Raw genomic sequence first — 222,166 nt, forward strand, 5'->3', positions numbered from 1 at the left:
AAAAATGTCACTGGATGTGAGCATTTTCAGTCACAGACCTACTTTCCACTGTTTGCCTATTCCCAATGTTCATAATTTGTTCCCTTCTTAGAGCAAGAAGCTCTTGTGCTAGCAATCACATGCATAACAGACATGTTTTCTCACTCTCTTCTCCCCTCCCCGCTCGCCCCTCCCCCTCCTTTAGGAAGCATTTTGGCTGAAGAACAGTTTATTTGGGAGAACAAGTTATTTGGGAGAATTGTTAGTTATTTGGGCTAGTCTCCTTGGGGTTTTTTTGACTAGTTGAACCACTTTAAGCTCCTAGAATTTCTATTACTTTGATACTTGACAAAATGGAAGTGTTAGTTTGTAATGCTGATTCTGGTATTTCCCTCTTTATATCTCCATGGGAGGTTGGTTTCTAATTCACAGCTCTTGCCCTGGCAGCCTAGAATGGATCTGTTTCTCTTGGTGCGAACTCTGGAAGCACAAGCAGGGGGGAAGGAAAAGAGAAAGGGACAATTGTCACTGGAGTTAAGTCCAGCCGAGAAGAAAAATCATTCTGCACCAAACTCTATTACTGCTGATCTACAGAGACAGTCAGAGAACAGCTGTGCTCCGCTCCCACACAGAGCCACTTAGCTGAACCAGGGGGTGAAGCTGTGCCCGTTTCACTCAAAGCACAGAAGAGAGCAGCAAGCACACGTCCCCTGGGCAGTTTGTGTGTCATGTCAGCTGGGGACACGACCAGGGTGACAACCAACCCCCCTCTTGGAACCTGTGGGGCTTGCTCTGCTCCAGTTCTTCAGCCCAAATTAATTCTCTGTGCAGTAGCAGCTGGAAGCTGAACTGCTCTGTACTGCCAGAAATTCAGTACTTGACAGAGCCTCAGCATTGCCTTTTGCTGACAGAGAAGGACAAGTTTTTTCAGGGAAATGTGTGCACGCTGCAGTTCCAGGGAGCATGCTGAGCATGCAGCCTTAGTAAAGTCCTTGTGGGAGGGCATTTCAGTGCTTACTCAAGTCCTCTAGTTATCATGACAAGCCTTACAACCCTATTGTACAAGACTATCTCTACCTTTGTTTCCTGCCACAGCTCTTGCAGCAAATCTAAAATAATTTTCTCCCTCCTTCCTTGGCACAAATCTGAAATAATTCCCCCATCACCTCACCCTTTTGAATGAGGGTAGTTCTGTGAACTCTTAGTGGCATCAGTCTTTGTGCCCCCAGTCAGTAAACAATAAACAACCTTCCTCATACCTGCTGGGTAACTGCACATAACGAGGAAGCAATATCTAGTTCTACACAAAATAGCATTTTCAAAGTCCCCTCTGCACAGCCCTTAATTAGGTTTAGGGAACCAGGGCTTTGGACCATTAGCTCCTGTGCCACTTTTTCCAATGTATTTAAGCATAAAGCGAGGTTGGATGCTTGTCTCCTCGATGTGCTCTTGCTCCTGACAATAGGCAGTGAAGATGCCAGCACTAGGGCATCTTCATCAGTGTTTTGGGGCTGCTACTGTCAATGGAAGTGGGACAAGTCCCAGGGGCTCTCCTTCAAGCACCTCTCTAATAATAGTCTGTTTAAAAAAGCATGGGTTGATTAGTGCCTGGAGGTAATAGAGAGGTGAGACAGTGTAGTCTTCCAGTTGACCTGTATGCTGCAGCAGCTGGGATTTTCTTGGTCACCCACGCTGTACCCACCACTCTAAGGTCCAACCTTTGTCCCTGCAATACATAGGATCCCATTCTCACTTGGATCATTTGATGTGACCTTAGAGATCAGTTGCTCCTTTTCTGAAAACCATCAGCTGTACCACTGCTGGGTGCTTGCAGCTGCTGCTCATATCCAAGTGCAGATGAGTTGCCAGGCCAGTGGTCTGTTCTTGATACACCTTGCAGGAACAGTATCGAGGTCATGCATCCCTGTGCAACAGGGAAAGAAAAAGGGGTGTGTAGATAGCTCTAGAGAACAGCAATGGATTACTCAAAGGGCATGGGATACCTACACTGGAAGTTAAATGCTACAGCCAAAGTCTAAAAGCTGATATCTGAGTCCAGCTTATTATCTGCTTCTTCCCTTGTCTCATTCAGAACCTAATGTGCACTCTCAGGTGATCTGGTCCTCCATTTCAGTGGAGGAGAACTGCTTCACAACCCCTTCCACACACCCTATTTTTCCCTTCACTTTCCATCCCCTGGCCTGCAAACCAAGCAGAGGAGCTTGGGTTTGTCCCAGTGTTACCCACTGGTGTGGAATTCACTTGAGCACTGCTATATGCAGCAGCCAGATTAGTTACGTGCAGAAAGCTGCCTACTTAGGCGGTTTAACCTAATTTCCACATCACTGGCTTCCTTTTTCAGCTCAGTGAAGTTGAAAATGCAGGGGCCCTGCTTCCTATTTCTCTCCAAGAACAGGATTACCCACCGGGGGGAGAGAGGGGACAAATCCCTCTGATCCATACCCGTGCATTAGCAGAAGGCAGGTTATACCCCACACACCTCAGGTCAGGCTGAGGGCGCAGACTGTGTGCTCAGGGAGAAGGAAGCCTGTGGCCCTTCCCCAACCCTCCACCTTTCACCACCTGCTTCCGAGCACCGGCTCCACGAGCCCGGGGCCTTGAGGAGCAGCTCACACCGACCTCGCCATTAAGTCATGGGGTCAGGTTCCAGGTTTAAGCATAAACGTCGCTGAAACCACGGGACACCGCAGTTCCCCAGACCAAGCGTGCAGCGTTGCGGCACGGCCCAATGGCTTTGGGCCCCTCCCCGGGTGGGAGCGGGGCTGGCAGGGAGAGTTCTTCCCAGTGGGGCTTCTCCCACCCTCCCTCCGCTCCAGCACCCCCTCGGTGCCGGGGACGCGGCCTCGCCATCCCCTCAGGGCAGCAAGCAGGTGCCAGCGGGAGCTGTCGCCTCCCCTCACCTAGCGGGGGACTTGCCGGGGTGGGGTGTGGGATGCCGGAGTGGGGTGGGGGGCCCCTCCACGCCCACCCCGTCCTGCGAGGAGGCGACTGCCGGGCGGTCTGAGGGCCCGGAGAGGCGGCCGGGAGGAGGCGGGGCGGCCCGGCAGGTGCGGGCGGAGCGGAGCGGGGCGGGGCGGGGACCCGTGGGGCTGCCCGGCCCCCGCCCGGCGCTGCGCCCCGGTCCGGATTAGCTCCGGCCGATGGCTCTCCTGGGTTCCGCCGCCCCGCCGGGTGGAGCGGGGCGGCCCGGCGGCCGCCGGTGAAGGCAGTGCGGTGCCGCCCCCGGGGCCGCGGTGGGCCGGGCCGGCACTGCCGGGCAGCGGCGGCGGCAGCGGCGGCGGCGGCGCCCGCCCCGGCCCGCAGCGCACAGCGCGGCTCCCCCCCGGCGGCCGGGCGGCGCGGCCCCGGGATCGGCGGGTCCCCGAGCCCGGGAAGATGTTGCCGGGGTCCATCCAGATCTCCGGGGAGACGCTGTCGGGGGCGGAGATCCGGGACATCTGCGAGAGCCTGCGGGAGAACTCGGTGCGGCTGCTGTCGCTGCGGGGCTGCCAGCTCTCCGAGCGGGACTTCGGGCACGTCTGCCGTGGGGTGGCCGAGTCCCGCTCCCTCGCCCAGCTCAATCTCAACCTGGGCATCGTCTCCAACATCAACCGCGTCAAGCAGCTGGCCGAGGCCCTGAAGACGAACCGCTCCGTCCAGTCTCTCTTGTGAGTACAGCGGGGCGGGGGCTCCCGGAAGGGGGGGGTGCTATGGATCCCTCCCGGGCGAGGACGGTTCTTTCGCGGGGCTCCGGGCCAGCCCTTGAATCTGCGTCTTGTCGGAGGGAAAATGCCCTTGACGCTGTGGCGGATAAGCCCCTGCCCGTCACCTGGCTGGGAGGGAGCCACCTCTGCCCCCGTCGGCTGGGCACTTTCAGTCCCGGCCCTCCAGCCTGGCTGCCCCGGTGGTGGGGCTACCCCTGCCGCGCTGGCATCCCCTGTACCCCCTCATCCCGGCCGGGGGAGGAGGGCCACCGCAGCGGCCAGCTGATCCTCGCAGCAGAGGAGGCTTCCCAGCACTTTTTGCCCACTTGGCGTTAGTATTTGTCATCCAGCTCATTTCGTCTGCTTCTCCCTCCCCGTCAGGTTAGTTAGACCCCAGGAAGAAGGCTCCGTAGTAATTTTCCCTTTTACCTGCACAGCCTCCATGGGAGTCCCTTGACAGATGCAGGCTTGGCCCTCCTCAACCCTGCTCTTTCCATCCACCCCTCGCTGGTGGCTCTGGATCTAGGAGACTGCATGCTGGGTGATGAAGGCATCAACCTTATCTGTGGGCTCCTGCCACCTGATGGGGCCAAGTCCGGTAAGCTGTGGGCTGTGGGCTGCACAATGATCAGTGGAGCTTTCACACAGAGCAGATGCATGCAGCAGTAAATCCTCAGCCCTGGAGGAGGCAGGCTCATTGGTTTGCCTGGGCTGAGGAATTTCTTTCCCCCAACTTAAGTAAAGCAGAAAAGCCAGGCAATAAAGAAGTGGTTCCCTTGTGCAGGCATGGGCTTTCTGTAATTGATCTATCCTGCTGGCAGATTGGAGCTCAGAGACCAACAGGTTGCTTCTGGTTCATGTCAGGAGCATTTGAAACTGGAGGAGGGGACAGCTTGGATTTTGAATTTATTTTGCAGTTGAGTGTTGATAATGACCATAGATAAATATATTGTGTGCCCCCACCTCAGCACTCGGCTTTATTGTCAGTGCCTGGGAATTGTCCCTGCTTGCAGGTGCGCTGTGTGAGTGTGTAGTTGCATGGTCATAGCCTCAGTGCCAAGACTCAGGTCTTTGCAGGGAATAATCTTTGGTGGTGTGAGGCCAGTGAGCCAGTTAAGCTGAGAGTTGGCACTTGCGGAAGTAATACCACTCCTTTCTCCTGACTCTCTAAGTGCTTTCCACCTCTCCCCAGCACCTCCTCCTCCATGTGCTCACAATGCCACTGATGCTGTTATCTCTGCTGGCCACCTCTCCCAGGTGCAGGCTTCAGAGCCTACTGTCCCCGTTATCCTCTCTCCAACCTGTCACCTCACGTCACCTTCTTCACCCAGTCAGTCGTCTCACACACCCCTTACCTGTTTCCACTGTGTTTGCTATTTAGGGTAAACGGGACAGAGGTTGGGAGTGCAGATAAGTGGGGCAGTCACAGCATGGATAAATGAAGGGCTACTGCTGAAGGCAGTGAAATATTTCACTGATCTCTGAAACATGTGATGACAGTTGCCATCAAACCAAAGAGCAAACCAAAGCCCCCAAACTCAGAGCTGTTCTGGTGAGCTGATATAGTTCCCCTGAGACTGCTTTGGTGACCCTAAGGCTCTGGTTTGGCTTCTCTCTCTTCTCCAGGCCTCAAAGAGCTAACACTGAGCGCCAACCCAGGCATCACAAGCAAAGGCTGGGGACGCCTGGCCATTGCAGTGGCTCACAGCTCACAGCTCCGCGTGCTGAACCTGGACTACAACCCTCTAGGTAAGCTGGGGACCAGGGAGGAGGAGCAGGGGATGCTGCATTCCCGCCTCTCAGTGTTTGTGCGACTGGCACCAGTTGGTGGCTGGGGACCAAGGTCTCAAAAGGCAGTAGAGCATCAACAGTAGGATGGGGCAGTTCCTTGCCTTCTGATCCCCAGCAGCAAGTTTGCCCTGCTGGGCACCTTCACCTGTAGGGAAAGCCACCCTCACTGCTCTGGTTGTGTGAAGTGGCCACGTACCCTGTAGGGAGGCGCAGAAAGGAGGTTGTGCCTTGCCCACTCCATTACCTTTGTTGTCATGTTTGACCCTCCGTGTCTCCCTTTTTCCTGAAGAACTGGGCGCCGAAGCTGGCTTGGCAGATGCAGTATGTCCCCGCGCTCCCCCCTTCATTTTCCTGGAGGAGCAGGGAGGAGGAGGAGGAGGAGAGCCTGGCACTCGTTGCCATAGAAACAAACTCTCTCCAGCTCTGCTGCAAGGTGGTGAGGAGGAGATCAGGCCATGCCTCCCTGAGCATGAGCAGGGCACTCCCCTTCTCACCCTGCCTGCAAACAGAGCCTCCCTCCAGGCCCTCTGTCTGACCAAGTACCTCCTCTTGGGCAGGAAAGGCTCCAAGGGTGTTACCTGACAGCACTCTGGGTTTTGCTCCAAGAGAAGGTTGTATGGCATCTTGGCACTCAGCAGAGAATGGCAGGAGAAGACAAGACTGGAGTCTTGTCTCTTCACCAACATCAATCTTTAATGCTCCTTGTCCTGCTGTGTCCAAAAGTTTACCCCCTTTCCAGGGAGGCAGTCCTTCATCTGGTGCAGCGTCCTCTGTCTGGCTCCAGCCCTCTACTGAAATCTTTAGCTCCTATTCTGTGGCTGTGATGCCTTACAGGGACTCTTAAAGGCCCTTGCATCCTTGTGTAGGAAGGAGATTTGGAAAAATTTGGTTCCTTTGGGAACAAATCCAGTTTCACTGTGTTCCTTCTTGTTCCCCAACGTTCACTGACAATCAGTGATTGTTCCCATAACCACAAAATGGTGCACCTTTCCTTGTCTCTTTTCTTAGTTAACAGCTTTTTTTCTCCCTGAGGAACAGGTTTGGAGGTTGTCTGATGGCAGATATACTCAGAGGAAGTTTCCACAAGGGCATGTGGTATTACATGAGGAAAGGCAGGCATTATTGACAGCCTTGGTTTGCTTCTTCCACAGGTGACCAGGTGGCAGGGATGCTCGCCGTCGCTGTGGCCTCCAGTCGAACCCTCGAAGTTCTGGACTTGGAGGGAACAGGACTTACCAACCAGTCAGCCCAGGTATGAGAGCCCACAGTTTCTCTGCAGCATCACTGACATCTCAATGGCACAGGACAGGGATGTCTGTAGAGGCCTTAGGACCTACACCTGCCTCCACCCTCTGCCCCGAGTCTACATGCGCCCCCTTTCCTCCCTGCGCCTAGGGGTGTTCTTGCTTTCCCCTGGCTGTTTTCTTGGAAGAAGTAAGGGGTTGGATTTTTGACTGAGGATCAGAGCTAAAGCTCTGTGGACATATAGGGGCCAAGGCTCAGTAGCACAGGCTCTCCTCTCAGAACCCCAGGTCCCAGTGGTTAGAGGGAATGAGCCTGGATATTTGGTAGCAACAGGATGTAGAGCAGTCGCTTCTTCTTTAGATAGAGCCAGGAAATCCAAGCTCAGCTTTTCCCACAGAAAGATGGGAAGTCCTCAGTCTCTCATAAAGCCTGATGAAGGGAGGTCAAGGCCAAGAGAAGGTAAAGGTAAGAAGAGGAGAGCTGGAGTTTGCAGGGACACAGAGCACTGATGCTCTTTCTGCTCAGCCTCGCTGCTGTTTGTGCTGCTTGTCAGCGTGTTTATCTCACTCTGCACCCAGACCTTGCTGGATATGGTAGAGAACTACCCCACAGCCCTACGGACACTCATCCTGGCGGAGAACAACATTAGTCCCGAGCTGCAGCAGCAGATCTCTGACCTTCTCTCAGAGGGTGAGGAAGAGGAGGAGACGGAGGCTCACGAAGTCACAGCCAGGGAGAAGAACCCCTGGATCTGCCAGAACAGTAAGAGCTCTGGGAGCTGGGCTGCGGGCAGGAGCTGACAGGCAGGAATTGGAGTGTCTGGGGTGTTTCCAGTGCCACTGGTCTCTTGTGGTGGGGTTGGTGAATGGGATCTGTCCTTTTCCCCCCGTGAACTGGAATACATACAACCTCCAGGCGTGACCTTCACGCTAAATAGCGTTGGGCTGAGCCGCTCTTGGAAAGGCAGCCTCCAAGGACAATGCAGCTGCTGGAAAGAGTGGAAACGGTACCTCTGAGGCGTTTTTCCTGATGCTGCAGGAACGAAATCTTTATGCAAAGTCTTAAAACTCAAGGGCAGGAGCATTAAAATCTCAGGGGCCTTTGCCAGATACGCTAGCCAAAACTTGTGTCATTCCTCACTGCTTCCAGAACCTCCCTGCAATCTGCACAGCATCAGCTGTTCCTATCTCTGTGTCCCAAACCTGTGAAGGGTTAGCCAGGTGCCACAGCCTGTCTGTTCCCTGTAATAGAAAAAAGGTAAATTATGGAGATAGCAGTAGCCTGTTCAGTATGGTTTGTATATATGATATTATATATTGACACTCCTACCTTATGATCCAGCTCTTTTGAGGGGTTGTTTTTTACCTTCAGTTGTCCTTTCCCCCTCACAATTCTCATATCACACTAGAAGGAAACAAGCACAACCAGATGAAAACATCTGGATCCTCATTTGTAAAAGCCATAAAAATAATTTAGTGACAGTTTTGTCCAAGTTTTGGATCCAGTTTCCAAAAATGGATCCCCGAAACAGAGATCCCATGCAGCAGTTTTGAATGTGCAGGACTGCCACTGAAGATCTTCTCGTTCCTATCAAAAAAAAACCCAAAAAACAAAAAACAAACCACAGGGGGTTTTTTTTTCTGTTTAAAAATGCTTCTAGTTGGGAGACTGGTATCCTGCTGAGTTTCTTACTTGCTATGCATGCCCATCCTCCTTGCATCTGATTCACTCGGTGTGGGGAGAGTCACAGTGTTCCTGGCTGGTGCTCTGTGCCATCACAGAGCCAGCAAGCTGCCCTCACCTCCCCGAGGCAGGCAGGGAAGGGCTGCATAAACCCTCCATTCATGCCGTGCAGAAAGCCAGAATTTCCAGGCCTCTGCTGCTGTAACATGGCTGATTGCCCGCTGTGTTCCCTGCTCTTGGGAAGGCAGCACCACCACCTTATGTGGGCTTGGCTGGCTTGCCCATCCCACCTGGACACTCTCTCTAACCAAAAAGCACTTGGTGAGTGCAGGGCTGGGTAAGGGCACGGCTGGGCCAGCACAAGCAATATCTTCTACATGTGGGGAGGGTTCAGAGCTGATGTTCCTTTGTACTCTTGCTGCTGTCTCTGCTTTCTCCCCCTCTCCAAGCATCGATTCTGTTCTGCTGCATGGCCAGACTACTTAATCTCACACTTCTCTCAGCAGTTCTCCTCCCACCCTGCAATGCTCTAATTCCTCATCCCTCACCTCTGGAATCTGGAGTACAGCCCTGTGCTCTCTGGCAGCCCGAACGGCTCATGGTTTTCTCCCTCTCTCGACACAGATTCCAGCTCCCAGATGGTCCTGATGACGTCAGGTCTCGGTGACAGCCTCTTAGCAGAAACGGAGATGTAGCTGGGCTACCCTGCCTGCTTCTGCCGAGAAGAGCACCGTGCCCACGGGGACAGCGTGTGCCCGCCGGCCCCCTGCCTCCGCTGGGCTCCCCAGCCCACTTCTCACACATTTCACCTCCTGTCGGCGCCTCACTCGGCTCTCTGGAGCCTGCTCCGAGCAAATCTCTACACACGTCTCTGTGTTGTCACACGCCCAGTCGGCCGCTTGTGATTGTCCCGTCGCCGCATGTGTGTAGCTCACGCCGCTCCCCCCCACGCCCGGCTGTGCCCGCAGGGTGCAGGCTGTATTTATTCAGATGTGTATAAGAGATGTCCTTTCTATCGCTTCTACTGCTGTCGCGATGAGAGTTTTATAAAGGTCACAGACGTGGTGGCACCACTCGTGGCAGCGTCCGAGTGCGTCGTCACTGTGCGAGCCCGGGGAGGCGGGGGCCGGCAAGGGCCGGCAGGTATCGGCAGGGGCGGGCAGGAGCCGGTAGGTATCGGCAGGGGCGGGCAGGAGCCGGTAGGTGCGGGCAGGAGCCGCTAGGTGCGGGCAGGGAGCGGCGCAGGCAGGCACTGCGGGGCCGGAGCGCCGGCAGGGGGCGGCAGCCTCTCACCCCGCTCTTTGCGGGCCCTCCCCGCCTGCCGAGGCCCCTCCGCAGGCCCGGGCCTGGGGAGAGCTCGGCGGACAGCCCAGCTTTCTGCCCCCCGGGCCCTCCCTCGGCCCAGGAGGTAGCGGGCTGGGCTAGGCCGGCTCTGCGGGGAGCTTGGCACCAGCCGCGCAGCCTCTGGTGAAGGCTTCACCGACCGCACCAGCACTGCGGGTTGTGCTGCTCGGCCAAGCGTCCCTTGCTGGGGCAGACAAGGAAGATCGTGTTTCGAGGCTCAGATTAGGCTAGAAGATCAAATTGTGGCCGCAGCTGCTACTCAGGGGAACAAGGAATAATATCATTAATTATGTGAACAAAGAAACAAGAAACTCTTCCCCTGTTACGCTTTGCATACATGAAGGTCAGAAAGGCACAGCATAATGTGGGAGATGGAAGAAAATTCATCAGAGCCCTCTGACCTCTGCAGCACCATTCAACGCAAAAAGGAAGCACTTCCAAGCGTCCATAACAGCATCCTGCAGGAACTCGCTGTCTCATATTTGGACAACTTCCTGCCTGAGGTATGTCCAATCAACCTCAATCCTCCCCACACAAAATACTGCCTTTAGAATTAGAACCCCCTTAGGAACTGCAGCAAGGCGGTATGTTACATGGTTCCACATAACTCAGTTTTGAAGTGGAGAACTTATACTCTCAGCTGATTCCAAGAGCTGGGGCTTTAAGAATTAAAAGGATTGAGCTACACCTCATCCTACTCTAGATCAGCAGGTGGAGGGTCTGCCAAGACACAGCCAGGACAGTTAGCAAAATACTTGAAACGGGGTAGGCAGAATCTTACCAGTAACACTGAGGGCTGTTTACAGGTCACAGGATCACTCTCCCTCTGAGAGCTAATGGGTGGCACACACAGTTCAACAAACTTGGGACACTGTACCCTAAGCAGCTCTGCTCCTTCACATGCTCAGCCCAGGTTTTAAGCAGCATCAAGAACACTACAGCCATTGCCATCTACTTTTAAAATAGTTTATTTCTGGTCTTAAAATATACATCAGTTTGAAAATCTCAGAAAAAACACATTAGTTACAGATTAACAGTCTGGAGTTGGGACACTGGAAGTGGGATGAGCTCAAGGCCCCAGAGCCAATACTGCTGGAGATGGCCAGGAATGCAGAGGTCACCGTGCCCATGGGGAGAAGGCTCTGCTCCTTGAGGCCACCGCTTCCCCTCAACCTCTGCCAGCAGCCTAATGCTGCAAAGCACGGGTGTCTGGTGAGGCTCTGGGCACTCTTGCCACCCCTCCACTATTCTGCTTTTCAGTCTACCTTGACCAAAAGCAGAGGGAGGCGGGCTCTGCCCAGCACCATCAGCACCAGCTGCCTCAGTAAGAGAGGGTTTTGTCCCCTGACCAGCATGCCAGGATTCAGGGGAGATGGGGCTGAGCCCTGAGGGCCAATGCCTCCCCCACTGCAGGCCACCAGCAGCCTCAGAGCTGGAGCAGCTTGCTCAGTGAGCATCCAATCCCAAGTGACATCCATGAGGCAGGATCTGGCAGCTGCTGCAGGTGCAAACTCTCAGCAACGCTGCAGAACAGAAGAAATGCGGCAGTGGAGCAGCTGATGACAGCTAACACAAGGACCCTGCCACCACGACTGGGACAGGGGAGACTCCCGCTCTCAGCACCAGCCTGTCTGCACAGGGACCAAGAAAAATACTGGAGTGAAATACTGAGTCCCACCTCCCCACCAGAGGGTGGCATCCAGCTCCACAACTGTTCGAGGCGGGAAACAAGGTGAGTGTGTAGGCAGCAGCTCTAGCCAGGGTACATAAAGCAGCCTACACAGCTGCCAGAGAGGCCTGCAGCTCCCTTTCACTGGCCATGGAGCCTCCAGGCTCAAGCTGAAGCCCTGGCTGGCCCCAGCTGCAAGCTGCAAGCCCTTTGCAGAGACAGGGGTTTGGGGAGAGGAGCAGGGCCCCCAGGCAGCTCTCAGCTGTACATCTCGATGTAAGCATATGAACAGAAGCTCCCTCATGGAGAGAGGGGTGCTCTCCTCCAGCCCAGTGAAGAGCCCTCATTGTGTAGGGTGGGAGGACAACACAAACCCAACTCAAAAAGCAGACAGCAGACTGAGGGCCAACGGTGGGGTTTGAAGGGGGTGTGGTGCAGGGAACTGGGCTGTTCTCTGCCTCGCACTCCCAGGGGAGCAGTGAAACGCCAGAAAGACAAGAGCACAGGACAAAATTAAAACAGGAGGCCTGGGCTCTGTAAGCCCTCAAAAAAACACCTACATCTACAGACATCTCCCCTTCCCCCCCCCCCAAGAAGACACTGAGCACACAAGACTGAGAAGAAGAGTCACACAATATCACACTACGCTAGGAAAAACACCCAGAGAGCCCCACCCAGAAGGGAAGACTCCAGAGAGGCACCAGAGCCAGCCTGCAGCCCCCAGAGAAGGGGGCGTGCAAGGAGACCATGGCAAAGGGTTACTGCCGAGCCATGAGGTAGTGCATCTACAGGGAGCAGCTCCTCAGCATGCTGCCCTCGCATCCCTGCTGGCCCTGCACCAAGCCCTGCCCAGAAAAGCCGGTACCACCCTTCATGCCTTACTTGCCTGGGGCAAGACCTTGTTCTTGAGTCTGGAGGGGTTTCTGCAGGCTGGAGGCCAGGATCAGAGGGAAGCGCAGCTCTGATAGCTGAGCCTCCTCAACACACCCTCAATGCAGGCATCAGACCGGCTGCCAACGGCTGTGTCTGTTTATGCGGGGTGGGGAGAACGAAAAAACAATACACCCCAAAACCAAAGGCTTGGAAAGAAGAAAGAAGCCCACCCAAGAGCAAAGAATCAGCACTGTTCAAACAAAACAACAGCACAGATAGCAGGGGAAGAGGTGTGAGGGAGGAGACACACAAACACAAACCCCAGCACCCAGCAGGCAATGCCTCCCCGAACCACCTCAGCAGGCAGCACCCATCCGCTGCCTCTGTGGGGACCAGGTGCTGAGCCCAATGCTGGAAATCTTCAGAGGCAGATTCTGGAGAACCACCCCATGGGTAGCTGGGGAAAACAAAAACCAGCAGAAAAATGAGACACCAGCAATCCCAGCACATCCCCACGGCACACAGCCATCTGCTGGGAGAGTCCTTGTGCCCCACTCATGGCCCCTGGGGCTCCCAGGGAATCAGACACTACCACACAGGCACTCTGCCCTGTTGGCACAAGTTAAAAGAGAGCAGAGCAGCTGTGGGCAACCAGCACAAGAGCACCCAGGGCCTCAGGTACCTGAGTGGGAAGGGGGAAGGAGGATGAGAGTGTAAAGAGGCACAGGCACCAGGAGGAGGGGTACCAAGAACTAGCTCTGGTACAGGCACCAGTGTGAGGCTGTGGAGAGAGCTATGAGCATATTGGGGCCAGTGGGTGTGCTTCTGCACACTGCATGTGCTAGTACTGTGGGTCTGAGGTGCCAGGGAAGGGAGACCTCAGCTCTTCCAGGTAGCAAAAGGAAGAGAATAAATATAAAATTTCAGAGCAGACTCCCTCCAGGAGGAGGGTATTAAGGGAGGTTTCTCCTTCAGGTGGACTGATGGAGGCATCTCACAGCTCTGCAGCGTGTGGCTGCTTCTTGCTCTGCCTCAGCTGAGAAGGTTGCCCTGCTCCTGGGCCTGTGTCAGACTGTCCTTACGATGTAAGTGGTGGACACCCATCCTCTTGGGGCTGCGATGCACCCGACTGAAGGGAGGCTTGACCCTGCCTTCTCCACTTTCCTCTTGGGCACCTCCTTGGTTGCTCTCCTTGTTTCCCTGGAGCAGTATTTCTCTCTCCTCAGCTGGGCTCTCAGGCAAGCCAAGGTCCACATAGTCCTTGTGCTTCTCTGGTGAGGGGCTTTCGGGCTCAGCACTGCCTCCACCGCTTTCATGCAACAGCTTCTGGGCTTCATCCTGGGAGAAATCTGTACCATAGTCTGAGGAGAAATGGCTCCTGCGGGCTCTGGACTCAGTGCTGTCTGTGTCCACACTCGAGTCCCGGCTCACGGTCCAGCTGCAGCTCTGCGCGGACTCCTCACCATCTGAGTAAGCCGAGGCTGCCCTACCCAGCTCCTGCATGGAGCGGCTGAACCTTTTCTGGAGCTCGGGGGCTGTGTCACGGCTGAAAGCAGTGCGGTTCATCAGCACTCGCTCTGAGGTGGGGGGTGCCTTGTCCACAAACATACGCTGCCAGTTGGCCAGCAGGTCCTCCTCGGAGCTGGCAGAGCTGGCAAAGGCGCTCGGGATTTGGGGAGGGCTGCTGAATGGGCTGCTCTGGGAAGATCCGTGAGCTCTGGCTGCTTTGGGGGACTGCTGACAGGAACAGCTGGAGGCTGAACGGCGCCCCTCTGAAGCAGGGCTGCTGGGGAGCGTCCGGTGCCTGTCACAGCTCTCATCTTCACTCTGCACCAGGCTGAGGGAGATGGCCTGGCGTGTAGCGTACGTGCAGTTGGGCAGGGGACTGTTCTTTGGGATCCTTACCTTGTCCTCAGAGAACTCAATCACTTTGCGCCCTGGGTACATAGGATGGGGAGGCGAAGGAGTAGGATATGGGCTTAGCTTCTCAAAGGCAGGCACATCCTCAGGTGCACTTTCCATGCTACTCTGTGGCTTGCAGCCACCATTCTGCTGTTTTCCCGCATCTCCTCCCTCCTTTCCCATCTGCCCTGAGCTGTTGGAGGCATCAGGAGGGGCTCCGCTCATGTCCACATGCACAAAGACATCCTCTGCCATGGGACAGCTGCCACTGCTAGACTTGGCTGAATTCAGAACCAGAGATTCTGGTTTCTCCAAGACTCTGGCGATGACTGAGGTGGGCACAACATCAGATGGTGCCAAGGTATGGGCTGCCTCTTGACCAGGGCCTGCAGACTCCTGAGTGCTGTGCAAATGCTTATTGACCATGTCCTGCAGCTCATAGGGAAGCTAGGGAAAAGGAAAAAGACATTAGAAGGGGGCTGCCATGCAAACCATTTAGTTCCAAATAATCTGCCTTTTCCAACCAACCTTCGTGTGTTCTTTGTACTCCTTATCTTGACCCTAACATTTACCTACCTTGCCTGTAGAAAGGTATCTCTTTTCAAAGCAAACCCCATGAGGGACTGCCAAGGCTCTCTAGCCGTCACACCAGTCATGCTTCTAGGCCGTGGTTCACAGGCCCCATTTCGCAAACAGAACAAGAAAAGATGGCACATGGGCTCAGTCCCACACAGCTGTGAGCAAAGACAAGGCCCAGCCCGTGCACAATAGGAAGCAGTCTATTGATCTGTGGAAAATCAGCCGGTGGTTGCACTGCAGTGACTCTACAGCCCCCAGTGCTGGGATCTGCAGTGGTCCCTGAATGCGTAATTGCAGCCATGCTGCCCTGGCAGCCTGCCCGCAGACCAGGATCGATGCTTTCCCTTGTTCCAATCAACTCCACCACGCCATCCCACTTCCTCACTCTCTCCATTTCAGAGAGGCAAATGTGGGGTTTATTAGCAAAGTTGCAAGACTGGGGTCTCGCCAGGGTGTAAGCACCACCCCTTGTCCTGAAAATGGGCACTACTGCTTTCCCCACCACCCTGCCAAGCTGCCCTCACCTTGGTCACCACGTGCATGCACAGCATCAGCTGGAGAGCAGAGGTCCCCAGGCCACTCAGTGGCATAGCAAGGTCTGTCCCATTATAGCCAGAAGGAAACTGCATCCAAAGCCGGGGATGCAGGGCACACAGCATGACAACAGCTGGCTGTGAGGCAGGCTGCCTGCACAGCTGCTCAGCACCAACACCTCTCCAGTGGCAGTCACATGGGAGACAGCACTATGGGGCGCAGAATTCAAAGCTCCAGAGAGGGGAGACAGCTGGGAAAGAGGTCAAGGTTACCCCAGCAGTAACTGATACACTGACCTCAAGAGTGCTAATTTGAGACACAATGGGGGAGGGTGACATATTGGTCACCTGCTAAGTTAAAAAAGACAAGCATGTGGTTTTGCTGAGAGGAACACAAGAAGGGACAGAGACAAGAGGTGTGGCAAGGAGAGAGCTGGGGTAAGGGCTTGAATGATACTTTCAGCCAAACAAACGATGTTACTAATGCGAGAGACCTAAACCCCATCTTTGCTCTTCCTGAGGGCAGGATGAGCTGAACTCTCCTCCCCGATACCATTCCCCCCACAAGGGGGAGTATAAGTTGGCATGAACTTCTATTCAGAAGGCCTATAAGACACCCTGAATGCTGCCTCACACATTTCCCCTCAGGGTAGTAAGTGAAGCCAGGTCAGACTACTGCTGCCTGACTCCTTATGAGGCCCTTCCATGTGGCCAGGTGAGGCATGGAAAAGGATGGAGCAGGGTAAGAGAGAGATCTGTCCTGCCAGCTCCCAGCACACACCCAGCAGGATATCAAATTCAAGGTTATTGTGCTTTTTATAACAGCTCCTGGCTGAACTGTGAAATGGAGCTGTCATGAAAGAGGAGCTGGCAGAAGCTCTGTGCTGCCTTCTCAGTGGGAGTGGGAACAGGAGCCTGCCCCCGCCTCTGAGGCTGAAGGATGAGAAGCCAGCAGCCCTGTGGAGAAAGCTGGAGAAAGTAAGATGCAGCCCTTCTTCCCCACCTCAGCAAGATTGCTACTCACATCAGCAAACTTGTGGTTCCTGAAGTGAGACTTGTTACACTTGAGCAGCTGTACTGCAAGGTTACAGTCCTGTCGATAGCGTTCCTGCAAGAGAGGGCACACGTGTGCAACAGTGTTAGATGGACCTGATCTCTTACCCAAAAAAGACCCACCTGACCAGATGCTGCTTGAACAGAAGCCAGAGAAGACATCTGATGAATCGATCATGAGGGCACCTGTCGTTTTCCCCTCCCCACACCGCTGTGTATTTTCTTACAACTCAGCCAAGGTGTCCTTTTCAGCTCCAGTCCTTGCTCCCACCATATACTCTCTCAGAGTATCAACCCACTCTCCCTCTGGGGATTTTAATAATCTCCAAAAGTCCCACCAGATCTGCTATCCCATCCCACAGCTCTCAGCCATGCCTGATGATGCAGACAGACTGAAGGGAGTTGAGAGCATTTAATAGAATCAAGCACTGGATTCAGGAATTTCTTTATTAATGGTGTAGAAAAGGCATCATCTCCCTCTCAGCTCTAGAGTAAATGACACCTCCATTGGTACAAGCTGGACTCGGGTCAAACCCTAAGCTCAGAAGAGCAAATACATCAAACTTGAAGATGAGTTCTTCCCTGCTCAACCCCTCAGACCCTTGTGTGTTTGTCTCCCTACTGTTGTGTACAGCTCCCATGTTTTCATACACACTGGAGTAATTCATGTGCTCCTTTCCACTGACGACTTTGAACAAAAGGAAAAGCCCCCGCCTCACGCACTTCCACAGCCATCTGCAGACTGACACTTACATTGAGTTCCTCCAGCTTATTGATGGTGGTTTTGGCATCAAGCAATTTATTAGTGAGCTCTACAATCTCCCAGTCCAGCGTCTTGCGGTCCATTTCTGCCTTTTTAATCTGGGATGCAAGAACACCAGGTGTAAAACTCCCTAGCACAGAAGAACCTGACTTCACCACCCACCTCAGTCCAAGCATTGCACAATGACATGTTCAGCTGGGACACAAAACACTTCCAGACAGACAGGTAAGGGAGACAACCCTCTTCAAAGGGAGGGCATTCCAAAGGCCAAATGGAACCAGCCATTCTGCTAGCTACAGAGACAACAAGGTTGAGTTTGAACCTCCTTAATGCAATATCTCTTCTTGCAGCACCAGCATGTTTCCCCTCTGTCCTGGTTCCCGTGGTGCCTGGTAGAAAGCTAGTGGTTTTGAGCAGTCAATCCCAACCTGCCACTGCTAGCAAAGACCTCTGAGCTTGTGATACCCAGCCATCTTCCTTGGGGCAGTAGAACAAGAATACTGCCCAGAAAGATCCAGCAGTCAATGCTGAATGGATAAAAAGGTTTTTTTTGCAGAAGGAAGGCACCATCTTGAAAGAGTTAAAGCCTTGCTCTAGTAAGTAAAAAGACTTGTGTAGCATCATCTGGAGTTCAACTAATGACCTCCTTAAAGCAGGCAATCTCTTTAAACTTCCTAACAGTTTAGATACAGAGCAGATAAGAGACCCAGATGTAACAGCAAAGAGGGGCAACAACTCCAAGCCATCACTGTCTCAAGGAGTTCTTCCAAACTGGCCAAGGGTGCTGCGAGGCTATGACCACCAGGGCCCAGCTGTGTGTCAGGGGTAAAGCACAACGACACACAGGGGGGTAGGAGAGGAAATACTTCCTGAATATGGAGTCTCTTCAGGCACCAGCACAATAAATAATTGGGTAATGAATATTAACTCCAGAAATTCAAGTCCTAGAACCAAAGAAATCTCACCCTGGGCTACACAGAGGCAATCACCATCTCAGCTATTTGACTTGCCTGCTCACAGCCCAGAAGGGGAAGGAAAGGGAGCAAACGAGGCTCACAGCCATCCACATCTTGTGCAGTGCCGCAGCTTATGGGCACCACTTCCCAACACGCCATGCTCCAGCTGGCTCAGAGTCAAACACTCTTAAGATGGAGCACTGCAAGCTAGGACCTGCTACATCTGCGGGCAGCTGCTGGATACCAGGTGAGCCCTTGGCTGGACGAGGGCTGGGGCCCCTCCATCTGGGATGGTGTTATGTGGGACTGACAATGAAACCAACGGGCTGAGACACGTAAAGAGGAAAAAGAAAAAACACACAAACGAAAAGACGCAACTGCAAAAATCCAGCTTTGGCTGAGAGAGGCCTGAGAGGTGAGTGCACCCAGCGTGTGCCAGCGGCAGCGTGGGGAGGAGAAAGAGAGAGAGAGAGAGGGGGAGGGAGAGAAAAGAAACAGCCATGAGTGTTATGAATGCACACAACAGACATACACGCACATTGGCTCTGCTCTGACTGCACCCATCCTCCCAGGATGACCACCCCAAGACTGGCTGACACATCCCTGGCATTTTGAGAGGGACTGAAGCAACATGACGGAATACCATGCAGTTATGTTGTGAGGAACCACAGCTCACGTGCACAACCAAGTAGGGGCTCAGTAAATCAAAAACACAGTTCATGACACCAGCTAGAATGGGGAGTAGATGGTCACAGCCAGAATCTCACCCCTCACCCGTTGCCACATCTGCTGGGTAAAGACAGGACCCCTTTCCCCCATCCACTCCCAACAAACAGGTCTCTTCCATCTCATTGCCATAGTGACTTAATATAGCACTTACCAGGGCATGCAGCTTCTCCTCCAGATCTTGATTGGTTCTCTGGGAAGCAGTGTAGCTGTTCTGCAACCTACAGAAACAAGATTGTAAGCATGGGAATGGATCACAGGCACCTAGTCACCTTCACAGCTGCCAAGCAAACCATCGACTCCAGAACTCCATAAAGTCCTAAAGTGCCAAGACAACCAGGCATACTAGCTATGCCTTACCTCTAGCACGTAAGGGCTTTCAGACCCCAAGCTGAGGCAAGATGAAGCTGGTTGGGTGAAAGGATCTTGCAGGATAGGACGTAAATTACTTTGGAGGACTCCTCTGGACTATGTTATATCTAAGAACATGACCAGTGATTGACACCGATTTTTAACTGAGGTACTTTTCAGGTAAAGCAGTGATGTACTTCCTTGCAGCCATCAGTGGCTTCATTTGCACATGTGGGTTAACCATCCAAGCTGGATCCTGCCTTACATCCAATAGATGAAGAATTGTTGTCAGCCTCTCATGCTGGCAGCATTCCTACACTGTAGCCTGGAGAAAATAATGGTTGTGGAGCCTTTAGCTCCTCTCCCTACAGTCCGGAGGGTGCACATCTTGGAGGATGCAGCATACCTTTGATTTAAACCACAGGGCACAGCCTGCTCACACCAGCTGAGGGAGTCCTCAGTGGGATGGATCTCTAACTCTACCCCTTTTTTGTTTTCCTTTTCATACCTACGGAATTTGTCCTTGAATTTCTCCAGTTCCTCACGGTTCTGGCCCAGTTCCATCTCCAGGTAGTCCTGACCTGACTCCAGTTCCCTTTCCATCGCCTCCATTTTGTTCGTCACATATGTCAACCGCCGCCGAAGCTCCTCATTCTCGTGCTGCAGTAGCCTGGGGCAGGAACAGGAACAAGGTATCCCCGAGTTGCACAAGGGGTACTCCACACCAGCAACCCCACCCCACTGCCTCTGCTCTAGGGCCCAACACACCACACAGGAGCCCTGAGAAGTCAGAAACTGAACTGTCAGTCAGAAGACTCTGGCACATGAACCAAGAGGTGCATTTCTGTCAGGAGACAGACACTCAAACTCTCTTGGAGTAGGGGCAAAGAAGTACATGCCAGCTGGCCAGCCATGGCTCCCAGATCCCTCTCAGGTTACAGTGCTTGGATAAAGCCCGCTAGACAGATGAGCTGTGCAGCTCCAGTGTCCCTCGCTGATGAATGAAAACCACTCAATAATTTATCCCAGTCCAGGTTACAAGAGTTGAAAGCAAAAAGAGCAAAATCATTTTCTCCACCCCTGAACCAGAATCCCTCACACCTTTAATACATGGTGGAAAGAGGAATCCATACAGCCTTAAGCCCAGAAGCAGAGGTGGTGGGGTGCATTTACAGATGTGATTACAGCTGCTGGTCAAACCCACTGCAACACAAACTGCTCCATTCTTCCCCAGCCAGGACATGTCTGATGGTCAGAAGTATTTCCTGTTGTTTTTCATTCCTTTGTGCTCAGCTGCTTGGAGAAACCCAGAAGCACAGCTACTCTCTGGCAGTGCAAGCTTTCTCCTCACTATGTCCTGGAGCTCAGTGCTAGCAGCTGTCTGTGTCCCCCAGCACCACCAGCAAAGGGCTCAGCTCTCACCCTCACTCAGCAGCAGGCCTCTGCATACTGCTTCTGGTGGCTTACACCGGGACAATAACAAGGATTAAAAAAGGCACTCCTATCTCCACCTGTATTAAAGACTTCATCTACCTTTCTTTCACACCCACCAACTCCTCTGCCTGCACCTACACTGGGGGTCTATGTTCCCTCCTCTTTCAGAGTGATGGACACGCAAGGCAGAGCTTGGTAAGGCACAGACCAAAGCTCTGCCCACACGGCCCCAAGATGACTGAAGATCTGAAAGGAGCCCACAGATCCAGTCAGCTTGCTGTGCAGGTGGCACAGGCAGGATATGAGGAATCAGCACCCACACAGTTGCAGTATGACAGGCATAAAGGGGGAGCAGGACACTTACTTCATCCTTTCTGCATCCGTCAAGGGTTCCTGCACAAGGAAGAAAACAGCTGTGAGATTATTTCAGATGACTAGTTGGTCTCTCACACTATCCTAAAGGGCAGTCTTGGTTGCTAGACCCTACCTGTGACTCCTCCTCACCTGCTCTGACAGGTCATGCTAGGCTACAAGAATCTGTACACACACCGCTCAGCCATGTGATACCAAAACAGACCCTGTGTTCTGATTCAGGGCAGAAGAGCCGGACTAGAAACCACCACACAAGTTAGGTAACTTTACCTTCCCAAGGTGTAATCTCAGCACCTCTTGTAAAATCATCACCTTAGCTGGTGTTTCAGCTTCCTCCACATCCACAGTTAGTGGGTAGCAGGAATCTCACAGGCCAGCATACACGGGATTAAGTTTTCACCACAGCAATCACTTGTGGGGGCCTTGAAGACCCACAAAAAGCATGAGAGAGAATCATTTGGGAGCTGAAAAATGTGGCTACCATTTACACCACCCAGATTGTGCTGTGAAAAAGGTTTCTTTCTGCAGACCTCAAACCAGCCACTAGGGACAGCAGAAGAAACACCAAAGGTCAGAAAAGCCTGTAAAAGAAATTAACGTTATGGGCAAGATCCCCAGAGATGTCTGGACAGGGCCCTGCAGAACAAGGAGACACAGAGTAGTGCCAAGAGCACACAGCTCAGCTATTTTCTCTTCCTTTCCATTGTCTGTGTTAATCCATGACCTGGAATAGCCAACATCCAGTACCCCAAGACAGCCAGGCACAGGGCACACACAAAGCATCAGGAGCATCCCAGCCCCTCCTGACAACAGAGCTGCCTGCCTCCTGCACACACCTACTGCCCCACAGCCTAAAGGGCCTTCAACCAGCAAACACCTGGGAAGTCTGCAGCAGGGAGAACAGCACCAGCTTCTACCTTCCTTAACTCCTGGGGCTAAAGGGAAGCTGGTTACACCCAGGAAGATACACCCAACCAGTAGAAGAGCCATGAGTGGCACCCCCACTAGAGAGCAGCTTCTGGTGATTAAGCACCCACAACATGAGGCCTGGGGCCCTGCTCTCACTCTCCCCACTGGCATTACAGACTAGATGAAATCCAGGTGGGGGCTTTGGCCTCTGTGAGACCCCTGTCTGCAAGCCGGTGACCCTGGCACCTACCTTGTTTAGTGCCAGGCTGAATGAAGGGGAGGACCTAGATGGGGTAGGCCCCTCCTCCCGACTCCAGTGTGTTGGAGCGGAGCAGGATCCTTTCTCTGGGTAGTTCGGCTCCACTGCACGCTTCTGCCCAAGCTTAGCACACTGATGGTGTGGCTGTAACAGCCGTGAACAGGGACTGCTTTCATCCCTTCTGCCCTCTGCACTGATTTTCCATGAAGACAGTGAATGCTGCTGCCCAGAGGATGTCCCTGCCAGCCCCAGGTCTGCCAGCTGCTGCAGCTCATACTGACACAGATCTACTACCCTTCTCTCCAAGGAAAGTTTTCCCTTACTGTCCTTTCTCCCAAGGACAGGTTTCTTTCTTAGTCTGGAAACTCTCCCAGCTTCCTCAGCACACTTTCTCAGGCCCGAAGCCGTTCCCAGTCCCTCACATTTCTTTTCTGTTTTTCTTCTGCTTGGGTAGGGGGATCTTTCAGTTGCATGCTTGGTTTTGCCCCCTTGCAGGTGACCTTCCCCTTGGCCTTCTGGCATGGAGCTTCTGGGGAAAAGGGAAGAGTTCTGGTCTTGTGCTGCTCCCCTAGTCTCTCCCAGTGAGCGCAAGCGATTGGGACTCAGCACCCGCTGGGTAATCTCATCCAGGAACTTGGAGAACTGCAGTTTTTGCTCTGTGATCTTCTCCCTGCGCTTGACAGAGTCAGCGGCACTGCTGCTGCTGTGCTCCAGGGAGCGCTTCTCCCTAGGGCTGAGGCAGAGCTGAGGATCACTGTACTTGTGTGAGCCATGGCCATGGCAAAGTGTCTCTACTGAGCGGGACTTGCATAAGCTCTCAGGACACGAGCCTGTCATGCTGGTCTGCTTCAGGATCCCTTTGAGAGGCAGGTGTGTAGACGAGACACGAAACTTCCTCGGAGTCAGGACTTCAGGAGGCTCTTTAAATATAAGTGAGCGTTCCAGGCTTCTGCTCTTGAAAGAGCAAGTGGGATGGTGTCTTTCATCTCCAGACACCAGCACTGTCTCCATGCTACGGCTGACAAATTTGCTGCGGTGCCCACGACTGCGGTTTGGGCATCGCTTCCCGCTTCGCTGCCCCATCTTCCCACTACGTGGAAGTGCTGGAGAGACAGTCTGGCTCTTGATGTTCAACTCTGCTCTGCACCCTGTCACTTCCTTCTCACTGCTGGACTCCAGGGACCACGATGAGGAGAAGTTCAGGTTGCAAACCTCAAACCCCTCTGCCTGCTCGAGCTGGCCTGCCTTGGTGTAACTAAACCCTGTTTGCTGGTGCAATGGTGTTAAGCCCTTTGTCACCCGGCAAGTTGTTACCTGACTCTGCTCAGCCAAGATCACTCCGTCCTGGTCGTCACGAATGATGGGTACCTCATGGCGGATTTCGCGGTGCTGCGGGGGCGCCTTGCGGTAAGGCTTCTTTGACGGAGCTGTGCTCGACATCCTCCCACCTGCGCGGCTCTGAAAGCGGGTTACCTACCAACAGCAGAAAGTGCACAGAAGAGAGAGTCACGGGTGCTCCATTGAACCCTATGAGTGACCCAGCAGGAATTCAGCTCCCCTGGAGTCCCAGAGCACATCCCCATGCAGAGTGCTAATAGAGCACAGAAAGGATGTAGCCACAAGCCTTGAACAGCAGCTGCAGGAAAGGGAGCAAAGTAAGAGGTAGCTGTGTCCTTCTCCCAGCCAGTGAGAGCAGAGGGCTGGCACATCCTCTCCCCCCTCTACACACGCTCACTCACGTAGTTTGTGTGTGTCCGGATTATATATAGCAAATGAGAACAGACCTCACAGCAGCATATTGATTAGGCTCTTTAGGAAAGGCCTTTTTCAATATGGAAACTGCAAGCCTCACAGGCAGCAGTGACAGCTGGAGCAGGAGTTATTGATCATGTCCTCTCACTGTCAGCAGGGACTATGTGGGAGGAGACTTCAGCCATTAAAGAGCCCAAACCCAGAACTTTTTGGTTTACACTGGAGCCCCAGTGCAGCAGACCACAGGAGACTTGTCAGAAAGAGGTACCACAGAACTGCTCACTCTGTCAGAAAAGACAAAGACAACCCCCAAGTCAGAGGTGGCATCAAATTAGGGAACAGTGTCATTCGTGTTAGTTTCTAAGGCCAGGTTTCGGAACACAGAACCACAAAATGGCCTGAGTTGGAAGGGACCTCAAAGATCATCTTCTTCCAATTCCTTGCCACAGGCAGGGAACCTGTCACTAGACCAAGTTACTCAGAGCCACATCCAGCCTGGCCTTGAATACCTCCAGGGATGGGGAGTCCACAATCTCTCTAGGCAACTTGTTCCAGTGCCTCACCACCCTTAGAGTGCACTAAGTGTATATAGACATGCAGCAGTCTTCCTACTAGTGGGAAGATTAATTCCTCTACCCCAGCCATGCTGGGCAGGATTCTTCTGCCACAGGAGCAGTACAAGAGCAAAAAATAGGGTAGATGAAAAGCAGCTATCTTGTACACATGGAAGAAACACCTTTCTTTCTACTTCTTTGGGTCTGCAGTAGTGGGCAGGAAGACTTCCCTGCAAGCAGCCAGAATTTCAACTACCCTGTTGTACACAAGAACTCTTGGAGATGTCAAGTAGGTGCTGCAGAGCCTTTTCTCGATGGTAACACAGGCCATCATTCAAAGTTGCCTGATACTTGGAGTAAATGCCCAATTCTCATTCCCTTTTCCCTGCAGGATCCTAACACTGATCAAGCCTAGTATCTCTGCAATCCTCAGCACCTGATCTGCAGCACTTCAAAGTGCAGAACCCGCATCAACTCAGAGCACACTCTCTCCCCTCTTCTACAAGCAGGGCCATGCAACTCCCAGTCACATACCTGGAGTCAATGGATACCACTGGGCCAGTGACCTATCAGGCTTCACTTGTTTTGTGTTTTGGACAGTGGAGTTTTACAGGTTAAGAGACTAATAGAGCCCCAAGAATTCTCTCCAATTCTTAACCACTCTCACCTAGCTGCAACTTGCTGACACTTAGACTGAGCCCCCTGAGAGGACTGGCAAGTGTGAGGTGTGCATCAAGCACAGATTGGCTCCAAGCCGTAACAGTCACTTCACAGAGACATGGGCACACTGTCCTTCACCCTGCCACAAATACAAGCTCACAAAAGTTTCTCACACCTTTCCACAAACACGAACAACTTCCTAGGACTAACCTGTACATCTCCCCCATAAAAATGCTGGAAACTTCCCCTTGCTGCAGTCATTCCCTCAAGGTCCCTTCTGCTGAAAAGGCTCAGGTAGATGCCATTGACAAGGGAAAAGTAGCACAGCAGAAGTGCATCAGGGAAAGGAGGGCTTTACTGCAGTCTCTTTCATCTCAGTGGCAGAGGGGTGGCCACAGAGCTACACTCCTGCAGCTGGCTCCCAGAGTAACCCAATTCTCTTCTTGTACTGATGGTTACCTGTCATGGTTTAGTATTAGTTTAGTATTAGGTCTCTAATACTTTAGAAAAACCACATCCAGCATACTGAATCACATTTCACTGCATCCCCAAGCAAAACAGATATTCTGCTTTGCTGGGAAGACATTTCTTTCAAAGAGAAATGCTGAAAACCTGACTAGAAGCAGGTTTGTAAACACCTCACCATCAAAGAGGTGAACTAGGGAACCCTTCTGTCAATTCCTGACACTCTAGGGACAGCAAATGTGCATGGAGGTATCCAAGCTGAAATCACAATCGTTTCTCTAGTTCTTAAGGATGTGAGCACTTACCAGCCTGGGCTCAAATTTGAAGCCGCATGAAGCAGGGACACTCACTCAGATGCCCTGAAGAAGAGAAACAAAAGCTTAGCATCCACCACAAAAAAACCACACTTTGAAATATGTAAGGAATAGGGAATATTTATAACCAAGGACAACTGGATGGCCACCTCGCTCCAGGTACCTGCCCGAACCCACATCGGATCTTCTGAATGTAAAGAAAATGAACTTAGAATAGTTGGCCACATAGCCCAGCAAGAGCTGGAAAGGCACCTGGCAAGGACATGTTCAAGGCACTCAGGCAACTGGGACCACACAGACTCAAAATTCATGAAGCAATAGCTTCAAGGAAACTTGGTTCCAGGAAGGACTAACCAAATCTCCTATAGAATGGGACCCCCTCCCAGATAATCTTCCCCGCCACTGCAGAGGGATGCTAACTGTGAAGCTGTCAGTACAGAAGTTTGGTAATGCTAACGATTACCTCACTCATCCTTTTAAGTCGGTACTTCTCACCCACAACTAAGCTGGCAATTATTACGCTCTTATTTAAGCCAAAACATTACATCCTCATGCCTACAGCTGTGATAACCCACACCTCCACAAGAGACGAAGGCAAGCTACCCTCTGACTTCCATCAAGCATGTCAAACTCTATCTTGCTGCTAAAAGGCTTCTGTAAAATCTTATCCAGGCAACCAGGGACACAACACAAGTTCAGAAACAACCTTCTTCTCTGTTCAAAGCCCCTGCTTTGGGTATATGTACTGGTTTTGGGTAGTGTACTGGTTTTGTTTGGGATAGAGTTATTTTTCATCCTAGTAGCTAAAACAGTGCTGTGCTTCGGATTTGGGATGAGAACAGTGTTGATAACACACTGATGTTTTAGATGTTGCTAAGCAGTGTTTACAGTAAGGAAAGGATTGCTCAGCTTCTCACGCCACTCCACCAGCGAGTAGGCTGCGGGGCACAATAAGCTGGGAGGGGACACAGCCAGGACAGCTGACCCCCACTGTCCAAATTGATATTCCATAGCATATGGTGTCAGCATACTGAGCATATGCTCAGTATATAAACAAGGGGAAAAGTTGGCAAGGGCCACTGCTTGGGAACTGGCTGGGCATTGGTCAGCAGGTGGTGAGCAATTGCATTATGCATTCCAATTCTTTCATTATTATCCCTTCCTTTTCTGTCCTATTGAACTGTCTGTATCTCAACCCACAAATTTTACTTTTTTCTTCATTCTCTCCACATTCCACTGAGGGGTGAGAAGTGAGTGAACAGTTGTGTGGTGCTGAGTTGCCAGCTGGGATCAAGCCACAACAGGTACCCATCAATACAGGAAGAGAATTGAGCTACTCTGGGAGCCAGCTGCAAGAGTGTAGCTCTGTGGCTACCCCTCTGCCACTGAGATGAAAGAGACTGCAGTAAAGCCCTCCTTTCCCTGATGCACTTCTGCTGTGCTACTTTTCCCTTGTCAATGGCACCAAGCCCTGGGAGGTGGGACTGGAGCGCAGGGTGTGGAGCAGTTGTACATGCACAGGGAGAGTCAGATTGAAGGTGAATGGAACAGGCAGGCAATCAGGACCACGCAAACTCAAACTTTGCCAAAACAAACTGAAGAGGTGCCCAAGTTGCTGGCCCTGTCCCAACAAGCTGTCTGGCCCCTTTCCTTACTATAATGCCATAGTCGGGTCTCAACTAGCACAGGGGAAAACAGCTTCACAGCAGCATAACTGCTCTGTGGGGCAAACTGTAAAGTATGGGGGGAGAAAGAGAGAGGGAGAACGGGAACCTCCAGGAAGGACCGGGCCAGCATAGTTTGAATCTGCTTTTCCACCAACTCCCAGCAGCATCGAGGCATAACCATCAGCCACATGGGCTGGCAGATAAACAGAGGCTTCCAGGAACAGCTGCACCCATGTTTCCATTGCAGCTGTGCTCAGAACGAACACGTCAAAGGCCTCCCTGTCTCTCAGCACACAGTTCCTCAGGCTAAAACAGGACTGTCCCAATTCCTACCCCAAAGGCAGCAACTATGCTACCTGCCATCTCATCCTGACTTACCCAGAAAATATAACTGGATTTGAAACCTACCCTCATGATCTGAGAATTTCCAAAGACTAAAAAACTCACAGTGCCTCCAGGCAACTTTCCCTCAAACAAGGACTTACAGATGCAAAGTGACGACCACGACGTGTCCAAACATTTCTGGTCGCTTGCCTCCAAATCAGCTTTCCCCTGTCAGCATCCAGCAGCATCTGGCCAACAGCTCCTGAAACATGAGAAAGGAAACTTGGTGTCAGTCACCTATAGCACAAAACATGAAAACAACCAGGCATGCGCAGAGCAACCCACGGCCAGGTGCCAGGGCACAAGTCAACAGCAAACTGCTGCACCATCAGGCCACTATCTAATGCCAGGTCCCTCCATGGTAAAAGCCTCATATCTTCACTGTATCCCAGAAAGGAAAGGCCTTCTAGCCATCTCTCCACTGAGCAGGATACCTGTGCAGACCAGTAACTGACCTTGGAAAGGCAGCTGTTTTTTCTAGATGTCTCTAGGGGTCCCTGCTTCCCCACACACATTCCTGTCCAACACCAAGAATCCAGCCTTTGTCATTCTGCTCCAATCACTCTGCCACACCAATCTATTTTTGTTCTCCAGATATCCTGGCACAGAACAGCACAGTAAAGACCTCCTTGCCTACAATACCTGAGCATCCCTTGCTACCACAGACAGAGAATCCTGGAGTGGTTCAATTCACCACACCTCTGTTACAAGTAGAGCAGATATTCTCTGCAGAACAGATGGACCTTGTGCTCCAAAGCAGAAATGGATATAGGTAATATCCATAAATAGAAGAAGGCACCAGTTCTGCTCATTGTGCTATCCACAAGCCTCTCTCTGAAGGAGCTTGCTGTCAAGTCCACATTATGACTACCCTGTAGAAGTTCAATTTTAGCCTGGAGCTACAGCAGGAGGCAGCTCTTCAGCTATTCTAATTAGCACTGTAATACAAGATGAAATTCAACCTTCTGGTTCCTATTATCTGTCTTTTCCACCTCTCATCAGTAATGCTACTTAGCATTTACAGTCCTCTTCCTAGCAGTCTATTGCCTGCAGTAGCTCCAGTTCTACTCTTCCAGCTTACCCACTACTTCCCTACTGTAGTTCCAGTCTGATTTCTAAACTCACTGGCAGTTACAGCTTCACTGGAATGGCTCATTGAGGGCTACAAGGCTCACAGTGATCACCCAATGAGCATTAGTCACATCTTCCAGGCAGACACACATGTACACTCTAAGGCTCAGAAAACTGCAGTGTAAACTTAACATTTTGCTTTGGTAATGCAAAAAGCTGAGGATTCCTTCACCCCCTCACAAAGACAAAACATGCACAGCCTCTTTCCTCTTCCCAGTGAAGGAGTGCAGTGACAGTGTGTCCTCGTTTCAGCTGGGATAAAGCTAATTTTCTTCCTGGTAGCTGGTACAGTGCTGCATTTCAGATTTGGGATGAGAATAATGTTGACAACATACTGATGTTTTAGTTGCTACTAAGCGGTGCTTACACTAACTCAAGGACTTTTCAGTTTCTCACGCTCTGCCAGTGAGGAGGTGCACAAGAAGCTGGGAGGGAGCATAGTCAGGACAGCTGACCTGAATTAGCCAAAGGAATATTCCATACCATATGGTGTCATGCTCAGAACATAAACTGGGAGGAGTTGGCTGGGAGGGGCTGATCACTGCTCAGGGACAGGCTGGGCATTGGTCAGCGCATGGTGAGCAACTGCACTGTGCATCACTTGTTGTTCTTGGGTTTTACTCCTCTCTCCCTTTCTCCATTACAACTAATACTATATTTTACTTTTTTTCAATTATTAAACTGTTCTAATCTCAACCTACAAGTTTTACTTTTTTTCCAGTTCTCCTCCCCATCCCACTGGGAGCGGGGGGAGAGTGAGCAAGCAGCTGTGTGGTACTTAGTTGCCAGCTGGGATTAAACCACGACATAGTGGCAGAGTGCAGCTGCAGAGGCAGCATACAAACTTGACTCCAGCTGTTTTTACCAGAAAGCATCCCTCAATGTAAAATCCACTTGCAGAGCAGCTATGTTCTCTGTGTGATCTGAGAATGGAAAAACCTTTGCCACACAACAGAAACAGATGTCATCTAGCACAGATTTGCTCGAGACAGTTCTGTGGGCCCTGTACAGAATAAACAGCCACTTGGCATGCATACAAAACCACAACACTACCCCTGAGCATCATTTTGTCTCCAGTAACAAGAAAGAGTCTCACAGCAGAGAAAAAAGGTCCAAAAAGGAATGCTTTGGACAAAAAGGGAAAGAATAAGAAAAAAAATTAGAAGGCAACATTTGCAGGCACCTACTGTCTTCCTGATATTTGGCAAATCCCTTGAGGCCTGAGGTAGCTAATACTTAACTTTGGTTTTAGGATGCACACAGCTTCTGCCTGGTTGCTGTTTCAGCAGCTGTGAACATTCTCTGCAAAGAGGTAGAGGACTTGCAGGATTTTCCTCGACATCAGCTTCTCTTCTGTTGCCTTTTCTGACCTTACAAGCAGCAGCTTCACTTCCTCAACAGAAATATGGTGATTATGGTCCAGAGAACGTTTCTTATTTCAGGCACTGTATCATCTTTTTCTCTTTTCCTCTTAAAGGAAGCATTCCTCTTAAAGCAGCATTTCTTTATCTTTGCTTTTTATTCAGATGGCTAAACATGTATGACTGAGAAAATAAATTTCATAGCACAATTGTATTTGTTTCTAATGCAACACTACAGAAAGATTCTGTAGTGGCTATCACAGTCAGTGTACTCCAAAAACCTGCAAGTGCAATACACCCAAGTAAAAAAAACCCAAATGTCCTGTGCCACATATCTGATCAATATGGTTAACCCAGAGTTTTCACACTCTGTGGGCCAACCTATACTCTGCATGCATATCCAATACAGAATACTTTATACAGCCTGCTTTAGTTCACGTCTCCTCACCAGCATCAGGAGAAGCAGAAGCAAGAGAGCCTTGTCCAGCTACCTTCCTGTGCTTACAGATAAAGGTAACCTTAGCTTTCACAAGTCTCAAGCCAGACTTTGTGAGAAGCTACTGCGGTAAGCCTGACCAAGACAACTAATCCATGAGATGGATGATGCAATAACTGCATCAAGGGATGTCTGTCCAGGACAGAAAAGCAAGCTGTGTGAAGTTAAAAAAAGCACCTGTAGGTTGCTGGTGCCAGGTACAATGGGAACGGACTGTAAGGTTATTAAAGGGCACTTTAACATTTAACAAGAGAGATCTTTTCATTCAGAGAAGGCATCTCAATTAAAAGAACGTTCCGATCCATTTTGCTGCTGGCTTCTTTGAAGCTCATTTTAAAAGTAAAGGATGACAGCTCCTACTGCAGAGACTCACATCACAGTTCTGCTTGTAGGTTAATGCTCACGATTCAGATCTGAGTAATAGCATTATAGTGACTCTTGGATTAAAATCGAGTTTCAGAAGGATTATTGCTCATTCTTGCTTTTCCATACCAATTAACCTTGACTGTTAGGCAGAAACCTCTGTTGCCTGCGTGGGAACAATTCCAAGAGCTATCAAGAAAAAGGGATCAGGCTAGCTGTTGAACAACAGTCCATGTAACAAGCTCTACTTAACACCTAACACATTTCCAAAGAAAATGAAATCCCTGGACTCCAGTTGTACATAGTTCTTGTTGAATGGAAATACCACAGGACATATCATGTATCTGTCATACCCACTGCACCATGCAGAATTCTCTTAAAAGTTATTGGAATCACACTTCTCTTACAGTCCTGTTCCCTCCTTCCACAATCCAAAGATCTCAGTCCCCCTAATTCAACTGCACTCCATACCCTTAACTATGCATTTTATAATCCACTCTTGGCTGTGTTAAGTAGCTTAGCTTTCCTAACCCTTTCATAAAAGCCAGGACAGGTCAACATTGCCCAAGAAACACTAACATTGCTAATACGTAACTGGAATAGAATGCAACAGCTGATTAACATCTGAACAGGAACAGGGCAGGAAGCAAAGGACCCGAATTCAATCCCCAAGAAGGAATGTTAATGGAGAATAAAAATACCCTTGGGAGATTTGGACCAGGAAATGAATGTTAGCTTTCTAATGCATAAAAAAGCATAGAGACATCTTTAGGGGCTACACCTGAAATTGTACAAGAACCAGCTCAGCAAAAGGTCATTTACCAAGTTACCTTTAGCAAGGACAGCTACATCGAGGGCTAATGACAACTTCTCATTCAGAAACGCTGACACACCAGAAGCCTGTTTAGTTTGTTCAGTGATCCTGTTAGCTTCATCTCTTTAGTTTGTTCAGTGATCCTTTTAACTTCACAAGGTAGTTTAGGCTACAAACTTTCAGAGCCTCTTGATCTTTGCACCCTGGGTTTCATCTCTTTCCCCACTCTGTCTTCATACCAGTGTTCTTTCTTGTAAGATCTTCCATGGGGAAATTCTGGAGTATATCGCTCAGATATTTAATGAAAAAGTAAATCTTGATACCCTAACAACACATATCTGGTAAAAAGCTGGTAAATCACATGACATAAATTTGGGAGTCATGGCCTTAAACTTTCTCAAACACAAACAAGGGAACGGCTACAACAAGTAAACATTTGAAGAGAAGTAAAAGAGGTAGATTTCTGTAGAAAATCAACATGCAGGAATTCCCTTCCAGACCTCTGTCATCTCTTGCGCTGTGTAGGAGAGGAAGAAAAGGGGGAAAATCATACATTACCTTCCTAGAGCATAAAATCAAAAAGCATTTAATAAGGCCAAGATAGAAACAGCTAGAATTTTTCAACCACTGAGAGGCAGACTCTCAGCCCCTGTAAGTATTCCCTAAGGCTCACACAACTCCCAGCAATTAATATCAGCACTCCTCTTGTTTCAGCCCTTGGTTCAGAAGTTCTGGGAAAACTATAGCCTCCAGCTCTTCAGTGCCAGGGACTGAATGTCACCGAGTTGTCCCTCTAGCAGAGACATAGAAATGCCAGAGAATACTCCATTACTGGAGCATTCAAGTATATACTTCCCTCAATCTGCTCTCCAAAACATCCCCTCTGTCTACGAGTCTCAGAGATGCACAGATGGCTAACACACTGTGCAGTATCTACACAGCAGGACAATGGAGCAGGGCATATTATTTGCATTATTTACAGAGGACAGATGGACAAGTTGCTGCAGTGACCTAGCCTACAGAGCATCTGCAATGCTGAGGAGGCGTTAAGTCCAGCCCGGATGCTTGCAGGTGCTGACAAAAGCAAATGTAAACCAAACAGGCTGTTTACAGCAGCCAGCTTTATTCTGAAATGTTATCACTACAACCACTCTCGCAGAGTAATTCACGTGCCAGTTTTGTTCCCATAGAGCCTTTACCCGCAAGCAGAAAACACAAGAGGTATCGACTAGGTTTATCCTTTTCAACCAGAAAGAGAACTGACATCTGCAGTATTCCTTCCTCTGCCATAAGTTTTGTATGGATGTAAGTCACCATATACAGCAGGCAGCACGTACTGGGGGGAGATAGAATCAGGAAAGAGAATCAAAATTGGGTGAAATTTATTTCAAGTTCTACTTAGCTGTAGAAAACTCCAGCTCAAACTTGTTCAGCCATCTGAATCTTTTGGAACATTAAAAATTTGTGAAAGTTTTAAGATGTTGCTTTTGCTGTCTAAACAGCACACTAACCAGGTCTGCAGGCACTTTTATTGGCCAGCGGAGAAGGAAACTTAAAATAACATTTCAGGGGTCTCACATCTCTTCTAGACAGGAAAAAGTCTAATTTACAAGGAGGAGTGATCTACTTTAATCAAACACTATGGATAAGAATGACCAAGTTGTACAAATGCTCACAATGATCAGTTTGCCCATCCTCCACCAACGTGGACCACAACAGGCTCTTTCATTCCATGATCACATGGCTGCAGACAAACATCACAGACTGTTCAGCAAGTAATAAAAAGGATCAGCTTTTTCCCCAAGGTCTTGTCTACGTATACATTGTACTAAATTAAATTGACTTAGAAAATAACATAGAAGAGTATAACGCTCCTGGGCAAATGTTCTTAATTCAGTTTAAGAGCACTTTACATTGAAACAAGTTAAATAGATAGATACAAGACACAAACTAAATTAAGGATGCCTATACAAGAATGCTGCACTAATATAATCACAGCTGTTTCTAATCTGATTAAGTTAAATCAGTACAATTTCCCTGCAATGGTAAAATCCTTACCGATATTGAAATTAACCCTTTTATGCCCCTTTCTACTTCCAAAGCATGTTTTTCTGGGTTTTGTGTTTGGTTTTGGTTTTTTCCTTCAAAAAAGCCCACAAAAAACCCAAACCACAACAGTGTGACACCTCTCTCTCAGAATCAAAATAAGCTAACTACACCTCACAAGGTATATTAAGGTATTAAAGGTATTGACATTTATGTGTCTTGAAAGTTTTATTAATCCTATGTCAAATAAACATCGTAACAGTGTTCAGACCAGTATAGCATAATATTTTCTCTGCTTTCCCCAAGCAAGGTGGGAAGAGTGATCACAAATACTTGACTTGTGCTGTACCCTGCTTTCCAAACACCCACACAGCTTTTGCTTGCTGATGTCCAACATACCTGGGGCATTTCCCCCAGACAATGTTCCCTACTTGCTCATTACTAAGGGTATGGCTCACAGTCAGTTTATCTGAGCAAACTGGAAGGTGGGGTGTTGTCTAAGTGCCCCCAGGCATGGCCTTACTATTGACCCTCTTCCACCAAAAAATGAAGTTCTCCTTCTAACTGTGGGGTAAGCACATACTCAAACCAAGTCTGGGATCACAGACCTAACATGCTATAAATCCACACTCTAAAATCACCGCTCATCTCCTCAGTTCCTACAGCATTTCCCCAGGAAACGTACTTGTTAAAAATTAAATGTCAACAATTCTAAAATTACTGGTGTTTTTTCCATTCCTTATTCAAAACTATTTGAACTCTTCCTCTTGAATATCAAGACTAGATTAGTCTTCATTCTTTTGGTACTCTTTCATCTCTCCCTGCTTTTTCATTCTGGTCTCTTTGAGCTTACCACAGTCTTCCTCACACTCCTGCCAGCAATGCAACCATCATCCTCTCCTCAGGGCCACCTTCTACTGCTGCCTCTGAGTTACCATGTAGAGAACTAACTTCCACTTCAGTCCAAGTTTTCCATGTTCAGCACAGAAGAACAACAGCAAGAATCCTCTCAGAGCCCCCTGCAGGGAACTAAATCCCTCACTGGCCTTCTAAATTGTGCCACAACTCCGAACAACGTGGTAAGCTGTCATTTCTGTGGAGTACCATCAGCAGCCCTGAAATAACCAGAGTTGGTAAGCTGTTTTTTTTTTTCTGAAAGATCTGTTTTGAAACCCAATCACATGGCAACATGGACTATAGGCACACAGAAGAGTTGAGTTGCTAAGGGAATCACACTTCCGCATTTTCTATTTTACAAAATTTAAACTTCAACTCTCAAAGGGCTGCAGGCACATTTTTGCAATAAACTCTTTGGTCCTGAGTCTCAGATTCACACTGGTAGCTTGTGCAATTATAAGGTTATGTGACCCCACACCAACTCTAGGATTCATGCTCAGCATAAATATATGCAGTGAAGGAGGTAGGAACGATTTCCACTACATAAGTAAAGAAATGGAGGCACTAGGAGAAAAAAAAAAACAAAACAGTTTTGTGCACTGCTTTTGCATTAAGTTGCAAGTTAAAGAAAATCAGACTCAGCTGTCATAAGAAAGGAACTGCACAAAAATTCAGCAAGACATTTCTTGCACCTAAAGCAAGAGTGATTTGGGACAGAAAAGACAAGGGAACCGCACATGACCTGAACACCTACCTGACAGCAATTGAGTTGAATAGCCTGCAGTTCTTTATAAGTAAAAATAAAGCAGCAACCCTGATCCAGTAGTAGAAGAACAATATTTGTACTATACTCATTTTTTTCTGCTGCTGGGGTTTAATCCCAGCAAGAATCGTTTTGGTGTAATTAGCTTTTCCCTAGCAGATGGTCAGATGTGAGAGGCAGAGAATGGTACAGGCTTAACTGTTGGGCGATTGTGCAGCTGCATCTGTAGCTGAACAGTAAAGCATGTACAGGGCTCCAGCTGTAGTTTGCACGACACAGTTCGTCTCTGCCATCAGCCAAATGTCAGCTTCCCCTTTCTGCAGATTATATATCAGCAAAGGCACTATCCAAAGGCAGGCAAACAACTAACATGCAGTTTCACCACCATCCCCTTTCTCAGACAAAACCCTCAAATCTTAATCAACTAGAAGTCCCTCTTTCTTTGGTGATAGAAGCACATTCAGAAGCATTGCCATGGAAACTTGAGCCATCCTCTGTGCTATTCATCAGAGAAGATCTGGCACAGAAACATTTTATGATCTCTATAGCACTGAATACAGACAGTAGTTGGTATAATGAAGTAAAATTAGAGACTCCAGCATAGTGTGAGGATAGCAGTGGCCTGTTCTTCAAACAAGCTGCCTGAACCTTGCATACCTACAATAAGCAATAGCTTGTTATCAGCTGGCAAGGAAAAGCTGTGTAGCACTGAGAGAAGCTGAAGTGGTGTTAGTGGAATAAACCTATCCAGCCAGAGGGATGAAAGAGAAAGGGGGTCATCACAGTGTTTTCTCAAAGCTGATTATATCCTGCCCCTTTCCCTTCCCAGAGGTTACAAGTGATTTTCCTACTGACTCCTTTGCAAAGCAGGATTCCTACCAGGTACAGACACCTCTCACTTAACCCAAGTCACAGCCATTGCCTACTCTGGAGACCACATTATTCCCATTGCCTTCAGCCCCTGCACCCAGGCACAATACAGGGTGTTAGATCACCCACTCCTATACACTGGCAGTAGTCATCTCAACGGGACACAATGGTAGAACAAGGAGATGGCTTCCAAAAACATGCTTTGGGCCTAGCAGGTTCAGAGCCTGAGCCAAGGGCAGGAACAGGCACAAAACTTGTCTCAACTCTTTAAACAATAGAGCAGCATGGCTCCTGAAGCAGCATGTAACCCTGCAGCATCTTCTCTCTTTTTTGCTGTATGGCCCTATAGTTAATCTGCCTCAGTGTGCCTCCTTTGGGGTGTTTGTTGGAGTTTTTTGTAAGCTTTTTTGTTTGTTTGTTTTTAATGATTCTCAGTCTTCAGCACCACTGAGCTACTGAGAGATTTTATTCTGAGAGTTCAGTCACAGAAATGTAACATGGCTTAATCCAGCTTAGGAAAAACAAACAGATCCACCCATCCATCTTTCCCTGATGATCTGTGTAAAGCACGCAACTGACTATGGCTCCTCTTTCCCCACTCACCTGGGCTCCAGTCAGTCCTCTAAACAGCAGGACCCAATCCACAGCAGAGGGGACCCACACCTCCACCCCCTGCCCTACACAAGGAAGCTGCCTGTCACCATCAGTGACCAGGCTGCACCACTTGTCCTTCTGCACATGCTGTATTGTACCTCCTAGGTTCACCTCCCTCCTTCGTTGGTGGGGGAAGGGGGGGAAGCAATAACCACAGGTGCCCCACTTGACACCAAGCTGGGTTGCTTCAGCTCTTCCCTCAGACACAGCCTCTCTTGTGGCAGAGTCAGAGCTCTCATCAACTATATCCTTCTACATCTGTCATCATTGCTAGCACCAGTGCTGTTCTTCAGCTAGAGCTAAAAAGACAAGCTCTTTCCCGCCAAAGAGTTCCTTCTCTGTAGACCCCCTCCCTTAAGTAAACTCTATGCAGCTCTTCAGAGAGCAAGCTGGGAATAAGAGAGTGTTAAGCTGCAAGTGACTGTCACCTATCCTCAAAGGGGCTCGATAATCAACTCCAGATATCCTAAAGAAAGCAAGCCATCACGTTCCATGTACCTTTTCTTTTTTTTTTTTTGGTCAACTATCAGACTCAACAACCCAGTGCTAGCTCACTGCTCACCTAAGGGCAAAGACCATGGAGGAATGCCAGCCTATGGCCAGGCAGATGTTGCAAAGATAAGGTGTTTGCTCAGCACCGACAGCAAGCTGTTCACTCACGCCTTCAGCTTCATGCCGCTGCACGAGCTCAGCTCTACAGGATCTGTGACTCTGGCCTAAGGAATGTCTCAACTGGACAACCACCACGTTTGCTGCCGGCTCAAGGTGCCCCAGGGTGAGACCAATTCCCGATTTTACCGTACAGCCGCAGCTGTGCCTTCTGCTGCCTGTTCCACCAGGGGGGAGATCTAGCTACTTGGGAGGGCTACAGCTCTAGCAAAAGGAACAGATCGCCTGGAGAGACGTGTTTGGGGCTGGACACAGGAGCAGAGAGATCGGGATTCCTACACTGTCTTGAAGGCCAGTAGGGAAGCTAAAACAAGGAACTTTCTCTCCACAACACATTAAAACTTACTGACAGGATGGAAAAAGGCCAAGAATCACCCCTACTTCCTTCTTGGCCAATGTCACATCCATTTCATTTCAACTCCCTCATTCCTTTCCTGGCAGTTGGAGGGTGACAGCAGAAGCAGTATGTAATCCTAAACAAGACATCCAACCATCTTTGCAGCCATGCCCATATCGTATGACAAAGCTGAAACACCCAATGATTACAATGATTATACACACTTAAGTGTTCTACCGGTAACGTTCCACACAATCCATTTTTAGCCTTACTCATATCTTGCTACACCTCCCGTTGCCGCAGGGCATACTGTCCAGTTTGGCACTGCGGAACAGATGAAGGAAAATGAAGATTCAGGCAACCCACTTTCTTGTCAAAATCCAAGCCTTAATAGTCAGATATGGAGTCAGTGGTAAGTAGTTCAAAATAAAATGCATGCTTTACATGAAATCAAAAGAGAAGAGAGCCCAATATGAATAACTTCCAACTGTTTCACAATGCTAAGAGTCTTGCAACAAGTAACGTTCCCTTAATCACCTATCATTGAGATTCTGCTTTGAAAAGTGATACATCCTTCTGGAGAGAGGACGGCATGGACCAGTCTGGTAAGGGGAGCTCTGCAGCAGCTCACACAGAGACTGTACCGACACCTAAAAAGCAAAAGCTATGCTATAAAGCCAGAGCCCTTCTGAGAGCAAATTCTTTCATTCCTGCTACTGTCTAAGGATGGCAATAGGGAGGTCTTCTGCAGAAGACTCATTTTAATATGGAAATGACTGACAGATCACAGAATTTCAGGCCACTAGACATTGCCAAAAGAGAGCCTGCAAGTCCAAAAGATCGAAGCAAACAGGGTGATGAACAGCCCAGGGCTTATCCAGAACACAGAAGATGGTCTGCTGTTGTTTCCATAAGCCTTGCCTATGGGCTGCCCATACTGACACTGCCAAAAGGATCATGTTTCCCTGCACCAGGCAAAGGAAAGACTTGTATAAAGAGGACAAGGATGGTTTGCATGATAGGGGCATAGAAAACTAAAACTATAAGGCCATTTCTCACATACACCACGTCAAGGATCTCAAAATAATGCATCTGCGTCCTGATCTGCCATCCTTCACCAAGATTCCTGTCCTCAGCTCTTGGGGTTCCAGCCAAAAAAAGAAAGATTTTCCAGAGGAAGCTGGAGCAGTTCAGCTGCAGCACAGAGGTATAAGAATATTTGCCCACCGACTGGGGGAAGCACTCCTGCCCGGGTAAAATCCCAGAGCCATTCCATCTCCAGGCAGTCATCTCATGCACAGTTTGTACTGAGAAGAGCTTGATGGCACAAGTCACTCAATCATCTACTGATTGTCAAGAGCACACAGGCTGCAGGGGGGATGAGCCAACCTTAATTGGCCTTATCGGTGTAAATTAAACCGTACAACACACCCAAGCAAACAGTCAGTTCCTTTGGAGGAGCAGGCATGAGTTATTTTGCTGCAGCTATAAAGGAAACATTGCTGCTAGGACATGCCCCTGGAGTGACTGTGCCGCTCAGCGCTCCCGCTGCATTCCTGGGGTTGTTTAGCATGGATTCAGCTCCAGCCTTTCCACAAGCAAAAAGTCTGAACCCTGAATGCCATCTGCAAACACTGCTAGACTCCACCTCCTGCATGCCTGCAGGCCACCAGGTGTGGCCAGGAATGGCACAAGCTACACACTAAACACACCTTTGATGTGGAGCTGAAAGCATGTAGCCACGGGGCATGAACAGCACGCCGCCCGCCGCCGTGCTGACTCCCACTGCAGGAATGTGGCTGCAACCACAGGCCAAGGAAGGCAAACACATTGCATTCCTCACCAGGCAGCAAAGGAAAACAAGTAGCAAGCCCACACACCCGCCCCTCTGACACCCGCAGCGCTCCCTCCCCACGAGTCCTGCACGTCCACTGCCAGGACCCCAACAACAGCCCCAGCCCCAAACTCATTTGTGAGAGAGTCCAAGTTCTCCAAGCGACTTCTTGAGCCACGGGGCAAGAGAAACAGAGCCAGACAGGAGAGCTCTCAATTGGGTATGCAAGCCATAGGGAGGAGAGCGGCCACCAGAGCTGGAAAGTAGCCACAGTCCAGGACAGGAACAACTCTGTGCAGTAGCCTGGGAAGGGAATTTCCCTGACTTTTCCTATAGGACAAGGGACAAATGTAACATTGAGACTTGTTGAGCTGAGGGGGCAGAGCTGAATAAGAAGCTGACTTTGGACATTAGAGGTGCTTGGAAGGATCCAGGTCTTCTTCCATCCCCAGGAAACCATTCTACCTTAAGCAGCTTCTCTGAGATGCAGGCATTTCCTCATTACCCCAAAATCCTTCTGTCAAAACCTGTGTCCACTGCCCAAAGACACATATGTGATCTTCACTGTACATTATTCTCCCCATACAGCACTGACACCTAGTCACTTTGGCGATTAAGAGAAGAAAAACTCAATGTACAAAAATCCAAGACATCAGGTAACCTCACCATTTTAGAGCTGCAAACAAACTTGACGCTCTAGTCAGAAAAAACCACTACTCCTCCTTTATGCAGCACTTCTACAAATCCCAAAGCTTTCCAAAGAAGTCACAGTTCCCAAATATGAAGTTACTCTGATTAGAAAAAGATGACACTGCCTCAGCAGGTGAAACTGTCAACACAATTCTCAAGTCTGTATTGTGAACGTGCCACATTCTGAATCTGCACTTACTTTGTGCAATATAACTAGACACTATCCTACTCTTAAAAACCCTACAAATCCATGGCCCAGTGCTAAGGGCCAACTCTGACACTGTGCTCTCTCAGCACCAAGCAGGAAAGACAACACTCTCAAGAGCACTGCTGTGAGAATATTTCCAACTCAAATCTAGCAGACACAAAGCAGTGTCAGGAAATTCAGAAAGCACCAACTAAGGGCTGACAAACTGTAACCTCCCGGAACCTAAAGGGGAAAGGTCACTGTAGCCACAAGTTCCAGAAAGGTGCGGATGTATCTAGCAAGCTGCCAAGGCAGGGATGGTTTATAAGGCTGTGGCCCAGCTGTTCCACACCCCACATGTGCATTTCAAGGCCCTCACTGAGGGGAATGATATTAAGTAACAAGAACAGACCAGACAAGGTCCAGTAGACTTTCCCATGCCCCTTAAAATGCAGGGTCTCAGGCTACCTATTCCCTTCTAAGCCAGTAAGGTAAGCTGCAGCAGTAGCTCCAGTACTTGGAAGAAAGAGGCATGAAAGACCAAATTTACCAATAGATTCATATCCAGAGATATAAATAGAAGCCTGGCAGGATTTACAAAAGCACCCAGACAGATTAGGTGTCTAAATCACTGCACACAGAAGAAAGGGCTTCTCCCCTTCTAACCACTCCATACCTCTCCAACCCCAGCCACCACAAGAAAACCCATTTCAGAGAGGACGGAAGCCCCTGTTGCTCTACGCGTTGCCAAAGGCCATCCCTGTGCAATCCACTTGGATGGTGACGGCACCCAAACCCCCACAAGTCTCAACAGTGCAACCTGCAATGGCTGCAGCTCTCACAGAATGTAGGTCTGCCTGTTTCCCAGAATAGGAGCTGCCTCTTCAGCCTCTCCTCTCCCTTCCCCCACTACATCTTTACTTTTCATAGACTTAATACTGTTTCAAGGTACCCTCATCTTGCCACTGGTGGGCGGGTGAGTGGGGGAAAGGGGCCCTTTATAATTGTAGTGTTGCAATCTGCCAGCCCGGCCAGGCAGCCTGTTCCCGCCTGCACTGTATTAAATACCTTATAACTGATTACACCCCCATGGGGCATGATTAGCAGTCTTCAGAGAACAAAGTCTACTTTCATAAGAATAAGAACAGACACGTACTGCTAACCTACTACACAGCTGGGCAGGTGAGGAAACAGGGAAGAAAGGAGGGTGTGTGTGGGGGGGAAGAGTTAACTGTAGTGGTAACTCTGTTCCTTCCTTCCCTCCCCTATCCCAGCTGTCTAAGTTGAGACTTCCACTGCCCTTAATACTGGTACCCCTCAGACCTACCCCACAAGATTCAGGTAATGTAAGCTCATAAACAAACTGTAGCCTGTGGAAGTCAGGCAAAGTCCTAACCTGGAGAGGTAAGGCCTTGAGGCAAGTAGATTGATCTTTGCTCTGGGTGACAGCAATTCCTTCACACCAGTTCCCAGGAAAAGGGAAGGGTGAATTCCAACTGCAGCAACAAAAACAAGGAGAAGGAAGGAAAGTTTGAAATACGATCACATACCCACGCCCCTCTCTAACCTCTGTATACATCTAATTCAATCTGGAGGTTAACAGTTCCCCAGCTGATTATTTTTTTCTTGTGGGGAGAGAGGAGGCAGCAAACAGGAGGAAAGCCCTCTCCATCCAAGATAGGTAACAGGGATCCCCAAACACACACAGTCCATATGCACTGCCACAACAAAGAACCAGCCCGATGGAAACTTAGCCAATCTGACACGAAATGACCTACTGCTCATTAGCAAATCTCAAAATGCCCACACAAACAGCCACAAATATATGTGGTGCTACCTGGCCTTCACCTCCACAAAGCACAAAGATTCAGACTGTACAGCCTTTCACCGAAAGCAGTAAGAAAAACGGAGGCAACTCCGATACTAAAACAAGCTACTCCCCAAACCTACAATAGAGGAGAGCAGAGCAGAAAGCTCCAGAAGAATGATCTTATTTGAGATGCCTGTGCAGCAGCTTCAACAAAAGAGTAAGAACCCTCCTCCTAATTGTGTCGTTTTAGAAACAAATCAGAGCCCACTGGCCTTGCCTACGGCTCCATGGATGTTCATGATACAGTCTAGAAGCACTTATGTTCAGCTGATGCCTCTAGAAGGGGGCACCTTGCTGACACATTCCACCTGGATTCTTATCCAACCCACCCAAGAAAGGATTTGTTAATGAGAAACCAACCCAGCTGAAAATGATCTACTTATATCTGCTTTAGTCAGCAGCTGGTCCTTCAGCCAGTGCACAGGAGATCTTTGAACTGTACTGTTCAGTCTCATCTGTACAGCAAAATCTGCGTTTTCTCTTCATTACAGAAACACTTGAAGGCACCAACTGACTTTAGGCTCTGATGTCCTCACCACTGATGTAAAGCATCGATACATTTAGAGTTACCAAACAGGCTGTGCTTTCAGGGTCCGGATAAATGGGAGCTTTCACCATAAACACAAGTTAGTCATTAGAAACTCCAGGAGGTAATTTAAATTATCGCAGCCAGCACAAAAATAGTTTTACTTTGGGAGTTGAAGTTGCAAAGCTATAATAAATCCAAGTAGCACAGTAAAACTTCTCATAAAAGCTTAAAATTAGTTGTGAAGCCCCAGATGGCCTTGCATATAATTTGATTCTGCTACCGTGGGCTAGCAAAAGGGAAATCGCTCTTTACACTGTAAAAAAAAGACCCAAAAACTCTTATCCCCCTTCAGCTCCTAGGAGACAGAAGACATAAGCTTACGTTTTGTGCCTATATATATATGTGGAAAATACATGGAAATAATAAATATATAAATAAAATTTAAAAACCACACAGCTAACAATGACTTGTTCAATCCCCCACTGTGCTGGGCAGCTATCAATCAGGTATCTGAGCTCAAACGGGAGCACTGCAATCCAAACCTCTCCTGGCTGCTGTACCCTCACAGATAGCCTGCACCCACCCCCACTCCCAGAGTAAATTGCCTTCCACCGCATGGAAGCACTCCTGCTATTCTGATACCGGCATTCGCCACCAAAGCAAGAGACCCTAATTTAGCCCCGCACGGGCCTTCTGCAAACTGCTAATCCCCTGCACACAGCTGTTTTTCAAATGTACGGGCATGAGCAAACCATAAACGATTTATGGCGCGTGGCAGGAAGACTCCTGGCTCCCTGTGTAGGCGGGGTTTTGGGACAAGATCATGCTTGGACTAATGTTTATATTGCAAGTTGTCAGTCAGGTAGTAAATCATCTCTGGAGCTGCACAGGAATACAGCTCTCCCCATCCAGCTGGGGCCTCCTTATAGCCATTTCAGATACACCTGGGTACTGTTTGCAAAGGCATCATCTAATCAAGGAAAAATGGGTACATTTACAAAGTAGACTCTACCAAAGTTCTGAAGCCCAGCAAGGGTGATTTGCTTCCAGGACTCAATCCAAACTGGTACAAGATATTTGCCAAAAATGACACTCTGTACTAGTCCTAGAAGAAATTGGATTGTCTACACAGACATTTACTAACAGAGTGTATCACCAACAAAATGCAGTCACCTGCGAAAACCCTTCTGAGTAAAGTTTTCATTTCCCAGTATTCACATAACCATAGTGCAAGCAATGCTTAGAAATGAAATAATAGAAGGTAAATATTTTGCATAGTTTAGTGCGGGAGATTCTTTCTGCTCAGAAAAATAAAAACACTTAAACAAGGATGTAAACTTGAAGTCCATTGTCAAGAAAGGTCACTTAAAACAACTCTAATTTTAAACAAATATACTGTCATTTTCCATTATTTTCTTTTCCCCCATTTGAGAGGAATGTTCCCACAATACACCTGGTACAGATCTCCCACAGATAAAAGAGAAGGAGGAAGTGTTCTCAATAAGGAAAAAATAATAAATAAAAATACACAAGCAAAACAGCAGAATTACCTGCAATCACTTTTCAGTTATGTGAGATATACTGAATTTCAAGTAATCTCCCTAGAATATTTTTAACCTTCCTGTTGGGCAGCAGCAGAGTCCTCACTAATGAACAGCAAAGCTGCAGGAAGAAATCTGATTTAGGAGACAGAGCAGCAAAGCATATTTGGAAACTGTAGAAAGCTTGTGCAGCAAGATATATGCAGGCCTAAAACCAGTTACCCTGAGTAGCATATGCTAAAACAATGGTCAAAAAACTTACAGCCACAATGATTATCTAATTATTATCTTGGGAAAATAACTTACAGTCTTTTGAAACAAATGCTGTAAAGTAAAACTCGCCTAAGGCTTTTTATGAGTCTACGTGTAATTCCTCAATTGTCGGAGAAACCACCCCATCTGTCCCTTTTGACTTCAGATCCATTTGTGCATGAGTGTTACATTAATGCAGGTGGACAACTGAGACTTTAAACACAAGAGTAAGAATATCCAGTTAGGACTCCTACAACGTTCCCAAAGCCAGCTTTATCACAGAGACAAAATACAAATATAGAACTCAACTGAACAAAGAGCAGTCTCTGTGGGACTTTCAGTTCTGAATTTGCTGGTTCTTAGAAATTAAAAATTTAAACCAGTTCTCTCTTGCCACCAGCAGCTGGTCAGATCCTCTGTGCCTAAAAGCCAGTCTAACACCTGCAGAAAACCTTACTTTTCAATCCTGACCTATTTCACTTCCTCAGCAGCACAAAACTTTTGTGAAAGTCAGTAACCCTTTACTCATAGTTGTTGAGCCTGCCACAAAAGATTTAAATTTTACCCTAAAGCACATGTATTCCCAGAAAAGCCCATAGGGAGAGTATCCATACACGGATCTTCAGCTTTGCAAGACCTGTTCCTAGCTCTGAAAAATCTCCACGCACACTCTTTCCTTCAGGAGTTCCTCTTGCATTTAGGCAAACATTACAAAACCACACCTTTTTATATACATCTCCATGCCACTGCCATTACCTTTACTGGCCTGTGCATCAAACTGAATTTATACCTACTTGATCAAGCAGCACTGATGATTCTCCTGATCCTCTACAGACTGGACATGAGGACAGGACACAGAGTGTGTCTTCACGGACTCGAGTACATTGAGGCTCATGCTACAACTAACCAGAACTCACCTGAACAGTCTTAAAGCCCTGCCTTCCAGACTAAAGTCCACTACAAGATTGCAACATGGAGAGGCCAAACTCCACACATTCTTTTCCCTCTTATGAGCAAAGGCAAGAAGCACAAACCACTTTTCCTGAGCACTAAGAATGAAGAGACAACAGCTACATGTCCTCACATTCATTAGGAAGACAGCTCTCATCTATGGACTGCACTATCTTTCCCAGAACCCTGCTCTTCGTCAGCCTAAAATCCTCCAGTCTAACCAGAGCAGCTGGAGTGCTCTGTGGATTTGTTGTTTGGCTGATGGCTTTTGATTTTTTTCCCTAATGCAGTTATCACAAAAGGCAAGGTCAGTGAGCAACCCAACACAGCAAATAAGTGTGATTCAATACCTTGCCCCTGACACAGGCCAATACATTAAGGTGGTTTAGCAGATGGAGCGAGAAGCCTCAGTGGAAAATTATGGAACACACTGCCCTTTCTTTAAATCTTTAACTGTTAAGAGATTGGGCTATGTCTGAAAAAATATACCTTCTAAAGCAAGTTCTTTAGCTCAAGCAAGTCTGAACATTTCCACTCATAAATGCTTGATCTTTCCTGAATCCCGCTCAGCTCTTAGCCTGAGTGCTATTATGTGGTAGTGAATTTCCACAGATTAGACATCATGTGAAAATACTTTAAAATCATTATTCAGTTTGATGCCTATCAGTTTCACTGAATTGCATTCACCTCAACTGAAGAATACATTCCAGCTCCTTCACCTCTGCACAAAAGTCTTCCTCAGGCTTGGCATCCAGCATTGTTGAAAAGCAGAGGAAAACTGAGCCCACCCAAGTGAAGCTTATTCTGCATTCCAACCATTGCAATGCTATTCTCACACTCCTATGTGGCCTTCCACACCATTTCCTTCCTAAGCACAGCTCCCAGGAGGACACTCCCGAGAGGATGGCTCATGTCATTCCAAATATGAAACATCCTGCAAAATGCTGCATTCGGCCCTCTCTGTTTGTGCATATGAGCAATAAAACCATACATGAACTTCCTGACAATGAAGAGAACAGTTTCCAAGTCTGGAACAAAGGTGCAAAAAAGAGAAAATATTAATTTAAATCAAAAAGATTCAGTGAGACGAGGTGTTAGGTGAGAGAAAACAAGCGAACGGTTCATAGGAATGGAAAAACGGTGAGGTCTCAGAGTGTGCACTTGCCTTAAACAAGGCAGGGTCTGACTTGCACTCTACAGCAATTTCACCACACAGGACAGTGGATCACAAAGGTGTCTGCTTCATTTTGAAGTCATGGCCTGAAATATCTTTTTCATCTCATCTCCACCGAGCTTTACTAAAGCATTCAACACCACAGTATCCAAGCATCTCTACACTAACAGGTTCATCCTCAAATCCCCAGTAAGATGGGCATTAGTCATATTTTCCAACCAAAGAATGCAGAGTGAGAAAGAGTAACAATGTGAACACACTCACGCAACAAATATGTGGCAGAAATTAGGTGTTCTTCTGACCACAGCGTCATACTTCCCCTCCAACCAGCTGTAAAGACACTTCAATTTTAAAAAGTAGCACTCTTCCTACTACAGTTACAGACCCAGCCAATCTAGATCTAAGGAAAAGCCCTCAGGTAGGGGAACTGCCAAGGAAAGAGGATGGAAGATTTCATGCCCTAAGGCATTAGCCCTGTTTGCATAGATTACACACATAGTTCCTCTGCAGTCCTGCGTAAAATGAATTTCAGAGAGGATCACATTTACCCGGTAACTAGTGATTTGAAATACACACAGTTAGCATAAATGCCAATGGGCATTCATTCTCTCCAAAGCTCAGGCTGTCACACAGAAAGGAGATATCTTCCCAACCAAAGCCTTCAAGCAAGGAGATGAATATACCCAGCTTCAGGACCTTAAATTTACTCTCAAAGCATTAACCGAGTCTAACAGTCGAGAAAATCTGCTCTATTATGACAATTCCAGTTCTCGACAAGCCCAGTCCAAAGAGCAGACATGAGTCAAAAAGGTGTCAAGCCAGATTCTCATTTTTAGTGTAGGAATCCTACCCTCAATCTGTATCACACGCAGGCTCATTTGAGACCCTTACATGCTGTATTTCTCCTAGTAACATGAAAGGCAGAGAGTTATTAGCCACCACTACACTATTGTTGTCACTCTGTGCTGTAGAAGCAAGGCCCTCGATAACAAGTACACAACATCGTTATTTTGCCAGGATCTAACCTCCAGAACTATTTCTTGGGATGTGATGTGGTGACACACGGAAATCTCGGAGTCTAGTTTTCTGTGGATCCTCCATAAAACATAGCAGACATTTTAACAGGTTAGGCAGCTCACTTTCAGAAAAACCATCAGCCTTCAGGACTCACAAGCATCAAATCCACTTCAAACAACTACAAAAAAATACAGTTGCATTTTACTAAAACTTGTTTATTTTGCTACCGTTCAAACAGCCTTCTTCACTTTTTTAAAAGTACATTCTAGGCCATGCCAGGTGCCACAAACCCTTTCTCCAAGCCAGCTCTGGTACCATTCAGGCCAGCACACTGACCAAAATCATTCATTGCATCTAGCTTGATTAGTTCTGCTCTGGGACAAAAAGCAGGCAGACTTGCAGAGGAGTACACCTCTTTCAAGGCTATAGTCTATTTCCCCTACATGCTACACCACGATTGTATTTAGAGTGGATGGTGGAGATAAGAATTCAGGTTTGTTGGCTGCAAAGCAAGTGACTTAGCAGGAGCCAACAAACAACTTGAAACAGACTGGAAAAGCACGCAAGGTCATCTTTAGTTCAGAAAGCTGGTTTGAAGAGGTAACAGGTCTTGGCATGCAACTCATCCCCTCCTGACCCAATGTCTTGTTAATATTAAAGATGAAGATAGCCATGGGCTGCACTTTGGAACTCCGCTGGCCCTGCTAAAATGCATTCCCATGATTTCAAGAGCACTGGGTGCCTGGGAAGGAATGAAAACCCAAAAGCTCCTGGTACCACAGCTAAGACCTGGTAGCTTAAATGCAGATTAAATACCCAGAAGCTAAATCATACTGTATGCCAAGCACTGCTGAGATATATGTGCTTTCTGCAGTGATTCACTGGAAGGTGAAGAAAAGAGAAAGGAATTGTATTAAGTGTAACTTGAGAAGCAACTGAAAGGTATGATCCAAAGACCAATTGCTGCACATCAAACAACTGCACCTCTAAACTAGATCTCAACAGTGAGTTTGGAAAAGGACAGAAAGGCCAGTGGTATACCCGCATCACCCCTCAGGGGAGCAGCTACAGGGTGGAAAAAACAATGTGGTGGAAGAAACAACCTGACAGAACCGAGGGTCACTGGAATCACCTAACTCTGACACTGCAGCTGTTGCCAGAGCAGGTTCATCACGAAGGATTTCATTTGGATTACGGCCGGGCAGACCTCTTTTGGATTATACTGAGAGCATGGCTACTTCAGCACCAACAGAGCAGGATTTAGGCTGGTTCTCCAGGTGGCACGTAAAGAACAGTGGCTTACAACTTTAACTGAACTTCTCTTCCCAGGAACTCTTACTGAATTTCTCAGGGTCGCTCTCATTCCACTGACACTCTGGCCTCTCAATTCTGTCTGTGCAGGCCTACTATGACACACAGAACAACAGAGAGGGACAGTTTTTCAGGTATGCGGTTCACATATTCTCAAAAAATTTGAGTAGTGGGACCAAAGCACACAGTCTGACTCAGCATCAGCTCATTCCTGGCTTTCTTACCTGCTGTCTGATGCTTCAGCAAGGATTCACTGCTTCATCCTATGTAGTCCCTCTATCCCAGTTCCTTCTCTGAATCTGTAAAACAGAGATGCATACCTCTGAAAAGCTTTCACTGGCAAAGAACTATGTACATGTTATGGATGATTCTTTTCAGTGGACAACATCAACCTCTCTGATTTAGGTCACTCTCAGCCTTGCCAGACTGACACATCACTTGCAAACCCTGACACCTACCCGTGCAACCTCCTGTCCACCTAGAAATCTGTGTATTAGCACTCAGTCTTTTACTCTGCTCCAGCTCAGAGCTAGATGCAGTTCAGTATTTACCATAGACATGCTTTCCTTTAAAGTCTTTCCATGTTCCCAGAGGTTGCTCATTGGTCCTACAGCAGGAAGCATCCCTTGCACTATAGAGAATGCCCAGGCTGGTAGAGAATTTCCCACTAACGCCTGCTGAGCCTGACACCAGAGGAGTGCTGATTCTCCCCTTCCAGCCCTGCCTCTGCCAGTTATGCTCTGGTTCTTTTAACACACGTGCTGGCCCAGACTTGTTCCATTTTGCAGTTCCTACTCCAGCAGCGCTCCCAGCACGGATACTGCCTTCTCGCCCCCCACGCCCCCTACCTCTCCATCACCCAGACACGGCTACAGCCTGCACGGTCCAGGTCCCACTTCCCGGCCCGCGCTGCTCCCTGACACAGGTCCCTCCCCGGGAGGGAGAGCTCCCTCACGACCTGATAGCTGAGGAAGTGCCACTACCACCCTTCCCCAGGGGGACCGTCCCTTCCCCACGGGGACTGTCCCTTCCCCGGGTCCCAGTCTGTGGCCTCAGCGCTCTCCTGCCCCCGGCTGAGCCCTCCCTGCCCGCGGTGCGTCCCGCCCGGACCCGCTGTCCTCGGGGCACTCCACAATTCCTCGCCACACACGTGGGCAGGAAGGCCACCCCCCAGCCCCTACCGCCCGAAGCCCGCCCGGGAAGGCCGGAGCGGCCCGGGGGCGCAGGGGGCCCTGCCCGGGGCTCGGTCCCCAGCCGGTCGCGTTCGCCGCTCCCCACCCCCGGAGCCCCAGCCCGGCTCTGACCCAGTCGGGCTCGGCTCCGCCGGGGGTCCCAGTGACTTTGCGGCCTGTTCGGCCCCGGATCGGCCCCGCCTCGGGCCCGCCCCAAACTTTGCCCCCGCCCGGCCCCGGCCCCGCTCTCTCGCCTCAGGCCGCCATGTTGCTGCGGGGCACGCCGGGTAATCCGGCGGAATCCCCACGCCGCGGCGCGCCTGCGTCACTGGGCGGCACGCGCGGGGGGCGGGGCCGGGGCCTGGCCCGGGCGGTCCCGGCAGCGCGAGGGGCGAAGGGGCGGGAGCGGCGGAGAGCGCCGGGATTGGCTTCGGGATTCGGGGTCGGGATTCGGGATCGGGATTCGGGATCGGGATCGGGATCGGCATCGGGATTGGGATCGGGATTCGGGATCGGCCACTGCCGCTGCCCGCCTGCCCCGCGCACAGCGTCCAGGACCAGCTCCTGCCCCTTCCCACGTACCCCGGGTTCGGAGAGACACCTTGAGGGGGCGAGGGGACAGAACCTTCCAGTGCAGGGCAGGGCCCAGGATCAGCTCCTGCCCCTTCCCGTGTGCCCCTTTTCTGGGAAACACTCTGACAGCCGTGTGGGATATCCCAGCCTCTCACTAGAGAAGTACAACCCCAACCGTAGGGCCAGGGAAGGAGAGGGAGGGACAGCAGGAGAGTAGTAAATGGAAAAATGGACCCAAAAGCCCCCAAGGAGAATTCTCTGCTTCTTAGGGGAGAGGAGCTGAGGACAGTATGTACCAGTCAAAACCTAGTCAAACCCTGACATAATTTGTGAGCGTGCTTTCATGTTTATTTGCAAAATCTTCCACTATATTGTTCTAGGCTTGGGACTTCAAAAAGTCAATACATTTTAAATTTGAAACCAAATCAATCCATTTATTCGCTTCTGAGCTCAGCCGGGTACTTCTTCCATTGCTTCTCGTGCCTGGTGCATAGACTTACCCTCTGCTTCTATCCTTTCTTTCACTAACGTCTCATGAATAGATTATACACACAGTAAATAATGGAGCCTAGTCCAGAGGGAATTTGTCCAGTCAAGAAAAGTCCCGATAGTATTTGTACGATGTTCTTCAATGTACTACCACATTTGCAAAGGCTTCAGATTTGCATTCAAGTAGTACCGGTCTCTCAGCGCTGCAAACTCTGCCCAAACGGTCCCCTCTCTTACACAATAAAAGACAGGTGCTCAGCAGGACCCCACTTCCATGACCTTGGGAATATTGTGCAAAAACGTCTGCTGTGCACCCAGCAAGTGCTGTATGCACCACACCACGCATCAGCCATGGATATTTCAAGAAAGCCTTCGGTACTTGTGCCCCCATAAATTCTCCAAATCCTCCCTGTGCTGGAGTCAGATAACAAGCAGAAGGACAATGGCTCCAAGAATCCAGGCTGCCCATCTGCTCTGCACTTCCAGATTCTTGCTTCCACAGCACCAGCTGATGAAATTTTCATAGCTGATGAGGTTTCTCATTTCCACCGGGCCTTGCTGCCTTGGAGCCTTCACAGTTGTGGCCTGTTCAGGTTTCTGTGGGTGCGCACCGGTGGCAGCAATCATGAGAGTATTTTGCTTTCTTTCGGTGACTTGTCGGAGTAGGATCTTCAAGCTTTTTGCAAGCCTAGGTGAAATAAGCCCTGCAGAAAGGAGAGTTGGATTTTCAGATGGCCTTGTCATTCACTGCTTCCATTAAATTCAACTCTTCTCAAAACAGATCCCAAGGTCAGACTGCCAAAGGGAACTGGGCTCGAGCTGGCTGAGCACCAGTCACCTGCTCTGAGCACCGAAAAACACTCTTTCCTCAGATCCCAAAGGCTTTGATTCCCGGTCCTTCTCCCTCTCCACATACATCCACCCTGCCTTCCCCCATATCTGGTATGCTTGTGAGCTGGACTCACCACTGCCCTGAGCCCAGAGATGTGGCATGATGAGGAAGCATGACGTTAGGTTGCATTATATTCATTTATATAACACCATTAATACCAAAGTGCAGCTCCCTGCTAGAGCCAGTTGCTCTCTAAAGCCTCTGAAGTTCAATTAACAAGCACCAGGTAATCTAACACTTGACTCCCAATAATCCTTTTATTTTAAGGGGCCTCTGGCGGATGTAAAGCCCTCAGCAAACAGTCCTGGAAGTACATTTGAGATTCTCTCAAATAACAGCTGAATTTATAACCCTTAGTGGAGAGCAGAGAGGAATCTCTTCAAAATACTTTCCAGCCGGCAGCACTTTATATAGACCCTTGTAACTGAATAAAAGGAACCCCTGGAGGGGCAGGTGCCACCCTGTGGAGGGACAAATCCCTCCTAAGTGCCTACAGTCTTGGCTAGGGAAAAAGCAGATGCCAGAATTAATGTCTCCCCACCAGAAGAAGGCAGTGCAGGCTTGGTCCTCTCAAGTTTCCCACCAAATCAGGTCAAGCAGGGAAGATGGTGGGTGCTGGACCACCCCTTGGTGGCTGCCTTGGAGGCTGTCACCTGCCAGAGAGTTGCATCAAGTCCCATTTTCTCCAGCTTGGATGCTGCAGTACCGAAGGGATACACTTAGGAAACAATTGCCTCCTCCACTACTTCTCTAACTCCAGCTGCACAGAGGATTCCCCCCTAGACCTCAGCTGGGAAACACTCAGAGGCCGAGCCCACCAAAACCAAAAAACTTGAGACTTATTTTGAGCAGAATTTTCACTCTGGGATATGCCAGCACAAGAGGAACTCAGCACCCAAAATTAACAGCATTTCAGGAACAATAAGATCAGTGAAACACGGCCAGCATGGGACAGTCAAACAAGTCTGTGGATGCCGAATTGGACAGCCAAATACATCCTGCCAGTACGCCTGGAGCATACACCTACCAGAAAAATACACCCCACCAATAAAACAGTTGCTAACAACATACCCACGTGTATAATTCAGTCCATACCACTACACAAGAGTGAGGGTTGGGGCTTAATTTTAAGTTGAATTGAGATGCCATACTCGAAAAAAACCTGGAGTCTTTTCACAAGCAAACACTTTGCTGTCAGGATCCCCACCATCGGTGGCTGAAGAACAGAACTGTGCTGACCCATCCCAACCCAAAGTGCTGTTTGCCTTATGGGACTGCCTAAAGGCACCCATGATGGTTGGGATGTAATTGTGCTGGGCACTGCACAGAAAAAAAAAAACACGCACAATATCCTGCTCCTGAGACTTGGATCTCTGAACCTCTTGAATCTCTCTCAAAGCCTCCCTGGCAATACAGAATGGAGGCAATACAGCCTCTGCATGTTTTGTATATTTATAAATGCATATGTATAAAAATAGAATAAAATAAATATATATCAGTGACCCCTACTGGCCATTTCTAACTAGCCACAAAATTGTGCAGCAAACAGTGAGCTCTTGCCTCTTTCCCTGGTAAAGTATTTCCATGTGAGGCAGGAGCACAGGGCCTGGCAGTGGTGTATTTGCACACACTTTGTGCCAGCTGCATCACTCCTGGGAGCAGGCAGCTGAAATTGGGATTTTCTGACCTCAAGTATTTGGTTGTGGCATCCCACTCATTTCTCAGCTCACCACCAGCTCCATGACATGATCCCAGCTCTTGCACTGAGCCCTGCACAGGTGCTTCCACCTTTCACTCTACATGGCTCTGTGACTTTACACAGTGTATTCTTCTGGAAAAATTCAGTTCCCAGCTGGGACCCACATCACAGGTACCACTGCTCCTTCAGGTGAGCTCCCTACAGAAGGGGCTGCCCCAGTACGGCAGTTTCTCCTCCCAACAGCCTCGCCTGAGTCCCATCAACACTCACTGTAAAGCCTTCACCCCAGTGGGTGTTAAATCCAATATGAATGCTGCTGTGCAACAGAAACTGAAGGGCCCACTCATGCCAGGGATTTACCCTGGTGAAGGAGTGGAGAGAACAGGCGGGATGGCTGCTCTAATGCAAGGCAAAACCCTGTGGGAGGCAAAGGCTAGAGTCACCATGTCAGCCTCAGACCAAGACTCAAGGGACTCTGCCTCTCTTCCCCTTCGTCAAAACTTGTTTAGCTTGTCATGCTAATACAGTGTTTGAAATGAACTGAGTTCAAAGTATGTGGAGAGGAAGGGGGAGGATGTCTGACTGGAGAACATGGGGAGGTGGCGGCGGGGTTAGTTGTGACGCTGGCTTTCCTCCACATGTGCAGGCAGATGGGGCTTCATCCAGGTTTGGACAGAGCATTCACCTATGTGCAAGGGGAGGACACCACACACTGGGGTGTTGGGTTTGGCACTTCACTACGGTACACAAATGGGGAGGGAGGTAGCTGACCCCCCAAGCCCTCTGAGGGCAGAGCAGGGACTCACGGACTCTTTCAGGTAGAGGCACACACACGGCTGTGTGTTGTCTCCCGAGGAGCCCTTCTGCATACCCAGTGGACGCCTCCAACTCACACAGATGGGTTTTTTCGGTGAAATCTGCAACACTGCTCTCCCCAAGCAGCTCTTGTTGTTTATAGGGACGGGTCCAGGCAGGCCAGGGAGGAATTACCTTTCTCTAGGACACGCTTGGTGCTTGGCTGAGCACACTGCTTCTCTGCTTCACGGGAGCTGCTGAGGGCCAAGGAGACAGTCAGTCTGCAATTAGCCTCCCCCCCAACACTCGTCCACATCCCCTGGGGCTGCTAATTATGGACTTCTCTGTAGCCAGAGTTCAAGTCTTTCTAAGCACAGGCCATAGTTTTGTAAAATGACCTTGAAATTCTCTACAACAGGCTTGCCTGCCAAGTTTCACTGCAAACACCAAGATATGCCAACTTCTGTAAATACCCAGGAGCAAGCTCAGAGGCAAGCACTGAGGAAGCTCAAAAGATTTGCTTCAAGAGTCCCCCATTAAATTCTTGCATGCTCCCGGTAAGATTAGGAGGTTTCATTGCTAGAGCTGCCAGCTGGAAAGGCAAAGGGAGACAGTATAGCTGAAGATGGGCTTCAAGGCACCCACAGATCTGTGCCAGCAAGGGAATGCCTGGCAGACATCTCCTTTCCATTCCAGTGCTTCCAGGCCTCCTCCCAGCAGCAGGAGGCAGGTGGGGAGAATAGGTACACCCCCTGAAGTCGGTGCCCTTGGGAGAGCCCTGACATTAGCTGTCATACATGCTCGCGGAGGGAAGCCAGAAATCACAGGGCAAAATAAGATCCTACTCCTTCTCAGTGAATTCACAGGGGTTCTTTGAAGGGGGGCTAACTCAGCCTGTTGAGCTGTGGGGGCGCAGGTAAAACACCTTTTCTCTAACTGCCCTCCATATATACCTCCATCTCTTTCCCTCCCTCTTCAAGTCTAAGTCATTTTGTCTCCAGTATTTAAGCTTTCTTCCCTCTCTCCCCTGGTGACTTTGTCTTGTCCTGGATTGAAGTACTTGGCGAATCTGTATTTCAAAATAACGTGTGACTTAAGTTTACTTTTCTAGCTACTCACGGCAGGTTTGGAGGCTGTCAGGTACTCAGCTCAAACCTGTTACAATGACACATGCATTCTCCCACACTCACAGGATTTGTTTTAGTGGAGCAGCCCATCAGGCAGTCTGATTTTATCTAGTCCCAACAAAACAGATGCCTGGAGGCCAGTGCAGGGTGCAGACCATCCCTCAGGAAGCAGCAGATGTGATGATGAGGGACTCCCTGCAGCTGGCTCAGAGAGGAGGAGAGTCAAGCTGGTGATCAGAGGCTTGGCTCTGAACATCTGTGTATCACCTCTCCCAGACATTTCAGGCACTAACAGAGTATCCCTACAGTCCCTCCCGCCTTGGCCTTGGTGATGGAAAATGTGTGCTGGGCCACCTCTCTGTCCAGTGGATATGTATGGATGGGGCCTCCTCAGGCCTAGCATCCTTCCTTTCCCAGGACTGGGTCTGCATAGCTGAGGGCAAGGTACAAGCATTGCCCTGCACAAAATTACTGAAGAACCTGCCCTTGTGGAAAGCTGCTACTTATTCCAGGCCCAGAACTCATATTCAGTGCCCTGGAGCAAGAGGGTTTATAGCTCTTTGGAGTTCATTTCTATTTATTCTCATTGTCTATACAAATGTCTAGTCAGGCTTTTTTAATGAATGCCTTTTCTTGTTACCCAGTGGCAACGAGTTACCTGGATCATCAGTGTTTAGGATAAAAGCGATCCTCCCTGTCATTCATTTTGATTGCAGTTATTTCTCATTTTGCCTTATGTCCTGGCAGGTTGCAAAAGAAGCAAATAAAGGTGGCTCATGCCAAGCCTAGGCAGTGTTCCCAGGGACTCCGGGGTTACAGGGAATGTGACACTGGGCTTGGGCAGCATTCCTGGAGACTTTGGGAACACATAGAATACATCCTGGGGTAGCCCAGGGTGGCTACCCTTAATGTAGTTCTGAAACGTAGGAAGGTGAATCCAAGGGCAGCTCCCATTCAGTGAGACACCCCTTGCAGAGCCACCAGACTAAGGGAATTGGGTACTTCCCTTCCAGTGGCATTTCCAGTGGCCTCAGTCACCGGACCAAGGAAGGTTTGAAGGGCTTTTGGAGGCTGAACGGCACTTCTGACACTAGAGAGTGAAACTTAGGGCAGGATGACGCAGGGATAGATTCACCAAGACCACAGCTTGTCCTTTTCTCCATCGTTCCCCAGATCTGCCACAACAGTTCCTCTGTTGAGTGCACGCATTGTTGTCTGCCAGCTCCACAGAGTGGCAGATCATTGAGCTGGTGCAGACTGGGAGAGAAGAGCTACCTTCGACCTTCATCCTCTCCCTGCTTCTTTTTCGCCCACCCCCTCCACTTCCCTGCTGAAGGCACAAACACCTACTGCCCATGGAAGCTATTTCTAAGCAATCCCGGGCATCTGGGGAATGAGGCTCTGAACAAATATTGGAGCGTGCGTGTGCAGAGAGTGCACACACACGCACACACACACACGCACAGCCACAGTGCTGCTGCGAAGTCAAATATAGACCTTGTGGAAGGGGAACAATGGCCGGGGTTGGGTTACATGGCTGTAGGGCCAGCGAGCTGCTGTTTGTTGTGGGCTGGGGTGGAATGGGAAAAGCAAGGGGGGTGGGATGGGGGAGAACATTTGTTTTAACCTAGAGACCCTGGGCTGGTGCCGTGCATAGGGCGGAGAGGGTGATCTGGAGCAAGAGCTGAAGAGGATGATCATCTGAGTTGGCAGCTCAGAGGTGCTTGCAATCTTTCTCCATCTGGTTTGTGCTGCTTTTCTGCCTCCCTTGAGAGATTAGAGTGGGCAGGAAGGGTGAATTTCTCTGAGATTCTGCACAGGGAAGAGGTTCTTTATCTCCTTGCTCTGGGGAAGGCTCCTTGGTGGAGGAGAAGAGGCAACATCACCTGTTCCCTCAGCCCAGCATCAGCTTCTTGCCCCTGATGTCTGGCTGCCTCCAAGGTGCAGGTTCCAGACGCCGGAAGAAAGGGAAGCAGCTGCAGCTGTTTTTGACAGGTAATTTCTCCCTCTGTCTGTGGGCGGTGGAATGATGGCAGGGGACGGAGTCTGTGTCTGGCATGCACTGGAGGGGGAGACCAGTACAGAGGTCGCTGCAGTTCCCATTCCAGGTCCCTGCTTTGTGGGATTTCCTTCACCAGAGGGAAAAGCTGTAGAGGGACTCTTATGGCTAGGAAAAAATTCTTCCTAATTCTGACCCAGCAGCTGTTCCATCTGAGACGCCTCTAGGGATGGCATGGCAGGGATCAGAGCCCAGTAGAGCAGGGTCTAAGCCAAGCACAGGAATCTCCTCCTCAACACCCATTTCTTAGGTCTGCAAATGGACCTGCTCTGTTTGAATCATATTGGGCATCCAGGGACTGACAGAGCAAGCCTGAGACTCAGGATTTTGCCTGGGAATGGGGCAGGAGCCCTTCAGTGTGGAGGAAGGAATGCACCCAAGGTCCACATTGCTTGGGGTTTTCTTTTGGTCCCTTCTGCCTTCTCTGTATTCAACTTTTTTACTCCCCTCCATCCCTATTTGGTTCTGTCTGTGATACTCACATGCAAAGCCAAATGTCAAACCCTAAAACCCATGTCCTCAGACATGCCCATATCCTCTCTTCTGAAATCCCACCTTGGTTTCTGTTCTTCGTTCCCCTTCCTCAGCACTCAGATTTTCAGCAACCAGCTTTAATTTAACTCCTCAGCCTGGACAGCTCTCACTCGGTGCCATGGCTCTCACCTCCAAGAGGAGCAGCACAGGGAGAGCCACATGTCCCGTTCCACTGACATGGGTTAGGACCCCATGTGCCTCTGCTGCAGCACTCATGCTGTGGACACAGATACTTATGGATATCAAAATATGTAGGGGCTCTTCTGCAGGCGCCCTCCTATCTGCCCATTTAAATGCACACACAGCATCCAGAGGGCTTTTTTAGGCACATTTAACCAAGTGAGGTTTAAGAGCACCCAGCCAGGGCTGTGCAATGACACTGCAGTGCAGCATGGTCAAGACCAGAGCAGATTCCAACAGATTCCAGTGCAGTAGCAGGTGAGGATGTTGCAGGAGGTGGTGTCGTATCTGAGACAGTCAGTGTAGGTAGTAGGATTTCAATGAGGAGGTGAGGATGAGGCTGAACATCCTACACTCAGCATTGGAGGTGTCAACAGTAAAACCTTGGCCTCCAACCACGACTGGCAAGGAGTGCAAGGCCGGTTGCTGTGGGGGTCAGAGGATAAAGGTGAATCCTCAAAGGTCCTAGAACTGCAGTGACTAAAGCAGAGGCTGCCTGGTTTTAAAACAAGTACCAGGAGCTGTGCTTCAGCCTCAGCCTCACCCTCTCCTTTTTGCTGTATGATAGGAATCAGGGCTCTAAAGCAGGCTGAGCTGGCTGTGAAGGATCTGGGGCTGAGAATGGATGGAGAATCAACAGAAAGCATCTTAGAACAGAGCTGGTGCATACCTGGCTCATAAATACCAGAAGAGCTGATGGAGCAGCCTGAGCAGCAGATTTGGACCTCTCTGTCTGTCCTTCAGGGAACAGTTAGGTGAGGTGATGGAGACAGGAGGAGGCAGCAAAGGAAAGGAACAGAGCTCCTGACCAACAGGAGAGCAGGAAAGAGGCAGGAGAATGGCAGCTCCCCCAACGGTGGGCAGGGTGGTAGGCCCCCATTTTATTGCTCAGTCATGTTATGTTGTCCAGACATGCTGAGGATGGAGCAAGCAGAGGTCCATAGTCAAAGACAGCAGAGAGCTGGGCTTTGATGGGGCTGCTGGCTGCTGGGCTGTCCCAAGGTCTTGGGGCCTGCAGGCTGTGTAGTGCTGATGGGGTTGTCAGGAACTGCAGAAAGTCAGAGGAGTGGGGGGTGGAGAAGGTGAGAACAGATGTGGGTTGAGCTTTGTTTAATGAGATTAAAAGAAATGTGGAAGCATCTACTAAGTGCCTGTAGGACATGGTTCTTCTTCCTTCTTGGTGGAAACAAAGCAAACCTTGTGGGGTGCAGGGGTCGAAAAGGGCTGGATGAGGTGAACTTGTAATCTAATTAAGGATTGCTAGGACCTTTTGAAGGTGACAGATACAATCATGTCTAGTAGCAGAAAGGCCATGCAAGATGAGGAGGAGACTGGGCAGCTGTTCCTTCTGAAGATGTGGCAGCCCAGACCCTTTTCCATGGTTTTCTTATTGGTCACCGAGGTGCTGGTGTCCACGGCTTGTGAGTGGCAGCGAGAGAAGTGCTGGGAACCACAGCTTCGCTGGTTACCTTCTTTCTTGTGGGGCAACCACTCCACGTTTCACCGTTACTTTAAGGATGGGGCTTCTTAACCCTAGAGTTTGCCAGTGGAGGTGTGTTAGTGGCCCCCGAAGACATCAGGGAGAGAGGCTGCAGGAGGCATTTTTGCTTATTATTATTGTTTTTCAGATAATGTGAGCAATTATTTTTTCAGATAATCTGAGCAAAATGAAGGCTCAGATCATCGGGCACCTATTTCTGAGAGAGGCGGAGCGCCCCACGGGAGGCCGGCCGCAGCGGGACCGAGCTCTACCCAAGCCGGGGGGGGCGAGCGCTGCAGTCCCCCCGAGCCCCGGGCAGGGGTCTCCCCAGCAAGGCCGCGTCCCGGGGGGGGGGGGGGCCGCCAGAACGGGACAGCCCTCCATCCTCTGAGGGTCCTGCTTGGGCGATGGTACCGGTGAGCCCTCGCAGGCGCAGCCTCTGGGGTGGTGGGGGGCGGGCGGGCCGTGCCGCGACCCCCCCTCGCCCCCGGCGGCGGGAGCAGGGCAGGGGTGAGCGGGCAGGGCGGGCCGGGTCGGGGGCTGCCTGCGGTTTGGGGCGGCGGGAGGCGGGATGTCCCGGGGAGGGAGCGGGGATGTGCAGGCACACGCAGCCGCTGGCAGGCGGCCGGGGCTGCTCGGCGGCGGCGGCGGCGGCGGGCGGAGCGGCGCGGCACACGCGGCGGCAGCTCCCTCCGCAGCCCCGCGCTCCTCAGCCCCGCCGCCGCCGCACCGGGCATGGCCGCCCCCCGCCGCCGCGCCCCGCGATAGCCCCACGACCCGCCGCGTCGCCGAGGTGAGCAGGGGGACCGGCGGGGGTCGGCGCTGCAGAGACCCGCAGCCTCTCGAGACGGCCCCCCTTTCTCCGCCGCCGCCCCGGCCGCAGGGGGATCGGCGGGGCTCCCTGGAGCCTCCGCTCCGGGGACGGCCGTGGGGTTGGGGTGGAGGGAAGGGCACCCCCGCGGCCGTGTCCCTGCGGGGGGCACCGGGGCTTGGGGTGGTCCCAAAGCCGCGGGATGAGGGGGAAGGGGGAAGGGGGCGCAGGAGCGGCGAGCCGCAGCGGCGCGGCATCCTCCGGGTTCCCACCCCTGCCCCCGGACACTCAGTCTGGAGTGGTCCCGATATCCCTCAGACTAGAGACAAGGTCTGATTGCCCCCGTCCTGGGACTGTCCCTGATAGCCCCCAACCGCACAGAGGTCCCTAATACCCCCGAGGGGGAGCTTAATAGACCACGGAGGCGTCCTCGCAGCTCCTGGAGTGCTGGTAGCCCCCAACTCGGCCAGGCGCAGGCAGAGGAGTGGGACAGGGGGACCTCCCTCGCCCGTGTCCCTGCGACCCAAAGCCAGACCTGCCCGGTGGGAGCTGCTCACACCTCTCTTGGGCACCAGCTGCCCCCCAGGATGCCGGGGTCTGGGGCGGCTCTGGGGGGGAAGCTGGGAGCAGCACCCGTGGGGTGGGTATGTCAGGATGCCTGAGAGGCTGTGCCTCGAATGGGGAGCCATGGGGGAAACTGCCTTTGCGATGACATGTGGTCGGAGGTTATGCTCCTCGCAGTCCTGACGGAACATGATACTGGTTTCAGCCCTAAATTATTTTATAAGTTTCACAGGAATTGCTTCACCCTCCCCTGAAATGCAGCAGCTGTTTGCCACTGCCCAGTGTTTAGGGGCAGGAGGCAAAGGAGGGTCCTGCAAGCATGGTGACAAGGGAGCTGTGAGGAGGGAGAATGCAGCAATCTGTGCTGGGATTTGGCTGGGGCAGTGACAATAACATTCTGTAGCCCCTCTGAAAATGCTGGGTCCTTCATGGGTGATGGTTTGTTTGCTGGAGAGATGCTTAGAGCAACATCCTTGCTTTTGAGAGCTATAGTTTAGACAGGTGAAGCTCTTAGCAAGGACCCCAAAACCTCTTCCTGCAATGCAATACACTTCCTGCAAGTGTATGTATAGGTGGGTGGGAGGACTTCTGTCCCCATCTGAGAAGTCTTTCACGCAACTATGGACCCAGAACAGCCTTCCGAGCTAAAGAGCCAAGCTGAAAGTGGAATGGCCCCTGTTCATCACACCCACGCAGCTGGATAGAATCTCCTTCATACCTTCACCATTCTCCTAGCAGAACTGTTTAACCCCTCCCATCTCATTACAGTAATATATTTATGATATCACCCTCGAATTTCCTGCCCTTAACAACCCCAGAAGGCTGGGAGGGAATGAAGCATTTTTGGAAAGTATTTAATGTTACTTCAAGAGGGCAGGAGGCAGTCGGAAAATAGATGGGTGCAGGAACCTTGGGCTGACAGGGCTCTCTGCAGGACAGCTGAGGAAAAGGACTGCACCTAGCGAGAGGTGCGCATTTGGCTTTCCTCCCTGGGGCTGCAGCCCAGCTCTAGTGCCTGTCACTTCACTCTCTTGCTTAGACAATGGAGAAGGGCTGTCTGCTCATCTGCTAGATCCTACTCAACTCCCTGCTTTCCCGTAGGATTTGAAAAGCAGCCTGGGTGCTGTAAAAGAGACTCAGCCCATCTGAGTGAATTCATTCAAAAAGTACAGTAGGGACCTCATTTAACATGAAGCTGGAGCTTCCCAGATCTAAGGAGGGAAGATGAAGGTCTCCACAGCTGGGCTGGTATTTCTGGAGGTTTCTGCTCCCTTGACAGCAGCTAGCAGGGGCAGGTGCTCCAAGATGTGGTGTAACAACTTGAGCTACTACATACTCGAGATTGAATGTGCACACTCAGTTCTCCTGTACATACATTTTTAAAGGCTTTTTGATTCTTAGTGCTCCAACACTGCCTTAGAGGAAGGAGTCTAGAAGGACAGAGAGGAGTATGGTGACAAGTCTGTACAAAACTGGATGTTTCAACTCAAAACTCCCAGGTAGCAGATAGGAAGGGATGTGTGAAGTGAAGCCGTGGTGTGAGCCAAGGGGTTTTGCTGAGCTTGCTCTTTTTCTCTCTCTAGGTGTTCATCTCGGTGGGGCCACACTGACCATGCTCAGGAGCTTCTGTCTCCAGCTCATGTCCTTGATTTGGATCCTCTTGGCCCATCACCAGCTTGTGCAAGGTGAGTCTCTGTAGACATGCGTTGTTCTCTTTTATATGCATCTTTCCAAACCTGTCCGTGGCATCGCTGAAGTCTCCTCAGTTTTCCATGCAAAATAGAACTGGCTTGACCTGGAAGAGCGGAAAATGCTGCTCAGCCATCGATCACCTGGCAGGTGACTGGTGGCAACTTTAGAGACCCTTGCTCTGGTGCCAACAGGGGTGGCAGTGTCTGAGCAGACTGGCAGTGAGAGGTCCTGCTGCTCTGTTTCAGTGTGAATGGATTCCTGAACTGATGAGCCTATTCGGGGAGGCAGGGCGAGGGGAAAGAAGGTCTCAAAACTGAACACCTAATCCTGGATCCAGTGAGATGAAATCCCTTCCCAAAGATTAGTTTACTGTCCCTCTGCTCCAGATTAGCAATAAATTGCCAATGCCATCTGCCAGGAGAGATGATTACAAATAAGAAAGGTGATGATACCCAGGTTTGGGGCTGAGCAGTCCCAGGATGCTGCTCCAGCTCCACAGTGACTTGTTTTGCGAGGCTTTTATCCTGAGCAGTGGGACCTGCTGCCTCACTGCAGCAAAATCACATGCATGGAGGATTTCTTCTCCTGCTTTCTTTCAAAACACTGCTTGGGGAAAGCCTGAGCACTCCTCTTGGCACGGGGCTTTAACCTGTCTCAGTCCAGGATGGAGGAGCTCAGTCAGGTAAGAGTGTTCATCTCTTGGGCCTGGCCCAGGATTGCACTCGGCTTCTGGAGAAACTTTCTGCTTCCTGATATTTGGTCTAGTTCTACTGCTCATGGAGCTGGAGTGAACCACAGCTCCCCTGTGGAGTCAAGATGCAAGAAAGTGATGGGGGAGAGGGGAAGGTGGAGATGAAAGGGGACACCTGGCTGGAGAAAGCAGGCCAGCACCAAGCAGAGGACAAGAAGTAGCACGGTGAGGCCATGGCTCAATTACAGTCTCTGGGGCCTTTAAATAAATAAACAGAACTGGATACCTGGCCCCATGTGATGCCCAGTCCTGCCTCCCGATGCTGGAAGGGGAGTGCTGGCAGCTGGGTCCTGGGGGAGGGCAGGAGCCCCAGACAGACTGGTTTGTGTCAGTAGCTGTCCCTGGGGATGGCAACATCCTGGGAAATAAAGAGGAACCATTCTTTCCATTTCCATCCTCAGTCCCTCTGTGCCCCTTGCAGTACCTGGCCCTGAGCTTTCCCACCATACTTGCTGCAAGACAGTGGGACCAAGGTCCCAGGTGGGGGAGTCCCTATTAGACAGGTTGCTTTAATGCACTGGCAACCCCAGCTCTTGCCCAGAAGGGCCCAAAATCTAAGGGAAGCAGCAGAGGGAGGGTGGGGAAGATGACCAGAGAATGAGTAGTTTTGAAGCAGAGTCCCATTTCTCAATAAAGATGGTGTTATCACTACTTGGGTTAATGTGAAATCTTCATCTCCTGTGGGGCACCCAGTCACTGAAAGGAAGATACCCCAACTCACAGCTCTGGGGAAGGACAGGTTGAGCACTTAGGAAGGAAAAAAGAAACTGTGAGCCAGCAGGGCCATGGGCAGATCTGGAGTTATCTATAGTCTCTGCTTAATCCAGCTCCACATTACCTGCTTTGTAGGTGATGACTGCAGTAAGCGCTGTAATCTCGCCCACGGCAACTGTGACCAGGATGGGAAGTGCAGGTATGGCTTGTCTTCGACTCTCTGCTGCTCCTGACTGTAACTGCTCTCCCTGCCCTGTTGCTGTGTCCCTCATGTCTACACTCCTGCCCAGAGCTGAAGTGCCTCCTCTTCCACTCACCCACATTTGGAATCGATGACTCTGCTCTCTTCTTATCTGACACCCTCTGGAGTGGGAGATTTTGATCCCTCAGCCTCTTCCTGGTGCCCTCCAACCTTTGCTCCAGTGCTCCCAGAGTCCCCATCTCCACATGCTGACCAGTGTTGTTCTGCTGAGCCCTTTTTGTCTAGAGGGGAGCCTAGGGCAGCCCGGCTGTGCCTGGGTGATTGGAGGCAGCCTTCAGGCTCAGATATGATGGGGAAAGCCATCAGGCAGCAGGGCAGCCATGGGGTTGGCCAGCTTGCATGGCCTCCTCACTGCCTGAGGTGGAGATGCTCTCCCTGGGGGCATGGAAGAGAAGAGCTTCCAGCATGCACATAACTGAGGGCATCAGGGGTCCCCTCTCAGCAGCCTGGGCTGTGGTGAGGATCTCTGGATGTTTTCATAACAGGCTTACCAGCAAGCTGGGGGCTACTGCAGCAGAAGTGCATTTGTGATCCCTGGCATCAGCTCGAGCTGGTGCCCAGATCCCACAGGGTCAAGGCTCAGGGAGACTTGTTTACCTTGCCCCCTCCCTGGTAATTTTTAGGTTGCCCATCTGCCTTTTAGAGAAGGGGAAGAGTTGATGATACCTGCTCCCTGCAGGTACTGGGGGGTAGGGCTGTCCACAGCCTTCTGTAAACTCAAGGCTGTCCAGGTATGAATGCTGTTCCCCAGACTTTATCAGGCACACGGTATCACCTCCATTCCCATCAAAAAAACCCTCTAATTAACATATATATTTATTTTTTAAACTGTTTTCCTCATTCCTCATCTCTTTGGAACAACATGGAATGACAATAGGCAGCCCAGGTGTGAAAGTGCAGCCTTGGGCCAGCCCAACAAAGTTGCAGTCATCACACAATGCACTGAAATGAGCCACAGCCATGATTATGAACCCCCTTCCTTACTCTAGAAACTGTGTTGTTTTTGTTAGGTTTAATTTCATGCTGGTTTGAGTGTAGCTTTTGTTGTGGCTTGGTGCCACCTCCACTCAGCTTTAATCTTGTTATCACTTGCTTTCCCCCTTAGAGCTGGCAGGTCTGAGGGATGCCTGCCACTGGAGCTAAGTAAAGCTTGGCTTTACTTAGCCACTGCCACTGCCCTACCCTTCTGGGACCAGAAGGCTCATTGTGTGCTGCGGGTTTTAGCACTGTACTGCCCTTGTGAGCTGGCTAATAAGTCTATTCTGTTCACGAGCCATGGCAAGCAAGGTTTCACAGCTGGATTACAGTGCACTTCAGACGAAAAATGACACACATCATAACGCAAAGGGGTGCAATGAAACACGTGGACCTCAGGGCCTCTTGTTGCTTTCGCTCAGGGAGTTCAGGGTTAGGGATGGGCTTTTCTCTGCCTGTGAGACTGGCTGTGCAGTGAGGGAGGTGCAGGAATTGCTGAGCTGATGCAGTGGTGTATACAGATCGGCTGGCTGGAGGAAAGCAGAGGGACGTGGGCAGTAAAAGTGAAGCTGCTGAGCTCTGTTTCTGGCCCCACCCTCCCTGGCTGCAGAGGTTGAGTGCTCCTGCTCTGTCTATTTCCTTCCTTGGACAGATGAGGTGCCAGTGCTGACCTCCCCTGGAGGAGGGAGCCAGCAGGTCCATGGGGGGCTTTGGGAGAGTTTCTGAGTGCTGCCGTGTCTGCAGTAACCCTTCATGACACACAGCCAGCTTTTCCACAGCCCCTGATTGGGTCTTATTGTGCTGCTGTGCCCTGTCCTCCCGCAGGTGCGATCCAGGCTGGGAGGGCGAGTCCTGTGAGGAGTGTGTGCGTATGCCGGGGTGTCTCCACGGGACGTGCCACCAGCCTTGGCAATGCATCTGTCACAGCGGCTGGGCCGGCAAGTTCTGTGACAAAGGTGAGTCATGGGCTGGACATCCCAGCCTCCGGTGCTGAGGGCAGAAGCCCAGCACACCCTCTGTGGATACGTGAGCGAGCATAGCCAACGTAGTCAGAAGCCACCTGGGTGGTGCCACTTGGGCTGCCTGGGAGATAGGATGTTACCTGGCTGCTACAGCTGGAGCCATTCCCTTCCAAAAGAGGGAAAGCTGCCGGCACCTGCTCCCTGGCTGCATGGCAAGAGCTAGCATGACACTGGCCAGCCTCAGGAGATGGAGCAGGAGAACTCATTACATTTCTCATGGTGTGTCAGGACTCCGAGCAGCATCCCCTGCCTCCCCCAGGGCTTCCTGCCTTCAGCAGGTAGCCGGTGGACTCCCCTTCTCCAGCCTCAGAGACTCCTTTGTAGCATGGGGTCTCCACTGGCTAGAGAGATGGCATGCAAAGCATCTTCCGTGACCACACAGGCACTGCACTTCTGTTGCTGCAGGTGCCCATTGACAGGGTGGAGGGAGAAGCTCCTGCCATTTCTCCATCCCCAGTGGGTTGTGTTTGCACTAAACTGGCCACATCAACCTTCTTTTCTGCGTAATTCACACCTTTTCTTTCTCCTCAGACATACACATCTGCGAACACCAGTCCCCATGCCAGAATGGGGCTCAGTGCATCTATGATCGAGATGGGGAATATTCCTGCTTGTGTCCAGAAGGTTTCCATGGAAAGGACTGTGAGATGAAGACAGGGCCTTGTGAGAAGGCAGGGTGAGACACTGCAGTGTTAACTACAGGCAGCATTAATTTCGGGTCACACACTGCCAAGTGGAGGCCCAGCTTGGCTCATTATCTGTGGATTTCCATGCACTAGTGGAGTTAAGCCAAAATCATCTTTGGCTTTGTTTTAGTAGTGTGCACTGCATGGTCCTGCTGGGACAAGGTCTTTGTTGCAATCTGAGCAGATTCCTGTCCGTCACTACTGTAGGTGTGATGAGCTGACACCTGTCATGTCTTTGGGGAGCATCAGGAGGACATGTTTCCTCATCAGATCATTTCTCTGAAGACTTTCCCTGGTGGGTGGTGGACCCATGCAAGGTCACAGCCTTTGAGGAGGTCCCACAGCCTCTCACTCAAGGAGACAGAAATTCCCACCCAGTCTTCTCCTTGAGATAGCTGCTCCCATGGAGAGAGCTGGTGCTGGACACACCGGCCATGCAAGCAGCTCTGCATGTTTACCTCCCTGGGGTGAGGGAAGTTGCTTGCATTCCAGGGCCATGACCCATACTTGCTCTCTCCACACAGGTTTCCATGCAAGAATGGTGGGCAATGTCAAGACGAAAATGGCTTTGCCAGCAACTTCACCTGCCGGTGCCTCGCTGGCTTTGTGGGGGCTCTCTGCGAGCACGACGTGGACGACTGCCTGATGCGCCCCTGTGCCAACGGTGCCACCTGCCACGACGGCATCAACCGCTTCTCCTGCCAATGCCAGCTGGGCTTTGAAGGGCGTTTCTGCACAATCAACATCAACGACTGTGCCAGCCAGCCGTGCAAAAATGGAGCAAAGTGCTATGACCGCATCAATGACTATGACTGCTTGTGTCCTGACCGTTTCACTGGCAAAACCTGTGAGATCTCCATCCCCGAGCCCACCTGGTCTCCACCCTACCACCCTGCAAACCACGAGAACGGCGGGGCTATGAAAAGCACCACCAGTGAGATGCCAGGGGTGACGCAGCCAGAGCCTGTCAGGACCGTGGTCACGGGGCGGCGCGTGGCCAACCACAGTGAGAAAGAGCCGGGGGGAGGGTTGTTGAAAATCTCTGTGAAGGAGGTGGTGACCCAAAGGGACTCGGGGCTGAGTGAAGCCCAGCTGGTGACAGTGCTGGTGTTTGGGGTGCTGACAGCAGTGCTTGTCCTCATCACTGTCCTGCTAATGCTGAGGAACTGGCAGAGGGGCCGTCAGAGGTCGAACTGGTGCCAAAGCCCTTCTCAGGCTGCAAGGAAGCTCCAAGACCAGGAGTGTCAGGTGGGCATGCTCAACACCATCTTGATCGAGCCAAGGAAGACAACAGAGCTGTGAGCTGCGAGGACTCTGATCCAGGCCCTGGCAGGTCATCATGCTGGCAACCCCTCAAACTGCATCCTGGGGAGCCACACTGTCACCGGCCAGGCACTGGGGAAGGGCTTCCAGGGCAGTGAACACATCAACGAAACCCTGGGTGTTGAGCATTGGTGTGATGGCCCTGCTCGGGTCTGAGCTGTCTCCTGCCAGGCTGGCTCAGCTGGCACCCACAGGCACCTGAAGGTGCGCACATGCAGCCCATGCCATGCAGCGCCACTATCATCTGACAGGAGCCCTCAGAAACAGGACAGGCAGTGCTGAGGAGGGCACAGCCCTCTTGCAAGCCGAAATACTGCCAGACCCCTTTGTAACTCCTCTCTGTGACTACTAGGAGGGGTTCGTCCTCATTTCTGCTGGTGTTGGGATATTTTTTCTGGGGCCTTTGGGATGGTTGCCTCCCTGCCCCAGTGACTGGATGGGGTAGTTTCTTGAGGCTGTCATTTCAGATGCCATGTCCCTAGGGAGCAAACAGACACCTTTGCTCCCTGGTCTTGTGGTTCTGAGCCAGTTCAAAGAGACTCTGAAGACCATCCGAGGTCTCCTCATGCCCTTCTTCTGCTCTGGGTGATGCCCCCTCCTCTTGCTGTCAGACTTGGGGTTACAAACATGCTTTGTACTTTTCTCCTGACAACCCAGGGGTCTTTTCCACTCACTTACCAAGCCGTCCTTTCTGGTCTGGCCACAGATGACCAAGCTCCTCCGCCTCTGCATTGTGCACTTCTGCCTCACTATTTGCTCCCCTCTGAGGTCCTCTGGGCCTGAGCTGGTCCTTCTCACATCTGCTCACAGGTGAAACTGGAGATGGACAAGGCTGGAGCTGTGCTGTGGCTGGTTCAGGAGTAATACAAGGTCCAGGTCCTCCTTTCCTCTCCCATTCACTCTGAGGCAGGCAGCTGGCACCAACCTTAAAAATCAGCCATTGCAGTGTTTCTTGATACAACAAAGGCTAAGCTCGGACGGTGGATGTGAGGACAGGCTACCATGCCTGGAGTGACCATAGGAAGCAGCCACGATACTGCCTTCTCCACTATTGCTAAAGCATGGCTAAGAGGAAGTAGGTTGGTCAGGTCACTTAGCCTTTGTACTAGGTCTATTCCTGCCTTATGCTGGTCTGGTGTGCAGCAATCAGTGTCTCTGCCAGGGCCAGGGGCTTCTGTGCCACCTCATGGGCAGAGAGGGCTAAGCAGTGGGGTGTAAAAACCCCCACAACCCAAACCCTACTACTGGCTTGTAGGGTTGCAGAGCTGGGTTTAACATGGTGCAAAGAGAGCTGAGAAGTGAGCACCCAGGCAGGAGGGAGACCCAGGAGAGGGGACTGGAGCTTCATCAGAAAGATTATTTTTTTAATACATGGATGGATGATGTACCTTTATCAAATAAAACAACTACAAGCCCAGAAACAGTGTATCAGAGAATCATAAAATAATTTCAGTTGCGAAAGACCTCTGGACACCCACCTCCTGCTCTCAGCAGATCCAAGTGGATCAGGTTGCTGAGCTACTTGTTTTTGATGAGTATCTCCATCACTTCCCTCAAGAAGGCAAACCCAGATTGTGGCTGCAGAGGTGGAGATGGCTCCTGCAGCCTCAGGGAAAGGAATGGCACCTAACTCAGGACAGCACAGCAAAGTGTGTACAGGCTAGGTGTCTCCAAGAGTGTTGGGAAGAAGAGGAAAACCCAAGACCAAGTCCAAGGGTGCTAATAGGAAGAGCAAGATCCTAAAACTGAAAGCAGCCATGGGTATGTGCAGCTTGGGAGCAGGGCAGGAAGGACAGAGAGTTTCACTTAAAGAAGCGGTCTTGAAATAAACTAGCTTTAGAGGCCTTTAATGTAATTGCATTCTGGCCTTTAGGGGAAAGCCTTCTCCACTGTAAACTAGAGGAAAGCAGCAAAGTCTCTGGGTGCAACCTTCTGGGCTTGGAAAGGTCAGTGCCTTCTGAAAGTAGAAGGGAGCAGGTAGAGTTGTCTTTGTGCAGAGTGGGCAGCACTCCTGTATCTCCCTGAGGAAGTATGTGTCTGGGGAGGAAAAGGGACAAGGACCTGAATAACTGAGCTTCACAAGGATCTTTCCACTTTATTTTACATTGCATATGTGAGACTAAGTCTCAAACAAGGAGTTACTGATTCTTCAGTCAGTAGAAAATCCCTCTGTAATCTCAAAGGGGAGCCTTAGAAGGGAGCAGTGTCCCACCAGCCAGGCTTGCATGACTCTAAATACCAGTTCGCATGTTCCCTATTAAAGGAAAGGCCACAGTGCCATGCTCCTGTCCCAGAGGACAAATAATTGCTATCTGCAGGCAGGAATAAGTCCTTCCCTCACCTCAGCAGCTCCTGTCCCTGCAGGGACAGGGCTGGTGGCTGAGCTGAGAAGAAAGCCAGGCACTGAGCTGGGAGTGCTGCCTGGTCTCAGCCCAGGAGGGAGGTCATTGCTGCCTGCTGTGCAGGAGGTGCTGGAACAAGGAGCCATCTTTCTGGCTTAAGCGAGTGGGTGAATCCAACTCTGCCACTCTCCCAGCTTGCATCACCAGCACACGGTCCGAGTCCAAGATGGTGTTCAGCCTGTGGACAACAAATGCCAGGACACGTGTTGGTGGATCTGAAGAGAAACTCTGGATACTGCTTCCCCTGCTGTTAAGGGTGGCCCAAGTCATGCCCAACACCAGGATCTGTGGAAGATCTCCCTCTGCACTCAAGGTCACAGTGCAGTTCAGCTCCCCAGAGAGGCCCTGCATACTGCTGAAACGTGTCAGCTCTCAGCAGACCACGGTGATACCTTCCAGTTGTTGGGCACGGCAGGGCACCAGGAACACAGACAGAAGTTCTGCATGCCTGATTCTGGTTTTGCACAAAATGTCTCCAATCCCACAGGGGCTAGTGAGTTGCTTCCGTTTGCCACTACCTTTCCTCACCTGCCACCTCCTGAGGGCGGTGGAAACGCACGTGTGCATCAGCTGTCATTCCCTAGCAGTCTGGCATCTTTGCTTATGCCACCGCCATCAGTGGATTTGTGGTTGCCAGACTGCCAACCACAGGACGCACTGCACGCATATGTGCCCAGTTCTGCCCAGACTGCTAGCAGGGCAGCAACCTCTGGCCCTGTGTGGGGAAGACAGGGCAGCAGGAATGCCTTTGCACAGTCATGCACTGTTCAGTGTGTAACTACAGCCCTATAAAGCTGCAGGTCACAAGGAAGACACTGCACAGGATTTGAGCGGGTAAAAAGCATTATGGAGTTCAGTACTCTGGTTACACATTCATCCCAAGAGAGTGCAGGCTGCAACACTGGAAGTGACTTGGAGGGGCAAGTGACAAGTACAGAGTCATTTCCCATCCTAGATTTCCCCGATCCAATTAATGGTTCACCCAAAGCTGAATGGCATGGAAGACCTATGGGTACAAAACAACCCTATCATCACCTCTCTCTCCTTACTGCTCTCCTCTATTGCTCTTCATCCCAGTGTAAGAGGGACTGGAGCTATCTTCAACTCAGTCTTGCTGCCTTGCCTTCTGCCACTCCTTCCTCTGCTGGTTCTCCTCTCTAATTACTCCTCCATTAGAGGTGGCCTCCCCACACCCAACCCAAACACACACCTCAGCCCACACTGCCCTTGTGCTTCTATTCTATTTATGTATAATGTCCCTAGTGTAGGAACCACATTCCCTTCACACCCCTTCTGCCTCCCTCCTACACGATGTATTTAACAAGACCCATTTGATTCACTTGCCAGGCCCAGCCCACCCTGCCTGCCATCCATCACTCCCACTTCAGTGCAGCAGGACACCAGCCCATGCCACCTGCTCATTTGATTTTTATTTTTGTGGAAACCTCTGTGCTTTGAAAAAACCCTCCATACAATTGCATAATCCTCCTCCAAATTCTCCTCCACTTGGCAAGAGTAGGAGAAGAAAACACTGTCTAATGCTGTTCCATCCCTTCTCTGCGGTATTCACGTTTTGCCCTCCTCCCTCCAGCTGCAACCATCCACTGACCCTACTCTTACACTAAATCTCTCAGATATGGGGCAATCACTGTTGCCCTGTCCTGCCTGGGCAATGTCTGTCTTACTGGCATCGGGTGCAGACTGGGACCAAAACTCAGCATTTTGGAAACCAGAACTATCCAGGAGCTGGCTGCAGCCCTTCGCCACCGGCTGTCCTGCAGTGCCCTCTACTGAGCCGGAGTCACCAGCTCCCTGCCTCGCCCCTGCCCCCGGTCTCCACACTGCTCCTTTCTCTAAGATTACTTCTCCATTACTCCTCGCCCTAATTTGGCAGAACCACAAGACCTGATTCATCGACTCCACGGATCCCAGTAGGCAGTGCCCAGAAAGAGCAGTCTGTGACACGATGCAGCATTTTGCCCTTTGCTGACACCAATTTCTTGGTGCAACGTTTTTACATCCAGTTACTCCCAGCATCCAGCAGAAAAGGCAACAGGCAAAGTCTAGCCTTTGCACTTGAAAAACCTTATCACAGAGGCCTCCCTGCTCAGCTCGAGCCCCAGGCATGGCACGTGCAACCACCTCCACCTGTGAGTGGTAGGATGAATTTAGGTGCAGAGTGCTGCGTCCTCCATACCTGTGAGCAATCGTCAGAACAGTTTTGTCAGCGAAGCGCTGGCGGATGGTCTGCTGCAGCAGCTGGTCTGTCTTCTGATCCACACTGGCTGTGGCCTCATCAATGCACAACACCTGCCAGGGACAGAGAGTGACAGGAGGTCCCAAGTACCACAGCAGAGACCTCAATCCCTGCCTAGAGACAGCCTGAGAAGGTTAGCACAGGAGATCTGTTGCCATCACACGCCCAACTCTGCAGTGCTCTCCTCTGCTGTCTCCAGACAGCCATCAGCAGCACCCTCCCCCTCACTGTGACAGAGGCAAGACACTCACCTTGGCCTGTGTCAGGAGAGCCCTCGCCAGACACACCAACTGCCTCTGTCCCACAGACAGACTCTTTCCCTGCTCTCCCAGCTCGCTGTCCAGTCCACCTGCAGGGGTCAGGATCAGCAGTCACCCCACCTGCACAGGGTGCACAGGGCCCCAAACAGCTCCCCCTGTCCAAGGTTTTCCCAGTAACTCAAAAAATCCCAATCCTGCTCAGGCCCAGGCCGTGGGAACAGTAGCCTTTACACTTAGACAAACCATCTGGCACAGAGATGCCATGCTCCCCTAGAACTAAGGCCTTGCTTACCTCTCAGGCACTGCTCTAACATCCACTGAGGACCGGTCTCATCAGCAAGATTCTGCCACCCAATCCATCACCTGCTAGTCCCTTGCCACTAAATCAGGTGAATGCCATTGGGTCCCACTGACCTGTTCCCACGCTGGTTTCTAATATGACCTCACCTAACTCATTCTCTACTGCACCCACCTGGACCCTATTCCTCAGCTCCCTGAGCTAAGGCCTTCTCTCCTCTCCCAGCACCAGTGCTCATCAGCTGCTTCTCTCTGGGTTCCGACTCACCCATCTGAGTAACAGCATCCCGCAGGTGGCACTGCTCCAGCACTTCATGGAGCTCAGCATCTGTCCGTTTTCCCTGGGGGTCCAGGTTCTCTCGGATAGAGCCACTGAACAAAAATGGATCCTGGGGGATGATGGCCAGCCTAGATCTGCAAGCAAATGAGAGCTGAGGGCTCATAGGATGGGTTCTGCAGAAAAGCAAAGGCCTGCTATCTTTCTCATGAGGTGTCTTAGCTTGCTACAAATCTTAGAGAGACAAAGGTCATATATTCAGCCTGGTTTCCTTAGCACAGCTGTTCAGAAACAACACAAACTCATAAGAAGCAGCCATACAGTCAGACAAGAAGGTGCCTTGACAGTGAGTCCTTTACTCCTCACTCTTCACTTTGGCATCCAACCACTGACAGCTCTCAGCCTCCAGGCCCTGCCAGCTCCCCTTCACTCTGCTCAGCCCTCCATACCTCAGCTCCTCCAATCCCACCAGCTGGTTGTCAACACCATCCAGGAGAATTCGGCCTGATTTCAGCTCCACCATACGGAAAAGGGCCAAGAAGAGGGTGGATTTTCCAGATCCTGTGCGACCCACAATCCCCAGCTTCTCTCCAGGATAAACAGTGAAGCTCACACCATCAAGTGCATTAGGCAAGCCCACTCTGTAGGCCAGGACCACTTCCTGGAACTCCAAAAGCCCCTGACTTGGCCAGTCAGCAGCAACCTAAGAGGGATATCCAGGTGAGAAAGGGCGTGATAGTGACTGTGTCAGCCCCACCTTCCCACAGGCCAAGCCACCTCCCTCCCTTCAGATGGTTGCTTGGCTTCTGAGCAGAACCAACACACAGCCCAGTTCCAACTCCAGCTCGCTCCTGGGATTGCATTTCTCTCACAGCCATCTAGCATCTGTTCTGCTCCCCTACTTCTTCCCATCATTCCAGCCTTCACCACCAACTCCTGCCAGAGATTCATCCTTCCCAGGGGATGTACTGGTAAAAGATGAATGATCAAGGTGGTTTCTGTGGGTGAGGGCCCTCCACCCATTCACTGGAACCCTCTGATCTTCTCATGGAAAAAGGGCAGGGCACAGAGCCAGAAGATGGGTCAGTCCCCGAGAACACATTTGAGCTTTTACCTGGACCAGTCTATCCTGGGGCTCCATGGGGATGTCTGTAGTGTATTCCTCTGTCCGCTCTACACTCACCATCATGATCTCTGTTTGAGTGAAGCTGGAAATGAGGTCTGAGAGAAGGTTTGTGACAGACAGGGAGTACGAGAGTGCCAGGCCCACAAGTCCTGTGAGGACAAAAGCATAAGCAAGAATGTTACTGGCAGGGAAAGAGCTGGGATCTTGGTGGACAGACAAAAAACACAAAGAAAAAGTCAGGACTCTGGAGTCTGGGATTCCACTTGAGAATGGCGACAGGAGCAGAGACAGGAGCTGAAGCACTATACTGTGGGTGACTTGCAGAGGAACAGGAGCTCTGGATCTTACCCCAGTGTAGGAAAATGTGCAGCTCTGGGCTAGGAGAGGAGGAACCCCTCAGCCATAGCTTAGGAGTGGACACAGATCAATCCCTGGCAGTCTACCTGGATTTCCCAGTTGTTTCTGGTGCTGGATGATGGCAATTCCTGCAACAGCAGTAACCACAGCAACCCCAATCATCTGCAAGCGGATGTCCAGCCACACCATTGCTGTGTTGCTGGCAAAGAGGCAGCGCTGGTTCTGCTCCAGGCGCAGCTGATTCTCCAACTCAAACCTGTCAGGCACAAAACAGAGGTTTGCACCACTCAACCACCATTTCTGTTGCCCCAGACCAACGGCATTCCAGCCACCTTATAACCAGCTCCACATCAGGAAGGCCCTGGCCTATAAAACCAAAGCTCTGTCTCCCTGGGCACTTGCACCTTCCACTCACCTCTGTGTTGCCCGCATGGCTCTGATGCTGCTTAGTCCCGAGAGGGTCTCTGAGAAGTGAGTGTAAATGGGAGACAGGGTGACACTGTAAAGGCGCTTGAGCTCCCGGGACGTGTGTCGGTAATAGTGCTGAATGGAGAAGTAGACCACAGCCAGAGGGAGTAAGACCAGACCAATCCAAGGGAGGCCGTAGCTGATTATCACTAGTATGCCCAAGAGCCCGAAGATGTCGGCCAGGAAGATGTTGAGGAAAAATGGCAGGTTGTCATCCACACAGTACAGGTCTGAGGAGAAGCGGTTCAGGATCCGGCCTGTTGGTGTGGTGTCAAAGAAGGCGACCGTGGCCTGGCAACAAGGGAACCAGAAAATAAGAACTGCAGTGAGATCCAGCCACAGAACAGAGTGCAGGAGAGCTGCACCACGGGGAGCACATAAGGCCACAAAGGGATGGCCACCACAGCCTACTTCCTTTCCTCAGCTGGGGCAGAAATCTCAGCTTCCAAAGCCCACATCCACTAGCAGCCAAACAACTCACACTGTTTGCATGGTAAAAGGAAGCAGCCTTTCTGTAGCAAATGTCAGACAGCTACCCAGACAGCAGTCACTCAGATGCCATACTGGCCCACCAGCAGCGAGGCAATTCTTGCCTCTAATCCTAATCCTAGCCTGAGGACCCAAGGAAAACCAAAAATAAAGTTAACTTGTACACATAGCATCAGCCCTAAATCTTGCTTAATGGCTTCTTCCAATCTCATCTGAACCCGAGTTTACAATCCTGCAAAAGCTACTTTGACTCAACTGGTCCTTATCTTACCTATAAATCTACACCTAATGAGTGAACAAATGCAGGTGGCAGCCATAAAACACCCCTCCATGGAACGAACAGGGCACATTTTGAACTCCAGCTTATTAGCCGCTTGTGCTGGCTGTGGTGCAGTTCTTTTTGAATATAGGCCTACCAGCCAATATCAGAAGAAACTCTAATCTACCTCCCACACCCTTATTTCCAGATATGAGAAGAATGTCAGCTTGCAGGAGCCTCATCCTGCCCTGGACTTTCTGCCCATTACCTTTAGAGCCCTCTCGAGCAGTCGGTTGTGAATGACAGTGGCAGCACGGAGAGTGCCATAAGCAAACAGGAACGCTCGAAAAATGGTGAAGAGGGAGTTGGCCCCTGCAATGCTCCCATAAACGATCAGGTAGAAATTCACATCCACTGAGCCATTGGAAGGGACTGGAGTGGTGTCCAGAGCTTGAATGGGGAAGCTAGAACAAAGGAGGAGGAAGATTATGAGTTTGCCAAGGTCCCCCTGCAAGTAAACTCACAGACAGGGCATGAGAACCCAGGAGCACACTCAAAGGGAAATCAGGATACTTTAACCCAATACTCCTGTGATACCCCTTTGGAACGTTGGGACAAACACTCTGATTACTGTGCAGCTAGGGGTCTTCCATCAGCCCCAGGCAGAAGCCCTTTGGGCACCTCATCAGGTCAGAGATTTTGATTCTCTTTGTCAAAGCAGCCACACACATCCCCTGCAGCGAGGTGCTCAGCTTATCTATCCCTGCTCTTAATAAGGATCTTCGCAGGAAATGCACTTAAGGGAAACATGGATGTGTTTCCAGCTTCATTTGGCACCTCCAGACCAGATTCACTTACACAAGCCCAGCAATGGAGAAGAGAAGCAGCTCTGCGGAAGGCAGGGAAGCTGAACAGACCATCACAGAGGTATTTGCTGTCTGGGATATGCTGGAGATCCAGTACGACAGCCACCAATCTGAGATATTTCTGGATGCTACAGAGAAAGACAGACTACATAAAAAGGAATTCAACATTTAAATCAGCAAATATGAAGCAGAAAAACTGAAGGAGAAGCTGCTGGACAATTTTTGGATTGCCCAATCTAGTCTTCCCTATTAGTAGCAGAGCAGGAGCAAAGGAACAGCCTCGAGCTGCAGCAGAAACAGAGCACCACTAAAGGTAATGCAACTGCAGCAGTGAGACACCAGATCCTGTTCCCACATGTGCCCCCTCCTTACTAAAGTAGCTCCTTGAACTACTTTAATTTGGAGAAAAGGGGTCTTCCTGCTACAGGAAGAATGATTAAACCCCTAGAGCCTCTTCCCTTCCCTTGGACTCCATGGAACGAGGGAATGAGATGAGAGGACAGGAATGTCAAAAGAAACGTGCTGCTGGGCCACTGCTTCACCTTGCATCAGGAACAGTGAGAAGAGGATCGATAACGCCAACCAGGTGCCCACTGCCAGACAATATGCCTTGTACACCTGGAATGCCACTGCCCCTTCTTTCTTCTCTTCCTCCTTCTGAATGAGATTGTTTTGGCTTGATTCTTCTTTCTCTGTCTCTATGGCCTCTTCTTGTCCCTGTTCATCAGGGGCTGTGGGAATGGAGGCAAAAGCAAAGGTCAGTGCAATGTTAAGTTCTTCCTGCAGCTGCTCCTTGCTGCGAACAGATCAAGTCTAGGCTGTAAGGGAGACTCTTCTTCCTTCCTCTCTCCTCTTTCAAGACAGATGCACTAATGCTGGCAGTTCTTCATCCAGAGCTGGACTACAAGAGGAACAACAGGTTCAAATACTGCTCCAGACCAATACCCAATGATATGTGGGCCTCCTATCCCTCTGTGTACATACTGCCCACAGATTAGCACTGCCACAGCAGAGCAAGGTGCTGTAAGGCCAGCAGCCATCAGGTACAGGTTCTCTCTGGGGGGTCAGCTGAGCTGTGCTGCCCCAGCCACCCTCAAGCTCGCCAGGAACAGACCTTTATTCTTCTGCTTCTTGTCCATATCCTTGCACTTGGGGAAGGCTTCAACAAGTGGAAGGATATCAGCTGGCGTGCCTGCAAAGACAGACATGCAAATGCTTCAGCATCTGTGAGGAACAGATGCCAGCTACCCACTGCTGACCCAGTTTTCTTATCTCATAACATTCCTTCCATTATGCAGCAAGTGCATCCTTGGAGGCCCTGCTCCATTCAACCTGCTATGGCCTTCTGCCCTATCAGCTCCCCACATCTAGGGTTGTCCTGTTTTATCTGTGCATCTGCACATTCTCTTCCACTCCATCTTTGCCCACATGCAGCATCCTCAAGTTCTTTCATCACTGGGTTCCCCACTAGTTAATCCTAATCCCTTACATCCACCTTTGCTCCAGCCATTTGTAGATACCAGCACAAATGAATGCCTGAGAAGACAGACAGTGTACCTATCTTAACTATCCTGCCATTGTCTATCAACAACAAGGCATCGGCCTTCTCCAAAAACTCCGTCCTGTGGGTACAAAGGATCCTGGTCTTGTGCTTGAGAACTCCAAGAATGCATTTCTGCATAAGATGGTTGGCTACGTCTGCATCAACAGCAGCCAGGGGATCATCAAGGAGGTAAAGCTCTTTATCCTGAGAGGGAGAAAAAAATAACAAGGATACAGCTGCTGGCCCCACTGGAGCAAGCAGTGCTCTAAAGTGCAAGTGCCTCCTTGTGGCACCCTGACAGCACCTTTAGGCTAGCACAATGTGCTTTAAGACATGCTGCCAGAGCTCCCTGTACAGCTGGGTGCTTCCAGACTCTTTATATCTGACTTGGCATTGGGCACGATCTGCCACACAATGACTCCTGTGTTATTTACCTGGTAAACGGCTCTGGCAAGGGCTACTCGAGCCTTCTGTCCCCCACTGAGTGTCACACCATGTTCACCCACCTCTGTTTGATCACCTGCTGGTAAAATCTGAAATGTTCAAGAAAATCCATTTAGAAAGGACAGGAAACTGCTGGGGACCCAAAACCAGGACACAGGGGTCCCTCTCCAGTCTCTGGCAGTAATTCCTAAGGGTGACACCTTACCAACAATTAAACAATGGAACAGTCTATATCTGATTCTACAGACAACTGGCAAGCTTAGAATGTATGCAACCAAAATCTCTTACACTCTAGAATAGGGTGGTCACATCTGAACTACCCACTGAGAGCAACTTCTGGTCTGAGAAAATCACGTGGTAATTTTATGGAACAGCAAGAGCTATGCCTGCATCAAAATCGTGCCAGGCTCCTTCCAAACAGTTTAGCAGTAAAAACTACAGTGTTTCAGTGGCTACAAACAGTTTCCTCTTGATTTGGTAGCATAGGCATATTCTACTACATCTCAAAAATCTTGCCTTTACTGAGTATTCATAGCTCTTGCCAAAGCAAACAGGAGCTGCCAGTGCTTGGCACTTGAGAAAATCAGGCATTGGCTTATAAACTGGGAGGAGAAGGCCAGTTTCCTACCATATATACAGCCAGGTCTACTGGCTAATACAGGAATAAGCCTCAAATTTAGCATATGTGTATTACTGACAGGAGTATCACAGACTTAAAGCCCCTTCCAGATCCCAAGGAAACTTCTGATTAAGAAAAAAAAAAAAAAAAACCCAAAAAAACCCCCCACTGATAGGTTATGCCTGAAAAACCCAAAAATTGTTGCAAGAACGACTATTTTCCTCAAGCAGCTTTTGGATCAAGAGCTTTCAAAGATCAGAAGCTTTTGGCTCAGCAGCAGAAGAAACATCCAAATTGCTACCAGCATGACTTCACACCTTAAAGAATTATGGGGACACCAGGAATGGTCTGGGATTGGTAATCAGAGTAACACCGTGTGATTGGGACATTGGAAAAACAGTCTATACTATGAAAGGATAAGAAGTGCTCCCATTGAAGCTCAGGCTGGATGCAAAAGCTGCAAGAAGGCCCAGGAAGGTTTATAGTTTAGGCACTCACATTCAAGTCCTCGGAGAGGGCACAGGCCTCCACCACCTCCTCATACAGCCTGGCATCATATTCCCGCCCAAAAAGGATATTTTCACGGACAGTGGTAAACTGTATCCAAGGCTCCTGTGTGGCCAGACCGAATCCTTGCTCCAGGTCACAAACGTACACTCGCCCACCTTGTCTGCAAGCACACCAGAAATGGGTGGAAAGGGCAACAAAGGAAAACTGCTGGCAGATCAATATGGCCTACAAACAGGGATAGCACCAGACAGTCCCCACCTGCCGTGGCATGGAAGGACCAGGCAGGGAGAAATCTTTAGGCTACTTACTTAATGAGCTCCCCAGTGATGGCTGCAAGCAGAGAGCTTTTGCCAGAGCCGACCTTCCCAACAACCCCCAGGAGCATCCCCTGCAAAGGGAAATGAAAAGAAGCAACCTGATGTGCTGATAGAAGGTAGATTGTCCAGATTTCCTGAGCCACATCTAGACTTGTAAGGAAGCTGACTGCTAGGACACTCTCACAGGTTCAGGAGTGGAGCTGGGTACAGTTGTTGAGTAAATTAAACTTCTGATACGACAGGACACAAACTTGCAAAAAGTGTTAACTCTAGAGCCCTGCTCTGTTCCCTGTCCAGTCCTCTTCTGCAGTGACAGTAGAAAGCAAAGGGAACTAGTTCATCTCGTCTGCAAGCCATGTCCGGGTGTCCTCTAGCACCCCTCAGCTCTGAGATGTGATATGTGTCCTGTGCCTCTTGACTAATAGATTTTGATGCACAGCTCCTAAGATGAGGAAAACATGCAAATATGCCACCTCTGCTCCATTATTTGGCTCTTTACTGCCATTCTTCTGTGTTACCTCCTGTGTCCTTGCTCACCTTTCTCACTGACAAGTTCTCAATGTGCAGTTGCAGAGTGCCTGTGGATAAGGGCTGCCTGGTGCTTTCCTCCTCAACTGGCACCCATGAGAAAGCTGCACATCGCATTTCCATGGCAGTAGCAGTATCTGCAGGGCTATCTGCAAGTGAAAAGCAGCACAGCATTGCACAGCTATGAGAAAGCCAGAAAATTGCACCTGGCATCACAAATACTATCAGCTTTGTTCCCAAATGCATGAAACCACAGACATGGCACTGCCCTGATGCCCCTGACCCAACCACAAAATGAGACTCTTGCCTATTGATTTGCCCTTAAATTTACACCTCCCTTCCTCCAACCCTCCTGTCTCCAGCTCCCACCAGACACACATAGGTGTCAGGGAGACACTGTAAGGATATAACCTGATTTTATTATTGCCGAAGGTAAAAGAATGGCAGGGAGCTGGCAAAATGCAATGAAGGAAGGAAAGGGAGTTGAGATGCATGAGGAGAGGGGCAGCCACTCAAGCCTTTCTGCCTGCCTAAGACAAGTTTGTTGATGGCTTCAGTGTCAGAGGACAGAGCAGCTGCTACTGGGACACTAATGGCAGGGCTCTGTGGGGACAAGCAGTTGCTTATGCTTGATAAAGCGGAATGTTACAGCCTTCTCTCCTGTTTTCCACAGAAATGAAGTGTATTCACTCTGCCTCTAACAACACCTTGAATCACAGGGTGACAGCCAGCTGGCCTCCAGTACTGTCCCTGGGCCTCACACCTCAGCTCCCTGCTCTGAATGTCCACTGCCTAGGGTCCCAAGCCTACCAGCTACCAGCTTCCTTCACCATTACCTAGGGCATAATAAGCTTCCAGGTCCTGGTCCATGAGTTCAAGGAAACGCTGGATTCGATCTAGAGAAACTTTGGCTTCCAAGGTCCCATATAACACCCAGGGAAAGCTGTTGAGAGGTAGAATAAGCATCCCAATAAGGGCCAATGCTGTGAACACCTGCGTGGGTAAGCAAACAGCCATGAGTTGGAACCGGTACCACCCTTGTATCTTGTATCCTCCCTACAGCTTCACCAGTGAGAGCCTGCCGAGCAATGGGGAGTCACAAGTTGGGTTTATTTCCCAGAGAAGATGCCTCAGGACTGCAGCCCCACTGTAGACTGTGCTCTGCACAAGACAAGTTGGGAACTCTCCCTACTACTTACCTTTGTGGCAGTGAGCTGGTGACCCAAAAGAGAATAGGTGACGAAGGTGGCGATGGAGATAACAACAGGCAGAGCTGCCCACAGGTACACGCACACTGCATCCAGGTAATTGATGGCCCGTAACTTCTGCAGCTCTTTAGCCCGGCAGGCGTTTATCCTGGTGCGAAAGTGCTTCTCCCAGGTGTAATACTTGATGACACGAATGCCAGATAGGAACTCTGTCATTAGCTGCAGGCAGTGAGGAAAAAACACATCAACCAAACAGTGCCTGCCTATGCACCAAATACCAGCCAGGCACCTGGGCTTTGGCCAGGGGTGCAGTTGTCTCCTGCTAAGGGTCAGGCTAGAGATACCAGGAACCATTTATTGCTAACAAAGACTTAAACTCGAGTGGCAGCTACTGGGAACTTTGCACTCACTCATTTCACCAGCTTCTTCAGCCACCTGTGCTGTGTAAGACTCAGGAAAAGCCAGAATATTACACCACTTTCCAACTGAAAGACGTGCAACACAGGTGAAGGGATATGTGGAATTAATGGCTCCAATCGCGATATCATTTACCTGTGCAGACCTGACAGTACCTTGAGATAACAACACCTGACTCTCGGGCCTGGTGCTGCCCTGACAGCTAGTTTGTACCCAGAGCCTGGCTGCCTCACTTCCAGCAACTCTGGTGTCCCTGGAGGATGCAGTCTTCTCATTTCTGCTCTCAGGTCAACACGTGCAGAGCAATGCGACGTGCCTGTGGCTAACACAAAAGGAAACTAACGAGTGAGTTCACTCAGAAAAATAGTCTTATAATAGTTGGAGAAAGTCCAGCATGATCACATACAACTAGATCACCTTCTGTTGGGAAAATGAATATTTTTAAAGCTCCCAACAGTTCTGACATCGAGTTGACTTACATTTCACGCTTCCAAAGCATGATAGAAATTGCAAGTGAAAACAGTGTCCTCTCAGAGATACAATGCTAAAAGGTGGGGGAATCAAATGCTTGACATGCTAGATGGCACTGCAAATATGTGAAAAACTGAAGAAAAGATGACTTAAGAGTGCCAAGCTTGGACCAATATAAAATTACATCTATGATAATTGCCTTAGTCCAGACTGCAAGCCACTTTACCATTCATGGCATTAGTGGATCAATAGTATGGAAGAATCTCTAGAGGAAGCAAGTGGGAGTCCTACCTTAACCACTACACATGGAAAAGAAACTTGCAAGGGAACCTGAATTAGCCCAGGGGGCAAGACAAGCATTAGAGGTTCACTATCTTATGACTGGTGAAACAGCGTCACCCTGAAACACTTTTGAACTAAGTGCCTCTGTGTGTGTGTTTCCCCTCTGGCATTTTTCCCAACAGCTGTGATTCAATTAATTTGCCTTGGATCATGACGAGTGGCCAAAAAGCAAAGATTATGAGATAAACAAGGAAAAAATACAGCAATAAAATCAGAGAGCCAGTAGCTGCCCCTCACCTTGACCCGTGCGTCCTTGTGTTTCAGCATCTCCTTGCTGTTCATCAAGATGTAGTTAGCTAAGATCTTGTTGATGGGCACAAGCAGCAGTGACAGGACCAAGCCTCCCAAAAAGGCTACCCCCACTTGCTGGTAGAGGAGGTAGAGGGTAATGGCAAACTGGAAAGGCATGCTCCACACCTCGTGGAAACTGAGGCAGAAGTTGACCAACCGACTGGTGTCCGTGCTCATGAAGTTGACAATTTCTCCCACGGTGAAGCGGGTGAGGCTGGTGCTGCTGACACGCAGAGCCTTGCGGTAGATGGCAGAGATGACGGCAGCCCGTACCATCAGTGTCACCTTGTTCATCTCATAGGTGAACTGGTTCCGCAAGAGAGCACTCAGGAAGGTGCCAGCAAAGAGCCCAAGGGCATAGAGCACCCCATGGCTCAGGGGCTCCTGCCGTGACTCCATGAAGTTCACCAGCGAGTTCAGAAGCAGAGGACCTGAAAAACCCAGCAGGTTGCCAGCCAGCTTGAGAAATCCAAGGGAGTAGAAACGAAGCCCAAAGGCCGCATGAAGGACCGAAAAGAGTTGCACAGCCTTCTGGGCACAGCGTGAGCTGTCCGGAGCATTGCTACTCCCATCATCTCCAGCAAGGATTGGGCTGGTAAGGGACACTGTCTCCTCCTCTACATGATGCAGAGCTGCCTTCTTCTGCCAGCAGAAGTAAAACCGATCACAGACCCTGGCAGCTTGGAGCTGGCGAGGAAGCACATACACATCCTGTGGCCGGTTCAGCTTCCCCTGATAGCCACGCTTCATAAGAGAGTTCATCCAAACGTGAAAGAAGCGCGAGAGCCAGCTCTCACCATCTTCTGCCACTGTCTGCTCATCAAGCACTGGGATTCCTGTCTCTGAGGTGAGCTGCTCTTGTTGCCAGGAACTATTGATGGAGAGGAAGTCTTGCCTGCCAGCGGTGGGGAAGAGGTAGCCGACTATATAGGCAAGCAGAGACACCAGCTGCAGGCAGAGAATGGCGAACCTGGAGGAGGCAGCAGGGTGGGCAGGGGACCAAGCTGTCCCACTTTGGCAGTACCACACCAGTGTGATGATGAAAGAAGGTATGGGTAAGAGGATGAGGAGAGGTAGGGCCACAGGGCCCCTGGTAAAGCCGTGAGAGGACCTGCAGAGCACGAGAAGAGCGAGGCCGTGCACAAGCCACGTCAGGGCAGCAGTGCCATTGGCCAGCACTTCCAGGTACACAGGGCCCAGCTCCTGCTGGGAAATGGTGGCTGGGATGGTATCAGCAAGGAACAGGCCAGCAAGTACGAAGGAGGTGGCGATTCTGCATCCCCAGCCTGACCTGCAAGGCACACCAGAGCCAGACCTTGAGGAAGAAAGAGCAGTGAAAAAAATTAGAGCTGAAATTCAACCACCTCTCAGTCAGCACTAGCCTTTCTTCCTTTCCTCTTTCCCTCGTTTATGATTCACTCTTACTTAGCCTCCTGGATTCACCTCCCTATATTTGTAACTTTTTCTGAGTTGTAAGCATTGCTAAACTACATTAGGTCAACATACCCCAGATTCTGATCAATACCAGAGATTCAGATGCAACTAAAGAATAGCCTTTTTCTGGAGAAATTTCTTTGCAAACTGTGATATTTTGTGGTCAAATCAGGCTCCAATCCTCGAGGATTAACACCAAAAAAGAAGTATATTTAACCTCTTCCATAGAGATTCTGGATGATCAAATTCTCTGTGTTGCCTCTTTGATTCTTGATTTCCTTGTCTGTGTGATATTTTGGCTAAAAACATTATTTTTATCACTCTTGGTTTCAGTGATGCTGTGTATGTAAAGTCTATAACCTGTTGCCCAACAAAACATTTCATTATCACTTTGTTCATTATCATTTGTGGCCTTTCATTATCACTGAACACTAATAATAATAATAATGGCCAGTCTTCGCGAGCGAAGATCCGGGGAAGGTCTTTACACCTTCCAACCTGCGCATTGGATTTTTTAGGTGAGACACAGTGTGCGCAGAACTGAGCCCACCCTTTAATCCTAAGGTTCATCTGCCGGGGCCAAGCGAGCTTGGACGGTGGTGGCAGCGAGGTCCTTAGGACATAGATGGGTTGCCTTTAAGGCTAACGAGCTCCACCTGCCCGGGAGTGGCCCTGACCGGGAATCGAACCCGGGTCTCCGCGGTGACAGCACCGCGCCCTTACCACTATTATACACTGAACACTACCATGTTTAAAAATTTCAGAAGAGGATAAACAGCAAAGCAATTTTTGGTTTCTCTGAACCCCTTATTACCACATTGCATTTATATCCTCTTGCAGAATACTCCCAGTTTTCCCAATCCCCATTCACTGAAATTATTTTTAATTACTTTCTGTGATTTTATGCTCACTATTCCCTCTGTTCTTTCTGGATTGCTTTCTGTGCACCATATTCTGAATTAGGACAGATGCTGACAAATATATTAGCATTATAATATTTTGCCCTTCCGTAACTACATATTCAGCACATTACAGGGAAGTATCATTTTCATCCTTTCCCCCCCCACCTCCAGTCCCGCATAATAATCAAGAGCTAGACAAGTCACTTGTCGTACCTTGGAGTGCCAAGGAAGCAGGCACTGACCACCGCAAGGATCACATGAGGGATCACATTTAATGTCAGTTGGTTAAAGCAATGGCCAACGTTGCCATGAACCCACACAGGGAGTGGATCTTCTGGACTGGTCCCACACAAACCAGCCAGGATGCTCTCCATCCTTCGCTGGTAATTCAGCGTGAGAGACAGGAGGTCCTAGGATAAAGAGAAAAACAGCATGAGGTACAGAAGGAGAACTACAGCCCCGGCCCAAGAAGGACTGTGACAAGAAATAACAAAGAGCTAGAATTTCCTGGGTCATAGTCCACACCCTGTCACTGTGCACTTGTTATCATATAATCTACTTCACAAAACAATCAAGCTCCGGTTTAAAATACATTACATTACTGATTCCCCTAAAATCACCCTGGGACCTCAATGATCTCTGAATTGGAAGCTTTATGCTTATTTTCAGCTGATTTTTTTCCCCATGGTAGGTTTATCCTCTGAAACTAGTATAAGGAAGTATTTACCTTTCTAATGATCAGTCTGAAAAACATTTTGAGGTGCTTGAACAATAACCTATCCAGCATATCTCCATGTTCTCAACACTTGCCACACCGGTACGCCTTTAGACACCGTGCTACATTAAACACCCTCCGCATGGCAGGAGAGGATACAGATGTCCATCCTGAAAAGCAGGCGGCACCTCCAAGCTACACCGGACTAGGTAACCAGCCACCTTTGAGTGCCGCCCCGCGGACCTAGTCACACCTGGGCAGGCCTCGGCTTTGCAGTGATTTCTGCTCGCCCCAGCCCATCCCACCCCCAGCCCGGGCCCGGCTGAGCGCCACGGGCTGGGCACTGGGGGCACTCAGGCACCGGGGCCAGGGGACACGGGCCCGCCACGCCGGCCCCCCTGGCAAAGCCCTGGGCCAGGGCCAGCCCTGGGACCGGCTCGCCGGGTCGGGGGCGGGCGGAGCGGCCGCCACGTGCCCGGGGCGGGCGGGACCCCCGGCTGCTCCCGCACCACCCCCCGCCATCCCAGCCCGCCGTACCTCGGCTCAGCGCCGCGCCCGCCCCGCGCGCCCCCTGCGGGCCCGGAGGACGCGCCGCAGCCCCGGCATCGGCCCGGGCGGGCGCCGGCAAGGGATTCGGTCAGGAGCGGGAGGCCGAGGTAAACGAATTCAGCACGCCCAGCTCCTTCAGACTTCTGTCTTCTGGTTCAAAAAAACCCGACCCCCAAACTAAAAATCAGTCCCCAGTCATGAAAAAAGAAGTGATTTCTCACAAAATTCCCCTAGTTCCCTCCTGGTGACCTTACCCCTCCACTCCTTTTCCTATGATATTTGGGTTTTACCCCAACAGGCACTAGACGCACGTTTCAGAGTTGCGGAGTCACTGCATCGACCAGGAATATTTATGGACTGCTTTAGTGTCCAAACGTCACCACTGGCAGGTATAGCCCAGGCAGTACCTGTGCAGGTATAAATGTGCTTTCACAGGTACAGCGTTCTCTGCTTGTGGCAGACGACAGTACTGCAAGAGCACTTTGCCAACAACAGGCCTGGTGCAGTAACGGCTGTGCACAGCAAGACCATTATGTTAACCTAACACAACCATCTGAATAATACAATCTAAAAAACCCCATTCCATCTCACCTGTATTGTGTTCAGTGGCTATGTCTGTCTGGAGCATAAACACATCCATGAAAGCAGCCACCACAGAAGATGCTCAAGTCTTTACTGTGAGAGCATGTTGCATTGAGGGTGTGAGTGGATGCTCAACCTTCCACTGAGAGAAAACAAAATGGAGAGGACCTCCAGCCTTATCCCCTCTGGACTATTATTCAGTAACAGGAGTGTGCTGTAAACATCACCACACCACCTGGCAATTTCAGCTGCTACTGGCGATTTTTATACCAGTTCTTAATGCTTCCCTGTCCCAAACCTTCCTTCAGTACTCTCTTGCCAGGGAAAATAAGTATATCCCTGTAAATAACTCATCACAGGTAGAAAAGTTTACTTTCAACATGCAGCTCACCAGAGATATAATAAAGCATTCTCTGAGCTTAGAAGTGTTATCAGTGGGGTGCTGAGGAAGGAAAATATCAGTAACATTCTGATCTGAGACAAAAGAGTAATCTGGCTGAGGGGCTGTAGAACAGCAGAGAAGAGTTTGGAGGCCATAGTACCCTCTAAACATAGTTACAATTGAAAGGCACAGAAGAGTGCATTTTCCCTCTCTCTCTCTATATATATATAAAAATATCTATCTCGTTGTTAATTGTTGTCTTTTCTCACATCCCTGAAAACAATCTTTGCCTGTTTGTCAGAGCTGCCTTTTTGTGACCAAGCTGGATGCTGACATTGTACACTGTGTGTATTTGGCCAGTCTACTCTTTTTTCTCCACAGGTTGTCCAAAGGTTTCTAGACTTAACTTTCCTGAAGAGGTTGTGAAGGCAGCAAACTCTCAAAACAGCAAATAGGGAATGTGTGAGGCTGGAGCACTGAGGTGCACACAAGTGAATGGGATTTCACATTTCATGGTTCTGATGTCTTATATATTTCCAAAGGAAAACAAAACAACAATAACAAAAAAACCAAAAAATTTCAACCAAACAACCACCTTCCCTGTCTTAATAAGATACCAGAGAAGTATCCAAAGACCATCCTTTCTCCCTTGAAGTAATCACTCTCAGAGCTTTTCCATTCAACCACATTGTGTTCTAGCATCCTCTTTTTTTCTCGTGCTGCATTCTGCTTGCTAATCTCTCCTAACCACTTCAGGTTCAAAAGCATGAACTTTTCCATTTCAACCAACAGACGGACAGCTTTCTGGTGCCACAGATTCCTTTTGGTACAGAAAGCATTACCTACACTCATATGGGAAAATAAACACCAAGAGGGTTTATTTGGAACCCTAGAATACCAATCTACCCTAACTGTTCTGGAAGCTGCCTGTAAATTTAAATACATTTAAATAGGAGCACAGCAAGAATTTAAGTAGATGTTCCTCCTTTTTGGCTTCCTTTTGGCTATTTCCCCTCCTCCTGAATACTGCTGCCCTTGACAGTTACTGCTACGTATTTGATTGATTTAAGATATGTGCTACGTTGCTTACAAAGTACCTTGAACACTATAAATAATCATACACCTGACATTTATTAAAAAATCAAAGCCTTCAAAATAGAAAAAAACCCTATCAACATCAGGTTTAATTTAATCCACCTCCATAGGCCATGCAGGCCAGATTTTATTAATTGCCTATTAACCAGTCTGTTAATGCTCTAGATTGATATAGCCCCAGTGAGGAAGTGCTATCTGTCAAAGGGAGACTGCTTCCCCCCCTTCTCTTACAAATCCTTTTTTAACAGATTACTTAGCACCCCTCCCAGAACTCAGGGAATCAGTGTAGGCTGCATGCCCATTCCACTTCCCAGCTAAAAGTAAATACTGAGCTGAAACAGAAGCCAGTCTAGACAAGCTTTAAATTCAGAAATTTCAACCTTGTAATTACAGATGTAAAATCTCTGAAAGCAATTGCCTGTTTGGATGCATTTTCTGTGCTCTCAGCCAGGGCTCTGGTATCAGTTGGACCATACTCAAATTCCCCGATGTCATGACTAAGGAAGGCTTGATTACTTGTCTCAGTCCAAAATTTTTCATGAGCAGGCCAGTTTGCCTGGATCTGAAGACACAAGATACATACTGTGCCCTGTTTTCCAGGCAAAAAGTAATGCCCAGTTCAGAAGACAGGAATATCTTCCACTACATCTTCTCACGAGAAGACCAATTCTGTCATAAAAACACTGAAATTGTCTTTGTTCTTACTCATAGCCTGTCCATTTAACACTACAGGAGTGCTGCATTGTTGTCTCATGCCCCTGGATCTAGTCTTGACTCAGACATAAGAAGAAATTATAATGAAGGTTTTACATTTTTCTCTGTTACTGTTTTGCTTCTTAACCCAATGGTCCAACCTGAATTAACTTAATTGTGATTATTTGTTCATAATGAGCTACTGCTAACTTTTCTCACTCTGTTCTTTTTCAATGTGTTTGCCCCCCCCCCTCTTTCTCATTTGAGGCCTAATGAGAATTCAGAGACACCTTATTACCACAGCATTGTCCTAAGCATCCAACTAGACATCCAAATCCCTTCCCTCCAAGCAGCAGCTAACTGCAAGTTCAGTTATGAGCTTTGGAATTCCAAAGAGGAGTTTAGGAGCTGAACTTAGAGCAGAGCAGACTGACTGTCACATCTTCTGTCCAGTGAGAGTCTGGAGCACCAGTCACAGGAGTGTCAGAACAACCTCTGCAAAGCAGGTAAGGACCTCACCTGATTTTTTCCATCCCTGAGACAAACTGTACTGCTTCCTCTTCCAAAGGTGTGAAGACTCTAAATTTGCTCTGCACCATCGAGCCCCGATTTCAGTACTGATTTTAGGAATAATTTAACTGAATACCACTGTGGATGCTCAGTTCCCTTAAAAACTTAGCTCAGCAAGGCATGTGATTGAAAAGATGACATGGCAGCTAGTTCAAAAGGTACTTATAAATTGCAATTATAAATTGTAATTGTAAAGTGATGCTCAGTAAGATGACAGGGTGCCACAAAATGTTAATGAGCACTAGTCAGTCTCCAACTGGCATTTTTCTCTTCTGAACTCTTTTAACACCACAACATACAGGGTATTTGCTTTCTTTTTACCATTTCTGCTTAAGCAGTTTACTTACTTATAAATAAAATGTTTTAACAAACTTCCATTAATTTTCAGTATCTGGATTCCTTCACCTTCCAATTGCCTCTTAAATCTATGACCATCAGAACACATCCTATAGATCTCCTTTAGACGTAAGGCAAAAGGAAGCCAGAAAAAAAATTCAAGTTCTGGGGGTTTTGCAAAATTTTTAGATATTAGATGCATAACTTTTATGTAAAACTGATTAAAAATAAAGAGAATTTGCTTGGGTTTTCGGTTTGTGGCTTTTTACTCTTGACTGCTTTGAAACCAAACTGTGGTTTAAAACTGATGTAAAGAAAGCAACAGCATGGAAGAGATGTCCAAAACCAAACAACTCAATTTTCTCACTCTTACCTGGCTATTTTTACTTACTTCAGTTGGTGAAACTGAACACTGATGTGGACACCTGACTCTAATGCATGAAAACATGGTTCCTCTTTTAATGAAGAAACAGAAAACATTTGGGATAACAGTATATTCCGTATAGCAATAAACTACTTGGATGCAATCTACATCAGAAAAATAGAGGGGAAATTGCTACATACACATCAGTTTTGTAGTTATATTAAGGCACAGCTCTGTGCCTCTCCGAGTGTTGCTGAGCCTGCTGCTTAGGGTAGTGAACTGGAACAGGTTGAACATCCATTGCCTCCACCTCCACTGTGGTTTGCTCCCAGTGGAAGCAGTCTGCTGAGCATCCTCCAAGATGAAATTCTCATCCCAGGATACTTGCAATTGAATTAAGGTTACTGATAAACATTGTCAGCCTCAGGACAGAAGGGGGAAGAGTGGACAGTGGTAACAAGAGTCTTTATAAAGATCGTGTTTATTTTGGCAATTGGTGTAACTGAGCACACTTCCTGAGCCTGTGTAGCAATGCACTCAGAAAATGTCAGTCAATTAGTTTTAATACAATTGTACTAAACCACTCCCAGCAGAAATACCTTATTATAGTATCAGACAGACCCCCATCCATCAGCCTACTGCTCTTAGTTGCGACTACTTAAAAATAGTATGCTTCAAATGGTGTGTTGTGTTCTAACAAACACATTCCCAAACGCACAGACAAAATTTCATCCAAGCCTGCAAAAACTGACTGGGTCTTCAAATACAAGCTCTCACATGTCGTCTAGCTAAAAATAAATTACAAACCTAATGCTGGAAACTTCTCCCCGTCGGTAAACCAGATACTGAAACTCGGGAATTTTGGAAATGAACAGTTTTATGAGAACCTTCATTCTTCTGCTTTCACTTCTTTCCACTGCTATCCCCTTTCAGTTACTCGAAAACACTCCTCCTCGCCGGAGACAGCCCAGAGCATCAAGCACGATAATGTGTCAGCCTTCTCACGAGAATCGAAGCTCCGCAGTCGCTCACTCGCGCCAAGCGCGGTCGGCGGCAGGTGGTCAGGTCAGGGCAGAGGGAGAAGGCGGGAAGCCATTTCCTATCGTGTCATCCCTGCTCCTGGCAGACAGAGCTCGGAAATTAGTTCAGGAGTTTTCTGAGCTGGAGGCTCAGCCTCAGCACTGCCGCGTCGAGCAGCCAAGGACTGCTCCTAAACACACTTCTGCTGGAGGACAACAGGACAACACCCGTCCTGACCAGCTCCACAGCACAGTGCGCGGGGAAAAAAAAGCCCCTAACAACATATACAACCCAAAACAACAACAACAACAAAAAAACCAACCAAAGCCGAATGTGCCCCGTCGCTGGGGAACTGAGCGTATAGAAAGGGACAGAAGGAGGGACAGCCGAGCACGGCAGCAGCTCCCGCCTCCCGCCCGGCCAAGCCACACGTGACGGGGGCCCGGCAGCCGCCATTTTGTGCGGGCGTCCCCAGGTACCGCCCCCGCCCGGCCCGGGCTCCCCGCCCCCGCCCGGCTCGGGAGCGCGCAGGGCGGCCGGCGGCGGCGCGCACGCCCGGGGGGCCGGGTCGGAGGAGCCGCCGGGACCCCCGGGCCGCCGGCGCCATCATGTACCGCTCCAGCAGCGGCCGCTCCGGCCCCTCGTCCTCATCCTCGTCCTCCTCCCACCGGCTGAAGGAGGGCGGCTCGTCGGCGTCCCGCGTCTCCCGCTTCAGCACATCGGGGCCGGGGCCGGGCCACGGGCGGCCTCCCCCGCCGCTGCCCGCCGCCGCCGCCGCCTCGCCGCCGCGCTCCGCTTCGCCCCGTCCGCCGCCGCTTCGCCGCCACCGCTCCCCGTCGGGACACCGCGGGCCCTGCCGCCGGTCCCCGTCGCCGCACCGCAGCAGGAGGTTGCCATCGCCGCCGGGAGGAGCGGGGCTCGGCGGGCCCCGGGGCCGCCGGGGCAGCGAGCACGGAGACAGCGGCAGCAGCCGGGTAAATAGTGCTGGAGGGTCGCCGTGCGGGTCCTGCCCCCTCTCCCAGAAGGGCTGTCAGAGCCCCAGACTTAGCCCGGCGTGATCCGTACATAATTGAACCGGCCCCGGGCTCTCCGCGTTCCGAGGGAGAAGGGTGATTTCATCCCTGTTCTTTAGATAGCTAAATGGAAAATTCAAAAGAAAAAGAAATTCAATTTTAGACAGTGTTTATCCTCTGATTTCCATTGCATTTTTATTTCTGTCTTATCGGCTAGGGCCGTTTTAGGTAAAGCTCAAAGATGATGTTGTCTTTTGCTAGATTGTATTTGCAGAGATTTTAACTAGTTACCTCCATTTAACACTTTGGTTTGTGTTAATGCATAAATATCCTTTAAGTCATGGGAATATAACTTTTTTAATAGGATGTTGAATGAGTACTTTGTGTGAATTCTTCCTGCTGTCACGGATGTACAAAGAGAACTGTTCCTGATTTATATCTTTGAGAGGTGTTCTTTGATAGGCACTGCTTTGTAGTTGGGGCTTTGCACAGGGTGTTTCGGTTTTCTCACTCATTCTTGGCAAAGTCTGATTTGGGCACGTGAAACTGTTTTGGCATCTGAAGTGATGCCATCTTGGATGCAGACACCTTCGTACTAAACCGAAGTGTCAAGCTAGATTTTACTTTTGAGTGGCGTTCACTCACTTAGCTTTTCTCTTGTCACTCCTTGGTTCAACGATTGTTTTGTCTGATAACTGTGGTATACAATAGGTTAATTAAGCTTTTGTTTTGCGCTGAAAGAAGAAATTTTCGTACTGGGGTATTTCAGGCAGTAGTTCTGTGGTCACTCAGTCCAGCACATGCACAGTTGGAAAGAACGGTCTACTCGCTTTTCCCTCTTGCTTTGCAGTGTATTGCTCCCTTGTGCTCACACTTGGATTTTTGAAGTTGCAGAGTGAGCTGATTTGAGGCAACGAGGTTGCTGAAAGTCACTCCAAGCACTATATTGTGTGCTGATGGGACCCCAAGAGAGAATAATCGTTTCTGATGTTGGTACATGTTCTTACTGGATTTCTTTGGAGTTGCCGGCCATAGAAGAGGTTACAAGTGATTGTAGTGGAGTTAAAATTCAGTTGTTGGTGTTATTTCTTATTGAAAGGTCAGCTGCCCTGAAGATACAGGAAGATGGTGTGTTTGACAGCAGTTAAGCCAAGCCAGGCTAAAAAGCTTGCCTCTGGCCATTTGATTTTATGTGGTATTTCACCCTTATCTCAGTCCTCTAAGTTTCCCCTGGGGTAGCTTTGCAAATGGCATTGCTAGTAAGATCCAGGATAAAAATAACTAACTTTTTTTAAAGGAAATACTTTTTTATCTGATTCACATAATTTGGGATTGTGTGATGTACAGTTGCGTGGTCACAATTGACAGGGTGGCAAACTGGGACACGGGATAGAACTTTCTTAAACTGACTTCACCATCACTCAGTCTCCCATTTCACTGTAACCACAATAGACTGTGAACCTGTGCTGGCTGCAACAAAATTTCCAGTGCTGAATGTGTTGGTGATTCAGACTTGGAGAAATTTGATGTAGGAGATTTTGACTAGAAGGCTCCCACTCCCCCTTTAGTGGGGGGAAAAAAAGCCACCAAAAACATTGACTTTACACAAACATTATTCTTGACAAACACTATTCTTCTAGTGTTATTTTGCACCCTCCTGGCTCAGGTTAAAGCAGTAATCTCAGCAAATTGTTGCAGATTAATGATGTTTTTCTTGCCTGTTCTAACTACGGAGAAGGATCGAGAAATTATTAACCCTAGAAAGTAGACTTCAGCAGGCTAGCTAATGCTGAACTGCCGATCCAAATGGATTTTTTGTTGATTTACAAAAATGTTATGCATTTAAGGAAAATGTTTTTCTAGAAAGGAACTCTCACAATGGAAGGGATTTTGAGACAATTAAATGGAGCTCTTTTTGCATTTGCTAAAGTCCAGTATAAGTAATTCTTAGAGTGTATAATGTGCACGTTTTATATGGTAACTTTTGCCCCCCAGCAACTGTTTGACCAACACTACTTCTTTCAAAGTGCTGTTATAAAGCATAAAATACACATACAGGTTTGGTTTACTTTTTAAAAGTACTATTTACAGAAGTAGCATTAATTAGAGAGAGATAAAAGCTGGGATTATGTTGATGTTTTCCGAAGAGCGGAAGGAACTATGTGTGATGGAAACAAAACAGACGGCAGATAAGTTAGGTCATTGTGACTGGGTAAAGTTTTAATAAAATCTTTAGGTTTTTATGACTTGAAACCCCCTCTTCTCAGAAGTTTGAGGATGCAGAGTGTGCAAATGTAGAAAGTTAGACAGATGCGTTAGTGAGATTTTGGAGCTGTCACTGAAAGGAGATGAATTCAGACAGAAGCCTGAAGAATAGGAATTTAAGCTGCAACAAGGAAAGAGGACTTGCAAGAGGGGAATATATGCATAAGGGTGGAAGATACAGTGTATGGAATGAAGACACTGATGAGGTAAGGGCATGGGCTTGAAATGCAGAAGAGATTTGAGTGCAAGCTCTGTGTTAATGTCCTTATCCTTCAAATGAATTGGAGTATGAAAGGAGCAGCCTTAGAGATTTCTTGCTCCGTTTTCGTGATTCTGTTTTGGGGCTTGTTTGTTTGTGAGCTAGATTGCATGGATTCCTAGGCTATCAGCATTGTTGCATATTTTCTCATGCATAGCTGGGATGCTGACTGCCAGTGGAGCTGTGTGTATTGCACATATTGGACATTATAAGTATGGATGGTGTTAGTTTCTTAGTAGCTGGGGAAAACCTTGTGGTGACTGGAAGAACGTGGAGTGACAGCAAAGGTTTGGGGTGAGTACTGAAAAATGTAATGGAGAAGAGGAAGGTCAGGGCTTTACAGTGAGAGATTTTGGTGGACTTCTATTCGTTTTTGCAAGGCTGACACATGCTGCTTTTATTTATCCTGGCTGATCTGTGTGCTTGTTGTTTTTGTAGTTTCTCTAAGCTTCTTTGCTTTCTTGTAAGAAAATTGGCTGAGATTAGAGGATAGGAGCATGTTGGGTCAACAAAGAATGGAGAAATGATGAGCAGGTGTGCAACCTGTTCAGCAATGTGGCAGTAGTAACTGTGGTTTAGATGACAGAACAGGAAGGAGAGAAATGCAGTGCAGTGCATAGGTAGGAATGACTAGTGGTGGTGTTCAAAGCTCCAAATGCAAAAACCTTTTAAAACTGAAATTTCTCAAACTGGGGGAAAAAAAAATCATGAAGTTCAAATATATACTGCTGTAACTGCTCTCTCTGGGCAACCTGTAGGGCGTCACAGGCAATCCTAATATCGTTAACTTTCTTAATGAAAACTACTTCTTTCTTTTGCCCAGTTTGTTCTGAGGTGTAATCATCACTTCTCTCTCTTCAGTGGAGATGGTTGTCATCTATGTGCCCAACTTGCTAAAAGTCTTGATGACAAGAAGATGCCCTCGAAGATAGTCACTTCTTGAGGCAGCTGTCAAAATTCGGCATTATAATGAGCACAAGTGAGCCTTCAGAGTGTGTTTGTGTGAGACACATGCACCTTGTATATGTTGTGTCTCTCAGCCAGGCGGTTGCAGGATCAGGCTGTGCTGTACAATACAGCTGACCTTAAAAAGTAATTAAAATGTCTTCTGATAAATGCTGAGATTCAGATTAATAGAACAAACCAATAATCACTAATGCGTTATATTTGAATAACATTATGTGCACAATGGATTCTAGTGCAGATTTGTACCGCAAGTGAATTTTGTTCAGGCAAATGTGTGAGGGAATTCCCTTGCTTTCTTGTTGGAGATTACGTCCTGTTCTTTTGCTCTCTTGGAGGATTGAGTTGAATCTGCTGCATGTTCTTGGGGTGGATGCAGACAATAAATATAGTGCACCTGCTGCTTGGTACTGCAATTTTCTGCAGTGAAAGCAATATGTGGTGCATGACTGGTTTGGCAGAATTGAAACTGGTGCATTGCTTTGTGTTAAGCAGGATCTAAATTGTGTTGGTTTAAAAAAGCAAATCACGTATCTCTGTCTTCAGGCAGTGTCATCTGTTTCTTATGAAACTCCCGTTACTTTGATCATTCCTGTATTCTAATGCCATATTCTGGAATAATGTGAGGTGTATCTGGTTAAGCAAAACTTACAAATAATGACATTTTTTGTACTGTGTATGTGTCCAATGGAAGATCCATGCAGAGGCAATTACTCAGGCCTTCTCTGCCTTAGATTTTTCAAAGGGAACTTTACTTAGCTCTGATTTATCTCTACCAATAATAAATAATGGTAATGAGAATTCTATTATAGAAGGTGTTTCTAGTGTCACTGGTGTTTTTAGTATTATGTTGGGTTTATCTATTGGGTTTATCTATTGAAAGCAGCATGAGGTGAGAAAAACTGTTGAAACCATGACTACTAGGAAAATATTTGTTTACAATGGTTTATACTTTGGTTCCTGTTGTTACTGAATTTGGAAAGGTCCAGAAATCCAGATACTTTTATTAAGAAATTCCTGGCAGTGTTTTTTATTCCATGTTTATTTAGCTGCTGCTTCTCTACAAAGAAAGAAGGAGAGTAGCAAATCTGGGACTTTGTGAACTTCTCTCTGTTTTTATGCTTTCTGAAATGGTGCTTTATGGAATGTATTTTTAAGTTGAAAATTTCTCTTCTAGACAATTTAAATATGGAGCATGTTATTAGCATCTGGGATGAGAAATTAAACTCAGTCAATGCCCTCCTGTTTCTTAAGTAACTGAAGACGATGGAAATATTTGGAACAGTTGCTTTTCTAGTTTGATTTTTTAAATTGGTCCATCCACCCCAGGTCTCATTTATTAAGCAGAGCAGAGTCACTTGCCTTTCTGTAGCTGAGATTAAAATTCCCTGATTGATGGGCTTGCACTCTTTCTTCAATTTACAGAGACGTTCACCGAGTCTCCGCTCTGAGTCTTCACTGGAACACAGTTTGTGGATTACTGTTGGTAATGACCGGTATTGCATTGGCACACCGGAGCGGAGGAGGCTGCCTGATAGACTGGGCTCACCAATTGATAACCTGAGTGACAGGTATGGACCTCCACAGATGGGCATTCATTCGAGTGGGTGAAACAGCAGGGGAGTGGCTCTACTGGCCCAAACATCTAATTAGCCCAGGGAATGCCTAGGGAATGACGGGTAAGCATGTAGTGATGCTTCCTGGGAATACTCCTGCAGCCTCTGGCAAGTTGTGGTGCAGGGAATTCCTGAACAAAAGTCTCTGCCTGTGTTCATAGTAACTAAACGGATATTTCTTTAATTTTGGTCAACTGCATCTTAACCCCGTATAAACTAAACATGCACAGTATGTATTGCAGGAGGGAGGGTGATGTTCCACCCTTAGGTGCTTCCTTCCCCTTAAAAGGTTGGACGTCACAGGGAGACACTTCATTTGATATTTCACTGCTTCAGCCACCTCCTTCTGTTTCTTACAAACCTATCTAGTCCTTACTAAAAGGAAGGTTGTTTATCATAAGGATAGTGTAAAACTTCAGCTTGCTCATTTATTGGGACGAATCATCTGCTTTTCTAATTTTTGAGACTAGTTTATAAAAAACCTTAGAGTAGCTTGAAGAAGATTGTTATTTTGATTTTAAAAACCCTGTAGAAGAGAAATGAATGTAGTCAGACAGTCTCATACATAATAAAACAAGGGTTAGAATTCTTAGGATCCCTTGATTGAAATTAGAGAGAAACAGTTAATGAAGAGACTTCTTTTGTGTTAAAAATACTGCTGTGAACAGAGAAGTGTAAGTATTAGTAGATACTGTTTGGAAATCTTTGCCTCCAGTAGGAGAAGAGTTATGATCTGGCAAAAGAAATAAAATCAGAAAACTTTTGCAAATAAAATAATTCTCTTTGTCTTGATTTGTGAAGCTAAAGATGGCATAGTTTGTGCCCCAGAGCACATTTACAGTTTCAGGTCAGGGATAAGCAACCAGCACAGAAAAAACCACTATCACTTTCATTTCTGATGCAAATATCAGCAACTGTTAAAAAAAAACCAACAAAACAAAGAGAGAGAGGGAAGTAAGCAGAATAAGTGAATTTCCTCTTTCTCAGGTGTAAAGTTAAGTTTCAGCAGGTGTAGAAAACCATGTTTTTAGTTTCAGTACTGTCACTTTTATGCCTTTACCTCAGTTCTCCTGGGATCAGTGTTCAATTTGTAAATCCCCTGTGCAGTCTGCAGTCTTCTGAATGAAATGAGTGCATATGCCCAGGGAGAAAACAGTGGTTGGAAGAAGGAACTGGTATGTAGTGTAGGAGAACTGGCACTTCTGTGACAAATTAAGAATATTTGGCGTTGAGGGGTGATGGTGTTTGTCCCATTGCTTCCTTTTCTCAAGTGAGGTTTTATATTTAACCTGTTTTGTGGTGAACAATTAGAAGTAACATCAGATATAGTGGAGTTTATTTTAACATAAAAGTCATGAAGAACTTTGACTTTATCTCTGTTACAGAACCCACAGATATAAAAAAAATGGTCAGAATAAACTCCAAAGAAGGTATAAAAGTGACAGATGAGTCAGAATGAGAATAAGAGAAAGGGAGACCATGTAGACTTTAGTTTTTAAGTGACTTCCTATGTATTTGTAGTGTACATATACAAGAACTTCATGTTTTTACATTTCCTTTTTCTGTCTAATCTGTCTGTGCTGCCTGCACTTGTCTGAGTGATGCCCATTGTCCAGAAGCGTAAAGTATGTGACAACCTAGTCATCCATTAGCTTTTCCTAAATCATATAGGTACTGCTTCTGTATTTCAGATTTCCTCATTGCTAGCCATTTTGGTTGTTTTCAAAAGACACTTGGTATTGGGTTAAGTATACATTGTTTATCAAGTATTTTTCAGCATATATTTTTTCCCCCTCTGAGAGGCTGCCCTGGTGCCGGGACACTGACTTTATATCTGTCACTGGTTTTAAAGTGGTCCTTATTGTGAATCATCATTGGATTTAATCCTAGTCATATCACATTCTTATTTGCCATGTGAGATGTTCTCATTCTAATTAAAAAAAAAAAGAAAAGAAAAAATAGAGTGTTTTCTGAAGATGTCTCTTCAAATTTTGAAGTAATTGGAGCAAATAATTCTGAATTTAGTTATTCTCAGCTATTTTTGCTAACTTCTCTACTTAGAGATTTCAGGCAATCACTTTGACAAATTATTCTCCCTAAGTTGTAGGGCCTTGAGATGGTAGAGAAGTTCATTAGCCTATAAAAGAAATAAAATACAAAGGATGGAAATCAGGGATGATTTTAGAGTCTATTGCAGCAGTGGATTTTCAGGATGCCTGAGGTAACTTTCTCAGAGTGTATTCACATACAGGTTCATCCTAGAACATCTGTTAGAACTTGCCCCAAGTTTCTAGGGCAGCTGGCCTGCACATGTCTGTGTAGGCATCCTGAATGCTGCTGGCCTGTGTCTTCAAGGTCATCTGAGCAGCTTCAGTCTTCTACTTCAACAGATTAGTATTTTTTTGTCTTCCAGAATCTCAGTTTATCAAAACGAAGAGTAAATCTTATCCCTCTCCCTGTCTCCCTCTTCTTCCACTCTCAGTATTTTTAAGACATTCTACTACTACCTGAGCTGGCATAAGCTACACAGAACACCCCACTAATTCTTTCACCTGAGGTTAATACAAAAGATAGACCATATGCCTGCAGACACTTGGTCTGCATTAAGCTGTGTTCTTAAATAGCATTTTTTGGGCATAATGTCAGAAGTAGCAGTTGGCTTGAGTGTGAGCAGCTCATCTGATTTCCTCTTTAAAGACTGTGTTAAAGGGGAGTCCTGTTGGTTGCTGATGGCAAAATACCATTATTTATTTCTGTTTCTGTGAATAAATATGCCAGAAAATAAATTACCTTACACTAGTTGTAGTTCTCTGAGGCATCATGTCTATGTAGCCTATTGTCTGTTTACCTTCTCTGAGACTGCAAATTCCAGTAATTTATGGATTTTGTGTTGGTGAAGGAATTAGGATGGTCACAGTGGTACCACCTTGTATCCTGTCTCAAGGATGCAATAGCCAGTAGTGGACATTGCTGGCTGAAAGTATCCAAACCAATTACGTGACATACCATAGTTCATGTAAGGCAAGTAATCCTTTTTCTCACACCTGTATTTAATACTTGGGGTTTAACTTGCATCTTAGCTGTTCAGAGCATATTTGGAACATCTTTCTAGTTGTAAATATAGTAGGTTTGCTGTTCCTTTCTTTCCAAAGTATGATTAAATACTCCCTCTGCTTTGTCACTGCAGTCAGAGTATTTGAATTGTAGGTGACAGTTGCCAGGCATGCATTCAAATCATTTTATTGGCACAAAAATCAGGCAAAGGTGTATGGTGAAATACATCTGCTACTCCACCAGGTTTGTTCATGCAGCTTGTACAGGTTTAGCAGGCTCTCAGAGAAGGTGACACTGGAAATAGACATACCTTTATATAGGTTGTAAACAACATTATTTATGTATGAAATCTAATTTTAGCTACTTTTTAGATCTCTTTTGTGCTTTTGAAAGAGGGAAATACGGGTAGTTTGCTGGAAATTGGAAAGATACTGTTAATATGGTGTATGCCAGTTTTGGCATACAGGTACAGGTGTATGCCAGTTTTGCTTTATAAGATGTGTTGAACTGATAAAGTATCTAATGAATGCTTTGCAGTGATGCAGGTTAGAGATGAAGTGATATTTTGTGTTAATTTTGTTCTTAAATATGCGTGTGTAAACTATAAAAATACTGAAGAAAAAAACCTTGTCTGTGCATGTCTGTTATTCCTTAGTCTGATTTTAAAAACTGTGGCTGTAATTTATCTGCATATTTTTTTGAAGGTATCTTCTGGCATGACTGGATTTGTGCTTCTCAGATATATGGGGGGACCTTTCTGAGTAGGAGGAGGTGACTTTTGAGGATTCAGGCCATAGTACATAGTTTGTCTGGAGTTTATATGTTGATCACTCAGGGAAGCTGCTTCTGTCCCATTGTTTTCACTTAAGAAGCACATTTTCTTCACATTCTTGGAGGATCTTGCTAGATTTTGAAATATGAATGAATAAAATTAGCCAGCAGCTGGTAAATGTAAAGTGGTTTGGTTTATTTCTGCCTTATCTAAAAGAAGAGTCCCAGCGAAGTTTTTAGGGGTGGAGAAAAAGGCTTTACTTAAAACAGTACGCCTAATTGGAGATGTGTGTAGGAATTGGTCCAAAAGAAAATACTCCCAGAGAAGAAGCTGGTTACTCTGATGTCGTGCCAGTTGCATGTCCATTGTGTGTAATAATGCAGGGGCTGGCACAAATGAATGATACTGTAACACTTATTCTCCCTTGTTCATAGATATCAGAAACTGTGCGTCTTTTTGGGTATAGCCATTAATGTGGTTAGTGACAATCCTGTCTACAGATCTGTTGCAAGAGAAAATGTAGCTAGAATTTGTAGTCCTTGTCCACAGCTGAAGATAAAAGAAGGATCTGGCTGCACTTGCCAATGTGAAACTGAATTATATCTTGAATAATTCACATGAAATTTGACCTTGGCATCTTGCCGGGAGAAGGGAAGAGAGGGATTGTGGTCTGAAATATGATAGTAAGTTTTTTTAAAACGTGTAGTCTTTCACATTCACAGAAATAAATCCATTCTGTCAGTTTTTCAAGGCTCGCTCTTATCCTGCAGTTGAATTGTTCATGTCACTGTGTTTGCAGGTGAACAGTACTGTTAAAAATAAGTCTCCCTCTCTCTCTACCCTGCCTTTTACATACATAGAGTGTTGATTCTGTTTAGTGATGGAGATGTTATTCTGAAACCAATTTGGAAATTTCTTACCCTTGAGTAGGAGTAAGGCTTAATTTACTCTGATTCAAGTCCTTTTGTTTATTCTGTGCTTATCTTACACAGGGATGATATGGCTGATGGTCCAATATTCACTAGAGGCCTCACATGTCCTCGAGGCCTTGAGAGATACCCATCACATGAAGATCAACCCTCGAGTCCCTTCCCTGTGAGGCACGATGAGGACTACCGCAGCCGAGATGTTTTCCTCCACCGCTCAGATTACAGTCCACATTATGGCCGGCGAGAAGAGCTGCCTCGTGGATCTGACAGAGATGGTGACAAACTGAGGAGATCCCCTTACCCACTGAGGCCGGAAGAGAGGGGACGAGAAATAAAGCGTCCGCGGTATGAAAAGGATGAGAAGATGCATGGTGTGAGCGGAGAGCATCAGGGTTTCTCATCAGGAACACGGAACTACCGCAGACGAAGCCGCAGCCGTAGTAGGAGCCTGAGCCCATCGTACCTGAATGAAGAATTCCGAGAGCTTGACCGTGCAAGGAGGAAAAGAGAAGAAGAAGAGCGTAGCAGAAATGTGAATCATGATGTTTCAGGCAGTGGCTATGCGATCCCTGGCTTGACTAACACACTACAGACTTCTGAGCCTCGGTATACATACAGGCCTGAAGAAATCCCACCCATGCCCAAAAAATCTATTTTGAAGAAACGAGTGGAGATGGAAGTAGAGTCTCCTATTCAGGTTTGGTCTCTGTCAGTCTGTCTGTATGTTTCTACTTTCCAGAACTATTACTTTATGATACAGAATATTAGTTTGATTTCCAAAACAGAAAGACCAAATCTTTACATTTTCCTGTCTTTAAGAGGACAGGTGTCTTTTTGCAGACCTACACAAGTTAGAATTGCATTAGAAACTCTAATGGTGAAGGCATGTAATCAAGAATCATATATATATATATATATATATATAACCTGAGACAGAATAAAATGTCTTTGTGGGAATCCAGCCCAGGATGCTGAGATCTGGGTTAGCTTTTATAGAAAAGCTGACACTCCTAGTAACACAGGCAGTCAGGACATTGATCAAAGCTCTTTGTCTGTCACAGTCTCTCCTTCTTGTTTCCTTATAGACTTAGAGAACTGCCTAATGCATCCCCAGTACCTCTGTCTGAAAACATCTTTGGAGTTTCCTTTTTTTTCCCCTTTGGACTGTAGAGCTGGGGTCAGTCCTACTTAATTTGTACCCAACCAAAACCAGTTGTCTCAAAGTTAGAACATTGGAAAGACACGTGACTGTGACCACTGTTAGAAATTGACTTTTCTTGTGTCATTTTGATTTGCCTGTTGTGCTGATCAGTGCTGGTTTGACAGTGACATGTTCATCTCAGGAGTGTTCCAATTCTGATGATCCCATTCCATACCTATTATTGGAAATGCTATTCACATGCCTTTAATTGTGAATATTTGAAGAAGACTGGGAATAACCCTAGTGCAGTTGTTTTTAACTGTTTTAAGGTGTTGAAAGCCTGTTTCACTGTGACTAAACTCAAAGCATATCCAAAACTATGTTGCAGGATTTCAATTTAAAAGGTAAAAGTTTTTTGATTGCAAAAAATTTGTGAAATTAAATAGTGATTTTGTGTATTCTCTGAGATAAGCATTCATTGCTGGCCATGTCCTTACAGAATCATCAGGCAACTTGTTTTGTAATCTTCTGTTTGTGTTCTCTTTGAACTGTATATTGTCTTTTCTAACTCTTTTATTCAACTTGAACTCGAGGAATTAACAGTGCACAGTCGCCTCAGAAGGCCTTGTAGTAAATAGTACCTTCTCTCTTTCAGCCTGAGAGCTTTTCAAGCAGTCCGGCTCCCAGCAAGGATCTTCCTCTTCTTTCCAGTCAGTCATCTCTGCCCCAGAGCAACAACGTGGCTCCTTTTGCCTCTGAAGTGGAGAACTTTCTCAAACGGTTTAACAAAGACTCTCTTGTGGAGTCTGCAAACAAGGAGTTGCGTGAAGATTTATATGAGTGGAGCCCACTTTCTGGGCCTCCCAAAGACACTTTCACGTTTGAAGAAAAGTTTGGGAGCTTCTTAAGTCACAAAGAAAAGGTAGAAGCCAAGTCAGAGCCCGCTGATCGCCATACTGACTTCCTGCTACCTCATGAGAGGGCCAGTCAGGATGGCAGTGGTTTCTCCCGAATTCTGGGCATGATGGCTGATTCTGTAAGTGCTCAGGAGAAGAGGAGGCGTAGCTTTCCTGACATTGAGGATGAAGAGAAATTTCTTTATGGTGATGAGGATGAGGAGACCAAAATGGAATCTCTCCCTGTTCAGAAGCCCCCAGTGAGTTGTGGCAATGAGATAATAGTCCAGAAAACGAGCCCACCTCCTTCTCCTGCTCCAGCTGTCAAACTGGATGCTTTAGAAGAGCCAAATGCAGAGTATGCAAAGATCCACGACTTACTCAAAACCATTGGGCTTGACATTGGTGTTGCTGAAATTGGAAAACTGGCTGTCCGTACCCAGGAACGCCTTCATGGCAAAAAATTGGCATCTCGTTCTCCAGATCGTCGCTCTTCAGACACTCGCAGACTGGACCATTGGGACTTGCGGCGCAGCCGGAGTGACACTCGTTCTCCCGAGTCAGGCCAGCAGCGTTCAGCGTCGCCTCCGGTCTCTTTTCAGCAGTCCAAAGATGCATCCTCTCTTCAGAAATCAGAATATACTAAGAACAAGCCAGTGGGACAGGATATACCTCCATGTGCACCAGAACAGCCTCTTCCTTCTGTCTCTCTCATTCCCTCAGTTCCACCAACTCCTCCTAGTTTGCCACCTACACCTACTTCTGTTGCCCAATACCAAATTCCCAGCTATTCCCACTACACTCCCACTCAAATGCCCCAAAACTATCCACCTCCCACAATAGCTCCTCCAGGATACGATGCATATGGGCATTATATGGCGTATGCAGCTCCCGGCTGGCCCATGTACCCCCCTGCCCAGCAGCCTAACCCTACACTGCCAGAAGCTCATGGCCTTCTTACGATGGCCATGACAGCGAACCCCACACGTCCCAATCTCCGGGTGATTGAGACAGTGTCCTTGGGAAAGGATGTCCCTGATGTAAAAAGAGATGGTTCTGTGCTCGTTCAAGTCCCTACCACTCCTTCTCATTCCAAAGCGCCCCTTCGTCTGTCTTCACACCCTCTCAAAAATACCACAGAAAGGATGTCGGATGAAAAAAATCGGGCAGCTCAAAAGCAGAAGGTATGCTACATACTCTAATACATCAAAGTGTATTGCACTGCATGATAGGTGGGGTGGAAGCTTTTCCTCTTCAGGTACACCTTTTCTTTTTTTCGTGAGTGGCTCCAGTTTAAAAACAGTTCGACTAAATTTACTTTTGTTAAAGATTTCTAAGCATTTGTCTGTATTAATCTGTGACAATTTAAAAAATGCATTTTAAATCCCCCAAAGTTGTATGGCATGGGCTATGGCAGAACAGATGAAATCAAACACAAAGTTGAAGTTTCTTGGACCGGCCAAAATCTTGCAGAGAAATTACATGATGGCCACAGCTTGGCTTTATTCCACTGAGCCTTAGTTATTGAAATACCTGAAGATATCTAGCGATATATAAATACCTGAAGGGACAGTGGAAAGAAAATGAAACTGGGCTTTTTTCACTTATGTCCAGTGTCAAGACAAGAGGCAATAGGCATAAACTGAAACACAGGAGGCTTCATCTGAACATGGCATATCATAACATGATTATATTTATATTAGACATTCTTAAATACATACTAAAATATATCATTAAATTCACCATGTCATACAATTTTCCCTCTACATTTATATTAATTCTTACAAAAATAGCAAAATGAGAAGAACTTAAGGGAAACTGTTCTTTATTTGGAGCATCTGACACCAGTTCAGGTTATGTGTATTAATGTTTTCATCTTCTAGTTACCTTGGTTTGCACAATAATTAGAGAGTAGTGGGGAAGAATGTATTTTAAAGTAGGAAACTGTAGTTACATAACTGTAAAAGAACTGCAAGATTCCCAGAAGTTGTTTGTATTTTCAAACTGATGCCCACTCAGTCTTTGTGGTTAAAATAAGGGCATAGAATGATTTGTGTGAGAGGGTACCTTTAAAAGATCGTTGAGTTCCAAGCCCCCTACCAGTGGGATGGACACCTTCCAGTAGGTCAGGTTGCTCAAAGCCCCATACAATCTGGTTTTGAACACTTGCAGGGATGGAGAGTCCACAGCCTCTCTGGGCAACCTGTTCTGGTGCCTCACCACCCTCATTCTAAAGATATCCTTCCTTGTATCTATCTAGGTTTAATCTACCCTGTTTTAGTTTAAAACTGTTGCCACTTGTCCTGTCACTACATGCCTTGGTGAAATATCTGTCCTCATCTTTTTTCCAAGCTCTTCCCAGAGCCTTCTCTTCACTTAAGCAAAGTGCTACATCAGCAAATAAGTGAGCTTTTATTCCTTGCAGGAATAATTTCTTCAGCTGACATGACTGAAATTTTGTACTTAATGAAATCCGGTACTTTTGGCAGAAGTCTGTTGGCTAAAGGTGTGTGGTTTTCTCCTGCCCTGACATACCCTGGTAACTCACCTCTACGTCTTGGTAGAACTTCTAGGACTTTTCTGCACTACCAGACATCTTTGACTTGGGCTGAGTGCACCTTTTTTTTTGCTGGCGTGGCTTGCAGTATAAAAACTTGCATGCTCCAGTTGATGTCCCCACGCTGCAGAAAACCCATTATGAGAAAATGGTGTTTTGGGAATAAAAAAAATAGCACACAAAAGCTTACGGCATTTTAAGATGTGGCCTAGCTGTGTTGGTAGAACTACTTCCAGGGCTTACTCCAGGAAGGATCCTGCCACCATTTACATTGCCATTAGTAGTAGTGGTTGTCTAGGGAAGTCAAAACCTTGAGCCACTCGTTGTTTGTTCAAGGAAGGAGTAAGTAGTCAATTTTAAGAGCATTGGGAAGGTAAAAATTGGGATTTGTCTCTTGAAAAATAAAGCTGAAAAAGGAATTGAAAGAACTTTTCGGGCTTCATTTTGCCATATTACTTTGTTTCCTTCTGTGAGAATCAATGAAAATCAGTGAAAAATGGATTTGTGAGCTCCTCATGTCACAGTTTACCTTATTGAGCAAGAAACAAAGTTCATCCTGGTGTTTCATTTCAGACAGTTATGATCAGATTGAAGCAGAAACCTAAATAATAGCTAAAATTGTCCAGAGTCAAAGCAGGAGGCAAGGTGAAGGGCTGTGAAAGCTGATGGAGCATGCTAGCTGTAGAGATACTGCACGAGTTTTGAAGAGCCATCTAGCACTGATCTTGCTTTGCCCTGTACAAGATAGTCAGCTGAGCTTCTGCCTTGGGAAGCGGTGCAACAAACAGAGCAGTTTTGGGGAATACACTGCCCAAAGGAAAAAAAACTACCTACGTATAGGGCTGAAGCATGACCACACTATATAGGTACCTTCAGATACATATGAAGAGGTGAATTCATTGTGTTAAAATTCTCTAGAATATTCTGAGAATGGTGAGCAGTGTTCTGTGTCTGGCAAACTGAGGTCTTGCTGCCATTCTTGCAAGACTGATTAACTTGTGTTGGAAAGAGAAGAACATCCCTTCCAATTTATTTAGGTGATAGAAGAGAGAGAAAAACTGAAGAATGACCGAGAAGCACGGCAGAAGAAGCTTTACTATCTCAAGACTGAACTGGACAGGCTTCGTAAACAGCAAGGTAAAGTGCATTACCCGCCCTGCAGCCCCTGCATCTTTTTTCCTGATTGGCGTGTGTCACAAATTCTGGTGCCTTCTAGGAGAAGTGGAGACTGAAATAATAATAGTCTGTAACAGTATTTTCATACTCCTGGCAATGAAAAACTCTTGAGAAAGCACTGACCTAATTACTATATTAAAATTAATTGCGTCAAAATTTGGCTGTTACACTGAAGCAAACAGTTGCTCTTGCATCTCCTTTGGCAGCTTGTTAAGTTAAATTAATTGCACTTTGTGCATTTTAGTGCTTCTTTATTAGAAATGAGAAATAAAAAATAAAATGTCATTGTGCCTTTCAATTTTTCATGAATCTTATCTGGAGATGGAAAAGTCCTCTCTAGACAGAACTACATTTTTGTCTTTAGATCTTATTTGGTTCAAGTAAATACTAATTTGCCTCACCTTTGAAAAGTGATACTTTCAGGTTAAAATATAAAATTTAACTTCTACTTGTTTGGTCACCCAGGGAAATAGTGATTATTAAATAGATACTCTTGAGGATTATGGTGCCTCTGTTAGGGTTTATATTAAAGCAGTCCTTATAGAAGGCAGATCATGCAGATTTAGTGATGCTGTACCTGAGAGTCACTTCCATCTTTACAACTTTATAGTCAAGATTTAACTGCACTATGTTATATCAGTATTTTACTTGTTGCTGGAATTGTACAGATCTTAAGTCAATTTTTCTGTTGCATTTCTGACTCTTCAACTTCCTTGACTGGCTCAGGAGAGATGTTGAGGAAAAAACGTCGTGAGAAGGACGGACACAAAGACCCCTTGTTGATTGAGGTGAACAGACTACAGGAGAATATTATGAAGGAGATTGCAGAGCTGCATAAAGAATCTGATGCAGCTGACAAGAAGCAGTCTGAGCTTGACAAAGTAGCACAAATCCTGGGGATTAACATATTTGAAAAACCCCGGAAACCATCTGTGGAAACTAAAGATTCTTCAGAAAAGAACAGCAAGTCAGAAAATGCAAAAGGTGTGGAGAAAACATCTTCCTCCAACAAGGTAAAGTCTTATGGCTTGTGTGCTAATGATTTTCCCACTAAGAGAAGAGGGCACTGGGGAGACACCTGGTCCCAAACATTTACTAGAGGATCATTTGATGTCATTTGTTACCACATCTCATACACTGGTTTTGATGGTGATGCAGATGAGAGTCAATGTATCAGTGTTTATAATTTCCCTCGGGGGTTTGTGCAGTTTAATATCACTTACTGGTTTTGATCTTGGTTTTGCTGAAGCATTGGTTGGATTGAACAGTATCACGAGTGTTTGTAGCTGTTTGGTTTCATTGCCATACCAGGAGGACAGATGTTTTCTGTACAACATTTCTGGCATGGCCTTTCAAGGATGAGTGTTTGTAGCAGCAAAGCTCTCTGCAAGTTTGGAGCATGTTGATCTTCTCACTGGGTAATGATAGTAACAAATCTCAAGACTCACATATGACTGTCAGCTTAACATGATCATTTTGTATGTGCTACGTGTTCTCTCTTAAGAAATGTCAGTATGCATGAGTATGGTCTCTCTTACACAGTCTGTACTACTGAGGGCTGGATGTACCAAAACAGGTGTACTGCATTCCAGAAGATAGCTTTTACTTTGGAAGTAGTGTATGATACCAGCATCTGAAAGGTTATGCACATATTCAGAAAATTATTTATCCTGCTTTTCAGATGTTTATTCAAATACGTAACAGAAATAGCTGGTGGGAGATTGTAGGTGCATTTTGTGTTGACCCTACTGGATATATTTTTTGCAGAGAGGAAAATGTTAGTAGGGTAAGATGCATAAGAACGATTGTGCCCTCTTCAATGTCTAGAAGTATCCAAAGGGAGGGTGCCAAGAGGCTGGAGCCAGGCTATGTTCCGCAGTGCCAAGCAATAGGACAAAAAGCAATATGCTGAAACTAATGCCCAGGAAGTTCCACCTGAACATGAGGAGGAACTTCTTTACTGTGCAGGTGACTGAGCACTGGAACAGATTGTCCAGAGAGATTGTGAAGTCTCCCTCACAGGAGATACTTAGAACTGGATGCAATCCTGTGCCACGTATTCCAGGATGACCCTGCTGGAGTATGGAGGTTGGACCAGGTGACCCGCTGTGTTCCCTTCCAACCCGACCCATTTTGTGATTCTGTTATTTCCTGCAAGGTCACTCAAATCTATGTATCCTGTAAACTTTTCCTTATGATTTATCATGGTCTGGTTCAGAGAACTCTAACTAGATATCTTCCATTTAAAGACTTGCTTTTGGTTTTGATTTTGCTGTTTCTCGAAATATCACTGAAGTTTACTGTCCACTTACTTTTGGAAAATCATTTGCTTCAGTCACCACTTTGTAAAACTAAAGTAGGCAACAACATCTGTTATGTCCTACATTGCATTAAGTTATATAGCTTTCTTTTCTAGGGATATGGCATGTGTGAATATACTTTCCATTATTTTCACTTGCATTGTTTGTATCGTCCAAACCCATAATGATGTCCTTTTCATAGTTCCTTATTTTAATGTAGAAAATTTTGAGTTCTGCACAGGATTATTTAATATTTTTGGACATATGTAGGCACATGGGGCGCTGCCTTTAGCCTCTAATATTCACCTTGTAGTTCTGATTGTTAACTTTTTTTCATGAAAAGAAAGGTCGTGCAGGCCTGTTGACACTGAGATCGGTTGACTCTGCCAACCTAAGGGCATCTGCCTTTCTGCTTATCTGCAAGGTACCTTGTGGTCCCTTGCTGCTGAACCTGTGTCTGTGTGTTGTACAGTTCCATAGTGCAGAAGTGAAGATGGTGTTACTGTGCTAAACAAACAGATCACCCTGTCTGGGCTTTAGACAGCAGGAAATTATAAAAGCATCTTTGAGCAGGGGTAAAGCACGAACTGGAGCTAAGAGTTGTCTGTCACCTATCCATGTGACAAGCATTGTCTTTCTAAAGTTCTGATTGAGATAATATTTTTATAGGATATATTGGGTGGGTGTATGTCTGTAAATAACATTAACATTGATGCTTCTCAGACATCATAAACAACTTTCCATGCACTTCCTGTAGATCATAAGTTGATCTCACTGTTTAAGAGAATGTCAGCTTTAAGTGTTCTGGTAGACAGAACACATGCAAATATTCACTGGGTCACTTGGTACTCTGCTTCCAAGAACTAGATTGTTTTGGGATATCTGTGGGGTGCATAGTGGCCTGGGTGTCTCTTCATTTCTTGATTTACAATGTATATTGTGTGGGGTGGTGGTAAGGAATTTCAAGTAAGGCAGATGTTATTTAACGATTTTGAATTTGCTTAAGTAAATTTGTTCAACACTGATAGTGAATAACGTGGAAATCATGCAACCAACTCAAATCTGCTAAGTTAACATACTGTTCTTTCCAGACTGCCTTACAGGTTAAAAATCATAACATGATGGGCTTTCAGCCATTGAAAATATAACTCAAAACTCAAAATACAACTAGTACTATCATAATCATAATTATCAGGGCTCATTCATGATCAATTTCAGGGAATGCTGGTTTTCTTACAAGTGTTAGTTTAGTATTAATTTTGGGTAGAGTCCTGAAATGTCTGTGTATCTGTACAGATCAATGTAAGTGCAAACATCACATGTTTAAATCATAAGATCCTTCACCTTATTTTGCTTAGGTAATTAATAAAACACCATCCTTCTATTATTACTAAGCAACCAGTCTTCTGGAGAATTCAGGAACACTCAAATAATCCAATAAAGCTGATTGAGTTAAATACTTTCAGTCAACTAATTTTTACTTCCTTTTCCATTCTGCTTTCATCCAAGCTACTTTTACAGTAACTTCTGAATCCTTTTAAGTGAACTATTTTAGAACTTCTGGGCACTCTTTGGCTAGTGCAGTAAATTGGAATTATTCAGATCGTTACGTGAAACCAATAAAATGGGAAGGGTGCATGCCATAGGGAATTTGTTCATTGGTTCCTTGGTTATCTACAACCATCCAGCATTACATCTGGGAGCCTTATTGGAAACTCTTCACTGCAGCCACGCAGCATCTTAATCGACAATACCAGCTCTCTGAAACAGTGGAATTAACCTGAGCGCTGAAAAGCAGGTGATACATTTTTTTGTGTGTGTGTGTGTGGCTTCTGCTGGAGGCAGGTTCTGAATTCTAGAGCATTATGTCTGTCCTGCCTTGTCTTAGAGAAGTGTTTCCTTTTGTTCAATTTAGGAATCAAAAACTACTAATGAAAAACCCAGAGGTAGAAGCCCGAAGCCAGCAGAATCCTCTTCACAGTCCTCCAAACATCCTTTCCAGTTGGCCAATATTTATGAATATTATGATGCAGGGAACCACTGGTGCAAAGACTGCAATACCATCTGCGGGACCATGTTTGACTTTTTCACACACATGCATAATAAGAAACACAGACAGGTATGTTGCAGGCTTCCTTCACTAAGTGCATTTCATGTTGCTATAAATATTAACACTAAAACATACATCACAGAGCTACATTTTACAAGAGAACCTGAAGTAGTTATAAAGAACCCAAGAAGTTGCTTATCAAATTCTTTTCCCCTAATTTTGGACTTGAGCAGTTGTACAGCTACCAGTGTGTTCCAACTAGTGTAAATGGGGCCTGTGTTCAGTTTTCTCGGGTTTGCCACTTGTGTTTCTTATGTTTACCTGTTCTTTGCGATCATTTACATTGTACCCTTTTCACAGGTTATTTTGTCATTGTAAACTTGCAAAATGGGAGGGGAAAGAGAGGAAAACTAATTCCTGTAAATATATACACATTGATTTTAATGTTCAGTGTTCTAAAAGGATGTTAAAAAGGAAAAAGACAAGTGTACTTGCCTTGCTAGTGTAATACATGAGCCTATATACCTCTGTCACTGTGCAAATAGACCCTGGATCCTTACAACAGACCTTGGGCTTCGAAGACCCAGAGTGAGACCAAACAAGACTCCATAAAACGCATCGATAAGATAACGGTTCCTGCCAAAGGTATGTTAGTTTTTATTAACTTGGGTATCATCCCTCTTTGCCCTCCAACACGTTCCAGTTGCTCAGAGAAAGGGATTTTACCTTGGCATAGGAGCACATATAGATACTGTCTTATTAGATAAAAGGCACATGAATTAATTTCCTGGTTGTTCTTGTGGAAAAGATCATGAAGAAGGAGTGTAGGAAAATATAGTGTGGTTCCTTCTCTTCTTTTTAGAATTTAGTTTTTTATTTTGCATACCAGGTGACTTTTTCAGTCTCCAGTGTAGTTCTGAAGTGATTCTTGCTAACATATTAGATTTCAGAGCATGATCACAAGAGTTTGCTGTGTTTGGGCAGATCTCACACAGTACTCCACATAGTCTTGCAATAGACTCTTCTGTTCAGTACACTTTTAGCAGAGGTTGCCCTGAAAAACGACTGATGAGTACTTGGTATAGTGTGGGTGCAGAGAATCTGAGAAAGCCATATGGAAGGAGCTGTAAGGGGTTTCAAAATTAATGCAAGATTTGAAATCTGAGTGTCTAAATAGGCCTGCCAGTGATCAATCTCATTTTAATTATCTCTTGAGTACTTGTAGTGCCCGCTAAAGATGAATCTGTAGCTGCTTCTGTAGGCATAAGGGTGCAGTCTTGCTGAATTTCAAAGAAAAACTCGTTTTCTTTTTATAAACCAGGTGTTTAGTGTTTGAGCAGACTATACCACAAAGATGGAAAATAGATTAAGACTGTAAGAAATGTTAACCTACTTGAACATCCTTAATGTGGATGGAGAGCACTTAAATATTCTTGAACTATAGTAGTGCAACTTCTTCACTTTAGATGTTTGTTCCTGGTAGTGGTGGTTCCTATACTGTAACTGTCCAGGAGAGCAGCATTAACTGTTCCAAAAAGAACATTGCTGGAGATTTTGCTGTTGTTCTTTGATATATTTATCTGACTTTGTTAAGAGCTTGGCATTTATGAAGTTTTGTTTCTCTGACAATTTTCTTTGGCCTTTTCAGGCTCTGAGTTTCTGATTCCCATCACTGGATATTATTGCCAGCTCTGTCATGAATTTTTTGGAGATCAAATCTCAGCAGAGCAGCATGTGAAAAGTCATCCCCACAATGAGAAATACAAGGTTGGTAACTGGTGTGCCAGGAGCAAGACATTCCCTATGGTAGCTTCTGCTTGTTCCATCTTCCTTTCCTGAAGAATGACATTTAACTCCTTGGAGTATATGTATTTGGTTATCTTCACTACATTCTACTAAACTAAATAAACAGAGCTTCTCACTACATTACTACACAGAGACTAATCTTTTATCTGCCTGAGGCTGAAACAGTGTCTTCTGTAGAGTGACAGCTCTGTTGCAAGCACGGAATGTGGAGTTTGTAGCACCTCAGTTTCTTGATAGGAAGAAGTCTCTCGTGTCTTAGCACTCACTGAATGAGTCAAAACTGTCAGAGCTTAATTTATTTATTTATTTTTCATGAAAACAGTGGCTAAAATTGTGCTGTTTATTTCCACAGAAATACATAGATGAAAACCCGCTCTATGAAGAGAGGAGAAATCTAGACCGTCAAGCTGGGTTGGCTGTAGTTCTGGAAACAGAGCGCAGACGGCAAAATGAGCTGAAGCGGAAACTAGTTGAGAAACAGAAAGAAGAGAAGGATGAGAAAAACCCAAAAATAATAAAGAAAGAGGAAGTAAAGAGCAACCCAGAGTCTGGAGAAGGGAATAATGAAACTCAAGGCAAAATAGACTCTTCTGGGCGAAAAATGGGTATCATGGTTAAGCTAAAGAAGGAAGAGAAGACAGAGGAGAAAAAAGAAGAAAAGAAAGAGGAATCTAAAAAGGAATCACCAAGCCAGACTTCCTTTGGGAAATTCAGCTGGAAGAAGACTGAGAGAGAGGATAAAACTCCAGGAGGAACTATTCCAAAGGAGGAGAATACAGAAGGAAACAAAGAGGAGAACAAGTGTCAGTCTGTGAAATCCCATATCAAGCCCATTGAAATCAAGCTGTCTGGGAAAACTGTTATTCCACACACTAGCCCATGGATACCAGTTGTTTCCACACCAACACCAGCAAAAGTTCTACCCAATCTACCAGTCCCCACCATGATTTTCAGGAAGTCTAATACTGCAACAGTTAGTAAACCAGCACCTTTGAACACCTTTTTATCTATAAAATCCTCTGGAGCTACCACTAAACCACTGCCAGTGGTAAAAGAAACGAATGCAGATCTTCTGCTGCCTCCGGATATCATCTCAAAAGCTTTTGGAGGAGAAGAAGTAATTTTAAAAGGGACAGAGGAGGATTTGAAAGCAGCAGAAAAAACTGAGTCTTCTCAGACTTCAGACAGACTACCTCCACGCCCTCCTCCAGCAGCAGTCCAGCAGGCAGCTCTCATCCCTGCAGATGAAGTAGCTCCAGGTGTGTCTGAAAGTGAACAGACAATGCTGGCAATGCCTGTGAGACCACCACCACCTTCAACTGCTTTCAGTGAGCAGGCAAAAAAGATAGAAAAACGAAATTCTTGCTTGGCCACAGCCAATGCTAAAGATCTCTATGATATTTTCTACAGTAGTGGTGGGAAGGGTTCGGCTGACAGTAAGCTTGCAAGTTCTGCACTTCCAAATGGAGAACACCCTAACCTAACAAAATCTGCAGACTTATCTGCAAACCCTAGAACAAACAGTAGCTCATCCTCCTTGAAAGAGGATTCTCAGAATGTGGATTTCTCACAGTGTAATAATCAAGGAACAGGGAGTTTGATTCCCGGTGAGAATCAGGCTGAAATGAACAAGAAACCACTTCAGCCTCACCTGTCAGAAATATCTGTCACAGAATTGCCAGAAATAAAAACTGTTTCTGGTATCCAGATGCCTGTAGAAATTGGACTTGTTGATACAGGAGGTGGAGAGCAGGCAGGCAGTCAGGAATTCTGTGATGCACGGAAAACTGAGGTCCAAGAGAAAGTTGGACAGGAAGATGGAAATAAAACTGCAGTTACAAACACAGATGTTCCTGGTACCTTGGAGAAAGATGCAAAGACAAAAGACTGGGAGGTAAAAGCAGTAAAGCCTAAGCATAGCTTACAGCCAAAGACTTTGTTGCCTGAAACACAGAATGAAATTCAAAATTTGGGGAATTCTCATTTGGTAGAAGAAAAGTTAAATGATAACTGTAAAACTCGCTCAGAATCTGATAGTCCAAACTTGCTCTGGGATGCTTCCAGAACTAGTAATGGAAAAGAACAGGTTATCACAACTCAATCTTGTTCTAGGAGTGGTGGGGATCTATCAGATACTCCAAATGCAGAGATAAAGTCTGGTTCTAATGAGGTTAGTGCTTCAGAATTGCAAACCCAGAGGCAGGAAGTTGAATGTTTAGTCAATACCTGCTCAAACATTGTTCACCTCAGATCCAATCTAGAATTAGTAGCTGAAAATGAAAAAAAGTCATCAGAACCCACTGGATCTGATGCAAAATCAGATAATTTTTTTATCAAGAGATCGTCAGAAGATGTGAAACAGATTAAAACTCCCTCACAGAAAGCAGAACTTGAGCTCAAAAGCACTGATTTCAGTTTGGGAGACAATAAGGTAAAAGAGGAATGCTTCAGCATCCTTACAGCAGGACTTTTAAATGAGACTACAGAGGAAGTTACAAAACTAGAAACTGTTGCATCTGTTAGGCTGGAGTCCAGTAGACATAAAAAACTGGGCATTGAAGAAACAGTGAATGAAACAGAGATTACCGATTTTGCTACGTTGACTTCTGACAGTCGGGAAGATAAATTTTGCACACAGATTTCTCAAAAAGCTATGCTGCAGCCTGGATCACAGACCTCAAATAGTGACACTACAGAGGTGGTCATGCCAGTTCTAGAAATGCAGGGCATTTCTCCCACATCTGAGATACCTCTGCAAGTGGAGGAGAGCAAAGCTGGCACCGTTGAAATGCCATCACTGAGTTGTGATGGAGGCAGCACAGAAAGTCAGTCTTCTGGGTACATGGAAACTTTCATTCCTGGGCTCAAAGAAACACATGGAAAGGTGGGTGGCTCAGGAGGCAAGGGAGTATGCACCATCCAGAGCAAGAAGACTGAGCAATCAGAAGCTGCTGACTGTAGTTTGGAAGCTACAACACATTCAGGAATTGCTGAAAGTGTAGCAGAAAGCCCAGTGGGTTGAAGTAAACCCAGCTAGTCCCAATATTTGAGGAACCAGAGCTGGGATTATGTATATGTTTTTTGTTTGGTTTTTTTTTTTGTTCCAGTTGAGAGTTTTGGATGTATTTTGCATTCTGTGGTAGGATTTGGCTAAAGTGAAATTTAGATCATCAGAGGGCAGAACATACTTTATTCTGTACATAACTAATTATGTAAAATGTTTTTTCATGTGAATTTTTTTGCCAGTTTCTTTTCTACACTCTGCTATTAAAATGGAATCTCATTTATAATGCGTGCGTCTTTGTTCTTTATTTTGGGAGCTTTTATTCTTTGACCGTTCCTGGATGATTTCCAGCTCACCCTGTTTGTGTCAGTAGCATCATGAGTAGCCCAGCTGCTGGGACAAGCTCAAGAACAGCAGTTTAGAACTTGAGGAAATGGAGATTTGCAGAAGAGCTAAAACTGAAAATTTCTTTGAACTGTAATGTCTGGGTTTGTTTACTCTGTTGTTTAAAATGCAAGAATGTGATTAGTTGATTTTGTTGTTTGTTTATCTGTCTCTGTGAATTGTAATTACTGTTGTATTACATCTGTACTTAAGCTGTTTCATTGTATTGTATAAGCACATGTGTGGATGCCACTTCACTAAGCAAGGGGAGAAAATCTGTCCGACTGGCTTTTGGAGAAGAAGACTTAATCGGTAAGGCTCTGTGGCCTGACACCTGGACCAGACATATTGAGGTCACTTACATGATTTGAAATGGGCTTTCTTTCGTTCTATTGTGATCCAGTAACTGTTTGTGTTAAATCATTTAGCAGCTGACCAGCTCTGAAGAAGTAGAAGATCAGAACCCTGGTATCAGGAATTGGACTCGCTTCATGTGATACAGACACATGCATGCCTACCCTGAATGGTCCTTGAGCTATCAAAAGCTCTAGTGTGATGGTTCTCATTTGTATAGCTTGTTAAAGACTAAAGTATTAAATGTATTTGCTTGGATAAATACAACGTTTTTATTTGTAAATTGTTTAAAAAAATAAACATATGGAGGTCAACAAGGCTTTCTTCCTGTTTTTCTTTTTTTTCCTTAACTCAAGGAAAGTGTTTTATTTCAATTAGTTTCTTACTCCTGTAGTAGCTGATAAAACTGAGAAATTGTAGAGGGTGAAGATACTCCACAGTTAGCCTGCTCAATAAAAAACCAATTTGTTCCCAGCTAAAGTCAACGGAAGAACTACTTTCAACATCATCAGTAGAAGTTTGTTTGAAGTCCTGAACACTATGCAAGGCTTGAGGTGGGGTGTCAGGCGAGGACCCCAACAGAGCTCACATTTCTGTAATTAGTAGCTGCATGTGGACCGCCTGAGGGGGCAAAATCACCATTTTTCTTCGGTTACCATGACTATGTGTGAAGAAGGTATGAAGCATTTTTCAGAGTCGTTATGGTGGTTTTCGTACTAGAAATGTAAGAACTGTCTAAGCTGAGTTTGGAAATCTAGTATAAATGGTCAAGTCAACAGTAAAAAAGTAAGAAGGGAAGAGAGTTTTTAGAAAGGCTGGTTTTATGATGTTAAGCAGTTACTGCATTGAATGTAAGAAATCTTTTTTAGTATCATTGCACTACTTTCATCAGATAACTTTGCTGTCAAAATCAAAGCAAGCAAGGTTTGACATACTTGGATAGTTTTAAAATTGAGTTGGTCAGTGAATAGAGAGATTACTTAAATCCTGGTTTATTAAAATGTCCTTTGTAGTTATTTCTTGGTTTTCTTCTGTATTTTTTAATTATATACCTGAGTTTATATGTTTACATTTGACAGCTAAATTTTCCCCTCCTATTTTCTTTCCATCCTCTTCAATGAAGTGCTTGATTCCTTGTAAATCCACAGAGGAATAGAACTGATTTTCTTACTTGCCTTGTTATTGAGGGATATCAGTGCAGGGAAAGGAGATATTAAAGGGAAGGCTAAATTTTTCTACAGTTCTGCTGTTATGGAATACACATATGCTTTCTGGTTAGTTTTTTTTTGCAGGTTGGTTTTCATGAAGGTCTCAGTGCGTGCAATGGCAAACAAGTAATTTGGACATTCGTCTCCTTCAGACAACCTTATTCAGTGCTGTGTTATCTGTGTGGGATGTACTCTTAATTAACTTTATTTTGGGGCAAAGGACAATGTAATCTATTATCCTTGTTCTGTTCTCTCCTACAGTTGATTCTATGAGTAGTGGTGGTGGTCAGTGCTGAACCTGGCTGGCCATGAATTGAGAGGAGCTAGCAGCAAGGGCAAGCAAGAGCTTGGCAAAGGAGAAATTGGGAATTGTTACCTCATATTTGTCTAAAGCTTTCCAGAATCTGAACCTTCCTATGGTATAAATCAAATGGTACTTCTTTTCATGCCCTTTATTCAAATAATCGTTCTATCCTTGAATGAAAATAGGGCTCTTTATTCCTGGAAGGAAGGTTAATTTGGTCTTTTTTGAGGAAGAAGTAAGAAGTACTCCTTGAACCACCAATGAACAAGAACAGGTTGTATAGGTGATGACATCTAGGCACATTGGTAGACAGAGGCATTAACACTGTAATTTCATGAAATGGCTTATATTTTTATTTATGTATTTTTTCTTTTTTCTTCCTTTTTTCTTCCCTTTTTGTTTTTTTTTCCTGTGGTTTCCAGAGGCATGCAGTAAATGATTTATCCACTGTACTGGTCCCCTGTGCTGGCAGAGCTGTAGCATAGTGCACTGACTGGAAAGCCTAATTTCTAGGCTGGCCTTGGACTCTTCCAGATCCTAAGGAGGAGGGGTGAGTTAATGGGGTTTTACTTGTGTGTTTGAATGGTGCAATACAGCATTACCTCTCCTTCCTGACCTAGCTCTCTAAAAACTGCATAGAGCATGAGAAATTACTGTTCTGGTTTTTCAAAAGTTGCTGATAGGGAGGAAACAATCATAATTTGAATGTTTCTCTCTTAACACTACTTCGAACCAGACACAAACACGTAGTAAATTTGAAAGACAACTCTAAGCCTTCATTTGATGCTGCAGCCTTTTGTTTGCCACGATGGAGGCTGGCACAAATGCCTTTCTCCTGGATGAAGTTTGTTCCAAAACCAAGCTTGATGAAGAAGCAGTGGAAGAAGAGCTATAGAAAAGCTGCTGGCATCCTGTCAATCTGTTTTAAGTCCAGGTGGGTTTTTAATACTTCTTCCACTTTCTTTGAACAGGCATTTGAAAAGGAGAAGCAGCCTTCATATGTTTACAAAAGTAATGTTTTAGGTAAAATACAGCCAGTTTTTTCATGGGATAGTCTCTTGGGCAGGTGAGTCTTGCTTCTACCTTACTGAAATCATGTCATTGACTGAGGTTTAAGCATCAGAAAGAATTTTGGGGTGAGGGGGGGATTGTTTGTTTGTTTGTTTTAGAATTTTAAATGGCATGTGAGCAAGGAAGAAATGCATAAACCATTGTTATCTTAGTAATTTTTTTTTTTTTAATGCATTTTTGTCATAGTGGTAAAAAGTACAAGTAGTAGATGAAGATATAAGGTCTCTGCCATTTGGCAGAGATATCCCAGAATTGCCATCCCTGCAAGTGTTCAAGGGACATGTGGATGTGGTATTTGGGGACATCATGGTGAACACAGCAGTGCTGCATTAATGGTTGGACTCGATGATCTTGGAGCTCTTTTCCAGTTTTAATGATTCTACAGTTTCTTAATTCTTGTTATGGAAATAAACATCCAATTCCCATCTAAAAGAGAAGCTTCACAGATAACTTAAATTTTGCTTATGGAAACAGTAGGAAAAGTTGGCAAAGGCTGATTATTTTTTTATCCTGGTAAACCCCAAACAGTTTTCAGAAATAGCTACTGAAAGTACGTGATGATAGCAGAAGTCTCGTTAAAAAAACAAAAAACAAACACTAACATCTACCAAACAAGTTCAACTCAAAGCATGACAAAGCTATATTTCTTTAGTGCAAAGGGCAGAAGAAGTCACCTGGGATAGGTTTTTATGCGGTGCTTGATGTGTTGTTTTATTACTCTCTCAGAACATTACAGAAGCCGTAATGGGATCAAAATCACTCTCTGAGACAGAATTCAGTCTTCTTCTGCCTGCTACACGCTTAAGTGCACACAGCCTACGTGCCACCACTGTGGGAGTATAAAGCAGCCATAAAATTTATTTTACTAGACTCCTTGCCTCTGTCTAGGATGAAGAATAGGGATATGCAGGTGATGGTTGCTAGACTATCCTTTCTGTCACCTGTTTTCAGCCAATAGGGAGGTATTCATGGTCGTAACCAACTTGAGCAAAATAACGCAGCTGTGGACTGTTATATTCTGCCTTGGAGCAGAAATCTGAGGCTCCAAATTTAGAATTAGTTTCTGGGGTTTGTTTTCTGATCCCACCTCCACCTCTTCTTGGGCTGTCTTGCTTGGAATGAGAAGGCTGATTACCATATGTTAGCAGTTCTGGGTTCTGGTAAAATGAGTCAAACTGCTGTTACAATTCCCATGAAGCTGTCCATCAGCTGGGGATGCAGAGAGCAGAGCCATTAGAAATGTTCAGGCAGGTGGTGGAGAACAGTTGAATACCTGCAGGAAATAAAACCTGAATTCAGAGCTGCATCGAGGGAAACAGCATTCCCTTTTCCAGCAGCCTGACTGAAGAATCTTCATTTTACAGACAGTAAAGCACACACAAAAGGTAATGTTCTCAGTTCTTAATCAAATTGAATTTTTCTCCAAGAAACTGCTTTTGTTGGAGGGTTGCAGCCAGAACCTAATACTACAAATCATTGAGGATACCAGCCTATTTAATTTGCATACAAACTTTAGATGAATATAAAAACAGTAAATCTTTAGGAGCCATGGTAGCTGTGAAGAACATGAAAAGCCCTCTAACAGATACCTGGTAAAGAAGGGGTTGGCATGGCCCTCTTATCAGTACTCATGTTAAGCTGTATTCGTGTCTTGTCAGGAGATGAAAAAAACAAACGAAATGTAAATGCCAATTAGATGAGAGAAGGACTCGTAGCGAGGCACCTGCAAGATGAGTATTTAAGACATGTTTGATTAGTGAGAAAAAAAAGAACAAAGTCCATTAGCAAAGGAATATCAGTCACTGCATTTTCTCCTAAGAACCAAAGGCTTAATGCAATTAAACCCATTTAAGATGGTGCTTTCCCAGGTACTGTTTAAACTTCATGTCCTTTACCAGTTAGTTTCACACATATTTTTTTACTAAGTGTATGAGAGAGGTTCAAAATTGGTGTATCTCTGTTGTGTCTCTAGGCATACTGTCCAAGATAAGATTACAAAAGCAATTCACACTTGTATTTTATGTATTCAGTGCAATGAAGTCATGCTATGGATTCAATTTGGCTGGGTGAAAAAAAAATCCCATATCTGCATTTGCTGTAGTACTTCATCCTTCACATTGGATCTGTCTGGCATTTGAATTAAGATACAGGCACGGACAACCTGCTTCAAGCTGTCTGCAATGTCTACCAAAGATCATCCAGGATACTAAATGACCTGTAATTATTTCTCCGAGAGTTGAATTTATGCTTCAGAATGCAAGAAAGGCTAACAAGTTGAAAGTTTTATTTCAGGTTTCTAAGATGAAACCCTCTGCTTTATATGGTTAGCATTGTAGACCAAAGCATCAAATACATAGATCTTTTAGTTACCCCACTTCTTAAAAATCCCTTCTCCCCGTGAACTACCTGCATACACAGTACATTCAGTGACAGCTGTTTTCATTTTGTATTAAACTTGTGTTACAACCCGCCCCTGAAGGCAGGGTAGCTGAGGTTCTTGTTAATAATAGATCCCTTGGGGCAGATTAGAGCAAAACGACTGGTGTTTATAAATACACATATATATATATATATGGCAGGTTTATTTCAGAACAATTTCGTTGCAATGGAAAGGAAGTATGTAGCTGTTTTGGTTACTATCTGTGGAAATGTATCAATATAGAAGCATAAAAATAACACTTAAATTGTATAAGGAAAAGAAAGACAGGTGGAAGGCCTCAGAAATGAGTCTGGGGGCGCTTCAGGGGCCTTTGATGGTTTATGACACCTTCTAAGATGTGACAGCTGCCTCTCATGTCAGCTAGTTATGGCTCATGAGGGGAGGGATGAATACCTTTAAGCCTACATGTGAATGTGAATGTCCTGATACCTCCCCATCTATCCCACCTCCGCAGGGTCTGCTTCTCATCAGCCTTCTCCCTTATCTGGCTGAACACCCAGCTTGTAGCCTCCGGTGGTGGGTGTGCACCCCCTCTGCACCTGGGCTGTTACCTTGCACAGAGCCAGCAAAGCAGCTGCTTTTGCAAATGGCCATTAACATTTTGGTCTCTCACAGCTTGCCAAATTTCTTCCAGAAAGCTTTTGATGCAGAGGGGAGAGAAGTAATTAAAAGCTTAAAAGGGCCTCAGATTTGGGAGTGTAACAGTCGAACCTGACAGATGCTCAGCAAACTGGATTTTAGAATGAACGCAGAATTTGCTGTAAAAAGCCTGTTGTCTTTGCTGGCTTTATTACTTTCCACAGGAGCTAAGAAAATGTTATCTGAAATTGCTGGACTTCGGTAAACCTGTTCTGAGAAGGTGAGTGCAGATTTGCATGACTGGAATGGTATCTTTTTCTCTTCTCTTTGGTGTGAGGGCACATTCTTTTCGTTATTATTAATATGATTAATCAGTGGGGCTTTTTCTGCATTCTTACTGGTTAAACCTGCTGTTCACAGGTATGTCTGTAATTTAAGCTTTTTTGCCAGCATTCAAGAAGACTCTGTATGTGTGGACTCCTTTATCTTGATTAAAGAGTGTTATTTTAAAAACAAACATTAAACTTTTATGAAATAACACTGATTCCTGAGTGCTGTTTGTTTAAAAATTATTTTCTAAAGAGAATTTTAAAAGTACAGGCTACTTGTAGGTATTAATAGTGGCGAGAGAGGGTGCTGGATTCTGAGGTTTCTTGATTCCTAGGGCTTTTATGGCCCTGCAGTAACGTAGTTTCTGTATCACTTAGAAGAGCTGCTTAAAGTAGGAAAAAAGGCTTTTTAAAGCTCCTGTCTCTATACTTAATTTGGAATCTTCCACCTATTTTTAAACTCAGCTACCGTGTTAAATTATTCATGCAGACTTTTTTGTCATGTGTTCACGGAGGTGTCTTGTTAATGCTTTCTGCAAGTATTTCACCTGAAGGGAGACGGTGCTGTGTTTCACTAACAAAAAATGGCCTGACAGCAGCTGCCAAACACGTAAAAGAATAAAGACAAACAACAGACAGCCTGCTTTTTTGTGCAGAGATTTATCATAGCTGTTTATTATTCTACCAAATAATCTGTGAGATATTGCTTTACAGTATGTAGATAGAGTCATCCTGCTTTATATATGATGAAAAAACACAAACTAGTTTGTTGCTGCTCTTCAGGGAAGAACACTTTGGAAATAATTACTTTCTCCACACAATGCTAACGTGTTTCCTAGCAGCAGTGCCTGGTAAGTCGTACCCATCAGGACAATCTTAAGTATCAAATTGTCAGCTCTCAGCTTGTTGTTGTGTTGTAGGTCATCTCCCTTTCTCCTTACCTAATTTGCTCTTGCAGAGGCAGACTAGTAAACTAATTACCATAGCACTGACATCCTTTGGCTAATAGAGATGTAATCCACGGATGGGTTCAAACACCATGTTTAGAAGGGACACCCTGTACTTCAGTTGTATTTGAAACATCAGAGGAGCAGATATGCAGCTACTCTAGAAAATACAGTAAGCATGCATTTCTGCTGATAAGTTATTCATGAACTTGGTACAGTATAGCTGGTGAAATAATTAACACACAAAGGCTACATTTTAACCATGTTTCTTAGCAAAAATTAACCTCCTGCCTGCAGGAGATGCTAAACCTGGTAGCCTGACAGTCTGCATCTCCATCTCCCCAGGTCCAGCCAGTGTCAAGGCTGAGTGTGTACTCCCAGTAGGCACACACACAAAAATCTCTGGGTGTATGCACATGGGCAGCCACACAGATGAACACACATAAACCCAGAAAACAGCACTTCTAAAAACGGAAACAAGATCAATGCCATAATCCTGTTCTGCTCTCTGGAATGAAGGTATGTTGTGGAACATACATTGTGACAAACGACAGGGGTTCCTCAGTAATAGGGGATGGTCATTAACCATTCCCAGATTCTTGTTCTCTCCAGCTGCAGACACCTGGTCATGCAAGACCTTAAAGCTCACGACCAGGTCAGGTTGCTGGCACTCAGACCTGCTTGCACCCACAGACACAGGCACACAGAGACTATGGATCTCTTCAACAACTGGCCTTAGACAGTCCACTGTTTAAGCTGACCCTGGTGCACTCTCACCTCTGCTCCTCTCGGGCAGAACCTGACAGCACAGCAGTAAGGACTTAAGAAAGTCTGGAGAGCTGAAAATAGTCGGAAGCATGAAGAGTATTAAGGGAAGTGCCATATGCCACTGTCCTGCTCTTGATCTTCCCTTGGTACCTGGTTTTAGTTATACTGCCAACAGGCTACTCAGAGCATGGTCTGAGCTAGAACTGACATTCCTACACACCTGGCAAATACAACTGTATGTCTGGCAGCCAATGGTCTTTTACCTGCAACACTGGCTGGATTCTGCTGCATCCAGCCACTCTGAAAAAAGCCACAGCATCCTCAGAGAAATTAATAAAAAATTTGATGTTGGTGATTAGCAGCACTTTAACATGCACACTCTGCACCTTGTAACACTCCAACGTGTTTCATGCTGTTCCACAAGTGCAAATTTCAGGATGCCTCTTGACAACCACAGAGCAAACAGGCAAGACCTGAGGTGGGATGGTGTAAACACTGAAAATATTTTGGCTGTAATGAAATAAAGCCTGCCTTAAGGTGGTTGTCTTTGGCCAAGTTTCCTATGGAAGTGAGGTTTAAACCATGAAGGGGTGTGTGTCGTCATACTCAGTGACCTGGGCAAGTTCTTTTGTGCAGAGGGTCTGTAACCTTATGCTTTATTAAATAATGTGAGAGAATCTGCTCAGGAGGAAGTCTCCTTTTATCTTCAATCAGAGCTCACATCAAATCATCCCACACACCAAAACCAGTCAATCACAAAAGGCAAATACACAGGAAACCAATTGTCTTTGTTAAATGACAGCTGGCATCCAAGCAGTGAAGCAGCTCACACTTCTCAGAATAAATACTTCTGGGCTGTGGAGCCTCAGGCCACGCATAGGCTGCCAACTTCCTTAACCTGTGTCTCACAGCGTGAGCGCACCTGACCAATATCCACCACACACATCCACATCCCTCCAGGGCTAAGTGGGCCAGAAGGGGTTTACAGTGGTCCACTCCTGAATGGAGAGGACAGCAGCAGCCTGGGCTGGTTTGCTTCTCCGCATAGGGAAAATTGGTATTACATGGCTTTCTCAGTGCTGGCACAGTGCAGGGAGTCACGTGTGGCTCCAGCCAGGACACTGCTGTGAAGCCGCCTAAAGAACACGTGGACTCCCAGACCTACAGCTCGCTGTGAGTGAGGGTGAGGAGGGAAGTAGCTGTAGCAAACTCAAACCAGGGAGAGAACAAATACGAGGAATGCTGAACTCAGTTCTGCAGGTTGACAAGTCTCCAGAGCTTTGTGTAGCAGATGGAAATCTACCCCAGTTACAGCTCTGGTGTGAGCCAACAACCTGATCGGCTGCTGGTGCCAGAAGTAACCATTCTAGAAAGTTCTGGGATCTCATTACGCAGTAGCAAACTGCTTGTGACAGTATTAGTTTGTTCAAGTAGCACTTGTATGCCAAACAAAAAACTAACTGTCCAGTGCTCAAATGGATTTCCTCTGGAAGGGCCAGGATGCTGCACAGTTGCCATTCACACCTCCCATGCCTCCAAAATCTGGGTGATGAAAAACTCTACATAGATAGGAAAAGAAAAAAATCACAACTGACGAGACACAGAATGACAAAACAAAGCTCTTTTCCTTGTCCTTAGGAGAAAATTGTAGCTGCCTGCTCCAGGTTAGCATCACACCTGCACTTGTTCTCCCCAGCCACAAGAGACCGCTGGTTCCCACAGCACGGAAAGGACAATAATGCAGTTGTGGAACTAAGCGATGCAAACTGGAGAAGGTGCCTTCCAAATTGTCCCTACCGTGCAGTGTTGGCACAACTGAACCAAAGAGAAATCTATTTGTTTCTTTCAGAAGGCAGATGTCATTAGCTGAGTGCCAAGATGAATACAAGCCTTATCCCTTGCCTATGCTTATCTGAATCATCCAAGTGGTGTCAATATGGAGCTTACCTGCAAATGTAAATGTAGATGACACCAAATGTTCCCATGAAATTAGCACAAAATCCTCTGCTTCTCAACACGTGCAAATTCAGGAGTGGACACAGAAACGATGTCCATATAAGAAAATGAATTTTTTCATGTACTGCTTGCCCTTAGTCCTTGCCTGTGGAAGAAAAAAAGAAGATTCAGAAATAAGGGCTAAGTGTTATAAAGAGCAGAAGCAGCAGCAGCTGAGGAGCAGGGCCGGACTGGACATACTGCTCTGCTTTGCACACTTACAGCTGGGCAAGCAAGGTGAACTCAACCATTACATTAAAAAAATAAACAAATAATCAAAACCACCACCACCACCAAAGTCACAAACTTTCAGCAGCAATGTTGAATTTGTGAGGAAACAATCTAATCCCCAAACCCCCAACTTGGACTACCCACCAGGCAGGGCTCCCAGGCAGAAACCTGGTATGCTTTGCATAAATCCCAAATGAATGGACTAGAGGAAAAGCAGGTAATTCTTAACAGCCGTGATAAAAACAGATTGTCAGAAACCTTAATTTCTTTTTGTTTTTAAAAAAATTGAAGCAGCCTAAGGCTACACTTTACCAGCCACTATACAACTAGAAGCAAATACACAAAGAGGAAAGCCATATTATTCCTTTCACTTTTAAGACTTTAGTCTTTGGGAGGTAGTTTTCCCATGAATGTGTAGATTGACCAGTCTTTAGTAGCAGAATTAGTGACAGAATGAGTTGTCTGTTAGTGAAGAATTTCTAGCCCTTCAAGGTACTGTTTCTTTATTTCCTACGCATCTTGAGGCTACAAGAGGTTTCGTACTTTGACTGCAGCTTTTCCTCTTTATGCCTGCCAAGGGCAATTCCATGAAGCACGGGACTCCTCTCCTGCAGCATCAGCTCACTGCTGGTAACGGACTGGGATTGCTTTTGGCTTTCCCTGGCACGGCCCAGCCATCCCAACAAACCCTGCTCTCTTATCCACGCCTCCTTTCCACTACCCCTGTGCTTTCTGCGGGACTGCTGCCTCTCAGGCAGGGTTGCAGCGCCGACTGACAGAACTGGGCAGAGCAGGCAAAATTGTCCGCTGTAACCCCGTAGCTTAAGTTTCCTGTCATTAATGATGGATCTGTATCCACGGGCATGGCCTTCCCGCTGAAGATGCTGGCAGCTGAGCGACTGGAAGAAGTGAACGCTGTTACACCCCGCCCCTGCCCCCAGAATTTAAAATAATTAAAAAAAAAAAAAAAACACCAAAAAAAACACTGGCAGAGCGTTGCCTCGAGGGCTTTCCCTGCCAGCACGGAGCCTTCGGCATCCCCGAACGCCACGTCCCCACCGGGGCACCGCTGCAGCCCGCGCTGCCGGGCGCGGGGCACAGGCGCCGCCCAGGGAGAAACGAGCCCCGCGGATCCAATTTATTAATTGAACTGGAACGATTTCCATTTATCAGTGCCACCCTCCCCGGGGTGCCCCCCGCGCGCGAGGCGTGCCGGGAGTTGTGGTCCCGGCGGGACCCCGCGGGAACGCTCTCGCTGCTCTCGCTGCTCTCGCTGCGGTTTGGCCCTTCCGCCGCGCCGTCCTCCCGCCCGGTGCGCGGCGCCGCTCGCCGCGGCACATTCCAGCGTGGGCCCCGCGGCGGAGAGGGGCGTGTTCTCCTTCCGGCCTGGCCGCGGTACTGCCTGAACGGAGAAGCGTGGCCCTTGGCTCGCCCCGGCCTCCGTCCCGCACGGACAGCGCGGTGCCGACCCTCGCCCCCCTCTCTCCGCTTCGCAACGCTGCGCGGATCGGCCGGGTAGGCGGGGCCCGGCGCGCGAGCGGGCGGCGACGGTCAGGCAGGGCGGCGGGCGGCCCGGGGGAAGGCCGGGTGCGGCGCGAGGCCGGGGGCCTGTCCGGCCGGCCCCGCCCTGACATGCCAGCCCGGCAGCCGCGGGCGCAGCAGCCGCGAGCGCCGTGCGTGGGGGGGAGCGGCGGGGGCGGCACCGGGAGCGGGGCGGGGAGCAGGAGCGGCGAGGGAAGGGGAAGAGGGGTTGGGGCACCGGGGGCTTCCCCCGCCGCAGGGCCGGGTGTGGGGGTTGAGCTCCCCCCGCGGGGCCGGGCCGGGTCGGTGGGGGGAGGGTGGGTGCAGGTGCGGGTGGCGCTGAGTGCCGCTGTCGCGCAGGTCCGCCCGCCGTGCCCCGCCGCAGGATGGAGGTCGAGCTGCTGGAGAACGACGTGCTGGAGTCGCTGGAGGACCTGGGGTAGGTGTGCGGGGCCCCCGGTGCGGGCCGGAGGCGGGAGGGCGGCCCCGGCGGGGGACACGGTGCCACTGCCCGCCAGGCAGGGCAGCGCCTGGAATGGCCCCTTTCCGTCAGAGCTGCCCCCGGGCCGGGCCGGCGATGGTGACCCAAGGCCAAACGGGCCACTTTTCAGCTCTGCGGCCTTGGCGGACGTCTCTCTGCTGCCGGCGTGGGGGTTTCCTTAATCCGTGCGGTGCCGTCCCTTTGGTGACCTCTCTGTTGGACAGAGCGGTCCCAGCTGGGCGTGGGAAGGGACAAAGAGGCCCCTTAAGATGTCAGACAAGAAGAAAGCTTTCAGCATTTATATTGAGTGAAAAAAAAACCCCAAAAGGAATCGCAAATGACAGAATATCTTTCCCCCTTACTATTTTTTTTTTTTTTAGTATAATACAGCACAGAAAACATCTGCTATTTGAACCTGTTACTTTGTCACAGTCAGTGACAAAAGTTATATAAATACGAAAGGGGGAGCACGGAGAATATACCCTGCTGTGAGCTCCCATGTCTGTAAGCTGTTGAGTGTTCAGAGGAGAGGCAGCTACAATTGCACTGCTGTTGGTTCTGGGCAAACAGCTGTATTTACTCACATTGGCCACATTCCCATAAATCACTTTGTGGCTAGAGTCATTATGCTCCAACAAAGATTATGTTTCCAGGCTCAGTTGGTGATGATAGTTCCAAAGGTTGACAGATAGGCTTCTGTTTTGGCAGGTATTTCTGTGCCTGAAACATGAAAAGGTCTCTGTGACATGATGAACACACCATGATAAGCTCCTTTTTCGTTTTGTGTGTTCAGAAGGATATCAGTGGCGTGAAGGACTTGTGATTTGTGCTTCTCTTCTTTGCGATTATAGACGGAAAATGTTGTCAATTTTCAGCATAGATAAATAAAGTGAACAGTGAAAGCAGGTGAACAGATAAGTTGTATCAACCAAGAATTGGCAGCAGGGATTGAAAAGAAAATTGGAGGGCAAAAGGCATGAGACTTCAACAGTAATGGTAACAACTGGGAAAACTACTGCATGTGTCTGAAGGGCTTCTGTTTCCTGGTGTGTGGAAAGACCTCTGTTTAAGGTTTTATGCTTTGACAGTAGCTCCACAGTTCTTCATGGTTCAGTTTATTTTTTCAATCAGATCCTGAAGACATTTCTAATATATTACTGGATTTTTTTTTTGGATAGCACTTCATGTCAAAAGATCTGATTCTTTTTGTAATTGTGCTCAAGGTGTTCAGATAGTGGTCTCTTGCCTTGTAAATCAGTTTGTTGAACTGTTGGAAAAGCAAACAGACCAGATAGCACAATGTTACCAAGAGGAATGTAGCTCTAGAACATGTGCTATTGGCAGGAAAGGAAAGGAAGGAAAAAGCTGCTTGTAGTCAGGAATCTGCAAGTTTGGTTATTGACCAAATAGATGTGTAGATGAAGTCATAATTATCGGAGATAACATGGTCAAGTTGTCTTAACTGTCAGAAGAAACTAGAAAAGGGGCCTCTGACATGACCAGTGACTAAATCCTGATCCTGCCAAAGCAAAAGGGTTGTCATTGCTTCCCTTCTGCTTTGATCTCTCTGGATGCTTCTCTTTTGAGCCCCAGATGTTCCTGTACATGTGTAGGTTTGAAACATCTTTGGGATAGGTCTTAAACTTGCTCTGATCAGCCTCCTGGGAGTGTCTGGCCTACTGTGGTCATGGAGTAGGGTTGTAATACATCAGCTTACAGCTTCTCATCAGCTGTTAGTAGATTAACTCTCAAGTGAAGCTGCTCTGTGAGGTAAAAGTTATTTTTGAGTGTGGCTTCATCATTTGAGTTGGATGAAGTAACAGACCATTACAGGGAAGGCCACATCCTTTGTATGTGATGTTAAGCACAAGAGCAGAGTGAGAAGAATAACATTTCAGTTTGCGCTCTCAGAGGTTTTTTTTTTTCACTCTTGAGTTTGCCAAGGGTCACCTGGACCACGGGGCTGTTTTGACGTAGTGGGGTGACTTTACCCAGAAGTTTCAAAGAGGGATTTTGGTTGGTTATGTGCACTCTTGAATGTCTTTCTGGTTTGGGTGCAGTATATCAAAATAATATTACGCGTTTCTTAAAAAATACTCTGGTAAATTCTGAGTTTGTGCTTCCACCTGATTATTAATAAAGCAGTCTTCTTCCTACTCTTCCTCCTTCCCCTGAGATACTATCGGCAAACAGATGTCCTGAAAGCTATGACTCCTAAGATACGATCTGTAAACATTCTTACATTAGCTCTGATTTTTTTGGCTTACTTTGTTTATGCAAAGAACTAATTCTATTTATTTTTCTTGTGCCCATTTGGGGAGGTGATTTTTCAAAGGAGGATATTGTCATACAGAGCACTTTTGTAACATTTGTATCAAAGGCTTTGTTTTGCATGGCAACCCTTTAGTACGTGATAGGAAACGACAGAAAAGATGCACTTGTTCAGCAGTAATTATTCCACATATTGTAAAGCAGTATGTAGAGCTTGAGAATGATTCTATGGAACTGCTTTTGCCTTGGATAGGTATATTGTAAGTAATATCTTTTTAAAGAGATGCAGACAGAAGTGTAACATTCTCGAGGATGAAGCCTTTGATGATGATATTCTGTGACACAATCTTTTTGGCAGTAGGCTGATGCACATGGAAACGCTGAGTTTAGTCAGGTGTTGTAGGTGTGCTTTTTGTGGCAGTTCAGGGCGGGAACGTTGCCCCTTCAGGTGTTCAGCACTGCAGATATGTTGAGGGTGTAGCTCTTAATATGTGTATAGCATGAAATAAATCTATCAAAGTACATCAGTCACAGCAAACATTAACAAACTCTGCCTTTTTTTACTTTTCAGTTACAAAGGTCCATTGTTAGATGACGGAGCGCTGGCTCAGGCAGTTTCTCATGGAGCCAGTTCCCCTGAGTTCACCAAACTCTGTGCTTGGTTGGTGTCTGAGTTACGGCTGTTCTGCAAACTAGAGGAAAATGTGCAGGCAACAAACAGTAAGTAGCACAAGCGTGCACTGAATGTGTGTTCTCGCGTGCCGTAAAGATTTGGGCTCACGGTATCTGTTGTACCAAGGAGTATTGTCTGCATGCTGCCAGATTTTGGATATTTTCCATCTCAAGCTTCCCTAATGAGCAGCCAGTAGATATTGAAATAGCAGTGAGGATCAAACAGTCTTTCTTCTGAAATTAGCTTTTTCTTTTTAATTGTTCAACCATAGGGTTTTTTTAAAGCTCTTAGATGTATTTAGGGAAACATTAATAGTTGTGGGGGCTTTATTAGATCATGACAATACCTTTATTTCAATGCTTCTGTTCATAATTACCATGTAAGAAATACCTACCCTTATGGTAACATACTGAATGTTATCATTAAAGGTAACATTCTCATGACTACAGTAACTGTATTTTCATTGTTGGTTACCTTAATGCTCTGCATACTATCATTTTTCCCTCTTCATGAAAAACTCTGAGAAGGAGCCTGAAAATGTTTGTTTATTGTTTTGGTGGAGGAAGCAAACCTTAGTTTTCAAAAAAATGTTATTTTTGGCCAACTAGTCGTGACATTCTATGGATTAAATTGTTAAGTTAGTATGATAACCTGTATTTCTGAGTATCTAATATATTAACTCATAATGCCTTTATGAGCTTAGCTTTCTATTTATTCAGTGACCAGAGGTTGCTGCATTTACCTCAACATCTATTCTTTTCCTCTTTCCCTCTGTTTTTGACATATTCATCCTTTCTTCTTTGAATATATTTCATTCCCTTTCCCTGTAACAATACATCGTCTCTCCTATTCTAGTAGTATAGAGTTCTTACTGTATGTTTCGTGTAAAAGTACAGTCAGAAGTATTCTAACACCTATCCCAAATTCTTTAAACACAGTGACAGAAAAGTGTAAGCTGAGCACCATCAAGTCCTGCCTTCATTTTGTGTGTCTTGAGTTTGTAAATAACAGACATTTGGGGTTGAAGTCTCGTTTCAAAACATTAAAAAAAAAATGTTACCTCTCATTAATTGCTATTTTTTTAGTTAACAAATTCAGATTCGTTTCAGTAATTTTTGACAGAAATATCAGTCAAAGGTTTGATTTATGACTTAATTATTTTTAGAGGATATTGGTATGAAACAAACATGATCTTATAGCGAGAAGCAGTAAAAACTCATAAGAAGAACTCATAAACCATAGTTATTATTCATGACTTTGTCAGAACTGTCTAATACATTTGTAGTGGGAAGAGTTAGTTGATATTTAAAATATACCTGTAATGTTTGACTTTTTTAATGTCACATTTCATTGTAGAAGTTGCCAGTACTTGTCTGTTGTAGGGGGAAAGCTACATCAGTGAAATGTAGTTTTACAGTAGTGAAGAATGTTATGGTTCCAAATAGGTTGTGCTGTGTCTGAGTAATCTAAAGAATGCATTTGGCTTCCATTAAAACCAGGTTTTAATATTAAATAGTGACTGTAGCAAAGTATTTTTTTTTAAAGTAGCTAATTAATTCTAGTCATAGCCCCACATATATTAACTGTAAACAAATTATTATCCTTTTCTTTCTAAGGTCCAAACGAAGCAGAAGAATTTCAGCTTGAAATGAGTGGGCTGCTGGCTGAAATGAACTGTCCGTATGCATCATTAACATCGGGAGATGTGACAAAACGCCTTCATAATCAAAAGAACTGTCTCTTGCTGCTTAGTAAGTTAAAAGGGTGCTTGCAAGCAGATCTGGTTTTGTGCAAGATTCATAGTATTGTTTCTTACACTTAATGAGATACTGTTTTGTTTACCACAATGTGCCACAATATAGTTACCTAAAAATACGCGTTATTTTCTTCTGTAATTTGCAGCATCAGAATATCGCACTTCTGGTTTTACCAGTCAGTATATAGCCAGTATATGATGGGAAATATTCCGAGTATTAACCTTTTTCACACTTGCTAGGAAAAAGCCTGACCTACTATTTCTCAAAAGGTGCACCAAAGATGGAATAATTTGAAGACTTCTGCCAGAATTTAGCCACTGAATTTTATTTAGAATGGTTGTAAAAATGACCACTATCATCAGATGTATCATCATTTTGGAGCCCCCAGAATGATGACTTGCGAGGTGCAACAAGATTTGCATTTTCGTACACTGGCAACAATTGGAATTATTGTAAAAAAGAGAAAATGTTTTATCCCAAGTCCCAGTTCTTTTCATCATCTTCTTTTGTAAATCGCTTGAGTGTTGCTTTCTGCTGATTGAAAGGAAATTAACATTAGCAGTGGTGATGTCTTCTGTTTTCCAGCTGGCGGATCTCAATAGCTAAATTGGTTTTATTTCTGCTTAGGAAATGTTAGAGGAAAAGAAGTGATTCAATTACTTGAATAATACTGATTCACGTTAAAATAATAAAAATTAAAAGTGTTGGAGTTACAAATTGTAGTACTAAATCTAATCTTTAACATAATGTCTTATTTTCTTCCTCAGTTGCTGCTATTCTTTAACCTTTCAAAGCGGAAATTTAGTTCTGCCTTCAACTGAGATGTAAGAAATTAATTACAGAGATTAGATTCTTGTGTTTCAACAGTAGGAGAAAGATGAGTAGACTTTATCTGATTTTTTTTTATAGTATGTTTAAAAATGTCAGATAAAGTGAGGTAGTTGTTGCATTTAAGATGTTTTGTAGCTCAGACAATCAGCCCTTCAGCTTATTTTCTGTAAGCCAAGCTCTTCAGTAAGTTTGGTTTGTCTGTGACACACAGTTTATCCCAGAGGTCCTCTGTGATGTACGTTTTGGTAATATAAGGCCATGTTCAGGAGCTGAACTCTGGTATCCCATCTGGCAGGAATGCTGTGTTTACTGTCAAATGTGAAATTCCAGTAGTGCCAGACTCCTTTTTTGTGTACCATGGTAGTTGCATAGCTTTCTTCAAGTGCATTAAGCAAACATATTAGTTATCCTGTTGTATGTGAGCCATAAAACAGTATTTTTCTGGAGGAACAGAATAACACTCTGTAATGACATGCTGGGATATTTTGCATTTTAACAAAATACAGCACAGTTTGTGCCAATTGGAAGATGTAGCAGAATTGCTGGGAGGGGAAAGCACCAAGTAAATGTAAGTAGTTAGGATTGATTGCCTTGTTGTGTAAGCATGACTAGAATACAATAGCAAGTACTGCTATCTGCAGAAATAAAAACTACAACTTTCAGGTTGGTTCAGAAAAGATCTGCTAAAAAGACTCACTGTCTGAAGAACATTTGTCTTACAGTGATAGATGTAAAAATTTCAGTCACTGTTAGAGGAGGTTGAAAATCGCTTAGATGTGATCTCTCGATTCTTCAAACAAAATTCTGCTGTTAGTTTCTTTTCTGAGGAGGCCTGAAAAGAGTGTAAATAATTGAAAGTTCAGTATAAGAAAAACCTGTATGAAGTACTGTTGAAAGAACTTACAAAGGATTCTTCACTTCTTTACATATTATAAGTATTTTCTAATTTATAAGGTGTCTTGTGTCTAGCAGAAGACATTCTAGAAATGTTGAAGGCATTCTAGAGATCATTAAAACACTGTGTTCTTTTCTTAACCTTTTCATCTGTCCCAGCTTTATAAGTAGTAAACTGCTCTTGTGTAACCATGGGTTTACTTCCCTGCTCACAAGTCTCTCTGCTGTATCTGTTTTTCAGTTCTTATTTTGAGAAACATTTATTCATGTTATTGCTATGGTCATTCAGTGTGATTCATGATAAAAGTATTGGTTAAACCTGTGCATTTTTTAAAATTCGAACTTTAAAATTATGACAACTGCAAAAAAGGCTGTTCATATCACTGTAAGTTCATATCACTGTAAGTTTATATCACTGTAACTGATATCTGATGCTGAAATTTTGGATATGTGTTCAGAAACTGTGATTTTGATTTTTCTGTTTTTTTTTTTTGATAAAAGAGTTCTAATGTGGTGATAGGCTCTTGCAGTTCTGATATTGAAGAGAACTGCAGGCATAATAGTTTCTGTTTTCAGCAGTTAAAGCCTTCTTTTCTGAAGTTATTGTAAACCTGAATTCTCAATAGTACCTTCAAGTGGGATTATTTTTCCACTCTGTATTTTGCCTGGGGAAGTAGAGGAGATTTCTTCAGCATTTCACTTCTCTTTACTCGATTGCTTTCTTTCTTTCCTAGAGCCTCAAGGAGTGGTTGCTTCCCTCCCTTAATGTGCATATCCCAGTCGCTCATCTGACTTGATTCCAGCAAGGATTCTCTGTTCTCTGTTTCCTGTCTTTGCTGGGCAAAGGCTGAAGGAAAAGAGCTGTGCTCTGTTGTACTCTGGGATTAATACCTGCTGGAATCATAGGGATTTTTTTCCAGGCTTTGATGGGTTGTACTAAACCTGTCCCCTGTTTGTTATGTTTCTAGCATTGGACTCGGTGATTATTAGAAATAGGAGTGTTCTGTGGATACAAAAATTCTAGCTCTCACTCTGTCTAAAACAGTCCATTTAGACATTTTTAGTTGTAAGCACTTGAGTTTTCACTGGTTCTAAAATAATTTAACTCTGCTATATCTGATGCTCAAATCTAATTTTTCTTACCCCAGCATACCTCATCTCAGAACTGGAAGCTGCCAGAATGCTGTGTGTGAATGCCCCTCCTAAAAAAGCCCAGGAAGGAGGTGGCAGTGAAGTCTTTCAGGAGCTAAAAGGCATATGTATTGCTTTAGGCATGTCCAAGCCTCCTGCCAACATAACGATGTTCCAGTTCTTCAGTGGAATTGAAAAAAAAGTAAGATCCAAATAAAGAAAAATAGGAATATTTATGGTGTTACTGTTTTAACATAAAATAGTTCTGCTGCCTGGGCGAGATTTGTGTCTTGTGAAACTCCAGTGTTTGAATTCTGAAGGAGAGTTAATATGTTTTACTGAGCATGCCAAGAGTCAGGATTTTGAAAATTAATTTAAAGGCTTTCTCCATGCCAAGGCACAAGGTCAGGGACTACTGCTATCTCTGCCTTCCAGGGTGACTGGTCTAGGTTTTAATGTTATCACTTTTTGCAGAAGACATGAAAAATGCTGAACTCAGGCCTCAGGAAGAATGTTAAAGAGAAATGTCTTCCAAGAAATACACCTAGACTAATTTTTACAGGAAACTAATGTTTTAAAAATGTTTATGTTAAAAGGTAACACAACTAAAATTTGCACCTTTTCCCTAAGGCTCCATAAGTTCTTGTGATTACACTTATTTTTGTTCTTTACATGTGGGAGTTCTCCAGGCTGCTGTGATTTTTTTAAAAAGAAATTTACTTTTGTTTGAGTAATTTTTGTAAAGCAGAGAAATGAAATGGTACGGACTGTCCAGTGCACAGACCAAAGGTGGGGGACAGAAAACTTTTAAGTCACATTTAGGAACTTGCAGAGTAGGGGAGAGGAGAACAGGAGAAGAGAACCTGTTTAAAGAACAGACATGATGTAAAGCTCCCCAAAATACTTTCATAGTTTGACTGACCTGTTTCATTGTCCTTGCACAAATCCAAGCAGCTGAAGTAGTGTTCCATTTCTTTGCAAGAAACCAGTTTGGTTTGATAGGAGGAGGAGGTTGGTTTTCCATCAGAAGTCCAGGCTGTAGAATGGAAGCAGTTTGTTTCCTGGTTTTGGCATTGTTGTGGGTACTAAATAGACACATAAGAAATCTGTACTTCCATTTTCTATAAAAGGTAGAAATATTCATAACAATGAGCAGTGCTAGCAAGCTTTGCTGTTTAAAGAAACAGCAAGAAAATACAAGATACAAACTAGATCAAAATCCTTTTAATCTGGGAATTCTGTTATATTTTACTAATATACTTTGCTTTTACATTGTCTTGTAAGGTTAAATGAATGCTATCTCAATGACATACCAAAAAAACCCTGGACAGTCCTCATAGCTTCATAAAATACACCAGGAATCTCTAACCTACAGGTTTTTTAGAAATTGTGTATGAGCTGTAGTGTTTACAGTCCACATACTTCAGATGTTGGTAGGATTTGAGGAGAAAGTAAATCTGACTAATAACTGAAAAACTTAAATTTCACTTTGAAACTGAAAATGCATCACTAAGCAAAATGTGAAAACTTAACATAGGGTGAATATTTTGCTCTTGACTGCAAGATGATGGTTATAAGGAGAGATTTTTCTAAAGTTTTGTTGTTTTAAAAAGTGAGTCTTAGAATAGCAATATTCTGATTTAATGTGAAAGTCAAGGTAGCTTTTTATTTACACATACATAATACAGTTCGGAGTAGAATCTTTGTATAGTTGACTCTCTTTGTTAATGATCCACCACATTAAGAAAAGAAATTGCTGATAATTGAATGAACTGCTACCTCTGCTATTTAAAAGAACTTAGGTTTAAAATCTTCAAGTTAAATAAATTTGGCTCAGCAGCATTGGAAAACTAGGTCACTGAAAGTCTTAAATCAAGTCCTGGAATGAACAGCAAGGAAGTTGAAAAATGTGGTTTGCAGCAGAACAAAAGTCAAGTTGTTTTATTTGGTTTTTTTTCCAACCTACTTGGGTCCAAGTTTTTGTCACTACTGTTTCATTTCTTACCCTTGAAGTCCTCAGAATTTTTTAGATATGATAGATTATCTATGTTGTGCCCAAACTTTTAAAATGCAAGTTAAATTTAAATTTTTGTATTAAAGATTTTCTCCTTTTTATTGGGAAGTGGGGCCTTTGTTTAGGTCAATTTATATTTCACATAAGCCTAATACAATCTTTTTGATAGAAGTGTGGAGGATTTTTCTGAATTAAAGAGATCATGTGTAGAATAATCCCTCTGTCTTCAAGAGGATCTGTACCTCATGGTAGCTTTCTGTTTTATCTGTAGATCTACTCTACAGTCCCTTCTCTTAATTTTTAAATAATTATAGCTGAGACTACCAGAAATATTAAAAGAGCTGCTTTCCAAAAGAAGAGTGCTTGGCTCTCTGTTCCAGAGAAGACAACTTGTCATGCCTTTGACTGTCCAACAGTCCTCTCCTTTAATTTGAATCTTGAAAAGCTAATTTTTTTAGACAGTGCTTATATTTTTACATGTCTCCTAACAGCTGAAGGAAACTCTAGCAAAGGTTCCACCTAATCATGTTGGAAAACCTTTACTGAAGAAACAACTGGGACCAGCTCACTGGGTGAGTAGCTGCAGGTATTAGAGCCCATTGCCCTTTTTCAGGTATGCCAAGTATTGATCTTGATTCTGTGTGTTGCAATATGATTTTTCTCTTTCTGAAGATAAGAAGACAGTTTCTTGCAATATAACATACATGTAGGTACAATAAATGTTCAGCAGTTGGTCAAGATCTTAGACTTGTGAATCTGTATGTCCAGGTGCAGGATAAACTTCTCCAAAATAAAGGAGATTTACAGATGGTGACCAGCATGCTTGTGCAGTAGCTTAAACCTTCCTCTCCCACGCTTTTCCAGCACTGTCTATGTGACCTAGCCTTGCTGAGATGGTGTCACATCCGCTTTTGTAGCTTCTTTGTAGCCAATTTGTGAGTCTGTCCATAATTTCCTTCTCTTTCTTTCATTTGAAGTAGTCTACTTCCTTAATAGCCTCTCCAAGAGGCAGTGAGCATGCAGGTGGGTGCTAGGAGGGGCTGTACACCCAGATCACAGAGCTGTGATAATTTCCAGCTGGGATTTGTCACCTGCTGTTCTAGGAGGACGGTGCCTCGGTTAAACGCTGCTGCTGCACTGGCACAAAGCTGTGGCTGCTGCTGCAAGACTGCACATCTCTTGTGTCTCTTGCTTAATACTGAAACTCATCTCCCAACACTCCCTTTCCTTCAAAAGTTGTTTTGAGACTGAAAGTGGGCCCCAGCACCCTGGTCCGGCCAGGCTTCAGTCAGTACATAAATTATTTCCCTAATGGTGCATATCTCACTTGTTGCTTTGACTAGACACTGTGTGCTACCAGGTGTGTTTCTTGTAATGGCTTTTCCCTGTAGGGCACTTTGTTTTCTTGCCAGTTTGCAGATTGTGGTTTAATCAAGATCCTCTTAACAGTACTTCACTTACTGTTTTTCCTCTGTTTGTCCTTACTACTTTTTAAGGAGGTAAGAGCATCCTGGTCCCTGGGGGGGGACTTATGGCCTTGCTTCAGCTTATTGCCTGTAGTATTTCCTCACTTTTGCTTCTCTGTCCTGATTGGTGTTGAGAAATGCCTCAGCAGAGTATGCAGTTTTTATGGCCCTTCTGTAAAAGACATCTGTGCTGTTAGAAATGGTAGAAGGCTGAACATAACAGAACCTTTGAAGCCTTTAGGAAAATTGCATCAGAAGGCATAGCTTGGCTGTGAGTTCATTTGACAAGGCAGACAATTGCAGTCTTAAGCCCTGCATAGTGTCTCTGTCTTATTCTCTTTCATCCACATAATTTAGTAAGTAGAAACATTTTATCTGTAATCTACAGGTTATGTTTGCAAATTTTTGTTTCAGGAAAAAATTGAAGCAATTAATCAAGCCATAGTCAACGAATACGAAGTCCGAAGAAAACTGTTAGTCAAACGTTTGGATGTTACTGTGCAGTCCTTTGGCTGGTCAGATAGAGCTAAGGTACAAACAACTTTCTGGGAAGTCCTGGTTGATGGTAACACTTTATGATAAGTGTCTCTAGAAAACTGCATCATTGTTTTATCCTTTATGAGTAAAAAAATAATCGCAGGAGTTGTCTGGTTTTGTTTTGAATTTCTGAAGAAGTTTATGACAGTGTAAGATGACTAAAAAAATTTTACTTAAAACTAATTTGTTGGATTTTAAAACAATATGTAAAATGAGAAGATGGTGTGTAGCTATACACTCAAAGCCACTGGAAAAAATAGAGAAGATTAATGACCCATCCATGTGCATTCAGAGTACCATAATGTGAACCATTAAATGCTGTCTCTGTGTGATGGTAGAAAGGCATCTTCCTGTTGACTATCCCTTATCTTACTTTGTGCTGTCCACAGTAATCAGATTTCCTTATCTCAAAGTGTGTCTGCAAGCACAACTCCACAGATGCACATGAGAAAAGCTGCTAAGGCACTGCTTGTTCTTACCTCATAGACAGGGTAATATTTTATGTGCTTCTTTTGTCTTTGAACCATGCAAGCGGCTGTGACATGAGATCTGTTTCTCTGTTGAGTATGTGATACATATTCTGCCTTTAAAAGTAATTACATGGTTTCCTTAGTTCCCATGTTTCATAGTGAAAAACAATGACAAGATTTAAAAAATAGTACATATAATTTATTTTCTAGGACTGAAACAGATATGCTGGCATGCTGTTAATTATGTTGCTGACAGTGTTTGAGACTCAGTTATTAGTGCCAGACTGACACATAGAATCATCAATTGTTCTTCTTGATAAATTTTTTAATCAAAAAACAACTATACTGTAGTAATAAACTATGGCCTGTCCCCTTTTCTAGTTTGTCACCTGAGTAGGACTTCTACTGGTGTAATATCTCTTAAACCTTGTATTTGTCAGGTTTTTTAGTAGATGATTGAAAAACTAGCTGATTGTTTGAGTAATAGTGAATAAAAATGAGTAGAAGCATGGATTATGTTTAAAAACTAGAGACTTCTAATTGTGTTATTGCTTTTGCATCCATATCCATGCATATTTGGTTTTTTCCCTAGGAGAATTTTTAGGTGCTTTTGAACTTGACTAGCTACAAGAAATCTTTTCACAAACCCCACAAATTGTGTATACGCATTTATATCTTTTGAAATGCAAATTTTTTTTTCAGACAAAAATAACAAAATACCAATACAAAATTGAAGAATGTGGCTATAGTATTCCAGACATGCAATACAATTTATTTTAACAGTAACTTCTAGCATGAGGGTACCATATTCTTTTTTATTTGAAAAGTATCAGAATACAGTAGTATGACTAAATAGCCACTTCTCCACATAGTAGAAACAGCAGAAAAAACCCCCACTTTGCAGTCTGTTATTAGGGGGTTTTTTGAGTTAAAATTTCAAGTTTCACCTAAAACAATATCATAGCACCAAAATACTGTGCTCAGAGCTCAGTCAAACTTGCTATGGAAAAACATACTAGTACTCTGGTGAATACTTTTGCTTTTCCTATCCTTACCCAGTGTCATGTTCCAGTTTTCTGTCTTTAGGCAGAAAATAGGATTTTAGGATTTTAAAATGTGCTCCTGAGTTTTTTGCACTCTTGAGATATGCTGGAAAACCTGGTTTGCCTGTCCTCACTTCTGTCATCTGGGGTCCAAACAAAAAAAAAGTTCAGATTACAATCTGGTTTATCCTAACTGCATCCCACATTACACTCTGTTGATAACTGAAGAGAGATGTAACTTATGTATTAGCTCATGACTGATAGCACAGATTTCTGTTGTGCCTGTCAGCTGGAAAACTTCTGAGGTGTTCAGAAAGGCCAAAATGGTTAACGCTGAAAGGCAGTAGAGAAAGAGAGATTGCACACAAGGCAAAGTTGAGTGTAGGATCTCATTTCTAGTTTGGGCACTAACTTTTCAAGACAAGGGACTGAATCAGAAAAAGCACTTGAAAGCTTTAGTTCTGCCAGTAACCTGTTGATACCTTGTCTTTGAGAAGAAGTTGACTGGAAAGAACAGTGGAAAGAGTTAACCTTTTTCTGCCAGTACAGAATTGGAGATGGAAGTAATGCTATAGTCTAACTATAGAATGGATGTGAGTCAGGGTGCAGGCACAGGAGGAGGTCTGGAGGCTAAACACAGATGTGTTTCACTTTTCAGTATCTTCTAGACATTAGCAGTAGTTCATATAACTGTATGACACACTTCTAGTCTGTGTTTGACTGCCTGAAAGTAATGCAGTCTGCGTGTATATGTTGCTAAAATTGTTAGCTCATTAGTGCCTTGGCAGTTCAGTCAGAATAGTGTTTCCTATTTAGTTAAGGAATTAATTTGACAAATGCTAGCTTTGTTGCAGTAATTCTTAGTTACAAAGTGGTTCTCACTGGTTTTATCTTAACTCTGTGTTCTATTTGCAGTAGTGGCTAGTTCTTCAGTGCTGATTTGATTCACTTGGTGAGGTGTCCCATTGCTTTAGCTGACTGGGCTTTGTTTTTCTTCTCTCCAACAGAGTCAAACAGAAAAACTGGCTAAAGTCTACCAGCCAAAACGTGCCCTCTTATCTACTAAGTGCACTATATCCATTGCAAATCTCTTGGCAGCTCGGCAAGATCTGTCAAAGATTATGAGAACAAGCAGTGGGTCCATCCGAGAGAAGACTGCGTGTGCCATTAATAAGGTACCTTTGGTGACAAATGGTTCTGTTAGGAGTTTTTAAGTAACTTTAATTTAGTAATAAATCCTACTTTTTTTAGGATTGTAAGTGGAATTTGGAAATAAACGATAGGAAATTCCAGACTATGCACCAGTGCATTATGAATACCGCAATCTTAGCTGTTTAGGTTCACAGAGCCCCTTCTTTGGGGCAGTAAAAAATTTGCTAAATATCTTTGATTACTTTCAGTGGGAGTAAGCCTGCTCTGTCTGATCAGAATTACTGAAGTCATTACACTGCTACTACCTAATTCTGTCAGTGTGTCTCAAATAACACCTACATAATAACTGTGGTTTTGGTCTATGTAAATATAATGTATTAAGATCACAAAGCAAGGATCCCATAAGTTAAGATTGCCATGGGTACACAAATAGATTATAATCAAGGATGTAGTTCAATAATGATATAGTAGGAACATGTAGACTAAACAAGTTACTTTGCTTCAAAAGTTACGATTATATAGTTATAGGCTCACAAAAGCATACATGCTGACCATGAAGCTCAGTAGCTATGTACAGCAGTGTACGTGGTGCTTTAAAAACTGTGGGTATAGGTGCATGCTTTTCTGCCTCCTGAGTACCAGCAGCGTTTCAGGTAAAGCTCTAATTAATTAAGGAGAGAATAGCAGTGTGCTGATTTGACAACAGCCCGTCCACCCCAAAAATTTTTCACATCTTTTTGGTGGTTTTGGAGTGTGGAGTGTAAGAAATTAAGTGGTAAGACAGATGTGACTGTATCATAAGATTGTATGTATGTTTTACTAGGAATGCTGTACTGCCCTGCTGGTGATCCATATTCTGTTATTTTATCTCCATTATCAATATGAAATGTTCTCCAAGACAGGAACATGAACTAACAAAGTAGCCTGCTTCCATTGAAGTTCTTTTGTTATCTTATTTTAAAATTTGAAGCAGCGCAAATGTCCTGCTCTAAGTCTTGCTAAATTCTTAAATCACACCATACTTGGACAGCTGAACACCTCTAGAGCCTTGCTCAACTCTGATTGGTGCTGTGTGGCACCCGTCTGTTGTTGTGTAAGTTTTTGCATGTTCTTACTGAAAAATTGAATTCTTTACCCCCTGTTTATCGAGCCAATGGCTTGTACAGCAAGTCAGAGCACTAGTGGCCCTGTGTTTGAGATTAGCAGTCTGCATGAATAAACAGGTGAGAGACTGTATTGATGCTGCCCATGCTGGTGTGCCTCCTCTGTGAACAAAAAACACAGATCTTCTGACTTGTCTTGTTAGCAGTGCTTCAAGTACTACATAATCCCTGTTTAATTTTTATTTACTGGAGACAGTGTTCTGTCATTCAAACAGACAAAAAGTTTGCCTCTGGAAATAAAAACCATGGAGTGACTGATGTTTGTGGTGTGTCTCAGTAATCGGACTCTTCTGTGAGGTGTTACAACTCCTGTCACAGTTCTCCCTTCCCTTTGCAGGTGCTAATGGGCAGAGTGCCTGACAGAGGAGGAAGGCCCAATGAAATTGAACCACCACCTCCTGAGATGCCACCGTGGCAGAAAAGACCAGAGGGTGGTCCACAGCAAGGCGGTGGCAGAGGAGGAAGAGGTGGCTACGAGTCTTCCTATGGAGGGCGAGGAGGTTATGACCATGGGGGTCACGACCGAGGAGGAAGAGGAGGCTATGACTCATATGGAGGGCGAGGAGGTCATGAACAAGGAAGCCATGATCGAGGGGGACGAGGAGGACGTGGTGGTTATGATCATGGTGGCAGAGGAGGTGGAAGAGGAAACAAGCTTCAAGGAGGCTGGACAGATGGTGGAAGTGGTGGCTACCAGGATGGTGGCTACAGGGAGAGCAACTACAGAGATGCAGGTTTTCAAACAGGTGGCTACCATGGTGGTGGTGGTGGTGGCTACCAAGGAGGAGGCTATGGTGGCTACCAGTCGTCATCTTATTCTGGAAGTGGCTACCAAGGGGGTGGTGGTGGCGGCTACCAGCAAGACAACAGATACCAAGATGGTGGGTCCCACAGTGACCGAGGGGGCGGGCGTGGAGGAGGAAGGGGCGGCCGTGGCGGTCGTGGCCGTGGAGGTCAAGGAGGCGGCTGGGGGGGAAGAGGTGGACAGAACTTTAATCAAGGGGGGCAGTTTGAGCAGCACTTCCAGCATGGAGGTTATCAATATAACCAGTCTGGCTTTGGACAAGGAAGACACTTCACCAGCTGAGGCTGCTAAAAACTTACACTTCAGGAGAGCTCACATAACAGAAACCTGGTTTCAGAGGCCTTACTTAATTGCTGCTTGAATTAGTTTGTACAGGTTTGTACACAGCAGGTAGAATCTCTTTGGGATGTTTTCCATTGAGCAAAGTACAACTTTGTGTAGACCTCTCCTCCCCACCCACCTCCAACCTGCCTGAATTAAAGGCATTGTCACTGCTCACTGCACCCTAAACATCGACTAATAGCCATGCTTTTTGGAAGTTGGACTGGTTCCCTCTGCTCAAAACACTTTTGTTCTGAATCTGCCTGCTGTGTTTGCCTTCCATTTTGATTTAGAGAAATACCGAGACCTGCCAAATTTGTCAATTAAAATACCCAATAGAATTTTTTCATCCCAGATAATTTTCCAGTTACATGTTCTAATAATCGGTTTGGAGTACTGCCTTTTGACTTGCTGACCTCTTGTTCTAGTCACGGTGACGTTACACGCACGTGTGCGCACGCACCGTGAACTCCCTCTGACGAACAGGTTTTTGGTCTATTATATGAGCTCTACTGTGGATGCCGTGTTCAGTAGCCTTATCTCCTGCTAAACAAAGTTTTCCCACCCGCTCAACTCTGAAGACTGACTGCCACCAAATTCTGCAAAGATCATTTCAAACGAAGCTAAATTGTGAACCGATAGTGTGTGTAGGCCTGTAGTTAGGTGTAGCAATTCAAACTGACCTGCATCCATCCAAAACAAGTTGCTCCTCCTCCAAACCTAATTTTTACTTGAAATCAGCTAGAAGAAGTTACAAACTGAAGTTTATTTTATTTGCAAGTTAATACCACTGGCTCAGCAAATCTAGGGCAATTTGTTTTGGGGGTTGTCTTTTCAAAGAAATGCACTACGGCCTGGGAAGATTAGTTCCTGCCTGGAGGAAGCCCTTTTATTATTGCTGCAGAAAACAAAACCTGGCTGAGTTTGGTGTTCTGATGTTTGGGGTTTTTTTTCTTTACTGAAAGCCACATAATGCTTCTTACTGGGTTTTTTTGTGTACATAAACATTGTCAAGCTGTGAAAGAAAATGGCTGAAGGTGTGCTGTTGTATAAAAGGTGAGCAATAAAAGTATCTGTATGTTCACTTTGCTTTAGTTTCTCTTCCTTGGTGTAGTAAGAAACAGTTGCTACAGTAGCTGGAAATTCATGGGAATTTGTCTAGTTCATCTTTTAACATTTTAATCTAATTTAGATCTTGTAGTCATCCCAGCTGTACTGTGCATTCTGTCCTTTTGAGAAGCTCTCAGAATAAGAGCAGATGGGAGGAAGTGATTTTGGTTCTGTTCCTCCCTCTGAACTGGTGTAGCAGCGTGTAGTACTGTCTCTTGCTGTGTAAAGTTAGTCTTAGACTGTGTGAGCACCTGTCTCCCAGGTTATGCTGCTGCATGCATGTGAACGTGGTATGCTGCTTCTGGGAACTCTCCTGATGCTCACCAGCCTTGTGGAAATGTAGGTTCCTGCTGCTGTGCTCAGATCACCGTAGCAGGGGCTGTGCTGATGGCAGAGTCTACCCGACATGTCCTTGGGGCTAAATCCAGATGGATGCACGCAGCAGGAGTTCATTGGGTTACAGTAATTGCACAAGTATTTGAGGGAATCTGTGTAAAGCTGGTGTTGCTGTAATTCAAGCTAATCACGTAAATAATCTGATAAACATTGCTTAGAACTGATTTACCTGTATTTTCTTTCACGGTCAACCTAAAAATCTCTCCTGTTTAATTTATTTGTGGCCACTAGATGCTGCTAGTGATTCATGGGTTGGAGGCAAAGGTCCCTGTGAATGGCATTTGGGAATCTGACTTAATGGCTCTTCTCCTTTAGTGTTTCGAACAAATTTAACAAGCCTGACGAGGGAAAGGCTTTCTGTATTGAATCTAGGTCTTTGAGGATCACTGATCTAGATTTATCTCTGTGTAATACTGTTCAAATGAAGAGCATCTAAAACTGAATGTTGCTGCTTCACAAAGGTATTGATGGTTTCTTACAGCAGCATGCTCAAAGGTATCTTCCTTGTGGGAGAGTAGTATCATATGAGCATTAGCTGGTGACTAGCTGAATTAATGCAAAAATAATTAGCGTTTTTTAACAATTAAAATTCCTACAGCTGGGTCAGTCCTAGACTGGTAAATGCAAAAAGACTAACAGAGTTTAAGAGCCTTTTGCTGGGAATGATACATTTTCAAGGTGACAGCTTCTGCTTTTCTTTACACTTCTGACTGCAAATAGGCTGGTGTTTTCTGACAGTGCATTAGAGTACTGTAAGCTTGTTCCTAGCAAGAGGGAACCCTGGAGGCTCTTCAGAGAGCCTCTAGTAGAGTTGCATCAGCACCTCCAGAGATTTCTTTCTGTGGCAGAGCTGCCAGTTCCTCTGCAAGGCTGTGGCTGTTGCTGCAGTGAACAGTCTCACCTTTGCACACTGTGACATGATGCTGGGCTGGGAGCATAGAGCTTCCCTTTCCTCATTCTAGATAGCTTTTTCTCATCAAAATATGTTGCTTCTCCTCCCTCTTCCAGGATTTAGGGTAAGCCGAATCCCGCTTTATTGCTATTTGAGGGGGAAAGTTAAAAAAATAATAAAAATCAGAAGGCGGCAAAACAGGAGGCTTTACTTTTCCAACAGGAAAGAAAACACTTTGCTTCTGCCAGCTGTTGTTGTTTTTCTTTACTCTATTGTTTCCTCCTGGTGTGCTGTGACTTCTTTGTTCCCCAGAGAAAACAAGCTTTGTATATGTGGAGAGAGCAGCTTTGATTGATGAAAGAAAACAGTCACTGCTTTGTTACTGTCTGTATGATACTCCGATATTTATTGTTTTCCAAACATGATTCCTCCTGCACTGGAAGGAATCTCTTAAATAGAAGCTGGGAGAGGAGAGATGGGTTGTAGAGATTATTAGACTGTGGTGGATTGGATATACAAGCTTAATTTCATTGTGCTTCATGATCAAAAGCAGAACGCCAGCAGACAAAGAAGGCAATTAAGTAAGCAAGCAATAAGTAAGCAATACAGGGGGAACAGTGTTCATCCTTTTAGCTTTCCTGTTCTTGCCACTCTTCTTCCACGAGCTGTGGGTATCTTGTCCTGTTTGTTCCATCTGCCATTTTTCTTTAGCAGTTTTTGTTTCCTAAAGGCTTCACTTGCACTGCCCTTACATTCCCTCTATTAGTATCACCCTCTCTCAAATGTTGTCACTGTGCAGTGACATAACTATTGGGAGCAGGGGATACATTTGCTTCTCGCATCAGCATACCAGTATGTGACCTAGAATACCATGATCCATATTCACTGTGGTCACAGTTGGGTTTTCCTTGCAGGTCTAAGGAATGGATAAGAATTTATTCCTTACTGTGTGCACAGCAGTACCTCAACAAGGAGAAGTATATCAAATTGAGCTTGCACCATACATCACTCACCTCTGAAAGCCTTTTGGCTTGTAACTGTTCCCTGAGTAGTTTTATCTTTAACTGGCTGGTAACCTGTAGCTTGATGAGATTCCTCTACTTCCCTAGCCAAAGCCCTGAAGTGTGCAGCTCCATGATGATGTGCCGTGATGGCTGATGGCTCCAGAGAGGCTCCTCAAGATACTGCTTAGATTTCTCAGCCAGAGAAATCACAGAGCATGTGGGTTTACCTGCCTTAACACTTTGACTTTCTGTCTCCATTAAAGTGTTTGCATCTGAACTGATGAAAGTGGCAAGTGCCTCAACCAGCCTTTGGCTTAATGAGAACCTAAAGGCTTATCAGTCGAGTTATCTAAGGTAGGACTGGAAAGAAGGGAAGCAAGAACAATGTCAGTAGATAATTATGAGAAGTGGTTGGAGCTTGAAAAGTCCTGTGGCATAAGAGTAATCCCTGCAAGAGGTTATGCACCTAGGAAATGCAAACTAAACTGCTGAAGCGGGAAGAGCGGAGTGGGGAGTAAGAGGATTCTCACTAAGATCTGATGACTCTTTTGGGTGTCCAAAAGGCTCATGTCGGTTCTTAGGTTACTAGAAGTTAATTCAGCTCCCTGTTAGGTTAATAAAGATCAGCAAACAAACGCTCTCAAATATCTGCTCATTGCACATGATTTATTTATTCTTAGTTGTGCCATATTTAGGATTGCAGTAGAGAGTCCAGGTGTTGCTGCTAAAGACTGTCAGGATTGTGATTCTACTTCCTCTCCGAACTTCCGATTTCTCTGGACAACAGGAATGCTACAGAAGTATCTATATATTTTAAGCTTGATTTAGCAGTCCCAAACAAGCTGGCTTATGCTAAACTCCAAACTTGTTTTATTAGCCTCCTAGCATGCCCTTAGGTTAGAGTCATACCAGTTTTGTGACTGGAGGGTAGTACACCGAGGTGTTTCCCCTGTGTAGGCTCAAAAATACTCATGTGCTTGTTTGTTTCAGGTTATGCCTTTTCAAAGGGACACAAACTAAAAAGGCAAATGCTATTACCAGCTGTAAACATTGCCTTCTCCCCTCTTTGGCCGAAAATGTCACACCTCTAATGGCTTAACAAACAAGGCTAGAAGGGAAAAAATATTTTTCCTTTGTGTTTACTTTGTGCTTTTTACAGCTCTGAGTGCTGTCAGTGTCACTGTTTCCCCTTTATTGTCCAGTAATTTCCCCTCTTGTCCACGTGGGTCTTTCCCACAACAGAGGAGAGAAAAACAAGTACAAAAAGTAGGAAAACACTATTGTAAAACCAAAGAAAGAGGGAGTCTGCCTATGCTGTGGGCAGGTGGAAGGTCATAACTCTTTTTCACACATGAAGCAGAGATGAAGGTGATAAGGACTCTTTAAACTTTCCGGCATTAGCTCAACTCATGGAAAAAGCAGACTTTTTGGCTAAATTTCATACTGCCCCAGCGGTAGCCTTTTGCTGATGGCTTTTCTGTCTCCTAGGACCAGATTAAAGTGCTGTTTACAGTTGCTGACAAAGTTCAGCACACAGATTTTTCCAATGAATTTAGCCTGTTGGCTTCAATGCTGCTTTTGAAAATCCAGTTCAGATCAGTGCTGATAACTCAAAAACTTTTTCCAAAGTTGCATCCATTTCTGCAGTGACTTGTGTGGGCCAGCTCTTTTGTCAAGACTCTCTGGAGAAGTACTTGGAGCTATTTTTGGTGCTGTATGGAGGCCCATCAGTTAGCAGGCTGATGCTGAATGAAGCAAATGTTGATTAGATTTTTTGTTTTTTGGCTGTAACGATCATGAAACAACAAACCCTTGTTTGTCTCCTCCAAATTTGCATTCAGATCTCCTTTCTTCCTTCCTTCCCCCTCTGCTTCATTTCCATCAGGATCCCCTTAGATTCTTAGTGTCACACAGACAGGGAGAGGTCTCTTAGTGTGCTTTTTCCTGCATTTACTCCCCATCTGTCTTGTTATTTGTTCAGGTTTTTTGTTTATCTTGTTGGGGTTTTTTGTTGGTTTTTTTGTTTTGTTTTGTTTTTGTCCAGGATCCTTCACATGCAGCTATTTCCCATACCTAAAGCTTCCAGAACTAGTGTCCGAGGCTGCAAGGATTCTCCTGTGGCTGTTCAGGCTGTCTCAGCTGAAGGCTTTCAGGCTTCCCATGAGGAAGATCTTGGGGGTTGCATAGGACATGCTTTCACTTTGGCTTCCACAGAGGAGTCCCTGAACAACAGTCCACAGAGGTGACAGGCTGTTTAATTTTGGAAAAATGTAAAATTTGAGGCAACTACACTTGCTCTGCAGCTCAGCTTATCTTCTGTACTGAAAGGAAAATGGCTCACCTTTCCCACCTGGGGAAAATCCAAGTTTCAGACTCGTTCTGGTCAACAAGCTGCTTCTTCCCCTCCTGCCCAAGACTTCAGCTGCCTGAGGAAGGTGCCTCCGAGGAGATAGCTTCTGTCTAGGAAGATGTTCCTTTGTAAAGCTGGGTTCATTCTTTTAAAGCCTAAAAGCTGGGTAAGACTGAGAGGCGGGTGGGGACGGCAGGGGGCAGAGAAGGGTGAGACTGTGGAGATTTAAACAGGAGAGAGCTGTGGTTCAAACCTGACTTTGCATTTCACTCAGAGGGAGCCAGGTGTCCCTGTGACTCTTTGAGAAGCACTCAGGGCTACTCTGTATAGTTGGAAGCAAAGCTGAAGCTCCCTTGTGTGCAACATGAGGTTTTGCAAAGGTTTTACACAAGCACAGAAAATACCACTGTGTTTGAGTCAAACAGCCAAATAATCTCTCACAGAGCTTATCCAAGCGCTTGAATTTTCACCTACTCTTTTTTTTTTTTTTTTGTATTTTTGGCATTTGCAGATCAACCTGTAAATAAAGTTTGACATAGTCTTCCTTCTTTCCACTGCATGGGGATGTTTGGTGTTTGTTTGTTTTATTTTTAAACAACCCCTCTGTTGTCCCTCCTGTTTCTTAGAAGATCCTGAGACAGAGAGAATGGATGGGGTGGTAGTATCCAGCATAATTTGGGATTGTATTTTCCTTTAGCTACTTCATTAATCCAGAACTCTTGTCATTATGATGCACTTTCTCCTGGACAAACTCCTGGAATTGCTCTACTTCTAGCACACAGGATTTCACCAAGACCAGCAGAGATACACAGCTCAGGCAGGAACTCTGATGGCAGATGCTTTCTGCATTTTGTTAAATCGAAGGCGCTGAACAAGAAACGTGTTGTTCATTTGCCTCGATTGGGGACCTAAACTTGTTTTTGTGAAGAAAAATCTTTACCATGTTTAGAAAAAGATACCAACTTGAAATAAGAAGAGAAAAAGATTTTTTTAATTTCATGTATTCAGATCTCCTCACAGGTAAAAAAGCTCATCTTATACCAGCTTCTTAAAATGTTTGCTCATGCCCTGTCAGCTCTCCCTACTCAGGTGCTTGCTGTGGAACTAGGGGATCAGCATTCTGCTGCAAACAGCCCGTGAATGCTTTTTTAATAAGTTACTACATTGTCTATGATGAATCTATTTCTTTTTGGGCAGCGCAGGTGATGTGTGTGAACAAAAAGCTGTATTTCTACCTTGTGTCTTTCTTGTTTTCCAATGGCCATGAACACTTACTGTCAGTGACACACTGTGTTCCCCTTCTTTAAATGCCTGAAGGAGCAGGTGGTTGAAATTCAGGAATAATTTCTTCATGGACAGGGTTGTTAAGCATTGGAATTGGTGGAGTCACCATCCCTGGGGGTGTTGAAAAAAGGACTGGACATGCCACTTAGTGCTATGGTCTAGTTTGTAGGGTGGTGGTTGGTCAAAGGTTGAATTCAGTGATCCTGGAGGTCTTTTCCAATCTCAGTGATTCTGTGATTTTCCTTAGAAGCTTCCATATTTTGCTTTAGAAGGATCAGCTGTGTGAGCCTGCAGTCTCTGCTTGGTCTGCAAATGCTGCTGAGGGAAGTGCCTAACTCACTCTACCAGGCTTGCAAGAGATTTATTGATTAAATCAATAAGTCAAGAGCTACAACTAACTTTTAAAAACCTGCAAGAAATGGGCTGAGGTCTACAGACTAAACACTGGTCAAAGCTACGTGACATTAAGAATGAAGTTGCCCATGAACATTTCATTTATAAAGCATTAAGAGGCTTATCTCAGCAGATCCATCAACAGCCTGGATCATAACCAAATTTCTCTATTCAAATTCTCTACCACATCATTTTCATTGTGTGCAAGCCGTGCGCTGTAACGGTAGCTGTGCGGTCAGCCAGTTGTGACCTGTCACCTGACCCACGGCAGGAAATAAAGACCATACTTTTGCTGATACTTGTTCTGCACCCACAGCAGTAAGAGTGAAGCATATTTCTGGCCTTCATCCTACTTTGGAAATCAGTGCTCCTGCAGCGCTTATTTCTCTTGAGTTTAAAACAATCAAAGCATGTTATTTTTGTACTTTTTTTTTTTTCTCCCTACAAATCTACCATTGTTACTGGTTGTGCTGGAAACCTGCAGGATTCAAGATGCAAACCCGAGAAGGCATCATGTAGTCCCAGTGCAGTTTAGTCAAATTACCACAGAGGAGTGCAGCTGTCAGATTTGGTTAGGGAAGTCTATGAAATTACTCTCTTGTTTTGAAAGCTTATAACTCGATGAAGGGTGTAATAACTTAAATTTTGTAAGACATTTTATAACTGAGTGGCTTTAGTCAGAGTGTGTGCTCCCCGCCCCCCTGCCCTGTTTTTGTGGGAAGATAGGGTAAGAAGACTAACACAAGTGTGCCAATATGGAACGTATCTTTCAGGGTTGATCTTTGTGCTGTTTTATTTTGGTTTTCTCCCTTTTTCCAGATGATGGCCGTGCTCCTTCAATAACTTAATGCTTCTGCAAAATGCTACTTCAAACCTGCTTCCTGGACCATTATAGATTCAGGTGCTAGATCCTACATTAGCAAACTGCTAATTTGGAGATTGCTCTTCAGTACATTTAGTCTTAACATGTACAGGTTGCTAACCAGAGAAAAATATCACATACACATACACACACACACTTAAAACTAAAGTGTTTATTGCATGCTCATGTTACCATAATCAGGGCTGGCAAAGATGACCCCTCTCCATTGCAATGTAACCAGACAAACACATAGTGTCTTGGAGTTCCTTCAGTCTCAGCCACATGCTGCCTATTTGAAGGATCCCCGGTCTGGCAACTGGTATCACTATGCTGAACACAAATGCATTCACTGTAACAGGGCCCTGCAAACAGGGCCAACTTTCAAAACCCCAGGTGTGCAAAGAATTTCAGTATAGAGGACTTTGTGAAAGGTTTTTGTTTGAGATTTAATCAACATGCACACCTACTTCTTTCCTTAAATTATCATTACAGGCCTCTGGAAAGGAGTGTTATTGAACAAACTTAGATGCTTGGCTTCTGTCCTTACCATTGTTGTTGCTGGCAGACATACCAAAATGATGCAGTACACTTAAGGGGGCCAAATATATCCTCACTGGCGTGTAGAGGAAGTTTCCACAGAAGTCATACAAAAGGAAACACTGAGCGCAGAGATCAGTTCTGCTGTGTCTGTGCAATGTTCATCCAAATGGTTTACTCGTGAGAAAATAAATAGTGCTTTATAACACCTTTCAGCTAAGAAAACAGGCAGTGGTTGGATTTAAAAGTATGAGGTATAGGAACACTTCTCATGGCCACATGTGGTCTGTGACAGTCCATCAATGCTTGCTGTGTTACAGTTGTCATCTTCAGTTTTCTGTGCCTCAGGGTGAGCAATCAGCTATCCTGTAAGCAAGAGAAAATAGGCAGAGGAAGTCAATAAAAACATGAGGCTTTGGAATTATAAACTTTATGGGTGACAACAACAGAAATCAGACCAATATGCTGCCCTGTCCTGGACCCCCTATATTTATCACAACGCTAATTGTTGTGAATCTAACATGAACCCCAGTACTGTGCATTGCAAGAGTACAACAGTACAGAATTTGGCCACATATCCACCAGGCTATTTTAATGATTTTCAAAATGAAAAGTACCCAACTCCTAAAAAGCACATGCCAACACCAAAAACCAAACTCCCAGTTACAGTGTTACAGTAAATGTGCACTGCAGCGAAGAAAAGAGGTAGCTATGGATGATTTGGCATTCTTCTGACAGTAACTCTTATGCAAAAAGCAATGACAAATTTGAATGAGAAAGCATCCTGAAATCTATAAAATAAACTTACAAGACTTTAGACCTTAGCAGATTTTAAACTGTCTTGGCTTCTTCTGGAACTCACCTCAGATTCTTGTCTTTCTGGGAGGGTTTCTATTCCGTTGTGATCCTGTATATGCTGTGGGGCCTCGGCTTCTAGCTCTACATCAGCCTGTGCGCTGGGCTTTTCATTCTCCCACTTCGCAAAGCCTTTGTTCTTCCCAGCTTTTCCATGGAATTTGGACTTCATTTTGGGGAAAGTATGGGAACCTGAATCATTCCAGCCTGGCTCATGCCAGAGTGGCTCTGTCTGTGTTGCTTGGCTGGTGGTGACCCTCTGCAGCCGCACTGAGATTTTTCGCGAAGAGCCAGTGACTAGAGTTATAGCTCTGCCATCAAGGTCCTGGTGTTCTGCAGCAACACTGGGAAATTCAAATACTTCATCTTGGACTGAAAGAGAGAGTGGAATTGTTTATTTGAAATATTCTGCTTCAAGATCTTTACAGAAAGATAGCTTAGGCCTGGGGCAGGGAGGTAACTCCTTATAGGAAGCAGTGGTGTAATTAGTATACATCTGCTGCTTGGAAACTGTTTCTGGCCTTGTGTGAACACACTTTCTTCTCTCACTATCTGTATGCTCAGGGGTAAGGCAACACTAGAATTGTGCCCTATGTCTCCTTGCTCCTAAGTGATAAATAATGAGAAGTACAATATCATTTCTTTTCAGTTGGGATAGGGGTGTCAGTATGGAGGATAGGGATGCTGTAATCTGAGCACTGCACACAAACCATAGCGCATGAGCTACTCTGTGTGTTGATACAAAGGAAAAATTAAAAATGGCAGCAAGGACACTGGCCATTAGAGGGGATTTCGAAAATGGTAGCAAAATTGCTCTCACCTGGAGGCAGAGATGGACTGCTAGGCAGAGAGCCGTGGTTGCTACCTACTGAGGTTCCTCTGGAAAATTTCCTGCATGCCAGCACAAGCAGGTCTCTGCATTGCTTGTGACAGTTGGCACCACAATCTGTAAACAAAGAAATTGCCAAGTCACCAAATGGAAAGCCATAACTATCTGGTAATCCCTTAGGGCTATTAGCAGACAGATAGCAGAAGGTACTTTGAAGGAACAAATAGTTCGACAGAAGGTGTGAAGGGAGTTACAGAAATGGATCCTTTGGTGTGAAGGGCATTAAAAACAAAAAAAAAAAAAAGTATAATTTTCATGACAGCCACTAATAGAAAAATGGCAGCAGAAGGGAAGAGGGGGGATGACATTTTAATCAGAAATTAGTCTCAAGGAAGAGATGTGGAATTACTGGTATGATCATTTGTATGCTATGCATAAAACTTCTGCTCTACTGCATGAGTCTCCAAAAAAGGAGGGGTTTATTTGTTTGGTTGATTTTTATTTGATCCAGCAGGCCCATTATAATAAACATGTTTGATCAGAAGACACTCGAGTGTCCGTACCCCGAGCCTCTGGAAGGACACCTAGAGGTCAGTGTAGACCACTGTAGGTTAAAACTAGTCTAAGTAGCTCAGTAAGCAACATTAGCACAGAATAAGCTCAGTGGATATGTATCATCCACCTGGATTAAACTGGCTGAGTGCCTGCACACCTAGCCTCTGCTGGGATTTGCATCACTAGAGATACACTCATCACTAGGTACATTTATCTGAAGTCTAACTGCAGTATGGATCTCATCTGCAAGAAAGGGCCGAAGGGTGGAAGATGTGCCCCAAAGACAGGCTCTCTCTGCTTTGTGTCCCTTGATGTTGTTTGAAAATTTCCATCTTCCTTGTTTTTCTGTTGCTCCTCCATAGGCCGGTTTTGTTCTAGGTGAGCCATTGCCAAAGTACTGTGCTTATAACTCTGCTATAAGAACCATTTTCTTAACTCTAGCATGATGGGTGAGAGTTCTGGTTTCTGCCATCACCTTGTTCATATGACTAATACAGCAGTACCTGTCCAATTGTGGTTTTCTCTGTCCTAAAGGTAACACTCCCTTTGCCCCCTCCCCCTCCCCCCCTGCCCGATACAATAAAAATCTTTCTTGGTGTGAAGGACACCTTTTGTCACTTGCAGACCACACAGTCTAAGGTTTATTTCACTACCCACAGTACTGGGGTAAGCAGCAGACCTGAACAGATGAACTCCCTCTCCCTACTGTGTCAGAGCACAGTGTCAGAGGTTCAAACATGGGTGCCACACTCCAGTGCTGCTAGCATATGGACCAGCTGCCAGCTGCTGCAACAAAGGGCAGGCACCCCTTACACTTGACCACTTCAAGATCTGAGCAAGCAGCTCAGCTCTCTTACTTTCATGCTCCATTGCCTACAATTTTGACTGTACAGAACCACTTTTTCTCACTCTCCACTGGGCCACTGTTACAGGCACTGATGCAGGACGAGCTCAGCTTTCAGGTCTCAAGCTGAGTTTACAGGTTGCTGTGACAAAACCTTATCTTCCCTCCCTCATCCTACAGACTGCAGCCAGCCCTTTTGAAGCTGCTCAGATGACAGTGATCAGGAACAGCTGAATTACTTATGTTGATTTAATCACTGACATTGCTCCTACCCCTCTCTCTGGAAGAGAGTTTCATGGGTGGAGGGAGAGACAGGAACACGGTGTATCTTAAAAAACAATACTGAGAATTCTTAATCCTTCTTGAAGGAGGACTAAAGGAAAAGAGTACATACAAATACAACTATGAAGCCCCAGTGTGAATGTTCCCCTGTGAGTAATTGAGATGCAGCTACAACAGTGCCCTTCAGACAGAGCTGGGCTGTATGTGAAATAATTAGTTACAGGATTTTAAAGCCAATGAGGACCACTACAATTTTCCTTTTGGTCTGACCTGCTCAATATGTTGTGAGTACTGCATAAGAAATAAAACACTTTATGAGGGCAAGGGAGGGAGACGTAAGAGCTCTAGGATTTTTTTTTAAGTGGCATGTCTGGAGAAAATTCTGTGTTGAGATCTACTGCGCAGTCTAGGAATTAAATATTTCTCTGTTTCTAGCTCAGCCACTATTGCAAGGCCAGTTAGGCTTCATTACAGGCACGTGGAGGTACATGACAAACAGTGTTGCCAGCAGACTTTTTCCTGATCTGAATCTCAGGGGATATATTTCAGGATGTCTCAGTGTCAGGAAGAGAACACTCAGTTTTCCAAAATGCAAGGTCTTTATTGGTAGAACGTGACACCTCATGGAGTCAGTGGCTGCTTTGGATTTTTAGTTCACAGAACTTGTGTGTTCCTACTCAGTGCTATTTTCTCTAATGCAGTAAGACTTCACAGTGTACCAGCAGTCACTGTTCATGGACAATACCAAGCGTAGATGCAAGATTTGGTTGAACATACATCATTTTAGTTAAAAGTATGGTTGAATGACTTGTGCTAAAACCCACCACCTATAGCTTGAAAAAAAAAATCCATGTAATATTTATTTACCTTTGCATTTGTAGCCTTGTTTGATTATACCCCAGAGCTGCAAAGGAAGACAAAAGAACGTCAAGGAATCAGAAAAGAAAGCTGGAAGGAAAACAAGGTCACAATGAGGAAGTACCAATGGCTACAAAAGCACAAACAGGATACAACTGCTCTTAACACCCTTCCTGTTAGGCAGACCTCCCCCTCTAATTGTGATAAGACTTGTGTGGCTTCTCCCTTACTTCTGCTACTTACTAGTTGTAATGGGACTACCAGGGGAGGAGAGACACAGATGACATTTTCTTCCTGGAATGGATGAAAAATTGCCATCATATCAAGCTTAGAGAAACCAGCAGAGCACATTCTGCTTCTAGGCTCACTTTATGTTATATGCAGGAGAATAGCCAGCGTACCTCCATTCTCTAGATACATAAATGACCCATAACATTCAAACACAGCAGACAAAAATGCCACTGGGGATAAAAATTAGGCTCTTGGTTCCCATACTGTTTCCCAGCACACCCAACACACAGCTATAACAGTCTGATTTGTCCACCTGACTTTTCCCATAAAAAACCCAAAACAAAACAGTTGAAGAATGAAACAGGCTGAAAAGCCACTAAATTTCATCTTTGCCTCCCCTCAGAAGCTGTATTGACCTACTTAACAACCAAATGCTAAACTTCTGAGGCCCAGTGTGTGTGGTCCCACTTTTGGGAAGCTTTCACTGCAACATGAGCAAGAGTGCTTGGAAGTAGAAAATTCCCTAGCAAATTGTTTTCTATACACTCAGAAATGCTCTGTCTACAGCCATGGCATTATAAAAACAAGCATTTCCACTCTGAGAGGCAGAGAAAGGAAGGGGCAATTTTCCTAACTCTAGCATTAAAGGAGAAAAACCTGGGGACTGTGGTGCTTATTTTTCCTGAACTCTTTCAAAACATTAGCAAGGAGAGTGAGCACATCCTGGCAGCTGAAACTGCACGTGGCTCCTCACCAGATTTGTAAGAATCCATGCACAGAGAGCAGGGCCTGACTATGGTCATTAAAGGAAGGTTCAAAAGGAAGAGCTGAAGAAGATTCAGAATACAAAGGAAAGAGTAAAATAAACAGAATGGAAAGATTCTGGAGAAAAAAACCATCCCATACACTGCACAAAAGAATTTGCAAGGAAAAATGGGGTCCTGAGAAATGCAAAAATAGGTTAGACAAGGTGGAAGAATGGCGAACAAAAGAACAGAAAGGAAAACAGTGGAAGCAGGGTCCACTGATTGTTCTTTTCTGCTGATTGTTCTTTTCTGCTAATACATAGTTGTGCAGTTGCTGTGGTCAGGCAGTGACAGTGGAGCACCCCAATCTTTCTTGAAAGAGCAGCAATGACCTATTTTTCCAGGTCTCTTTTACAGAATCACTGTAAAAGACATGGATTGTTATTTATTTCATTTAAGCTCTGATCTGTTCGCACCAAGGAGCTTTCTCCTCACCTTCTTAGCTCCGTACCTTCCTCCTAATCAAATTTGGCATCACTTTTGTGGTTACACACCACACTGAAAGCTTAGCTGAAGTGTCCTGTCATGAACTGTGATCTAAAGTTTTGAATCTGTCTAACGCAGCTCTGCTGCAAAGCTGGCTTGAGCCAGCTCCAAGGTAAGAGGATATGTGCAAATTCAGATTATAAAGCTTAGGGGGATGGCCGGTCACCTACCCTGCCACGTGGTGCAACTCAAGCTGTGGGACGGAACTGAGACTGGCCACGGGCATATCAGTTTTATGCTGCTTAATGGCATTAGGTTTTAGCTTGACCTTTAAAGTTCGTATCATTTTAATAGCTGTGTGCATTGTACTGTCATGTCAATTCACTCTGCTGCACAGTCAGCGCACATTATTTTGACTGTGAATCAGTGCATCAGTTTGAAATTAGGTTTCCACCTGCAGATGAACAGCACTGAAATGCACAACAAATACGCAGCAGATTTTCTAGTTGGTTCCTGTCCTGTCAGTCCAGCTCATCCACAGAACAATGCCAGTGACTTCAGTGAGTTGACAGGAAAAATGACCTTATTTCCATTTCCTGTTCAACCCCTTACTCATTTGTATTCTTGCACTGGATGTACTCAAGGAGACGTGAAAAATCTAACAATGGCCAATTAGCAAACTGATGCAGGAGAAAAATATCTGGTGCAGAGGATGTTATAGGGCAGTCCTCGAGCCTTGCTTTGCTATGGAAGCCTTCCAAACATGAACACAATGACGCCTCCCCAAGGCTGCGGGCAACCTGCAACTAACTATCGGTTCTGACCAGTGACCACCCCTGCCCCTTTGGTCTGCTGGAGCTCTCAGCTCCAGAGCCCACCACCACAACTCCTGAATCAGCACTGGCCATGTCACCTCCAAAGCTTTGGCAGCTCTAGCAGAAATATGTGGAATTCCCTCTTGCCCATGGCCTTGACCAGTGGCACCTGTTGAGATAGAGACCACAATCACCTGGACAAGACTGACACATTGCAAAAGAAGCGAGTGGAAGATGGGAGCATGGACAAGAGAAGGAACACCAGGGCTGGTCTGAAAGGAGGCACATTTTTGCACTTATCAATGCTGTTATTGTTACTTTCAACCATGAAGGAATATTGCCTAGTGGAAAAGTCCATGGAATAAAGCAGGAGATTTTGCCACTGATAGAGGCAGATCTGTTCTGGAGAGCAGAGACAAGGTCTGAGTTCACACCCTGTTATGTGAGCCATGTGTAATCAGAGGACATGGCCCTCCGCCCTTATTGCTTTAGCTGACAAAAATGTGGACATTTGATTTCAGGTGAGTGTGTCCATTAAAGTAATTTTTTTATCATAGTGATTCCTTTTCCTTTACTATACTTGATTTGAAGTGGAATACTCAGAGGAGGTTTACAAGCAACACAAATGTCCACAAAACCAATAATTTCCCAGCTACGTACAGAACATTTTAATAAATGGCATCTGGTAAGTTATGGCTGAGAGGAAAAGCAAATTATAAAGACCCTCAACAAACAAATTTTAAAAATTCTCATTGTATAGAACTGTTGGAAGCACTTTTGATTTCTTCACCAATTAGAAGATCTGTTAATTCAATAGAGAAAAAATTAGGGCTGTTACAGCCATTTGGAGAATTTTGAACATAGCTATGTTGCCATGTGCAATTTCCTGAGCAAGAGTGGCTTTTGCCTCATCTACATCCTCTGTTCCAGACATCCATTTTCCCTTGAGCTTGTTTACAAGGGAAATCAAGCCAAATTAAAGGACATAAGATAAACCAAGTAAAGCCATTCATATAGTCTCTGATATCCGTTAGCTAATGTAATTTTATTTCCCCCACTCCCACAACAGAAATTCTTACAAATACCAGTATTCAGAAACCACTAAATCAAAACTGGATAGCATAGCTACAACATGAGCAAATATTTTGTGCTTCTGAATTCTATGAGATATTATTTGGCCAAGGAACTTAAGCAATGTGTGGAGCCAGTTTCACCATATCTACATTAAAGGGTAAAAATTGATTTTAATATATATTTTAATATATATTATTATTAAAAACATACTTACAAATCCTGCACAGTGCTCACAGAAAGTTGGTTTAAGATAAGTCATTTCCTGAAAGTTATGAATAAACCCTGGTCCCATTTTGCACTGGAACTGTGATTTAGCTCTCAAAAAGTAAGCCATCATTTCTTCTTTGCTTATAAGACCATCTCTGTTAGGGAAATAAAAAGTAGAGTAGATCTATCACTGCTCAATGCACTGAACATTTCAGAGTTTTCTCATTGCAGAAAGCATGCAGCACACAAAACACATTCTTTGAAAGAGCTGCAACAGTCCTGGCAGGAAAAAACCCTTATAGCCTTTGTGGTTCTTATCTCTCTTTAAACAACAAACACTGAACTTACAGCTCAGACCTTGTTTTCTCACCTGTTCATGGTATCAGAGCACAGACCAGGCCATTAAATGAAGGATCTTGACTTACTGCTCACACAGACCAAGAGGTTATGCCTCTGACCACGAGCCTTCACAGCCAGAGATTCTGGACAACAATAATTATCAAGCCCAACTGTCTAGGAAATATACATTATATTTAACTCCTCAAATATTTGTTACCCTGTCTCTGCCACATACACTCATGTTCCTGTACACAACTTATTTGTTTCATCAGTCTGATGCCTGGTCTGGATATAGAATTTTCACTGTAATTTGACAGTACTCTAGGTCTTGACCCAGTCCCAGCAGGAATTCTTCATTAAGCTATTACATAAATTATTTTAAAATTTAATTTTGGTACAGCAGGACTCCAATCTGGATGGACTTAAAAAACTGATTACAGCATAAGAATTTAAATGACAAGAGAATTCAGCCTTCAGTGATCTTGTCAGACACAAGAAACTTGAGAGACACTGTTTCTTCAATATTTGGTTTCCATGAGTTTTTAAATTGAGATTAAAAAAACCAAACCACCATAAATAAATTTCCAAACTTACTGGTCTTTGTCCAGGACACAGAAAGAGTCCAAAAAGGGGAAGTTGGCAGCTATACTTTCAAAGTCCTCCTGAGAAATATAACCATCGTGGTCATGATCATAGTTCCTAAAGACAGACTGGGGAAAAAAAAAAGAGATTGTTGTACTGATATCTTGCCTATCCTGAATCTGTGACAGCCTTTTCAACCATGTGATTACATGGCTCTGATGCATCCATATTTATTAAACTCTTGGGGAAAAAATGGCTAATTTTTAAAGAAAACTTGATCTCATTATTTATCTAGTGATGGTCTTCTTGTTCTTGCTTTGTTTTTCTTCTTTGTTGGAAATGTCACTAAAGTACACTTTTTAATCACCAAAAAAAAAAGAAAGAAACAAAGAAAGAAAGAAAACAACAACAACACAACAGCAGCTTTCCCCTGAGTATTGCAGAGGGTTTTGGCTTCACTACTAATTGATCACCTCTATTGTGTCACAGTACTGTTTCAGTCTGATTTGTTTACTTATACTTTGACCTCCAGATCACCAACACTTTGGATCTAACCACCATTCCCTTTCATCAACCCACCCCGGTTCATCACTAAGTGAAAACAGACATAGGATCAAATCTAAAAGATCACACAGAGTGATGGAGGCCTTCTTTAGCTGCTGAAGAAGTACTATATTCTGTCTTATTGTTTTCAGAGATGTGCAAGGGGTGTTAAAGCTACAGCAGTGTGATGCTAATGAGAAAAACAAGAGTGTCAAAGTCAGCATGACTATTCGAAAGACACATAGTGAAGTACAAACTCTTTCATTAGATTAAAATTTGGCTGACAAAGGCATTAAAATAATGTACTGAGACATCTGAAAGGTGTTTGCATTATCTTTATTTTAACAAGAACCTGATTAAACCAGTTTCTAAGTATCTATCAAAAGACCTGTAACCGATGACTGGCAGACCTCAAAAATGCATCATTAAGAAGGAGCCAAAGCAACTCGAGTAGCATTCAACACTTTTTGTAATAAAAACGATGCCTTAAAGCACAACTCAAAGCAGCTAGTAAGCGGCAAAATCTGGCAAAATGAAACCAGCTGTACGGAGTGGCATGAGCCTTTTAGTAAGCTGTACCCATAAAAGCCCCAGACCATGTTTTAAGCCTGTCAAACTCAAGATTATATATTCTGAACCAGGCCAAAATTGTGAAATGGGAGACCACGTTTCCCCCAACCACGTGAACAAGCACAACCCCCCATCCAGCCATTCTGGAAAGATTAAGGGGTTGTGACAGACTCCCTATTTAAACAAGCTATCAAAGAGAGGTTTGAATGTGGGCTGATTTTTATCAACACACATGGCACTGACAAAAGCAATACAGGAACAGCATGTGCATTTCTGGCATCCCACATTAAAAGAAAAATTCAACTTTTTAAAAAAGGGTCGTGTACAGAAAGCAAACTACAAGACATATTTGAAGTCTGAGTGGGAGAACTAAGATTTTGTTTAAGTTATGTTAATAACATAACCCCAATTAATGATCTGTAACACAGACAAGGTCAGAATTTAATACTTCCTCTCAGACTTAGTTATTAATTTGTAAAAAGCAGAAGGAAATCTTGCTTCATTATCTACAACACATTCCTGATGTGTCTACATGCTGCTTACGTCATTAGAAGTCCCTTATGCCCCAACACAGCAGCACTCATTCTCTCCAAAGGATTCTGGTAGTGTTTGGTTTTGTTTGCATTAGCAACCACAACACATCACCCTCCAAACTGAAGCTGGAAGATCCCAGCTAGAATTCTGGAAGACCTCACATCCACATTTTTAAAGTGACACCAAGACAATGCTACCTTTATCATATGTAATGTGCTCTGAACAGTCAAATAACAGCACGTTAAAAATCAGAACTAGGGTTTCTGGAAAATTTCTCTGAGCTATTAATATGTGAGACCTTGTTTCTGAGTAGTTTTGTTTCCAGTAGTCTGTTACCAGATATGAAGTGGATGGCCAGAGCTGGAAAAAACTCGACTTTGCCCTTCAAACTTATATTTGCTAGACAAACCTACTGAACAGCAGCAACCCTTTGAATGCTTCTGAAAGTCTTCTCCTTTGCATCCAGAAACCTGTTTACTAATCCCATTGCTAATTACAGGAATAAAGTTAAGTATTTCTGAATGTATCAGTAAAAGCTCAAATCTGTTATTGCGTGTCTGAAATTCACCCCAAGCATAAAAATTTCTTGTTAACCTTGAAATTAGTTATAATGATGAAAACATCAAAGCCATTGTTCTCTTTGACCTGTATGTTGTTCCAAATACTTACATCCACCAGTTTTCGTATGTGCTTGTTGATGACTGTAGGGTCAGGTTTTGGTACCACTCCAGATGCCCACTCCAGCGGCACCACTGGCTTGTTAGGGGTTGTCGGGGAGGTAGGCTGCTGAGAGATGGATCAGAACGCAAGGATTTTCAAATCTGAATTAAGAAGTTCAATTTCCCATTAAAAGCAGGTCTAAATGTCAGAGCTACAGCCACAAACTGCTGGAGTCCCCGTGCTGTAAAAATGCGCTTAGCAAAACATCAGTCAAGGTTTTAGGGGTTGCTTCCCTCCACTTACAGCTTCAGCTGGGCTTACTGTGGCACCTTGCAGCTACACCACCAGCAGCAGCACCCACTGAGCTAGGAAGCAAACCCAGACTTTCCTCACAAGTGTCTTCAGATGGTTCAACAGCAACAAGATGCAGAGTAAGAGGGAAGGAGGGTCTCTGGACATAGCATCAGAAATAGACCAGCCCAGAAACCTGCTTTTTCTCCTTCCCAGTAAAGCCCTGAGGAACTCTCCACCACGACGCAGCCTGCCCTCAACTCCCTGCCAGAGGGACTGTGCCCAAGAACCACGTGAGGGACTGCCACAGACTGAATGAGTTAACGTGCTGTGCAGCACAAAGAAGAGAGCAGGATGCAGAAATGGGGGCAAAACTGCGCTCAGCAATCCCACTGGTTTCTAGCTGCGATGTGCCATGGTGTACAGCTTAATTCATTTAGGTAGCCTGAGTAGAAAGGGGTTAACCTTTGACTTGCTCTGCAGGTAACACAAGCCAGACTATTTTAGTTTGAAAACAGCTTGATCTTGACAAAACAGTAGCTGACAGCTCACTTGATGCACAGAACTTCCAGCTCAACTCCCTCCACACCACTACAGTGCTTTGGGAGCAGCTCTAGGATGCAGCTCAGCTTCTTCAAGAAGAAAATGTACAAAAACCCTGAACACAGTTTCAGGTAAGGATTCAAAAATAACCATTTAGTATGAAAAAAGCTGTAAGGCGTACTGGCCTTTTTCTGCATCTGCCACTGGGCACCTAGCAGGTGAAGCAGTGTTAAGTAGAAAAAATTCAGCATGTTTTGGATGAGGAGGGAGAGAGTCTGCAGTCTCAGAAGGCCCTCATGTCAGCTGATGAGCAAAGAACTTGGGTCTCATCTGTCTCCCTTTAAATTGGTGTGAGTTGAGAGGGAGACAAGACATGTAAAGATGTTACAGTTACCACTGTGTATAACAGTGGTATTATAGACCTTGACATCAAGATGGAAAATGGTCACAGATGTATTTGGTTGGAAAAGAAAAGAAAGATTTGTTAGTGGTTTCTTTATTAATTTAGCTTTTCCTTTTGGAATTGTTAGAACAGCTTTTACCAGTGTCTCAATGGATTTTGACCCATACAAATGTGCACAAGTAAGTCTGGGAATAAAAAATATCTATATCAAAAGAATTTAACTTCAGTAAGAAATACAGTGAACCTGACATCCAGGTCTCTATGGCAAAAGCATTGGCAGAATATTTTAATTCTAAAATTAATGTCAACACACAGTGATGGACCAACATGCTGGTAAGAGCTGTTGCTTTAAAAATATGCAAAAATACAGCAGTCTTTTAAAGATGACACTCAAAGCATCTGTATCAAAAGTGTTAGCATGGTGCTAGACTACCAAGTCCTCACAGAGAGCTTTTATCACCTGCTGGTCTGAGTGCAGAGTGGCAGAAAGAGACTGAATCCACTGGAGCCTTGGTCTTTCTTCTGGGATATTTCTTTTGAAGCTTCATTCAATTTTTATGATTCTTTTGACAATTTGCAATGAAAACTGTGTGTTACTGCCCACTACCCAAAGAGAAATGTTGGGTCATTCTATTTCACTCACAGACTCATATGAACAACCATGATTTTATTTATGTGTTTGAAATGCATGCTATGAGCAAAGGTGCTAACCAGCTGTCCAGACACTACCAGGCTGACTTTATTGCATGTTCAGAAACACTGAATTTGGTCATGCTGTTTGTGATTCACTTATCTCCCATCTATTTCACCAGCACAGGGATAATGGAATTGTGGAATGAGAAGGTATTTTCATCTGTGTGTTTTGTCATTGACATAAATTCTATTGAAAAGCAAAAAAATTATCTCAGTGTGTCTTCAGTGGCGTAATTGCACCGGGCAGAGTTGTCTTATAGACAACAGACGTACTTGTAGGAACTCCCAACAAGAAGATCACTAATGTGCAGGGAAAAGCAGGACACTGTGACAGGGAGATGCTATGCTACAGCTGGTGGTCATTCTTCAGTGTTATTTTAGGCTGCTATACCGATTGAAGGCTCTCCTCACAGTTTTAGCAGAAGGGAGGTCTTGCTCAAGTCCCTGTTGACAGCAGATTTGTATGCTAAGGGATAAGCTCCATTTTTGCCTTGAGAATCAGCAGCATGAGGCACTTCCTCTGTTGTGCACCTGCTTGGGAGTGGTACCCATATAACAATAAATTGAGGAGCAATTGGAATGACATAACTATGCTGCCACGTTGCCTTTGACAAATTTTTCCACATACAAAAGCTCTACAGATTCTTTCCCCTCTAACATAGCTTGTGTGCTTTGGCACTCCATCAAAGAGAAGTATGCTTCAAATAGTCCTGCTTCTGTCGATTCAGCTGCAGCTTTTTACCCACCAGGGTGCTGCAACAGCTCAATGTCACTGGTTATTCATTGATCCCTGTGCAGAAGTATACCACAATAGCTTGGTACTGTTAAAGTTCACAGTGCTGTTTTGCATTGCTTTTGTCCTGCTTAAAGTTCAGGCTGGAGATCAAAGCAGAAACATGATAATTTTCTTCATTTACAATATTGGCCCATTAGTCCTTCCACAGCAGAGGGCTGTAACGCTTCAACTTTACTAGTAGGAATGAGAGCATGAGGGATCCAAAATGATTGCAATAAATGGGAACTGTTGTGGTCAAATCATATCCAAAATGACTGGACACTCTGTAACGAAATTTCAAGTGTTTAATCTGAGCTAGTGTTGGCTAAGGAAATATTCATTAACTTCCTTACTGTTGCTCATCATGAACGAAGCAGACACACATAGTCCTCAAATTGGTCCCCAAGAATTATGAACTACCTTAAAACCCAAGAAACCTTGTACTTGGAAATTAAGGGGTTCTGCTTCCTTGCTTGCTTTTAAGAATACTTCAAAACCTTACAAAGCACTGCAATGCATGACTTCAACCTACTGGACTCTGCTCTCACACCCTGTGAAGCATTTCCAGCCACCCTCAGATTCGACTGGTGACAGACTTCAGAGGACTCAGCCTGAGAGCAAAATGTGCTGGATATGATAAAAATGTTACTGCCTTGATGAAATGCTCAGAGGGAAGAGAAGTCCCAAAACTTTGGCAATGGAAGAAGTGAAATTTCAAGTGAAATTCAACTAGTAATGATGAGATTTATCTGTACTCTCAGACGCGCAAAGAATAAAGAAAAAGGCACCAGTGCAGCATTGTCGTTAGTAACATCTATTCTGATGTATTTAAACATTACTTGAGAGTCCAAGATACAGCCAATTACACCTAAGCAAACTGTTTTAAAATATGACAGCTAATCATTTGCCTTACCTTAAACAAATATTTTAATTCAGTGTCATTTTATACAATAAATGAACTAAGGGTCACACAATAAATAACTGATGTTACAAAAGATATCTATACCTAAGTAGATCTCTGTTTTCAATATCTTGCAGAGATTTTGTTGGAAAACAATTAATAATGAAGTCTGGCATGTTCCACTATTTACTTCTCCCAGTGTGCACTAAAACCTGTGAATAATAACTGTGTTTTCTGTACAGCCATAAGTCTTGTATAGGAAACACTTGCATAGAATACACTAAAAAGCTTTATGTGAATATGAATAAGGTAACACATTAACCATCATTAAAAAAATAATCAACTGCATGCAGACAAAATAAACAGTACGTCGAAGTGTAGTAAAAGATGACCTACGGATTTGGAGTTCCTTGGTTCCAGCACCAGCGAGAGCTTGTAGATGTCATCCTCAGTGTGATAGAGGTCCAGAGACAGCTGTGTGTAAGAAAGAGGGAAAACAAGTAATATTTATTAGACTGGGTCAAATATGACAGGCTTGTAAATAGAGATATACCTTCCACTGAAACTAAACAAAAACTTTTCCTACTCAGAGCTCAGACAAAGCTGAGTGCAGCTGCTGGGAAAGCAGATTTTCTCAGAGCTAACACAACACACGTTGCTGCTCATGTCTGTACTGTGCTCGAGGGCTGTCACAACCCTCATGAGAGGGGCTGCATGCTGACCTTATGCAAAGAGGGACACTGGCCCCAAAGACTACCCTTATGCAAACCACTTTCTTCTAGTAGCTCAAGGGTCATGAGATATCTCAGAGAAATAACCTGTTGAATGCGAAAACTTCGGGAAAAACGTTGTAGAGGGGCTAAGCTGGAAGGATTTCATATAGTATTCCCGTCAAATTTTATTCCTGAAGAAGGGTTATAGCACTGCAGCTCTTCTACAGAGATCAGCCTGTGCAACAAAACCTTCTCTGGAACACAGGGAGGGAACTGACACAGGTCTGGGAGCGGCAAGCTGGGTTTCCTACCAGTGTTGATGCAGCCAGGTGCCCCAGCAGGCAATCCCAGATAGCCCAGCCTGGTCTGCTCCTTATCTCCTCTCAGCAAGTAAGGCAAATTGCCTTTCAGGTTGTGTTTTTAGATAAATTAAAGATTTTTCTTCCATGTTCTCATTCTTTACCCAGAAGGTTTATTGAAAAAAAAGAAGGGACATAACTATGCTTGAAGTAGGGTGAATCTGTCTGGTTTTTCTTTGGTAGATGGGGTCTTGTGCTGGTGCAGATCTGCAGAAAATTCCTCCTCTTTTGGAGTGATGAAGGAGAAAAGTACAGGAGCTAATGTTTTGCAGTGAGAGGAAACAAACATTGCATGTTTCCTGTGATCGTGTGCCTATATGAATTGGCGTTGGAGCAATTGGACATGACTTGAAGTTATCATCCACCTTATGAATCTCCAGTTAAACTAAAATTCTGTTAAAAGCATGTTCCTGAGCAGGCAGAGGGAATTACAACTGACTAAACAATTGTGTCAGAAGGTTATTTTTAAAGAACCTGAAGTGCCAAGTAAGTGAAAAGCAGGACCAACAACACTGTACTACAGAACCAACTCTAGGAACATCAGGAACTAAGTCTTTTTAGGCAGAATTTTAGGCAATGAGTAAGACAGAAGTTGCACCCCTTCCCCAGGTAGGTTCCCAGACTGAACACATGGCTTTAGAGATGTCTAGAGACTGAATTAATGATTCTGTCTAGCTGTAATGCTGTGCTGATTTTTGCACTTTGTATTTTGGTTATGGGTACAGCGAAAGGCTGTGCATCCTTCAGGTTCCTTTTCCCATCCCACATGCTGCTGCCACAGGGTTAAGCAAGGGCCTTTCCTAAAGATAATGTAGAACCAGTAGATGCTATAACAATTATTGTTCATGTACATAGTTATTCAGTGACTGTGTTCTTAGGTTCTTTGGTGGTATAAAATAAGCAGAACTCAATGGGAGCACATGATACTATAAGGTTGGGCTGGGACTGAGAGCAGAATTGCCAGTTCAAAAGGTGTTGTCCTGTTCCTGTGAAAGAGTAGAGTTTTCTCAGCAGGGCAGGTGAACAGGGCGTGGATTTGGGAGTGGAGATGCATCAGTATTTACAGAGGATCTTAGTTTTATCTCCCCTTCCCTGAATTATGCAACCTTATAAGCAGTGGTTATAGCTTCATTAGGCACGATGTGTAAACACACAGTGGACAAGGTATTGTCCAGCTCAGAACTTCCCTACCTTAGCAAAAAAATTACAAGAATGATGACTATGCAGTTACATGAGCACTTATTTTATGTTTTGTTTACCGTTTTGCTCTGATGGATAAACTATAATAAGAGTTTTCTTAGGACAACCTTTTCATTGAGTGGCAGTTTTCATTCTAATTTGACTTTAATTGCTGTCCTCTTTTTTTCCAAGCAGTTTTGAGGGGATTGAGAAGTGTAGGGGAGCGATCAGAAATGCATGAATTTTTTTTTTTTTTCTATGTGGAACTTACTGAACACAAGTTAGGGAGGGTGACTTTCAATTTGATTGTTTAGGTATTTCTCATTCTCTACACTAGACTGTACAAATGACTGGGACTTTCCAGTCATTTGCATATATTCTCAGAACAGGTAGATAAATAGCTGTTGAGACCTAAAAATAGTGGGGGGAAAATGATGGCACAAAGAAGTTCTACCACAGTTAGTATAAATACATTGTGGTCTAGTTGAGAGACGGAGATCCACTTCCAATCCACAGAAAGTGATGAAACATTTACCCATGGGCTTTTATTCACATTGTAAAATAAAAACAATATAGAAATAATGCACAGCAGGTAAGGAAATCCCTTAAGCATCCTTACTAAATATGAGATTTTTAATGACAAAAATGTCATTAGAGTTGTTATTCCTCTCTGTTGCACTGCCAAGCTCCTGACTAGGTCCTCTTTTACTAATTCTTAGCTCCACACTTTGGATTCCAGGGAGTGCTACAGAATCAAGTCAGTGGATATAGAGCGAGTGTGGCCAATAGGGCAAGAAAGGAGGATTAACCACGCAGACTAAGAGCAAGCAGGCACTAAGAACTGAGTTCATCTTCATGTAACATACTCTGGCTCACTGGCAGCTGAGTTATGACATTTATTTTGCTTGCCAATGTAAGTCAGATTCATCTACACAGGACTTGCTTTCCCCTTGGCTTTTGCAGTCTCTTGTGCTGGTAAACTTGGCATATGTGTCACTGCTGTTCATACAGCAAACCTTTCCCTTATCTGTGGCATGTTGACTTCCATGCAAAATATTGGCTTCTTCCAGCTACTTGTTCAAAGCTAAAATTCTGTGAGATGGAAGCTGATTTTTTATGCTGACAGCAAGATGGGGTGGGGTGGAGAGGGCTGGGGATGGGGGAAGCAGACTTCTAAGTTTGTGTGCAGACATTTAAGACTAAAGAAGATCAACTTTCCAAACTGTTGATCATTCAGCAGCTACCACTGAAGCCAGAGACCTACTGCTCCCCATTCACCCTTTTGGTCTATACACACAATAGCATCTGAAAAATAGCTATAAGCCCCTTGACCAGGTGGCCTGAATTTTACCATCAAGCTTTCACTCTAGCTTTTAAGCCAGGCTCTCACTTCATAGCTCTTCCCCAAAGACCTCGGTTCCCCAAACATCACTATTTCCAAACCACTTGAAAGGTATCAGCTCCCCCAGAGCGAATGAGGCTCCACCACTGAGGAAGAGAAGAAATAGGGCATTTCCCCACATGCCCATGAAATATCCATTTTATCTTTTTGTGCAAGTTGCTGGACTAGCAAACTAACACCCAGTGATTTACTTGTCAGGCAAGCACAGGCCAGGCTGTTAGCACTGGCTGAGTGTGGTGGTGTAAAAGGCAACACTGCAAGCGAGGGAGGCCAGGCAAGGCACATTGCTTATCAGGACAAGACACCTACTAAAAGCTTGCCCAGATAGAAGCTGCTTAGTGGAAAAATAGAAGAAGTGAACAAATAGTTGGGTCAGCCAATTCTCATGCAAATGAAAGACACTCTATGCATTTAGATGCCTTTACTAGATTTGAAAGGAAGTTTCTCTAAATAAGGTAAAGATGTGAAAAAATTTTACAGTTTAAATTAGAGAGGGAAGACCTAGGAATAAAAAGAATAGTTAATTCTTCAGGCTCAGAAAGCTCAAGATGACTTGGTAACAAGGGAGGCTAAATCTGCTAGAAGACCATTTGCCCATAGCAAGGTCAACTATTTTTAGTTGTCAGTTCTTATCAGTTTTGGGTTGCAATCCTTTTCTTCTCCTCTTTCACTCCAACCTCTGGTTTAAAACTTTCTTTTTAACAAAAAGATAGACATAAACATTTTGTCTACTATGTAAGTCCATTATTACTGGACTTAGGTTGTTTAAGAGACCACTGTAAAAAAGAAAAGATATTGCATTCATATGCACAGATGAGGACAAAACTTACATATTGGAAGAAAAATGAGAATATTATTATGGTATTTACCAAAACTCTGGAATTTTTTGTAGAAATTTGGGGTTTTTCCTTTCCAGAAGTCACCATCTTAAATCAAAACTCCCACATTATCAAATGTACTTGATCTACAACCACACTTCCAGTGACTAATATGAAGACAGAATTACCCTGGAAAGGTTTTAGAACAGCAGCAACTGTCTACCTAGATATCCCTGGCTGTCCCCATCATTACATAAAGGTACAACCATAGAATCATGCTAACAGTTAAAAAGTAGAACAAGTTAATTCTAGCCCAAGATCAGGTCTCGAATCAACATTACATCATAAAGTTTCATTTATTACTATCAGATTGGCTCAAATATAACAAAAACAGCAGAGTTATATTGTGAATGAATACATCAGAGCATCGTAAGTGACAAACTACCCATCATGTACACAACTATTCTCCTGGTAAATTAAATACACTGCATTAAATACAAAAATACAAATAAGATCCCTGTCATTTTGGTGAAAACAAAACAAAAAAGAAACATCAAGAAAAATATTTCTTTTTTAGAAAGAAAACCTGGATATACTATATGAACTCATTGATGCAATGATGGATATGAACCTGCAAGGTCTTAGAAAAATGTGAAGTCTTCTGCTCCTTTTGGAAAGCAAGCTGTCTCCAAAAAGAGAGAACAGCTAATGAAAGTGGCTGCAGCAGTTCAGCTTCCATCTCTCACTTCACATTGTCTAATTTCTGCCCTTCTGGACTCACTATTTTATTGCTCAGTTCCCTAAAGCCTGAGGTTCCACTTCCCCCAACTCACAGCCAAGTTTGTAAGAAATGACCAGGAAGGGGAAGAGTGTCATGAGAAATCAACTCTCAATCCCTAAAAAACCAAAAAAGACAATAGATGTCTGCCTTTATAGTCCAAAATTTAAATTAAGGGAGCATTGCAGTGGTCAACATATGGTGTCTTCTCTTCCCTGTCCCACTAACCAGGATTAGGACTTGTTTCCAGATTGTTCCACAAAAAGTGCAACTGGAGAAAGGTTTTCCTGTTCCTCCAAACTTTCCCAATCGTCATTACAATGAAGCCATGGGTATATTCACACCAAATTGGTAGTTCAGGTTCATATTTGTCAGCCTCCACAGCTGTAAAGCTCTATACCTGATCAGTTCCAGCATAAATCCATCACAAATTGTAACCACTCCTTACTTTCTAGACATGAATATTTTAGAGCATTTTGAAGTAAGGCATGGAAGGAAAAAATCCAAGGCTCCTCACAGTGTGACTCCAGTAAAGGCATTTACCTGTAATGAGTTAGGTAATGAGAGTCACCTCCAGTCTGTGACATGGCTGAGGAAAAACTGGAATTTGGTTCCCACTTCCTCAGGAAGTGGGGGACAACACTGAGACATTGACTGTTTTGGTAACAGCTATTCAGAGATAGTAAAATTATTTCCCTGGATTTTGATCTAGATTTTTCTCTGTCATCTAAAAGAGAAAAACATGATCTCAAGAAGTTTATGCCATACAACAAAACAAATACTGGAAAAATTCTCAAATTTGCCCTATTTACACACAGACCTTGTTTAGTTCTATTTTTTTTTTTTATTTAAATAATTACATTGATTTAAGAAAAGCAAATAAATTTTCTTGTACAGATTAAAGATCTGAAAGACAAAATTAAATAACAAGAACAGAAACAACATGAACTGATTACATATTAGGAAAGTCCTTTATCTAACATGACATTTTTTCAGACTGCTCTCAGGTGACCAGGTGACTTTTATTTGCTTGCAAGATCAATTGTTTTATAAGAAACAGTATGATTTATTCTTCAAGTTTCACAGGTTTTATTTTTAATTCCAATATACTGGGTTTTGCCCATGACCTGAACAAACTGTGGTGCTGGGTCAAACACTGCTGCAGTTGAGACCAGTGCTAAAATAACTAGGAACAGGATTTGGCCTGATGGTTCAGGCTCCACACTTCAGTATGTTTTGGAATAAAGTGTAATATTTCTCAAAATGGCATTTTTTGTTTCAGTAAAAAAAAGTTTTACACCATCTTTTTGAGATCCCACTTTCCTTTGGTTTGAAATGGGACATTCGAATTCTTATTTTTAACTTGCGTGCAAGTTTCAAACCTCTTTAAATGTTCTCACTAACAAGGGGGAAGAAGAAGAGAAAGAAGCAGGAATTGCAGTGGTTTTTTAAAAGCATTCAAAAGCATTTTATTTACTGGATAGGAAAGGTACTGTATCACATGGAAAGCACAGGGGAGGCAAGAACAGAATGATGCTCAAGTTGGAATTTCACTTGTGTGTCCATGTCAACATGTTACTCACTCTTTGCACAGGAGACATAAGCCTAAATTCTGAGTAGTCAGAACTTAGTTTTTGCTTCTCCAACATAAATACAGCCCTCTTTCTGTCATTCCTAAAATAATTAATTTATAACAATACTGTTTGTGCTTCCAGCCATCACAAACTACAGTAACTCTCTTTGACTTTGTTAACTGCTCATGTGAACTTGTTTGTGTTTTGAATTCTCTCCCTTTTCTTTTTCAAAACTTGGATAACGATATGCACTTACCTTTATAGATATGAATATTCCTACTGACACTCAATATCTGAATAACAGCATTGAATTGAAACATGCTCAATACTTACGGTTAGCAGGTTAATTAAATCCATATTAGGCTCTAAATGATGAGAAGCAGTTTGCAGGGAAACCAGTTCACTCAAGGTGATGGAAAGCTGCTGCATTTTCACTATGTTAACTTTGTTCTCATCTATCCAATCAGGGAAAATGACATGGACAGCAATCAAGTCTTTCAAATGGACTCCTAAAATAGGAATTTTGAAGCCAACACAGTCAGCAAAAGCCTTGCGGTAGTTGCAGTAGTTTCCATTGGAAGAGACCAGCTCTGTCATTTCGTTCCAGTCCTGCAAATAGTCAGAGAAGCAAGTCTCTGTGAAAGCATTCATAACATTCCCTTAATCTGTTTTAAATGAGCACAACTCATGTCAGGGTGTCGACAATATTAATTTCCTCTCTGGCACAGGCAATCAGCCAGAGGATCTCTCTGAGCCTGTCCTGCTCCACTGAGAGGAATGCAACCAAAGTACCTGTTAGGATGCCCTGCCATGATCCCGGTATTTTGCTAGTGAGACACCTGCAGTGCAGAACCCCTCAGACCTCAAAGAGGTGATATTGGGCTCAATATGTCTGTGTTCTGGAGTCCACCATACCTTTGTGACTTCTGAAGACAAATGAGAATGAGTTTCTTTCAGGCGAGAAATAGAGCTGTGGCTTAGACCTCCCACGACGGCCATCAGCGTGTTGAAGTTCTGGAGGTGAAGGAGCTTCTGCAGGAGAGATGGATCATGCATATTTAAAAGTTAAGGAAATACATGTATCAGCTATTCAGTGTCACACAACATGCTAAAGGAGACAACCTATCATGACTAAAGCAGAAATCAGGGGATGTAACAGAATGGTTCTGGTTTTGTTTTTTACTTAGCTCGGCTCAACCAGAAGCACACAATAGTGACAGTTGCCAACTCGCATACAACAAAGAAAAACTGTTGTATAGTTATGTCTACTAGTTAAAAAATGCAGACATACCACACCTGAACAAACAACCTTCAATGATATTGAACAGGCTATTCACTGGGGAAACAGGACAAAGAGCATCAGCTAATTTGTTTACTGCAATCTCTCTTTATATTACTGCTTTATGCTGGAAGAAAAAGACTCATATGCAAGACTTACCTGTGCAACATTGATAAACTTTGTGATTACTTCTCCTCTTTGCTGGGGCGTTGGTTTGCTGAGAACCATGAGCTGGACCCATTTGGAGATACCATTAAATAAAGCAATAGATCTCTCCAAAGTAGGATTGTTCTCCAAGCAGCCATGGATCACATAGCTTTGGTAGTCTGTGAACTAACAGGCAGAAGGCATTTTCAGTAAAATAGTGGACAACTGAAGAATCAAATTGAAACTTTGATCATTTTTTCTTTTTAAAGCTCCTCTTGTTTAAGAAAGTGACCATGACTCAGGGTCAGCAGACCCTGCTGCACAACAGCTCTTTCTTAAAAGCTGTTTGTTGTTGTTTTGTTTCATTTCTTACTTAAATGTCAACTCACAACTAGTTTGTGTGTCAGGAAATATGGAAGCCTGCATATGCATAATGAGCATGATTGCTACTATCCTCTTTCCCCTATTTTACTCAACACAACGTTTTATTCCGGCATCCTTAAGGCATGATACTCTACAGGCTCCAAAGATTTAAATTTCCCTAAATGTCTGGAAAACATTTTTCAGCTGACCCTTAAAGAGAGATTTGCAGTAGCTTATGACATAACTTTAGCTTGTGTAGGAAGTTGCTAGCAATGCCAGGCAAGATGGGATTCTTGGTCTTAGCTGAACAAAACCAGCCTGCTAGAGGACATACGAGGGCGTACACTCTAACACAGCAGATGCTTGTCTCATGGCTCCAGATAAACAGTATTTTACTGTTCAGATAATTTTAAATGCTTTCTGTTGTAGTTAACACTGCCCTTCCTCCTCCGTCTATTTTTCAAATAGGTAAACCCAAAGATAGAATTCAGACTAATCCCATTCTACAATTACATATCTTTGAGTGAACAAGTAGTACAAGAATAATTAACTCTCGATGGTTGCAGAGAAACTTCTGAGATAGCAAAATTCAAGCTGAAGAATTAAGAGACAAGTTAGAAACAGTGAGGAAAAAAAGAAAATTCATTGCAGGTTTGAGTTTTCTTTCTGCAATTCCAAAGGAATTAAAACATATCTTAAATCTAATTAGAAATCCATGCCTTTTTTCTTGTCCCTCCCTCCTTCTTTGAGGTTAGCATTGCACAGATAATGGAAGGGTGTTTTCCCATGATTTAAAGTCTAGAGTAATTAACCTTTGAACATTATTCAACTACGTCAATAGTTATTCTGTTTAGACTGGTCTCAGGTCCTCATTGATCTCTTTTTCCTTCTTCTCTTGAAACAAACATAAAACCTCATATATTTTTCTTAGTTTTGGAGTTCAATTTCTTTCATGCTCCTAAACACTCCCCAAAAAAATTTCATTTGTCATCTTGAGGACTTACTGCTTGCATTTGCCACCAAATACAGTGGTATCATGTGACCCTTTCATATGGATATCTATCAGCAGAAATCAGCATTTCTTTTGGCATTTGGTTTACTCATTTGTTTTGTTATAGGTTCTACTTTAATTTTCATCCATTTTTGCCTCTTGTCCATGTACAGTCCTACGTGAAAAGAAGCAGCTGTACCTGGATTTCCCTCAGTGACAGAGGTATGGTAGAAGTAGGAAAGAGAAGCTGTGCAGCCTCTGTTCTTGCAGGGTTTCAAAGGTTTCAAGACCCAACTGCCTAAGTCTCTGAGGAACGTAATCAGTCTCAGAGCTGACCCCGATCTGGGCAGGGGGTTGGCCTAGAGGTCTCCTGAGATCTCTTCCAACCTGAAGTTGGCAGATGAAAGGATAGTTTTTGAAGAAGTGTTTAGGAGTGAATAGAGACTATAGAAGGACAAGGTATATTTCAGTCTCTTAAAATATTCTTTGCAAAGATGCTTCCTGATGCTTCCTGAAAAGTAATTAGTTATTTTCTTCAATGGGAAAAAGAAAACACTTGAAGATTTTTGACAATACTATTAGTTTAATCGATTGCTGTGATACGCCTACCATAGCTTTTGTCAGTAATTTTTGCCCAGAATTTCTTCACAAAATTAACTTCTGTCACTAAAAGCATCAGTTATGAGAAAGGTCTAGAAAGTGCTGGTGCAGCCACAGCTATGTACATCACATGAGGGATTATAAAGATTTACTACACTGAAATGTTGAGAAAAAAAAATTCATAAATGTTAAACCACGTAAACACTTCTTAAGGACAGGCTCCTAATTGCAAGTGACAAAGTTGTAAGCTTCTTACAGAAATTCTCCTAAAAGATTTATGCTCCAGAAAAGTGAGATGTTCAGCTAGCTCAATGGGCTCCAAATGGTCAAACAGCAGGCAGGCTTTTCCTTTCTTGGAAATCCTCTTCCTCTGTGTAACTCTTCTCATCCAGTCATAGGAAGGGCTGCAACAGAGCAGGTATAAGTCTCAGTTCTGTTTGGGTATATGTAAGTGTAGCCCACAGGTAGAACATATTTGTGTAAAATTACCAATAGACAGACCATGAGTTTTCTGATCTGTGACATCCAGCACATAACAAACACTCTCAGTAAGACCCATTTGGAAGCATAACAGAAGATAAAGAGTTTTTTAATGTTAAGTAGGTCAATATTTTAAAATGAAGATTCAAGAGACAATATTCATGTGATTTCACTGGTACTGTTCTTGAAGGAAGTCTTGCAACCTTCATTGGCATTAGTAGTGCTGGCCTTCCAGGTTACTAGGACATTTTTAAATAAAGAAAAATCACCATGCATATGTCATATTCTAAAAGAAAATCTAGCATATCAGGTGAGATACAAAAGCCTGCCTGGTGATTTTTGAAAGGTAACTTCTATTTCAGCATGTCAAGGAAATAGTAGGGTAATCGCTTGGATGCAATACAACTACAAATGGGAATGCTAAAGATTATTGAGTTAAATCATAGAAAGTACACAGAGGGACGTTACAAAAAATAACAGATTACTGATGAAAGAACAAAAAAGCCTGCATGAGAAGATCTAAGATTTACACAGCATCCCAGAGTCATTGCATTACTTATTCTGTATGAAAACGTATAGACAAAAAAGTGACATTAATCACTAATTGAAACTAGCTTTGTCAGGAAAATAATTTATTTCCTGTTTATATGAAAAACTTAGACACAGATGAGAATCTTCTCTTTACTGTGAAAATGTAACTAGAATTTCAATTTTTTAGTAGCTTCAAATTTAAAGCAAATATATTTTGCAACTGCTTTTTTGATCTTTCAGGATCAAGATGGCCCTTCATATTTTTATATTTTGTAGAGAACTAGAATTTTGCTGTTATAGACACAAAGATATTGTAGCTCATGACATCCTTACATGCTGGAGATATCAATAAGATCGATGTGATCATCATATCCGAGCTGGCTGGCTACTTCTCGAAACTCTTCAGTCAAACGAATCAGCCCAAGATCCAAGTTAAACTCTGCAGGAAATTCCAAAATCCAGTATCTGAAATCCATAGACAGCAGTTAAGAGATGCCCAGGGACTCAGGCATACCATTTACTGGCTGCATACATGTACATATATTTCTTTTCATAGGACTTATTTCAGACCCACTGATCTTTGGGCAGAGTGTGGACTACCTCATCCTGTTGCTTCTGTAATTATCTGTGACACTGAAATGGCAAAACCCACCTTATTCTTATAATTTTCTTTGCTTAACTCACCACTGCACAACGAAGCAGCATTCTATTTAAATGCATTTTTAAATGATTTCTCAGGTGACACACACAAAAATGTCTTAACTTAGGCTGCCAGAACACCCCAATGACACTTGCAATTAGCCCTTGTTCAAGTCAGACATTTTGTTTGCTCAGAAAAGATTTTTCAATGAAAAAGAAAATGTGAATTTGAGTGGCAATTCTACCACAATAACCATGTAAACCAGATGTGATCCATGTAAGCCTGCATGTAAACCATGTAAGCCTCCTGTGCTGTTTAAGAGGGCATGGAAAAGGTTTTATCAGTTCTGTTCTTCATAACTCCTCTCACCCTTCTTCTCAGTGATATAACTTAGTCCAGAGGAAGGAGGAAAAAGCAATTCCTTGAAGGAAGCAGGTTATATCATGTTAACTTCAAAATTCGTGCTTTCTCTTTTGCAGGGAGGTGTTCCCACACAAGAACAGCCTAACACATGAAAGCTTTCCCATAGAAACAAGGTCAGAGCAGGCAGTGCAAGGTTCAGAACACAACCGACCTGTAACAACTTTGGCATCACTAACACACTCCTGTCGTTGTAAATTATGTAGGGTTGCATGAACTGAAGTCCAGAGACAATCTTACTTTCCCACACTAGATTACATCTGGAAGCAAAAGGTGTCTCTCCTCTGTGTGGCACTGAACCAGTCTCCCTCTAAGAGATGTCACACTCATGTGCCAAGGTAAATCATATCACAAGTTTTCAGTCAGCTTTTTAGCTCAATCCTGTTAAATGTCTTTAAAAGCTGGATGGCTCAATTATTTTCAACATACAGAAATTCACTCTTCACTGTAAACTAGAGATCAAGTGAAAACCCCACAAACAAGTCAAATTACATTGATAGCATTAGCAGAAGCATAAAACCAAAACGCTAGAGGACCAGAAGTGCATTTACCTCATGAAGTAGCAGATTTTCAATCTGAATTCATTGCAGTTCTCCCCATTGGCATCTCTATATGTATGCTAGTTAAAGAAAGCTTTGTGTGCCTTGATTCAGTAATGTTGTTTTTATTCACTGGAGATTGACACTAAACCAGCTGAATTAAAAACAGTGTCAAACTTTTCTTCTAGAAAAAAACACAGCATGCTAACTTCCACAGCATCTTAGGGGACAGAGACTGTTTCCTGCCTGACAACTTTTTTTCCCACTAGCAAAAATGCCTCTGTTTTACTATTCTGAATGTTCTGATGAAAGGGTTTTTGCCACCTATGGCTAACCAAATATGATAATGCTTATGATTTAAGAGGTGTAAATCACATGTAAGTGCTTAGATACCAATCATAGTTCATAGTACTTCCATCCTGCTACGATATGCTTGAAAATTATCTCAGTCACATATTCGCAGTTATTCGAAGTTAATGTAAAGTATGAGTCAGTATTCTTGTACATATGGAAAAACTCTTCAAGGAGTAGCATAAAGAAGTTCATAAACTTCCAACTATTAGGTTGAAAAAAATGTCACCTTTAAACCTTGTTTGTCACTAATTAATTGATGTATTTTTACATGTGGTCTCAGAAACAATCTGCTTTTGATGCTGTAATGCGGATTTGCAACACTTTGTGAAAGGATATGTGGACAGGAGTTTGCCAGCCAGCTCTGTTGAAGGCAGATACCAACGATGCATTAAAAGAAAGGTTCTTGGCAAATGGCTGGAACACTGGTTTCCTTTGTCATCTGCAAAAGATAAACAATGAGTTAAACACATTATAACAGAAGAGAGCTTTTATTCTTCAAGCAGAGTCAGGTAGAAAGGATCAAAATTCGAAATGTTGGCTCATTATCTGCCAAAGAGGTAGGAAAGAAAAACAAAGCACAAAAATGCTCCTTTTGCAGTAACTATTGCTAGAATGCAGTGAGTTATTTAAACAGAGAAAAAACCCCAAACCAGTGTAGATAACTGGCCATAGCTAAAAACAAAGGGCATGGACAGCACTATGCTAAATGTTATACAAAGACCCTGCCAGTAATCCACAGAACAAATCCAAAATTAGCCCACCAAGAGGGTGGGGAGATGATTTATATATAACCACTTCCAGTATTTATTGTATTGCAGCTTTATAGCTTTAAGTTAACAATTAAATTTTTAAAAATGGGATCTGCATTAAGGAATTCAATGGCAAAACACCTCACATCTGTGCCCAGGGTCCCATCTCCAGCTATTTTACAGAGACCCTTGTGTCTTTGCAGTGTAGACACTGAACCTACACAAGGGCTTATGCCCTGGCAGGTTGGATGACCATCAGTCTTCCCCAACATCTGCAATGTTAGATCGTTCTCTGTCTGTCATTAGAAGACAGTAGATGATACAATGTATGAAACAGGAACCACATATGGACTACACTTGTGAAGAGGGTGTGTATACAGGAAGAGACACTATTTCTAACAACCAACAAGTGTATGAGCTCTGCTAATACTTTCATTAAATTCTAGAACAACAAGTTTGATGATGGTCTACAGAAATGGATATATGGGGATTCACCGCAGTCAGTATCAAGATCTGTCCAGCCCTCAATTATTTAATCTCTCTCACTTTTAGATACTTGTTTCTCTCCACACAGGAAAAAAATTAATACCTTATTCCAACCAAGAGCTGTCCTGCATCTCAAGACAATCTAAATGTAGCTTTGTGAATCAGAGCCCCATTTCAAAGCATGTAAGCCCATCCATGAACTCATCTGACTGCTATGTGATATATATCATGATTAATGGTGTTACGGATCGAGGTCTTTTTCATCACCTCTTTCTCTCAGACCTGGTACATAGCATTTTAATAAGAGTAAAAATATTACGAGACTTAAGTCATACTCTTGCCAATTATTGCATGATGATTCAGAAAACCTTTGAAAAAATGACTGGTCAGAAACACAGCTGTGTAACTATTCAAGACAAAGATCAATGCCAGAAATAACTCCTTGAATAATTCAACTAAACATTTCTCTTGGTGAAGGCCAGCATTTTAAAAACCACCATACCCACCATTGTGCATTATCTTATTAAGAAAATTTAATACAGTATGCATGTGATTAAAATTCAGGCTTGAGTGATTCTGGGACAAATTGAAACATGGAAAATTTTACAGAACAGAAATGTTGTTTGCCAAGAGAGAGACTGGCTAAATTAGAGAACAGCAGGACTTATAAGATTAATTTCAAGAACAAGAAATTAAATATTGAAAAAGCATACCAAACATTTCAATACAAGTGTTCAGAAGCTCATCTAATGTTGCAGACTTCCCAAGTGTGTTTGACCCCATTGTCCTTAAATCGTTGTCAAAAAATAAGAGACATTTTCACCAAGCAGAAGGATGCTTCTTCAGATGCCTAGATTTTTCACTTTATTTTGCTGGTTGCATTCTTAGCTTCACTTCAATGAAAATCTGAGGAAAGTAAAAGAAATCATAATTATATATATTCTATGACTGTATGGAAGACTTATCAGGATGCAACGTTTACAGTTCAACTCATCTTTTCTGCAAACTGCTTCTTCCCCACATGATGCAGAGCATGTGAAAGATTGCTGTAAGTTTTTCCTACATTCCAACTTGTGTTTCTAAGTGTTGTCCAATTGTTTGTCCACTAGCACAAAATAAATCCATAGCTAGGGTCATAAACCAGAAACCAGATGGTAAATGAGGGCAAGCACGTACAATGACACACATTTTGTTCAGGTCATTCTTATTTACACTTGATAAGTCACTTTTTGTAATAACCCTGCTTTTATGTTTTTAAGCATAGCCCTTTTTTCCCCTAAGGTTAGTGGTTCGTGGTAACGCTAATGGTCTTAATTGGCACAGACTGCATAAGTGTTTAATGAATTTCATAGCAAACATTAAACTAGGAGGCAATTTTTTAAAGGACCTGGAAATAAATCGTCCCGCAGTAGCTGAACAGTCACTGAAAGCTGAATACATACAGAAACTTCTAAATTTAACTGTACACCTACTATGCATTTAAATATCAAACACCCATCCACCTGAAGATGCACAGAATACTCTGTTACAAGTTTTCAGTAATAATTTTACAGATTTTGTTTTAAAAAGAGAAGAAATGGGTATTTTATTGTCCATCTGTGACTAAGCCCCACTAATACCTGACCATAACAAGTGTTTGAAATGCGACAAACAATAACAAAGTATATCCAGCAACTTCTGTAGGGAAAAAAAGCCAAGTGTAGAACTAAAAGAGTCCTTGAAGTGAAACAATACAGGAATTTGGGAAATTCAGTTTCAGAGGTCATTGCCTGTAACATTAACTTTTTAATGTTGGTCATGCAAAGCACCAATGAACTATACACCTGCTTTAATTCTTCCACAAATACCAAACTTTTCAAACCTGCCATATCACAGACCTTGTACTGCAAACTCAGTCTTGGTAGGACCAGCATCCTTCATCCTTTTTACTAACCCACCCTGACCCCTCCCAAAGGCCAGTGTTACAGTGAGCTAGGCTCTCTGTCAGCTTGCAACCCTGGAACACCACTGTGGTCCAGCCAACCAAGTTCCACCAGGCTATGGCAGCTTTGCTGGCCCTGCTGTGACCACGTCAGCCACCAGCTCACACCCACGGTGTGGCAGGTATGGTCTTTCTTTAGCAAAAGTCAGGGCCAGCCTATCCTGACTGCTCCTCCCACCTCCTGGAAAGAGGAGAAGTTGTTACTCATTCAGGATAGGTCTGCACTACTGAGCTGACCATGCCCAGACTGGCTGCCAGATGCTGAGGCCAAACAGTAGAGGTTGGCCTGCAGCTCCGTCAAGTGAAGTCTCTCAACCGCCCAGGCAGAGATGGCATATGGAAGCTGCTCATCTGATCCACTTAGGAGATCACTGACTGGTTAGGGATGCTTTAGCAGTACAGCACACTGCATCCCAGCACCTGGAAAAGTGTTCTGCATCAAATATTTATCTACAGACCCAGCTTCGGACTCCTGTGGTGTTGAGGCTACTCTAAGCATGCAGCAGTGTTTTGCATGGAAGACCTTCAAAATACACCATTCAGACAAGGATGCAAACCTTAGGAGGAGAAGCTGAGGGAGCTGGGGTTGTTTAGTCCAGAAAAAGGGAGGCTGAGGGGAAAACTTATCACTCTACAACTACCTGAAAGGATGTTGTAGTGACGTGGGGGTCAGTCTCTTCTCCCAGGTAACAAGCAACATAATGAGAGGAAATGGTCTCAAGTTCCACCAGGAGACGAATTTAGGTTGGATATTATGAAAAACTTTTGCATGGAAAGGGTGGTCAAGCATTGAAACAGGCTACTCAGGGAAGTGGTTGAGCCACCATCCCTGGAGGTATTTAAAAAGCATGTTGATGTGGCATTTGGGGACATGGTTTAGTGGTGAACTTGGCAGTGCTGGGTTGATAGTTGGATTTGATGATCTAAAAATTGTCTGTTCCAATCTAAATTCTATGATTACTTGCTATTATTTCTCGATGCATTCCCACAGTCAGGTTCTTTCTGATCCCATCCAACAATGGATTTAGGTATGACACCCTTTTCCTTGAAGCTGAGAGAAGGACCCTGGAGGACATAAACACAGCTCACTGAACAGTGAGTTTCTAAACGCCAGTGCACACACAATGCTGCAGGCCAAGTCAGCCGACAGAAAACTAGAGCAGAGAGGTGCAAGCATTTAAATCCTTCCCCTTCCTCCTAGCCAGAAGAAAGCACTTTCCTCTGAACTTGGTGGTGCAGAACACCTTCTTGATTGAACACTGTTTTTCTAGAAGTCACATAGAGCTCTACCTGCTATGAACTGAGGGCAAACTAATCCTTTCACACATCAGTAAGCAGTCAGAGCATTCATCTAAGAAAAAAGGGGAGGTGGGTACACATCTGGGCTCTGGTCCTTGGCTTTGAACCTGTTCTCTGCATTGTAGCAGAAGGCATCGTAACAGCTCGCTCTGGGGCTAGGCTGGGCAGCCTCAACCCTCCCTGCAAGAGCTGGGCTATCATGCAAAACCTAAAGTTGTCTGAAGTGAATCAGAGATATGTGGCTCTCTAATTTGCTGCTCAAGCCACACGAGCCATGGTTACTCTAGGTTCAGTCTCTTTAGAAGACTGTTTATTTAAAATGAGAAAAATAAATTAAGAAGAGTATTTGTTTGGTTTACTTACTTTGAGAGTTAGCCAGCAGCTAAGCAGGGTTTTTCAAGATCACAGCTTTGCACTTTGGCAGCTAACTTTTGCTAGAATCCCACATTGGGCATGTTTTTTCTTTTTGTCCCTCCCAAAATCCTCCTCCAAGTGCTTAAATTACTGGCGTGATTTTCACAGAGCCAGCTTCATCTGGCTTACTGATTTTTTTTCAAGAGGAGGAAAATAAATTAGTTTTTAGTCAGCTCTTTAAAAAATATAAAATGGAGAAGGGCTATTGCATTTTCTCTCTATCTTTTGAAAATTGCGGAGCATGAAATGTAGGAGTGGAAAAGATTAGGTCTGACTTTTCAGTTTTGTTAGTATTACCATCCTCCGTAACAGAGCACAGAGGAGCATCATCTCTGTTGTCTGTTAACAACAGTATAAAGACAGCCATGTAGTAATCAACAAGTAATTCTCATTGTAAAATTACAGGTTTGCATTGTTTTTTTTTCAGTTATACGACAACTACTTAAGCAGCAGATACCTGGGTCCTGACATTACAGTACTATTCTCCAAACAGCCTGTCTGACCCCTAAAGGCCAGAGTATTATTCTAATAATACTTCTAAGAGAAGAATAAAATATTTCCACTAGATGAAGAACTGGCTGACTGGGTCTGAGCCAAAACCTGCTATCACGTCTCTTGACTGCAGACTCCAACAAGCACAACCATTACATCATGTACGATTAAGCACCGCTGTTCTACTAAGACAATAAACAACTTGTCTATGTCGTGCCACAATGGTATCCAACCACACTTGCAGAGGTGGATGAGTAAAATACAACTATAAATGTCATCTACATAAACAAAATAAATTATATTCTGTCAACGATTCAGTGAAAGAAAAGCACAAAAATAAAAATAAAATAAAATCAGAGCAGAGGTTTTTTACATGTAAAGAACTAAAAGTGTTCGGAATATGTGGCTATTATTAAAAAAATTGATTTCCAAAGGTGTAGTTGGAATAACCTAGAGAATCTCTGCCCCCCAGTTGCTTCTCAGTGTAACTCTGAAATATCTTGTTGCCATCTGGCTGTTTCAGGAGGATTTGTTAAAGCTGGAAAAGAAAATCAGAGCTCACTCAATATGTCGGGAATGATTGCATACTATAATGAAAAAAAAAATTTCCCCCTTATAATGGAATTATAAATCCTACTAGGTTTACTAATGTGAGCAGAGGCTGTTAAGGCTACAACAGCAGAAATATGATCAATATAGGCCTTAACACTCCTTTGAAGTCAACAGCTTTGTCTAAGGGACTCTCTTCATTTAGGTAGTAGGTACAATCATAATATCCCTGTGAACCAAGTGAGGGTACCAGGCATGTCATGCTTTATTTCATGAAATATTTCTATTATGGGATGCACATTCCTACTAAGGGAGAAAACAGAAACATCTGTAGTGATGTGCTCAGAGGTTAGAAGTTTGTTTATGGACTAAACTACAAAACACAGAGTCCCTTCCAAGTCCTGCCATCACCCTGACTGCCTCACGCACACAATTACTTTGAGCAGATGGCTTTCCTTGGTACTCTTGTGCAGTGTAATTGCACTTTTTGTTCAACATTTTGCAAATCTTGAGATGGTGCTGTTGTGGATAGATAGATAACTTAAAACAAACGTAGGCTGTGAGCTCCTCTGGCAGATGTGGTCAGGTGTAACATATTAGTTTTTAGAAGAAGCAGGATACTCTGCCAGCAAACTTGCAGTCTTGTGCAAAAGCACCAAATGGTGTGAACAGGGTGGGCAGCATGAAGCCAAGTTTTAGATGTTGTCTTCTGTCATTAGTAAAACCAAAAACCATCACTTTTACTGCTGGAGGCTACTAAGGGGAGGTCCACACCTACAAGCTACAGCAGTTTAACTAATATTAAAATGTCAAGCCAGTACAAATCTCTGTGTGGGCACTCTTACATGGATTTCAAGCAAGTTATATTGGTTACAGATTCAAGCTAACCCAATAATTTGGTTTTAAATAGGCTTAAATTTGACATAGAGGGTAATATTTATTTAGTTAAATGAAATTTAAACAGCTTTTTAGCAAGGCCAAACTAAATGTACATGTAGCATTTTCCCCATTAATTAAAAGTGAGTTATTTTCCTTCTACTTAGGGACAATAAATAGAGCCACATGCAAACAGTCCAGCTTTGACACAGAGGCACCTCTATGAGTTCAGTTTATCCACAAGCTTTCCAGAGGCTTGCACACAGGAGACTCATATTCTTTACAAGATTAGAACATTCTTGGGGCTTTAAGTCAGACCTCCCTTCATCTGCCCCTCCTCTAAGCCTACACAACATATCACTGAATGCTTGCATTAAACAGCTTCCACCTGACTGTTGGAGGAGTGCTAAATGTGAGCAGCCAAACCAGGAAATCAAATCAGTAGCAGTATGCAGAAAAAGAAGCTGAGAAGAAATCACGAGTCTCGTGAGAATGTTTAAGGGTAATTTCCCTTGCTATAACTTTTTCTGTCATAATCTTATGCCCAGGGCAAGCTTTTCAGGACAGAGTTCATCTGCTACCTTGTAGATGTAGTGGAGGCACTTGCAGTAAGACCCTTTCTTATGATTAATCTCACACATGTTAGTTAGTTATTACCATAATAAGAATCCCAGCCGGAACACGTAAGTGCTGCACCTTCACCTACACAAGCACAATCAAGACGTGTTTGGGTCCAAGTCAACACAGGTCTTAGATTGCCTACTGTATGCTTCCTGAAGTTTATTCTCTCCCAGGAATTCCCTGTAGCTGGTCAGCACTGGTTTATTTATCAAAGTACAAACAATCTGTTTCTAGAAACTCTGAGCAAGTGACATACGTGGTCAGGTTTCTCCAGTGTCTGACACATGCTGAAGCTGTGCTAGGTAGGAAAGGGCGGTGACACCGGGCTGTAAGGCAGCCTAATGCCACTGCTTCTGTCCCAGTCCCTGACCTCAACATCACATGCAGCTGGCTGCAGGATAGCACATCTGGCTTCCAATGACGTTTGTCATGTGGAGCAAGGACACAGAACAAGGGAGAGATTGTGGCACTGATCCATGAAGTAAGGGGGGTGAGGGGGTAGGGGAAGAATGAAAATTAAATATGAGAGTATTGGGCTCATCTGATGTGACTTCCCAGTATTCATTCACCTTTTCTGCACACTTTCAGATAGTAGTTACACAATAAACCACAGCAAATGTCTGCACCCTATTGCTTAGATTCACTCTTTTTCTGGAGCAAAGGGGAACTTCAAAACACACTAAACAGAGTGGGACGTCTGCAAAAAGGACAGGACAGGGGAATGGTTAAGCATACATTGATGGTGGATGGCTAAAGCCAATCCTCTTACTAACAACAGACACTACACAGGGGAAATCAGTGACTCTACAGCTCTATAGACTCCACAGGGTAAAGTTTTACTCATTCCATTTCATTTGCCAACCCAAAGCCAGTGTAATCACTGGTAAAACTTTATTCCTTGACAATTAAAATAAATATTTAATTACTGATTTTTGTACTGGGAAACAGTACAGGCTAAACTTCACTCCAGACACCTGTCCTTCTCCTTTGTTACTGCTGCAGGTTACACTGAGTCCCTTCAGTGAAACAATAAGCAGTGCAGGAGGTCAGGATCAATAATCAGCAGCTTCTCTCCACTGCTCCTTCCTTCCCACTCTTGTCCTATGCTCCAGCATGAGTCCTTTATGGGCCACAGTCCCTTCAGAGCTGTATCTGCTCAGGCATGAACTTATCAATGGCCATGATCTCTTCAGGGAAGTATCTGCTGTGCCACACAGACATGCCTGTAGCCCCCCTGCTGCCAAAACCTTGCTATTTACATTCAATATAGCCTCTAAGGGATGAGTATTTGTGCCTTAGCACAAAAGCATCGAAGCTACAAATTCTCAGAATGTATTTTACTATGCTTAATTTCAAAGGACGGCTCCACTGAGCTAACTATTTACTTTCAGGTCATCATGGGTCAGTTAACATAGAAGGGTATTTTAAACCATTTCAGGACCCAAACATCTACATTTCTATGGGAACAGATGTTAAATGAATAGGGCTGTGAGTAAGAAACCAAGTAAATATATGGATCCACTCATATGGACCACAAACTGTCAGCTCAGAGCCATATAATGTCTTGTTTAAGTTCATTAATTAGCATGTGGGGTAAAATACATGCTGACCTAACATAAAAGAGAAGCTTACAGAAATCATGAGGAGCGCCAATGGACAGTCACACGACCAAATACTTTCAGTAATCAGAAAGTCACTTGATTAAGGCTTGAGATGCTTAGATAACATTTTGTTTAGCATTCTTTCTCGTGAAATATTACCAGGATGATTTCAGAAATAACAGGGGAAAAAAAAATCCCCTAGGTTTCCACACTTACAACCCCCTAAAATAATAGATAGCTTGATAACTGGATTTGTAAAAACAACAAAGGTTTCATTCTCAATTGCAATTCTAGCATTTTTTGGAAACGGTTATCTACCATATTTTAGCTTTGTGCTATTCCACTTCTATATTTTTTCCTATATTTACTTTGTTAGCATTTGCCTCTGTAACTCCAGTTAATAATGGCAGTAAAATCTGAACACACATCCTTGAGTTATTCCATATACTATGCTGATGACAGTTTACTTCCACTTTCCATGGGTCAAGGTAGTACAATTGCCCAGAATGCATCAGGTTAAAAGTGAGAGCTAAGGAAGACTTTAGTTTGTTTCCAAAAGAAGGAAAACTTCCAGTGATACTTCTCAGTAGATTTGTCACAAAAATTGTTTTGCTATTCCCAGTAAAGCAAAAATAAAGTTACAAATATATGACGTGATTAACGTGCATGATACCAGGGGATGCAGCTCTTCTGAGAATTTTTGGTGCTAGAGATCTCTAAAATGTCTGAAGGGCAAAGTATAACCCATTGGGAGAGGACAGCAACAGCAACAAGAGTTCACATGCTCTAACTCAGTGTTTTTTCAGAAGCCAGGTCAGGACACCATCAATACCTCTTACAAGTTATACCACTGACTGTAAACCTTCAGAGAAACTCTTGGCAATACGTATTCACATTAATTCTATTCATAGACTTGCATACAGCATCTTTCAAGTGTAAGTTTGCTCTGTTAATCTAGTCAAGTCAATGGAAAAACCAGTTTATCATCAGCATGTATTCTTGACTTGTTACACTGTTACATGCCTTTAATGAGACTGGACCATCCCAAGAAAAAATGGGGGCTTTAGTTATTTTAAAAAACATATGGGGAAATAATAAACCCTTTACTTCTGAAAGACAAAACCCCAGTATATTTATTACCATCTTTCTGTTATGAAATATTTTAGTATTTTATTATTATTTACATTAGCCAGCTGTGTTCTCTTAAAGACAAGCTAGAAAAATCACATTTACTTATTAATTAGATTACTAAAAAATCACAGGCCCTATTCACCTAGGCCTTCTAATATGTTCATCTTGGAGATCTACTTTTTCCCCACACAAATTTCATTTTGTCTTATTTGGAACTAAGCCAAAATTTTTCTGTAATAGTATAGTCCCTGGTTAGTGACTTTGTTGAATATTCCAAGAGTTATGACAGTTTTAAGAGTCAGCATTGTTTTCAGTTTCACACCACTTTTCAATCTATTTTTAGGCAAAGAAGCAACATAAGAGCATGTAAATTGTATTAAAATTCAATAAGTTGGATATCAAGCCTGATGAACCAATAGCTTCCAAACTGATTTTCCCTCACTCTGTATCATTCTGTCATTTCCAGTTATTTCCCAGTATAGACTAACTACTCATGGCACAGTACCTTCTAAGTCCACACTGGCAGACAGCCACACTGCAAACATCTGTGCCACCTTTTATAATTATTCCACAGGAATGCAGACACCTATGGAGCTTCTCAACCCTATCAAGCTCTACACGCTTGTGCTGGTCACCCAAACTGTGGAGATTATAGCTAAGTGTCTGAAAAAAAATGCGTTAAAACACACTCCCTCTTTCATTGTCCGTCTCTGCAACTATGTTGTAACAAGGTAAGACAAAATCATTATCTGCAGTCACAGAAACCAGTAGGGAGAATTCAACACCTCCTACTTACCTGCTATTTCCAGCATTGATGACCATATCTGATTTCTCACTCTTTCTGATTTCTGACTTTTCACTAAGCTGAAGAACAACTGCAGTTACATTACATCTACCAAAAGGAAGACTATAACATATTGAAAAAGGGAGGTTAAGCATCTGTTTATTTTTTCTTCTTTGGCGCTGTTAGCCCCTATATTACCTCACATCTCTCCCATGAATTCACAACCTATACCTATCCCATGTGAGGAGAGGCCTCTCTGTGTAGTGAAAGCAGTTTTTCAGCTGACTTTTCCTCCTGTGACTACAATCCAAACACAGGTTGACGTCAGAAATATCTCGACCACACATTTACAGCCTGGGAAGTACTTATCAGTGCAGTAAATTGAAGGCAGCAACTGGCAAAACAATAAAGGCAGGAAGAGGTTTCTAGAGACTTAAGTAATGGGAAGCTGGATGTCTGAGATGGAGAAAGACAGAGTTAAAAGGACAGAGGGGCAGGACAGAGCTTTGGCTCCCTTTTCCCATTTGGCTGTTATGGTGCATTTCTAATCAGATAATTCTTTGTCTTCTCTTTGATGAATGTAGAAAACGTTTCACATGTAACTGCTATTTCCCTGCAGACCTGTTAATAGGTCCCAGACAAGGAGGGAGGCAGAACCAGTTGCTAATGGCCAGTAACCCTTCTCAATCCCTGGTGGCAGCTGCCCATTCATTTGAGAGCAGTCACTCCTTAAAGAGAGATTGCAAATTGAAATGATATACTAGAAAACACTGACAGACACACATGACAGTAGACAGACCTGCTGTGTGATCCTAGGAGCTCATGCTAATTGCTGTCGTCTGCACGATCACGTGAATCAGGGATGCCTGGCCTGAGTGATCCTATGGTTTTGCAGCTGCAGAAGTCACCAACGACTCACGACTCATGGGCATGCAAAGAGGCTGGTAGAGTGAAAACACGGCCTGGACATCAGCAGAGAGCCAGTATCTTTCTTTTTAAAAATTCCATCAGCAGATGCTGGACATCAAAATACGTAAGCAGTTTCTTACCTGTAGTTATTTTTTGAGTTTCCCTTGGGAAGATGGGTGAAACAATGGCAGTGTCAGATTTCTTAATGATTCAAAGAGAGTATTTTAAACACAGTCATACAGTGTTTCTTATGCCAGTTCAGAGTTTTTTTAAATACTAAGCCTCCAACCGAGAAGGGCAGGAAAGAGATTATTCGCTGGTTTTAGTTTGTGTTTGACTGGATTTTGCACTTTTTTTTCAGAGGTAACAAAGCAACCATCAGTGAGCTGACTAAACCTTGTTTGCTTACTAAGCAATCTACTAAGAAATACACACTGGTTAGTACAACCATAGGAAGACCCAGCAAACCTCTAAAACTGTTTATGGTACAAGAAGTCTACAGAGTACAGGATATGAGAACAGTGTCACCACGGTTCCTATATTCCTATATCCAAGCTTTTGGAACAGATTGAGTTTTATTAATAACCACGCACCTTCCTAACAATAAGACAGTTTGCAGCCAATAAGTTAAATGGTTTCTTTAAAAGGAGAGTAGCATAAGAAGGAGCTATATATAAAAATATACAGAACAGCATGACAACTTGAAAAAGGGGAAGGAGCAGTATAAAAAAAAATTCTCAAAGAAAAAAAGAGGAAAAGCATCTTACAGTTCCTGCTTTACTAAGTAATACATCAAACAAGTGACTTTGATCTTTATTTTTTGCTAATATTATTTTGGTAGTTATATATTTATTGTATGAAAGAATATTTAACACGGGATTGCAGCTACACAAATATTCCACCTCCACAACCACAGAACACATTGGTACATTAAGACTTCAAAAAAACAAACCTTACCAAAACCCATAGGTTAAGTTTGCAATGCTCATGTCTTAAGATACAACACTAATTCTCTGAAGCTCACATATGCCAAAGATTCAGCATTATTTGAAAAGCAACAAGAGCAGCTGCTGTAGCTGCAACAGCTGAGAATCACATACTCCACCAAGTACACTTCTGGCTGTGTAGATAAAACCCTTTCAGTCAATTGGTTCAGTCAAATGCCTTTGGAGTGGACAGTTCAGGCCACCCCAAGCAACTTGAAAGACACTTATTAAATTAATCCAAACCGGTTTGTTTTGTGTTTATAGAGGAAACTCATAGCTATTTACTGCTTAGCATATATTTATAAAATCTAAGGAGCTCATCAGAATTTTTCGAAGGATCTGCTAAACTCCAGTAATTGTTAAAAAATTAATCATGTGGCTATGTAGTAAAGCTAATATGAAGTGGAAAATGTGGTCAAGTAAGAAGAAGTAATTAAAGGGTGGAAGGCGTGGAGAAGATCTTGATTTAAAAGCTGACATAGAGGCTTAGGGACTTGTTTTCCCTGTCCCATTATTTATCGTTGAAAGACTGACTGCAGTCAAGTTTTTAAAGCTCCATCCTTTTCAAGCTTACTTAAAGGAATAAATTATATTTCTATAAGCACTAGTATGCCAGATAACCATGCTTAGGTCAACGTTTACACCAATTTCTTATTCATTACAGTTATGTCAGTGCAAGAGTTCCAAAAGGGCAAGTTTTGAAACCCAGATATGGAGTAAATTGCAAAAGAGCCTTTACTAAAGATACATTAATCTGAAAACCACCTCTCTTACTTTAGTTCTGCAATCCTGGCTCCCTTTTACATCTAGGGCCTGACTCTATCAGTATGATTCTCAGCCTGGCCTTTCACTTCTCACCTCCTCACCTTAGAAGGTGACTGCCTAGGACTTGTAACCTCCTCTTGCATTTTCAATATTAAAGTCTAAGTCAGTAACATCAAGAAGCTCCCTGTTTAGGTTGGTCCTGAATCCTTTTGGGATCTGTACACATGAAACTCCTCTGTTTGTGTTAAGCATCCTTTAGTCACATCTAGCATGTCAAGCCTGTAGTAGACAGGTGCAGCTGTGATGCCCAAGCTCTTTTTCCAAGATCTCTGAACACTACTTAAAGCTATGAGAGATGCAGAATCAACTCTTCCAATTAATGAAGGATTTAAAATCTTCTATTATCTTGTCTGAAACTACAGAGCAGAATTACCATCCTCAGAACACCAGTGTTACATGAAATAGTGAAGTTTCTTTGATCTGCATGGAGAAAGCAAGCAAAAGCATGACTGTAATTTAAGGGGAAGAGCACTCTCTCAAGAAGAGGGGGGGAAAAAAAGTGAATTCTAGTTCCTGCTTCAGTGCCTACTTAAGATAAAAATACATGGACAGTCATTAGGGCAGGGCCTGGAAACCAAGAGTTTTAGGAAGGGTGGCAGCTGTTCCAGGAAGTATGTGTTCATGAATTTGGTAAAGAAGAACATGAGTAAGCAAGCTAAAGTAGGCAAGACATCTTTGGCAGAGGAGATTATTTTTAGTCTTTTAAGGAAGCTGTTTCATGAACAGTGTGATAAGGCTGGAATGTAATGGCTATTCTGATTTGGATGACAAAAATTACTATATAACCAGACAGTAAGTTGACTCCAGCCTTAATTCAGCAAAGATTTTCTGATGTAATTTTCTCCACTGGTAATCAATTATGTATTTGCATAAATTGATTTTTTAACTTCCCAATAGCAACACCAGAAATTTCCGAACAAGCTCTGGGTTCAAACACTGGATCAGTGCAAAACTGGCTCATGCCACAACTACCAGCACCAAGATTGGGTGAGCCTAAGTGAAATACAGGTTATGAATGGAAGTCTATCCGTAATAATGCTATTTCAGACTAAGGAAATTCAATTTAGTGAGACCAGGGTTTTAGCTGGAGATATGTTACATCTTTTTAAAGAACGTGAACAAGAATATAGCATCACAACAAAGAATATATGCATGGCCACGTGTTAAAGGCAGCTTTATCAACATGTTTAGCAAGCACACAGATTCAATCTATTTATTTGACCATATCACGTACAACTTACTTAAATTCTAGCCTCTAAGACTGATTTCTACATTGCAAACCATCAACCTGTTTCAGGCATGGGGAGCAAAATATGCTTAAAAAATAATGGAAAATCCTTGTTCATCTTGAATATCCTGCTCCTGCACACTCTTGTTGTACTCCAGTCTCTCTCACACAAGCCACTGCTGCTCTGAGTGCAACAGGTTTCCACAGAAGGGGTTGAAAAGAGAGGCAGTTTTAACAGCAGTGAAAGGAGTTGTATACGGAAGTATAGTGGTATATATAACTATATTGTTATATATGTTGTATATATATATATATTGTTATATATATATATGTGTATTTATATATAAGCTACTGCATATTAAGCTTGGTAAGACTTTTGTCATAGTCCAAAGCAGACATACTGATAAATCACTAATATTAAATTTGTGTTAATTTAAGATGAAACAGTTATTTTCTGTTTGTGGGAACTAAATATATAAAGTATCAGAACAAGAATAGCACAGATTTCACTAATTTTCCACATACGATTATGCCCAGCAGGTTCTTGAGGTGCTGAAGCTTTCTCCCCTAGCCTGAGAAACTCCAAATCATTATTAAAGAACATATGCATAAATCACAGGTGGGAGAGTACTCTGTAGAGAGAGTCAAACCATTTCACCAATTTGAATGTGGTCAAGCAGAGAAGTTATTCAGAGAAGCGAGACAGCAGATGGCCACCAAAACAACCAGAGTAGTTCTCAGGGGTAATTGTGTTTTCTGCTGAGCTGTAAATATCACTTCTGTGGGTATTTCCACACACCCACACTTTGACCCTGACCTTGTACAAAGTCAGAGGTTAGCTGTAGTTTCTGATGGGACCTCTCATGAATTCAGCTCAGCAAATAGCTACGTGTTTGCAGGATTAGTCTTTGTATTTGAACCAGCCTCACAAAATCTGTTTTGTTGATATTGCCAGTCTTGTAGCTGATATTTGTTTACCTTCATTACAAGAAAAAAAGTTCTCTCTTGTTGCAATATCTCTAATCAGGTGGCCAGGTGTTTTTTTAGATATAAGCAAACATAATAATGAAAAAGAACTACTGCACTGGCTATTCACATTAAATAGAAAAAACATAGACAAAATCAATGAAGAGCAAAACCCAGAAGACCTGAGAATTTGTTTCAGACTTTTTATTCAAACACTCAGGTATAAAACATTGCTATTCCTGACTTATAACAATGGACCAACATGAAAACATGTTTGTCAAATTGAGCAGTGAAAAGTGAATATACCGTAAATATGTTAACAGAAAACATTCAATGCAAGTTGTTTAGAGTACCTGTACAAATGTACTGTAGTCAGCTTAGGAAAAAAAGAAACCCACAAAATTACACTTACAGTATTTTTAAAAGTAGTTTCCTCTCTTTATTCAGGAACATCCTGGGAGTGGCTCCTCTGTATAATGGCATTTTCAACTAGATAGATGGGCTAGCAAAACTGCAGCTACTTTTCAGCTAGGTGTTTTGATACAGAGCACAAATATACCTATTCAAAGAACTGTAAGGCTGCCCCAATCCTTTTCTCGGAATAAAGAAAAAAGATTTAACAGGAACCTTATAATGCTCTCATTGATATGGATATATATTGAGCTTCTGCAGAGGGACAGCAGTGGTCACAGTGTTACCCAATCCCCTCTGCCATGTAATAAGAAAAAAATCCAGGACAGACACTTTCTGTTACTTACTGGGCTTTCTAGAGAGTCATCAATGGGAAAGTCAAGGGCAGAGCATTACCCTGAATAAAGCATGCTAAAATTTAATTGTGCTCCATGCCTATGCAGACCTACCTTAACTTACATGAACGTAATGGGGGTGTATATTCAAAAGCTGAGCATGTGTTTTTATGAGATAAGGACATTGTAAAATAATATAAAAGAGTAGTGGTACACAGGCTGTGTCTTTTGCTCAAATGTAAAATCAGTGTGTGCCCCAGTAGTGTTCCATGACTGCTGCTGCAGTAACAGATGCTGCAGTTGGAATTAATGAGAACATCCAAAAAGTGAGGAGAGCCTGAAGACTGCAATGCACTCATTTCTCAAAATACACTGTGTGTTTAACAGAATATCCCCACCAAAACAGGTTTGTGATAAGGATTGAAACAATTGCACCCTTGAAAATCTTTAATGTTGATGTTTATGTTATGGACAGAGGATTTAAAAGTCTAGTCATGAGTCTTGAATTTCATTCAAAATTAGATGCAGTAATGACAGCTGGAAGCTGTAAATAAAATAGAGTTGTTTATCTTAAACTTTGCAGATCCAAGTGATGAGGTTTTCTCCTTGATTTTAAGTGACCTTAATAATCAATAGCAGAGAAGTACAAAACTAAGCTCTTCCACCTCATTTCTTTGAGACAGTTCAGTTACCACTGTGACAATGTGTTTTCAGACATTATTACCTGAAGACAAACACAGCAGTGCAGTTATTTAATGTTTACTAGGTAATCACCTCTTTGCCCCTTTTATACTACACTTAATTCCCACAGCTGTCTGAGAATAAAATCAGCTGCACAAGAGGTACATATGAGCCAGCTCATAATCCAGGTGGTGCAGAACTATATGGCTTTACATCAACCTTTTGCACCAACACTGGCACAGTAGTTATGCCAGAGACAGGGAAGAAGAAGTTACAGCAGGAACAGATTGAACTCACATCTCTTTTCTGGTGGATTTGTGGTTTATCTTAGTTTCAAAGCAGGGTCCTTCAGCAGTCCTTTTCATCTGACTGGACTGTTTGTTTAACTGAGAACACTCATTACAAATACAAAGTACAATGTCTGGAAACAAGCACACTGTGGCATAGTCTTACTCAAAATGCAGAATGACTACTATTCTGAAAAAAACCAAACTCTCTCTGGGATCAGAATAAAAAGCAACAGTGGATCAGTTTATTCTCCCTGCCCCACATGGAATGGAGATGCGGACAGGCCGGAGGGGCCCCACTGCAGTCGAGGTTCCCGGGGGAATAGGGGTTCCTGAGCACAGAGACAGGCACCTCAGGACCTGGTGGCCTGCTCCATTTATGATGTTGCGTGGTATCTGTGTGAGAGAGCTGCAGAGTAACCATAACTGAGAGTACTTCAGTTCTTGGTTCAAAGGTAGTCTACCCTTGGAAACACAAACAGGCAGGAAGCCAGGCTGACTTCTAGCTTTTTGATCACTTGAAACTGTTGACATTTTCCTATAAAATTTCCAATTAACTGGCAAAGCCATGAACTACAGTTTAAAAGAAAAACAGTAGTTTTCAGGGAGAAATAAACTTTCCCTTTCTTATGTGAGAATTCTTTGAATAAAGTTTATTCTTCCCACTTTTAAAGGAGGGACTGCATGCAACCTGTCAGTGTTTATGTTTGGCTCTTCCTTAACAGGACCCTGCTGCTCTCTACCTCTGCCCCTCTTTAACCTTCCCCAAAGCACCTGGCATCCCTCAGTCTCATCACATATCAAGATTCATTACTCCTTCATTTGTTTGCATTCTTCATAAGTCTTTGTCCAAAAAACTCTAATTCATCTCTATGTAAATAATTGATCAAAAGTTCCTTTTGATGTATCCTATACTCCAATTTTAAAAGAAAACTTCAGACCGTAACAGTCAAAAATTATCAGACGGGGAAATCAATCATTCATGAGACAAAAACACAAAAAATGCAGATCTCCAAAAATAAATTTAATTAAGAACTTGGAGATATGTAGGAGACTCAATCCCTCTTTTTAGGGAGGATTTTTTCAATCTTCACGATCTAATTACGCATTATCATCCAGAATGACTCAATAATATCCTAATCAGTGCATCTTCACTGCCTTCCTGTATTTCTCTGCTTCTACCTTTTTCTTTCCAAAAAAAATCTCTGCATTTACCCCCAAAAATTAACCAGTCACAACCAGCTTTGTTCAGACTGATGACACTATTTTGAGGAAGTACCTCTGTCAATTCCTTACATGCATACTTTTAAGCCAAACACTGAAATTGCTCTATACTCAAGTTGTATCACTACCTACGGAGAAAGGAAAATACAGTCATCATAAACAACCTCCTCACTCCGTCATCTGAGTATATAAGCACCATTTTCCCTACCTGGCTAGTATAAGGACAAAACACCGTACCTGCCTTGTTCCTGCAAGGGCAAAAACAATGCTGTTGTTAATCACAGGTCAGAAAAATATAGGTATTGTGATCATGAATGACTGCTCATCAATGAAGTTTCAAGAATATGCCTTACCCTTAAGTGTTTTTACGAAAGGTCTAGGATGAAAGTAGGAAAGCAGTGGCAGTTAAGGGGAAAAAAAAATCATAAACAGGGAAAATCACTTACTGTGCTTGGTTCTGCAGAGGTATTCAACGCAAACATCACCCTTCCTTGTCCAGCTGCCAAGTGCTAAAGCATGAAATGAGCAGCTGTTTCCTTCAAGCTGGGGCTGTGTGTCTTAACTAGTCACATGCCCCTCCTGATAAATCTCACTGCCGTGCCAGGAGGTTAGAATCTGAAGATCATTATTCCCCTGTTAGAAAATCCTTTTCATAACAGCAGCCTTTGCTAAAGCATTTGACTGGAACATGGTACTATGTGCTCCATAACTTCTGGGTGTTTTTTAGTGTTTTTTCGCTTTGTGGTTGGTTTTTTTTTTTTTTTTGGTTGTTGTTGGTTTGGGTTTTTTTTTTTCTTTCTTTTTTTTTTTTTTTAGCTGACCAACACCAAATGTAGATAAGCCTTAAACGACAGTAGGGGCAGCACAAATGGAAAGTTAAACACATCCCTGTTGATTACTTCAGGTTTGTTTCTGTCTTCACATTTTGCTGTGTTTAAATGCAGGAATTTAAACCTAAAAATCCTTAAACCTCGGAAACAGGACAATTTAAAATACTGTGGCATTCATAGTGTCTTTAAGACCAGACTACTCCACAGATCATGAAAAATACGTGAACAATCCCACTCTGGGGGATTAGTTTTACTTATGGGCAACATCACTACTTCGTGTTTGGACAGTAGAGTAATGAGTACTTTATTACTATTGGAGATAATTTTGATTTTCTTATCTAGCATTTTTACAGCATGGGACAGACATTGTATAGTCAGAGTGTGATAGACCTTTTGAGGTGGGGACTATTAGTCTAAACAGAGAGACCAAAATGGGAAACAAAAGCATTCTTATCCCCATGTTCCCAGATGTAGGGCAAATGAAGGAGAAATACAGAAGTCAAGAAAGGAACAGATTTTGATGGAATTTTCCAGGGTCACACATTACTGAAATTCAACTGAGACTCAATGCCTAATTCCATTTAGCTTGGTCACATATTTAAATACATTTAGGTATTTAAGAATAAAGGCATGCAGTCGATGGGATTTTAAGGGTGAGGTGCAAAACGTAATTTTCTGAATTTCTTAAATTCCCATCCCACATATAGGATATACCACACTGAAAGTCTAGCAGTACTTTAAACTGGAAAGACTGACAGGACACAGGTAATTGTCATACCTCAGCATAGGATGTAGTAATGGTATTTTATTGTTTGGTAAGCAATCCAGATCTTGCAAGACTGCACAGTTTGGATTACAAAGGGTATTTTTCTGAAATACAGAGTGACCAATAGTTAGTGCTGCAACTTAGATTTTAACAGGAATTGCCCAGAGCCAGGTGCCTGTTGTTAAAATTGTTAAAATATCATATCTAGGTGGCACGTTTGTCAGAATCTGATGAAAGCCTGCAGATCCCTGAAGATGAGGGCTGCAGCAACAAAGGGTAACTCAGGTTGCTTCCTCTGACCTTACCCAGCTCTTCATATTATATAAACTGCCACACGCTTACAAAACCATGCAGCCACCAGCGCTGCCAGCATAGCCTGGAGCAGGGAAGAAGCCCTCGTGCTAATTACCCATGCCTGCCTTTGCAGGCTTCTCCTGTTTCTCAGTACTCCAGCGAAACAAATTTTCATAGGACAAACTTCCCATGTCATGTGGGCTCTCACAACCCAGCCAGGCATGGATGTACCCAGCTCACTGGAGGGGCTCGTTGGCATCCTGAGAGGTGAAGGGGTCCTGAGTGCCATGGCCAGACCCACAGCAGCCCCAGCAGCACCCAGGTCCCCACTGCAGCCACCTCAGAACCCTCACCTTGGGGACCCAAGGTGGGGGCTCCTGCTTGAGGGGCTTGAGCTCAGCACAATGCCCAGCATCCATTCTGTGTGGGGAAGTGGGTCAGTGCAGAGGGAGGAGGAAGCAGATGTTTGTTGCAGGTGTGCAGGTCTGTTTTGTCATGGTGCACAGCCTGCAGGGTAAGATGTCAACAGGCTGCTCCTCATGGCTGTCCTGGGAAGCTCCAAAGAGGGTGTCACAGGCCGTGGGGCACTGGGACCCTGGGGCCAGCAGAGCTACTGAGGGGGCTTTAAAGGAGGAGGTTGTAAAAACTAAAAATTTTAAAATGAGAAATAACACCATGAGGAATGAGTTCATTTAAGTTTAGGTCACTAGAGGGAAGCTAATTCCAAAGAGGGACTGAGAGCTGCCCTGGTAGAACAGAGTTGGAAGCTCGAGCAGACCCTGGGCATGGATGGCTGCTCACAGAGCTAGGTGTAAACACCCAGCCTTGCTCAGAGAAAGGAGAAGGCACTTATTGTGCTTTAGGGCACTGCTCATTGACCAAGTGAGTTATCTTTGATAAATGCCTGTAAAAGGCATGGAGATCAAAGGTAACAGAACTTTGTATGTGGCTTTAAAATTATTTCTGAATTTCTTTACAAACTTTGTTACAAAATTACTCCCTTCTGATACTGAAGAAAACATGATTGAAATGCATTCCACAATAATCTGCCAGTCCACCAATACCATTTCTATTACTTCATCTATTTCTCTGAAAATGCAATATCAACTGCACTCTTTTAAATTTATCAGGACCCTTTAATAAAATTAAATAAATACTGGTAGTACCTGGGCCATTTGAAATAGCACACGGTACAATGTCATCAGTCTGCACTGAATAGCTGTCTTGTTTCTATTTGGTAGTCATGCTCCATATAGGAACATAATTTGATGATGATGACTGAATGGCAATATTCCACAAACAACTTGGGATACATTCCCTAAAAAGAAAAGGAGCCTTTGTACTTTCTGAAGTGAGTAGATAAATGAATTATTTTTTATGGTTCAGTAAAAAATGCCATAAACTGATTGCGGTTTATGTGGGAAAAAGTTTATCTATCTTCATGCTAGACAGACAGTTTTAAGTCATCAGGAAACAGAACAGAGAAATAATTTGGGTATAAGTCCTGAAAATGAAGGCCTCAAAAGTTTTGTGGTGTGTTTTTTCCTTTTTCTTTCTTTTTTTTTTTTTTTTTTTTTTTTTTTAAGAAATATCAACATACAAAAGAAGATAAGGTAGTTAATGCAGACATAATGAATTAAATGTTGTGTTCTTACACCTATCAGGTGGCACATTTTCTGTATGACAAAAGCTTTGCTATTTGGTGCACAACAGTATATTGCCTTCTCTTTCTGTTGAGAAAAAAACCTGAAGACTGGATTGAAAAGGGTACATTTTTTCTCTGTGGCCATTAATGCCTCAAATGAAAACTAAGAAATGAACATATATTTCTCAGACATGCTAGGAGAAATACTGAAAAGGAACAGCAAAAAATTAGTACAGTTAGCAATGAATTGTAATAGGGACATGTGCATGTAAGATCAAATTTTTGATGTCAATTAGTATGGATAGCTTTTAGAAAAGTCTCAAGGACCAAAGAATGGAACAGTTGCCCATTTGGTTCAGGTTGAGATCAAGAAGTTTTTTACTTTTATGGATGCTGGATAAATGGATCCACACCCTCTTGTTATTATAGGAGAGGCTTTATTTCATGGCTTCTTTTTACCTGCTCTTTCTCTTATTTTAATTTTTTTTAGGCATACTATGTTGTGCTTATGTATCATTTAATTAACGGTAGGTGTATTCATTTATAAATTGATCACTTATAGAGAGCTCACCTCAACATTAGTGCTTTGATACTGTGCAGATTTTTGGACTATGGAGTTATTTTCAGCATATGGCAATTATGGATGATTGTTTTGTGGGTTCTCTGAAAATGTCTTTTTTCTGTTAACGTATTCTTCTGGATTTTATGTAACAGGAGGTAAGACTCTCAGAGGACAAAAATATCAGGTTATACTTACTGCAAGTCTATAGTACATTTGTTTCCTAAATGGCTACATTGCAATTTGGCTTCAACCTTTTAGAATATATGGAACCTGTAACTAACAGACAAACTGCCTGGTTTGCTGGTCTACCTCACTGCCCCAGATATTATATAGCCTCCATTATCAGCACAAGTGAACGAAAGCAGATCATGGAAACCTTCACTAGACAGGATGTTTTATAAATACCTAAGTGCAATTAAAAGGGCTGCTATAAATAGTCCAACAGCTCACACACAAAGCTGCCAGCTAAAGGACATATAGGGGCATATGAGATAGGAAATATTGCTGAAAATGCTGCATGTAAGACTTTCAACCTTACATTGCATGAAATCAGTTTTAAACATCCATAGGCTATGTTACATCCTTTGCAATGTAAGCCAATCCCAAATTCTTCAGTATAATGCTCTAGGGGGCACAGGAGTACTGCAAATGGACAGAGTACCTCCTCCCCTTTCATACTTAAGGCTACACCCCATAGTCGTGTTATAGCTAAGAAAACAAGAGCTAAGATAAGTTATCAAATTAGGGCATCCCTAGGTATGACCCTTGAAATCAGTCCTTCCTTTATATCAGCAATTATACGAAATAGGTGGAGCTTATGTGTTCATAGAGAAGCTGGAAATTTATAGTTTCCTCCTTATATCAACATTTGTAAGAAATTTTAATTATGAAAACTGTTACTGTTATTGTAGGACTACACTGATTTTTATTTCCAGCTCCCTTTACTTGGTTTTGTTTCACCTTGAAGTACAGAGGTGGACTGACAAATACAAGTTATTCTGCACCATGAATGCTAAAGGGTAGTGGCTCTCCTTTACTAAGACATGGGGTTAAATTGCGCCATGCAGTCAAAGCAGGCGCTAAGGACCTCTTCTGTGGCAGTAACAATATATTGAGGATTGTTTAAAAAAGACCCAGAAAAACAAAGCAACAAAAGCCATTTGCTGTCTATTACCAAGTAGATTGAGCAGTTATATTCCACACGCTGGATATGCTTATTTCAGAAACGGAGCTTAAGGAGTGTGTTCCTGTAACTCTAGACCTAGATGCAGTAGCACCACTAAACACAAAACCAGATCTGTCATAAAGCATGTTTTTTCCAATATTGTCTTGATTGGTGTGAAGTTGAAGATTTCTAAACAGACATGAGAATTTAGAAGAGATTTATTTCCTAGCTTTCTCCAGCCATTCTCATTGTGAATGATGTGCTGAACAAGGAGGGGGCATTGCTGCAATGCTAAATGTACAGAGGTCCTCAGTGTTTTTGTCTTTTCTGCATCTGGTAAGTTTGAAATAACAAGAATAATTCCTTTACCATTTAAAAATCTCCAGGAAGTATGTGTTTTTCTACAGTTGGTGCAAATTTGTTGTCTCATAAGTGAAATGATAGTTGCACAGAAAGTTTTCAAGTCAGTGAACATGTCTTATAATGGATTGATTTCTGTTTTACAGCAAGTACCTAGATTTCTGTATTTTACTCGTCTCCCTTGTAAGTTCAACTGCATTCAGTCTGTCATATAAATCATCTCTGAGTATGATTTTCACTCAAAACTTACATCAAAGAGAATACTATTCTGCCAAGTTTTCATTACACAAAAATACTGAAAAATGTTTTTTCAATTTTGTTAATTTTGATGAACGTGTTGTCACCACTAATGTCACAGTGGTTCTTGGTTCAGTGAGTCTTTTCTCAGTGAGGCAGCACAAGCTGAAACTGAGTATCTGAGTATCAGCCTGAAGCAGTACATTCCACATTGCAGCTTGACATAGTGCATTTGCATTGAAATTACAAGACTGAAAACAATGGAGCCTAGTAAAAGACCCAGAAAGAAGAAAAAACCCAAGCCCGTTTCCTTCCTCTCTCTAGAAAAAAAAAAAAATTGAACTTTTTTTTAACAGTTTCCATCAAAATATTAAAAGTTAATGCAGTTTAGGCTTGTGTTTGCACTTTTAAATGAGGCACAGATCACAAACGCCTAACCTCATAGAACTGTCAGGCAGGATCTTCACTAAGTCCAATACACAAAACGTTTATCAGTTTGACTGTGTTATCAAGCAGCCTGTCTGAAATCTGATTGCACACAAAGGTCCCAGGATTCGTGCTTCCAAGCATACTGTGAGATGAGTGAATTTGGATCCATCTGTGGCTTTCTGTGTACTCTATGAAGTACCCAGTCCAAAGATGAGTGAGAAGCTATTGCTTCCATGCTCATTGGTTGTGAGGAGATTTGCTTATTATACTCAGAACACTTAATATTTTTGTATGACAGAGCCCCTTGGGGCCAAGGTCTCTATATGTAACTACTGGATTTATTACACTTGTTTGAATCTGAGCCTTTCTCTGTTGTTAGTTCCGGTTTTATATCTCTTAATGGTATGAGGACATTATCCTGCTTTTTTATCTTATTTCTGTTTTTATTTATTGCCTAAGACAATTACCTTTTTACTCTAATAGTATAGATGTGAATGAATAGAACTGTAATAGAATGATGTGCTGGAAATATAGGCTGTGTTGCAGTATAAAACCACACCATCATACGAAGGCAGTATGAAGGTTCCTTGTTTAAAGAGAGAAAGAAGACACTAGCTATGACCGGGAGGAAGGTCAAGCAGCTTGGTAGAATTCAACATTGATCCACTCACTTGCCTCTTCCCATTTCTGAAATTATAAAGAATATTTTGTAGTTCAGTCGAGACTGAATGCTATTTCAGTTTTCCTTTCCCTTTAGTAATGAGCCAGCTGATTTTCAAAGATTTATCTTTGGCTCCATCCTCCTAAGATAATCGTGCTATGGTAATAATCCAAAATAACAATGAAGTATCATGCCAGAAAAATAAAGGTGTTAGAATATAAAGGATTCTAAGTATACTGAGCTGTCTAAACAGAGATGTTGTACATATTAATTTTCATGCTAACTCAAGTGACCTACAGCTTCATAATGTAAATTGTCATCAATTAATCAGTGAGACAGTGCCAGACCTGTTAGCTTGACTTTAAACTCCTCCCCCCAGTTTTCCCCCTTGAGTTACTGGGCACATGGTTGAACCACGTTGGTAGAGCAGACTGCCCAAAACGCTTTGTATCGCACTGGAACAACTCTGGCTGTTTACTACATTTGTGCCATCTTGACCACGTGGCATAACTTCATTGCGGTATTGGCAACAGACTGGCCACTTTGCATTTTCATTCTCTAGGAGGTGTGTGGTCCTGCAGTGCAGAACTGTTACAGCAAGATTATGTTTTGCATTGTGCAGGTGCTTGAGTTCACACACTCTGTTTGGGGACCATTGTGATAAATGAGTCTGCAACCATGACAACACAGGTGGTTGGGAAGGATCCTTTCAGAGACGATATCCAGTGTAGAAATGAGAAAAAACTGCTGGAGTAAGTTTACAGAAGAGCTGAGAACTGAATCTACTTGTACATGAGATACGGTGTTTGCCATTTTCCACTCCTATGGTAAGCTGGGACAGGCTTCTCCTTCCCCTGGGTACCCCTCTGCTTCCCAGAAATACTATACCAAGTAGCAAGGAGATTAACAATCCTGAAACTCAGGGTAAATAGGAAGAAGATAAAGACAAAAATACTTCTCATAGCCTATGTCTTTTTTGTGCTAGCCCAAGACACGAAGATATCTACATGGTTACTGACAAGGTGGACTTGAACTCCAAGACAGTCTTTCTTGTTCCTCTCCTTTGTTTTTGATTATGACTGTGTGTTGTAGGTATTCTTCAACAGCACTGTTCTGCTGATGTGTGTTCATGCAATATAAACCCTCTATAACTGATCCTTGTAAAGGAGGCCCCAGGTCAAGTCTCCCATTTTTTCTCTTGTCTGTTGTTCAAATAGTAAGCCTTTTAAACTGTCTAAACTCTTATCAACTGATGATAAGAGATTTGACAAATTAATTTTTGCTGTATGTCTCCATTTGGTTAATATATCTGTTTTTCATCCGCTTCTGAACAACAGCTCCTTATTTTGTACCACAGTTTGCACATGGTCTTTGGGAAATGACAGAAATGAAGGCAAAAAATATAACTGCATTTTGCCATAAAGACTGATTTTGAAGTAACTCTTTTATTCGTCCTTGCTTATACAAGACTACTCTTCTAGTCCACTGGAAGAGTAGGAAAGAAATCAAAGCAAAGTTAATGGCTTTTTCTGATAGCACATAGACTTTTGGGAGAAACAGTCCATCTTCCACACACACATTGACCTTCACCCTTGTGCAGTAAGTTGGTTCAAAGCCTGTGCAATGTGTAATTCCCATTCGAGGTAAGGAATTTGTGTCAACTTGAACAATTCTCACTTGCCGTGGGTCGCTACTCATGCGTGCAGAACATCACGATCTTCCCCTTAACTTTGATCTTGAACATAATACATCCATATTGTTCTGTTGTAAGCAGACAAGCTTTTGGGTTTTGGATAAGAGGAATGGTAGAATTAACATGCTGTGTTTGAAGTCAGACTAGATGATCTAATCACTCTGCCAGGCTTTAAATTTTATCAGCCTGTTGAAATAATTTTGCTTGAAATCAATGGGTCTACTCATATGCTTAAATTTAAGCACCTGCATAAACACTTGCATGAGTCAGGATGTTATTCAGCACATAGTTATGAGCCGGGTGTTTTAGACATTATCAAAGAAATGATGTTTTAGCACTAACATTTCTCTTGTGTTGAGCAGCTGCTTCTCTTTGTAGAACTATTTTGATGCTGTCTAATATTGAATGTTGATTTCTTAATGTGTTCTAACTGGGTTTCTTTTTATGTTCCCTCTCCTCTAATTCAGCTTTTTGAGTGAGACAACTGTAGACTGTACTTGCATTGACTGCCCCAAACAGACACACTTCTAAATCTCTGCTCTTTTTTTCCTGTAATGTTAGCAGGCCAAACTGTGACTTGGAGCACAAGGCTTCCTTGTAAGAGGATCTGGTAAAGTGGAATAGGGGCTCAGGGAGAAATTAAGATACTTACATTGGAGCAATTGCATGACGAATAATAAATCTTACTAAACCTGAGCCAGCTTTGCATGAAAGCGTGGCATGGCTTGTCACTGAAAGCGCATTTTTTAAGTCATGTGATTTTTCTTTAAGTCAGTCAGCTTTCCTGGAACCAGAAACCCATCCTGTTCACATAGTAGTGACAGTTGGCTGAGGTATTTGACAACCCTAGACTTCTTTATATCACCTGGCAAAATAATGTCAGGGTAGGAAGCCTCAGCTTCCTTCTGGTATATCAAATTCTCGTATTTAATTTTTAGCTTGGAGCTTTAATAATTGCAACCCTGTTAGGACTTGTGAACCCTCAAAAGCATTTATATAGAAAGAATCTCCTGCAGAGTAGTTAGGCCCTCATAGGTGGTAAGATTTTATAAGGTGTAGGGTGTAAATTTCATCCTAAGGCCTTCTGAAATGAACAGGACAAAACTCTCAGTTTGCAAACTTTTAGCTCATGAACATGTGAACTCTTGAAGTTTAGAAGCAAGTAATTTTATGTATATGTTTATTAATAGTATTAATTAGTCATTTATTGAGTACTGCATATAATATCTTTTCCACAGGTAAATGTTCAAGTGTATCAGTATATTTTTTGATCACCTCTTCCTGTATAATTACATTGTAATTGGCTGATTTGTAAATGATCTTCTCCTTATAGCTAAAAAAAGGTCTCTGTTTCGCTACATTCATGCAGTGATACCAAGCTTTAAAATAATGTGTGGTGAGAGCTGCTGACCTGAATAAATCTGAATGTTGCAGTGTTGAGTTGTACTGCAGTTGCTGTGCAACTGATATCTCATGGAACAATTGTATTTATTTAACACTAGAAATTGAAATGCTTCTTTGCTTGGGTGAATATTTATCTGCAGATTTGCCTCCTTTTCTTCCCTCCAGGCTATGAGTTTTACAAAAGCTCATCTAGTAAAATGCTGGTTACACAGTTTAATTAAAATTTTTACATTGAAAAAATTTTTTTTGTTTGTTTGTTTGTGGTCAGTCTTTTGTGCAGGGAAATCAGGTACTGAAATTGAAAGCAAGAAATGTTACCTGTATGAAAGCATGCTATGCTAGTTACTGAAACTGAAGCCTGAAGAGCTTTCTCTTGCAAATACCTGTACAAGCTTCTAGTTTTACTATGGGTGCTTTATTCTTCACAAGAACAGGCTTATAGCCTCCTAGAATTGAGAATTACAGCAAATAACTGAGTATTTTGAAATCAGACAAAGAAAGGCCTGATCCTTTCCATGGGCATGGACTAACATCTGCTTCATTGGAATTGCTACTTGGCACCTCCCTGGATCAGATTTTCAGCTGACTGCTGCTGTTTACAATTGTCCTATCACAGCTTTTCACCTACATGTGTGACATCCTGCCTTGCTATCGTCACAATAGCAGACTCTAAACATAATAGCATCCTAGGGGGATACAGTAGAATAACAACACATCACACTTCCTTTTTTACTCACCAGCAACTTTTTACCATAAACCACTAATACTAAACAACATCTGAATAACAAATGAATAATCTAAATGGCATATGCTTAGAAGTAATGTGTTAACACAAATGAGACTAATACAAAGGTTATTCTCATAGATCATTCAAAGATAGAATTAGCATGATGAAATCCTGAATTTAGTATACTACAGATTCTATTCTCTCGCCTTCAAACCACAAGAGTATTTCCTCTGTTAGAATGCAAAGGACATGTTGGAAATAGAAGAGATCAAACACAAACTTAATGTTTCCCTCTTAAAAATCTGTCTTGTTGATGATAACTCAGTGAATTAACATAGTCTCTATACACTGATCTGTCTTAAAATGGAGCTTTTTACACATGCAGTCATGATAGTATAAGTCTGTATATTATCTGAAAATAAGGAGATTAAAAATTTCCACTCACATTGTATTGTCAGTTTAAATTAGACCCCACAATGGCAAGATGTAGTATTGCAATGCAAAGAACAGTAATATGTATGGGTATCTATGTATGGTATATTTTTATGTACATGCATGCACACACAGAAATTACTTGCCATAATAAATTCTAACACTGTAGAAACTTTCTTGTGCTTTAATTCTGGCTAAGTTCCTACCTTCAAATATACCTCATAATACTAAATTATTCCATTATAGATTATATACATAAATATATATTACATGTACTTCTCCCTCACTCTCTGTAAATCTGTATCTTTAACCTAATGCAGTGTTGACTTTATATTTTCCTTCAGGGCATATATTTACCATCAACATTTCTCTAGTACATAATCACAGATTATAAGATGAACATAACATGAGAAAAACAGCAAAATTATGTTATGTATATATGACAAAAGCTTCTTTTGCTTAAGAAAGATTTTGAGGAATCTGTAACTGAATTCAGATTTATTTATCTAAAACTCAGACATCCTACCAAACATTTATCTAAAAGTCAGATGCAATTCCTTCTCCAAAGCTTATTCTTTTTTCATTTACCAGGTTGAAAAGACCTGGAGCATGCAGCAAGCAGAAACACCAGAAGGAGACACTTACCTTAATTAGATAGGTATCCAACTTTCAGCACACTCCTTTTTTGAAAGGGTTCTTCTCCCAGTGTTGAGGTGCTGAGGTTATTTGACTGTCCAGCAGTGTCCTGTACATGACTCTCGTGCTCAGCAGCCCTGGCAGGGCCCTGAAGAGAGAAGCAGGGCTGTGCTCTGTTCACTCCCAGCAGCTTCACTGAGGCTGGGGCTCTTTTGAGCTCAATTAGTTCTAGATTGTTTGGCTAAATGGCAACCACACTTCCTTCTATTCTTTCCCAACTTAGTTTTCCTGCCTCCAGTGGTGCTTTTTCCTTTCTTTAGACTATAAATAGGACTGCCACAACACAGTCTATAGCAGTAAGGAAGGCAGGAAATGCATTTAAACAAAGGAAAGATCTTAGGGTTTTTTGCCCTTCCCCACTAATATAAGTAAAAGAATTTAGAAAAATTGCTCTGCAGACGCAGTTTTCTTTGCATGAGGAAAATACTTGTTCAGAAACATGCTAGGATGTCGTCTTCTGTACTCTACAAAAAATGAAGAGACAGGGTAGCAATAGGCCTTAGTCTCTTGAGTAATTATTACTTCCTTTAAGTATTCCACTTTGATTAAGTATTTGAATATTTTTGAAACTGGAGAGTTGGACCAAAGATATCCTTTAACTTAGAAAAGAGGAAAAGGTGGCTAACATGTTTTAAGAAGACGAAATATGTCTTACAGGAGGTGCAAATATTTCTTGCTTAAGATTGATATTTAAAGCCTATGAATCAGCATTTCATTTGAGTATTTTCTTCCTTAGTGAAACTTACCCTGCAGACTGGAAGAGTTTAAGCAAATTAAGTGTGTTTACATGCAGGGAAACAGGATTGTCATGCATGTATTCCATGAGGATGACTGTGCAGCTATAGCTCCTGAATCGCAACTATGCCGAAATCCTCAAATATATTTTATGAATTAATTTGAGTAATGGAATTAATTATTTTGATTTTTTTTTTAAATCAGAACTTTCCAATTTAATTATTTTCAGCTTAGTAGTTTTAAATATACCTATCAAGCTTCCAAGGCTCTGTCAAGCTTGAAAAAAGAAATTAGCCATTTTCACATTATACTCAGTCAAGATGAGAATACAGTATGGTACTTACTTGTCTCTTTATCTCTTTGTCCCCTCCCTACATTTTCCACTGTCTGAGGTACATGCCTTTCCTTCATTTTATACAGATTAAGTAAATTGTTGTAAAAAACCTTTCTGCTGGTCTTTATAGTGGCAGTTTCATGATAGAATAGCAGTGCTTACTGAAGATTCTAATGCATGGTTTGGGATTGGTGATTATTTTAGTGGGAAGGTAGAGGCTTAATAGATCTTGCTCTGTGGACAAATAATTTTTCTTCTGTTTGAAATTTGTATGTGAATTATACACATAAGGGGTCATGCTGAAAGTGGTGGGACCTGTGGCATTTAAGGAATCTGGAGAACATTAAACTTTTTATTTCAGTCATATTATTTAGGAAATTATTCTTATTGTTAGCTAGTATAGTGTTTTATGTATGAATTATAAAATCTGTGTTAACGTTTGGTAGACTCTGTGATGTCAGAGCACATTATATGAAAGTCAAGAGCACCTTCAGGAAAGTGCCTGCCTTGTTGAGAACTTTGCAAAGATCCTGTCTGTCATGACAAGAATGTGACTGCTTATGAAAGAAAGAAGAGACATGCTAGTGGTGTGTGAATAAACATTGTTGTTGATTTTTTGAAAACTAATAAGAACTCAAGACCAAGATTTTCCTTGAAAGTGCTTTTTTGAATAAAGTAAAAACCAAAATGCAATGCTCCAAGCAAAACTCCTTTCAAAATCAATAATTTGATTTATAGAAGGAAGTTACGATATTTAAGCTATTTTTTCTTGTGTCATTAATTGAAGTTTAAAATCTTAGGAAGATACTGATTTTTCTAGATCATGTACTACAAATTTGATAAAGAGAAGTATAATTGTAGTGAACAGTGAATCAAATACCGACTTCAGCTGAAACATGGAACCAGATTTTGCTTAAAATATTCTGTCATGGAGATGACTGAAGGCAAGTTTCAGTCTTTTCGGCTCTTTCAGACCTTAGACCAAGGCCAAAGGAGTGGCAATGTGTTAAAGTTGATTGAATTAGGAACACCTGTGGAATAGACCTTACTAAGACTGTTTCTGCAAAGTTGATCTCTGCAGTATAACAGCACTGAAATGCAAAGCTGCTTAGCACTAGTTCATTTGTGCATACCTTTATTCAAATGTAGTTTAGTTGAAATCTTAAATCCTCTCAGTGAGTTACTAGTGGTTACAGACTTAAATTTGCATCACACGTTCTCTGTGTGCTGTCAGCACCAAGCACTGCCAGCGCCCTGGAGAGGCTTAGTCTTGAATAGCTGCTTGCCTTGTGTCAGCTCGGTGCCAGTAGGGCCCAGTGGCACGAACCTGCTTGCACTGGTTTTGCTGGTAGCCTTTCTTTCATCACACGCATCTTCTCTCAATGTCATTCAAAATGCCCCTAAACGTTAAAAATAATTCTGCAGGTTAAAGCAGAATTTCTACCCTCTGTCTGACTTTGCACACCAGAAGAAATTCTGACCCAGTGTGCAAAGTTTTTCGCTCCCACTTTACCCTTGCATCTTGAGGAGAGCCTTTCCTGAAAGAGATCTTCAGAGTTCTCACTTCAGAGTTTCCTCTGGGTACCGATCAGGTAGCTGGTGGAGTCACAAAAGAGCTAGGAGCAGGGTGAGAAAGAGTTGCTGAGGGCAGATGCTTGTAAGATGCAGTTAATTTTTTCCCTGTCAAAGCAGAAGACGTGTTTTGTCTGAGAGCCCCATTTTTACTCATCCTTCTTATGTATTAGCCTCTAGGACAAACAACGACTGTGAGAGCAGATACAGAGTAACACTGTGGTGCCCAGAACTCGTGGGGGTGAGTTTGGTCCCCTGGAATTCAAAGCATCTTGTCTTCACAGTTCATTTACCCTCTGTGCCCTGAAAATACACTTGTATGTATAACATGGGCATAAACAAGCTCTTTCTTTTCTGTGAGTTTGGTGTGCAAAGACAGCTTGTTCAAAGTAAAGGGAATAATGAATTCATCACCACAGAAAACTCAAGATTGAGCTATCAGATGGCAGCATGACAAAAGCACTGCTTTTTCCTGGACACTTCAGAGGGGCTTCGCACAGATAACATTGATTTCTACCACCGAGCCACAAAACGTGAACCTAGATGCTTTGATATGCCTTCCCCCCTAGCGCTAATTACTGAGTTAGTTCTATCTCTTTTCACAATTAGAATGGTACAAATGGTACCCAAATTCCCATGAAGCTTGAATATGGAAGCTTTACATAACTGCTTCCAAAATAAAAAGCTGAACTACCTGAGCCTTTATGCTGCCCGTCCTTTGTGCTACTGAGCAGTGTTGTGTTATGCCACTCTTTTCACTGACATCAGTGTGAATAGGTTTGATATAAAGTCAGCATGAGCAGGGCCTTTATTTTGTCATACCTATAATTCATTAAGTAGCTTGAATTCCTTATAGTGTTATTCCTGTCCCTCTTTCCTCCTCAGTTGTCTCCTTCTTGCCTTCACATTTCGCAGCCTCGTGGAATACTTTGCAAGAAATTGCATAACTTTTCCTGGTAAAACTATACTGAGGAAGAAACAAAAAGCTATTTTATATCTTGTATAGTTCTTGTTTAGTCTACCTGACTTAAGATCAAGGAAATCACTTGTCTCAGTAATATTGAGTAAATTATAAGGACTTTCCTTTTGATTTCTGATCCTGTTAAACACAGATGGCCTTTCTGGACTGCAGTGCAGGCTGTGGGCCAGATCCCTAGCTTTTACAAATTGATGTTGCTTCATCAGCTTCAGTGCAGTGACACTGATTTGTCTGGGGAACCTGGCCAATTGGTTTTAATGCATCTGTGCCAGTTTATAGCAGTTGAGGAGATGTGAGTTAAAGGGCCTTTCTAATTGTAGCTCATGTTCACTGCATAGAAGATGTACTGGTTTCCTCCCCTCTGTCACTCAAGCAAATCGTCAAAACATAGACATATCCCAACAGATCTGCTGCTCATAGCTATGGGGCAAGCTGAAGAACAGTTCATTGTGATCTTAAAAAAATAGAAGTCAGGGAAAACCACAGGTCAGACTCAAGCTGTGAGTCAACATAAATGCAGAAGACTGATTGTCGGCCCAATGTGTTTGTGACCACATGAGTTTAGCACCTCTGTGGTCTGTAATCCCTCATTCCATAACCTGTCTGTGTGTGCTTTTGATTGGTTGTGTGGTAATGGAGATCTCGAATAGAAGTCTAATTTGTTTTTTACCTTCTCATTTACCACAATGGAATGCATATTTTCTTATTCTGTACCTTAAGCAAAGAACGTGCATTAAACCTGATGGCAGCAGAATGGTGAAGAGTAAAGTTAAACCTTCATTTACAAAATGTTGAAGTTCTTAAGGTGCAAACCTTCTGTACATCCCCATCTCTTCCCTGGGAGTGATTTCTTTACAAACAACTATGAGTTTAAAGTTTTTAGGGAGGTGGTGACAGCAGGAAACATTATCTCCATGGTATTTATGAGGAAAGAGAGTAACTTGCCAAAGGTCTCACAGGAAGTAATACTTTTATTTGGAAAGCTTATGATTGTTGTTTCTGATTTTAAATTTTTTTTTTCCAATTGTGTTTTGTGTTTCTCCTGTTCCCTTTTCAGTCGCATTTTTATATTCCAAGTTCTTTTTGTGCTGCTTCTGTCCTGCTTATGGTACATATAATTTGGTCTGCTTCCAGAAAGCTCACAATTTCATCTTATGTTTCCACTTACAAAATTTTCCTGTAAGCACCTATGTGTTTTCTCTCCCACTTGTGAAAAGCTGCTATAAACAACGACAACATTACCACATTTTTCTGCAAAACTCTCCTTTATCCCCCTATGTTCCAAAAATGTCAACACTGTTGCTGCAGGGCAGCAGGTGTTGTTTTGTTCCAGGAAGGTAAAAGGGATTACTTAAAATTTCAACAGGTTCTTGAACTATCAGAAATTATCTCCAACAGATTCTTCTTCTGGTGATGCCCATTTTTGTGGGTGGCTTCTCTGACTGCTCAGGATGTTATGTCAGAAATCCCTATTCCTGACAGCATCCTTTGTTTGTACAGGGGGGGCAGCTGCTCTCACTCATACTAGAATTACCTCATGATTTATTTGTATACTTTTTTTCAACCTGTATTCATCTTATTTTCTCATTTTATGACTCTGTTGAGAGAGAGCCTTTTTTACAACACTTGGCACAACAAGGTGCCTATTTTTGACTCTCATGTACTATGACTCAAATGTATTAGTAATGGACAGATGACCTCAGGTATTATAGTCCTGCACTTCAGCCTTTAAATGTTTGACCTTTTCGACCCTTGCATTTGTTGTAATGTGTCTTTTAGAATTGAAGTTTCTAAGAAAAAAAAAAGGTGAGAAAACATATGGCAGCGACTATTTTTTTCCTCCTTGGTGTATAATGTATTAATAAAAGATCAATAATGTGTTCTACAGGTAATGCATCCCTAGCAAAAATACTTCCCTACAGGAATATCTTAACTTTTTTATGGTTTCTAGAATCTGCATGCACACCATTTTACTCATCCCTTTATAGTCAGGGGTAGATTAGGAAAGAAAGTATTTAAAAATCGCTAAAATCTTTCTGCTTTTTGTTCATGTAATAGAATTATGTTCTCATTTTCACTAGTTTCACCTTGCTATACTTCATTGACCAAGGCAAGTAACTTTGCCCATATGTCAGTGTGAATTTTATTTTCCTGTAGTTTCCCTTGCCAGTATTCCGAGGGGCTTTCCAATTTGATAACAAAATATTTCTGGCTTTCAAGTTGTTGATTTCCTGATTTGCCAGAACAGGGGAGACAGGTTAGGTTTAGTTGTGCTAAATGTTGTTGTGCCAGTTAATGGAAGGCATAGCAGGCCAAGCCCCTTTGCTGCCAATTGAGGTAGGGCAATCTGTTCTGAATGGCTTTTTGGGGTATAGCTGCACAGTTCTTTG

The 222,166-nt window shown here is 44.3% G+C and overlaps 7 protein-coding genes across 17 annotated transcripts; 4 read left to right on the forward strand and 3 right to left on the reverse strand.

Annotated features, from left to right (window-relative positions):
* The first annotated feature begins 3,071 nt into the window (after window positions 1–3,071).
* Window positions 3,072–9,475, forward strand: LRRC73 (leucine rich repeat containing 73). Its single transcript, XM_050316272.1, has 6 exons — window positions 3,072–3,647; window positions 4,121–4,281; window positions 5,310–5,432; window positions 6,626–6,726; window positions 7,298–7,481; window positions 9,027–9,475. Exons 1-6 carry the CDS (start codon window positions 3,376–3,378, stop codon window positions 9,095–9,097), a joined length of 912 nt encoding a protein of 303 aa, XP_050172229.1. The 5' UTR covers window positions 3,072–3,375; the 3' UTR covers window positions 9,098–9,475.
* Window positions 9,476–10,698: 1,223 nt separating this feature from the next.
* Window positions 10,699–51,118, reverse strand: TJAP1 (tight junction associated protein 1). Of its 4 annotated transcripts, none has more exons than XM_050315675.1 (13): window positions 50,983–51,118; window positions 49,903–49,977; window positions 49,707–49,773; window positions 28,023–28,123; window positions 25,862–25,915; window positions 23,440–23,598; window positions 20,950–20,978; window positions 19,660–19,821; window positions 18,955–19,021; window positions 18,453–18,482; window positions 17,109–17,216; window positions 16,327–16,410; window positions 10,699–14,637 (listed from the first exon to the last, which is right to left on the reverse strand). In XM_050315675.1, the coding sequence occupies exons 6-13, from the start codon at window positions 23,563–23,565 to the stop codon at window positions 13,321–13,323; spliced, it is 1,923 nt and encodes a 640-aa protein (XP_050171632.1). In that variant the 5' UTR covers window positions 23,566–23,598; window positions 25,862–25,915; window positions 28,023–28,123; window positions 49,707–49,773; window positions 49,903–49,977; window positions 50,983–51,118; the 3' UTR covers window positions 10,699–13,320. The 4 variants fall into 4 exon arrangements, with proteins under 4 accessions (XP_050171632.1, XP_050171631.1, XP_050171630.1 ...); XM_050315674.1 differs by having other exon boundaries at window positions 49,671–49,773; XM_050315673.1 differs by lacking the exon at window positions 49,707–49,773.
* A 9,858-nt stretch (window positions 51,119–60,976) lies between these two features.
* On the forward strand, window positions 60,977–71,348 carry DLK2 (delta like non-canonical Notch ligand 2). 2 transcript variants are annotated; one of them, XM_050314295.1, is made up of 6 exons: window positions 60,977–61,094; window positions 63,637–63,738; window positions 65,346–65,409; window positions 67,273–67,403; window positions 68,001–68,145; window positions 68,680–71,348. In XM_050314295.1, exons 2-6 carry the CDS (start codon window positions 63,666–63,668, stop codon window positions 69,455–69,457), a joined length of 1,191 nt encoding a protein of 396 aa, XP_050170252.1. In that variant the 5' UTR covers window positions 60,977–61,094; window positions 63,637–63,665; the 3' UTR covers window positions 69,458–71,348. The 2 variants fall into 2 exon arrangements, with proteins under 2 accessions (XP_050170252.1, XP_050170251.1); XM_050314294.1 differs by lacking the exon at window positions 60,977–61,094 and adding an exon at window positions 61,336–61,471.
* Window positions 71,349–71,548: 200 nt separating this feature from the next.
* Window positions 71,549–94,596, reverse strand: ABCC10 (ATP binding cassette subfamily C member 10). Of its 4 annotated transcripts, none has more exons than XM_050314292.1 (22): window positions 94,483–94,596; window positions 87,776–87,972; window positions 85,173–86,541; window positions 83,697–83,924; window positions 83,334–83,490; window positions 82,507–82,646; window positions 81,961–82,040; window positions 81,641–81,812; window positions 80,514–80,612; window positions 80,094–80,283; window positions 79,651–79,728; window positions 79,079–79,267; window positions 78,529–78,664; window positions 77,939–78,134; window positions 76,870–77,213; window positions 76,541–76,710; window positions 76,086–76,246; window positions 75,421–75,674; window positions 74,963–75,108; window positions 74,389–74,486; window positions 74,078–74,190; window positions 71,549–72,058 (listed from the first exon to the last, which is right to left on the reverse strand). In XM_050314292.1, exons 2-22 carry the CDS (start codon window positions 87,934–87,936, stop codon window positions 71,923–71,925), a joined length of 4,617 nt encoding a protein of 1,538 aa, XP_050170249.1. In that variant the 5' UTR covers window positions 87,937–87,972; window positions 94,483–94,596; the 3' UTR covers window positions 71,549–71,922. The 4 variants fall into 4 exon arrangements, with proteins under 4 accessions (XP_050170249.1, XP_050170248.1, XP_050170247.1 ...); XM_050314291.1 differs by lacking the exon at window positions 94,483–94,596 and adding an exon at window positions 93,656–94,126; XM_050314290.1 differs by lacking the exon at window positions 94,483–94,596 and adding an exon at window positions 88,290–88,689.
* ZNF318 (zinc finger protein 318) lies at window positions 94,425–126,549 on the forward strand. Of its 2 annotated transcripts, XR_007628811.1 has the most exons (11): window positions 94,425–94,842; window positions 99,794–99,939; window positions 104,803–105,436; window positions 106,536–107,960; window positions 110,371–110,470; window positions 111,236–111,522; window positions 114,725–114,928; window positions 115,405–115,504; window positions 116,508–116,626; window positions 117,018–120,365; window positions 120,482–126,549. XR_007628811.1 is itself a non-coding variant. In XM_050314288.1 (10 exons), the coding sequence occupies exons 1-10, from the start codon at window positions 94,477–94,479 to the stop codon at window positions 119,685–119,687; spliced, it is 6,051 nt and encodes a 2,016-aa protein (XP_050170245.1). In that variant the 5' UTR covers window positions 94,425–94,476; the 3' UTR covers window positions 119,688–126,549. The 2 variants fall into 2 exon arrangements, 1 of the variants encoding a protein (XP_050170245.1); XM_050314288.1 differs by having other exon boundaries at window positions 117,018–126,549.
* Window positions 126,550–131,885: 5,336 nt separating this feature from the next.
* Window positions 131,886–149,893, forward strand: FAM98A (family with sequence similarity 98 member A). Its single transcript, XM_050315789.1, has 9 exons — window positions 131,886–131,952; window positions 132,161–132,239; window positions 135,124–135,272; window positions 136,842–136,976; window positions 139,856–140,040; window positions 142,344–142,424; window positions 143,733–143,849; window positions 146,376–146,543; window positions 148,021–149,893. The coding sequence occupies exons 2-9, from the start codon at window positions 132,187–132,189 to the stop codon at window positions 148,768–148,770; spliced, it is 1,638 nt and encodes a 545-aa protein (XP_050171746.1). The 5' UTR covers window positions 131,886–131,952; window positions 132,161–132,186; the 3' UTR covers window positions 148,771–149,893.
* Window positions 149,894–157,257: 7,364 nt separating this feature from the next.
* Window positions 157,258–204,794, reverse strand: RASGRP3 (RAS guanyl releasing protein 3). 3 transcript variants are annotated; one of them, XM_050316026.1, is made up of 17 exons: window positions 204,702–204,794; window positions 187,369–187,561; window positions 185,757–185,859; window positions 185,079–185,141; window positions 183,801–183,932; window positions 182,713–182,860; window positions 180,515–180,688; window positions 179,992–180,108; window positions 179,410–179,685; window positions 172,650–172,727; window positions 168,657–168,773; window positions 166,353–166,468; window positions 165,427–165,574; window positions 161,870–161,906; window positions 159,313–159,438; window positions 158,500–158,864; window positions 157,258–158,003 (listed from the first exon to the last, which is right to left on the reverse strand). In XM_050316026.1, exons 2-17 carry the CDS (start codon window positions 187,436–187,438, stop codon window positions 157,995–157,997), a joined length of 2,079 nt encoding a protein of 692 aa, XP_050171983.1. In that variant the 5' UTR covers window positions 187,439–187,561; window positions 204,702–204,794; the 3' UTR covers window positions 157,258–157,994. The 3 variants fall into 3 exon arrangements, with proteins under 3 accessions (XP_050171983.1, XP_050171981.1, XP_050171982.1); XM_050316024.1 differs by lacking the exons at window positions 185,757–185,859; window positions 187,369–187,561; window positions 204,702–204,794 and having other exon boundaries at window positions 185,079–185,203; XM_050316025.1 differs by lacking the exons at window positions 185,757–185,859; window positions 187,369–187,561; window positions 204,702–204,794 and having other exon boundaries at window positions 183,801–183,906; window positions 185,079–185,143.
* Between the last annotated feature and the right edge of the window lie 17,372 nt (window positions 204,795–222,166).

The sequence above is a fragment of the Myiozetetes cayanensis genome, unplaced genomic scaffold (genome assembly GCF_022539395.1).
Source record: "Myiozetetes cayanensis isolate MyiCay16 unplaced genomic scaffold, myiCay2020 scf2-11, whole genome shotgun sequence".
In the NCBI taxonomy this organism is placed as follows: domain Eukaryota; kingdom Metazoa; phylum Chordata; class Aves; order Passeriformes; family Tyrannidae; genus Myiozetetes; species Myiozetetes cayanensis.

What these genes read in the sequence shown, in the direction of transcription:
- LRRC73 (XM_050316272.1), top strand. Translation starts at nt 3,376, where the DNA reads ATGTTGCCGGGGTCCATCCAGATCTCCGGGGAGACGCTGTCGGGGGCG. An exon ending in CCTGGACTACAACCCTCTAG is followed by an intron (nt 5,433 to 6,625) that starts GTAAGCTGGGGA and finishes CTTCTTCCACAG; the next exon opens with GTGACCAGGTGGCAGGGATG. An exon ending in TTACCAACCAGTCAGCCCAG is followed by an intron (nt 6,727 to 7,297) that starts GTATGAGAGCCC and finishes CTCTGCACCCAG; the next exon opens with ACCTTGCTGGATATGGTAGA.
- TJAP1 (XM_050315673.1), bottom strand. Translation starts at nt 23,565, where the DNA reads ATGTCGAGCACAGCTCCGTCAAAGAAGCCTTACCGCAAGGCGCCCCCG. An exon ending in ACGGATGCAGAAAGGATGAA is followed by an intron (nt 19,822 to 20,949) that starts GTAAGTGTCCTG and finishes TTCCTGCCCCAG; the next exon opens with GCTACTGCAGCACGAGAATG. An exon ending in ATAAGCTGGAGGAACTCAAT is followed by an intron (nt 16,411 to 17,108) that starts GTAAGTGTCAGT and finishes CCTCTCTTGCAG; the next exon opens with GAACGCTATCGACAGGACTG.
- DLK2 (XM_050314295.1), top strand. Translation starts at nt 63,666, where the DNA reads ATGCTCAGGAGCTTCTGTCTCCAGCTCATGTCCTTGATTTGGATCCTC. An exon ending in GACCAGGATGGGAAGTGCAG is followed by an intron (nt 65,410 to 67,272) that starts GTATGGCTTGTC and finishes GTCCTCCCGCAG; the next exon opens with GTGCGATCCAGGCTGGGAGG. An exon ending in GGGCCTTGTGAGAAGGCAGG is followed by an intron (nt 68,146 to 68,679) that starts GTGAGACACTGC and finishes CTCTCCACACAG; the next exon opens with GTTTCCATGCAAGAATGGTG.
- ABCC10 (XM_050314290.1), bottom strand. Translation starts at nt 88,349, where the DNA reads ATGCTGGATAGGTTATTGTTCAAGCACCTCAAAATGTTTTTCAGACTG. An exon ending in GGAAGCTTATTATGCCCTAG is followed by an intron (nt 82,647 to 83,333) that starts GTAATGGTGAAG and finishes TTTCACTTGCAG; the next exon opens with ATAGCCCTGCAGATACTGCT. An exon ending in GTGGGATTGGAGGAGCTGAG is followed by an intron (nt 75,109 to 75,420) that starts GTATGGAGGGCT and finishes ATTTGCTTGCAG; the next exon opens with ATCTAGGCTGGCCATCATCC.
- ZNF318 (XM_050314288.1), top strand. Translation starts at nt 94,477, where the DNA reads ATGTACCGCTCCAGCAGCGGCCGCTCCGGCCCCTCGTCCTCATCCTCG. An exon ending in ATTGATAACCTGAGTGACAG is followed by an intron (nt 99,940 to 104,802) that starts GTATGGACCTCC and finishes TATCTTACACAG; the next exon opens with GGATGATATGGCTGATGGTC. An exon ending in GATAACGGTTCCTGCCAAAG is followed by an intron (nt 115,505 to 116,507) that starts GTATGTTAGTTT and finishes TGGCCTTTTCAG; the next exon opens with GCTCTGAGTTTCTGATTCCC.
- FAM98A (XM_050315789.1), top strand. Translation starts at nt 132,187, where the DNA reads ATGGAGGTCGAGCTGCTGGAGAACGACGTGCTGGAGTCGCTGGAGGAC. An exon ending in TCAGTGGAATTGAAAAAAAA is followed by an intron (nt 140,041 to 142,343) that starts GTAAGATCCAAA and finishes GTCTCCTAACAG; the next exon opens with CTGAAGGAAACTCTAGCAAA. An exon ending in AACTGGGACCAGCTCACTGG is followed by an intron (nt 142,425 to 143,732) that starts GTGAGTAGCTGC and finishes TTTTTGTTTCAG; the next exon opens with GAAAAAATTGAAGCAATTAA.
- RASGRP3 (XM_050316026.1), bottom strand. Translation starts at nt 187,438, where the DNA reads ATGGGGTCAAACACACTTGGGAAGTCTGCAACATTAGATGAGCTTCTG. An exon ending in CACTTGTATTGAAATGTTTG is followed by an intron (nt 185,860 to 187,368) that starts GTATGCTTTTTC and finishes TATCTTTTGCAG; the next exon opens with ATGACAAAGGAAACCAGTGT. An exon ending in AACCAAGGAACTCCAAATCC is followed by an intron (nt 168,774 to 172,649) that starts GTAGGTCATCTT and finishes TCCATCTCTCAG; the next exon opens with CAGCCTACCTCCCCGACAAC.